The following is a 246,432-nucleotide window of genomic DNA, read 5'->3' as shown; positions in this document are numbered from 1 at the left end:
ACTCTTTCCTTGTCCTTGATCTTTGCCATTTTAATTATTATGTGTCTTGGTGTTGTCCTCCTTGGATCCTTTCTGTTGGGGGTTCTGTGTATTTCCGTGGTCTGTTTGATTATTTCCTCCCCCAGTTTGGGGAAGTTTTCAGCAATTATTTCTTCTAAGATACTTTCCATCCCTTTTCCTCTCTCTTCTTCTTCTGGAACCCCTATAATACAGATATTGTTCCTTTTGGATTGGTCACACAGTTCTCTCAATATTGTTTCATTCCTGGAGATCCTTTTATCTCTCTCTATGTCAGCTTCTGTGTGTTCCTGTTCTCTGGTTTCAATTCCATCAATGGGCTCTTGCATCTTATCCATTCTGCTTATAAATCCTTCCAGAGTTTGTTTCATTTCTGTAATCTCCTTTCTGGCATCTGTGATCTCCCTCCGGACTTCATCCCATCTCTCTTGCGTATTTCTCTGCATCTCTGTCAGCATGTTTATGATTTTTATTTTGAATTATTTGTCAGGAAGACTGGTTAGGTCTGGCTCCTTCTGTGGTGTCTCTCTTATCTTGGTTTGCCTGTCCTTTTGTCTTTTCATGGTGATAGGAATAGTCTGCAGAGCTGGGACGAGTGACGGCTGGAAGGACTTCCTTTCTTGTTGGTTTGTGGCCCTCCTCTCCTGGGAGAACAGCGGCCTCTAGTGGCTTGTGCTGCGCAGCTGCGCGCAGGCAGGGCTTCTGCTTCCTGCCCGGCTGCTATGGAGTTAATCTCCGCTGTTGCTGTGGGCGTGGCCTGGTTCGGGCCTCTGCTCCAAAGTGGTGGAGTCGCCTTGGAGGGGGAGCGGCAGGGAGGCTATTTATCTCCGTAAGGGGCCTCCATGCTCCCTGCAGCCCAGGGGATTAGGGTGCCCAGAGATCCCTGGATTCCCTACCTCTGGATTAAGTGACCCACCCTGCCCCTTTAAGACTTCCAAAAAGCACCTGCCAAAACAAAACAACGAGCACACACACAAAAAAAATGGCTGCTCACTTTTCTTTTGTTCTCCAGTACCGGCCTCTGATACCCACTCGCCGGTCTTGCTGCCCTGTTTCCCTAGTATTGGGTTCCCTTTAAGACTTCCAAAAAGCACTCACCTCAACAAAACAACAACAACAAAATGGCTGCTTGCTTCAGGCCTCTGGCACCCACTCACCATTTTTGCTGCCCTGTTTCCCTAGTATCCAGGGCCCCGCACATGCACTGTGTCTGCGCTGTGGTGCAGATGGCTGGGGCTGGGTGTTCACCATTCCTGGGCTCCGTCTCCCTCCCGCTCTGCCTACTCTTCTCCCGCTGGTAGCTGGGGGGAGGGGCGCTCGGCTCCCGCCGGGCCAGAGCTTGCATCTTACCCCCTTCGCGAGGCGCTGGGTTCTCTCAGGTGCGGATGTGGTCTGGATGTTTTCCTGTGTCCTCTGGTCTTTATTCTAGGAAGAGTTGTCTTTGTTATATTTTCATAGATACATGTGGTTTTGGGAGGAGATTTCCGCTGCTCTACTCACACCGCCATCTTGGCTCCGCCCCCAGACACATTGTTTATACAAACAGTTTAAGGACAGTGAGCCAGTCTTATCATTTCTAGGAACAGTAGAAACCCTCCCAAAGTCAAGAGTTGCTAGATGTCAGCCAAGGGCCAAACTTCAAAGCAGGCCTTATAAAGGATAGAATTCAAGTCTGCTATGTTAACTCTTCTGGAGCTTTCCTATACCCCTAGTCTACTTGTCCATGACCTTCTCTCAACCCCTTCTATTCAAAGCTGTGGGCACACCTGGACCTTGTCCATCTCAACCATCACCTCTAAATCATGCATTTTGGCACCCCACACTAGGATCTTCCAACTGCCTTGCTCAAGAAGTAACTAACAAAACAATACGGTGATCTAACCACTCGGTAACTGCTGTTAGCCTGGTGCAGGCCTCCAGGTCAGGGATTTTTCCACTTTGGATTCATTAGTTCTCTCCTTATGCTTTCCCACCACCATCTCCAGCCTAGACTCCTTGATCCATCATTTATCTTGCAAATATCTTCAACTCTCTTTCTCTTATGAGCTTGTGCTCTTACGTAGAGAAATGTTAACCCTGAGAGTATCCACCCATTCACAGTATCAATACTCACCAAGAGCATTGAGTCCTGCAGAAGAGAATGACATTAGAGTAAGTTAGCACCACTGTAAATATAAATACTGCTTTCTACTGGGTCCTCAACATTGCCAGTAAAACTTAGTACATTTTTTTTTTAAGATAATTATTTTTTATTGAAGGGTAGTTGACGCACAGTATTACATTAGATTAGTTTCAAGTGTACAACACAGTGATAAAACATTTATATACATAATTCTAGGTTCCAGCTATCACCCTACCAAGCTGTTACAATATCTTGACTATATTCCTTATGCTATACATTACATCCCGGTTACTTATTTATTTTACCATTGGAAGTCTGTCCTTTTTTTTTTTTTTTTTTTCTTTTTTTTTTGTGAGGGCATCTCTCATATTTATTGATCAAATGGTTGTTAACGACAATAAAATTCTGTATAGGGGAGTCAATGCTCAATGCACAATCATTAATCCACCCCAAGCCTAATTTTCGTCAGTCTCCAATCTTCTGAGGCATAACAAACAAGTTCTTACATGGAGAACAAATTCTTACATAATGAATAAGTTACATAGAGAACAGTACAAGGGCAGTCATCACAGAAACTTTCGGTTTTGCTCATGCATTATGAACTATAAACAGTTCAAATATGAATACTCATTTGGTTTTTATACTTGATTTATATGTGGATACCACATTTCTCTATTATTATTATTTTTAATAAAATGCTGGAGTGGTAGGTAGATACAAGATAAAGGTAGAAAACATAGTTTAGTGTTGTAAGAGAGCAAATGTAGATGATCAGGTGTGTGCCTGTAGACTATGTGTTAATCCAAGCTAGACAAGGGCAATAAAACATCCACGTATGCAGAAGCTTTCTCTCAGAACGGGGGGGTGAGGTTCTAAGCCTCACCTCTGTTGATCCCCAATTTCTCACCTGATGACCCCCCTGCGACTGTGCCTGTCTTAGGTTGTTCCTCCCTTGAGGAATCTTTCCCGTCTCTGGCTAACCAGTCATCTTCCGGGGCCATACAGGGAAATGTAAAGTTGGTAAGTGAGAGAGAAGCCTTATTGTTTGAAATGGTTAGCTTTTTATTTCCTTGCATATTTATGCCCTGTAACTTCTATGCCCAGCATTTGTCTTGAGGTATCTTTACCACTTGGAAGAATTATGATACTGGGTAAATTTGATATGAGGCACGAATTCTATTTAAGGGTTGTAATTAGGAAGGAAGAAGAAAAGCTATAGAAGTAGCAGGCTGCAGAAAACATGGGAAGATTGATTATTTCTTTGACATATCTTCTTGTAGAGTAACTTCAGCATGTATAGGTTTTAAGCTACTACTTAATTTGCACACACACATTAACATAATAGGAGTATAGTTACATAACCAAAGCATATCTGTAATTACCAGCCATCTCCAGTGAAACCAAAAAAACCAGTTAGGCACCTTAGGCATTTGTGAAAACTTATCTATGATATGGTGGATATTGTCCAACTGAACTTGAACAGTCTGAGAGAAATCAGACAAATTAAAACAACCCATTCCTGGGGAATGTTCACATCCCTTATGTTCTTTTAACAGTAAATAGTCTGTAGTTGTAAGATTTTGGAGCGCTACAATTTGCACTTCTCCTAATTCTTGGTTGAGTTCCAACAGTATAGATCCAGTCAAATTTGTTGTTTTACTGTATGCTCAGGCCAGCTTAGATATCTCCTTCATTCCCATGGCAAGTCCAGGAGCTGGTGGGATGAGTGCATCTACAGCTGTAGCAGTGCGTGGATCTTTGTTGGGGTTTCTTGATGATCATCTTCTGGCATGAGTCTTCCAGAGAGTGCTGATGTTGGAAGTTCTCTTTCATATCGTAAACTTAGTACATTTTTATAATCACCTCTATGCAGTCACCAAATGTCTTTGTCATCTCTTTCAAAGAAAATTCGACATGGATTGAATGCCTCAAACACTTGCCGCACTCTAAACCAGCTTCATCTGTGTCCAGCCTTTTCTTGCTGGCAGTATCAAAAACAGAAAAACTTCACCCTTTCAAGAAACTGCCTGTTCTCTAGCTCCCTAACTTCCTCCATTCCCAGACTTATACTGATTTCTCTCTTTGACTGCCTACATCTTTAACTTCTTCCTTGATAAGGGATCCTTTATATTTACATATAAGTATTAGGCTGGCATATTGTATAACAGTAATATATTAATCATATATACTAATATATAATTGTAATTAGCATATTAATCATGTTGTAAACTCCTTTTTTCAGAAAATTATGCTTGGATCCAACATCCTACCAGCCCCTACTTAGCTCTTTACTGTCAAGATGCTTAATCTCCCTTTGACTTCATAACCCACTTGATCTACTCTCAGTTTTTGGTAAGATCACGAGTGATCTCCAATGAGCCTTTCCAGTTTTCCTCCCTTGCTTTCCAGAAGCATTCTATACAAGTGACCTCTTCTTAAAATACTCTTACGTTCTTAAAATACTCTTACCTTCCTGACTGCCATATTACTCTGGTTTTCTTGCTGCCCTCTCTAGAGCTGCTGCTCTTCAGTCTGTTTACTTGATTCTTCCACCATCCCATCTTGAAATAATAGTGCTCCTCAAAGTTCCACTTTACCTTTTTTCTTTTTTAAGCTGCATACTCTGGCATCAGCCCCTATGGCCTTAACTATATGGAGTTCTTAAATTTAATGTTCCCCAAACTGAAGTGATGATCTCCCTTCTACTTCTCTTCCAGTGTTCTTGATCCCAGTATATAACAGCACCACCTACTACTAATCTGAGTGTGCCAGAAACCTGGAAGCCATCCTTGATACTCCATTTCCTTTAATTCTGCACCAGCGTAACACCTGTTACCAAGTTCTGTCAGTTCTACTTCCTAAATATATCTAATCCCCTTTTTTTAATTAAAAAAAATAGTTTAATTACTTTGATAGGAGATGTGTGTTTTACTCTGAATCCCTCAGAAAGGCTTGTAATGAAAGGCAGCAATCTAGCAATCTTGTCCCTTCCTATCTCTAGTCTTATGTTTTTAGTTTTTTCTATGGAAAAGGGGAAACTATTCAACAAATAATTGAGTCCTAACCGTGGAAGAGGTAAAAGTCCAATTGTACGGTAAACAGTGGTGAACAAAACAAACCCAGACGTTATTCGAGCTTGTATTCTACTAGGAGGAGACAAAATAAATGAGTAAAATGCAGAAATGTTAAGAAGATGCTTAAATGCTAAAGAGAGAAAAGCCAAGAATGGGGACAAGAAAGGGTATATGAGCTGGAAGGGAAATGCTGCTTCCAATTTAAAATAGGTTAGGGAAGCTGACATTTGAGAAATGAGTCAAAATCAAGCAGAAGAAATTGTAGCTGCAAAGACCGAGGCAGGAATGAACCTGGTATGTCTGGGAGTGGAGTGAGGGAGGAGAGAGTAGTAGAATATGAGGTTAGAGAGTAAGTGGATGCTGGGCAGGGAGGGAGCAGAGGATGATACTAATGATTGCCATTTATTCTGAGATGGAAGCAATGATAAGACTTTGAACAGAAGAGTGACAATCTGCCTTACATTTTAAAAGAATTTCTGGCTCCTGTGTAGAGAATATAATAGTGGGACAAGAAGCAAGGAGTTCAGTTAGGATGCAGTACAGTAGCAGAGTGGTTCTTGCTCCCTGGCAGTTGGAACATGCGGCTTAGTCTTAAGTACTGAATCCACTGCAGAGGCTTTGAGGCAGAATGCTGTGGTTTAGAGGCTTCCCTCGCAGACTGTTCTCTGGCCAAGCATTAACACAGTTCAAAAAAATTTTTAATAAGATACACAGTCAGAAGTCTCCATCTTCTCACTGTCCCTCAGACTTATAGTTACCCTCTCCACATAGAGCTAGGTTGTTTCCAATTTTTGCTCATACTAACAATGCTGAAATGAAGGACCTTCAAGAGTCATTTCACGAATAGGTGAATTTATTTGTAGGTGGTAAGTCCAATGACTGGTAACAAACTAATAGCTTTGTAATTATAATTGTGGTCACAAAAATGGTGTTATCAAGCTTTTGAAAATCTTTGCCAGTCTAATGAAAAATACTACCTTAGTACCCCATGCATTTTACTTTGAGTGGAGCTGGACGTTTTTTTCATAAATTTAAGTTACTAGTACTTAAACTAAGTACTTTTTTTCCTGTGAACTGTTTATTCTTTGATTATTTTTTCCTCAGATGTTATTTATAGGAGCTCTTTTTTATTAGGGAAAAAATGTTCTTTTAATTGGGTAATACCTGTATATAGTTAATAAATGAAACAAAGTAGTATACGGTAAGTCTACTTCTCTTCCTTGAAGGCAAATACTATTAACTATATCTGTATCGTTATAGAAACTACCTTCCAAATTGTGCATATGAATGTGATACCCCCTCTCCTTCCCCTATTTGATTAATATATCACTAAGAAAAGCCTGTATAAGCTGTTCTTTAGTTTGTTTTTTTGCCTGTTAATTAAGTACAGACCTCCTGATAGGAATATTTACTCTCTTAAACCACCACACATCCTTCCTCTGCATCCTCTTAATATACTTAAGATAATACTTGATTACAGTCAATACATAATACTTATTACAATTAAGCAAGTATCATTTATGGATGAGACAAGTAGTATAAACCTTACTTCCTCTCTCAAAATGTTTTATTCCTGCCATTAAAAGTTCCTTTATTTTCACATGTTGGTTGACTTTAAAAGCTGAAAACTAATAATATTCTACTAGGATTTTATAAGAATTCTTAAGCATAGGCCAAGTGGTATATGCTTTCCCTGCATAGTCATATCATAAATACCTTTTAAATTACCTCCCTGAATATCATAAATACCTTTTTAATTACTATGACCAGTATTAAATGAATTGTCATTTTTTAGATTCCTAAAATCAAGTTTTCTTAAAATCATTCACATTTTAATTTGTTTCATCATTGGACCTTCCCTTCTCCCATTTTTAAGTTGTTTTTCCATTATCTTTTCCTTTTTTCACACTTAATATGTACAAAAGAATATGTGACCCATAATGGATGAGTAACTGTGAACCTATCACTTCACCCCAAAACTGGAGTGTTACCAACTGTGTATCAGTGTATTACAGCTCCCCTGTACCATTGCTGCTTGACTCTGTCCTGAATTTTGTCAACACTTTGTTTCTGTTTTGTTGACAATGTTACTCTCTAGAATTTCCAATTCACACTCGAACATACGCTCTCTCATTCATATTCTGTTATTTGGAATGTATTCCATTCTTGAACTCACTTCATTTTTAATCTAACTTAGACAATTTTTTTTCGTTGGACCACTGTGGTTTTTTGTGGTTTTTCATTTTTCCTGGAGTTTCTTAATGCCTTTTTTGTTTGCTTCTATTGTAAAGTTATTTCCAACCATCAAAACATACTATCTTTTTTATTCAGTCTGTGAAATCTTTTTTTCTAGAGACTGTTCTACAACCTCCTACCTCCTGCTAAAATCTGACTATGTTGTTTTTGAGATCTTTAGCAAAGTTACAATTGTGGGATTTCTCTTCATTGGTCTCCTGGGTTAGAATCAGTTTCCTGGATGCCATGTTTTCCATGCCTTTGTTTGCTAGAATTCTTTAGGGAGCTTTCAAGGAAAGTATACATAAAGCGCCAGGTAGTAAAAGTCTCTGCCACATTTTCTTCTCCCTCTTTTTTAATTTAACAACCCCTTTAAAATATAAATACCATTCTTAGCTTAATTGCTGACCCTTGATATAACATTTAGTGGTGCTAAGTCTGATGCCAATCTTACTGTTTTTCATTATAGATGACATGTTTTTTCCTCTCTGGAACCTTAGTATTGTCCTTTGTGTTAAATTTTATAATGACTTCTCTAGGTGTGGGTCTTTTTTTTAACCCAGTGTCATGCTGGGCAGCTCATAGGCCCTTTTGATTTAAAGACTAGTGTCTTTCCTTTAGCTTTCTCTATTTACTTCTTAGATGATTTATTTGATGTCATCCTCCCTGTTCTTTCACTAGATCTCCCTTTTTCTCAGATATAAGAACGTCAAAATTATCTCTTGTCTTAGTTCCTTTCTCATATTTTCTTAATTTACCCTGATTGTTATTCTTGGTCTCTGTCATGTAGTAAACTTTATTAAAATACCCTAGGATTCTTGGTTGTCTCTCACTAGAAGGAGACAGAGGAACTCAAGAACTCTGTGTGGCCAGTATTTGTCATCTGGTAAGGTTTGCCTTACAGTAGTGATCTTTATCCTTGAGATCTCTGAATTCCAGGGGGCTTTGTTCAGAGATGCAAATATTCTTACAGGTACCTGCGGGGAAGAACCTTTCTTTACTTGTTGGCTTTTCCTAATAGTTGTGTTGCCTAATTATGTCATTCTAACTGCATCAGGGAGAAACAGGATTGTTCACAGCCTGTTGTGCAGACAGACCTTAGGTTAGTTTTCCAGCTTTCAAGCCGCCTCCTCACTCTTCCCCTCTGTGTTACCTGCTGCCTAACGGTATGAAGCATTCCACAGTTCTAGGCAAGTTGCTCCTGCATAATAGCACCCGCTGTCCTGGTCCATTTGGTAGCACCCTCTGCTTTTTCTTGGATCACCATACTTCTTCCATATGTTCTAATCAGTCTAGAAGTTTGCTGAAAAATATCTCATAGATTCCTCTCTGCCCAATTCTATTTATATTATATCATTTTACTCATGTGTTGACATTTTAATATAGTCTTAATTGAAAATAAGGTAAACATCTGTACTTAGTTTACCATCTTGAACCAGAAATCTGTTTTCCTCTAATGCGAATCACCTTTCCTATACTGCTGCAGTAGTCAGAATAAACTTTTGTGAATACAAATCTGACTGTCAAATTGTTTCACAGGTCTTAACAGAAATTACAGAATATGGAGGCCTTAAGAGATGAGGTATCCTGGAAATTGTGTCACTGCAAATATGGTCTGATAGGGATGTGATTGTGGTGTCAAAACAGCCAGACCCAGGCTGCTTCCAAGAGCTAGTACCTGAGCAGGGCCTCTTCTCCTCAAGGCCTCAGTACTGGTCTAGGCCTTTGAGTCACAACTCTAAAAATAAGCCACAGGGCTGTGAGCTAGCATGGCAGCTGTACACCTCTGGTTCTGTGGCTGGCTGTTGTTCAGCAGCAGGGACTTCCCAGGTCCAGCACTGCTACTGCTTCAGACAGCCTGCAGATCCTGCTCAGCTCCCAGAGGCACTAGGACCAATTCCTAGCTACCTGTAACCTGGCACTGGGCTTATCTTTAAGTTGTGAATGAATCTCAGGCCTGTTCTCTGCAAGTATCTAAAGAGCCTCTTGACAAAGCAAGAAATGCCAGGTCAGCCCAATTACTATAACTTCTCCCTGAATGTGTCCCTGGGAGAATGCTTCTCTGTGTCTGGTACCAGTGGGTTTGCTCTGAAGCTTTTATCAACCCAGGTCATGACTTATGCTTAAAACATACCTAGTGTCTGGGCCACCTTACTTGTCTCTTCCCACTGATCATGGATTTAAATCTGGAAATCCTGAAGTCTTCAGACTTCATTGAACTGAGGTCTGAGGTGGGCCACTGTCCTGGTTTCTATCCCTAGCATAATCAGAAAATAGCTGTTTTTTCCTTTCCCAGAAATAGAAAGGAACTTGTCGAATTTGCTCAATTTTGCATTATCCCAGCTCGAATTTACCTTGTTCTCATTTAACTTGGGGAGGCAAGAAAGTGCAGAACCAAATATTAGTGCAAGTAATATCCGTCACAGCCAACTACCAGAAAAGGGCAGAGAGCTACAGATGATCTGGCAATGATGATCACACAGACTGCTGATGGGAAGGCTGGCACTACTCCCACGATTGCTGGCGTGATCCCCAGGGTACCTTCCAGAGCAGGCTGACACCTGACATTTGATCCTTCTGTCCCCCACCATGAACAAACTGGGTGTGCATGCAGTCTTCAGCCTTTCAAAAAGAGAGTAGAGTAGAAAAAAAAAATTCAGCAAATCAGGAATAGATGGAAACTTTCTTAATGTAATAAGGGATGTTTACAAAATCTACAGCCAGTATTACATGAAATATTGAACTCTTTCCCCTTGAGAGTGGTATCAGCTATCAGGCTTATATTCAGCATTGTATAGACCATCCTAGTTAGTGCAGGGAGCTGTGAAAAAGAAAGATACAAAGATCAGGAAAAAGAAAACTATCATTTTAACATGACATGATGGGATATGTATAAAATCCAAACCTGTCTACAAACTACTATAATTAAAAGTTAATTACCAACATACACAAAAATCGTGTTTCTCAAGATAGGTAAAGACACAAAAAGTGATAACCATAATAGGGAAAAGAAAATAGTGATAACTGGACTTGATTAAGACCAAAAATTTATCAAAGCAGGAGAGTGAAAATGGGAGCCACAACCTGGGAGAAGATATTTGTGTTCTGTAATATTAGCCATCAAAACGCTCATAATCCAGAATATATAAAGAAGTACAAATTGGGGGGCAAGGGGCCAAAAATTCAATTTTTTGAAAGTTGAACAGATAATAAGTGAGGATATTTCAAATATCTAATAAACATGAAAAGGTTCTTGGCACTCTTATCAAAGAAAGGCAAATCTAAAAAATTTTTATTGAAGTACAGTTGATATACAGTATTATATTGGCTGAATCACAACAGTGATTCAGCAGTTATCTACATTATTAAATCCTCATCCCAATAAGTCTAGTTACTGTAAACATAGATATCACAGTATTACTGACTGTATTTTCTATGCTGTAATCTCATCCCTGTAACTAATTTATCGTATGATTGAGATTTTGTGCCTCTTTATCCCCTTCACCTATTTCACCCACCACTCAAACCCTCCCCCATGGTAACCACTGGTCTCTTCTCTGTGTCTGTGAGTCTATTTCTGTTTTGTTTTTTTAGATTCCACATGTAAGTGAAATCACACAGTATTTGTCTTTCTCTGCCTGGCTTATTTCACTTAGCATAATACCTTCCAGATCCATCCATGTTGCAAATGGCAAGATTTCTTTTGTTTTTATGGCTGATAATATTCAATTGTGTATATATATATATATATATATATATATATATATATATATATATATATACACCACATATTTTTTTATTATTAAAGTATTATTGATATACAATCTTATGATGGTTTCAAATACACAACACAGTGGTTCAACATTCATCCATATTATCTAGTCCTCACCCCCTCCAGTACAGTCACTCCATCAGTGTAGTCAGATGTTACATAGAGTCATTAACTGTATCCTCTGTGCTATACTACCTTTCCCCTGACCTGTGTATATTGTGATTGTGAATTATTGGTGCTACATCTTTATCCGTTCATCTATTGATGGACTCTTCAATTGCTTCCATATCTTGGTAACTGTAAGTAATATGGCATTAAACATAGCGTGCATATATATTTTCAAACTTATGATTTTGTTTTCTTCAGGTAAATTACCAGAAGAAATGTATATTAAAAACACAATGAGATACCATTTTACTCCCACAAAAAAAATGACTAAAACTTTTTTAAAATATCATAATGTCAGTGGCAGGGAGGGGAGGACTGATTCTGCCACACTTTGATGGTGAGAATATAAATTGGTATAGCCACTTTGAAAAACTAATGGGCAGTATCTACTAAAGCTAAATATGCATATTTATGACCCAGCAGTTTCACAGTTGGTTATGTACCTAGTAGAAGTAACTGGTTATGTCCACCAAAGATATGTACAAGAATGTTTATAATAATAATAGCTGAAACCTGGAAATAAATGTCCAACAACGGTAGAATGAGTAAGTAGTATATTCATCAAAGGAACTTATCAGTGAGAAAAATTAAAACTCACTATAAACAACATAAATGAATCTCACAGACATGATGAGTGAAAGAAGCCAGACACAAAAACACATACTGTGTGATTCCATTAACATGAAACACACAACAGGCAAAACTAATCTATGGTGATAGAGATTAAGTAGTTTTTTGAGGGGGAGGCAGAGCCTGCTAAAGTATTCTCTATATTGATTGGGTGGTGGGTACAGTATGTATACATATGTGAACAGTTGAACTGTGTACTTAAGAGTTGTGTGCTTTACAAATAACCCGATTAAAAAATGGGCAGAGGATCTGAACAGACACTTCTCCAAAGAAGAAATTCAGATGGCCAACGGGCAGATGAAGAGATGCTCCACTTCGCTAATTATCAGGGAAATGCAAGTTAAAACCACAATGAGATATCACTGCACACCAGTTAGGATGGCCAACACCCAAAAGACAAGCAACAATAAATGCTGGTGAGGATGCAGAGAAAGGGGAACCCTCCTACCCTGTTGGTGGGAATGTAAATTAGTCCAACCATTGTGGAAAGCAATATGGAGGTTCTTCAAAAAACTAAAAATAGAAATACCATTTGATGCAGGAATTCCACTCCTAGGAATTTACCCAAAGAAAACAAGATCCCTGATTCAAAAAGCTATATGCACCCCTATATTTATCGCAGCACTATTTACAATAGCAAGATACAGAAGCAACCTAAGTGTCCATCACTAGATGAATGTATAAAGAAGAGGTGCCACATAGACACAAGTATTATTCAACCATAAGAAGAAAACAAATCCTTCCATTTGCAACAACATGGATGGAGCCAAAGGGTATTTTCTCAGTGAAATAAGCCAGGTAAAGAAAGACAAGTACCAAATGATTTCTCTCATTTGTGGAGTATAACAACAAAGCAAAACTGAAGGAACAAAAACAGTAGCAGACTCACAGACTCCAAGAAGGGACCAGCAGATACCAAAAGGAAGGGGATGTGAAGGGTGGGTGGGAGGAAGGGAGAAGGGGATTAAGAGGCACTATGATTAGCACACATAATGTAGGTGAGTCACGGGGAAGGCAGTATAGTACAGAGAAGACAAGTAGTGACTCTATAGCATCTTACTATGCTGATGACTGCAATGGAGTGTGGTGGGGGACACTTGATAACGGGTGAATGTAGTAACCACAATGTTGCTCATGTGAAACCTTCATAAGATTGTATATCAATGATACTTTAATAAAAAGAGTGTGGAGAGACACATGGAAGCGGACCTTGGCTTCTCTTCATTGCCCTGCTCCTGTGATACCACACACCGACCTGAGTGCTTTGCTATCTCCCTGCACCTCTGCCCTCCCAACCCCAGTAAAATGTAAACAAAGTTTTGTATCAAACTTTCCATGATTTCCTGTTTCTCTTATGAGAGAGTTCCATCCTTCCCTGCCTAGCTTGTATGATCTCCAGTCCCTGGAGAACTACCCTAGCCCTTCCTCAGTTCCTAAAATGAGCTAAACTCCTTGCTTCAGGGCCTTTGCCCAGGCAGTCCCTTTCACCTGGAGGTTTTGTCCTCAGCTAGCTGCTTTTCATTCTTCAGATATCAATTTAAACATTATATTTACAGGGATGCCTTCCAGGACCTTCCAGAATGCATTAAGTTCTCCTTGCAATATTAGTTTTGTAGCACTCTACTCCCTTCACTCCAACATGTTCCAGTTGTGCTTGCACGCTTATGTTTATCTTTGTCATTTTTATTTGTTCAGATCTGTCCTCCCCACCAAGTTTGTGTAAGGATCACTTATGTCCCATTCATCACTCCATCCCCAGTTCCTGGCATAGTGCCTGACCCATAGAAGTTGCTCAGAAATTTGTTGAGTAAATGAGGAAGTCACTTAATGTTTGCTACTCACAGCTCCAAATGCTGAGATACAGTGGTGTGTGAGATGAGTATCGCCTAAGCTCGCATTCCAGAAGGGACAAGACTTAGAGTTTTGTGAGATAAATACTATGACTGGGAAAACATACAGTAGGGAATTTCAGAGAATGCTTCCTGGAGGAGGAGGCATGTGAAGTCATGCTTTTGGACAACTTAAGAGGCCACACCAAAGGCCTATTCTGGGAGGAAGCCAAACGGCTTCTGGATTTATGGTTCTCTTGCATCTGCCTATGATAGCACCTGTGCAGATGTGGAAACAGCTAGAATTGCTAGTTATGAGATCAGAGAAGTAATCGCATTTCTTCCTACTGATCTGATAGGATTTATGTGAGGTAATATCTTACTTTTCAGGATTTCTCCGTACATTTTTAAGGTCCCCAGCTCTCTTGCAATAAGCCCAGTCTCTGATGATTCTTTTAAGTGTTGGCTGAGAGCCAAGGCAAGTCAAAACTGGCTTACAGTTTCATCAGCTCTCTCTTAGATTGTCACTGTTATCTCAGAACTGAATGGTGCTGCAGCCTCGTTGTTGCAGTGGGGAGTGATCACAGTTCATTGCTCTGCACTTGAACAGCAGTTTCATGGTAGTGAAATCATTGTAGGTTAAAAGCCAAATTTTAGTTTATAAACTCGGCCTTTCCCCAAATATTTCTAATAAGTTGACTTTAAAATGTTATTTGATTCTGCCCAGCTTTGCCCCTAAGTGGAAGGCAAGCATATTCGGCAGCTGCGTGTGGTAGGGTCCAGGTTAGGCTCAGTATTGCCACACAGTGAGAGGGCTGGGGGTCTGAAAGTCTTCTGGGCCCTGAGCCCATCTTTCCCTGTGGAGTGAAGAGTTGGGGAGAACTCCCTTTCACCATTCATCACACCCATACTGCTGACCTGGTTCCCCAAATTTCAGATGGGAGGCAGCCAACTGTCTGATGAAGGGAGTCTTTTGTGTGTGGTCCTGCCATCCAACAGCTATATCCAACATGAGTTGAGTAACCCAGATATATGCAAGGGAGTCCAGGCCCTGTGATCAGTCCCCAAGGTTGTACAAGTCACACTGTCACCAGTAACTCAGCCATTTGAATACCCAATTAAAATTGCCCTAACAGCATCTTACTACACTGATGGACAGTGACGTCAATGGGGCATGGGGTATACTTGATAATATGGGTGAATGTAGAAACCACAATGTTTTTCATGTGAAGCCTTCATAAGAGTATATATCAATGATACCTTAATTAAAAATAAATAAATAATTAAAAAAATTAAATGCCCTAACAGGACCATAACTTGGGGCAAATGAGTAAAAATCTCTGATTGGAGCCATATAGCAACTCCAGAGTTGTTGGGTGGGAAGACTCTGGCACTATGTATTGAGGAAATGAAGACCCAGCCCCTGTGGCCCTCCTTCCTGCTGTGCCCAGAGGGAGCCGATAAGCTGCAGGGTGGCAGTCTGTAAGTTACTCCCAGGCACCAGGACTGCTGCCAAGGACAGCCATTCAAGTGACCACAGTGCTCTTTTTGTTAGGGCTCATAAATTGCCTCTTGTTTCAGTGACAAGGAGCTGGGGGTTATTACATTTCGATAACCAAAAGGAGAGTCCACCTACACTCAGGAAAGGGGACAAAGTTCAATTAGATGGACCTAAGAAGGTCTCATGCCCCTCAATCTTGGCCCTCTGGCGAGTTTACAGATCTGAGGGTATGCTTCTAAAATGTAATTTTCAGAATTCCAACAAGTGTTCAAGTCTGAAGTCTTCACAAGGCCACAGAAGCGACTCTGCAAATTATCCTGTCACAATTCTTGGGAGACACATCTAACTGGACCAAGACGACAGCGCAGCCCTGAGCTAGGGTGGTGCCCCTGGCCAGGCCCACATACTGGAACCTGTGGAGAGTAGAGCTGTCCTTGGCTCTGTCAGCTTCACAATGGACTGGAGCTGCCTCTGGCTTTCAGGCTAGTTTGACTTCAAGGCCGCAGCCCCTGTGGCTCCACCAACACCACAACCTTGCCTGGTTCCCTCCCCAGCACACCTTTCCTTCCTTTCCTGGTCATAAGCCATTGGATCCCTGGCATCCTATGGTGGGCATAGCCCCCTGGGTGGTCCTGAGTCCATGCAGCAGCTCTTCCGATCCCTCACATACATCCAGACATCTGTTTCACCACGCCCTGGAGAGCCCTCAGGGAGTCCCCAGGCAGGTCCTGCCTGTATTTTGCATGTTTCCTAAGGTGGTGCCAAGCATCCTGTCCTGGCTACAGGGGAAGGGGTCCAGTCCAGGCTCTCTCAGGCCCCTGGCCAGCCCCAGCCTCTCAGAACAATCAAAGGCAACCTGGGATCTTAGAGTGGGGGTGAGACAGAAACAGATGACTCTGCCTGGCAAGGGCTCTTTGGCCACAACACAGCCATCTCCAGCCAGGGGAGGGTGGAGAAAGGACAACAGGATGCTCAAACGGTTACTTACACACGGGAAAGGGAGGAGTGACGAGCGACTTCCTCAGGAAGGCAATCTGGAGACGGAGGGGGATGTTTCCCCTTTGGCATGTGTCCCATGCTGCCCTCACTCCCTTTCCTGCCTAGGCCACACCACCCGAGCTAGACTATACTGGCCTCACCCCATCTCTCTCCATTCTCAGCAGACAGCCAGTTGCTCTGTGCCCAGAACGTCTGGCCAACCCTCTTCAGACTCACTTCCAAATCCTGTGGATTCTGGAATGCAGCTACCCTTCCTGGGGCTCACAGCCCATCTGACAGCTTTCACATTCTGCCCAAGGGAGACCGATAAGGTACTCTCTCCAAACTCAAACCTATTGCCGCTGCCCTGCTCCCTGGCCCCGAGGACACTTGGCTGCAGTAACCCCTTCACTGGAGGCTCTTCTTTCAGACGCACCCACTAAAACTAACATGTAAAAGCCCAGCCTGGAAGCCCTGGCTGTTACTGCCATGAAGAGTGTAAAAGCCAACAGTAATAACTTTGGCTGCTTAAGAAGATCAGTTCTTTAATTCCCTTGAGCCCTCCATGTGGGATGATTGTATTCTGCAGTCTTTCTGACAATAGGAATGTGAAGCCTTCCTAAAAGCTAACTGTAGCAAATTCCTTCCTTCCTTCCTTCCTTCCTTCCCTCCCTCCCTCCCTCCCTCCTCCCTCCCTTCCCTCCCTCCCTCCCTCCCTCCTTCCTCCTTCTTCTTCTTCTCCTTCTCCTTCTCCTTCTTCCTTTCTTTCTTTCTTTCTTTTCTTTCTTTCTTTTCTCAGCGAAAGGAGGCATCTCATGCCAAGGCCAAGTTGTAGCTCTAGCCCATCTCACTAATGCAAGGATTTTCAGTCACTGAGGAGCTCCTGAAACCTCATTCTGCTCACATCTTGTGGGCAACAACGTCTGAGGCTCTCCTCAGAGGATCTGGCACCAATTCTGCTTTTAACAGATACACAGAGAGCTGGTGGATTCAGGGAGAGTCCCTGTTCCCTGGCCTGCACCCTCTTGGCCTCCTCTGTGGCCTTTTGATGTGCTGGTCTGGTGGTCTTTTGGGTGCCATCCCACCCCTGTGTGCACGTTGAGGCTCTAACCATAGACCTGTTGACAGAGCTGAGGATCACAGCTTTGTCCCTGCAGACATGGACCTCATCTCTGAACCCTCTAGGCTCCATCCTCTTTCCTTAGCACTCTGGTGAAAGGGAGCTTGGAATTGTGACACATGAAGTGACAAATGTCTGAAACCTCTGTAGTGGGTACATGGGTGTTTCCTCTTCCCTCTTTTTATGCATGTGTGTCGGATGAATGCAAACAAATAGTTGTTGCTGTACTCACAAAGTGGACTTGATATGTCCACAGTACAAGATGTCCTCAGGTCAGGCTGACAGGCCCAAGACAGCCTGGTACACAGAGGACCACAGAGGCCAGCAAAGGGGCCCCAAAGATGGTGGTGTACAGCCTGAGCTCAAATAGGAACTACACAAATGGCTGAATGGGGTTCTGGATTGAAGTCTATAGAGTGGGCCTAGACGATGATAGGCAGGAATGGTTTCCAGCACATGACCCTGGGACCATGAGGTTTGCAGGGAAGTGAGTAGCCGTGGTTGGGCATGTGGGTCAGAGCCTGCCACATGGGATGGGGGCCTCTGTCCCACCTGGTGTTTACCAGGTGCCTCCAGGCATGGCCACTGTAGGCTTCTGGGGACTGTAGAAGGAGCTAGGAGGACTTAAGAGTAAGAGATGGGCTTGTCCCGAGATTGCAGCTTGTCCTGAGACTGTGATTGAAGCCACAGTTGGCCTATGCAGAAGCCATCCACCATCAGCCTGGTTCCTTTTCCAGCCTACATAGATAAGATGACAGCAGCACTCAGGGACACTTCTTCCAACCCGGATGTCCTCTCCCACCTCACATCCCTCCTCCCGTAACTTAGGTTCCACAAGAGTTAGTAACACTCTCGCCCCTCTGTTATTCAACCCCCAGGTGGTGAATCCTTACTCCACCTTCTGCACTTTTACCTGAAAGCTGCTGGGGCAAGTCAAGTAATAAGAGGGTTGTACTCTGAATTAATGGTAATCAACCTGAAATAGATCCTTAGTACAGTTTGGAAGTTCTGCCACATTTCTCCTGTCAACTCACCTTTCTGCTTTCAGAGCTTTTTCCACTTTCCACTCCCCTCACACCTCCATCCCTAAGCTCCCCTCACTCTTTGGTGCTGCCAGAGGTAAACCCACTGCCAAGCATTTTAGACCCCTCAAGCCTTTTCAGAGCCTCACATATGAATCACATCATCTCACTCCTATAGATTCAGAGTCTTTCTATCACTGAATCTTCCTCTCTAATCTTGAAACATGTTTAAGTCTTTTCTACCTGCAAAACACAAATCACCAAAAAAGCCTCCTTTCAATCCACACCCACCTCCAACTCCCACCTACAGCTTCAATGACCACCCAAGCCCATGACATCTCCAGCACTCTTGGGCTCCAGACCCTCATCCCCAACTGCCTGTTGGTGCTTCCTCCTTGATGTCATGTTTCCCATGGAACTCATGGCCACCTTTCTATCTTCCACCCTTGCAAATGTGGTCTTCCTCAGGAGCTTCACAGCATTGTGACTGTTACCACTACAATGACTCTTCCCAGAGTTTCAGGAGAGATTTAGATCCCTCTTCCTGACCCTCTGTATCTATTTCATCACTGACTTGCATCAGCTTTATTCCCCATTGCCACCACCATAGTCTGTGCCTGTCCTTCAAAGCCAGGTTCCCATACCCACCAGTATAAGAAGGCAATCTGTTAGGGTACAGGCAGTAATTATTAGAACTTCTATATATACTAGGGGTTTCAAAACTTTTACAACTCTCTTTACGTATGTTTCATAATGTAAATAGTATGTTAGTAGTGTAATGCACATACATAATTTATAAATAAAATTTAGGTGATACTCAAACTTTTTTCTGATAAATGTTCAAGAACAAAGAAAACTGGAGGTCCAGATCTAAATCAGAATCTCCTTTTGCTTGGACAATCAAAATAGCTTCCTAACTGATCTCTAAATCTATTTATTTATAGTGGTAAAATATACATAAAATTTACCATTTTAAAACATTTTTACATGTATAGTTTTGTGGCACTAAGTACATTCATGCTTTTGTGTAGCCGTCATCCCATCCATCTCCGGAACTTCTTCATCTTCCCAAACTGAAACTCTGTACCTATTAAATACAAACTACCTATGCTTCCTTCACCTCAGTCTCTGGCAACTACCACTCTACTTTCTGTCTCTATGAACTTGACTATTCTAGGTACCCCATATAAATATCTGTGCTTTTGCAACGGGCTTATTTCACTTAGCAGAATGTCCTCACAGTTTGTCCATTTATAGCATGGATTAGAATTCCCTCCCTTTTTAAGGCTGAATAATATTCTGTTGTATGCATATACCGTATTTTGTTTATCCATTCATTCATCCATGTACAGTTGGATTGCTTTCACCTTTTTGACTATTATGAATAATGCTGCTATGAGCATGAGCATATAAATCTACATCCACTTTTGCCTTGTCTCTCTAGATCTTCTCCACAATGCAGCCCAAGTAATTAATCCTTTAAACCCATGTGTATGGTAAAATCACCCCATGCTTAAAACTCATTAGTGTTCCAATGGTCTCAGGCAAGACCTCCTTACCACCTAGTTTCTTGAACACAGAGCTATTGAAAACATCCGATTTTTTCTGCCTTTCTTCCCTGCTGCTCCAGGTTTTTGCTGTTGTTGTTTTTTAATTTTCCCCTTTAGGACCTCAGCTCGTGCGAAGAATTCCCTGATCACTCTCCCTCACTAGGTCAGGGAACTTCCTCCTTCTTCCACTTTCCCATCCTACCACTTGTCACAATTGGCACTATATCATCACGCGTATTTATGACAATTTTACTGTATTTCCACCACTAGAGAATAAAACTATGAGGGTGAGGGTATTATCTGGTTTCTAGTGTCTGTCAGCGTGCGGCATCTAGTAAACTCAATATTTAGAAATCAATTTCAATAATCCGTGAGGACGCAGCGGACCCCTCCCTCCCGGAGGCCAGTGAACGATCGGGGTGGCCCTCCAGGTTCTGGCCACCTGTCTTCAATCCCGCCCTAGCTGTCCCACGCGGAGATCCTCACTCCCTAAGAAAGGAGGTCCAATGCGCCGCCCCCGCCCGACTCGCGCAGTAGAGGTCGGCTCCAAATCGCTCTGTCCGCGGCCGCCCCGGCGTCCGCCTGGGGCGGGGGCGGGGCCGGCCCGGAGACGTCATTTCCGGTGTACACAGCCGGTCCGGGCGGTGCGCTGGGGGCCGGGGCGCGTCGCAGGTGAGGAGCGGACACGAGTGGGCGCTGCCTGACGCAGGCAGGCAGGCGGGCGGGCTTGGGGGGCGGCAGGTGGGTGGTGGGCCGCGGCCGGGGCTGGCGACTGGAAGAGCTCGCGGGGCGCTGCCCCCCTCGGGGCCATGGGCTCCCGCCCCTTGCCCGTCCGCTGTGGAGGACGCCGGGCTCTGGGGGCGCTGGCCGGGGGGACGGAAGCCCGGAGGGGCTTCCTGGCTCGTGCCTGGGAGCGGGGACGCGGCGGGGACCCCGCAGTCGCGCGACGGAGGGATGGGAGCAATCTCTCGGGCCGTCAGGGCCGGGAGGTTGCGCTGGCGCCGCGACCCGCTCCCGGAAGCCCGCGGAGCAGTTCGCGGAGGGACGGCGGCCTGTGGCTGCCGGGGTCCGCCGGGACTGGTTGGGGACGCGGCCCTCACGCCGCCCCGCGGCTGCCTTGCTGGCTGCGTGCACCTTCCCTGCGGTGGAACGCGGCTTTCCGGCCCTGCTGAGCCCGCTGGCGCTGTCGGGCCGGGGGAGGTTCCGCGAGGACCCCAGGAGGCTGGGGTTGAGAATGAAGGACCCACGCCCGTGGGGCAAGCGCAGGGTCAGAGGTGTGTCTCTCTGGTTGGCACGATTATTTTGTTTATACTCCTTACAAAATTTGCCAGATGAATAGCTTGGGGAGGCCCCAGTTTGGAAATAGCTTGTTCCCACCGTTCACCTCCATTATAAAAGCAATTCGTTCTCCTTTCCTCACACCGAAGACAGCACAAAAAGTACTGTGACAATACTTTTTAAAAAATAGTCGTCTACCAACCTACTGCTCAATAACAATCAATGCTAATATTTTCGTGGTTATCAATAAATACAGACACATATTATCACTTTTATGGATTTTATAGTATACCATTGTATACCTTCGTTTCACCAAGCCGTACTGATGAACAATGTAGATTGTTTGCAATTCATCTCAAGCTAATTCTGCCAAAAGGATTTGCCTGTTTTAGGATCAATTTACAAGAGGTCAAAGGTAACACTCATTTAAAAAATATGTAGTACTTGTTTTCTTGATGTGTTTGAAAAATTCTCCATTACAGTGGTATATAAAAAATTCCATTGCTTCTCATTTTTTTTATCTTCTAGCTATTTACTTAATATTTGGTTTTGGTGTAAGATATGAAATATTTTCCAAATAGTTCTTCCAATTTTATTGAATAAGCTGTAACTGCCATTTTATCATATTTTAGACCTAAACTCCTAAGTATGTGTTTGTAAAGGACTAGTTACAGATTTGATATTTAGGTTTTGTGTATGGTGTTCTTCAATTCCATTCACGGTATCTTTCTTTTTTTAATTTCCTTTACAAGTCCAGGAAATATTTCATGTTTGGAATTTCTCTTTTTATCTTTTAAGTAAAAAGTTTAGTTTATTGCTGTTTCATTTACTTTCTTGCTGACAAGATAAACTCCATATGAAGAGTTCAGGTTTGTTGTGGCAACTTTTCAGTCTGGCATTTGAGATTCTAATCTTCCTCTATTTTTGCACATGAATACGTAGATTAGCATTAGAGACCAAGATAGAAAAGCTCTCAGATTCCCTTGGCAAGCCTAGATTTTTCAATCTAAAATTATCTCTGGATTTTTGGAAGACAACATGTTTTAAGCATCCTTTTTAAAAGATTTTAAATAAGTTGCACATTATTCTGTTGAAAATTTTAGTGAATGTTTATTCTGTTGAAATTCTGAAGCCTGATACACCAGAAGCTTTATGTCAAGTGTGTCTTCCAAGTCTGTAGGAAAATGATAGATAGTACCTGAGAGCTAGCACACTGGGGCATCACATGGATTGAGTGTCCAGTCTCTCCTTTTCCCTCCCATGACTTTGTCCTTAGTGGAAAATGAGGACCTTCCCCAGGTAGACAAAGAATGTTGGTTTGAAAAAGGAATTGCTTTATTTTGAAGTTACAGGAAAAGTAGGATGCCATTTTCTCTTAGTGTTAGATCACAGAGAGCCCGAATATGTTAGGGGTTGTTTCAAATGTTTTTATTGAAACTCCTCTAGAGGCCCCCTACTGATAGATGCAGTAACTGACACTCATTTCCCTTGACCTTGACGGTAAATCTTTGACATGGTGAGCCACACTTTCTTTTTGTTGTGAATCTCCTCTTGGTTGGCCTTCTTGACTTGAAGCTATTGTGGTCATTTTAAGTTTGTGGCTGGACTTTTTTACTTGTCTTTGCTCCTTCTCTTCCCACATCTGCTGTGAGTATTTTCTAAGGCCTGGCTTCATGCCTCTACCTCTTCCCCACAATACATGCTTCTTCCCACATGTCTAGTATGTGACTTCTAGACAAAGGACTACCTCACACCCTCACCCCTCCTCCACTCAGTGATCCCAACTCAGACTTTGCTGCAAGTCTCTGACCCCTGGACATGTTCTTGAGGCTGTACTTTCTCCAGGTGATGGAGCTCTTCATTACTTCTCAAACGATTGCTTCATGACTGTAAGGTTCTTAACCAGATGACGTATCTTCCTTCTTGATTCGGGCTGTAGTTGCTATTTGCTTTCTATCCCTACAACTTGATTTAAACTTTGTACCTTTACTCTAAGGAATTTCAGACATAATCTAGTACCCCCCTGGATAAATACAATGAGACCCAGTGATTTTAGTCCTGAAATTAGCTCACCTTTATGGAGTACTTACACTATGGGCCAGTTACTGTATTGGAAGATTAGAATACAGAGCTGAAAGGCACAGACTGAAGAAGAAAGCCAAATAAGCAGTTGCCATAAGGTGTCATAAATGCCTAGAAGCAGGAGACACATACTAAGTTTTGCCAGGTTTCAGGATCTTGTCTGTCTTATTCACTGCTTTCTCTCCAGGGCCTAGAACACACTGTCCTGGGAACAATTAAGTAATAAGTGAATCAATAATCATCTAAGAATAAAATCAGAATAAAAGAGCTATCTATAGAAAAGACACAGCCAAGAGACATTTTGTAAATGTAGTTTGGTGGATTTCAGGGAAAATTGTAAGTTCAACCAAATTGACCCAGCTGTAAACCCTAGGAAGGCATGATTGGAATGTGTTTGTAGCCAGAACACTTAAACTTAAATTTTGTATCCTCAGAAGGAGAGGGTTGGGATAGTGTCTGGGGAAATGGGAGTGGCAGGTCCAAGAGAGAAATTGGTTTATAGAGAAATTCCTGTACAGTGTCTGTACCAAAACACTGTACAGTGTCTGTAGCACTGTCTGGGAGCCCTAAGTGGAGGGGCTGTGTGTAGTCTTCCACTGGGCCTCTGCTCCCCAGACAGATGGGTGTGTCCCTGTTGAAACTTCTAAGCGAGAGTATTTTTCCTTTGCTTTACTGCCATGCTCCTAGTACCGTCTGATTAGAACATAGCTTCACATGGAGATTTCCTGCCAAGGAGAGAATGAGAGTGGTTGAGAGCTCTGCACCCAGACTGCTTGGGTGAGAGCCTGATCTTGGGATGCTGGCTAATCTCTGTTTCCCTGTCTGTAGAATGGGGATAATAGCAGCTCCTTCCTCTTTGCTCCTTGGCTGACACCTGGCAAATGCTCAATAAGTATAGTTTTCATCAGTATTTATAAACTTAGTAACTGGCCTTCTGGCTAGTTCATCAGTCATCTTTGAGCTTAGATAGCCTGAATCAGTTCCCCTGAATCTGCTTGCTCTTAGGTGTACTGACAAAGCTGAGAACCAGGAGATGGGAAGGCATGGCAGCAGTGCTGTTTCCAAACTGGTCACCCAGAGAATCCAGCTGCATTTGTCAGGGAAGACTTCCTGGAGAAGGCTGGGCTTGAGCTGAGTATGCTAAAAGTGGGGAAAAGTGAGTTCACCACAGTAAGGGGAGAGGACTTCTGGGCAGGGCCATGACAGGTACAAAGATGTAGGGGTAAGCAAGCATGGGGTCTGTGAGCTCCAGGAGGTTTAGAGTAGAGGGTAAGCAGGTATGAATAGGCAAGTAGAAGGAAATTAGATTAGAAAGGAAAATGGACCCAGCTGTTGGAAATACAATTAATTATAATACCTAATTTATTGGGCACTAACTGCATCAGACACTGTCATTCCCTCAGACTCACTGTTAGTCAGGTTTGGCACTAAGTGCTTTGCGTATAGTATTACCTCGTGCTTTGTATATAGTATTATGTTGTTTAGTCCTCACAGCGACCCTATGATGTAGGTGCTTAGATTACAGAAGTGATGTGTTGAATGTCACCTAATAAGTCTCTGTTTCATGATGCAGCCTGTACATTGCTACAAGGCAACTCTTGATGTCTTCTGTACATTTTAGTTACTGATGAAGTCCAAGCCGACCAATGTCTTCTGACTTCATGAAACTATCTTGGATTAAAGTGTGAAAATACGTGTACTATAAATCGAATATAAACAGTAAAGGTGCAGATATGCATCAGGCCCAGAGAAATATTATTCAGCAAAAAAGACAAGATGCAGAAATGTATATATGTGCCCATTTGTATAAAAGAGAGAGAGAGATGCACATGAAATAGGTTTTAAGTGCCAAAAAACATTTCTGGAATGATAGAAAAGAAGCAGTCATTGCCTTTGGGATAAAGCCCTGGAATCTAGGCTGTTGGACTGATCTAGCTTTCTCTTGCATGCTCTTTTGTATAGCTTGAATTTTTTTTGCACTGTGTAAGTGTATTGTATTTTTAATTAGAAATTAATTTAAAAAATGTAAATGTCTACCATCATTTAGAGAGGGAATGTAACATAGAGGTTAAGAGCAAGGACTCTATTTGAACTGCCTGGGTTCAAGCCCTGCCTCTGCCACTTACTAGTCACTAACTTCTAAGTCTCATAACTCTCTTTGCCTCAGTTTACCCTGTTTGAAATGGGGGAGGCAACATTACCTACGTCTTGGTAGTGGTTACAGTGAGGCTTAAATGAGTTAATATTTGTGAACAGATATCCTTAGAATAGTTCCTGACAGGTGTGGTGTGGTGGTGGTCGTCCTGGTATGGTCCTGTATTGTGCACTGCATTAAATGTGCAGGTGGGTCCAGGGTCTATCTCTATGTGCTTACAATTCACTGGAAACAGAAGGCAACAAAGCTGAGGCTGCAGAGCTCAGGAAAGGCTCTATGGGAACTGAATGGGCCCTGAACGGTTTCATCCAAACAGTGGATCTTAAGTATGAAGAACGTCTAGAAAAAGATGAGGGAAAGGGCATAAAGAGACTTGTTCCAGTGGTGATGTGTGTCCTAGATAGACTAAGGCAGAGGAATGAGACAGGGGAGAGGGAGCCTGAAGCTGGCATATGTCTTGTGATCACAGTTGTTATATGGTAGAGTTTTTCTTCACTTGTATAAAATAATGATATGATTTGTAAATGGTGACATTTTAGGCTTAATGAAATGTGATCGTTCTAGCTTGATTTTTGAAATGGCCATGAGGTGTTCCTCTGTAATTTGTTTAATTAACCCCTTTTGATGCAGAACATGTGGGTTACTTCCAGGTTGATGCTTGTAGGAGTGCTGCCAGTGAGTGTTTGATACAGGCCTTTACATTTTCTGAGTTTTTCTAGGATTCATTCCTAGATGGTATTGCTTTTTTTTTTTTTTTTTAAACCATTTGATTGTGTTCCTTGTGTCTGGGCCACTGTCAGATATGTGCTTTTTCAAATTGGTAGTTACAAAGAATCATAATGGGAAAGCTTTTGAGTAGAATTAGAACTAGATATTACCTGAAAAAAATCTAATTTTCCTATTAAAAATGATTTGGGGATCAGGTGCTAGTGAAGTGGTAATTATGACCAGGGAATCTGGGAATACCTGAGTCTTCCCCCACCCCACTCCCAGGTACCAGATGTGGATGTGTGTGCCTGAGAACAGAGGCAGAAGAAAGCTGGCTGGCTCCCAGACTTGAGTGTTGCAGGCTGTGGTAACCTAGGCAGGGAGAGGCAAGGCCGTCCCTCTCAACAGCTCACAAGGACCTCTCCTGCCTCTGGGTCTCAGGGTAGGAGAGAATGCACCATGTCCTTGTGCTGAACTGACTTTGTTCTGCCCTTCCTTCTGCGAGGTGATCCCCCACTGAGCCTAGTCCATGCTCTTCTGTCTGGGGCTGAAAGAGGAGGGAGTGGTGGGCAGGAAAATGGGTGGAGCCTTGCCTCTTCTGTGAGGGAGGATGCCCGGCAGCACTCCCTTTAGTTTGTTGCCAGGACTTTGGCATTTGGGGCCGGAGCTTCAGGAAGGTAAGTGATGTATTTTTTAATTGTTGTAGCTCTGTGGTGTTTGAGAAATGGGGGGAGGGAAGTTTGTTTTTTTACTAATAGTAGCCCAAAATGAGGAATTTCGTTAGAAAATAAAATGTGCCACCCTCTGACTAGTGCCTGGCCTCTTTCAGAGCAGTAGCTTCCATTTCTTGAGTGAGACTCAGGGCGTGCCAAGTACTGTGCTTTATGGATTTAATTCTCACCCTGCTGGAGAAATTGAGGCAGAAGAGTTCAAGTAACTTGCCTCCCGTCATAGAGTTACTAAGTGCCATTCATTCAAGTAATAATTACTGAGAGCAGGAATTCAGATCTAGGTCAGTCTGACTCCAAAACCCATACCCATAACTACTACAGCGTGGCAGTAACTGTTCCTGTGAAATCTCTTTGTATTAGAGCACCTTACCTGAAAGGTAAGAGCATGAGCATTTTCTCCGTTTTCTCCCATTAGGCTATAAGCCCCTTGAAAGCAGGAATTGTGTCTTGCATTCACCGCTGTGCAGCCTCAGTGCCTGGAGCAGTGCCATGTACCTAGTATAGGACCTCAGCAATCCTTGAGTATGAGAAGGCTCATGGCTTAGAGAAGCCAGTCTGGATGAGCCACTGCAGGCCTACTCTAGGGCTTCCCTGCCCAAGGGGGTACTCCCTGAGTGTCCTTCCTGCTGAACATGTGACAGACTGGAATACTTGTGGGGAGGAATGGGCTCCCTCGCTGTGACTCTGACTTGCAGTTCTTGAGAGATGGGAAGGCTTGCTGGGTGTGCAAAATTGGAGTCAGTGTTCCCAGCTGGAGGAGAAAGCTGCTATAATTATCCACTGGTAAAATTTGTCCTGGGTGTCTTAAATTTTCAGAAATCATCCTAAATCTGAAGTGTATTTATCTAAAATGGATATAGTTCCTCTCTAGTAAGAAGAATAATTTCCAAATTACAGTTTGGTTTACCCATCTCTATAATAGCTTTTTGATAAGTGCTTGTTTTTCCCTATTCTAGGGTAATTTTGGATAGGTTCCTCAGTGCAAGTTGTTAAGAACGAGTAGCACTATGGAATTTATAATTTTCTTAAATAACTTTCTAATGGATACATTAGTTTTCACTAGTTGAACTTGCTTTTCCTAATTTGGAAACTTTTTGGATAACTGAGCTAAAACTAGGCTTAAACAGAGCAGAGTAGATCAAGGCCATTTCACACTGTAACAAAAATAAACTGCAGATTTTTAATGTAGATTTTTTTGGAAGTTTTTTAACAATTTGGATTTGAAAAAATTATATAAATTCTTTGTGATTTTAAAAAATGATTTACTTTAAAGTAGTTATTCTCCTAATGGTTTATAACCTGAATTTCTATTAGCAGAATTTGTTGTTTTGAATGTTTTCTTAGTGTTGGAGTGCATTTGATGTGAAAAATTTTAATGGTCCAAGACCATTTTAGCTTACAGATAAAATCTTGGTTTTACCTGAGCAAATTTTTTCGGAAGTTTCAAAGCCAACTTAATTTACGTTTTGGTGATGTATGGTAGTTGTTTGTAGATAAACTTTTTCTTGGCAAAACTTCGTACCACCTGTGCCACCTTTCTTCCTTATTTTGAAGATTTCTGTTTAACAGAGATTTTTTTTTGGCTCAGAGTGTTCCTCTAATAAAATCTTTTAAAAATTCTAGTACTTTGTTTTATAAAGGCAGCAGGTTTTGAGAGTTAGTCTTTTGATTTCATGAGAAGACTAAGCATGAGTCTTAGAATATAGTAAGTTGATTTATTACCAGAAAATATGGCAGGTCTGTCTGCAACAGGGCCAAGTACTAATGGACTTTTTTTCGTTAAATGTTGATTATTTTCTTTGTGTGAAACTGAATATATGGTGATTACCATCCATTCCTTTTATTTTTCCACTTATTTATGTAGTGACTGTTTAAAAAATAAACCAGCTTTTGATCTTCCTCTTTTCCCTCCCCACCAATACCCTCAATTTAAACAAAATTAAACCTATCCTTCATCTATATGACTGTAAATACATTTGGCCTATTTTTTTAAAAAGGTGTATTATTTTGAACTAACAATTCCATTGAATTTGTGGTTAGAAAATTTTTTTCTTCTGCTTAAATGAAATTATTAGTTTGTAAATTACCAAATACAAAAGTTCTTCAAATCTGATGATGATAACTTGCTTTGTTTTTGTAGAGGCATACCATATTTTGTGGTGACAGATTCTTACAGAACAAGTGTCAGCACAAGAGGCAGGTGTCACCATGTAGAGGCAATTTGTTCCCCCTTTAGACCAGAAACTCCTCGACAGCAAGCACTGTCAACTTCTGTGTCCTAGGTGCCTAGAGCATTGAGGCACCGCTCACAGGGTTGACCTGTGCTAGGGGATGGATGTAGAAACTTGTTTATTTTAATTATGGTAGAGTCTAGCATTGATTAGGATTTTATTGAGTAGGGTTTTTCCTATCTACTTGAGCTTTCATAGCTCGATTTAGGGTAACATGGACTTCAGATTTTATCAACTGATCAGTTATTTAGTAACATTTTGTTTTGTTTTAGTTTTAGTCATCATTTCTTGACTAGAAAAAAAAAAGGTTTAATCCTGGCCTCCTTAAAACTTTTTCACTGACATACTCTGATAGGACTTTAATGTTTCAGGAGTGTTTTGCATGATTCTTTAACATACTTAGTATTAATTCTTGGAAACTTTATGTATATTAGGCTAGTGTCCAGTTTTGCACATTTTCTTTGGGGTCTGTCTGCTGGGCACAGAAATAATCTGGGCTTGGTGGACCTAGAAGTGTCACCTCCTTTACTCTGGCTTGGCTTTCCATGCCTGCCTTTCCATTTTACTGTTTAATGATACCCTCCCTGCTCAGTGATTTGTGTTCAGGAAGCTAGGCAGTGATTACTTTTGTTTCTGCTTTGTGAACTTCCTGCCCCACTTCCTATTTTTACCAGGCAACTACAGGAAATGAGACGGCTCCTGGCTGGCTGCAGAGCACTGATTTTAGGTAGCAGAGGACAAGGCCTTAAGGCCTGAGCCACTTAAAGTATTTTCCACCTTTGTCTTTTCACTACCTCCTTCCTGTAGGACTCAATGGGAACAAGATTTTGTGATTGAATTGAGATGATGACATGTCCTGTTCACCTTTGAGTGGGGTTGCTGCTCAGCATGAAGGGAAGAGCTTTTGTGAAGCAGGTGGGTTTTTTTTTTTTTTCAGTGGTACAGTAGGGGTGGGACATCATGGCCCTGTGGCTCAGCTGCTGTCATAGGTGAATAGTTTGGCAGAAGCAAAGGGTGGGTGAAGGGACCTGTTCCAAGTAAGGCTGGAAGGGCGAATTCTGATTACTTGGTGGGGGCTTTGACTGGCAGGCTTAGAGTGAACTAAGGAGCCTCATCTGCTCTCTGAGGTCTTTACCAGGGCCTTGGCCTCTGTGGCTCTCACCTTCCTCTGAACTCAGTGGCATTTGTTTTGTAAACCACCTATTTTAGCATTTACCCACCTCCCTTTCCGTGATACCTTTTACTGTCTTAAATAGACCTGGGGTAGCTTAGCTTAGGGGAGAAATTTGTGTTGTCTGCCTAGAGAGAAGTAACTTTTTGGATATTTGGTGACTTGAATATGGAAGGTGCTCAGAGCACTTGCTTAGCAGCGTTTCTCAGTAGCAGATGATTCTTTGGCTTTGGGTGAACGGTGAACAGGGGGTTGTCCTGTGCATCATAGGGTAGTTAACAGCTTTTCTGGCCTCTACCAATAGCACTGCCCCAGTTGTGGCAACCAAAAAGTGTTCCCAGACATTGCCAAATGTCCCCTGGGGTTGGACATGTGTGTGTGTATGTGTGTGTGTGTGTGTGTGTGTGTGTGAAGCATCTTCTCCACTTGTGGAGAATCACAGTGTTAAAGGATTGAATGCTGACTTACAAGTTTGAGAAATGGAATAAAACCGACTGTTTGGTTCCTTGGGTTTGGAGCCATTTGTTAGTTTCTATTTCAGTATCTGATAGTCTCATGCATATTTTTTTATTTTGATATCATTAATGTACAGTTACATGAGCAACATTATGGTTACTAGACTCCCCCCATTATCAAGTCCCCACCACATACCCCATTACAGTCACTATCCATCAGCGTAGTAAGATGCTAAAGAATCACTACTTGTCCTCTCTGTGTTATACTGCCTTCCCCATGCACCCCCCCACTACATTATGTGTGCTAATCCTAATGCCCCTTTTTCACCCTTATCCCTCCCTTCCCACCCATCCTCCCCAGTCCCTTTCCCTTTGGTAACTGTTAGTCCATTCTTGGGTTCTGTGAGTCTGCTGCTGTTTTGTTCCTTCAGTTTTTTCTATGTTCTTATTCTCCACAGACGAGTGAAATCATTTGATACTTGTCTTTCTCCACCTGGCTTATTTCACTGAGCATAATACCCTCTCTCATGCATTTTTAGTTTACTATTTAGATTTTGCTGTTATCATCCAACTTTGAGATATACCTTCTGTGTGCTTTCATTGAAAAGAGCTGGGGCCTGATCATCTGGCAGCCTAGCTTCTGATCCTCATAGAAAGTATTTTCTCTCAGCCTTGATCTTACTTGCTCCAGAAGTCTAGTTCCTTGGAAGCTGAACTGTGTGGATATAATGGAGAAAATGTGAGGGATTTAGGATGTAACTGTAATAATATCTAAAAGGAGAAAATAAGAGGCGTTTAGGATGTAACAGTAACAATAGCTGACATTTAGGGATCAGTTGCTGTAGACCCAGTGAACAGGATTGGTGGGGTTGCATGTAAGGGATAGAAAGCTAAGGAAACATGACAGGACCATCTGTGATAACACCTGAGGTATAAGCTCAGAATTGGTGGTGCCTTTAACCAGGGCAATTACAGCAGAGGATCACCAGAATGGAAGGATGACTAAGAAAAGTTTAAAGGACCCAAGGAGATGTCTTGTGAATTTAGTCTGTTCAAGAGGGGTCTTGATGAGAGAATTGAATTTGGGTGTCATCAGAAATGGATGTGGGTGTGGTCCTAAAGAGAGATCAGTTTAATTTTCATTAGTCCAGTTCAGCCTCCTTTCAATTGAGAAAGACTGTGGCATCTTCTAAGAGTGATAGATACTGGTCTAGATAAATATTTGACGAGGTGGAATAGTGCAGTGATGGAGAGCTCAGCCTGTGGTGGCAGACTGCCAGGTCCCAAACCCAGCTCCGCTGGTGGATACTACCTCAGCCATGTGGCAAGAAGTTGAACTCACTTAGCCTCTTTAAATGTCTCACCTACCTCACAGGGTCATTGTGAGAATTAAATAAGATAACACATATGAAGTAGTAAAGTGCATAGCACAGTGCCTGGCACTTAGTACCCACTCAGTTAATGTCAGCTGTTTTTATTTTTGGGTTCTCATGAGTATTAAATGAAATTATATATCTAAAACTCCAGGTATGATCCTTGACACGTTGTAGGCACTTAATGAATGGTCTATATTTTGTTGAGAAGTACTTATGTGAACATGGCATGTTGGCAGGAGCATTTTTTTTAACAGACCCTATTTCTAGCATTTACTGCCTCTGTAGATGGCAAGGCTAACTATGAATCTGTAATGAAATCACTGATAAATACTGAGGATGAAGTAATCATTCAACAAGTATCTGTTCAATGTTTGCAGTGTGCTTAATGCTCTCAAATATCTTGAATGATTTTGGTGATCCTGAGGGTTGGAGAAGGCAGGGAAAACAGAACTGGCAGTCTGATACAATATGTTACAATAGAGCACAGATAATGCTAAGAGGGGGCTAAAAACAGGGTGTTATGGTAGCACACAGAAGAGCTCTTAGCTTAGTTTTTGTCAAGGTGGCTTCCCAGAGGAGGTGATGTCTCAGATATCCAGGAGGAGTGAGAGCAAGCCAGGAATGCTTTCTAGGCAAATGGAACTGAACATGTGGATGGTGAGAGGAAAGATGGCACAAACCAGAACTGGGCAGTATTGGGCAGAGTTAGGGGAAGATAGTTTAGCCATAACAGATTTTAAGCATGGCACAATCAAATTGGCTCTAGAACAGTCACACAGCAACCGAAGGGGAGTGGTCCAGCAATTTAGAAGGTTACTCAGGAGTAAGATCACTATGATTCAGGCAAGATGTAAAGATCTAAATTTTGGATTTATAGTGAATATACTGAGAGGATAGACTTGAGAGAGAGAGAAAGGAGGCAGGAAGGATATAACTAAATGATTACTTGGATGTAAAGGAGGGTGAGGAGTAGCTCCCAGGTTTCTGGCTTACAGGTAGATGGTAGGTCAAGTAGGTATGGAGATGCCACTCACCAAGGCAGGGAGGGAACACAGAAAGACTGGAGAGAGTTGGTTTTGGACATTTGATTTAGGGGCCTGTCAAGCTGGCAGTTGAGTATTTGGGGTCTAGAGCACAGGAGAAAGATTTGGGCTAGAGAGATGGGTTTGGAGATCTTCCCAGGGAGAATATGTTGATTATAGAAACAGAAAGGGCACAACAGAGAGCCTTGAGGAACCATAGCACTTCAGGTCTGTCAGAGGACAAGTGGCTCAGAGGCAACTAAAAATGGACAGAGGGACACAGGAGGAGAGCTACGAGAATAGTGTCTTTTCATAGCTATATCCACAGAGTTGCCTCACTCTTTTTCTTTCCTTTTTTTTTTTTGTGATCTGCATTTTAATGGCATTACTTTTTTTTTTTTCACATAAAAAAAACAATGTGGTTACTACATTTACCCATATTACCAAGTCCCCACCCATACCCCAATGCAGTCACTGCCATCAGTGTAGAAGATGCCACAGATTCACTATTTGCCTTCTCTCTGCTACACTGTTTTCCTCATGATCCCCCACACCACGTGTACTAAACATAATACGCCTCAATCACCTTCTCCCTCTCTCCCCACCCGCCCTCCCACACCCCTCCCCTTTGGTAACCACTAGTCCCTTCTTGGAGTCTCTGAGTCTGCTGCCATTTTGTTCCTTCAGTTTTGCTTCGTTGTTACACTCCACAAATGAGGGAAATCATTTGGCACTTGTCTTTCTCCGCCTGGCTTATTTCACTGAGCATAATATCCTCGAACTCCATCTATGTAGTTGCAAATGGTAGGATTTGTTTCTTTCTTATGGCTGAATAGTATTCCATTGTGTTTATGTACCACATCTTCTTTATCTACTCATCTACTGATGGACACTTAGGTTGCTTCCATTTCTTGGCTATTGTAAATAGTGCTGTGATAAACATAGGGGTGCATATGTCTTTTTGAATCTGAGTTGTATTCTTTGGATAAATTCCAAGGAGTGGGATTCCAGGTCAAATGGTATTTCTATTTTTAGTTTTTTGAGGAACCTCCATATAACTTTCCATAATGGTTGAACTAGCTTACATTCCCACCAGCAGTGTAGGAAGGTTCCCCTTTCTCCGCATCCTTGCCAGCATTTGTTTTTCTTAATCTTTTCAACGCTGGCCATCCTAACTGGTGTGAACTGATATCTCATTGTGGTTTTAATTTGCATTTCCCTTATGATTAGTGATGTGGAGCATCTTTTCATGTGTCTGGAGACATCTTTCATGTGTCTTTGGAGAATTGTCTCTTCATATCCTCTGCCCATTTTTTAATCGGGTTATTTGCTTTTTGGGTGTTGAGGCATGTGAGTTCTTCATATATTTTGGATGTTAACCCCTTGTCGGATATGTCATTTACAAATATATTCTCCTGTACTGTAGGATGCCTTTTTGTTCTGATGATGGTGTCCTTTGCTGTACAGAAACTTTTTAGTTTGATGTAGTCCCATGAGTTCATTTCTGCTTTTGTTTCCCTTGCTCAAGGAGATGCCTTCAGGGAGAAGTTGTTCATGCTTATATTCAAGAGATTTTTGCCTATGTTGTCTTCTAAGAGATTTATGGTTTCATGACTTACATTCAGGTCTTTGATCCATTTCCAGTTGACTTTTGTGTATGGGGTTAAACAATAATCCAGTTTCATTCTCTTGCATGTAGCTGTCCAGTTTTGCCAACACCAGTTGTTGAAGAGGCTGTCCTTTCCCCATTGTATGTCCATAGCTCCTTTATCATATATTAATTGACCATATATGGTTGGGTTTATATCAGGGCTCTCTGGTCTGTTCCATTGGTCTATGGGTCTGTTCTTCTGCCAATACCAAATTGTCTTGATTACTGTGGCTTTGTAGTAGGGCTTGAAGTTGGGGACCATAATCGCCCCCACTTTATTCTTCCTTCTCAGGATTTCTTTGGATATTTGGGGTCTTTTTGCCAATACCAAATTGTCTTGATTACTGTGGCTTTGTAGTAGGGCTTGAAGTTGGGGACCATAATCGCCCCCACTTTATTCTTCCTTCTCAGGATTTCTTTGGATATTTGGGGTCTTTTGTGGTTCCATATGAATTTTAGAATGATTTTCTCTAGTTTGTTGAAGAATTCTTTGTATTTTGATAGGAATTGCATTGAATCTGTAGATTGCTTTAGGCAGGATTGCCATTTTGAAAATATTCTTCCTATCCATGAGCATGGGATGTGTTTCCATTTATTGGTATCTTCTTTAACTTTTCTCATGAGTGTCTTGTAGTTTTCAGAGTATAGGTCTTTCACTTCCTTGGTTAGGTTTATTCGTAGGTATTTTATTCTTTTTGATGCAACTGTGAATGGAATTGTTTTCCTGATTTCTGTTTCTGCTAGTTTATTGTTAGTGTATAGGAATACCACAGATTTCTGTGTATTAATTTTGTATCCTGCAACTTTGCTGAATTCAGATATTAGATCTAGTAGTTTTGGAGTGTATTCTTTAGGAATTTTTATGTACAGTATCATGTCATCTGCAAATAGTGACAGTTTGACTTCTTCTTTACCAATCTGGATTCTTTGTATTTCTTTGTTTTGTCTGATTGCTGTGGCTAAGACCTCCAGTATTATGTTGAATAACAGTGGAGAGAGTGGGCATCCCTGTCTTGTTCCCGATTGCAGAGAAAAAGCTTTCAGCTTCTCGCTGTTCAGTATGATGTTTGCTGTGGGTTTATCATATATGGCCTTTATTATGTTGAGGTACTTGCCCTCTGTACCCATTTTGTTGAGAGTTTTTATTATGAATGGATGTTGAATTTTGTTGAATGCTTTTTCAGCATCTATGGAGATGATCATGTAGTTTTTATCTTTCCTTTTGTTGATGTGGTGGATGATGTTGATGGATTTTTGAATGTTTTACCATCCTTGCATCCCTTGGATGAATCCCACTTGGTCATGGTGTATGATCCTTTTGATGTATTTTTGAATTCGGTCTGCTAATATTTTGTTGAGTATTTTTGCATCTACGTTCATCAGGGATATTGGTCTGTAGTTTTCTTTTTTGGTGGGGTCTTTGCTTGGTTTTGGTATTAGGGTGATGTTGGCTTCACAGATTGAGTTTGGGAGTATTCCCTCCTCTTCTATTTTTTGGAAAACTTTAAGGAGAATGGGTGTTATGTCTTCTCTGTATGTTTGATAAAATTCCGAGGTAAATCCATCTGGCCCGGGGGTTTTGTTCTTGGGTAGTTTTTTGATTACCGATTCAATTTCATTGCTGGTAATTGGTCTGTTTAGATTTTCTGTTTCTTTCTGGGTCAGTCTGGGAAGGTTGTATTTTTCAAGGAAGTTGTCCATTTCTCCTAGGTTTTCCAGCTTGTTAGCATATAGTTTTTCATAGTATTCTCTAATAATTCTTTGTATTATTGTGGGGTCCGTCATGATTTTTCCTTTCTCGTTTCTGATTCTGTTGATGTGTGTTGACTCTCTTTTCCTCTTAATAAGTCTGGCTAGAGGCTTATCTATTTTGTTTATTTTCTTGGCGAACCAGCTCTTGCTTTCATTGATTCTTTCTATTGTTTTATTCTTCTCGATTTTATTTATTTCTGCTCTAATCTTTATTGTGTCCCTCCTTCTACCGACTTTGAGCGTCATTTGCTCTTCTTTTTCCAGTTTCATTAATTGTGAGTTTAGACTGCTCATATGGGATTTTTCTTCTTTCCTTAGGGTAGGCCTGTATTGCATATACTTCCCTCTTAGCATGGCCTTCACTGTGTCCCACAGATTTTGCAGTGTTGAATTATTCTTGTCATTCATCTCCATATATTGCCTGATCTCTGTTTTTATTTAGTCATTGATCCATTGGTTATTTAGGAGCATGTTGTGAAGCCTCCATGTGTTTGTGGGATTTTTCATTTTCTTTGCGTAATTTATTTCTAGTTTCATACCTTTGTGGTCTGAGAAACTGGTTGGCACAATTTCAATCTTTTTGAATTTATTACTGAGGCTCTTTTTGTGGCCTAGTATATGATCTCTTCTTGAAAATGTTCCACATGCATTTGAGAAGAATGTGTATTCTGCTGCTTTTGTGTGTAGAGTTCTGTAGATGTCTGTTAGGTCCATCTGTTCTAATGTGTTGTTCAGTGCCTTTGCCTCCTTACTTATTTTCTGTTGGTTGATCTGTCCTTCAGAGTGAGTGGAGTGTTGAAGTCTAAAATGAATGCATTGCATTCTATTTCCCCTTTTGTTTTTATTAGTATTTGTTTCACATATGTAGGTGCTCCTTTGTTGGGCACATAGATATTTATAATGGTTTTATCTTCTTGTTGGATTGACCCCTTTATCATTATGTAATGTCCTTCTTTGTCTCTGTTTTGAAGTCTATTTTGTCTGATACAAGAACTGCAACTCCTGCTTTTTTCTCCCTGTTAGTTGCATGAAATATCTTTTTCCATCCCTTCACTTTTAGTCTGTGTATGTCTTTGGGTTTAAAGTGAATCTCTTGTATTGCCTCACTCTTTTTCATGTGATAACTTAAGAGAATCCAAAAAAAGTAGAGTCTTTAGAGGGGAGAGAACAAAGAGTTGAATCTTTAAGGTATTCTCTTTTGCCTGGATAGATTATTTTAAATTCATGAATGTTGAGAATAAAATTCTTCAAAGTATTTTTCTGGAGTGTATTTCTAAATATGGCTTGTGTCATTCTGAACTGACAAAAAAACGTAGAAATGGTTGGGCTTTGAACTTCATAGACAATAACCAGTAATCTCCCTGAAGAATTGCCTTAGTGTCTCCACTTTGTCAAGGGTAGATATTTAGATTTACATTATCGTTGACTGAAGGTGAGAGAAAATTTTCTGTTTGTTTTTTTTTCAAAAGAGGGAATTGTTTGTATAGTGCTTCATCTTAATTTTTAAAATAAAAGCTTTTATCAAACTGTAACTCACATACCAGACAATTCCCCCATTTAAAGTATGTAATTCAGTGATTTTCGGTATACTCACAGAGTTATACAGTCACCATCATAGTCAATTTTAGAATATTTTCATCACTCCAGAAAGAAACCCTGAACCCCATTAGCAGTCATTCCTCATTATTCCTGTGCATCCCAGCCCTAGGCAACAGTCTACTTTCTGTTTCAAGGGATTTGCCTATTTTGAACATTTTTTATTAATGGAATAGTGAAGTATGTGGCCTTTTATATCTGGCTTTTTATGCTTACTGGTTTCAAAGCTCATCCATATTGTAGCATGTATCAGTACTTCCTTCCTTTTTATGCCTAAATAATATTAATCTATTATATGACCATACTACATTTTGTCCATTCATCAGTTGATAAGCATTTGAGTTTTTTTCTCTTTTCACTATTATGAATAATACTGCTCTGAACTTTCACAGGTTTTTGTGTAGGCATATGTTTTTCATTTCTCTTGGGTATTACACATAGTTGTGGAGAATTGCTTGGTTTTATCGTAATTCTATGTTTAACCTTTTGAGGTATTGCAAAATTCGTTTCCAAAGTGTCTGCACCATTTTACATTCCCATGGGCAGTTTGGGAGGATTCTAATTTCTCCACATCCTTGTCAACACTTGTTATTGTCTGTCTTTTTTGGTCAGAGCCATCCTAGTGGTTGTGAAGTGGTATCTCGTGGTTTTAATTTGCATGTCTCTGATAGCTAATGTTGAGCATCATTTCACGAGCTGATTGGTCACTTGTACATCTTCTTTAAAAGGTTCATCTATATTTGATCATCAGTTTTGGCAAGATAGATTAAGTTGGAAAATCTGAAACTATAAAAGAACAAATGAACATATTTAACTAGAGAAATGAGGGAAAAGGTGTGTGTGTGTGTATGTGTGTGGTGAAAGATGATATAATCAGATGTAAAAAATAAAGGACAGGCTCCCCAGAGAAATAGTCAGCATTGTCCACCACCTGTATTTTTCACTCTTTGCCTGAGCTTGAGAAACAGACTGCTTCATGATCCTATTACCTAGCTGTGACTTTGGAAGTAGAGACCCTGATCTCTGCCTTTCTCCCAACAGCACGTATCATAAGGCTACCGATACTGCAACCACTGCTAGCTTTCTACAGACCAGTGGCCTAACAAGTAGAGAAGTAGCTTGCCGTGTGGATGCATTTACAAACATATATGTTCATAAGTTTATCTCTGTTGAGCCTTGTATCATAATTCCCTCTCTTTTCAGGCTAATACTCCATTGTATGGTTATAACATATTTTGTTTTTCCTTTCATCCCTGGATGGACAGTTGGCTGTTTCCACCTTTTGGCTATTAGGAATACTGTTGCTATGAACATTGGTGTACAAATATCATGTCCCTGTTTTCAGTTCTTTTGTGTATATACCCAGGAATGGAATTGCTAGATCCTATGGTAATTATATGTTTATTTTTTAAGAAACTACTGTACTGTTTTCCACCACAGCTGTGCCATTTTACATTCAACAGTGTACAGGATCCCAATTTCTCCTCATTTTTGACATTTGTTTTCTGTGTTTTTTTTTTCTTTCTATAATAGCCATCCTAATAGATATGAACTGGTATCTCATTGTGGTTTAAATTTGAGTTCCCTAATGCTCAGTGAGAATCTTTTCATGTTCTTTTTTTTTTTTTTTTTTTTTTTGACATATTTATTTGCCATTTATTTTAAATTTTAAACAGAAGGATTATGCAATTTCATTTAACCAATAATCCGTAGATTGAGAGACTAAGACTTTATCGCAGATGAACTTCATCTAAAATTTTTTTATTGAGAAAATACAGGAGCTTTTAATAATAAATGCCACCAAGCAGCAGTTTTTCAAAGTTTCAATTTTTGGGCAAAACTTAAACTTAGACATGGTCATACAAACTGACATGAATGAAGTCATCCGCCACTTTAAATTCTCATATTCTATATTTCAAATCTGTTTCCTTAAATTAGTTCCATCTGAAACTTTTTCCTGATTACAAAAATACATTGTTAATGCTGAAAACTTGGGTGAATATACATTTTTTTTTTTTTTTAATAATTATTTTTTATTGAAGGGTAGTTGACACACAGTATTACATTACATGAGTTTCAAGTGTACAACACAGTGGTAGAACATTTATATACATAATTCTAGGTTCCAGCTATCACCCTACCAGGCTGTTACAATATCTTGACTATATTCCTTATGCTATACCTTACATCCCGGTTACTAATTTATTTTACCATTGGAAGTCTGTCCTTTTTTTTTTTTTTTTTTTTTTGTGAGGGCATCTCTCATATTTATTGATCAAATGGTTGTTAACGACAAGAAAATTCTGTATAGGGGAGTCAATGCTCAATGCACAATCATTATTCCACCCCAAGCCTAATTTTTGTCAGTCTCCAGTCTTCTGAGGCATAACAAACAAGTTCTTACATGGAGAACAAATTCTTACATAATGAATAAGTTACATAGTGAACAGTACAAGGGCAGTCATCACAGAAACTTTCGGTTTTGCTCATGCATTATGAACTATAAACAGTCAGTTCAAATATGAATACTCATTTGGTTTTTATACTTGATTTATATGTGGATACCACATTTCTCTCTTTATTATTATTATTTTTAATAAAATGCTGAAGTGGTAGGTAGATACAAGATAAAGGTAGAAAATATAGTTTAGTGTTGTAAGAGAGCACATGTAGATGATCAGGTGTGTGCCTGTAGACTATGTGTTAATCCAAGCTAGACCAGGGCAATAAAACATCCACGTATGCAGAAGATTTCTCTCAGAACGGGGGGGTGAGGTTCTAAGCCTCACCTCTGTTGATCCCCAATTTCTCACCTGATGGCCCCCCTGCGACTGTGCCTGTCTTAGGTTGTTCCTCCCTTGAGGAATCTTACCCGTCTCTGGCTAACCAGTCATCTTCCGGGGCCATACAGGGAAATGTGAAGTTGGTAAGTGAGAGAGAAGCCTTATTGTTTGAAAAAGTTAGCTTTTTACTTCTTTGCATATTTATGCCCTGTGGCTTCTATGCCCAGCATTTGTCTTGAGGTATCTTTACCACTTGGAAGAATTATGATACTCGGTAAATTTGATATGAGGCACGAATTCTATTTAAGGGTTGTAATTAGGAAGGAAGAAGAAAAGCTATAGAAGTAGCAGACGGAAGAAAACATGGGAAGATTGATTATTTCTTTGATATATCTTCTTGTAGAGTAACTTCAGCATGTATAGGTTTTAAGCTACTACTTAAATTGCACACACACATTAACATAATAGGAGTATAGTTACATAACCAAAGCATATCTGTAATTACTAGCCATCTGCAGTGAAACCAAGAAAACCAGTTAGACACCTTAGGCATTTGTGAAAACTTATCTATGATATGGTGGATATTGTCCAAATGAACTTGAACAGTCTGAGAGAAATCAGACAAATTAAAACAACCCATTCCTGGGGACTGTTCACATGCAATATGTTCTTTTAACAATAAATAGTTTGTAGTTGTAAGACTTTGGAGCGCTACAATTTGCACTTCTCCTAATTCTTGGTTGAGTTCCAACAGTATAGATCCAGTCCAATTTTGTTGTTTTACTGTATGCACAGGCCAGCTTAGATATCTCCTTCCTCATTCCCATGGCAAGTCCAGGAACTGGTGGGATGAGTGCATCTACAGCTGTAGCAGTGCGTGGATCTTTGTTGGGGTTTTTTGATGATCATCTTCTGGCATGAGTCTTCCAGAGAGTGCAGATGTTGGAAGTTCTTTTTCATATCGTATCTCAGTTCATTTTCGGGGTAGCCCAATTAGGCTTTGATCCTCTGTATAAACACAAACAGACCCTTTGCCTACACTTTTATATGCCCTTTATACCCTTGTGTAGAACTCGTTGGAGGTTACCACACAGGAACTGCCCTTTTTTTTTTTTTTTGCTTTGTTTTTGGTATCACTAATCTACACTTACATGACGAATATTATGTTTACTAGGCTCTCCCCTATACCAGGTCTCCCCTATAAACCCCTTTACAGTCACTGTCCATCAGCATAGCAAAATGTTGTAGAATCACTACTTGCCTTCTCTGTGTTGTACAGCCCTCCCTTTTCTCCTACCCCCCCATGCATGTTAATCTTAATACCCCCCTACTTCTCCCCCCCTTTTCCCTCCCTACCCACCCATCCTCCCCAGTCCCTTTCCCTTTGGTACCTGTTAGTCCATTCTTGAGTTCTGTGATTCTGCTGCTGTTTTGTTCCTTCAGTTTTTCCTTTGTTCTTATATTCCACAGATAAGTGAAATCATTTGGTATTTCTCTTTCTCCGCTTGGCTTGTTTCACTGAGCATAATACCCTCCAGCTCCATCCATGTTGCTGCAAATGATTGGATTTTCCCTTTTCTTATGGCTGAGTAGTATTCCATTGTGTATATGTACCACATCTTCTTTATCCATTCATCTATCGATGGACATTTAGGTTGCTTCCAATTCTTGGCTATTGTAAATAGTGCTGCGATAAACATAGGGGTGCATCTGTCTTTCTCAAACTTGATTGCTGCATTCTTAGGGTAAATTCCTAGGAGTGCAATTCCTGGGTCAAATGGTAAGTCTGTTTTGAGCATTTTGATGTACCTCCATACTGCTTTCCACAATGGTTGAACTAACTTACATTCCCACCAGCAGTGTAGGAGGGTTCCCCTTTCTCCACAGCCTCGCCAACATTTGTTGTTGTTTGTCTTTTGGATGGCAGCCATCCTTACTGGTGTGAGGTGATACCTCATTGTAGTTTTAATTTGCATTTCTCTGATAATTAGCGATGTGGAGCATCTTTTCATGTGTCTGTTGGCCATCTGTATTTCTTTTTTGGAGAACTGTCTGTTCAGATCCTCTGCCCATTTTTTAATTGGGTTATTTGTTTTTTGTTTGTTGAGGCGTGAGAGCTCCTTATATATTCTGGACGTCAAGCCTTTATCGGATGTGTCATTTTCAAATATATTCTCCCATACTGTAGGGATCCTTCTTGTTCTATTGATGGTGTCTTTTGCTGTACAGAAGCTTTTCAGCTTAATATAGTCCCACTTACTCATTTTTGCTGTTGTTTTCCTTGCCCGGGGAGATATGTTCAAGAAGAGGTCACTCATGTTTATGTCTAAGAGGTTTTCGCCTATGTTTTCTTCCAAGAGTTTAATGGTTTCATGGCTTACATTCAGGTCTTTGATCCATTTTGAGTTTACCTTTGTATATGGGGTTAGACAATGGTCCAGTTTCATTCTCCTACATGTAGCTGTCCAGTTTTGCCAGCACCACCTGTTGAAGAGACTGTCATTTCGCCATTGTATGTCCATGGCTCCTTTATCAAATATTAATTGACCATATATGTCTGGGTTAATGTCTGGATTCTCTAGTCTGTTCCATTGGTCTGTGGCTCTGCTCTTGTGCCAGTACCAAATTGTCTTGATTACTATGGCTTTATAGTAGAGCTTGAAGTTGGGGAGTGAGATCCCCCCTACTTTATTCTTCTTTCTCAGGATTGCTTTGGCTATTCGGGGTCTTTGGTGTTTCCATATGAATTTTTGAATTATTTGTTCCAGTTCATTGAAGAATGTTGCTGGTAGTTTCATAGGGATTGCATCAAATCTGTATATTGCTTTGGGCAGGATGGCCATTTTAACGATATTAATTCTTCCTAGCCACGAGCATGGGATGAGTTTCCATCTGTTAGTGTCCCCTTTAATTTCTCTTAAGAGTGACTTGTAGTTTTCAGAGTATAAGTCTTTCACTTCTTTGGTTAGGTTTATTCCTAAGTATTTTATTTTTTTTGATGCAATTGTGAATGGAGTTGTTTTCCTGATTTCTCTCTCTGTTGGTTCATTGTTAGTATATAGGAAAGCCACAGATTTCTGTGTGTTGATTTTGTATCCTGCAACTTTGCTGTATTCCGATATCAGTTCTAGTAGTTTTGGGGTGGAGTCTTTAGGGTTTTTTATGTACAGTATCATGTCATCTGCAAATAGTGACAGTTTAACTTCTTCTTTACCAATCTGGATTCCTTGTATTTCTTTATTTTGTCTGATTGCCGTGGCTAGGACCTCCAGTACTATGTTAAATAACAGTGGGGAGAGTGGGCATCCCTGTCTAGTTCCCGATCTCAGAGGAAATGCTTTCAGCTTCTCGCTGTTCAATATAATGTTGGCTGTGGGTTTATCATAGATGGCCTTTATTATGTTGAGGTACTTGCCCTCTATTCCCATTTTGCTGAGAGTTTCTAACATGAATGGATGTTGAACTTTGTCAAATGCTTTTTCAGCATCTATGGAGATGATCATGTGGTTTTTGTCTTTCTTTTTGTTGATGTGGTGGATGATGTTGATGGACTTTCGAATGTTGTACCATCCTTGCATCCCTGGGATGAATCCCACTTGGTCATGGTGTATGATCCTTTTGATGTATTTTTGAATTCGGTTTGCTAATATTTTGTTGAGTATTTTTGCATCTACGTTCATCAGGGATATTGGTCTGTAGTTTTCTTTTTTGGTGGGGTCTTTGCCTGGTTTTGGTATTAGGGTGATGTTAGCTTCATAGAATGAGTTTGGGAGTATCCCCTCCTCCTCTATTTTTTGGAAAACTTTAAGGAGAATGGGTATTATGTCTTCCCTGTATGTCTGATAGAATTCCGAGGTAAATCCATCTGGCCCGGGGGTTTTGTTCTTTGGTAGTTTTTTGATTACCTCTTCAATTTCGTTGCTGGTAATTGGTCTGTTTAGATTTTCTGTTTCTTCCTGGGTCAATCTTGGAAGGTTATATTTTTCTAGGAAGTTGTCCATTTCTCCTAGGTTTCCCAGCTTGTTGGCATATAGGTTTTCATAGTATTCTCCAATAATTCTTTGCATTTCCGTGGGGTCCGTCGTGATTTTTCCTTTCTCGTTTCTGATACTGTTGATTTGTGTTGATTCTCTTTTCTTCTTAATAAGTCTGGCTAGAGGCTTATCTATTTTGTTTATTTTCTCGAAGAACCAGCTCTTGGTTTCATTGATTTTTGCTATTGTTTTATTCTTCTCAATTTTATTTATTTCTTCTCTGATCTTTATTATGTCCCTCCTTCTGCTGACCTTAGGCCTCATCTGTTCTTCTTTTTCCAATTTCGATAATTGTGACATTAGACCCTTCATTTGGGATTGCTCTTCCTTTTTTAAATATGCTTGGATTGCTATATACTTTCCTCTTAAGACTGCTTTTGCTGTGTTCCACAGAAGTTGGGGCTTAGTGTTGTTGTTGTCATTTGTTTCCATATATTGCTGGATCTCCATTTTGATTTGGTCATTGATCCATTGATTATTTAGGAGCGTGTTGTTAAGCCTCCATGTGTTTGTGAGCCTCTTTGCTTTCTTTGTACAGTTTATTTCTAGTTTTATGCCTTTGTGGTCTGAAAAGTTGGTTGGTAGGATTTCAATCTTTTGGAATTTTCTGAGGCTCTTTTTGTGGCCTAGTATGTGGTCTATTCTGGAGAATGTTCCATGTGCACTTGAGAAGAATGTATATCCCGCTGCTTTTGGATGTAGAGTTCTATAGATGTCTATTAGGTCCATCTGCTCTACTGTGTTGTTCAGTGCTTCCGTGTCCTTACTTATTTTCTGCCCAGTGGATCTATCCTTTGGGGTGAGTGGTGTGTTGAAGTCTCCTAGAATGAATGCATTGCAGTCTATATCCCCCTTTAGTTCTGTTAGTATTTGTTTCACATATGCTGGTGCTCCTGTGTTGGGTGCATATATATTTAGAATGGTTATATCCTCTTGTTTGACTGAGCCCTTTATCATTATGTAGTGTCCTTCTTTATCTCTTGTTACTTTCTTTGTTTTGAAGTCTATTTTGTCTGATATTAGTACTGCAACCCCTGCTTTCTTCTCACTGTTGTTTGCTTGAAATATGTTTTTCCATCCCTTGACTTTTAGTCTGTACATGTCTTTGGGTTTGAGGTGAGTTTCTTGTAAGCAGCATATAGATGGGTCTTGCTTTTTTATCCATTCTGTTACTCTGTGTCTTTTGATTGGTGCATTCAACCCATTAACATTTAGGGTGACTATTGAAAGATATGTACTTATTGCCATTGCAGGCTTTAAATTCGTGGTTACCAAAGTTTCAAGGTTAGCCTCTTTAGTATCTTACTGCCTAACTTAGCTCTCTTATTGAGCTGTTATATACACTGTCTGGAGATTCTTTTCTTCTCTCCCTTCTTGTTCCTCCTCCTCGATTCTTCATATGTTGGGTGTTTTGTGCTGTGCTCTTTCTAGGAGTGCTCCCATCTAGAGCAGTCCCTGTAAGATGTTCTGTAGAGGTGGTTTGTGGAAAGCAAATTCCCTCAGCTTTTGTTTGTCTGGGAATTGTTTAATCCCACCGTCATATTTGAATGATAGTCGTGCTGGATACAGTATCCTTGGTTCAAGGCCCTTCTGTTTCATTGTATTAAATATATCATGCCATTCTCTTCTGGCCTGTAGGGTTTCTGTTGAGAAATCTGACGTTAGCCTGATCGGTTTCCCTTTATAGGTGACCTTTTTCTCTCTAGCTGCCTTTAACACTCTTTCCTTGTCCTTGATCTTTGCCATTTTAATTATTATGTGTCTTGGTGTTGCCCTTCTTGGATCCTTTCTGTTGGGGGTTCTGTGTATTTCCGTGGTCTGTTTGATTACTTCCTCCCCCAGTGTGGGGAAGTTTTCAGCAATTATTTCTTCTAAGATACTTTCCATCTCTTTGCCTCTCTCTTCTTCTTCTGGGACCCCTATAATACGGATATTGCTCCTTTTAGATTGGTCACACAGTTCTCTTAATATTGTTTCATTCCTGGAGATCCTTTTGTCTCTCTCTATGTCAGCTTCTATGCGTTCCTGTTCTCTGATTTCAATTCCATCAATGGCCTCTTGCATTCTATCCATTCTGCTTATAAACCCTTCCAGAGTTTGTTTCATTTCTGCGATCTCCTTTCTGGCATCTGTGATCTCTTTCCGGACTTCATCCCATTTTTCTTGCGTATTTCTCTGCATCTCTGTCAGCATGTTTATGATTCTTATTTTGAATTCTTTTTCAGGAAGACTGGTTAGGTCTGTCTCCTTCTCTGGTGTTGTCTCTCTGATCTTTGTCTGCCTGTAGCTTTGCCTTTTCATGGTGATAGGAATAGTCTGCAGAACTGGGACGAGTGACGGCTGGAAGGACTTCCTTTCTTGTTGGTTTGTGGCCCTCCTCTCCTGGGAGAACAGCGGCCTCTAGTGGCTTGTGCTGCACAGCTGCGCGCAGACAGGGTTTCTGCTTCCTGCCCGGCTGCTATGGAGTTAATCTCCGCTGTTGCTGTGGGCGTGGCCTGGCTCGGGCAGCTACTCCAAAATGGTGGAGTCGCGTTGGAGCAGGAGCTGCTGGGAGGCTATTTATCTCCGTAAGGGGCCTCCCTGCTCCCTGCAGCCCAGGGGTTAGGGTGCCCAGAGATCCCGGATTCCCTACCTCTGGATTAAGTGACCCGCCCTGCCCCTTTAAGACTTCCAAAAAGCACCCGCCAAAACAAAACAACGACCACAAAAAAAAAACAAGAAAAAAAAATTTTTTTAATTAAAAAAAAAAAAAAAATTTTTAATTAAAAAAAAAAAAGGTGGTCGTTCATTTTTCTTTATTCTCCGGTGCCAGCCTCAGGCCTCTGCTCACCGGTCTTTCTGCCCTGTTTCCCTAATATTGGGGTCCCTGTCCCTTTAAGACTTCCAAAAAGCGCTCGCCAAAACAAAGCAGCAAAAAAGCAAAAAAAAAAAATGGTCGCGCGCTTTTCTTATTCCTCTGTCGCCCAGCCTCCAGTGCCTGCTCACTGTTCTTGCTGCCCTGTTTTCCCAGTATCGAGGGCCCTGCACTCTGGCCCGGATGGCTGGGGCTGGGTGTTCGGCAGCCCTGGGCTCCGTCTCCCTCCCGCTCTGCCTGCTCTTCTCCCGCTGGGAGCTGGGGGGAGGGGCGCTCGGCTCCCGCGGGGCCGGGGCTTGTATCTTACCCCCTTCGCGAGGCGCTGGGTTCTCTCAGGTGCGGATGTGGTCTGGATATTGTCCTGTGTCCTCTGGTCTTTATTCTGGGAAGGGTTGTCTTTGTTATATTTTCATAGATATATGTTGTTTTGGGAGGAGATTTCCGCTGCTCTACTCACGCCGCCATCTTCCGCCCCCCTGTCTTTTCATGTTCTTATTGGACATTTGTCTTTCACTTTGAATAAATGTTTATTCAAGTCCTTTGCGTGTTTAAAAATTGGATTGTTTGGGTTTTTGGTTTTGAGTTACAGGAGTTCTTTATATATTCTGGATATTAATCCCTTTTCAGGTACATGATTTACATATATTCTGTCCCATTCTGTGAGTTGTGTTTTCACTCTATTGACAGTATCCTTTGATGTGGAAAAGTTTTCATCTTGATGAAGAACAATTTGTTTTTTCTTTTGTTGTCTGCGCGTTGGTGTCACAACCAAAAAATCATTGCCGAGTCTGAACTCATTAATTTTATTTATTTTATTATTTTTATTTTGGTATATTAATCTATAATTACATGAAGAACATTATGTTTACTAGGCTTCCCCCTTCACCAAGTCCCCCCCACATATACCCTTCACAGTCACTGTCCATCTGCATAGTAAGATGCTGTAAAATCACTACTTGTCTTCTATGTGTTGCACAGCCCTCCGCGTGCCCCCCACGCACTATACATGCTAATCATAATGCCCTCTTTCTTTTTCCCCGCCCTTATCCCTCCCTTCCCACCCATCCTCCCCAGTGCCTTTCCCTTTGGTAACTGTTAGTCCATTCTTGGGTTCTGTGATTCTGCTGCTGTTTTGTTCCTTCAGTTTTCCTTTGTTCTTATACTCCACATATGAGTGAAATAATTTGGTACTTGTCTTTCTCCGCCTGGCTTATTTCACTGAGCATAATACCCTCTAGCTCCGTCCATGTTGTTGCAAATGGTAGGATTTGTTTTTTCTTATGGCTGAGTAATATTCCATTGTGTATGTGTACCACATCTTCTTTATCCATTCATCTACTGATGGCCATTTAGGTTGATTCCATATCTTGGCTATTGTAAATAGTGCAGCGATAAACATAGGGGTGCATCTGTCTTTTTCAAACTGGAGTGCTGCATTCTTAGGGTAAATTCCTAGAAGTGGAATTCCTGAGTCAAATGGTATTTATATTTTGAGCATTTTTAGGAACCTCCATACTGCTTTCCACAGTGGTTGAACTAATTTACATCCCAACAGCAGTGTAGGAGGGTTCCCCTTTCTCCACAACCTTGCCAACATTTGTTGTTGTTTGTCTTTTCAATGATGGCGATCCTTACTGATGTAAGGTGATATCTCATTGTGGTTTTAATTTGCATTTCTCTGATGACATGCGATGTGGAGCATCTTTTCATGTGTCTGTTGGCCATCTGAATTTCTTCTTTAGAGAACTGTCTATTCAGCTCCTCTGCCCATTTTTTAATTGGATTATTTGTTTTTTGTTTGTTGAAGTGTGTGAGCTCTTTATATATTTTAGATGTCAACCCTTTATCAGATCTGTCATTTAGGAATATATTCTCCCATACTGTAGGAGACCTTTTTGTTCTATTGATGGTGTCCTTTGCTGTACAGAAGCTTTTCAGCTTGATATAGTCCCACTTGTTCATTTTTGCTTTTGTTTCCCTTGCCCAGGGGGATATGTTCATGAAGAAGTCACTCATGTTTATGTCCATGAGATTTTCGCCTATGTTTTTTTCTAAGAGTTTTATGGTTTCATGACTTACATTCAGGTCTTTGATCCATTTAGAATTTACTTTTGTGTATGGGGTTAGACAGTGATCCAGTTTCATTCTCTTACATGTAGCTGTCCAGTTTTGCCAGCAGACTGTCATTTCCCCATTGTATGTCCATGGCTCCTTTATCATATATTAATTGGCCATATATGTTTGGGTTAATGTCTGGAGTCTCTATTCTGTTCCACTGGTCTGTGGCTCTGTTCTTGTGCCAGTACCAAATTGTCTTGATTACTGTGGCTTTGTAGTAGAGCTTGAAATTGGGGAGCGAGACCCCCCCCACTTTATTCTTCCTTCTCAGGATTGCTTTGGCTATTCGGGGTCTTTGGTATTTCCATATGAATTTTTGAACTATTTGTTCCAGTTCATTGAAGAATGCTGTTGGTAATTTGATAGGGATTGCATCGAATCTCTATATTGCTTTGGGCATGATGGCCATTTTGACGATATTAATTCTTCCTAGCCAGGAGCATGGGATGAGTTTCCATTTGTTAGTGTCTTCTTTAATTTCTCTCAAGAGTGTCTTGTAGTTTTCAGGGTATAGGTCTTTCACTTCCTTGGTTAGGTTTATTCGTAGGTATTTTATTCTTTTTGATGCAACTGTGAATGGAATTGTTTTCCTGATTTCTCTTTCTGCTAGTTCATTGTTAGTGTATAGGAATACCACAGATTTCTGTGTATTAATTTTGTATCCTGCAACTTTGCTGAATTCCGATATTAGTTCTAGTAGTTTTGGAGTGGAGTCTTTAGGGTTTTTTATGTACAATATCATGTCATCTGCAAATAGTGACAGTTTGACTTCTTCTTTACCAGTCTGGATTCCTTGTATTTCTTTGTTGTGTCTAATTGCCATGGCTAGGACCTCTAGTACTATTTTGAATAACAGTGATGAGAGTGAGCATCTCTGTCTTGTTCCCGATCTCAGAGGAAAAGCTTTCAGCCTCTCGCTGTTCAGTATGATGTTTGCTGTGGGTTTATCATGTATGGCCTTTATTATGTTGAGGTACTTGTCCTCTGTGCCCCTTTTGTTGAGAGTTTTTATCATGAATGGATGTTGAATTTTGTTGAATGCTTTTTCAGCATCTATGGAGATGATCATGTGGTTTTTGTCCTTTTTGTTGATGTGGATGATGATGATGGATTTTCGAATGTTGTACCATCCTTGCATCCCTTGGATGAATCCCACTTGGTCATGGTGTATGATCTTCTTGATGTATTTTTGAATTCGGTTTGCTAATATTTTGTTGAGTATTCACTGCCATTTTATTTCTGTTTTTCATCTTAGCAATCATATTTCCTATTTCTAAGAATTCTTTCTTGAATTCTCCTTCCTTTATGACTTGCTTGCTTTTTTTCCCCCATTTTTCTTTTATTAAGGTATCATTCATATACAATCTTATGATGTTTCACATACACAGCATTCACCCATATTATCATGTCCTCAGCCCTCCACTGTGGTCGCTGTCTATCAACGTAATATGATGTTATACAGTCATTAAATGTATTCTCTGTGCTATACTACTTTCCCAGTGATCCACCTATATTGTGATTGTGGATTATAGTGCCCCTTAATCCCTTTCTCCTTCCCTCGCTACCCTCTCCAACCCTTCCCCTTTGGTAACCACTAGTCCCTTGGTGTCTGTGAGTCTACTGCTTTTTTTGTTCCTTCTGTTTTGCTTTGTTTTTATACTCCACAAATGAATGAAATCATATGGTGTTTGTCTTTCTCCTCCTGACTTATTTCAGGTCATAATACCCTCTAGCTCCATCCATGTTGTTGCAAATGGCAGTATTTCTTTTCTGTTTATGGCTGATTAATATTTGATTATGTATATGTACCACATCTCTTTTATCCATTCATCTATTGATGGACATCTAGGTTGCTTCCATATCTTGGCTATTGTAAATAGTGTGGCAATAAACAGGTGTACATATCTTTTCAAATCAGGAATCTTGTTTTCTTTGGGTAAATTCCTAGGAGTGGAATTACTGGGTCAAAAGGTATTTCTATTTTTAGTTTTTTGAGGAACCTCCATACTGATTTCCACAGCGGTTGAACCAATTTACATTCCCACCAGCAGTGTAGGAGGGTTATCTTTTCTCCACATTCTCTCCAGCATTTGTTGTTCCTTGTCTTTTGAATGTTGTCCATCCTAACTGGTGTGAGGTGATATCTCATTGGGGTTTTCATTTGCATTTCCCTGATGACTAACAATGTGGAGCATCTTTTCGTGTGCCTGTTTGCCATCCTAATTTCTTTGGAGAAGTGTCTGTTCAGATCCTCTGCCCATTTTTTTATCGGGTTATTTGTTTTTTGGGTGTTGAGGCATATGAGTTCTTTATGTATTTTGGATGTTAGTCCCTCATTGGATAAATTGTTGAATATATTTTTGTTCTGCTGGTGGTGTCCTCTGCTGTACAGAAGCTTTTTAGTTTGATGCAGTCCCACTTGTTCATTTTTTATTTTGTTTCCCTTGACCAAGATGTGTTCAGGAAAATGTTGCTCATGTTTATATTCAAGAGATTTTTTCCTGTTTTCTTCTAAGAGTTTTATGGTTTCATGACTTACATTCAGGTCTTTGATCCATTTTGAGTTTACTTTTCCATATGGAGTTAGACAGTAATCCAGTTTGCTTGCCTTTGTTTTAAGGATGCATTTTCTTAACAGATCTCTCTGAGGATAACAGAATTTCTTTTCTTTTTGAGGATAACAGATTTCTTCTCAGGTGTTTTCCTGGGACCTAAAATACATATTTCTTCTGAGGTTTGGTCAGCTTTTCATATTGGTTGTCCTTTTTTGTCCTCTTGGTTTTCTTTCACTATCTAGTGATCTTATCGGTGAAGAACTGGGTTGGTTATATAGGTAATTGACAAGAGTTTCCTCTTTTTCATCAGTCATCTTGGCTTAGTAAGTGTTGACTGATTGAATGATCAGGAGTGGAAAGTGTGGAGATCAGGTTGATGGACCTATTTCCCACTCATGATTTCTGTACCTACTGACTCAAAGTGGGGCATTTATCCAGCTCCTCCAGGGAAAAGGACTCTGCCTTTCTGTGTCCCTTGGCTCTGCATGTTCTGGGAAGTGTCCAGCTGTGCTCTGGTCTGTCTCACCATACAGTTTCATCAGCTTTTCTCCATCTTCCAGAAAGTGGCAAACATTTAAATAGACTATATTCCTCAGCCCTTGTCATTCCTGTAATGCTGTGATTCCCTTATGAACATCTTTATGTGTCATTGGGATTTGGGGTAAGTAGGAGAAGTACATACACATGCCTATTTATTCAGCCTGTTGTCTTGAAATAGAGCTACTTTGTGCCACACCGTCGGTGACAGCAAGACTGCTTTTCACTCCATTTTCTTTGTTGGCTTAATGACTGAAATGGATTTAAAATTGTTCTCTGTGTTCACAAATCATAGCTGTTAATATCACTGAAACGTGATGCCTCCCACCTTAGGATATGTAGATTTCTACTCAGTTCAGAGATTGAGTAACTTTATAAAACCTTTCTTGTTTGTCAGTAACTTTTTTCCAGACAAACATAGATCCAAGGCTTGCTTACTTTCACTGATTGTGGGGGAATGACAATAACAACAAGATCATAAAACATTTAGTGCCAGACATTATTCTACATGCTTTATGTGTATAAACTCATCTAACCCTATAACAGAGTTACTGGCATTCTCTCTATTTCACAGATGATGAAACTGAAGTACACTAAGTTCAGGAACTTGCCCAAGGTCACATAGCTGGTAAGTGTGTTAGAAACAGGATCTAACTCAGTTACTTGGTCCTTAAGGCCACTGTCTTGCCCCCTGCATTCTCTAAAGGGAAGCTCTTCACGTTTTCTCAGGATGACCACTTTTTCTATCTTATCAGTCATGAATATAAAAAAACCCTTTTTAGTTCCAAGTATGTTTTTTGTTATTGTTTGAAACAAATTGCTGATAATACATAAAGAAGATGTGGTACATATACACAATGGAGTATTATTCAGTCATAAAAACACCTGCCATTTACAACAACATGGATGGATCTAGAGGGTATTATGCTTAGTGAAATAAGCCTGGCGAAGAAAGACAAATACCATATGATTTCACTTATTTGTGGAATAAAAAAACACAGCAAAAGAGAATGAACAAAACAGCAGTAGACTTACAGTCACTCAGAAGTGACTGGTGGTTACCATGGGGGAGGGTTTGGGGTAAGTGGGTGGGGAGGGTGAGGAGGATAGAAAGGCACAAAAATTCTCAATCATAATATAAGTTGGTCATGGGGATAATAGTACAGCATGGATAATGTAGTCAGTGATTCTGTAACATCTTCCCATGTTGATAGTAGTGTACTACTGAGGGTGAGGATTTAATAATACGGGTAACTGCCAAACCACTGTGTTGTATACTTGCAACTAATACAAGATTGTATATCATTGATACTGCAATGTTTAAATAAATAAAAAATTCTGATGATTTTGATTGCAGAAAGGAATATTTAAAATGATATAACCAGGCCTGAGTTCAATTTTAATCTTTTGAGGACTTTTGCAAATTACTGTGGTGTTGAAAAGATGACTTATCTGCTAAAATGTCCTTTTCTGCTATGTGTCTGTGAATTTAGGCAGCATTAAAACTTTTGAATATAATACTTAAATCTTACAAGTCTTGGGTACAACTAACTTCTGAAGTCTTTCATAATGCATTTTTATTTCCAAATAGCATCAACAGTAGATTCATAAATGGTGAATATTTTCCCAGTGAAAATTCTTTTTAAGCAAATGTAGGAAAGGTCCTTAAATGAATTTAACATATTTAAGTCCTTCAAGCAGATAAATATGGGGGAAGAACCTTCGAAAAACAGTCAGCATTGAGAAGAATTTTGTTTAAAAAAAATCAAAGGAATATATCCAGATCCTTATATGCATGTTTGTGTACATTTTAAACTTTTTATTATAGAAATGTTCAGTCATATACAATGTAGAGTAAATGATATGATGGACCTTATGTACCCATCACCCAGCTTCCAGTAATATTTTATCAAGGGATATTAATCACTGCCATGAAGACAGCTCCTTAGATGGATGTCACCACCTTTTCTGCATATTTTTTCTTGGCAAAATCCCATTTGAAAATGATAGACCTTGAATGGTATTTCAGTTCCATGGTATTTCCTTGAATTCAACACTACCTAGTTTTGATTAAGCAAAGATCAGCATGGAAATGCTTGATCTATTAAGAGTAAGTAAAAACAAGTTTTCATCTTGTTAAGGGGCTTGTTTGTTCTCTCTGCCTGGAGAAGAACCCCAAGTCTTAAGTAGACTTTAACATAAACATGGGGGAAAGCATTCAAAAAACATTAAACATTGAGAAGCAACTCCTACTAAGGCCAGAGGACTGTTGGAAAACAGGAACTTTGTGTCAATTACGTACATAATCAACCTAGTTCTTAATTGATAAGAATCTCTGGATAGTGAAAGAAAACCCTGTCCCTATTAACAGTGACTCCACATTCCACAAATCTACTCTATGTTTCTATGTATTTGCCTCCTCTGGACACTTCATATCAATGCGTTCATATAATTTGTGGCTTCTTGTATCTGTTTTCTTTCACTTAGCACAGTGTTTTCAAGGTTCATCCATTTTAGCTTGTATCAATACTTCATTCCTTTATGTACACATTATATGTGTGTGTGTATATATATATATATATACACACACAAAATATTTTATTATATGACTATACCACATTTTGTTTATTCATTCATCAGTTGATAGACACTTGGGTTTTTGTCATTGGGCTATTGTAAATAATGCTGCTATGAACATTTATGTACAGGTTTTTCTGTGGATGTACATTTTTCATTTATCTTGGGTATATACATAGGAGTGGAATTACTGGGTCATGTGGTAACACTATTTAACATTATGAGAAACTGCTAAACTGTTCTCCAGAGTGCTATCCCATTTTATAATCCTAGCAATGTAGAAGGGTCCCGATTTCTCTACATCCTCACCAACACTTGTTATTACTTGTCTTTTTGATTTAAGTAATCATGTTTGATGAAGCCGCTATATGTAAACCAAACAGTCAGTGAAGATATTTTTAAATATGTATTTAGCTTAAGTTGTTCTTTAAGCAGTTGTAATATCCACTGGCATTTTAATAAAAATTTTCACTGTGAGCTTAGCACTAAAATGAAAAGTTTAATGACTAATAACATAATCCCCCAACTTGTTTAACTTTTAGGAAAATTATTTTTTACTTTAAAAAATAATGCATTCTTGAAGGGGAAAAGAGTAAATGATTCACCAGATGTAGTTGTTTTCTTAAAGCATAAATTTGTATTTATATACTTCTAAATTATCAGATAGACTGTATATATAGGCTTGATCCTTTAAAATATATAGGCTTGAGCTTTTAAAAATCATAATGAAATCCTGAAAAGTTGTTTATAATGGAATCATTGAAGTATTACATTAAATACTCTCAGGGTTCACTATTTAAGGAAATCTCTGTGTTTTTTAAGATGTTCAGTAACTGATGATTATAACTTGATGGTTTAGATTTTTAAGAAAAGGAGTGCTCCATTATGTTGGGAATACAAGTATTTCAAGTAATGTTCTGTATAGTCTGTCCTCATTTTCAGATTCTGTTTTTGCAGACTGACATACTGGCCAAAAATTTTCTTGTAACACAAAATCAGTACTTGTGGAGCTCTTGTGGTCATGTGTGGACATGTGCAGAGTGGTTTGAATTGCCCAGTATGCATGCCCCTAGTTGAGGTCAAACAAGGTGATGCTGTGCCTTCTTAGTTCAGCTCTCAGACTATAAACAAGTGTCTTTTTTGTAGTCTTTTTAGTGCCACAATTTTTGCATTTTTTATGCTTTTCGTTGGCAATTTCACTGTTTAAAATGGCCTCTAAGCCTGGTGCTTAAGTTCTGTCCAGTGTTCCTGAGCCCAAGAAGGCTGTAATGTGCTCTACAGAGAAAATAACATGTGTTAGATAAGATTCATTCAGTCATGAGTTACAGAGCTGTTGTGAGTTCAATGTTAATGAATCAACAATATGTATTAAATAAGGTGTCTTTATAAGAAACACACACAAAAAAGTTATATATTGATTGAATAACAAAAATGTATAACCAGAGACTCAGGAATTTAACTCTGTATGTCTTAAAGGAGTACTGGTTCAGGTATTTGCTAATTCAGTGTTTGTGGGGACTTTATGTAATAGAACTTACTGTAAATAATGAGAATCAACTATGTGTAATGAGTTTTTTCTTGCTGCTTTCAAGATTTCTTTGCATTTGGCTTTAGGTGATTTGATTATAATGTGTGTAGGTGGATTTCTTTGAGTTCATCCTAGTTGGAGTTTGTTAAGCTTCATGAATGTGTAGGTTCGTGTTTTTCAATTGGGGAAGTTTTTGGTCACTATTTTCTCAAGTACTCTTTCTATGCATTTCTCTCTCTTCTGTCTTGGGAATCCCATTATATAATGCTGATATAGTTGATGGTATCCACAGATCTCTGAGGCTCTTTTCTTCTTTTGTCATTCTTTTTTTACTGTTCCTCAGACTGGATAACCTTGATTTATCTTCATGTCTCCTAATTCCTGCTCAAATCTGCTATTGAACCATTTAGTATATTTCTTCATGTCAGTTATTGTATTTTTCAATTCCAGGATTTCTATTTGGTGCTATTTTTAAAATATAAATTACGTATTTTATTAGTATTCTTTACTTTAATTAGTATTGCTGAGACCTCATTCTCATACTTTCCTTTAGTTTTTTAGATATTGTTTCCTTTAGTTCTTTAAACATATTCAAAATAGCTGATTTTAAGTCTTTGTCTTGTAAATCCAACATCTGGGCTTCCTCAAGAATGGTATATATATTTTTTTCCTGTGTATGGGCCATACTTTTTTATTACTTAGTGTGTCTTGTAAATTTTAACTGGAAACTGAACATTTTAAATGATACAATATGGTAACTCTGGAAATCTGATTCTTTTCCCTTTCCAAGTGTATTCCAAGTCAGGGCAAACACAGACCCTTGAATGTGGGATCTTCCAGGTAGCCAGATAGACCATATAGTGATCATTTCTTGGGGAAGAAACTTTGAAGGAGCACTAGCCCAGTCCTGCTCCCTCTTGTGGCTGCCTGCCTTATGGTTTTCACTGCAAGTGCAGCTGTTAGTTTTCAGGACGACTGTAGAGTTTGAGGATACTTTTATACTCAGGATAAAAGTGCCGTGTATATAAAGACAGAGGCTGGAGAAGTGAGTGGCTGGAAGGAGGTCTGCAGACAGGATTCTTCCTCACCCTCACTCAGGCGCCAGTTTTCCCTCTGGATGTTCAAAGCGGAGCCCAGCAAGGTGTGCCAGTTCTTACACACTGGTAATTTCTACAGAACCCCTGGCTCTGGGTAGGTTCAAATTGCAATGTCTAGAGAGCTCTGGTTGCAGTTTCTGATACCTACAGCAGTGGAGTAGTGTGATTTGCCTCACATAGCTAACATCAGGGTTCACACTAGCCTGAACTGTCTGTACTCCCAAATAAAACAACAGTTCAAATATATTTTTACTAAATGTTATATTTAGTCTGTATTAAACTTCAAACTATATGACGTCTATATATAGTTTGGTCTACTTGTTGATAACTTTCCCTTTTCCATTTTTTGTAGATATAAATAAATACAAATCATACTTTGTCACTCTTCATGGTCAATCACTATGCCTTCTTTATGGTTCTGTAATTGCATAAGGAACCTAGGAAGACAGGAGGGTTACAGGAGCAGGGGATGAGAGTGCTGTTCAGCTAGCAGCTATAGTCAGCTAACCTGGCCACCACTTGTAGCTCTGTGTTCAAGAGAATCTTGACTCTTAAAAAATCTCACAAACTGTTGAAGAAACAGCATATCAAATAGTTACTTATAAGAAATCTGTTCCCAAATGTTCTTTTTTCAAATTAAAGATACTAAGGCAATCACATCTATCCCTATCCAAATGTTCCATTATAATTAATGTGGCTTTACAAATTCTAATGTACAGCAGAAGCACTCAACAGGAGTTCTGAAGGAGGGTGGGCTGTCCAGATAGAAACTGTGGTCTGTGAAAGAAAATCATCTGAATATCCTGAAAAAGACCCTATGCCATCCTGCCTCAACACCTTGCTATGGTGGTCCTTTGACCTGGTAAGCCCCACCCATCTCTTGTGCTTGTCAAAACCTATCCTACAATCAAGGCCTACTTCAGAGTAACATTATTCATAACAACCTTCCTGATTTCTCTCAGTCTTTGCTCATGTCTCCCTTTTTCAATCCCCCTTAAAGTTTTGTGAGTGCTGTACTTCTCAGCAGTCCTCACCACAGTCTGGGTACTTTTCTGATCTTCTCTGTGGCAGGTTTATGAGCTCTCTGAAGAGGAAATAAGGGTGTGCTGAATATAACCAGGCCCTGCTGGATGTGTCACTTATTACCCTCAGCTTTGGAGTGGTTTGTTTGGAATCAAACTTTTTTTGTTGTATTATTTTAGTTCTACAACTTGAGGAATTTTCTAACAGTCATCATGTCATAGTTCAGCTCTCATTGTTGTACCTGTGTTTGTAAGGTTATAATATGATTTCTTATTCATTTGTAGCCTACCTTAGGGGATTATAGCATTTCAGGAGTTAATGTTCCAGAATTACTCATTGTCCTGTGACTTTCCTAACTTTATCTTATTTTTCCCCCTTACAGGAAATGACTTAGAGGCCTTACAAATACATCTGTGCATTCTTGCTTCAGACTTTACAATTGAGGGCCAACTCAGTCTGGAAGCACCACTTACTAACATTACAAGGAAACTGCTACCTCAGCAAACAAAAAGGAAAGGAGGAGAAAACTTATAGTAACAAAAGCCTTTTTTTAAAATTGTTTTCAGAAAATATTAAAGGAAATTTGGAAATTTTTTGCATTGCAAAGAAGCTTTGCAGGTAAATGGATTTGGCAGGCAGGCTCTGTCAAAATTCTGCAGTGGTTTGATCTTCCTTCTTTAAGACTTAGAGTGAAGTAATTCTGTACTGCTTTTTAAATTGCTGTTGATCAGCTTATGGGTTTTTGGGTTCTAACTTTTCTGGTATACTGAAGATACATTATATTACATTATATTAATTTTTTAAAGTTAAGTTATTTTTCTGCCATTGTAAATACAAGTATCAAAATATTCTTACAAAGTAATTATAGTTAAACATTTTTTTCAGCGAACATCTTTTTATTCAGAGTGTAATGCTAGCAGTTCTTACACAACAGTTTGGACACATTTTTACGTTTTGTCAGAAGTCCTGCCCACACTGAACATACTAATTATACAAACCTGTTGTCCTCACATCTACGTTGGATGACATGGTCACCTTCCTCATGGAAATGCCTTTCTTAAAACTTAGATTTGCGGAACTCCACTATTTTTATACCTAGCTACAGTTTTGGGAAAGGAAATCAGAACCTGACCTGCTCACAGCTGCTGAGACAGTCCCCGTCCCGCATGTATTGCTGCAGTGCCCAAGACAGTAAGATGGACTACAAGCGGCGCTTCCTGCTTGGCGGGTCCAAGCAGAAGGTCCAGCAGCACCAGCAGTGCCCGCTGCCCGAGCTAGGCCGGGCCCTGAGCACGCCTGTGGTGCCTGCAGCCTCCGCTGCCCCCCTGGGCAGCCTCTCTGCTGCAGGCAGCTGCCACCATGCCATGCCCCACTCCACTCCCATCGCTGACATCCAGCAGGGCATCTCCAAGTACCTGGACGCCCTCAATGTCTTCTGTCGCGCCAGCACTTTCCTCACAGACCTCTTCAGTACTGTGTTCAGGAACTCCCACTATGCCAGGGCAGCCACGCAGCTCAGAGATGTGCAGGAGCATGTCATGGAAGCAGCCAGCCGGCTGACTTCAGCCATAAAGCCCGAGATTGCCAAGATGCTGATGGAACTCAGTGCTGGAGCTGCAAACTTCACAGACCAGAAGGAATTCAGTCTCCAGGATATTGAGGTAGAGTATCTTCTGTGTCATAGTAGGCCAGGAAAATACATTCCAGAGGTAAGTGAGAATGCTTAGTTTTTCCCCAAATCACTGTAATGATGGTCTTTGTCCTCCTTCTTTTGATACTCTGTCCTTGTAAGAAATGTGTGCATGCCACATTCTGAATTGCTTTCATTTCAAATTAAGTAGGTTAACAGACCATTAAACAAACAAGTCAGTCTACATTTTATGTTAAGTTTTCAAATCAAAACTTAATTTCCAAATAACATACTATTGAAAGTACATAGTGGGGACTGAGAAATCAAAATATGATTTTGAACTTTATGTGTGAATTATTATCATGTAGAACCATTGGTTTAATGTAGAAAGTTTCACACGTTTGTAGGATAAATAATTGTCCCTTTTCTAAATTCACAGCTTTTCACATTTGTATGTTTTGATTCTTATTCAGTACATTTCTTAGGGTCTTTGATAGTCAAAATGAAATATTTTCCCTCTTTCAGGGCTTTAGATTAGAATATAAACTTCATTCAGAATAAAGATGACATTTTTCCTTCCTTCATTTAGGAAATGATTTATTAAAGTGTTCTGTTATATTAGTGTCACTGCTAGACTTTAAAAATTGTTTTTAGCTGCTCAGAGGGTTCTTCTGAGTTTTATATTTCCATTTGTCCTTGTACATTTTAGGAGTACGTTAGAGGTTGGATTCCTGGTTGGTAGGAGGGAGACTGTCCCTTTCCCTGTGCTGGGGCTAAATTTGATTTTAGGAAATCACCAGTCTTCTGAGCCACATCTGATGATTGAGGTGCCTGAATGAACTAACTTATATTACTGTGAATTTAGGGGAAAAAAGAAGTAGGCTATTAAGTAATATAATTTTTATTGGGTTTAAAAGTTATTTTGAAGGCATTTCCCAGAGTTGAGAACTATTTTTGAAAAGACACAGTATTCTTGGTGTAAATCAGGAATCATCAGATGTTTCCTGTAGAGGGCGAATAGTAAATTTTAGGCTTCATGGGCCACATGTGATTACTGTCCTATAGTCTTCTTTGGGTTTTTTTAATAATCCTTTAAAAATGTAAAATCCAAGTTTTACTTTATAGCATTGTCTATTGGACTAGATTTTCGCTAAACCTGCTGGTATAGTTGTATAATAACCTCCTTGGGTCATTCTATTTTGAATCTGTGCAATTATATTTATAATTTCTGATTATTTCTGTGATCATATTTTTAGGAAAATTATCATATTGAAATATTTTTTAAATGACTTGTCATAGTTTAAGGTATTTTTTTAGATTATACATGTAAATTATACATAAAGCGTGGTTGTTAAAAATGTATTTCTCAAAAGAAATTCAAGTGGTGAAACTTAAAATCACTGCTTTACTCTCCCATCCCATTGCTCTTCCCAGAATGACCACTGTTAACTAGTTGGTATGTGCCATGGTAAATTATTTTCTGAACATGCACAGATACATATGTGTGTAAATGTACAAACATACAGCTTTTGCTTTTGTTTGTTTTGCATAAAGAATCACATTGTTCATCCACCATTGTGCCTGGTTGCTGCTTTCCAGAGATGTGGCAAGAGAGCAGTTAGGGACTCTTTGCCCTCTCTCAGAAGATATTTAACTGTTGGCCCAGACTGTTGCAACTATCATCCTGTGATAACATAAGCACTTTTAGCCTTACTTAGAATTTCAGGCAAGAGTGGTTTGAAAAATAAGGCCAAAGCTTTTTATTTTAAACTGAACATTATTGAATTCTTCTTCTGGTCCTACCTCCAGATGCTGGACGAGACAGCTAGATTTCATGGCTGTTTGCTCTTCAACCCTGCAGGGCAAATGCCCTTGTTCCCAGGTCAGGACAACTAGAGGATGAACCAACCCTGTGGAGTAGGGGTTGAGTAAGCCACTGGGTTTAGTACATACAGTAGCACCTACCTGGTTCTTTTTGCTTTCCTGAGTCCAGCATGGACCACTTGAGCTGAGAAGGGGGAAGATTTCTTATTGCTGTGCCTTAGAGTTTTGATAGCTTTCCCCATTGAAAGACAATTAGGATAGCTGGAGTACAACCACGTTTCTGTACATAATGAGCTAAACAGGCTTTCAGAAGCTAGGCTGGAAATAAGTGCTGTTGATAGGTTTTAGAATCTATGCGTGTATTCTGAGTTTCAAACAGCTGACTTACAAGTAAGTTCTAAAATGTGATTGCCAAGTGTAGGCCTGCAGACTTAACATTTTGCTCTTTCCACAGAGCAGTATTTGTTGTTTCTGGAATTAATATACTTCCATGCGCCAATAAGGGTCGGTCTCTGCTCACCAAGTCAGATGGAATGGCTAGGCATTTGGATTTTTTTCCTGTTGGTCTTTTTAGGGTTTTACCAGCAAGGCCCTGAGAGTTTAACACTCATTCCTGGGGAAAGAAGTCTGTGGCCTAATATTGCCGAGCTTCACTGGCTAGGCAAAGACCTCAGCTCAGAAGCTTCTTCTAACAGCTAAAATCTGAGGACAGTTTTGATAATAAAAGATTCACCTCAATGAAAGAATTATCCAAAAAGGCTGACTAGAAATTAGCAACAGACTGAAAACTGGATTCATACAAACTTTTTATGAAATGAACTTCAGTTTTGGGTTAATAACAACAATTTGAATTTTCATTTGGCACACAGAGTTAGGAAACATTTACTCCACAATCTGCTATGGAAGATCTACTAGTCAAAACAAGGAAGATGTAACACCAGCTTTTACCTTTAGTAAAAAAAAAAAAGGAATATTATGCAAATTTATTCCATTAAGGTTGATGAAACTCACATTTTGAAACCAGCTTTGTAATTTTCCATTATTGTCACTCTACAGTATTTTTGGCTTATACTTCTCCAAAATAAATGTTAATATACCTGAATTAAGGCTCTTAAGAGTTAGTGAGTGCTCACAAATTATTTTAAACAGGTTGATAGGTAATCACATAGTATACTGAAGACATGTCAATGCATCAAACTGAAAGCCAAGGTTCTTTGTTCATAAAGATTGATTTAAAGTCTGCCTGCCCATTTACAAGGTGGTGGTACTGGGAAAGACAATAAAAATGCCAGAAGAGATAAAATTAGTCCCTTTAAAGACCTACTCCCAGGAACGCTGTAGCTGCCCTGGGCATCTTAAATGCAGAGCACCTGACTGGAGAGCCAAGTCCTCCCAACACTGAGGCCCCAACATGAAACCAGAGCCTGGAGTGGTCAGGAAGGTGGTCTGGGGGAGGGGGTGTAGAAAGCAAGGGTAGAAGTGGCATCTCTCACTGCACACAGGTGGCAGATCCCATCCTGCTGCCCTCCCTTCACAGGCTGACCTCTGTACCTTTCTAACCTCACTCCTGGTACCCTCCCTCTCCCTCACTGTTTCAGCCACAACAGGGTCTTCACTGCTCTCCGAACAATCAGGTTTGCTCCTTCCTCAGGAACTCTGTACTAGCTGTTCCCTCACCCAGAATCCTTTTCCTGGTTACTCCTCCATCTTATTCAGGTCTTTATTCCATCAGAAAGACAGGAAGGAAGGAAGGGAGGGAAGGAAGAAGAAAAAAGAAAGCAGACAGAAAGAAAGAGAGAGAGAGAAAGATGATAGATAGGTAGATAGGTAGATGATAGATAGATAGACAGATAGATAGATAGATAGATAGATAGATAGATAGATAGATAGATAGATAGATAGATAGATAAATGCAACAGGATCCAAATGAAGTTACTTGTGCTAAGCTCCATGCCAACAAACAAAGACTGAACACCTAACCTAATTGCAATTTCAGCTTCTCCACACCAAGCAGTATGGGTCATTTCTGACACTCTACCTGGAGATAGCATCAAATCTCACAGGTTAAGGGCTCAGTCCCACAAAACTGCCCCCTTCCCTTTTAGACACCAATCATAACTCCAGGGTGTCACCTGTGCTTTTTACCAACTTGCTATAAATCAGAGGTTTTCATAACCCCCTTTACAAGTTCAATTAATTTGCTAAAGCAACTCACAGAACTCAGAAAAACCTTTTACCTGCTAGATTATAAAAAGATACAACTCAGAAACAACCAGATGGAAGAGGGGCATAAAGCAAGGTGTAGGAAGGGATGTGGAGCTTCCATGCCTTCTCCAGGTGTGCTACCCTCCACCCTCCCAGCACCTCCTCGTGGTCACCAACCCGAAAGCTCTCTGAACCCTGTCTTTGCAGTTTGTCAATGCTTCATTATATAGGTGTGTTTAATGAAATCATTGGGCATTCATTGTTGATCCTGCATCCAGCCTAACCTCTCCTCTCTCCAGAGGAGCGGGGCTGAAACTTCCAAACTGCTAGTCATGTGGTTGGTTCACTGGCAACCGGCCCCCATCCTTAGGGGCTTTCCAAAAATTACCTCATTAATAGAAACTCAAGTATAGTTGAAAGAGGCTTGTTACGAATAACGAAAGACACTTTATCTCTCGTCACTTAGAAAATTTCAAGGATTTTAAGAGCTATGTGCCAGGAACCTTGAAAGACCAAAATACTAATTTCTTACTATAAATCAATTTCACAGGGAGTTTTATTGAGGAAGGTGTAGGAAGGAAAAGAAAATCAGGTGCTTTTCAGAAAAATGAAGAAAATAAAACTGAGTCAAGAAAGAAAATGAGAATAGGCAAAAGAGACCTGAAGGCAGGACCCCAGCATCAGGTAGGAGTCTAGGAAAGAATGATGTGCCCTAATTTTGGTGACTAAAATGGCAATGTTGCTTTCTTTCTGGAAAATATAATTTAAAATTTCATAGTTGGTAAAAAGGCTTGAGTGAAAATAAGGGAAAAATCAGGTTTGGTGGGCAATTAGAAGGAAACACTTATAAAATTATGAGTTTGTGTATGTAATTTCATGCAAAACTAGCTTTCCTAATTATTTTCTATTCTAAATTTTTATGGTTGCTGGTCAGCTTGTGAGATTTCATAGGATTGGATAATAGCCTGTTTTGGCAGCCTTCCTCATCTTTACAAATGAGTATCTGTAAAAATGATGCCATGGTTCTTGTTTGCGGAGTTGAAGAATGAACTTAGCAAACACTCAAAGTAGGAGAGCCAGGGAGAGGCTTTTATTTAAAGATAAAGTGAGAAGACATAGCTCCCGGTTCACACCAGGAGGTGACAAGAGAGCCCCAGGTTATGTGTTGTCTAGGGTATTTATAGGTGGTTAAGAGACAAAGGGCTAGGGATTCATACCTGCCAGATGGTCCCAAAATGTTTATTTTTGAAGAGATAGTAAGTTTCTTATCAGTGAGTTATTTTGCAAAGTTAGCTTAACACAAGAAATTTACTGCTCTGATTCTTTCCCAGTATAGCTGCTTTTTGATCTGGGAGCATATCAGTTAAGACTGCCTGCCTTAATTTCCAAGGTCGACTGAGTTATTGTTTGATTAAAATGCAATCTTAGCTTTAAGATTGAAGAATTTTTCCTAAATAAGCTGGGCCTTTGAGCAGGCGAAAGTAAATCTTATAATGGTATGTTCTAATGACACAGTGAAAACATAGGCTATGCTGAGATACTTTTCTTTATCTGGGGAGTATTCAAACTTCTAGGCCAAGTTGCTCCTGGCTTTTTAGTTTTAACTAATTTCACTGAAGAATGCTTATATTCCTGTTTGATATTTTTACTTTAGAGAATTAATGTGACTCTGACTTTGCTTAATGTTTAATAAGGAGTTTTGGTAAGGGTTTCTTTGCACATTGTTGTTGTTCTGGCTGTGATTAACTTGCTTTGCTTTTTCTTGGAGGCCCTCACCCTACTCTGTCTAAATGGTCCCTGTCTCAAAATGACATTTGCCTGAAGTCCTTCTGGGATCAGCATACATAGGGAATGTGTCCTGTACCTCTCCCCCTGCCTTAGGCCAGTTCAGTCTTCATGCAGAGGGACTTGTATTCAGTGTCCATCCTTCCATGACACTTGGCTATCTGACTCTCTAGCTGATGCTGAAATGTGCAAAGCCAGGAAGTAGAAATAGCCTGATGTGAAAGAACCCCTGTGAGTCCTTGCTCACGCCAGGATCTCTCCCAAGGCCCCACCACCTCCTGAAGTAGGCCCCAGTCACCTGGCTGCTCCCACCCACCCGCCTGGAAAAGACATAGATGAGCTGGCTGCAAGCTGGCAGAGATGAGTGAGGACAAAGGTGTTCCAGGCTTGCTGGGAGAGACAGATAAATAAGGAGATAGACAGTAGGTGTGATGAGCACCAGGATGGAAAATAGCCTCAAGCCTGACTATTGATTGGTTCAGGGTTCCCCGACCCAGCTCACTGTGACAGTACCCAGCCCATACCAGAACCTCCTACTCAGCCTGGGAGAGGTTAGGGCAGGGCAGAGAACCTCATGGGCCCTGTAAGAATTTATATTTTAAACCTTTTTAATGAGGTGTCATTTTTTTTAAAGGGGGATTTTGAGCAAGAGATTGGTATGATGTGATTTGTTTTAAAAAGGACTCTGGCTACAAGTGACAGAAACCAAATTCAAAATAAATGTTGTTAAGTAACAACACTAAAAGCAAAAAGAAACTAGTAGTCACACAGTACTAAAGCCATGCTGTGTTCTGAGACTCTACATATTAACTCACTAAATTTTTTAATCTTATGAATTAGGTACTATTCATTTCCCCATTTTATTGATGAGGAGACTGAGGTGTGGAGAGGTTAATCAGTTTACCAAAAGTCTCACAACAGATCCAGACCATAGACCCAGGCAGTTGGACTCTATGGAGTACTACAAACTCTTGACTGTAGCATTATGCTGCCTCTCAACAAAAACAATGTATTGACTTATGAACCTAAAGAAAGTAAGCTTTTTGGGCATGGCTAGGTGCAGGGGCTCACACGTCAGACTCAGCCCTTGTCTCTTCTCTCTGCCATCAGAAGTGTTCCCTTCATTTCCAGGCAGATTGTCTCCATGCCAGAGTCCTCAACTCTAAGCAGAAAGAGTACTTCTGCTTTCCCCATAATTCAGACTAAAGTTCTAGCACTGGGTCTGGTTGGGTTGGCGTGGCTTGGGTCACTTGCCTGTTCTTGGATTCTGTGGCCAGAAAGGTTACCCCAGCACACAGGTTGGCCAGGCCTGACCTGAACCCGGAAACATATTGCCAAATGGTTTTGTTTTGTTTTTTAGCATGTTGGCAGTTTATATCCATGAAGCTTTCTGTTTACACCTCTTAGTTAAGTTCCATAGTTTCCTTTCTAAGAGCTGTATGTATTCTTAAAATTCTTAAGTAACTTGTATCTTAGTTGCTGTAATGAATGAAATAATGTTTAAAAGTTTTTTCTATAATATACAGTCACCATTGATTTGTATATTTTTGTCTTGTCTCCTGCCATGGGACTGAACTCAATAATTCTGATGTTTCACTTAGTTTATTTGGGGTCTTTTGATATATATGGTCATGTTATCAGCATATGTCTCCTCTCTCCCTATAGTTATAAATCTTATTGCATTGACCATAAATTTTAAAATATAAAACAATCAGCTTTAAGAGTGAGCATCCTTGTTTTGGTCCTCATTTTAATAGAAATGCTTTGGATATATTACTACTGATTATTAAATGTAACAAATTAGTTCTTATATGTGATGCATGCTTATGGTAAAAAATTCAAACATTTCTGAAGGGCAAAAGTCTTCTCCAAAAGTAATGATTCTCCATAATTCTCCCTTCTAGCTTCATCCCAGTCCCAGATACAATCACTATAAATAGCCTTATGTATTGTACAGATAGCAGCAAATAGTTATACATACACAAACATATATGGAAAATACATATTTTTATTCCCTTACATATATCCTTTATTCCCCTAACAGCACACTCATTATTTATAGTATTGGCTCATAGTTTGAAAGAATAAGCATACATTTCCAAGGCATAGCAAATGTTATACCGGATTTTTCATTCATGGATGAGTGCTTCACTTGTAATTTCCCCCATGCCTGTTGGTGATATCACTCTCAAAGTAAGCTCAAGGGTGGCAACTGGTAGTGAGAACTGGCTTGTGCAAAAGACTTGAGACAAGATCTGTGCTCAGGATTTTTCAGGAACAGCAAGAAGGCCGGTGCAGCAAGAGCAGAGGAGAAGGATATGAGATAAGTTCAAAGAATAGTCAGGGGCCAGATCATGTAGAGATTGTAGGACAGAGTGAGGAGTTGGGGTTTTCTTCTCATTGTAATGGAAAGCCATTGGATTTTGAGCAAGGGAGTGAAATAATTTGATTTCTGTTTTATAAGGCTTCCTGTGTGGAAAGTAGCCTTCAAGCGAGAGAGGAGACTGCTAGTTGCCTCCCAATATCCAGTCTCCCTTTCCACCTTTAGTAACAAAACTCTGGAGTTTTTGTTTTCAGAAATACTGTGCTGGAAAAGGGCTATGTTTCCCAACCTTCCTTACACCTAGGAGTGGTCACTTGCATAATTTCTGTCCGTGAAGATGTGACTAGAGGTTTTGGTTGTGTGTCCTGGAAATCTGCCTTAGAGGGAAAAAGGGTGCTCCTCTCTCCTCTCCCAATCTCCTGCTATCTAGAATGCAGGTGAAATGAAAAGGTCATTTAGCCATGTAGAACCAAGAGGTAATTTATGATTGCAACCCTTTCCCGGGGATGCAAAGCAGAAAGGTGGGAACTGGGTTCCTTGTGATACCCATGATACTTGGAAGTTTCCACTGCAGCTATTGACTGCCTAACCCTACATTTATTCTTTATATTGTTTTATTGTTTTTTTTTTCCATCATTGATATACAATCTTATGCTCAGGTTTCAGATGAGCAACATTGTGGTTACTACATTCTTTCCTGTTATCAAATCCCCACCACATACCCCATTACAGTCACTGTCCATCGGCATAGTAAGATGCTGTAGAGTCACTACTTGTCTTCTCTGTGCTATACTGCCTTCCCCGTGCCCCCCCACACACACCCATATTACATGTGTTAATCATACTGCATCTTAATCCCCTTGTCCCTCCCTTCCCTCCCACCCTCCCCAGTCCCTTTCCCTTTGGTAACCGTTAGTCCATTCTTGGGTTCTGTGAGTCTGCTGCTGTTTTGTTCCTTCAGTTTTTGCTTTGTTGTTATACTCCACAGATGAGTGAAATAATTTGGTACTTGTCTTTCTCTGCTTGGCTTATTTCACTGAGCATAATACTCTCTGGCTCCACCCATGTTGTTGCAAATGGTAGGATTTGTTTTCTTCTTATGGCTGAATAATATTCCATTGTGTATATGTACCATATCTTTATCCATTCATCTACTGATGGACACTTAGGTTGCCTCCATTTCTTGGCTATTGTAAATAGTACTGTGATAGACATAGAGGTGCATATGTCTTTTTGAATCTTTGATCTGTTTTCTTTGGGTAAATTCCTAGGAGTGGAATTCCTGGGTCAAATAGTATTTCTATTTTTAGTTTTTTGAGGAACCTCCATACTGCTTTCCACAATGGTTGAACTAGTTTACATTCCTACCAGCAGTGTAGGAGGGTTCCCCTTTCTCCGCATCCTCGCCAGCATTTGTTGTTGCTTGTCTTTTGCATGTTGGCCATCCTAACTGCTGTGAGGTGATATCTCATTGTGGTTTTAATTTGCATTTCCCTGATGATTAGCAATGTGGAGCATCTTTTCATGTGCCTATTGGCCATCTGAATTTCTTCTTCAGAGAAGTGTCTGTTCAGATCCTCCTCTCATTTTTTAATCAGGTCATTTGCTTTTTTGGTGTTGAGCTGTCTGAGTTCATTCACCCCTTGTCGGATATGTCATGTATGAATATATTCTATCCCATACTGTAGGATGCCTTTTTGTTCTGTTGATGGTGTCCTTTGCTATACAGAAGCTTTTTAGTTTGATGTAGTTGCACGTGTTCATTTTTGCTTTTGTTTCCCTTACCCGAGGAGATGTGTTCAGGAACCTACATTTATTTTACCTTAGAAAGAAGCAGCAGTCTTATTTTAAGAGTGCATTTTATTGTTGTTGTTTCATGTAGATAAGTCTGATCCTAATTGAATGGAAGCAGGAAGATAGTTAAGAGGCTATTACAGTCATCCAAGCCACAGAGGACTATAGCTTGGAATAGAATGGTAGCAGACAAGGAAACTAGAAGCAGTTGAGCGTGTGTGTGTATGTGTAGTAAATTTTATATATAACATAAAATTTGCTATCTTTTTTTTTTTTTTTTTAGATAATTATTTTTTATTGAAGGGTAGTTGACACACAGTATTACATTACATTAGTTTCAAGTGTACAACACAGTGATAAAACATTTATATACATAATTCTAGGTTCCAGCTATCACCCTACCAAGCTGTTACAATATCTTGACTATATTCCTTATGCTATACATTACATCCTGGTTACTTATTTATTTTACCATTGGAAGTCTATCCTTTTTTTTTTTTTTTTTTTTGTGAGGGCATCTCTCATATTTATTGATCAAATGGTTGTTAATGACAATAAAATTCTGTATAGGGGAGTCAATGCTCAATGCACAATCATTAATCCACCCCAAGCCTAATTTTCGTCAGTCTCCAATCTTCTGAGGCATAACAAACAAGTTCTTACATGGAGAACAAATTCTTACATAATGAATAAGTTACATAGTGAACAGTACAAGGGCAGTCATCACAGAAACTTTCGGTTTTGCTCATGCATTATGAACTATAAACAGTTCAAATATGAATACTCATTTGGTTTTTATACTTGATTTATATGTGGATACCACATTTCTCTCTTTATTATTATTATTTTTAATAAAATGCTGAAGTGGTAGGTAGATACAAGATAAAGGTAGAAAACATAGTTTAGTGTTGTAAGAGAGCAAATGTAGATGATCAGGTGTGTGCCTGTAGACTATGTGTTAATCCAAGCTAGACAAGGGCAATAAAACATCCACGTATGCAGAAGATTTCTCTCAGAACGGGGGGGTGAGGTTCTAAGCCTCACCTCTGTTGATCCCCAATTTCTCACCTGATGACCCCCCTGCGACTGTGCCTGTCTTAGGTTGTTCCTCCCTTGAGGAATCATACCCATCTCTGGCTAACCAGTCATCTTCCGGGGCCATACAGGGAAATGTAAAGTTGGTAAGTGAGAAAGAAGCCTTATTGTTTGAAATGGTTAGCTTTTTATTTCTTTGCATATTTGTGCCCTGTAGCTTCTATGCCCAGCATTTGTCTTGAGGTATCTTTCCCACTTGGAAGAATTATGATACTCGGTAAATTTGATATGAGACACGAATTCTATTTAAGGGTTGTAATTAGGAAGGAAGAAGAAAAGCTATAGAAGTAGCAGGCAGAAGAAAACATGGGAAGATTGATTATTTCTTTGACATATCTTCTTGTAGAGTAACTTCAGCATGTATAGGTTTTAAGCTACTACTTAAATTGCACACACACATTAACATAATAGGAGTATAGTTACATAACCAAAGCATATCTGTAATTACCAGCCATCTCCAGTGAAACCAAGAAAACCATTAAGGCACCTTAGGCATTTGTGAAAACTTATCTATGATATGGTGGATATTGTCCAACTGAACTTGAACAGTCTGAGAGAAATCAGACAAATTAAAACAACCCATTCCTGGGGAATGTTCACATCCCTTATGTTCTTTTAACAGTAAATAGTCTGTAGTTGTAAGATTTTGGAGCGCTACAATTTGCACTTTTCCTAATTCTTGATTGAATTCCAACAGTATAGACCCAGTCAAATTTGTTGTTTTACTGTATGCACAGGCCAGCTTAGATATCTCCTTCATTCCCATGGCAAGTCCAGGAGCTGGTGGGATGAGTGCATCTACAGGTGTAGCAGTGCGTGGATCTTTGTTGGGGTTTTTTGATGATCATCTTCTGGCATGAGTCTTCCAGAGAGTGCTGATGTTGGAAGTTCTCTTTCATATCGTATCTTAGTTCATTTTCGGGGTAGCCCAATTAGGCTTTGATCTTCTGTATAAACGCAAACAGACCCTTTGCCTACACTTTTATATGCCCTTTATACCCTTATGTAGAACTCATTGGAGGTTACCACACAGGAACTGCCCTCTTTTTTTGTTTTGTTTTGTTTTGTTTTGTTTTTGGTATCACTAATCTACACTTACATGATGAATATTATGTTTACTAGGCTCTCCCCTATACCAGGTCTCCCCTATAAACCCCTTTACAGTCACTGTCCATCAGCATAGCAAAATGTAGAATCACTACTTGCCTTCTCTGTGTTGTACAGCCCTCCCTTTTCTCCTACCCCCCCATGCATGTTAATCTTAATACCCCCCTACTTCTCCCACCCCCTTATCCCTCCCTACCCACCCATCCTCCCCAGTCCCTTTCCCTTTGGTACCTGTTAGTCCATTCTTGAGTTCTGTGATTCTGGTGCTGTTTTGTTCCTTCAGTTTTTCCTTTGTTCTTATATTCCACAGATAAGTGAAATCATTTGGTATTTCTCTTTCTCCGCTTGGCTTGTTTCACTGAGCATAATACCCTCCAGCTCCATCCATGTTGCTGCAAATGATTGGATTTTCCCTTTTCTTATGGCTGAGTAGTATTCCATTGTGTATATGTACCACATCTTCTTTATCCATTCATCTATCGATGGACATTTAGGTTGCTTCCAATTCTTGGCTATTGTAAATAGTGCTGCGATAAACATAGGGGTGCACTGATCTTTCTCATACTTGATTGCTGCATTCTTAGGGTAAATTCCTAGGAGTGCAATTCCTGAGTCAAATGGTAAGTCTGTTTTGAGCATTTTGATGTACCTCCATACTGCTTTCCACAATGGTTGAACTAACTTACATTCCCACCAGCAGTGTAGGAGGGTTCCCCTTTCTCCACAGCCTCGCCAACATTTGTTGTTGTTTGTCTTTTGGATGGCAGCCATCCTTACTGGTGTGAGGTGATACCTCATTGTAGTTTTAATTTGCATTTCTCTGATAATTAGCGATGTGGAGCATCTTTTCATGTGTCTGTTGGCCGTCTGTATTTCTTTTTTGGAGAACTGTCTGTTCAGTTCCTCTGCCCATTTTTTAATTGGGTTATTTGTTTTTTGTTTGTTGAGGCATGTGAGCTCTTTATATATTCTGGATGTCAAGCCTTTATCGGATGTGTCATTTTCAAATATATTCTCCCATACTGTAGGGATCCTTTTTGTTCTATTGATGGTGTCTTTTGCTGTACAGAAGCTTTTCAGCTTAATATAGTCCCACTTATTCATTTTTGCTGTTGTTTTCCTTGCCCGGGGAGATATGTTCAAGAAGAGGTCACTCATGTTTATGTCTAAGAGGTTTGTGCCTATGTTTTCTTCCAAGAGTTTAATGGTTTCATGGCTTACATTCAGGTCTTTGATCCATTTTGAGTTTACTTTTGTATATGGGGTTAGACAATGGTCCAGTTTCATTCTCCTACATGTAGCTGTCCAGTTTTGCCAGCATCACCTGTTGAAGAGACTGTCATTTCGCCATTGTATGTCCATGGCTCCTTTATCAAATATTAATTGAACATATATGTCTGGGTTAATGTCTGGATTCTCTAGTCTGTTCCATTGGTCTGTGGCTCTGCTCTTGTGCCAGTACCAAATTGTCTTGATTACTATGGCTTTATAGTAGAGCTTGAAGTTGGGGAGTGAGATCCCCCCTACTTTATTCTTCTTTCTCAGGATTGCTTTGGCTATTCGGGGTCTTTGGTGTTTCCATATGAATTTTTGAATTATTTGTTCTAGTTCATTGAAGAATGTTGCTGGTAGTTTCATAGGGATTGCATCAAATCTGTATATTGCTTTGGGCAGGATGGCCATTTTGACGATATTAATTCTTCCTAGCCACTAGCATGGGATGAGTTTCCATCTGTTAGTGTCCCCTTTAATTTCTCTTAAGAGTGACTTGTAGTTTTCAGAGTATAAGTCTTTCACTTCTTTGGTTAGGTTTATTCCTAGGTATTATATTTTTTTTGATGCGATTGTGAATGGAGTTATTTTCTTGATTTCTCTTTCTGTTCGTTCATCGTTAGTAAATAGGAAAGCCACAGATTTCTGTGTGTTGATTTTGTATCCTGCAACTTTGCTGTATTCCGATATCAGTTCTAGTAGTTTTGGGGTGGAGTCTTTAGGGTTTTTTATGTACAGTATCATGTCATCTGCAAATAGTGACAGTTTAACTTCTTCTTTACCAATCTGGATTCCTTGTATTTCTTTGTTTTGTCTGATTGCCATGGCTAGGACCTCCAGTACTATGTTAAATAACAGTGGAGAGAGTGGGCATCCCTGTCTAGTTCCCAATCTCAGAGGAAATGCTTTCAGCTTCTCGCTGTTCAGTATAATGTTGGCTGTCGGTTTATCATAGATGACCTTTATTATGTTGAGGTACTTGCCCTCTATTCCCATTTTGCTGAGAGTTTTTAACATGAATGGATGTTGAACTTTGTCAAATGCTTTTTCAGCATCTATGGAGATGATCATGTGGTTTTTGTCTTTCTTTTTGTTGATGTGGTGGATGATGTTGATGGACTTTCGAATGTTGTACCATCCTTGCATCCCTGGGATGAATCCCACTTGGTCATGGTGTATGATCCTTTTGATGTATTTTTGAATTCGGTTTGCTAATATTTTGTTGAGTATTTTTGCATCTACGTTCATCAGGGATATTGGTCTGTAGTTTTCTTTTTTGGTGGGGTCTTTGCCTGGTTTTGGTATTAGGGTGATGTTAGCTTCATAGAATGAGTTTGGGAGTATCCCCTCCTCCTCTATTTTTTGGAAAACTTTAAGGAGAATGGGTATTATGTCTTCCCTGTATGTCTGATAAAATTCCGAGGTAAATCCATCTGGCCCGGGGGTTTTGTTCTTTGGTAGTTTTTTGATTACCGCTTCAATTTCATTGCTGGTAATTGGTCTGTTTAGATTTTCTGTTTCTTTCTGGGTCAGTCTTGGAAGGTTGTATTTTTCTAGGAAGTTGTCCATTTCTCCTAGGTTTCCCAGCTTGTTAGCATATAGGTTTCATAGTATTCTCCAATAATTCTTTGCATTTCCGTGGGGTCCGTCGTGATTTTTCCTTTCTCGTTTCTGATACTGTTGATTTGTGTTGACTCTCTTTTCTTCTTAATAAGTCTGGCTAGAGGCTTATCTATTTTGCTTATTTTCTCGAAGAACCAGCTCTTGGTTTCATTGATTTTTGCTATTGTTTTATTCTTCTCAATTTTATTTATTTCTTCTCTGATCTTTATTATGTCCCTCCTTCTGCTGACCTTAGGCCTCATCTGTTCTTCTTTTTCCAATTTCGATAATTGTGACATTAGACCATTCATTTGGGATTGCTCTTCCTTTTTTAAATATGCTTGGATTGCTATATACTTTCCTCTTAAGACTGCTTTTGCTGCGTCCCACAGAAGTTGGGTCTTAGTGTTGTTGTTGTCATTTGTTTCCATATATTGCTGGATCTCCATTTTGATTTGGTCATTGATCCATTGATTATTTAGGAGCGTGTTGTTAAGCCTCCATGTGTTTGTGAGCCTCTTTGCTTTCTTTGTACAGTTTATTTCTAGTTTTATGCCTTTGTGGTCTGAAAAGTTGGTTGGTAGGATTTCAATCTTTTGGAACTTTCTGAGGCTCTTTTTGTGGCCTAGTATGTGGTCTATTCTGGAGAATGTTCCATGTGCACTTGAGAAGAATGTCTATTCTGTTGCTTTTGGATGTAGAGTTCTATAGATGTCTATTAGGTCCATCTGCTCTACTGTGTTGTTCAGTGCTTCCGTGTCCTTACTTATTTTCTGCCCAGTGGATCTATCCTTTGGGTGAGTGGTGTGTTGAAGTCTCCTAGAATGAATGCATTGCAGTCTATATCCCCCTTTAGTTCTGTTAGTATTTGATTCACTTATGCTGGTGCTCCTGTATTGGGTGCATATATATTTAGAATGGTTATATCCTCTTGTTTGACTGAGCCCTTTATCATTATGTAGTATCCTTCTTTATCTCTTGTTACTTTCTTTGTTTTGAAGTCTATTTTGTCTGATATTAATACTGCAACCCCTGCTTTCTTCTCACTGTTGTTTGCTTGAAATATGTTTTTCCATCCCTTGACTTTTAGTCTGTACATGTCTTTGGGTTTGAGGTGAGTTTCTTGTAAGCAGCATATAGATGGGTCTTGCTTTTTTATCCATTCAGTTACTCTGTGTCTTTTGATTGGTGCATTCAACCCATTAACATTTAGGGTGACTATTGAAAGATACGTACTTATTGCCATTGCAGGCTTTAAATTCGTGGTTACCAAAGGTTCAAGGTTAGCCTCTTTAGTATCTTACTGCCTAACTTCGCTTGCTTATTGAGCTGTTATATACACTGTCTGGAGATTCTTTTCTTCTCTCCCTTCTTGTTCCTCCTCCTCGATTCTTCATATGTTGGGTGTTTTGTGCTGTGCTCTTTCTAGGAGTGCTCCCATCTAGAGCAGTCCCTGTAAGATGTTCTGTAGAGGTGGTTTGTGGGAAGCAAATTCCCTCAGCTTTTGTTTGTCTGGGAATTGTTTAATCCCACCATCATATTTGAATGATAGTCGTGCTGGATACACTATCCTTGGTTCAAGGCCCTTCTGTTTCATTGTATTAAATATATCATGCCATTCTCTTCTGGCCTGTAGGGTTTCTGTTGAGAAATCTGATGTTAGCCTGATGGGTTTCCCTTTATAGGTGACCTTTTTCTCTCTAGCTGCCTTTAACACTCTTTCCTTGTCCTTGATCTTTGCCATTTTAATTATTATGTGTCTTGGTGTTGTCCTTCTTGGATCCTTTCTGTTGGGGTTTCTGTGTATTTCCTCCCCCAGTTTGGGGAAGTTTTCAGCAATTATTTCTTCTAAGATACTTTCCATCTCTTTTCCTTTCTCTTCTTCCTCTGGGACCCCTATAATATGGATATTGTTCCTTTTGGATTGGTCACACAGTTCTCTTAATATTGTTTTATTCCTGGAGATCCTTTTGTCTCTCTCTATGTCAGCTTCTATGCGTTCCTGTTCTCTGATTTCAATTCCATCAATGGCCTCTTGCATTCTATCCATTCTGCTTATAAAACCTTCCAGAGTTTGTTTCATTTCTGCGATCTTCTTTCTGGCATCTGTGATCTCCCTCCGGACTTCATCCCATTTCTCTTGCGTATTTCTCTGCATCTCTGTCAGCATGTTTATGATTCTTATTTTGAATTCTTTTTCAGGAAGACTGGTTAGGTCTGTCTCCTTCTCTGGTGTTGTCTCTGTGATCTTTGTCTGCCTGTAGCTTTGCCTTTTCATGGTGATAGGAATAGTTTGCAGAGCTGGGACGAGTGACGGCTGGAAGGACTTCCTTTCTTGTTGGTTTGTGGCCCTCCTCTCCCCCTTCGTGAGTTGCTGGGTTCTCTCAGGTGCGGATGGGGTCTGGATATTGTCCTGTGTCCTCTGGTCTTTATTCTAGGAAGGGTTGTCTTTGTTATATTTTCATAGATATATGTTGTTTTGGGAGGAGATTTCCGCTGCTCTACTCACGCCGCCATCTTCCGCCCCTCTGAAAATTTGCTATCTTAACAGTCATTTTTAATTGAAGTATAGTTGACTACCTTAACTATTTTTACATGTACAGTTCAGAGGCATTAAGTATATTCATATTGTTGTGCAGCCATCTCCACTATCCCCCTCAAGAACTTTTTCATCTTCCCAAACTGAAACCTTTACCCATTAAACAGTAACTGTCCATTCATCCCTACCCCCATACCCCTGGTAACTGTCATTCTACCTTCTGTCTCTGTGAATTGGGTATTGCAGTTGCCTTATATAAGTGGAATCATTCACTGTTTGCCTTTTTGTGACTGGTTTATTTCACTTAGCATAATGTCTTTAAGGCTTATCCATGTTGTAGCATGTATCAGAATTTCCCTCCTTTTTGAGGCTGATGGATATTCTAGCAGTTGTTTTCTTTTTTTTTACAAAGCTAATATATGTTTATTGTAACAAATTTAGACAATATGAATGTATACAGTAGAAAATGAAGATCTCACTATTCCCCACTCCATTCCCTGCATGTTAATATATGTCCTTTTTATTTTCTATAGCAGTAGTATTTTGAATGTAACACTGGAGAGTGTGTGTGTGAGAGGAGAGAGACAGACAGACAGGGACAGAGAAAGGGAGAAGTCAAAGATGATTCCACAGTTTTTGACATGAGCACCTGGGTCACTGGTAGTGCTGTTTACTGGGATAAGGAGCATTGGGGGAAGAGTAGGCTGGAGTAATAGAATACCATGTCTGCAATGTCTATTAGACTTCCAAGAGGTGATGTCAAGTCTTTGGATATACACATCTGGAGGGCAGGACTGAGGTCCAGAATGGAGATGTGAACTTGGGAACCATCAGTCAGTAGATGGTATTTAAAGCTATAACACTGGAAGAATTTGTCAAGGAAGTGCATGTAGCTAGAGAAGCAAAGTGGAATCCAAGCATTTAGTCTATTTCTGGGTCACTCCAGCATTTAGAGGTCAGGAGATAAACAGGAAAATGAATGGGAAGTAGCCAAGAAGTACACAGAAGGAATAGCCAGAGAGTAGGGAAGAGAATGGAGGCCAAAGAAAAAAGGGAAGCAAATGTTTCAAGAAGGAGGGAGGGGTCCACCATCTCAGATGCTGCTGAGAGGAAGTGTGAGACTCCCTTCCCACCTCAGCCCAAGACTTGCCACAGTTACCACCAGTTGGAATACCACATAAATAAACATGGCTGGAAGTGTCTCTGTATGCCAAATGGGGATGGTGATCCCTATCTTAAGGAGGAAAACATAGGCGTATCTAGGACCATTATCACTTAGGGTGCAGGGGCCCCTCCTGTGTGACATGTAATGAAAATAATATGTATGGAAATGAATTTCCAATTGTGAATTCCTTCTTTGTCTTTTTAGTCAGTTTATCAGTTGCTATACTTTAGTATTTTCTTAAGTCCAATACCTTTAACCACTCAGCTATCCCGGTGATAGTATTTTCTTCTTGATTGAAGTGACAATTTTTAATAAAAAATACATTCACATCAACAAAAGGAATTTCCTGAACTCTAATAGGCCCCAAGGTTATAAGCTGTCTAGGTGACTTAGGTATATTTTTATTTCTGCCCTGTATAAACTCACAATATTAATTTGCTTATTTATGGAGGAAATGCATTTTGAGTGGGAAATGCAGGGTGATGCTGGAATCATCTAAGAACAGAATCCTTTGGCTACCATAATTAATATGGACTTAGTTACCTTGAGTGGCATTTTACTTTTTCATGTCCTGAATGGTATTTTATATTATCCTTATCAGAAATGTTCAGATTTATAGCAACATAGCCAAAATACAACTGCCTATGTGTGTTGGCATGGCAATATGTTTTTGATACATTTTATTTTGGAAAGCAGTCTTTAAAACAATATGCCATATGATCTAGTTTTTGTCAAAAAAAATCTACAAGTGTAGGCTGTTTAGGAAACATGTAAGCAGTGGTTCTATCTCTTAGTAATGTTTGGTAGTATTTGTTTGTTTAGTCTATCTTGTTTTCCCTAATTTACTTACAACAAATTATATTTCTGATGTAAAAGGTTTTGTGCACCACGGTACTTGGCGCATGAAGTAGGAGGTCAGAAACTGTCTCTGTTAATATTTCCACCAGCAGTAAAACAGCTGCCCAGAGGCAGAATGTACTCCTGTCAGAAGGATTAGTCTTTGGTGTTGTCTCAGCTCACCTCAGGCATGTGTTCGCTTTCTTTCCTTCCCTAGTTTGTCCCCTGTACATACCATGGCAGCATCTCTAGGCTCTTGGTTAATGCTAATGGTGAAGAGATGTTTGTTGTTGGTCTCTTAGTTGCTTTTTTATTTTTAAACATTTAAACACTCACTGTGATCAGTTTTTAGGTCAAACTAAATGTGTCAGTTTCAGTAAGCTTGTGTTTTGCATTTTTGTGCTGTAATCTAATCTTCATATAGTACTTCCCATAGTCCAGGCATGGTCCACTGCATTCTCTGTTGCTCTGGAGACGTGTCTAGGTCTTTGTGTACTATTCTGGTCTGTTGGTTATGTCATTATGTAATGATTCTGGAATTATAAGAACAAAAGAGCAAGGTTGAGGACACTTGGAACCAACTGTAATATTTAAGGTATAAGTAAGTACTCAAGAGAAAGAAATGATTGAATGACTGTGGGATTTCTAATAAAAGCAGCTGGTCTGAGTCGACTTCATTTCATTCACTGTAGACTTTTAACTGATCAGAAATAAGTACTGGAACCCCTGAAAATGTTCAACAGTATGGTATATGTGACAGTTTTATTGGTTCTTCACTCTGCAAGGAAGTGAGAAGGATGAATTGCTTAGTGAGGTTAAGCAGAAAATGAACTTTGACATTCTGTGTATGGATGTGAAAATCTCAAGGCGTGCTGGGAGATGGGCTAGACTTGTCACTCCATAATCCCAACACTTTCAAATATTAAGGGCTGAGTCAGGCTCTGTCCCTAGAAAAGCAATAACTAAAACCAACTTTTGAAAGATTCTGGGAAAGTAGAGTTGAATTGATTATCAGCAACTGTGGTGATGTAGCAAGGGTGGTCTTTTGGGGCTCAAAATAGGATGACCTTTAACTAATAACTGTTTTAACTAATAAAATATAAACATGACAAAAAAAGGGGGTGGGGGATTATATCCATGAACACCACCACCGTAGCAGCAGGTGTAGTACATATATAGGAGAATGGGAAAATGAACATGTACCCTTTTCCTCCACCATCAAGGATTCCCAGAAATGAAGGTTTCATTTTAGTTAGATCCTTAATGGCTATTTAATAGTCCGGAATGCTCTGTGGAGATTTAGAGACAGAAGTGGAAAGATCACTGATTGTTTATATTCAGGAAATTGGGCCTGTATGAGGAATTTAGGTCACACCAAAAGGTTTCTCTTAATGCAAAAGTCTGATAATGGTCTCACATTGCCTCAAATTCCATCAACTTGGCATGCCTTAGTTGTGAAAGGATTTATTTTTTTAAATACAAATGCCAAGGGTAAGATTAAATCCAATTGCTTTCTTCGTAATTCTTAAATAAGACTGATGTGGTGAAGGACTGAACAAATGTTTTTGGGTTTGGAATTCCTCAAGAGGTAAGAGAAGCTGCTCTTTCTCTCAAGCCGCAAGTGCCCTCTCCCTGTTTTAACATCTCTGTTTCCGGCCAGTCTTAGCAGCTGCTCCCTGCTGTAGATACTTAAGCTTGGAGACTCATGCCACACAGGAGTGCCATAGGCCATCCTACTTACGGCTCTTGACCCAGTCCTTTTTCTGCTGTCAGAGAAGATTGAGCCATGCGTCTCAGTCTCCATTTCCACCCCGAGGTCTGAAACTTTACAAGAGACCAACAGGGTTACTGAACCGGGTCCCTGTCCTCTTCTTAGTATCTGCCTACTCTTGTGGCCACATTCTGGATCTTGTTACAGGGGGACAGAGCAGCCTGGTGCTTAGGATCACAGCTTTTGGAGTCAAACAGACTGGCATCAGATCTCTGCTGCACCACTTATTACCTCTTGACACTGAAGCAAGTTTCTTTCTCTCTCTAAGCCTCAGTGTTGTTTTCTGTAAAATGGATGAATTGCCCTCACCCCACAGAGTCCCTTCAGTGCATCTAAAGTACTTGGTATGGGTTGAGCACTCAATTAATGGTAGCTATTGAAAGAGCTGGAATTACATAGCTGCACTGATGTTTTAAACTCAAACATCTCTCCCTTTGACCACTCCCCTCATCCGTTCTCCAGCTTGCCACCTCTGTTCTGCAGCCTCACTGAATCTCACAGTCTAGGAAACGTTTTCTATGGAAGGAGAATATAGCTACCCAGTCCTGCAGTCATATGCTTCCAAGTTCATAACCTTACAGTCTACATTTCTGTCTGGGTTTCTGAGGAAGACCCCAAGGACTGGCCCATCCCTGGGTGAAGGAGAGTGGGGTCTGTTATGGGAGGGGAGCTGGGCTAAGACAGGAGACATGGTAGAGGAAAGATGGGCATGGGCAGACTGGAGGTGGAACTCTGTCCTCTCAAGAGAAAGTAGTGTTTATGCATCTGTTACTTTAGATAAACTTTTTAAAACTTTTTGTGTCTGTTACTGTTGGGTAAATACAGATATTCTGTGAAAAAGCTTTTTCAAGGTCCAGGGTAACCATTGGTTTGATTGGCTTTTAATGAAATGTTTACAACACAAATATTTTATCACAACCATATTTGAATTGATGTTCCATGCATCATGGGTAGGAGGGGGGAGATGCCAAGCTTTTGTTCTTATCATTCCTTATTTATAGGGAAGAAATTTAAATGACTCATCCAAGGTCCAATATGTAATACACCCTGCAGAGTGAATGTCCCGTGTGGGCACCAGGGACTCTGCGTCAGGCCTTCAGAGCCCTTTCCCAGAATTTTCTCTTTGGGAAGTGGAGAGGGGTAGCTGTCTCTTCCCCTGTTCCTTTCCCCAGAGAGCCCATGCCTTTCCACATCGCTGTCAGTCTTCCTTCTCCAGCAGCCCCTGACATTGTTTATCTACTTTTTGATTTGTTCCACCATTACAAGGTAACTCTTGAGGACAGGGACTGGCTCACTGTCTTTCTTGTAAGTATCCTTCTGGCATTGTGCTTTGTATATATCGTGCATGCACATATTGCATATTTGCTGAAAGAATGAATGACTCAGTTGTATTGGTGAGAATCTGTGAGAATGTGACCCCAGAGCAAATGGTACATGGCATCTCCATTCCCCCTTCTCTTCCCTCTTTGCCATAACCTGCCAAGAGGCTGAGGGAGGAACAGGAGGAAGAGTTTGCATTCCCAAGAATCCAGCTCCACTCCTCCTGTGTTTGCTCTGTGTGGAGCTTGAGCACACCTTCATTCTGGCCTAAGCCAGTCAAGGTTGAGTTTCTGTCAATGCCAGGCCTCAGCTATATCCAACTGTTCAGAGCCTGTTGAAAGCAGTGGGCCACACTGGCTTTAGGCATGGACACTTGAGTCAAGTAACCACTCTGCACATCTAATTTGTATCCCCTTGACACAGTTTCATAACCTTTGTGTGCCTTCATCTTATTGGCTGTAAAATGGGAATGACCTCTTATGGTTGTTTCTAGGATTAAATGAAATAGTCTATGTGAAATTTAGCACAGGTGAGATATACATCCTGAGTTTTCAGTTAAAGCTGGCTGTTGTACTATATACAGTACTAAATAAATATTTTTCATGTCACTTGTCTCTAGGTTGCTAGGCCTACTTCCTCTGTACCCCTCTCCCAGCCCCATCTGGCACAGGTCATTGATGGGCTGGGGTTTTGAGAGGGGTGTGAGTGGAGACCCAGGAGGTCTGGGTGGGACTTCAGATTGTACTGATTGCTCACTGTAGACAGGGGATGCTATGGTGTGAGGTTTGTGTGAGTCGGTTGGTTGGTTTTAGTTTGGTCCTGGTGATTTCCACAGGGGAAATAATTCAGAGGGAATAAGTGCACCCCCCCGCCCCCCCCCCCCCGCCCCCAAGGAGCTTGCCTGATTTTCTGCAGGAAGCAAAGGGGATAGAAAAAGGTAGCATCCTAAATGTTTGCTGGGAGTGAGTGGTCCAAGGTTGAGTCTTGTTTTCAGCTGCTCCAAGGGATAAGGCTGGGCCAGAATGTGGGCACTGGAGTTGGGTTTAGGTCCTTGTAAGAGGCAATGGAAACAGTTCCCCAGCCTTCACCACTGCCCCAAGGTAGTGCACTGAGTGCTCGCAGCAACTGGGCCTTCTCAGCTGTGCTCCTACCAGTTGAATAAATTGCCAACTCAATAAAGAAAAATTTTTGTGAGTAAATAATCTGTGTAAGCCAATGAGCATGATGTACCCTCCATGAAAAAATTTGTTATGGAAACGTGATAAGAGTTGCAAAAAATATTTATTATTGTTGTCAAATTTGGTATGGGCAAAACAACTATGAAAGATTGGGGGAAGTATCGGTAATAAGGAAGGTCTCTGCTCAAACAGCTTTTCAGGTGGCAAGTTCTTGCTCTCCTTTATAAAGAAAAGCAATAGAAAATCATAGAGAATTGTTTATTCTCTATGTTTATAACTTTTTGCTGGCATTAACTGAGGAAAACAAACAGAGAACAACAGACAATGTCAGTAAATAGCTTTAGCCAGTGCCAGAGCTTGGCAGATAAATGCACATTGGTATCTTAAAGTGTTTATGGTTCATAGTATTTTTAGTATATATATTGTTATAATTACACGTTAATAGTATACCCTAACACAGTATTATGTATACTGTATTTTTAAAAATGAATTTCCTACTTTAATGGACTACTCACTCCATCAATCAACCAGCTGCTTATGTGTATCAGGTGAGTGGGTTTCTACTGGTACTGACAACTGGAGTTGTCCAGTGTGTTTGTTGACTCCTAGAAGACTGGTCTGTCAGCTTTGTTTTGTAAGACTGGAAGTAAGACTTACAGCTATGTTAATAGCTATGTTAATAACACTGTTACCAAAATAACCTGTATCTCTGGATTCTGTTCCCGAAGGAATGTCTTTTTATAGTCAAACTGACCTTTCAGATTTTTTATCACTTGGTTTTTACTCTGCCTTCCAAGTACTGTGTGGATGTAATTGGAATTATGGGTTGCTCTGGTTCAGCAAGAGCTCAAAAACAGTGAGGATTGTTGTGAGCCAGAGTCCCTGTGAGAGGAGTGGAGAACAGGAGCGGGCACGGCTCGTGGGATGAGGGAAAACCCACTTGAACCTTGGAGCTTGCTATGTGGTTGAAACATTTGATTTCTAGGCATCAGGCACCAACCCCAAACATGAGAATAAAGGTAAATCCTTCTATAGCATGGTATTTTTAACTTCAAGTGGCTTCGGATTTCCAGTTAATTGTTCCCTTCCTCTGGTCACATTGACAGTTGAACATGTATTGCACTAACACAGTAGCAACCCACAACCTAAAATTGCCTGGCTCTCTTGTTCTCGCAGGTGTTGGGGCGATGCTTCTTGACCGTGGTTCAGGTCCATTTCCAGTTTCTGACCCAGGCATTACAGAAGGTCCAGCCAGTAGCTCACTCTTGCTTTGCCGAGGTGTTTGTGCCAGAAAAGAAGAACAGCAGTGGTGGCATATCTGGCATGGGCCACACACCCGAACTGGAGGAAGCTGTGCGATCCTGGCGGGGGGCTGCAGAGGTAATCCTGACTTTGGGCACATTGGTGCCCTGTGTTCAAATAGGAGAGTTTCCAGAGGACCTTTGCCTTTGCTTCTTAAAAGAGGCGTTTCATTTAGAAATGTGAGTTTTAAGCTGTTACTATTAGCCTGTTCATTAATTTAACAGTGAATGTCTTTGTAAATGCCCATTTTATGCCAAGTATGCACTAGGCACTGGGGTGACAACCTCTGCTCACAGCCTCCTAGGAGAAAGGACTTCCAAAAACGGGTAGGGGATGGTGATGGAGGTGTGTGGGAGCCAAGAGAAAGGGCCCTACTACTAGGAGCAGTGCACAAAGCTTCTGGAAGAGGGACCAGGGAACAAAGGCTGGAGCTGGAGCCTAAGTCTGGAAAGACAGGCTGCGGAGGGAGGGTCAATGGTCAGCCAGGCAACTAGGTGGGTAGTTGGTAACAACACATTTCTTATAGATATTTTAATACTCCTTTGTTTCCAAAGGGAGGAAAAAGCCTTCCAAGTTGAGACTTTACCTAGGACTTAGTGTTCCATTTTACAGAGTAAAAGATAATTTATAGTTAACAAGTAGTATACTGATTTATTATATAATGTCTAGTTTGAATCCTTCCATAATTAAATTGGCAGTGTGTTTAATTTGATGTTTTAGAAGTCTCCTTTAATCAAATTTTTAAACATGATTGTTCACATTTTCACATTGTGCTTTGTCTAATTTTCTTATTTTAATTTTATGTTGTTCTGCTGCATTGTTACTTCTTTTGAATTGCATTCTGATTTCTTTTCCTGTTTGCTTGTTTGCTTTGGTTTCTCTTTCATGTTAAGGGCTTGGGCTTTCTGCAACTTTCTAGGTGTTAATCAAAGCAGCCCTGAAATGCTACTTGGGGTTCAAATGTGGGAGTGGGACCTGCTGACTTCGTGATATGTGACTGGGCAGTGGAGTCCAGACCTTGACCTTGGCATCTTACCACCCTTTGTGTCCTCTGGGCTGCTGAACTCCAACCTCTGTATTATGGAACTCACATTCCAATCCTTAGTACCTACCTGTCTCACATCTTCTCCAGTCCACCTGTTGGTATCATTCATGCTGAGAATTCAGCCCACATAAGCCTTGGTATGTTGACCTTTTCCTTCACCCATTTCAGTCTGCCCAGGCCTTTCTGCCCTCCTTTTGTTTCTAGCCAGTGACCCTGCCTCACACTGCACCGAGAAAATAGAATTCACCTGGCAATAGCTCCTCCTCACCACACCCTTTCAAACAACACCCTGTCCCTATTCAGACCCTCTTCTCTTCCTTCCACTTCATTACCTCCTGTCCAGGGCCTGCCCTGTCCCCACCCTTCCCACAGCTTCCAGGCTTCTGCAGTGGGAACCTGTGTTTTCTCTCCCTCCTCCTCAGCATGCTCCTACCAGTATATAAACATGCTTGCAAACACAAACCTGCCCTGCCCTGCCTTGCCCTTTCTCTGCTCTTTTCATAGCCAGGTTCTTGGAAGAATTGTCTACCTCACCTTGGATTCATTATAAAAAAGTGATCATGAAACATTCCAAACATATAGGAAATGTCATAATCTATCTATCATCCTCTTAGCTTTGTCAGGTGAAACATAACTCTGCCAAGTTTGTGTCATGCCTTTTATTCTTCACAGAAAAATAGTATTACAAATGCAGTTGAATCCCCTTTGTACCTCTCCACTATCTTATTCATATCCGTTCCTCTCTAAAGATAAATTCTTCTGAATTGGAGTCTGTAATTCCTGTGCATATTTTGTATTTCTACCCTGTATACATATATCTGTAAATAATGTATTATTTTGCACAGTATGAAACTTTATATAAATGGCATCATTCAGCTCGCTGAAATCTGGCTTCCACTCCTACACAAGAACGTGCCTTCTCTTGTCAGGGTCACTGGTGCCTTCTGTGTTGCTAAATGCAGGGAAACTTTTGACTCCATTCAGCCCCTTGCAGCAACATGAGCTTTCGGAAACCCTCTCTTTGTGTGGCCTCCCTGGGCCAGGCAGCTTAGGTCTCCTCTTACTCATGGGCCATTCTCTCCATTTCTTTTGCTAGATTCTCCTCTTCAGTGCAGCTTATAAATGCAAGTTATTCAAGGCTCACTTCCAGGCGCCCTTTTCCCTAAGGGGTCTCCATCTAGTCTTGGAGCTTTAAAAACCTGTGTGCTTGGGGCCCTCAAATGTTGTGACCAGTCTGCTTCTCCTGTGGGCTCCTGGCCCCTGTATTCAGCTTCTTCTTACCTCAGGTATCCAGAAGGCTCAGGCTTAGCTTTCCCCACATACCTAATCCTCCCCAAATCTCCCCAACCCAGTAAGCGGTGCCATCACACATGGGGTTGTTGAAGCAAGAAACCTGAGATTTATCTTCCAGTCTGTCTGTCATATGTACATCCAGTCCATAAGGAAGCCCTGCAGGTCCTAGCTCAAAAATATTATTCCAGATCTGTCCCTTTCCATGACCACTATCACTGCCCTAGTTCAGCGAATCATTACTTTCCGATACCTGTAGTAGCTAGACTGTCTTTTCCCCTCCCTGTCTTGCCATCCATCCTTCATCTCTTTCTATTTAAAATTGAATGATGTTACTCTCCGCACTTTATTCAACATAATACTGGAGGTCCTAGCCATGGCAATCAGAAAAAACAAAGAAATACAAGGCACCCAGATTGGTAAGGAAGAGGTCAAACTGTCACTATTTTCAGATGACATGATATTGTACATAAAAAACCCTAAAGACTCCACTCCAAAACTACTAGAACTAATATCTGAATTCAGCAAAGTTGCAGGATACAAAATTAATACACAGAAATCTGTTGCATTCCTATACACTAATGATGAACTAGCAGAAAGAGAAATGAGGAAAACAATTCCATTCACAATTGCATCAAAAAGAATAAAATACCTAGGAATAAACCTAACCAAGGAAGTGAAAGACCTATCTATACCCGGAAAACTACAAGACACTCTTAAGGGAAATTAAAGAGGACACTGAGATCGGATTAAAGATGGTGGCGTGAGAGGAGAGACAGAGGCTCCCTCCTAAAACTGAATACAATTAGAAAATATAGTTGGCACAACTAATCCTGAGAGAGCAACAGGAAAGAGGACGGCATCAGACTGCACACACCTGGAGAAAAGAGCAGACCTCAGCGAACGGGGTAACGTACCAGAGCTGTGGCTCCGCGGGACTGGAGCCCCTCCCCCACCCCTGCTCACAGGCGGGAGGAAGAGAAACGGAGCAGGGAGGGAGTGGAAGGCCTGGGACTGCTGAATACCTAGCTCCGGAGATCTGTGCTGGGAGCACAAACCTACATTTCATGGTGCTTTCATGAGACTCGCATGACTACTGGGTTGGAAAGTTAATACAGGCAGAGTTCCTGGGGAGACTGGGAATCCGGCCGCTTGTGGAAAGCAGGGATCCATATCTGGCTGCTCTGGGACAAAAACTTATACCTAGGTGACCGGCCCACTGGCTCAGGCAGTGGAGACAGGCACAGCAGCCGGGAGGTGGGGAACAGCTCTTTCCTCCCCCCAGGCACCAGTAACGCTCCCCTGCGACCCCCGACATTGCTTCAGGGGCTGAGCAGCTCCAGAATAGAGCTTCTGGACACTAGAGGGCGCCATATACAAACATGAAACGCCAAAGGAACCTTGTCCAGAGTAAAATTATTAATACAACTCCCGAAAAAGATTTAAATGATATGGACCTCATGACTCTTCCTGAAAGGGAGTTCAAAATGAAAATCATCAATATGCTAATGGAGGTACGGAAAGACATCCAAGAACTCAGGAATGAATTCAGGTCAAAGATCCAATTGTTGAAGAGCACGATGGAGGGTATTAAAAGCAGGTTGGATACGGTGGAGGAGACAATAAATGAAATAGAAACTAGAGAAGAGGAATACAAAGAAGCTGAGGCACAGAGAAAAAAGGATCTCTAAGAATGAAAGAATATTGAGAGAACTGTGTGACCAATCCAAGCGGAACAATATTTGCATTATAGGGATACCAGAAGAAGAAGAGAGAGAGAGAAAGGGATAGAAAGTGTCTTTGAGGAGGTAGTTGCTGAAAACTTCCCCAATCTGGGGAAGGAGATAGTCTCTCAGGCCATGGAGATCCACAGATCTCCCAACACGAGGGACCCAAGAAAGATAACACCAAGACACATAGTAATTAAAATGGGAAAGATCAAGGATAAGGACAGACTGCTAAAAGCAGCCAGAGGCAGAAATAAGATCACATACAAAGGAAAGCCCATCAGGCTAACATCAGATTTCTCAGCAGAAACCTTACAGGCCAGAAGGGAGGGGCATGATGTATTTAATGCCATGAAGCAGAAGGGCCTGGAACCAAGATTACTTTATCTGGCAAGATTATCATTTAAATTTGAAGGAGGGATTAAACAAGTCCCAGATAAGCAAAAGCTGAGAGAATTTACCTCCCACAAACCATCTCTACAATCTATTTTGGAGGGACTGCTATAGATGGAAGAGTTCCTATGGTTGAATAGCTGTCACCAGAGGTAATAAAACCACAGTAAATAAAGTAGAACAGCTAATTGCGAAGCAAATGCAAAGTTAAATTAACTATCCCCAAAGTCAATCAAGGGATAGACAAAAAGTACAGAATTTGATACCTAATATATAAAGAATGAAAGAGGAAGAAAAAGGAGGAGAAATAGAAAAGAACCTTTAGATTGTGTTTGTAACAGCATACTAAGAGAGTTAAGATAGACTCTTAGATAGTAAGGAAAGTAACCTGGAACCTTTGGTAACCATGAATCTAAAGCCTGAAATGGCAATACGTACATACCTATCGATAATCACCCTAAATGTAAATGGACTGAATGCACCAACCAAAAGACATAAAGTCACTGAATGGATAAAAAAACAAGACCCATCTATATGCTGCTTGCAAGAGACTCACCTCAAACCCAAAGACATGCACAGACTAAAAGTCAAGGGATGGAAAAATATATTTCATGCAAACAATAAGGAGAAAAAAACAGTTGTTGCAGTACTAGTATCAGACAAAATAGACTTCAAAACAAAGAAAGTAACAAGAGATAAAGAAGGACATTACGTAATGATAAAGGACTCAGTCAAACAAGAGGATATAACCATTATAAATATATATATGCACCCAACACAGGAGCACCAGCATATGTGAAACAAAAACTGACAGAACTAAAAGAGGAAATAGAATACAATGCATTCATTTTAGGAGACTTCAACACACCATTCACTCCAAAGGACAGATCCACCAGACAGAAAATAAGTAAGGACACAGAGGCACTGAACAACACACTAGAACAGGTGGACCTAATAGACATCTATAGAACTCTACATCCAAAAGCAACAGGATACACATTCTTCTCAAGTGCACATGGAACATTCTCCAGAATAGACCACATACTAGGCCACAAAAAGAGGCTCAGTAAATTCAAAAGCATTAAAATTCTACCAACCAACTTTTCAGACCACAAAGGTATAAAACTAGAAATAAATTGTCCAAAGAAAACAAAAAGGCTCACACATGGAGGCTTAACAACACGCTCCTAAATAGTCAATGGATCAGTGACCAAACTAAAATGGAGATCCAGCAATATATGGAAATAAACGACAACAACTACACAAAGCCCCAACTTCTGTGGGACACAGCAAAAGCAGTCTTAAGAGGAAAGTATATAGCAATCCAGGCATATTTAAAGAAGGAAGAACAAACCCAGATGAATAGTCTAACATCACAATTATCAAAATTGGAAAAAGAAGAACAAATGAGGCCTAAAGTCAGAAGAAGGAGGGACATAATAAAGATCAGAGAAGAAATAAATAAAATTGACAAGAATAAAACAATAGAAAAAAATCAATGAAACCAAGAGCTGGTTCTTTGACAAAATAAACAAAATAGGTAAGCCTCTAGCCAGACTTATTAAGAGAAAAAGAGGAACAACACACATCAACAGAATCAGAAACGAGAAAAGAAACATCACAATGGACCCAACAGAAATACAAAGAATTATTAGAGACTACTATGAAAATCTATATGCTAAGAAGCTGTAAAACCTAGAAAAAATGGACAACTTCCTGAAAAAAATAGAACCTTCCAATACTGACCAAGGAAGAAACACAAAATCTAAACAAACCAACTACCAGCAAAGATACTGAAGCAGTAATCAAAAAACTACCCAAGAACAAAACCGGGCCAGATGGATTTACCTCGGAATTTTATCAGACATACAGAGAAGATATGATACCCATTCTCCTTAAGGTTTTCCAAAAAATAGAAGAGGAGGAAATACTCCCAAACTCATTCTATGAAGCCAACATGACCCTAATACCAAAACCAGGCAAAGACCCCACCAAAAAAGAAAATTACAGACCAATATCCCTGATTAACGTAGATGCAAAAATACTCAACAAAATATAAGCAAACCGAATTCAAAAATAATCAAAAGGATCATACACCTTAACCAAGTGGGATTCATCCCAGGGATGCAAGGATGCTACAACATCTGAAAATCCATCAACATCATCCACCACATCAACAAAAAGACGGAAAAAAAACACATGATCACCTCCATAGATGCTGAAAAAGCATTCGACAAAATTCAACATCCATACATGATAAAAACTCTCAACAAAATGGGTATGGAGGGCAGGTACCTCAACATAATAAAGGCGATATATGATAAACCCACAGCCAACATCATACTGAACAGTGAAAAGCTGAAAGCTTTTCCTCTGAGATCGGGAACAAGACAGGGATACCCACTCTCAGCACTGTTATTCAACATAGTACTGGAGGTCCTAGCCACGGCAATTAGACAAAACAAAGAAATACAAGGAATCCAGATCGGTAAAGAAGAAGTCAAACTGTCACTATTTTCAGATGACATGATATTGTACATAAAAAACCCTAAAGACTCCACTCCAAAACTACTAGAACTAATATTGGAATTCAGCAAAGTTGCAGGATACAAAATTAACACACAGAAATCTATGGCTTTCCTATACACTAAGAATGAACTAATAGAAAGAGAAATCAGGAAAACAATTCCATTCACAATTGCATCAAAAAGAATAAAATACCTAGGAATAAACCTAACCAAAGAAGTGAAAGACCTATACCCTGAAAACTATAAGACACTCTTAAGAGAAATTAAAGAAGACACTAACAAATCCCATGCTCCTGGCTAGGAAGAATTAATATCGTCAAAATGGCCATCCTGCCCAAAGCAATATACAGATTTGATGCAATCCCTATCAAATTACCAATAACATTCTTCGATGAACTAGAACAAATAGTTCAAAAATTCATATGGAAACACCAAAGACCCCGAATAGCCAAAGCAGTCCTGAGAAGGAAGAATAAAATGGGGGTGATCATGCTCCCCAACTTCAAGCTCTACTACAAAGCCAGAGTAATCAAGATAGTTTGGTACTGTCACAAGAACAGAGCCACAGACCAGTGGAACAGAATAGAGACCCCAGATATTAACCCAAACATATATGGTCAATTAATATATGATAAAGGAGCCATGGACATACAATGGGGAAATGACAGCCTCTTCAACAGCTGGTGTTGGCAAAACTGGACAGCTACATCTAAGAGAATGAAACTGGATCATTGTCTAACCCCATATACTAAAGTAAACTCGAAATGGATCAAAGACTTGAATGTAAGTCATGAAACCATAAAACTATTAGAAAAAAACATATGCAAAAATCTCTTGGACATAAACATGAGTGACTTCTTCATGAACATATCTTCCCAGGCAAGGGAAAGAAGAGCAAAAATGACCAAGTGGGACTATATCAAACTAAAAAGCTTTTGTATAGCAAAGAACACCATCAATAGAACAAAAAGGCATCCTACGGTATGGGAGAATATATTCATAAATGACATATCCAATAAAGGGTTGACATGCAAAATATATAAAGAGCTCTCGCACCTCAACAAAAAGAAGCAAATAATTCAATTAAAAAATGGGCAGAGGAGCTGAACAGACACTTCTCCAAAGAAGAAATTCAGATGGCCAACAGGCACATGAAAAGATGCTCCACATTGCTAATCATCAGGGAAATGCAAATGAAAAGCACAGTGAGGTAGCACCTCACACCAGTTAGGATGGCCACCATCCAGAAGACAAACAACAACAAATGTTGGCGAGGATGTGGAGAAAGGGGAACCGTCCTACACTGCTGGTGGGAATGTAAATTAGTTCAACCATTGTGGAAAGCAGTATGGAGGTTCCTCGAAAAACTAAAAATAAAAGTACTATTTGACCCAGGAATTCCACTCATAGGAATTTATCCTAAGAATGCAGGAGCCCAGTTTGAAAAAGACATATGCTTCCCTATGTTTATCGCAGCACTATTTACAATAGCCAAGATATGGAATCAACCTAAATGTCCATCAGTAGATGAATGGGTAAAGAAGAGGTGGTACATATACACAATGGAATGTTATTCAGCCATAGGAAGAAAACAAATCCTACCATTTGCAACAACATAGATGGAGCTAGAGGGTATTACACTCAGTGAAATAAGCCAGGCGGAGAAAGATAAATATCAAATGATTTCACTCATCTGTGGAGTATAAGAACAAAGCAAAAACTGAAGGAACAAAATAGCAACAGACTCACAGAGCCCAGGAATGGACTAACAGTTACCAAAGGGAAAGGGACTGGGGAGGATGTGTGGGAAGGGAGGGATAAGTGGGAAAAAGGGGCATTACGATTAGCAGACATAATGTGGTGGGGGGGGCATGGGGAAGGCAGTACAACCCAGAGAAGACAATTACTGATTCTATAGCATCTTACTACGCTGAAGGACAGTGACTGTAATGGGGTATGCGGTGGGGACTTGATAATGGGGGGAGTCTAGTAGCCATAATGTTGCTCATGTAATTGTACATTAGTGATACCAAAAAAAAAAATTGGATGATGTTGCTCTCTATTCCCTTAAGGTAAAGTGTGGTCCCCTCACCATGGCCTGCCTAGTCCTACATAGTCCTGCCTTGCTTGCCAGTCTTACCTGTGGCCACTGTCCCCTTTACTCACTGGCTTCTCGTTTCCTTGATGTCTGCCTGTCTTACCACTCCTCCCACCCACACCTGCTGACTCTTCCTCCTCCTCGATTTCTGAGCCAAAATGCTGATTTCTCAGTGTCTGGAGTATTCCATGTTACAGTTGGGTTCCCTCAGTGTGTTTTCTCCATTTTCAATTTCTTAAATGTTTTTTGTTTGCTTTTTCAGCCCCTGAGGCTGCCAGGTAAGAACCAGGTTTGGTGCTCCATTGTCTCTCTGGTGAAACCTAACACAAGACCCTGTGGGATAAATATTTGACTTAATGAAAAGATTCTTAGAATCAAATGGCTTTAAACTGTGAGACTCAGGTTCAGGGAACGATTGGAATGGTAGTCATATGTAATTTGTGAAGCTTTGGTACTTTATAGCATTATAGCTGCTAGTTACTCTCCTGTAGTCCTGCAATTTTGATAAATATTAACAACTCTTACAGAGGCCTGGAAGAAGAAAAATTAACTGTTAAATACATATTGTTGCATATGTATTATTGCAACAAAAACAGACATTGAAAAATTAAAAGCCATTTCATCCTGAATCCCTCCTCCCATCTAATACATCAAATAAAAATTTTTTTCTATTCTGTAGACCTGATTCATGTGTATTGATTACTTACATTTCATCATAGTAAGACAGATTAGCTTCTTGTTTTTCTGCCCTGCTTATATACTCTTCATAAACATAATAACTGAATAGTTAAGAATTTAATTTTTCTGTGCAGATTTCAAAAGCTCTGTTTTTCCTTTAACATTCCAATGTATTTTTTTCCTGGCTCTGTATTGGTATGCCTTTTTGCTTTGGTGTATAGGAACACACAATGATATATGTTCCTTTTTTTTTTTTTCAATTCTGGAAGCCCCAAGTGCCAATATTGTAAGTTATCTGTCTTTTTAAAGCAGAGAAATTTAAAATGTGAATGTTTTATATATATGAAAAACAACAGGTAGGTAAGTCTTTTTTCCAGGGTTTCTTAACTAAGGTAGTGGTGTGTCTGGCTTGTTTTCTCTTCAACATGCTTTATTTAATCTTTCCAAGTTTCTGGCTGTTTATTTTGTAATACGAATAATCCAGAATGTCTGGTTTATATTTAACGTGTAGGTGGTTTCCTGCTTTATTTTACTTATTTTTGTGTTAAATTTTGCTAGTGTCTATAGCATCCTCTTTTACCTACCAATCATTCTATGTTTCAGGCAACATCAAGACTAAGAGAAAGAGGCTGTGATGGCCGCCTGGCAGGAATTGAAGTTCAACAGCTCTTCTGTTCTCAAAGTGCAGCAATTCCTGAACACCAGCTAAAAGAACTGAACATAAAAATTGACAGTGCTTTGCAAGTAAGTTTTTCAGAACTGGCACATTTATGCATGGAGGATAGAAAGAAAGGAGGAAGTTAAAGTTATGATGTGGAACCAGTTGGGAAGAGTAGTAAGATAGTAGTTGGCCTCAAGTCTTCTAATAACTATAGAAATTTAAAATTTCTATTTTCTTCAGACTTTGTCATTTTATAATCTGCTGAATAATCTTGATTCTTGAAAACAATTTCTTTACAGGCATATAAAATAGCTCTGGAAAGCTTAGGCCACTGTGAATATGCAATGAAAGCTGGTTTCCACCTGAATCCAAAAGCAATTGAAGCCAGTTTGCAGGTACACTATTCTTTCTGGTAGCTCTAGGAGCTCTGGTGTGGCAGTCTTGCCATATCAAGTCAACAGTATCTTGACAGATGAGCTGTGGGTCACCTCTCCTCTCCTGTCCAAACCTTTTCCAGGGCTGCTGCAGTGATGCAGAAGCACAACAGACAGGGCGGAGGCAGACCCCTCCGCAGCCCATGCAGTGTGAGCTTCCTACCGTCCCTGTGCAAATAGGATCACACTTCCTGAAGGGTGTCTCTTTCAACGAGTCAGCCGCGGACAATCTGAAACTCAAGACGGTAGCTTTTAATGTGGTTTAACAACCTGAATGAATTTGGAAAAAGTGTTTTTAAAGGAACCCTCATTGTTAGGAATTTAGATTAAAAAATAAAACTGAAGTCAAGGCAGGAGGCATTGGTCTTCAGTAAACTGGTATCTAAAAGCAGACTATGGTACCATTTTTAAAAAATTGAGGTACATACAATAAAATGCACAAATCTTAATGTACAGCTTGATGAATTTTGACATGTCTATACACTCATGTAACCATCACCCAGATCAGACTATCAGACATTCTCACTAATTTTTCCCCCTTCAGTCACTTCACCCATCCTCCCACCCTCCCCTATGGAAACCATATGGTGACTTTTTTAATGAGACATTTGCCAAGTTAGTTTTATTCATAATTTTGTTCAAACATTTAATATAAAGAGTCTTGAAAGTATACTATAAGATACTTTTTATGATAAATGTTTCAGGGCACTTAATGTGAATTAAATAGGAGGCGGAATCTTGTCATAATGCTGCAGTAATTGTGACCATTTGTGGAGCATCATGTGCACCAGGCATTATGCCAAGTCCTTCACATGCATTGTCTCATTTAATGCCCACCCATGAGATGGGTACTTCCCAGGGCCCCATTTGACAGATAGAAAAACTAAGTCCCAAGGTCACACATCTGCAAAGTGGTTGATTGAGATTTGAGATTATACAATCTGTTTCCAGGGACTGCATACCTGACCACTTGGTCACCCAAAATAAAGCTGAGGTTTACTTTTACCAGATGATTTTGTCTCCTTATTTAGAGGGATTCAGCATTTCAAAATTCCTCAGTCAATTTGCATCAGCAGATGTGTATTTCATGCTAGTATAGAAATCACATGTATATATTAATGCATGTGTGTCCATGTCTAGCCACTCACTCTATAGGCTTGAGACAATCTCTGAGAGTGTCTGATAATAATTACTTAAGAAACTGAAGTGACATGATTTGAGAGTACTTAAAATATTTTTCTCTTAAGGACTCATAATATATGCCTGTGAATGCATTTCTAGAGTTTATTACTTTGTATGGCTTTGTCTTGAGGTGTGAACTCTCTTTTTATCAATCTGTAGCATACGATGTTACAGCTGATCAAGGAAGCAGGTTGCTGTAATGGAATCACACCCAGAGACGATTTTCCTGTGACTGAAGTCCTGAACCAGGTGTGCCCATCCACATGGCGGGGTGCTTGCAAGACTGCCGTGCAGCTGCTGTTTGGCCAAGCAGGATTGGTGAGTGAACGTGTGTGGTGGATGAGAGTAGAGAGACATTTCACGTGTGAGGACATAGAGTGGGCATATGTGTGACAATACTGAATAATCTAAAATGTTCTTTGGGCTACAGAGTTTAGACCAGACAGAAAAGGGAAAGGAAGAGCAGAATTAGAAATTCTTTTTTTTTCTTTTATAGATTGATAATATGTATACGAGGAGAACCTAGTTACAAAATGATGTTGTAAGCTTGCCTCCCTTTAAGGAAACCATTAGTAACAATGTGGTAGGGCCCCTTGACCTAGCTTGACTACTCTAGAGCTACAGTGGGTGCCTTTCTGCTGCTCAGGTCTTTGCATTTGACATTCCTTTCATCTGAGAATACTCTTTGGTCTTCGTGTGACGCACTCCTTCCCACTTCCTGATGTCAGCTCAAATTCACTTCCTCCGAAAGACCTCTTGGTGGTAGAAGTAGTGCCCCATCTAGTCACTTTGTATCCCAGATCTCTGCTTATCTCCTTCTTAGCAATAATAACAACATCAACTAAAAAATAGGTTTAGTCTTTTCATCTTTGAAGAATAACTTTTGCCAAAGTTGGGTGGGGTCAGGAAATCAACATCTGAACTCACCATGTAGCTTTTTGTTTAGTGTAGCTGACCCATTAACCTTAGGTACTTGATCCTACTTTCTAGAGTTAAGTGACTACTTTTTGAGAAGGTACAGCATTTCAGTCAGAGGTTAAAAGAAGCTAATTAGAGATTAAGAAAATTAAAAGAAGCGTTTCCTATAGGGTCTGCTCATGAAATGATCTGTTGGGAGGACACTATCCTTCTGTTAAATGTGGGTAAGGGCTCAGGGGGCCAAGCTCAGGGTGTTGCTGCCTTGTAGAGAGCTGGCTGTGGCCTGTCCACAGTGTCTTACACTTCCTTTAGGATCCATCCGTTCCTTAGTATAGGAACCCCAGAAAAGGAGTAAACTGGAGACCCCTGCTGAAATAAGGAGCCTGTGTATTCAGGAGATTAAGCCATGTTTCCAAAGACGGTTTTAACTGAAACTAGGAGAACCATGGTGATAAGTTCTCCAGAAAGGAGTGTGTAAAAAAATAAGGCAGAAGGACACACAGGCTGTTTTGAGAAAACATTGCCATTTTTAAAAAATGCCCCATGTTATTCAGAGAGCAGAAACTTCTTCCTAGTCACCTACCCCTTGATCCCAGGGCACCTTTGTATGTGACTGACAGAAAAACCTTTAGATTATGGTTCTAGGGGGGGAGGAGAGAGGAAACACCTGTCTGGCTCAACAATGGTTGATACTTGGAGAGGAAGTCTTTTCTGAAGGACATTGCTGAGGAGCTGTGGGAACTCTGTTTACAGCCTGGAAGTCAGCTCCATTGGAGGCTGAATTTGGAATCAATAAGCAAATTTGCATGGCTTTACCCTTTCTGAAATGTGATCAGTTTGGTGTTAAAGAGCTCTATTATTTTCTTAAAACTCCATTAGTTATTTGAAAATATGTTCATCACTTTGTTAAACTCTTCAAATTATGTAAGATACTATATGATTCTTGTAATATTAAAGATTTCTCCTCCAAGTAAGGGGAAATCATTGAGAGAAGAATTCGTTCTTCATCTTTCCTGAAGTAGTTCTGTTTTTATTGATGATTAAGGATAAACTGATCTTTAAATTTAAAAACGGCTTTATCCACTTCTGGCTTATATTTAGTCATTACAAATGGACTTTTCTGAAGCACTGGTTTGATTTTTAATGACATTTTATTCCTCTCAAGTACATAAAGTAAAAAAAATACAAGGTAAAGGAAACAAAGTAATTCCTAATTAACATATTTATAGTTTGGGAGAAGTATCAACAATTTGCAAAGTTCAAAACAGTGTTTGCAAAGTTCAGTACATCCTGCGTCCGGAATTTGATTACTGTTTATTAAAATATTACAGTATTCAGTGATCTTTATTACTTGCTATCTCCATGGGGCTCCTGACTGCATAACTGCCTTGTCAGGGGAATAGCCCTTGCCAGAGTCACTCAGCATCAATAGACGCATGTTTTGGATTTGTCTGGGATGCATTCTCCTCTCTGAAACCTGATTGCTGTTTTTGTTTCTCTCTTAGGTGGTAGTTGACACAGCACAGATTGAAAATAAAGAAGCCTATGCTCCCCAAATCAGTTTAGAAGGCTCCAGAATAGTGGTTCAAGTTCCATCCACATGGTAACACGACTTTAGCCTAAGCTCTGATTTAAGTTGCACATCTTTGAAAAGATTGCTTTATTTTGGACAAACCCCATGCTAGCTGACATGACAGATCTCTTGCTACTTCTGCGGCTTTATGGGAAGTGGTGGTATGTTAATGCCATGTGTTGTGGTTATTAGTCCACAGTGAGGAAGGCAAGATGTCTGAAAAATAGTCTCATTGGCCAGTAATGTAACTAAAATATTACATACTCATGGATCATCATGAGCAATATTATCTTTTCTTTGATACTGAGTCCACAGCTTTTGAACAGAGTATATTATTTTCTCTAAGTCACTAAGTGCTCTCTAAAGCTGAGTACAGAATATAGAATTCCTCCTTTGTTCCAACATCCCTGATGATCTTGAGTTCATGTCATTAAACACCCAGTGTCACTGCAAATCTGGAGACAGACTGAGCCATTTGTATTTTTCATTATTTAATTATATTTGTAAACTTATAAAAGATAAAGGATTCTTCTTAATCTATTAAAAACTCCTACAGATCAATAAGAAAATGGGCAAAGTACTTGAACAGGTAAATCAGAAAAGACACTGTCAGCAAATAGATGAAGAAAATGTGTAACCTTACAATGAAAGGTAGAGAAAAGAATACAATGTCATTTTGCCCAACATGTTGTTAAATTGTTTTAGAATAATACAAGGTTTGGGCCAGACTGTACAAAAACAAGCACAGAAGTTGTTGAGTAAATCACACAGCCTTTCTGGGGGGCAGTTTTCTGTATCAGAAGCCTAAAATAAGGGTCATAACCTCAGCAGTTCCACAGTTCCCGCCTCTGGAGATTTATCCTTACGATGTGCAAGCAGGTTCAGCTAAAGGATTAGCATCATAGCTTTATTAACAAACAGCAACATTTAAGAATATGTTCTAAGACTTTTGCTATTAAAATTATGATCTGAACGAACATTTAACTATATAGAGGAATTTTAAAAACATTTAGGTAGGAAGAGATAAAGATAGTAACGAAAATGGCACTATCAATATCTGTATAGACTGAAGTGGTAGTGGGTAATGCATTCAAGTTGAATCTAAGACATTTCTTCTTGAAGTCTGAGGGTCCAGTGGTAGATTCTGGCAAAAGTAACAGAACTTGTTGATTTATCAAGGGAGGGTTAGCAGTTCACTTCATGTCCTCAAACCTCCCTTCTGTGAGTTCCCTCCACCAAAACTTTTAAATATTAAGCCTAACGCAGATTCTCATTCTGAAGTAAAATAGTTTGAACTTTTGGATAATTGGTGCAATGAACAGCTAGTACTACAATGGTTAACACTGCGTACACTTCCAAAACTCTCCCTGTATAATTGATCTCCTTTGTAGTTGATTGCCCCTCCATGAGAGATTTCATGTGATTCCTTGGAGAGACTCCCTCTGCTGGTTGCTTTTGGTAAAAACACAGTTTTCGTATTTGTTTCAAATTACAAAATATATGCTTGTTGAGAACTCAAACAGAAGTGATTGCTTTATTACATCTTCAGAAAAATGAAATTGTTAGAAAAGTCTGTCACGAATTTATTTTATGCTTTATTTTTAGTAAAATAAAGTGCCCAGCTGCCAGATAGTTTTTTTCCAAATAAAATAATACCTTACTTAGATTTAAGCTGTTCATACGTTCTTTCTTTCAGCAAATACTAATACCTATTATGTGACATTCTGGGCTCTGAGCATTTAATCATGAGCAAGACAGAGTCCCTGCACCTAAAAGCTGACTTAGTAGTGGGAAGGGGAGGAAACAGTTAGCAAGCATAAAAATTAAGTTTAAACACTGGCGAGTGTATGTGGGGGAAAGAGTAGAATGATATCATCTGATAGAGAATAACTGGGGTAGACATGGGAAGGGGAGGCTATTGTGGATGAGGTGGTCAGTCATGTAAAGTCCCTGAAGATAGGACATTTGAAAGGAGCTGGCCATGCAGATTGCAGATGGAGAAAACATTCCAGGCAGAAGGAACAGCAAGTGCAAAGGCCTGCAGAGTGAAACAGCATGGCAGGAGATATGGTAGATGGTGGTAATGACGGGACAGTTATGGAAGCTAGGACTTGAGGGGTCCCTGAGGGACTTGGATTTTTATCTGTGAAAAGGTAGTTTTAAGCATGTCTGCATGATTTGTCAAAAGAAGGGATTAGGCCCTTAAGAGAATTTTATTGGTCAACTCTCAAAACTGATGAATAAAAGGAAAATGCTAATATGTCGATTTTCAGAAATTGAAATTATTATCTCCAGGAACTATAATACTCATTTCTGCATGACCAGCAAATTTTGTGCTAGAGGGCAAACATGTGACCAGCCAAATCACAACTAGAAATTGGCTTGGAAGCATAGAACAAGTGTGTCCTGATAATCAGTGATTCCAAGGTGAGAGAATTGGGTGCATGAACCTTGGGTTGAGTGCATTGGCCACGTTTCTCTCCCAGGAGTCCAGGGTCTGGCTGGGCACCAGCAGAGCATGCCTTGTTGCTCGCTTTTTGCAGTATTTCTGAGACTGGCTGGCTCACATCCTCACAGATACATTGCTTCTCCAGCCAAATTGATGTTGGGGAATGCTACTGCTTCCTTAGTCAGGTGGCTTTACAAGTGTTGATTTCACCATTTAATTCTCATAGTGCACAGGAACAGACAGACAGTGTCTTCTGGTTCTCCCTCTCAGGAAAGGCCTCTTGGTGGAGGTACACCAAATGGGCAGTGGGGACCTGAATGGTGGGAAGCAGCTCTCAAGGGAGAGCAGCCCAGGCAAAGGCAGTGACAAGAGCAAAGGTCCTGAGACATGGGCAAACTCAGCCTATTCAGGGAGGGAGAGAAAGCCTCTTTGCTGGGATGAGGTGACAGTAAAGAGGCAGGAGGCAGAGAGGCAGGAGGGGCCAGGTCACAAGGAGCCCTGAGGGCTGTGGTGAGGGTTTAGATTTTATTTCAGTCATGAGGGGATGCCGCTGGAAGGTTTTAAACAGTGGGTCTCATCTGGTTATGTATTTTCTCAGGAAGTGAGAGTTGAGGTAGGACTGAATGTGTTCTGATTTGTGCTGTAGAAGGCTCGTTCTGGCTGTGGTGTGGAGGGTGGGCCTGGGAGGGACAGGAATGGAGAAAAGGAAAGCAGATTGGAGATTGGTCCTAAGCCACAGAAGGCTGTGGTTCCTTGGAGTAGAACCAGTAATAAGGGAGGTGGTGAGAAGTGCTCAAGTTTAGAATATGTTCTGGACAATGAGCTGCCAGGATTTGCTGATGGCTTGGATGCAGGATGTGAAGGAGCTAGAGACGACCTGTAGGTTCTAGGGTAGACAGTTGTGTAAGTTCACTTATTGAGGAAGTCTATGGGAATCAGAGTGGTCTTTGGTGGGGAGGTGAGGAATCGAGGGATGTGCTGACCAGACTACCTTCGAGCTGCCTGTCAGGTGTGCAAGAAGAGATGGCAAGTAATGCAGTTTGATGTATGAAAGTGGAGTGCAGGAGAAAGGTCGAGGCTGGTGAAGGAAATTTGAGGGTCTTCAGGTGTGGGGATGGTCTCTACAGCTGTAGGACCAGGTGCAGTACTCTAGGAAGAAAGGATTCTAGGAAGAACATGCCATCATACAGAGGTGAGGGAAAGAGGAGTAGGAGAAATCAGCAGAGGAGACCCAGAAGGACCTGCCAGCCATATAGAAAGAAAACTGAGCAAGCGTAGGGTCACTGAAGCTATGGAAGGTAGTGATCCAGGAGGAAAGAAATACTGCACAGTGTTGCAGAGAGTTGAATAAGGTGGAGACACGTACTGACCCTAACTTTGGTAAGATCTGGATTGTTTGATAAAAGCTATTTTAGTGGTGGTATGGGGATGGGAGCCCAGTCAGAGCCAGGTGAGAGGAGAAATAGGAGGTAAGGAAGAGGAGATGATACTGGGTTTTGCTAAAATGAAGGGCAGAGAAATAAATGGGGGAGTCTGGAGGGAAATGTGGAGTTAAGAGAAGGTGGTTAGTGAGACTGGTTTGTTTGCCAAAGGGAGTATCACGGGAGGAGTGGGGTGACTACGTGAGTGAGGCCCTTGGGAAAGGAGGGCACATAGCTTGTGGCATTCAGGTGGAGAGTCAGCCTGTGACAGGATCAGGGTGTGCAAGACAGCAGATGTGTGAGCACAGACACGGTCCCTGGGGGAATTAGTGGTGAGGGGAAATGAAATAGGTCAAATTTGCTTATGTGTTTCCTCGTTTGACAGTTGAGGTAGGAAAAGAGTGGACGAGGTGGCAGGGATAGCAGAGCTTTGAGGAGAGAGGAGAAGGTGTGAAGTAGTCATCTTGGGTAGGACAAAGTTAACTTAGTAAAGGCCATAAGCTCGCCTGATATTTGTGGAGTCCATGTGGTAGACCATGAGGCTTTTTTTCCTCCACTGACCTTTAGTTTCTTAGGTACAGGTGTGAAGTGCTGCAGAGGAAGGATGGAGCAGGGCTTAATGGGAAGAGTTTGCAAGGAGTAGATACTGTGCCAGATCATGGAATCTCAGCAGGTAGAAAGGAAAGTCAGGGCCTGAGGTAGTATTTGATGGTAAGAGGGCATTAGGGCCCCTGGAGGCAGCCCTACAGCAAACTCTTCTCTTCCTACTAAACAGACTGCAGATAGCATTCTAGACCCTATTGCTTCCTCCTCCACTTGCAGAGCAACAAGTTCCAATATTAACCTTGCCACTCTCTAAATGTTCTTTTAATTACAGGACTTTTATTTCATGTCAAAAGTATGTAAAAGTTATAGTCCTTTTATATGAGGCCTGCTTGAAACAACTTTGCAGAGAAATGCGGCCCAGACTAACACAGCCTGGTTCGCACCTAGGTGCCTGAAAGAAGACCCCGCTACCATGTCCCTGCTGCAAAGAAGCCTCGATCCCGAGAAGACCCTGGGTCTCGTGGACGTGCTCTACACGGCTGTGCTGGACCTCAACCGCTGGAGGGCAGGGAGGTTGGTATCCCTGCCAGTCACTTGATTGGGTTTACCTTCAGGCCCATACCTAGGGACAGTGTGACCACATACAGTTCCATGTGTGTTCATGTCACTGATAGCATGTGACTAAGTATGGCAAGAAAAAGAAGAGAACTTTTTATTTGGGAATAATTTCAAACTTACAGAAGTGTTGCAAGAATAGTACAAGGAATTACTCTATGCCCTTTATCCAGATTCTGCAGTGTGTTAACATTTTTGCCTTCATTTGTTTTATCGTTTGAGAGTAAGCCCATCAAGAAGATTTTAACCCAACTCATATTCTCCTAGTGAACTAAGAGCAGAGAAATGTTGAGAAAATGTACTTAGGTCCTCATGAAATTTATTCACATCTGAAAGTAGTTAACAGGTACAAGATTGTCTCTTTGTGACTTGTTAACTTCAGAATGGGCAGGGGTCTTAAATATCTAGCTAGGTACACTCCCCCTTTCTTAACTCTCAAGCACACAGAGGCCCAGGACAGTGAGGTCACTTACCCAAGGTCACACCATTCATCACCTGCCTCAGCTCCTGCCCCATGCCCTCTCTGTCTCCAGGGCTCTCTTTCAGTGCTGGAAAAAAGTGCTCAGAAAACTGGAATTAATAGCTGTCTGTTCTTGGCACTGTCTGTAAATTATTTCCAAGGACAAAGTGCCACAAAGTGTCCTTAAGTCCTTCCCAGCAACCCCTCTCTGCTCTATGGATTTAATGATTGTCCCTCTGCTGGAGTCTCCAGGCTCTTAGTCCCTGTCCTCCAAGCACGAAGCTGGCTTCTGCCAATTGCATCTCCCAGTCTACCCATATTTTGGTCTCCTGTACTGAGGTTAAAGTGTTTTGACAAACTCTTGAGGCCAAAGTCGTAATGTAGTTCTCCCAGCCCTGTGTTAGACAGTGTTGATTTTTTATAATAAATATAGATAGTGTTTAAGTTATGTATACTTTAAAAACTCATGGGTGTTTATCTATAAAATAAGTGAACCTGATACCAACCAGAGAGGTCTTTTTTGTTCTTAAAGTCTTTCTTAAATACAAAGAGATCTATTTCATTATCCAATTTGTGTATATATATATTTTTTCTAACACATTTCTGTTTAAATAGGGAACAAGCTTTACCGTGCATACAGATCCAGCTTCAAAGGGAGATCTGTGATTTTGGGAATCAGTCTGACCTGCCTTCTGGAAGTGGAAACAAAGCTTCAGGTGGCCTGCAGAAGACGTTCTCCAAACTGACATCCCGGTTCACCAAGAAAACTTCATGTACCAGCTCTAGCAGTAGCACAAATTATTCCATTCCAAGTACCCCTTCCAAAAACATCTTCATAGGTGGGTGTTTAGAAGAAAAGGCCAAAATGCCCAGCAATATTGATTCAAGGCTACAAAGCATTTTGAACATTGGGAATTTTCCCAGGACTACAGACCCTTCACAGTCAGCTCAAAATTCCAGCAATCAAATGGCCAATGGTTTTCTCATGGAGAGGCGAGACAACTTCCTGCGAGGAGATGATGGCAAAGATGAGAAGGGTATGAACTTGCCAACCGATCAGGAAATGCAGGAGGTGATAGATTTTCTCTCGGGCTTTAATATGGGCCAGTCACATCAGGGCTCCCCACTGGTGACAAGACGTAATTCTGCTGCCACAGCTATGGTGACTGAGCAGAAGGCAGGAGCTATGCAGCCACAGCAGCCACCACTGCCAGTGCCCCCTCCACCGCGGCCACCCCAGGCTGGGGCACATGCACCTCTGACGCCCCAGCCAGGCCTGGCACCTCAGCAGCAGTCCCCAAAGCAACCACAACCCCAGGTCCCCTACTACCAGCACCTGCTCCAGCCCATTGGATCACAGCAGCCCCCGCCCCAGCCTCGGGCCCCAGGGAAGTGGGTGCATAGCTCGTCTCAGCAGCCATCACAGCCCGTTGGAGCGGGTCTGTCACCTCTTGGTCAGTGGCCTGGCATATCTGATCTCAGTTCTGACTTGTACAGCTTGGGTCTGGTGAGCAGCTATATGGATAATGTGATGTCAGAGGTTTTGGGACAGAAGCCACAGGGACCTAGAAATAACACCTGGCCAAACCGTGATCAAAGCGATGGAGTGTTTGGGATGTTGGGAGAGATTCTGCCTTTTGATCCTGCAGGTATGCAAGCACCGCCCCTACCTTGGTTGTGGGGGGTGGGGGTAACATAAATGTAATCACTGAGGACCTCACAGGGCCTATCTGCCACAGCCTTACTAGGTGGGGGAAATGACTCTAATCCCCCTTTAAGACCCTTTCTTGCTGTCTGATACTAAGTACGGGGCAGACCAGCAAAGGTAGGAAGCAATGGTGAGAATGAGGCTGAGAAGGTAAGTGAACTATTTCTCTCACTTTACAAAGGACAGGATTGAGGCTGAGAAGTTACATGAATAGCTCAAAGTCCCATAGTTCAAATGGGCTCCAGTCTGCACTCTCCCATCCATGGGAGCCAAGGCAGCTGGCCCTTTGTGAGCAGCCTTTTTCCTGATTACATAATCTGTTCTGTAACTCTTTTTTTGCCCGGAAGTTCTAAGACCTATGAAAGATGGTAGAGCACCCTCCTGCCTTCATAGAACATGGCTTTTGCCTTGTCTAAACAGTGTAAAAATACCATGAGAGTTATCTTAGGAAATTATAAAAAGAACTTAGAAACAAAACAAAAATAAACTTGGCAGAAGAATTAATTGAGGATAAAAGCCAAAATTAATTAAATATTAAAAAAATGCAGTAGAAATTGTAAATAAATCTTAAAAAGGGTATTTGGGAGGCCAATGAAATAGATAAACCAATTTATTATAAGCCTAATTAAGAGAAAGCAAAGAGAAACAAGATGAGGAAAGAGGAAGGAACTACAGATATAGGAGAGATTAAAAGAACTTTAAGATATTACTGTATATTGATTGATGACAACATGCTTGAAAACTGAATGGAGGATGGATTCTTTCCTAATAAAAATACATTACCAAAATTGCACCAAAATGTGGAAAAACTGCCTAGATCTGTTTTAGTAGAACAGATTGGAAAGTCAATTATGAAGCCAACATGATTTTCCATGAAAACTTTATATAAAAATGGCATACCACAGTGCATCTCTTTCATAAGTGTGGACAGATGCAAGAAAATCTAGCAGTGTGTCAGAAGACTGAAATCTGTTAGTAAACCTGGTTTACTTTAGGAGAGTAAGGTGGTCGAGCATAGGGAACTCTGCTACTGTACAGTAATCCATCATATCAACCAATTAAATGAGAAAAACTCATACAACAGATGCTGTGAAGACATTTGTTGAAAGATACCATCAATTCCTAAAAATAAATAAGTCCCTCAAAATAAAACACGAATAAAAAGGAACTTCTTGAATATAAAAAGACGATCTACCAAAATCTAGTAGCAAGTAGTACTTTGGTAAAACAAAATCATTCTAGTTAAAGTCAGGACCCAGAAGGGGTGGCAGCTGTTACTACCAATAGCATGTAACTTTGTCTTGGACTTTCTAGTAAATATAGCAAGGCAAAGAAAAAAGGAAATAAGTGGTATGAACTTCAGAAAAGGATAAATTGAAAAACACATCTCTTTGCTGGCAATAGAAATGAAAACAACTTCATAAAAAGTTCCTAGAATTAGTAGGCAAATCTGGTAAGGTGGGTAGATGTAAGATAAAATATATAGAAATCAATTGTTTTTTCTCTAATTTAACAAAAGATATGCAGAAATGGAAAATATATTTCCTTCACAAGGGGAGTACTTGTGAAATATTATAAATAAGTATAGCAAATATTTTTATAAGTAACCACCAGAAGAGATTCTCTGCTGAAACAACCCAGTATTGACTGTTAAAAGAAAGAAATATTTTCTTAAGACTTCTAAAACTTCCTCGTGCTTCCTTGTTCTTGCCCTCTTTGGGTAGGCAGATGTGGGGAACCTGGTACCCTGGGACACAGGGAGGGCAAACAATTCCACCCCGCTAAGGAAGAGCAAGCCCACCTGGCTGCCACTGGCTGGGGTGGGCATGCCACATTTTCTCGGTTGCTGATAGTCTGTATGTTTTTCAGTAATGTAGTTAAATCCAGAGTACAAATGGTGTTTGGCAGAATTTTACCACCTTTGACCTCTGTTGAGAACTGAACATCATTTTACCTACAGGTCCTTAATGTAGCAGCCTGTGGGCCCCGCCCAAGGGCATTAGGTCTACATCCCTCTCTAGGCAGGGCCAATTAGAAGAGGGTGCCCCCTCCAGGCAGGCGCACACAGCCCCTGGGAACGTGGCCTGCCTCACTGAGCCAGGACCTTGATTTTGGCCCTTGCCTTCTCCCACTGTGGGCATCTTTGTGCAGTGCACAAATGGCACAGCCTCATGCAGTGGTCTGTGCAGCGCCCTGAGAATAAGCTAGTGGTGGGATTGTACCCTAGTGTCCTTCCCAATTGAAACTAAAAAGCATACATTGCTCACACTGAGTCATCCTCGGTTCGTGACCCATGGATATTGTTCTGCCGTCTCTTTCTGTTTGACTCCTTCCTTCTCTGAATGCCTTCTGTGCTATCTTTGCTCCCACTTATACTGCCCTGCACATCCTTGCTCAGCCCTGCCAGGTATGTTTCTAGCCATCTCTTAATGCACCCTGAAATTTTATCTTACTCATTACCACTCTTACTGTCCTCAGATTGAATGAGCTGTCTGCCCACCCATATCCAGGAAAATACTGGGTTAGAGCTGGGCCCATGGGAATGGCAGATGTTCTCTAACTGGCTGACCCTGATGCTTTGATAGCGTTCACTTTCTCAGTTAGCTGGAGTCATCATCTGATTTACATAGTTGTTATGTACATAGCACCAGACATGGGAAAATTTTAAAGTAACTAGTATTTGTCTTTAAAATTTAGTCATGGATAAAGCAAACCTTTTGTGTTCTTTCTTTCATTCACATTCAGCCCACATCTGTCCCTGTGCACACATCATACCCCGGCTTCAGAGCTATGTGCAGAAAGCCCCATCTCACTGTGACAGCCTGCAGGGCAAATCCTGCACGCCTGGCAGCTCTTCATTCCTCATAGTGTGTGTGACCAGCACGTCCTCAGATGGTAGGGAAGGAAACGAGGTCAGTTTGGCCCCAAACCCTGTTTGTCCCCAAACCCTGTTTGTCCCTTTGTCTTAATACAGTGGGTTCAGACCCTGAGTTCGCACGCTATGTGGCAGGAGTGAGCCAGGCAATGCAGCAGAAGCGGCAAGTCCAACATGGTCGCCGCCCAGGCAACCCCCGGGGCCACTGGCCACCCATGGATGATGCCCATCGGACCTGGCCTTTCCCGGAGTTCTTCACAGAAGGGTGAGTACTGGTTGGGGCAGAGAAGTGGAGCTCAGGCAATCCAATCCTAAGCTTCCATGTGAGAGAGAGACACATGGTCAAATCTTCAGGGGGTCAGTGGTATAAGTTGGTGATTTTCAAGACAAACTCTTCTACCCTAGACAAGGATCTTACCTGGTGGTGTTTGTGAAGTGATGCGTGCTTAACAGTCTTTGTGCTGAAATGAGTGCAGCTGTGATCCCCACCTGATGTGGAATGTGATTGTGTAGCCCACAGTCCATATTCCAGTGTATTGAGAGAACTGTGAGTCTTCATTATGAAGATGACTAGGGGTTGATGTTTCACATTTCTTTCTGCTACCTGGTTAATAAATCTAGACAGCGAAAGACCATCTCAGCTTTTTGTTTGCTCTAAAGTGAATTCCATATACAAACCACAGGCTTCTCTGGGAGGATGAAGGCAGTGACACATGTGTGTTATAAGGGAAAGAAAAGCTCGATCGTCAGGTAGGATAATCCTTATCTGTTCCTCCTTCGGAAGGGCAGATTGGAACATGATGATTGGAGTCCGCACGCTGCATGATTAGCGTCTCTGCGTGATCAGGACTTGCAACACCCTGATTGCTCCTGTCTGATTCTTCCTGGCGAAAAAAAAGAAAGAAAGAAAAGCTCGAGTTTTCAGGGGGAGGAGGGAGACGAGACCGCTAATTGGTTGTGAGATGACTGTAGGGTAAAGACTTCTTTTAGAGCTTGGTTGGGGGTGGAGGCTGGCCTCGGGGCTGTCCAGCCAGGGTCCTGGCTGGCTGCAGGAGGCCTGGGACCATCTCTCTTGGCTTTCAGGGATGGCCTGCACAGTGGCTGGTCGGGCACTCAGGGAGACTCGGCCAGCTCAAGTGATGAGACATCGTCTGCCAACGGGGACAGCTTGTTCTCCATGTTTTCTGGACCTGACCTCGTTGCTGCTGTCAAGCAGAGAAGGTATGAAGAGACGTGTGGGTGTGAGGAAACAGAGGCCCAGAGTGGCACTCTAAAGGATGTGGGCAGGAATAGAGAGCTTGCAGGGCTGCGGGGCATCAGAGGTTGTGCTGTGGAGTGGAAAGGGAGGCCAGCTTATTTGGTCTTCATGTGACAGAGTCAGGCTTTGAATAAGCAGTGGAGAGCAGGTAGATGAAGCCAGAAGGGTACCTGAGTCAGGACACATGGAGTAGTAACAGTAGTGATGGCAGCAATGGCTAATACAAGCTAGGGTGCGCTCTGTATGCGAGGCCCCGGCTGCACATTCACAAATATTTTCTCACTTAGACTTAGTTCTCACAGCTACTGTATTAGTTTGCTAGGGCTATCATAACAAACTGCCACAGACTAAGGGGCTGAAAAACAACAAAAATGTATTTTCTCAAAGTGCTAGAGGCTAGAAGCCTGAGATCAAGGCCTCAGAAAGGTTGGTTTCTTCTGCAGACCTCCCTCCTTTCCGTGAGGGAGGCTACCCTCTCCCCATGCCTGCCTGTGTCTTCCCTCTGTGTGTGCCTGTGTCCTAATCTCTTTCTATAAGAATACCAGTTATACTGGGCTACAGCCCACCTGATGACTTCATTTTAACTGAATTACTTGTTTAAACATCTCATCTCTAAATACAGTCACATTCTGAGGTACTGTAATTAGGACTTAAACATATGAATTGGGGGTCAATGTATGAATTTGTGGGGGGAAAGTTCAGCCCATACTTACATACCTTATGATGTAAGTACTGTTTTACCCCCAATAGGTGTAAAAGTTTCACAGGTGGGGAAACTGAAGCTCAGAGAAGTTAAATTTTTTCATCCATTCATTCAGTGGCACCTGCCATGTACCAGGCACTGGTGATAGAGCTGCAAACAAAACCAACTCCCCTTCCTTGTGGAACTTACATTCTACTGAGGGAAGGCAGATTAAAAAAACCCAAATGTCATGTTGGATTAGGTGCTATGAAGAAAAACAGAGCAGGGTATGAGAGAGAACACAGGGTCAGGTAGATTGGGTGTTTTCAGAAGGGAGTCAGACCTCCAAGCAGAAAGCTGAATACAGTAAGAGAGCAATGGTGAGGAATTGGCCACAGCAGGAGAGAAGAGTCAAGGTGCATTTTTGGCCTGTGTGTCTGTGTGAAGGAGGTGCCGGGAACTGAGATGGAGGACCACAAGGAGAGCAGGGTAGAGTTTAGACTTCTGTTATAGACCTGGGAAATTGGAGAGGCCAGTTAGGCATGTAAGAGGACACCAGTCGCCTCACCTCTGCAGAGTCTGCTCCGTGCCTGCAGGAGAGCTGACCGACTGACGGATCTGGCTCTGAGTCTGCTGCATCCTGCCATTTTCATTGAACATTACGACAAATTTTTCATGTTAGTAGTAAAACTAACAGTCTTTTGTTTTTAAGTTCACAAACTCTAGTGCACAGTTAAATGATCAGTCCATAGCTGTTGAATGAATGAACAGAAAACCAGAGCTGGTGGACTCTGAGAGCCACGGGAACAGTGCCTGACCTCTGCCTGCCACCCCACCCCAGCCCTGCAATGGCTGGCGGAGTGCAACATTCAGGGGTGACCTGCCTCATCCCCCTTTACACAGTCGTCCCAAGGCCTCACCACCTAGAACCAGTGCCGGGAGATGCCAGAGCCAAGCAGCTAGGGTGTCTCCTAGAGGTAAGCTGAGCAGGAAGGCAGGTGATCACTTCACTGAGCTCTTGGTTCTCTCAGGAAACACAGCAGTGGAGAGCAGGAGACCAGCACACTGCCCTCCCCGCCTCTTCTCACCACAGTGGAGGACATGAACCAGGTATTGTGGCCCTACTCTGGCCTGGAGGGCTGGCTCTGTGGGGTACAGACTGTGAGCAAGGTTCTAAACCCTAAGTTTTAACAGGGCCTCAAAGCAGTGAGGGGTTCTTTGTGGTGAACAACTTTTTTCCCCCATGATCTTGTCTAAATGATTAACCATCTCAGCTGACTCAGAGCCACATGTAGAAAACTCTGGGGCTGTGCTGTCCAGCATGATAGCCACTAGCCATATGTGGCTGTATACATTGAAATAAATTGTATGTAAATAAATATTGAGTTCCTTGGTTGTCCTAGCCATATGGCAAGCAGGTACTGTATTGAGCAGGACTGACATAGAACATACCTCTCATTGCAGGTTCTGTTGGGCAGTGCTGCTCCAGGGCTGTGGGGATGAGGGGGTCTCTTATCCTGTCTCCTAGATGAGAATAAAGACCAGTGTTCTGGGGAGGTGGGGAAGATGATGAATTGCCAGAAATACCACTAAGAACCCTCTTCTGTTTCTCAGGACAACAAAACCAAAACGTGGCCCCCCAAAGCACCCTGGCAACACCCTTCCCCGCTTCCCAGCACGCTGCCTAGTCCAAGCACACCACTCTACGCGGTCTCCAGTCCCGGCAGCCAGTGGAATGACACCATGCAAATGCTGCAGTCCCCGGTGTGGGCAGCGACCAGTGATTGCAGCGCTGCCTCCTTCACCTATGTGCAGAGCCCGCCGCAGCCTCCACCCCAACCTGCACACAAGGCAGTGCCCAAGGGCTTCAAGGCCTTCCCCGGGAAGGCTGAACGCAGACCAGCCTACTTGCCCCAGTACTAACCCAGGGCCAGCCTGCCTGCCTGCCTGCCTGCCCAGAGCTGGTGGGGCCTGTGTCCCCACCCCAGGGCTGACTAGCTGGCACCAGCCCGCCAGAGGACCAGTGCACCCCTGTCCCAGGCAGGGGCCCTTGGGGGGTGGGGGTGGTTGGCAGCTCCAAGCCTTTAAGGCCCGGCTTCTCAAGCCTTGGAGACATCAGAGCCCTGGAGGGCCAGCTGAAGACAGAGGTTTCTGATCCTCCGCAGGGAGATGCTGAGGGAGCTTCAAACTTAAGCACCTCTGGTGATTCTGCTGCGGGTGGGCCACAGGCCACACTTGGAGAAACACAGCTCTCAAGTTTGTAGTCCCACTGTGTGTGTTGCAAGCCTGAAGGCTGAGAGCAAAACTGACCATTCCCTGCCCCTCCTTAACACCAAGTGATGACCACACCAATCACTGTAATTTATAGTTGTTTTCATAGAGGTTTTTAGTTACAACACCTCCTGCCTAAAAATGGATTGGATATTTTAAGGTAACAAATATAGTGGCTGGAGGTTTGTTCAACACTATCTTTATTTAAGTTATACAAAAAATGGGCGAAGTATAGAACAGAATATTTGTGATCAGAAGCAACCACCTGGGTTCTCCATGGGTGGGTGGCCCCTTACTGCCCCAGCAGCACCTAAGAGGTGCAACCTTTACTGGATTTATAAAAGCAGGATCTCTGGAAGCATATTCCTGATGGTGCCTGAAGATGAGCCAGCTGGCAGCTGTCCGTATGCAGGATGCAGCTGTGCTGGCTGCCCTCAGGTCCTTCCACGCGTGGCCAGAGGCTTTGACACAGTCTCACAATGTGGGGGTGTGGTCAAGGGGCTGCACAGAGACACCTGAACTTGAAATTATAGTAACACTTGTGAGCTGGCTCAAGACAAACCAATTAAGACATAGATAGGAGTTAATTTAAAGTTTTTCTTTAAAAAAAAAAAACAAAACCACCTCATTTTCAGTTAACATGTGCCATTAAATAGACAACATCCTGTGGATTTAGGGATATTTCCAGCCAGAATGGATCCAGAAGAATTGAATGGTGCTTAAATTGAGAAATAATAATACATAATATCTATATAGAATAGACATATCCCACTGTATATTAATTGAGGTTACAGAAGGTCTTTATATAAACTTATTTAAATTTTTCATACTTCATCTTTGAAAAGTCTAATTGAGAAAAATCCGTATTTTCTGGTATGAAAGTCTGACAGTATTAATATTTTTTTTATATTTTCTTAAATCATTAAACCATTTTAATATATATGTTAACTACTAATAAATGGTTTATTCTTTCTAACTCCATATAAACTTTTCCAACAAAGATTGTAATAACACATTTATGTTACCATTTTTCTACAGATATAAGTAGATTTATATTTAAAAATACCAAAAAGAAAAAGGTATATATATATATATATATATATATATATGTATTATGTATGTATATATATATATATATATATATATGCACACTAATTATAGAGGACCCTTAGGGTGTCTGAGCCCAGCCATCTGAATGTTTAGCACTGTGTTGCCAGGCTGCTTCCAGGCCTCCGGCGTGGCCTTCTGTGCTGTGTGGGGACGCCGTTGCCGCCTGCACTTAACGGTCCTTTCACTGCAGGTTCTGAACATTCACCTCTCCATGTTTACAGAGACCTATTTTGTACATAGACTTTTCCAGGCACATGCTTTGCACCAACCCTACGTGGCTCTTGTCTTGTGTTAGCTGTCACAGTGTGTGCACTAATGTTTGTTGAAGTTGTTTGTGGCTGTTCTACTTGTAAGATAGTTTTCTATTTCCTTCAGTAATGTGTCCCCAGGACCCTGTATTTCAATTTCTATTATATGGAAGTACTCTTGTTTTAATAGTGCCTCCCCAAAGACCTCACCCTGGACAGAGGTCAGTTGTTGATGCTGATGCCCCAGCACAGGTGACATCAACATTGCTAACTGTCACTTTCTAGTCTGTTTTTCTCGATTAAGGAAGACATTTTGTAGTTGCATCTCCGTGGGCTGTGAGACTGCAAAGCTGTCTGTGTGGTCTCCTCGCAGGTGCTGTGTTTTCCACACCGCCTTGCTCTGAACACTGGTGATTCCAGGTGCTGCGCTCGGCAGAGGTGGGGGTCTCACCAAAGCGCATGCATGTGTGTGTGTGCGTGTTTGTCCTTTGCATGGCCGGGCATGGCTGCCTTGCTCGGGCATCAGTAGGACGCTGTGTGAATAGTTACAATGCTTCCAAACTGGAACTCTACATTTTGTATCTTTTAAAGCTCCTATAAGTAAAATAACTATTGGCTTTATTAAAAATATACATTTAATAATATTTTGTATCTCTTTAAAGTGAACTGAAGCAGACACCGTATCAGCAGCTCTGGCTGATTCATTACTTTGAAAAGCTGCACCAGAATTGGTTTTTAGGTTAGCCTGTCCTCTGAATCTGAGATCCCCGCAAGGGGAAAGACCGCTTGGGGGTATTAGGATGAGCTGGGGTGGGTGGGCAGGAATCAGGACAAGCTTACCACACCTCTCCCACTGGCTTCCCCTAAGGCCAGAGCTGGGGGAGGCCTCTGTGTCGGTGGAGCCAATGTTGTGGTGAAAGAGACCATTTGGAAAGATGCAGCCTTGCTCTTTGGGTTGTGGTCTGTCAGCACCCACATTCCACCAAGCATGGGTGCTCTGAGCTGCCCAGGTAGCCTTTCCAAAAAGCAGACCCAGAGATGAGGTCTCCCTCTACTCCACCAGAGAACCAGTATGTGGTAAAGAGACCCTACCTTGCAGGGGCAGAAAGGACTAGTTTCACGGATAACACCATCTGTGTTAAGCAGAATGAAAGATTGTACAATGGGAACCACAAAGGGAGGGTGGGTTACAGGGGAATTTCAGCTCATTTGCGTTTACAACAAGACAGCACTTGATTGAAACTTTTGTCGTCATGAATTTAGGAAAACAGAGTATGTGAGCATTAATATATAACCTAGCAATGTAAGTACTACTCAGGCTTTCTGCTGTGATGCCAGAAGCTGAGCATCAGGACCAAGGTCCAGAGCCTTCTAAGTGTGCCTCCAGACAAGGTTGCTTAGTAATAGCCATCATGTTGCATGAGTATGCTAAGGAATACAATGGGAGGTGATATTAAAATGCTAGGAAAAACATTTATTCAAGCATGTTCCTTTTTAACACAAGTATCCAATACTGTTCACTGACTTCTGATTTATAGCAGTGGTGGAGATAGGAATCCTATAACCCTGGCTACATTCCAGATGGGTGATGTAGAAACCTAACAAATGTTACACCCAAGCTGGTGACCCTGTTTTCCCACATGGGGTGTCCAGTTCTAGGTGTGCAACTGAAACACAGTGTGCCAACCGTGGTGCTCTAAGGGATGACTGTCTGTGCATTGTGTGGCCACTTTGTGACCCACTTCCTGATTTGGAGACAGAGGAAATAAACCCTTGAAGCTAATAGCCATCTCCTCAAACTTCAAAAGCCATGTAAATGGACAGCAAGACTGGCTGCTTCCCAACCAATGTGCCCAGGAGTCTGAGAAACCTCCACGGGCAGGCTTCTGGAAGTAACACAGCTGGCCTTATGATTCCAGGAGGATAGGCTGGCTGGGCCCAGGCCTCAGTGTTTCTCTGAAAGGACTGGGTATGGCTTGTATTGGTACCGAGTTTGGAATATGGGCTTTGGTGAGGAGGAACGAGCAGTTCATTAGGGTCCTGTTCATTTCAACATGTACTGTCGTCACCTAGGGGCAAGGCCCTTGCTAGTAGCCAGGACTGCAAAGAGGAATCAGCCTCTGCCCTTAAAATGAGATTCCATTTTTCCCATCACTAACCATTACAGTACCAACTATTCACCCAGCTGCTCTGGCAGAAACCTAGAAGGCATTCTTGATTCCTCTTTCTTATTCAATTAATCAGCAAATTGTTAAGTCTATCTACAGGTACACTTGAATTCCAGGACGTTAGTACCTCTCCACTGCAATCAACCTGGTTCTCACCTGGCTTCGGCCTCCCCATCAGTTCTCTTGGTCCAGAGCCCTAACTCTCTACAGCACTTAGCATTCCCCTGAATCCTGCGTTTGCCTTTGTTCCTCTCACCAGAACGAATACCTCATAAGAGCAAGGAAGGAGTCTTGTTCCTGGCCACATAGCCAGGGTGCAGACCAGGGCGAAGCAACTAGAGACAGGCCAGACGAAAAGACATGTTACTGTGTAAATTATTACTAGGCAAATTATAACAGCAAAAACAAAACAAGGAAAAACCTAAATATTGGCTTTCACATGGGACCAAAATAATAATACATGACCAGAGTTTGTACAGAACTGCAGGGAGGGACTGACATTAGGAGCCGCAGATAGGACTATGGAGCCCCTTAGTTACCTATGGATTTCCATTCTTGTGGAAGCCCATGTTTATATGCAGTGGGGAAATTTTTTTTAAACGACCTAGCAAGGGATTCACAGGGAAAATAGAGCATTTTGAAGAGAAAACACCTGGCCGCGCACACAAACGTCGCCACTTAGAAGGGCTCCGGACCGCCTTGAGGACGCGGCTTTCCCACCATCACTACTCCTGGTGTGCGCACGCGCAGTCCACTCATTATGTCACATGCGCGCTCCCGTCTATCCCAAACGTGCGGGTAGCGACGTTTGCTAATCCGGCTCTCAGCACCCTTGCTAGGGACCCGGCCCGGGGCATGCGCACACGAGCACACCGGACGTGCGCACCCACAGGCAGAAGCGTACATCCCTCCCATCCCGACTGCCTGCTCTGCGCCGGTCTTCTCGGCGCGAAGACACGTGCGCACCGACCCTCGGGAGAAGAGGGACAGGCGCCGGGAGCTCTGCGGAGTTCCAGAGAAGCGCGGTCCTTAGTCCTCGCCCGGTCACCGTGACTCAGCATCCCCGGTGGGTGCGCCTCTGCGGAACAGCTCCCCACTTCCCATGGGCTCCTTCACTTCAGGCGCCAGAACGCCACCCCGCCTTGATAATTCCTCCTGCCCCACTTCCTCCGCCCCTATCCACGTGATCCCCTGATCTCCAGGTACCTCGGACCCCTGCCCAGCGGTCCCGAATTAAGGCCTGGCTTAATCTAAATACCAATGCTTCGATTTACCCATCTGTGAAACAGACGTTGTTTGCAACTGTGCACGCTACAGGCTCAGTAAGTGCTAGTTTTGCAAATACTCAGCATGAACCAACTGGTTTTACAAGAGCCCGCTAGTCTCTGAAATTAAACCCTTACTGGCGTTAGGACTATCCCTGGACTTTGCTAACTTGCCTCTTCAGTGAAGTCCACCCTCCAGCCCCCGGGGCCAGGCCATCTTGCTGAGGGTACGTGGAGGTGCCTGGGGCTGAAGGAGTCTCTACATTTGACCCCTCCAAGCTTCACTGTCACCAGAATCCCCAGGATTCTGAACTCTGCTCTTCGGTGTGCAGACAGGGCTTGGCACAACGCATGGTAGTGATTTTGGTGATGGTGGTAGAAAACAGTAGGGTTTAACTCCTGTCAGGATATTAAGTTACCTTAATTTAATATATTCCCAAACTACAGATCCTACTCTGCTCCCTAAGGTATGATCAGAGATGCCACCTTCACCCTCTAGTACTGACCATGCTTCCACACATGGCACCTTTCCTGGTGGGTTCTCTGTAACATCCTACGCAGATCCTCAGATCCAGTCCAGGGGCACGAGCATCAGTGCAGTGATTGGATTGTTCTCCTCTGCCTTTAGCCATGCTGCTGTCCTATCAGTCTGAGATGCCATTCTTGACCATTTCCACTTGTAAAATATACCCTGTCAATCATAATATCACAGATATTTAATATCACAGATATTAAAACATACTAACTGATATTAAAACAGAAATGGGAAGAGCTAGAAAGTGGCAGCGGGACAGGGTTGTGATTAAGAACAGGGCTCAGCAATCAGGCAACCATGGGTTGATTCTCCACTGCAGCCCTTCCCTGTTTTCCTTACTCATCTTTAGGACCCCAAATAATTCTGGGCAGGGAGAGAAGAGCCATTTGCAGAAGCCAGACAGGGCAGAGATTGGTGGAGCTGGGAGGTGGGCCCTAGGAAGACCTAGTATGCAGCAGGACAGGGCACACTCCGTGTCTGGCCTTTCTGGGGGAGCCAGGCAATGGAGAATCTCGATTTGAGTGCCCAGTTCTTGGACCTCTTTTCCTCTCTGGCTCTATTTACTCTCTTTCACCCAGACTCTCTCATCAGACTCATGACTTCAAATGCTGTCTGTTCACTGATGACTTCCAAGTTTTTCCTCCAGCTTGAACCCTCTCTTCTTGTACTTCAGACATGAATACCCACTCAACACCTACACTTAGATGACTGATAGGTTTCATCATCTTCCCCCCAAAACTTACATCACTCCAAAATGCAGTGGCAATTCCATTTTTCTAGAACTTGGGGGAAAAACTGGATGTCATTCCTGACTGTTCTTTTTCTTTCTCTCAATTCTTCATTCAGTGTATCTAGACCACCATGTCCAGCTCCTACTACCCTGACTAAAGCCACTTTCATCCCTGGCCTGCATGGTTGCAGTCACCTCCTATCTGTTGCTCTTACTCCCATGCCTGCTGCGTTGTCAGTCTGATCCTTTGTAAAACATGTCAGATGGCTTCCTATCTCTTTTGGAATGAAAAACAAAGTTCTCACACTGACTTACAAGGTCCATATGATCTTGTCGCCTTCCTTCCCTTTCTGGTCTACTCCCCTCATTCGGTCCACTCTGGCCACATTGCCTCCTGCTTCTGAAACATCTAAGCATACACTCTGGGGAATTTTGCAGTTGTTCTTAACTTTGCCTGAACACTTTCTCCCAAGCTATCCAATTGGCTCTCATCCTCACCTTCTTCAGGCTTTTGCCCAAATGTCACCTAATTAGTGTTTCCCCTTTACCATTCTATTTAAAATTGAAACCCCTATTCCCAGCATTTTCTAGCCTTTCTTTTCTTAATAGAACTTATTTGTCGCTTAAGTATGTATCCACAAGACCTTGAACATGGGAAGTGTTCTGAGGAGTTGTGTTGAATGAATGAATGAATGAATGAATGAATGAGTGACCGATGAAGCGAGCTGTGGCGTGGGGAGCTCTGCCTGTATCCCCCACTCGCTCCCAGGTAGAGGTTGGCAGGGTAGCAGCGCAAGCTGGCCGCCCTGTTGCATGGAGAGACAAGCTGAGGCTCTAGAGCAGCGGCCGTGGGCAAGGACGCCCCAAGGGCGCAGATGGCGGGGAGCCTGAACAGCGGGGAAGGGCGGGGCTTGGCGGGGAGGGAACTGGCGCCTGCGCCTGCGCCTGCGCCAGAGGCCGCTGCGCGCTCCGGTCCTCCGCTTGCTGCTCGCCCCTTCTCCTTCTTCTTCCTCCGCGCTCCTCCGATCCGTGCACGCAGCTGTTGTCGCCATGGCCGCGCTCACCCGGAATCCGCAGTTCCAGAAGCTACAGCAGTGGCACCGTGAGCACGGCTCTGACCTCAACTTGCGCCGCCTTTTCGAAGGGGACAAGGAACGCTTCAACCACTTCAGGTGCGCGCGCCGGACCACAGGCAGGGAGCGGACGTGCGGAGCAGTAGCGGGGCCGCAGCGCACCGGGTCAGGGGCCCCCGGATCGGGGCCCAGGCCGCTCTTCGCCCTTGATGCCTCCTTGAAGCAGGTTCCCGGGGGCACAGGGGTCGCTGGAGGTCTTGGCACCCGGGCTGCTTAGTCATGAGAAGTGGGCCCCTCCACAGGGACATCTCTCTCCCCTCCTGTTAGCCACCCCTCCCCAGCCCCCGCCATTTGAGAAGAGACTCCTCACTCAGTTATGAGGAGGGGCCCTGACTGACGCAGCAGGCGGGGAAGGGCTGCCCCCTCCACTCGCTCCTGGCCCGAATGGGCTCTGGACCGTCTGCGGGGTGTGCGATCTGGGTGGGGCAAGCCCGGAGGATCTGCGGAAAGCCGCGGTGTGAGGGTGGAGATGAGCGTCATGATTCTTGCCCAAAAGACTAGGTCCAGAGGTCTATGAACGACTGGGAAATGGAAAAAAGAAATCTTGGAATGGGGTCCAGTGTGCCCTGGTCCCTGGGAGAGGTGTTGGGGAGAGGAGGTCTGTACCTCCAGAAGTCCCTGATGGCCAACCCTGTCATATGGCTTCTTCCCTGAGTAAGCTGAGTCACAGAGTGGACGCCCAAGGGGGAAGGGTCACTCCCTGGGCTAGGCAGGGGCAGTGCCCGACCTCCATCCCCTGCACAGCTGTAGCAGAGGCTTCTTACCCCGGGTCTGCATCCGTGTTCTCTGAGGATGGCCCCTTCGTCTGCGGCAGCAGCTGCACGTCAGCCTGGTGGGCTGGCAGGTGACAGGTGCCACCACTGTGCTGGGCAGCTGAAGCCAGTCCTGGGTGTGGCACACGGTGGTTTTTTTCTGGAAGCAGCTCTGGTCAGGGAGCAGGCTGGGAAGACTTGGGGTGTGGTCATTGGTTTCTGCCATCTTTCTGCAGCTTGAACCTCAACACCAGCCACGGGCATATTCTTGTGGATTACTCCAAGAACCTTGTGACCGAGGGTGTGATGCAGATGCTGCTAGACTTGGTAATATTCTGCTGGGGGGACTTGACTTTTGACGCACAGTGTGGCTGGCAAGCTGAACTCTTGGGAGCCCCCAGGTCCTTGAGCATCTTTACTTCCTTCTCTCAGTGGACCTCAGGGACTGCTTTTCTGCAGGTGCAGGGCTCTGGGCTCCTGCCCCTGGCTCAGGTCCTGAGCAGCATCCGGGGGACCCAGTGTCTGATACCTGAGCAGACCCTTCCTAGACAGTGAGGGCGGGCTCCAGGCTGCAGCCATCTGTCAGCCCCACTGGGGGCTTCACTAAGCCTTTAGGTTGGGGGCTCAGACTCTTGGTCGCCAACATGGAGGGGCAGGCCTCAACGTCTTCTCTTCCCAGGCCAAGTCCAGGGGTGTAGAGGCTGCCCGGGAGCGCATGTTCAATGGCGAGAAGATCAACTTCACCGAGGTGAGCAGGCATGTGGACAGCATATTCTGCATATCCTCCAGGGCCTCTTCCTTCCTTTTGGGGTTCATCTGACTGTTAGGAGGATTGCTCTGTGTCTTCACCCCTTCTCTTAGGCAATGCTTTGCTTAACGAGGGACCTGAAGGCCTATTTCCTAGAATGGGTTTCAGGGCCCTTGACATACATGTCTTTGCTGAGACTGGCAGTTTGGATCTGGGGCGTGTGGAGTGGCTCCTGGTATCTGCCCAGGGGAACACATCTCAAGCCTAAAGGGAGAGGACATGCTCAGAGGACTTAACTCTCATTGATCCTTGCTACAAGTGTTATTAGTGAAAAGAGGAACCTAATGTTGAAGGATCAGTCTCCTCAAGGGTAGGAGTCAATAAATGGTGGTAAGGCCTTGGGGGCTCTGTTTCTGAATTGCTGCGGAAGCCTGGAGCACTCAGCCTTGTCCTTGGTTACTGTCCAAGGTTTTTATCCCTGTTCCTACTTCATTATTATCCCCTTTTTGCACATGAGGAACCAAGGCTCAGAGGGCAAGTCACTTATCTAAGAAGTCATATCTGTAAGGGGCAAAGCCAGGATTCAGATTCACCCACTGCTGTCTCTCACTGCTGGGTGAGGCTGAGGGAGGCTACAATCAAGAAGGGCTTCCTGGAGGGGTGCATTTGCCTACAGAATGAGGGACAGGAGTGAAGTTGGGCAGGGTGGTATGCATCCCTCCACCTTAGTCAACCTCTCCCTGGGTTGGAATTTGAAGACCTTCCCTTTCCTGCCCACCTGGGGTTTTTAGACCTAGTTCCCTCAAGGATTCCCCTGCTGGCTTCACCTTGATGGACTGTTGGTCTCACCTGACAAGGCCAGCCAGCCACCTGGCACGTGTCACAGAGCTGGAGTCCAGTTTGGTTTCTAGCAGTTGGTGTGATGGGGCCACTTGGTGTGGGAAGCTTGAGTTCCCTGCTTTGCTTCACATACAGGAGGCTGGGGGCATTTTTCAAAAGATGCTGACAAACATCATGTATGCTCATTGGGGAGGTGAGACTAGGCTTAGTGAGCCCTGGTCCTCCACAGCCATTTGTTGCTTGACTCTAACCTGTGTTGACACCGCTCTCTGCCTTCACTCACTCTCTTCCTCTTGCCTTGGCTTTTCATGCCCTGGACACCTATGGGCCCTTGGGACCTGTCCTTGGCTAATTCCAGGCTCCCTGCCCTGATGACTGTAGCACATAGGGAGTGGCACATGCCTTGTCCCCCCCCAGGTGAGGGGCAGCCCTACTTCCACAAGCACATAGTGGGTTCTCAGTATGAGACCCTGGTACGATCAGAGACCTCGTGGCCTGCATGTCCAGAGGACAGAGGTCCGAGCTGACTCTTGGGGCCACACTGCGCCATGCCCAGCTCAGGGAGTGGCTGCCCTGGGGTGGGGGGTCTTCAGTTCTGACTCATCCCCAGGATCGAGCGGTGCTGCATGTGGCCCTGAGGAACCGGTCGAACACACCTGTTCTGGTGGATGGCAAGGATGTGATGCCAGAGGTCAACAGGGTCCTAGAGAAGATGAAGTCTTTCTGCCAGGTAAGCAGCTGCTGCACTGGCCTCCTGTGTGCACGTGTTTGGGAATCTCGGCCCCTGATGGTGGCCCCTCCACTCTCCTCGGCGGGAGAAGACTTAGGCTGTCACTGCAGCCTGAGGTGGGGGCGGTCTCTGTGCTCACTGGCCCTGGGGCCTCTGAAGGCAGGAGCCCCCGATGTGTCCTGAGGGAACCCACCACTGGGGGCAGTGGAGCAGCCTCCTTCCTGAACTATATAGACACCTGGCAGTGAGGTCCTGGAGGGATGGGATGGTTGGGGAGAAACTTGCTTTTTCTAACTTTAGTCATGTGCCCTTATTGCTTAGTTTAGAACTAGATAAAATAAATGGATATAAAACTTCCCTGATCACACCCCAGCCAGCTCTCCAGAGGCAGCCTTTATGTTTCCTGGGAAACCTTCCAGTAGCTTCCCATGCACATCCTAGTGTATATATACCTCTGTTGTCTCCTCTTTGAGACACATACACATGAGTTCATTGTTATCTACTTACCTGCAGCTTATTTGTATTTATAAATATGTCAGTCGTTCCCATGTCAGCATCAATGCACATAACATGTCTTCATTTCCTGTGTGAGAGGCGTCAGGGTTGCCTCAGAGACCAGCTAGAGATTTCCCCACAGCAACCACTGTAGCTTCAGTGTCCATCCCATGGCTGATTCTTGCAAGGGTTGATGGATATCCTCAAGCCTGGGGTACAGGAGTGACCACTGTGTGGGTGTGTACACATGTGTATATATGGGTTGTGTGTGTTCTGGGAGTGATAATCTGGGTTCTGGTCAACTTGTCCCTGAGAGCAGTGGCTCCCACATGTGACTGGTCTGTCTGTTGCTTTGGCTAAGAGCCACTTTCAGACCTGAAACAATAGGAGGGCATCCATCCTAGAGACCTGGGAGCCATGTGAGTGTGACTTCCTGGGGTGAGGAAGGCTTGGGATCCTGTTGGGACTGGATTCCAGAGTGTCTCCTAACAGTGGTTGGTACTTGTGATGGCTTTGGGTGTAGGGAAGAGTATTTCCAGCCATCTGCTGTGAAGGGGTAGAGCTGACATGCTGGGCAAGCCTGCTACCCCATCAGCCTTTTTGTACTCAACCATGCCGTGTGGAGAGGTGCTGGCCGTCTGGGGAGCTGTTTCCAGGAAAGCGCTCCCTTATGGCTGGCCGCCAGAGTACCTGCCTCAGATTGACGGGGTATATTTATAGTTCAAAAAAGCTGCTGAATGGCAGCAGTTCCATGGGAGGAATACTCTCTATTCCTGTGTTCTCAAAACTTTGCCAAGACTGGGTGAGGATGTTCGCCATGATCTGGATTTTAGTGGCAAAAACTGAAAGCAACCTGAGCTTGTTTACCAGGGACTGATCAGTAGTACCAGTGTATGTTCACACACTATAGTCCAGGGCACCACTGGGAACCTGGGAGCTGTGGTAGCATTGACCTGCCATACTGTTCAGGTTATATACAATGAATTTGGAAAAAGTTAGAGAACTGGCACGTGTCATAAAATCCCATCTGGTCAAATAAAGGGTATGTGTAGTTATATTAAAGATACACAGATTTTTCTCTTTGGGATGCTTTATTATAACAAAAATTTGATGGTGGAATCGAGAATTTAGAAGCCAAAGCAACTTACTTTCTGTATTGATGGTAAATTTCCCATAGCAGCTCATTACTTCATTATTTAAAGAAAAAGTAGTTACTCGGTCTTCTTGGTTTGGGGGGAGACGTGTATACTAGTTTTCCTAAGGTGTTGTCAAGATGTTTTCAGGAAGCTTTTGTTCCTCACCTTAAAGACCTTTCCACAGGCTATTAGTGTCCTCATGACAAGGCAGCTGATTTCCCCCGAGTGAGTGATGCAAGAGTGAGCAGAGCAGAGTGCCTCACAGTCTTCCCACCTTGAGCCAGCATCAGAAGACACACTTTGATTTCTGTAATGCCCTCTCGGTTGTACAGGTCAGGTCTGATCAATGGGGGAGGGGTCTGCACAAGCACATGGCGGTCAGGAGGCATGGGTTACTGGGAAACCATCTTGGAAGGTGGCTACTGTAGTCTGCCTTCTGGATCCCAGGGATTCATCATGTTCCGTCCATAGGCAAAACACCGCACTTACCTTCTCCTAAGTTTATATCCCATTACAGTATCAGCTGGAAGCCGAGAACCTCATTTGAATTAGGTGCAGGTATAGTATTACCTGCATTTGCTTTAATATAACTTAATTACAGTTCTTTTTGACCTGAAGACATGTGATGTAAAAGAGACGAGTTATTCACCCTTCACACACCCAACATAGTGGTTAGACAACATAGGGTAACTGATAAAGGACAATTCCTTTTCAAATGGTGGGAGAAATGGGAGACATACAAGAGTCATTGGTCCAAAGCAGTTTTGAAATCCAGCAGGACGCGTGTTGGCAGTTGCTTGGTTAGGATTCAAGACTTAGGAGTCATTCCTCAAAATGTGGCTTTGCCCTTTGTCATCATTTTTACATGAAAGGTAGTCTGTGTTTGCAACTGCATAGTTTTATCAGCCTACTTAAAGCCTGCAGAAATGTGGCCTTTCCTCTAAAAGCCTCTTCTTTTTTGTACTATTTCTCTCGGTTCAAGCTGGTAGTTTCTGACAATTAGTTATTTTAAGAACTTTATGGGTCTCCTGTGAAGCTTACTGGAGGAAAGTTTCACTCCTTAGACAAAAATCATACCCACAAATTTCTTCAAGATGAGCCCTTTTCTACCATTGCTTCTGAGATCACAGAGACAATACCATTAAGCTTCTTAGAAGCCTTATCTTTGACCAAAAGTTAACACCTTTGCTCTTTCTGAGGTCTTAACAGGTTTTGCAACTATACCTACTGCTTCATCTTTACACTTTGCTTTTATTATAATGCCCTGGGTTTAACCTCTGCCAAGGAGCCATCTCTTAATTTTAGCATCAGTTGTTGCCTGGAGAAGCTGAGAATTTTCAAACCCAACAATTCCTGGCTTCTTTTTGCTTAAAAATTCCTCCATTAGCTTATTTCTCCCTTCTTACATTTTATTGTAAGCACCAAGAAGCCACACAGTTCCTTTAACACATCCTGAAAATCTCTGTAGCTAGATCATGCAGATAATAGGGCCATCTTCCACTTTCCCCATTAATGAGGCAATGGTGGTAGTCAACTTTCTATTGCTATATAACAAAGATTCTCTTTCCTCCAGTTTCCAATAATGTTTTTCCTCCCTGTAAATCCACTCCAGCAGCCCCCTCAAGGACTATCAAACCTCTACTGACAGTCTTTTCCAATGTGTTCTAGGATTTCACTAACTTCTCAAGGTCTTTTTAGCTTTTGCCCATGCTTTTAGGTGTTTATTATGGCAATATCCTACTTCCAGTACCAAAATTTGCAGTAGTTATTTATTTTTATATGCCAAATTACATCAAAACTTCACTTAGAACAACAGTAAGCATGTATTGTCTCGCACAGTTTCTGTGGATCAGGCATGCAAGAGTTGGTCTTAGTTTGGGGATCTTTTGAGGTTGTGGGCAAGGTGCTCGTCAGGTCTGAAGGTCTGGCAGGTTCTGGAGGACCCTCTGCCAAGGTGGTTCCTCCTCGTGGGTGGTTAACTGGCACTGGGTGTTGGAGGAAGACCTCAGTGCCTTGCCACATTGGCTTCTTTGGGCCACTGTTTCAGTGTCCCCACATCTGGATAGATGGATTCCTGCAAAGTGAGTGATGTAAAAGAACAAGATGCTGCAAGGTTTTTTCATGACTCAGACTTTATCTGAAGTCATGCCTCCTCCTGTTTGCAGTATCCTGGTGGGTGCACGGGTCAGCCCTGTTCAGCACGGGTGGGCTGTACAGCACCAGGAGGCCAGATTCAGGTCCATATGGAGGTTGGCTGCATGTCTGATATCCTGTCCCTGGCACATGCCAGTCACAGTACTTGGCCTTTCACATCTCTTGGTCTCTGATGTATTAGGTTCTACTGAGAGCTCACCCTCGTTTTGCAAATTCTGACAATGTTACTGAGAGGTGGGCATGTCACCCACTTTGCTAATGATAAAATAGGGTCGAGTGGGGCTAAATGTGGCAGGGATCTGCCACTATGGTCTCAGTAGGCCTCTATGAGGGCCAGGATGTTGGGACTGAGGCATAGGGATGTAGAGGTAACGATGCTTTTGAGCAGCAGTTTATACATGGGTGTTTGGGCTGATCACATGTCTCTGCTCTGACCCAGCGTGTCCGAAGTGGTGACTGGAAGGGGTACTCAGGCAAGACCATCACAGACGTCATCAACATTGGCATCGGCGGCTCTGACCTGGTGAGAGAGCACTGACGTGGGGAGTGGGGAGGAGTTCCACCCACGCATCAGTGTCCCCAGTGGTGGAAAGTGGCTGTCCTCACTCCCTGGGCCCTGGAATCATGTTTTCTGATGCTGTGTATCCCCACAGGGACCCCTCATGGTGACCGAAGCCCTTAAGCCATACTCAGCAGGAGGTCCCCGAGTGTGGTTTGTCTCCAACATTGATGGGACCCACATTGCCAAAACCCTGGCCACCCTGAACCCCGAGTCATCCTTATTCATCATTGCCTCTAAGGTATGGGTCCCCAGCCCTGTGGGTGTTGGGGTGGGTGTTGGGGTGGGGGTGGAGGTGAGGCGGGTGGGGCTTTGCCAGTACCCTGGCCGTTGGACCCTCCTGACTGCACTGTGCTTTGCGGGTTGGGCAGCAGCACTGCCCCCAGACTGTTCTTGTCTGGTACAAACACAGTTTACCTGATGAACGCCTGAGCTGCGCAGCTCGAACCTCCGTCTTAAGGCCACACCCACTCACTTTGCTGGATCTGTACCCGGCCTGGGACTCTTCTCGTCTTAGAAACCCGTTCCTAATGTCTGCTCCTTTCTGACCCCAGAGCCATGCCCATGTAATACAAGGATTTTGTTTGTTGTCATTTATGCCTTACTTACTCACATCAATGCACATACTAAGAATTCCATCTCAATTCTGAGATAATATTCTACTCTGGGCTGAAGGGAGCCCCAGGTGTGGCTGCAGCCCCTCTTCTGGAAGATGCTCTGGTCTATGACCTGTGGCTGGAGTGGGGCACCCAGGTGGGGATTGGGGCCCTTACTAGGGTTCCCCTTCCTCTGGTTGGGAGGTTCTAGAATCAGGATGACTGCTTGCTCCTTCCAGGCCCCTGCCCCAAACACAGCCACTCATGGTGGCACTATGGGCATGTGGGTGGAGCTTGTGTGCTCCTGCAGATCAGGGCTCACTGATCTGCGTGCGCTGCTCCTTGGGACAACTGGCTACCCAGGTGGCCTCTGCTGCTGAGCCCTGGCTCGAGGCCATGATGACTGAGCTGGGGACTAACTGCTGTACTCTCTGGCTGTAGACCTTTACCACCCAGGAGACCATCACAAATGCAGAGACAGCAAAGGAGTGGTTTCTCCTGTCGGCCAAGGATGTGAGTGCTGGGGTGGGTGGTGGGCAGGGCAAGGGCTGGGAAGGCCATGGTGGGCCCATCAGCCTGAGAGGCCCAGCTTAGCCCGCTAGCCCTGTTTCTCCTGAAACAGGAGGCAGCCTGAAATATGAGCTGAAAATACCTGGCTTTGCCAGCCCCAGACACACCAGGGATGGCAGAAGCTGCTCTAACTGGCTGAGGGCCCTTCCTGTAGGGCCCTGCAGGATCCTCTCTGCCTCCTGGCCACACCACTTTACAGGGGAGGGACCCCAGGCTGTGTGCCTGTGAGGTAGAATGGGCTGACCAGCCTCTGACCTCTCTGTCCTCCCAACCTCTCCAGCAGCCCCACAACCAAGGACTGGGAGCAGTCAGTCCCACCCAGGGCCTTGGTTTCGCCAGAGATGAGGGGCGCTAGCCTTGGGTGGCCCCTGCCCCTGGGATGGGTTTGGTGTAACTTGGCTCTCTCTCTTCTAGTCTTCTGCAGTTGCGAAGCACTTTGTTGCCTTGTCTACAAACACAGTAAGTACCCGTGTGGGTCCCAGACTACCTCCCTGGGAGAGTCAAGGTCATGGCCTATCAGAACACTCCAGCCCAGCTGTGGGGCTCAGGGCTCTTGGCTTGGCTGACAGGTGGAAGGGTTGCCCATGAGAGGTGTGAGCTGCAACCCGTCCTGGCCTTCACTACATTCTCCCTCAAATCTCTGCAGCCTGAAGAGGGGCATGCAGTCAGTGGAGATCATATTACCCCATCCATCACCCAGTCCTGACTGAAACCCAGAGCACTGCACACCCATGACCTCCCTTGGCCTCTCCCTGAATGGGACTGCTTCTGAGGGATGGGGACGCAGTCCAGTCTCACACAAGGATGTTAAGCCTCAGTGAAGGACGTGACATTTTGCTCAGTGATTCCAGGAGTCAGTGATGCTGGGATTAGAACTGGGAAGGTGTCTGGCTTGCTTGGCTCCTGGCCTGGGAAGTCACTCCTGCCCATGCTCACATTCCAGCCCTGGGCTCAGTTTCCCAGAGGTCCTGGAGGGTCAGTCTCTGATGTCCCAAACAGGCCCAGGAGGTAGTTCATGCAGAGCAGCCTATGGGCCAGGCCCTCGTGCTGGGTGTGCAGACCCCTCAACAGGAGGGCTTTGCAAGTGCCAGCCCACTGGTGTGCTGAATGTGAACTGGCCTGGTGTCTGGTTGGGGTGGACAGCTCTGGTCTTCCCCATCTGGGGCTCTGCAGAAGCTGGCAGGTGTTCCTGCAGCTCTGATGGTAATGACTCCTTGCACCCTGGAGCTTCTGTTCTTTTCCAACTAACATAGGCTTCCTTTCTTCTTTCTCCCTTTGTCCTTTTTAGGCCAAAGTGAAGGAGTTTGGCATTGACCCACAAAACATGTTTGAGTTCTGGGATGTAAGTAAAGGCGCTTCCTTGCGCTGGGTGAATTTTGTGTCCTTTGCCAACTCATGACCGTTGAACCACAGATGAGAGATCTGGGAGGTCAGGTCAGCGTTTATCGAGCACCTGCTGCATGCCTGGCTTTGGGAAAGGCTGAGCGGCCCTCAGAGAGGCTTGTGGGGCATTAGCAGTCAGTCAGGAAGAGGGCTCCACTTTGCTGAGGGCGGGCTGAACTGCAGTGCCAGGATGACACCCCCAGAGTTCACAGCAGCTCCCACTGGGGGGTAACCAGAGCCCCCCTGCCCCTGTCACTAAGCTGGGGTTTTGAGTTATTCTCAGAGCTGACCTTCCTCTGAACCGCGGCCGCTGTCTGTAAAGGCCAAGGGGCGGGGTGAGGCAGGAGGTGTGACTGCAGGCCTGAAAAGGAGAGCTGGAGGGCAGCAGAGAAGAGGCGCCAGGCCTGGGTGGGGCCTTGCCAGGCAGCTTGTAGAGCAAACTTGCTGGCATGGCAGAGCTGCAAGCCACTCTGACAACAGATGTCACATGGACTCATCTCTGCTAGAGCCACAGCTGGTGCCCAGCACTGAGTAGGAGCTTTCCTTGCCGCTGGCCTCTGAGTGCAGCGTGGTGTGCAAAGGGCTCTGGCTTTGGAATGCAGGGAAGGCTTAGGATGCAGGGTACAGTCTTGGGTGTTGTGAATATAGAGGGCATAGCTCTAACACATGACCGTGGCCGGGGCACCAAAGAGGGCACTGTCTTGGCGTTCCCATGGGGACTGCTTCCAGGCCCTTAGACGAAGCTCTTCCTTGGTGGAGGATACCCACAGATGTAACCTCCAGAAGTCTTGGAGTCTGGGACAGAATTAAGCCCTAATGCCTAAGGGATCTCTTGTGTGTAATGAGGTAACTTCTTTCTAGAATGGGACTAGTTAATGTACCATCCTTGGAAGAACTGAGAAGTCACTCAAATCATTTTTTGTGTCCTGTGGCTCAGATGAGAAACCCCGGTTGAGAGAGCTTCTAACAAATGTTGTGTGCCTGATAAAGGAGGCAGGTACCTCCCACCTCCTCCCTGGGACCTGGAGCCTGAGCAGGTGGCTGTCAGGGACATGTGGCTGCCCCTGTTTGCCAGGGAGCCCCACAGAGCAGAGCTGGGCCCCAGTGTGGGCTCTCATTGCCTGCAACAGCCAAGCGTGCAGAGATGAGTTGGACTGTGGCTTAGGGAGAGGCCTGGGTCTCCTGGGTAAGGCCTGGAATAATAGTTGTGCACCCGAACATGGGGGCACGACTGGCGGTGGGCACAGTTGAGGCCTCCTGGGCCAGGCCCGACATACTGTGTACCACAGTGGCTGGAGGAGAGACCTGCCTGGTCACTAAAAGTATATATTGCTGAATCGAGAAGTGACATCTGAGGAGCCAGGGACAGGGGCAGATGAGATTTCTGGAGCTAGGGTGTCAGGTGAGATACAGGGGTCAGAACATGTAGGGATACTGCGCTGGCTCTGAGGTAAGATCAGAAGAGTCCAGTCTGACAGAGGTAGGTACATGCGGTGAGGCCTGGTCAGCTGGGGGCAGCCCTGGGGCAGCCTCCCGTGCTGGAATTGGCAGAGGTATGGTGGGAACTGTGAGGTGTTTCAGAGTCAGGCTCAGCCGGAGTCGGCACACAGTCGAGAGTAATTGGGCTGGTGAGGTCTGAAGAGGGACCAGGACAGGTACAGGAGAGTTCTGGGGAGCCAAGACAAGTAGAGGTGCAGACGAGGTCTCTGAATTCTCGAGGGGACACAGTATTTAAACATGATTCTGTTACCTGAGGTCTGAGGATCCAGTCACGTACAGGTACTTAACCTGGGTCTGGGAGTTGAGGTTTAGATCTGGGGCATGGAGCAGCTGTAGGCGCTGGAGAGGGAGCCTCAGGAAGTGGGTGGCCGAGCACTCAGGAGGCAGACTCAGGGTTAGGCAGGCCCGGGTACTTCCCCTGAGCCACCCCGACCAGGTGTGATGGCCGGAGCTCAGGCTGTTACCGCGGTCTCCCAGGATCCATGACCAGCCCAAGGCGTGGTCTGTGGCATTGTGCCGTGGCTGGGGTGGGGTTTGAGGAGCCCAGGGGTCAGGCAGGTTATAAAAGCTGAAGACTGGGTAGTGAGGCCTGGGGCAGGTGAAGAACAGACAGGTGGGCTAAGGAGCTCCGTGGGTAAGGTGTGGTCCGGGGCTCCTGGAAGACGAGATGTCCAAGGCCCAGGCCGCTCAGAAACTTGCTCCAGTGGGCTCTCGCCAGGCTTCCGGCGGACTGAGGTAAGCAGCCAGGAGTGTGTCAGGTCCGAGGGGAGTGTCTGTAGCGTCTGCCGAGGGTGCTCCCTGGAGCCATGTCTGTCTGAAGTCTCAGGAGCTGGAATGAGACGAGGTGGGTGTACTAAGTTTCTTAGGGAGGCCTGAGCAGCCAAATTAGGCACATGTAGGTTGAATTAGATTGGTCAGGTAGGAACACTGGAGCTGAAGGTAGGCAGAGGCAGAGTCGGATCTAACAGGTGAGGACTGGAAGCCCTTGACCAGGTCCAGGTCAGAACTCTGTCCTCAGCCGGGGTCCGAGCAGTTCTGGTGACACGGAGGGTGATGGTCCCAGAGACACCGTAAGTACCCTGGGGAAAGACTGAAAAGCTGGAGTTCGGTAAAGGGATGGAAACCTGTATCCATCTGGAAGGTTTATGAATTCTGGCTCTAGCTCAGGTATGTGGGGCAGGTCTCTCAGGTGGGGTTGGAGGAGTTGAGGTAAGATACAGTTTTGTACTTTGGAGTCTCAGACAGGTAAGGTCTGAGCTGCTGAGGTCAGGCCCTGGTTTGTATTCTGAATCTGAAGAGCTGGGGTCAGGCACAGGTGGGTAGAGCTCAGGTTTTCAGGTAACATCTATGCCACCAGGGCAAGCAGAGGTAGGCTGACCTGGAAAGCCGCAGTTAGGTCATGCGGCTCTGGTCGCGGTTCAGCTCAGGCCCCGGTGGGCAGGGCACACCTGTCAAGTGAAGCCTGAGGAGCCAGCATTAGGCTCATCTGGAAAGAACTGGGTCTCTTACATGATCTCTGAAGATACGAAGTAAAGGCAGGTGGAGAGAATTAGCTCTCTCGGGTGAGGTTTGAGGAGCCAGGGTTGGGTACAAGCGACTAGATTTAGATCTGTCAGGTAAGGTCACGATAGGAAGGTAGAACCACATCTCCACCTATCTTTTAGAGAGATCTGTGGGACTGGGGAGTGGCCAGGCACAGGTATGTGGAATTCGTTTCTCAGGTAAAGTCTATGGAATCTAGCACAGGTTGAATGTAGGCAGGTCATGTTGGCTTTTTCAGATGTTGGATTCAGGCAAAGGTACAGAGTTACAGACAGGTGGTAGGGCAGGGTTTGTTGGGTAAGGTCTACGGAGCCAGATCTGGGCAGGTTCATAATAGCAGGCCCAGTGAAATGTAAGTCACAGTCAAGCCCAGGTGAGAACTGAATGTCTTAGATGAGATGTGAACATCTGAGATGAGGTTCAGGTGGGCAGAGCTAGCCCAGGTACAGTTCAGGAGCTAGGAATAAACCCAGGTAGGTAGAACTGGCCTGCAGGTGTGGTCTGAGGAGCCAAGGTCAAGCACAGGTGGGTAAAACTAGCTCACCGTGTGAGATCTGAGAAACAAAGTCACACCTAGGTAGGCAGAGCTGGTCTACCAGAGTGGTTGGAGGAGCCAGGATTGGAAACAGGCGAAGCTGGCCTGCCAAGCATAGTTTAAGAAGCCAAGGTCAAGCATAGGTAGGTAGAACTGGCTGAATAGGTGAGTTTGGAAGAGCCTCACAGACAGGTAGGCAGAGCTAGCCTGCCAAGAGTGGTTGGAGGAACTGGGGTCAAGCGCAGGTAGGCAGAGTTGGCCTGCCAGGTGTGATCACAGGTAGGCAGAACTGGCCTACCAGGTGAGGTTGAAAGAGCTATGGTCAGAGACAGGCAGAGATGGCCTGTCTGGTATGCTCTGAGGACCCAGACTCAAGCACAGGTGGGCAGAGCTGGCCCACCAGGTGAGGTCTGAGGAGCCAGGATCAAGCACAGGTAGGTGGAACTGGCCTGTCAGGTGAGGTTAGTAATCAGGATCAAGCACACGTAGGCAGAGCTGAGACGTGAGGAGTCAAGGTCAGGTACAGACAGGTATGTAGACCCGGTCTGTCCCTGCGTGGTCTGGAGCCTGTCTCTGACAGGTGTGTATGTAACCCTGCAGTCTGAGGTATTGCAGTAGAACACATACAAGCAGAGCTGTCCTCCCAGGGTAGGACAAGGTGAGTGGAACTGGCCCACAAGGTGTGATCTGAGGTGCCAGGGTCAAGCGCAGGTAGGCAGAGCTGGCCCACCAGGTGAGGTCTGAGGCTCCAGGGTCAAGCACAGGTAGGTGGAACTGGCCTGTCAGGTGAGGTGTGAGGAATCAGGATTAAGCACAGGTGGGTGGAACTGGCCCACCAGGTGTGGTCTGAGGCTCAAGCACAGGTAGGCAGAGCTAGCCCACCAGGTGAGGTCTGAGGCTCCAGGGTCAATCAAGCACAGGTAGGTGGAATGCCCACCAGGTGAGGTCTGAGGAGCCAGGGTCAAGCACAGGTAGGTAGAGCTAGCCCACCAGGTGAGGTCTGAGGCTCCAGGGCCAAGCACAGGTAGGTGGAATGCCCACCAGGTGAGGTCTGAGGAGCTAGGATCAAGCACAGGTAGGTGGAATGCCCACCAGGTGAGGTCTGAGGCTCCAGGGTCAAGCACAGGTAGGTGGAATGCGCACCAGGTGAGGTGTGAGGAGCCAGTGTCAAGTACAGGTAGGTAGAGCTGGCCCACCAGGTGCAGTTGGGAGAGCCATGGTCAGAGACAGGTAGGCAGAGCTGGGCTGTCAGGTGAGATTTCAGGAGCCAGGGTCAAGCACATGTAGGCAAAGCTGCCCCACCAGGTATGGTTTAAGGACCCAATGTCAGGCCACAAGTAGGTGTAGTCTGAGGAGTCAAGGTCAAGCACAGGTAGGCAGAGCTGGCTCACTGGGTGTGGTTGGAAGAGCGAGGGTCAGAGACAGGTATGCAGAGCTGGCCCATCAGCTGCAGTATAAGGAGCCAGAGCATGTACGAGTCTGCCAAGCTGGCCCGTCAGGAGCCTTAGGACCTAGGGTCAGACACAGGCAGGTAGTGCTGGCCCACCAGCTGTGGTGTAAGGAGCCAGGGGCAGGTAAGTAGGCAGATCTGGCCTGCCTGGTGTGGTATGAGGAGCCAGGGTCAGAGGCAGGTAGGCAAAGCCTATCTGCCAAGTGTACTGGTCTCGAGGAAGCCTAAGGAGTTAGGGTTGAGTATAGGCAGATCATGTTGGCTTTTTCAGATGTTGGACTCAGGCAAAGGTATGGACCCCTGGGTCTTCATGGAGAGGCCTGAAGTGGATTGAGCAGCCTCCCAAGTCAGGCCCACAACACTGGGTTTTTCCTTAGGTAGGAAGAACACAGTGGGGCTCGTAGGAAGTCCGTGGACCCTAAATTAGACACAAGTAGGTAGATGTGGCTCTCTCAGCAAGGACTTTGGAGCCAGAGGTCTGTCAACCAGAGTCTTGCGAGTAAAGTCCTTGGAGCATGGTTCTGGTGTAGGTGTGTTGACCCAGGTCTTAAGAGTTTAGGCCTAGGGAACATGGGTCAGTCACAGGTAGGTAGAACCACATGTTCAGGTGGGGTCTGGAGCACAGGTGTGTAGGGAGGGTCACACTGCCTGAAGTGTGAGGCTTCTCAGTCCCAGGCTAAGCAGGGGTTGTTAGCGTTGGGTTGTGTGCAAAGTATGACAAGCCGTGTCAGACACGGGATACAGACCTGGGTCTCAAGTGGGGCCTGGGAGCCAAAGTCAGGCCCATGTAGATAAAGCTGGGTCACTCGGGAAGGTGTGCAGAGACTGAGTTGGGCTTGGAGAGGTGAGCCTGGGTCTGTCACTTGAGACGTGAGGAGTCAAGGTCAGGCACAAACCGGTATGTAGACCTGGTCTATCCCCGCATGGTCTGGAGCCTGTCTCTGACAGGTGTGTACGTAACCCTGCAGTCTGAGGTACTGCAGTAGAACACATACAAGCAGAGCTGTCCTCCCAGGGTCACATGGCAGTGGTACATAAATGTAATTTATATGTTCTTGCCACTTGGCTTCAGGTATAAATTGGCATTCCTGGCCTTGTTAGGTGAAATTAGTAGGCAAGATCTAGCCCAGAAATATATTTGGTGTGGCTGGAGAGACCTGAGAAGGTGAGTCAGACACAGGTGGGATCTTTGGTGGTAGGATCAGGCACAGTTAGGTGGGTAACGGGCTGTCATCAAGGGAAAGCCAGAGGCAGCCTAGGCATGTGTATGTGGGTCTGCCTGGGGAGAGCTCAAGAACCGTTAGGATCAGGTAGAATGGATAGTAAGCCCTGAGCCAACCACCTGGTCTCAGCACCCTGGTGAGGTGTGATGGGCGGAGCTCAGGCTATTACAGAGGTCTGAGGATCTGCAACCAGTCTAAGGTGGTGGACCGGAGTTGGTGGCACAGGATCTGCGTTATCCAGGTCAGGAAAAAGATAAGATTATACCTGGTTAGATAAAATGAAGTCAAGGCCCTGGGCAGGTGAGATATAGAATGTCTAACTGACTGAGGAGCTGCATCTGTAAGGTGTGATCTTAGAAGCCCATGGCGGGTATAGGTGAGGCCTAGAGACCTGTCTGCAAGTTAGGGTCTCAGAGGCTCAAGTCAGACATAGGCATTGCTGGGCTCTCCCCGAAGTGAGGCCTGACGACCTGGCCTCAGTCCAGGGCAGCAGCGTAGAATCCACCAGTCTGAGGGCTGACTGGCTGCTTAGTCCAGTTTCTAGAATTGAGTCAGGTGAGATCTGAGAGCCTAGGTCAGGCATGTGTGGCCCTGTGTGACTGTATCTGTCAGGTAAGTTTCCCCAAAATCTGTAGTCAAATTCTGTTCCCCTGAGCTATACCCCGAAGGTTCCCCCAAATCTGGGCCCTTTCCGGGTGAAGAGACTGAGCCAGAAACCTCCAGGCTAAGCTTGAGTCTCATTCTTCCCGTTGATGCTGTTCGGTTGAAGCCCCTGAGTCAGCCCTTGGTACTCCCCATCCAGGGTAGCAGTATTTTCTGGATGACCACTAGGACTCCGAAGTTGTCTCCTGCTTCCCTTCTCACCTCACCTGCATCCTTCTTGGTTCTCCAGCCATACCTCTCAGCCTCTGGCCTCCAGTCCTCACTCCTTCCTCCATCTTCTGCATTGTGTTGTGCCTCCTCCTGCTTCCAGTAGAGAATTAAGCCCTAATGCCCCAAGACATCAATTAGATGTAAAGGATCAGCATCTCTCGTATATACCCAGAAGGGTACTGCCCTTGGGAGAACTGAGAGGTCACTGAATTGAGTCATTCTCTGTGGGGTGTAATTCTCTCACAGTTGAAAAAGGCTGCTCTTGCCACAGGACCTTTGTATATGCTCTTCTGGCTGCTGAAATGCCTCTCCCTCAGTGTTTCCCTGGTAATGCCTGCTCATTCTTCAGATCCAGACTCTAGCACACCTCACATTCCTTTTATAATTAGTTTCAGTACTGTATTTCCTTTCTCCCAAGCACTTTGTCTCATTTTCACATTTATTGGCCTGATGATTTCATCTACATCTCTCTCCTCCAGGGACTATTTCTGTGGCCTGTGCTAGGAATGTGGTAGGTGCTCTGTAAATAGTTGTTAGGAAGATATAAATGGAGCTCTGAGGATTCTGATGATACAAAGTGGAGTCTGCAAGTGTGACATGAGAAGGCACAGTGTGGATGGTAAGCCTAGGTGTGTCTTGGGCCTGAGGCTGAGAGGATAGGTCAAGACCACATATAAGCCACTGGGCCTGTCAGTGTCCCAGGAGGCAGAGCTAACCATGCATATGGGGCACTGGGTCTGCCCATGTCAGAAGGGGCAAGGCCAGACCCAGGTATGAGGCATTGTGTCATTTAGTATCTGAGGTGGGTGTGCTGGGGTACAGCTCCAAGGTGCTGGATCTGTCCAAGGAGGCGGGCTAGTCACAGGTAGGAGGCATTAGGTCTGGCAGAGTCAGAGGAGGTCAGGCCTGGCACAGGTATGAGGCACTGGCCCTGTCATTGAGGAGGCCAGGCCAGCCATGGTAAGTTGTTCAGTTGTCTTGTGGCTCTGATTAGTCCCATGTGTGATCTACCCTGTTGGTCAGCCCAGAGTTGCCAGAGCCTGGCCTGCTGTCTTGCTTTCCAGAGATGTGTTGGGGGCAGGCCCTCAGAGCTGTACCTGTGGAAGAGCATTGTTCTCAGGGGGCAAGTTTTGTGGCAGGAGGGAGGGGGCGGGGTATCCCAATCCTCCTTCAACACCTGTTCCTGTCTCTCCTAGTGGGTAGGAGGACGCTACTCGCTTTGGTCAGCCATCGGACTCTCCATTGCCCTGCATGTGGGTGAGTGTGTGTGTTTCAGTCTTGGAAGACAGTGTTGCAGCCTAAGGTTGGGTGGGGATCTTGTACCTCCGAACACCTTCCTGTCCTCACTGGCCACTGGCCTCTGCGCTTGGCTGGAACATTTCTTTGAGATCAGGAAGGGAGGGGAGGCCCGTGTTGTTGTGGGGGGTTTGTAGATTGGTTTCTCTTTGCTCCTCACCACTGCTGTCCTGTTCATTTCCCAGGCAAGGTGAAGTTAGAGCCACCTTTGCACTCAGGGCTGACTCTGGTTCCAGAGGCTTTCTGCAGGCCCAAGTATTCCAGGTCCTATTTCTTCTGGCAACATCCAGCACTTCTCTGGTTCCAGAAGATGCTGTGTGCACTGCCAGGAGGGCACAGGGCATGAGCATTTCTGTTGACACTGCTTTCGTGTTGCAGGATTTGACAACTTTGAACAGCTGCTCTCAGGGGCTCACTGGATGGTAAGTGCTGAGGCTTGCATTCTTTGCCAGGCGCTGGCCAGAGGCACGTGGTTGGTGTAGCTCTCTGCCTCTCTCCCTCCCACTGCTCTGCTGGGTGGTTGCTCAGCTCCTGTTCTCATTTCAGGACCAGCACTTCCGCACAACACCCCTAGAGAAGAATGCCCCTGTCCTGCTGGCTCTGCTGGGTATCTGGTACATCAACTGCTTTGGGTGTGAGACGCAGGCCATGCTGCCCTATGACCAGTACCTGCACCGCTTTGCTGCCTACTTCCAGCAGGTATAGCTGCCAGGCCAGGCCCTGGGGCCAGCAGGGCCTGTTGGGGGTAGGAGGCTCATGAGCCCTGGTGCCCAGGTCCTTGCTACTCCTGGGGCTTTAACCTCATCACCCTTGGGCATGGCCAGGGCCCACCTCTGCACCCATCTCATGGTGAATCTTTGTAATCAGGCTCTGTTCGATCTGAGCATCAGCTGAATTTGACTGCCAAGGGAGGGGCATGCCTGGTTATCATGGTGGCATCAGGCCCTGGGCTGGCTCAGGACACGTGTCTCAGCTGCGTCATTTTTTCCTTGGGCATCATTCTGTGTGTCTGCAGTAGGGTGGGACCCCAGGCCTGGATCCCCATAGTTTGAGCTGCTTTGCCCCTCCAAAAGGCAAGTTCACCCTTAGGTGTCTCTTAGGACCACTCACAGCCCTCTGCCCCACCTGCAATCTCCAGAGGCTTAGTAGCCCCTCTCCTCTTCCTGGATGCAGGTAGCCCTTCCACCTCTGTGCCTGGTTTGTTTAGCACAAACCCAGGCTCTGCCCTGCAACCCCCGGGCAGGCACAGCAGACTTTGACCAGCACCTGGAGGTGAACTTGTGACTAAAGTAGGAGCCGAGGCTCCCAAGCCCTGGCATCTAGTTGAGGTGACAACCCTTGAAAGGATGTGCACTCTGGACTCCAGCCAGCCTCTCACTTAAGACATCAGTTGAAGATTTTCTGATCAATTTCTGCTCCCAAGAGGCCTTCCCTGGGCCTCCTTACCTTCCTGCTATTGGTCATGGTCCTTCTTGCCAAGCGGTCTGAGCCAGAGTTTGTGAGCCTGTGTCCTCACAGCTGAGGGAGGGAAGATAAAAGGCTCAGGGCTGTGGACACCTCACAGGGCCAGGCCAGGTACGCCTGGTGCATCCCAGGCAGGATTTTGGCACAGTGTGTGAAGGAGCAAGACTTGTAGGTAGAGGGCTGTTTCTGCCCCTGTTCCAGGGTGACATGGAGTCCAATGGGAAGTACATCACCAAGTCCGGCACTCGGGTAGACCACCAGACGGGCCCCATTGTGTGGGGGGAGCCAGGGACCAATGGCCAGCATGCCTTCTACCAGCTCATCCACCAAGGTAGGGCCCATGTGGCCTGGGCAGGGTGTGGCTGGCGATGGGGAGGGCCCTCCAGCAGAGGCTGGAGAAGTCACGGAGGTGAGGTCTGTGCTCTCCTGCAGGCCTTGTGGGTGGCTCTCATAGGCTGGGGTAGGTGCCTGGGTGACTGTGGTGCCCTTCACAGGCACCAAGATGATACCCTGTGACTTCCTCATCCCGGTCCAGACCCAGCACCCGATAAGGAATGGTTTGCATCACAAGGTAAGCACCCCATCCTGCCCCTCAGACTTCCTCAGGCTCACATCACACACAGACCTCCAAGGACCTGGTGGATTGGTTGGCAGTTACACTACTTTTCTACTCCGGCCATAAAAAGTCACCACAAACTTAGTAGCTTAAAACAACTCCCATTTATTATCTCGATTTTTGTGGGCCTGAAGTCCAGCGGGCTCTGTTGGGTCTCTGTTCCCGTTAGGACCAGGGTCCAGTGGCCTTGATGATGGCTGGGGTCATTCTCGACCTCTGGAAGCCACCTTGGCTTGTGGTCCCCTCCATCTCAGAACCAGCAGCGGTGGGTTGAGTCCCTCTCAAACTTCAATCCTGTCCTGTTTCTTCTGTTGCATCTTTGACTCATTTGTCTTCCGTTCTTCCTCTTCTACCTTTAACTGATTACATTGGGCCCACCTGGATAATCTCCCTATCTTAAGTCCATAACCTTAATTGCATTGGTAAAATCCCTCTGCCATGTAATGTGGCATACGCAGGTGGTACAGCAGGGGGCAAAGTTCATGGGGCAAGGTCCTGCCTGCCACAGCAGCAAATGGGAAAGCCGTCTGATTTCTAAGCTAAGTCCTTGAAGATACACCGTATCTTGAGTATACAGAGCATGGGTCACTGTGGGCAAAAGCTTCGGAGCCAGGCGCCTAGCTTTGCATTCTGACTCCTCCGGTTCATTATTCTGCAACTGCACTGTTCTGGGGAAACTGACCTTAACTTGCCTCTCCCCTCAGGGTCCTTAAAAGATAGATTCCACTCAAGTTCTTAGCAGGGGCCTTGGCATGTCGTGTATACTCCTTAAAGAGTAGTTGCCCTTGTTACCTACTCTCTGGTGTCACTGGATGTGTCCTGCTGAGCCCCTTGCTCCAACCGAGCTCTAGAGTTGGGGGCCAGCAGCCTAACCCAGGCTGGGAATAACCCCGACTGGCAAGTGCCACGCTGTCTTGTCTCTCTGCCTGAAGCTCAGACAGTGCTTCCAAGCAGCACTGGATGTCTCTCTTGTCAGATCCTCCTGGCCAACTTCTTGGCCCAGACTGAGGCCCTGATGAGGGGGAAGTCGACAGAGGAGGCCCGAAAGGAGCTCCAGGTCGGAGGAAAGAGTCCAGAGGACGTTGAGAAGCTGTTGCCACACAAGGTCAGCACTTCTCAAAAGTGGGCTTCAGGTGGCATCCTGGAGTTGGAATAAACAGGGATAAACAGGCAGGGGCTCCGTGGGGCAGGGTGCACCTCCCTTCTGAGGATTTGAACATCACAACTAATGGGGGGACATTGCTGGGTGTTTTCTGAAGGTCTTTGAAGGAAATCGCCCAACCAACTCTATTGTGTTCACCAAACTCACGCCATTCATTCTTGGAACCTTGATTGGTGAGTGAGCGGGGAAGGTCTTGGCCCGGGGTAGGTTGGACTAGGCTGGTAGAGCCTTAACGTGAACTGTCTGCCACCTCTGTAGCCATGTATGAGCACAAGATCTTCGTCCAGGGCGTCATCTGGGACATCAACAGCTTTGACCAGTGGGGGTGAGTTGCTGTCTCGCAGGGAAGGTGGGGAACACCTCTGGATTGGCTGCTGGATTTCACTAGCAATGCTGGAACCTTCCTCATACCATTCTTTCTCCTCTTCTGGCAGAGTGGAGCTGGGAAAGCAGCTGGCTAAGAAAATTGAGCCTGAGCTTGATGGCAGCAGCCCAGTGACCTCTCACGATTCTTCCACCAATGGGTTGATCAACTTCATCAAACAGGAGCGTGAGGCCAGAAGCCAATAAACTCCTGCCAGGCTGTAGTTCCCTATTGTGACTGGTCCTTGTCTGCGCTCCCCGGAGTCTGCGCTGCACGGTCCTGCCCAGAGTGCCCTCTGGCAGTGAGCTTGGACCACAGCCCTTGGGGGAAGCTGGTCTGGAATTGCCACTCTTGCCCCTTCACGTCCACACACCCAGTGAAGTGCTTCTGTGCAGCGGACTTCCCTGACCCATGCTCACATTATTCGTGGACCAGCAGAAAATAAAGACGCCACAAAGGAGGTTTAAGACTCAGTCTCTTCTCGTTTCTGGAGATGGTGCTGCAGACAGGAGTTAGGGCACTCACAGGAGTGAGTTCCTTGATTAAGGCTTAACTGTAAGCAGTGAGCAGGTCAAACAGTGGCGGCCACCCCCTGAAGAGGAGAGTGGGTGGGAGATGGAGCACGACCTGAGTCAGGAGGGCCACCTGGCCTCTGGATCAGACTCCTCCATCTTCCACTCATCTCTGTGGCTTTGGAGGAATTGCATACTTCTGTTCACTAGATGGTTTTGTAAATCACATTCATAGTGTATGTTTTGGGTGAATCCTGACCCAAATCAAGAGTGACTACCATCTCCTGGCCAGATGCTCAGGTAATTCTTTCCTTTTAAAAGATAGTGAAAAAAGAATATGTGAGCAAACTACCATTTTACCTTCTATTCAAGATATTTCTGCTCAAGATCCTAAATATTTCTGGCCAACTAAGCCGAAAAGGAATCTTAGAGTTGTTGGTATAGGCTGAGGTTCCAGGACCTACACCCAGACCATGGTACAGAATCTGGACAGGAAATGGCTGTCCTGTCACAAGGCCCTGCTGCCCTCAATCCTGAAATGATCAGGGCTGCCTCTGCCCCCTCCTCTCCTGGGTTACCCACTTCTGAATTATACTCTGGCTTGGTCACAGGCCTTCCTCAAGACAGGGAAAGCCAGGATCTATATTTTTGGCTTCTATAAGGAGAAAGCAAACTGCACCCATGAAGGCTCAAAATGAGGAACACCTTGTGAAAGTGAAAGTGAAAGCACAGGTGCAAATGTATGCTTAAAATAATGCTCAGAAATTGTCATCATGCCTCATCTTCCTATTGAAGTGGGATTTTTTTAATTCCAAAAGTGTCCATCTCTCTGCCCACTTTTGTGGAGTTGATAGAAAGGCATTCTGTGACAGTCAAGCTCTGCTGAGGCCCAGGGTACCTCAAGAATCAGGCTGTTCTGGGTACCAGGTAGGCTTCTGGTACATGGAAAAGACATGGATTCTGTCTAAGGAGTTTACAGGTAAGGAGAGTGAAAGATGTGCATGCTAACACAAAGATCCATGCCTACTGCTTCATCATTAAGATTTAGAAATCATTTAGAGGGATCTTACCCAGTAAGAACAGATAAAACTTCAGTTTAGCTTAACTTACATAATATATGTGAAGTAACATCAAAACTTATGTGTCTACTAAGAGGCAGTGCCAAACCTCAGCTCTCCATTCCAGAGCTCTTGTCAGTATTATTTTGGTTTGTTACTAACAGCAGGGCTAAAATAATTTAGCCTCCAACCCAACATTTAGGAATGCACAGGTTATCATGACAAGGTCAACAGAAATAAAGTGAGTAAAATCCATATTAATTACATTGTTATTTGGCGAAAGGTTAAAAATAACAAGTAGACAGAGTTCTTGTCTTCATTTTTCCCAGTTTGTAGAAGTGAACTGCTTTGTTGGCTGCCACATGTATCTGAAATGGATCGATAATCTCCCATCTACCAAGGAGAACAAACGACTGTCACACAGACTCCGGAGCGTTCTGAAGATGCATACCCTGTCTCACAGCAACTCCAACGTCAGGCCGTTCTACCTCACCACAGTCCCTACGGACTGTTTTCAAAACAGCTCTCTCAAGGGCCCAGGTGTCAGAAAATCACAGATTTTTAAAGCTGCAAGGAACTTAAAACTGTGAAATTAAAAAAAAATAACATTTACTGAGGGCTAATATGGGAAATACCATATTCTAAACATTTAACCTGAATGTTCTTTAATTCTCACAACTACCCTAAGAAATTGATCTTATTCACATGCAGCAGACGAGGAAACCAAAGCAAGTTAACATCTGGGCTCAAAGCCCAGCTCCCACTCATCACTGGGGACTTGGGCAGACACCTCAAGCATGTTACCGGTGAGGTGCAGGTAATAGTGCTTACTCTATAGGGTTGTTGTGACAAGCAAGTTAGTATATGTAAAGCACTTAGAACAATGCCAGGAACAGAGAAAGCACTAGGTAAGTATTTGGCTACCACTTGTTTAAAGTCACAATAAATGGCAGAGCTTGGATTAGGTCCTGGTAATGTGACTCCACAGGGCGTGCTCTCAACCACTATGCGATACCTCCTTTGCAGAGATTTCCGAGTTCACATGAGATGGAGATCCTGGCTTCTGCCATGACATCAGAGCCAGACCACAACCTTTCACATGCCCTAGGGCAAGGCCTGGTACTTCAGCTTCTATTCACTGTTAAATTCAAGGTTGGCTAAACCTGATCCCCCTCCACAGCTTGAACAAGGCCTTTTTATCTGAAGATGATAATTTTAGGCTAGACTATAACATCATGAAAAATTAATTTACTGGTAAATGCCCTGTACAGTTTACTCATTCTTGTACTGACCAATGTAGGGTTTATTAAGGAACCACCAATGCCACCGTCCATGGCCTTTTTTCTCAAATCTCCAGCATTTATTACCCCTTTAACAGAAGGGTCACCCTGCATTCAGGAAATAGGTCCAGCTGATGTGTTTACTGCATTTCATAGATTAGCAGGATTCTACTGCACAATACCAGGAAGATCAAAAAATTCTTTTGTTTAGAAATTAACATTGTAATTCACTACCAAAGATCCTTGCTAACAATTAACTTTAATAATGATAGAACTGTACTGATAGAACAATTAAGTAACTTTAATAATGATAGAACTGTTTAACTAGAAAACTCCATCCCAAAACCACATGAGATGTTGTCTTCCTAACCCTGCTGTTTATAGCTTCCTTCACCACTCCTGGGAAAGGATCAAGGTTCGTCTGGTTCCCTCATTGATGCAGGCTCTGATGAATAGCTGAGGGACAGCTTCTCCTACACAACTAGAAGTGGGGTACCAGGAATTTTTTAGACCATGGGTTACTAATGGCTCATGGTATTAACAAAACCTCACTTCAACTCAGCCCTTTCAGCTTTCTGATCTCACCATTTTATTCATATTTTAACAGAACCTAGACACAAATATTAAGGACAAAGTAAGTTTACAGAAGCATACTTGACTCATATTCATTTCGCATAGGGAATTGTAGCAGAGAAGGTACAATGATTAAAATCCTGGCCCTTTCATATTTAACAAGGACAGGGTATATACAAAAACAAAAGCATCAAAGACAACTTGAGTGACTAGAAAGATATAACTATAATCTTGAATGGAAAAATTATGTTACTGCAAAATTTTGATCTTTAAAACAATTTCAATCGAAGTCTTAAAATATTTGGGTGAAGCAATTTGATGGGTTCATTTCATCCTTTTACGTGGTAAGATTCCATTTCTAGGACTCTTTCCCAAGGAATAAATTAGAAATCTGAGGACTTAAGTAAAAAGATGTCCCTCTCATCATCCTAATAGTAAAGAGTTGAAAACAACCTATCTAGCTACTAACAGGGGTACTGGTTGTGACTAAACCATTAGAAGCCTTGAAGAGCAGTTCAGGATGTGTGAAAACAGTAACTTCACTAAAAACATCTGATTGGAAAACAAAACAAAATGTGGCACAAACTGTGGGGTTCTTAAAAAGGTGCCCCAAAAGAAAAAACATTGAGAGGAAAATACACCAAAAAACTATCCTCTGACTATACTTGACTTTTTGTTACAACCAGGAAAAAAATTTTTGTGAACAATGTCCTAGTTCAATCTTTATTGTCATAGCAATGTCCAGTGAAATAAGAAGATACAGAAAGACAACGATTACATTCCCAATTATACAAAAAGATGCACACAGAAAATAAAAACTTTAAGGAAACATACCAAAATATGGCCATCTTGGGTAGTAGGACTATAGGTAATTTTTATTGTCCTGTTTAAAAATGTTTTGTATGTTCTGAGCACACAAAATATGAGTACACATAATCAGGGAGGAAAAATCCTTTTTGTGTTTTTTTGTCTTTAGACTCAGGGCACATGGGACCCCTAGCAAATCTCAAGCTTTTGTTTTATGCGAATCACTCAGGCCAGAAACTTAGAACTATCGCTGGATACCTATGCATATCTCACTCAAATTCCTTATCTATTTATAGTCTTGTCAACTTAACCTCTTGTGTCATTCTGGCCGGTCCACTTCTCTCCCAGACCCATTGCCACCAACACCGTCTCTGATCTACAGCTGTGGCCTCCTAACACATCTAGCCCCCGCCCGGTTGTAAAAAGGATCCTTTCAAATTGTAAAGTACATCTTGTATTCCCGTGGCTCTTATGATAAAGCCCCAAGTTCGTCAAGGAACTCCGGTCTCCCATCATCCGGGACCTTCCTCCCTCCTCTGCTTTCAAGCGCACGTCTCCCCGGGCCGCCTCTTTCTGCGGACAACGCAATGGCTTTCTCAGCTTCTCGTCACCAAGCTTTCCCCCACATTCTGCCTCTCGGACACGTAGTTCCCCTCACTCCTCCCTCCCTTCAAGTCGCCTTTAAGAGCCCATTTAAGAGCGTGCCAGAGCCGCGGGCCTAGGTCCCTGTTACACGCGCTTATCAGCCCCTGTCACTTGAGTGACCGGGGGCTTGTCAGTTTTGCGCATCCTCCCTAAAGCTACACCCCTGGGGTGGGGGGCAGAGTCCCTCACAGCCGCGCTGCCTTCCCAGCGCCTGCCCTCGGGGGGCGCTTGACAGACGGTGCGGAGGGAAACCCAGGGCTCGTCCTACGCCCTCCGGATGCTGCGCCCGGGGCTGGGCGCCCCCGCGCTCCGACCTCCAGCCCTCGCCTCCCAGCCGCCAGGCCTCCCCGCCGCGCCCCAGTCCCGCTCCGGAGGTCCTCCCCTCGGAACAGAGCCCCCGGCCTCCGGGAGCTCGGCCGCGCCCCTCCCGCCTCGCGCAGACCCTGCGTTCCCAGCTGGAGCCCGCCGGCGGATGCCGAGGAGCCGGGGCTCCCTCTGCCCAAGCGGGGCGAGGAGGGCGGAGCGGATCCAGGGCCCGGAAGCTGAGGCCGGGGCGCGGGTCTCCCTCAGCCTTGTCCCCAACCCGGGTTGAGCCTTCCACTAGGCGTCCTCAGTTTCTTCCTGTGCAAATAAACGTTTGGCCAAGATGGAGCCCCGCATAGATCTCCGCCGCGCGAGTTATTTTTCGAGCCCCGGGGAGGGGGCGCTGTTTTCTTCTCGCTCTAGGTGCGGTCATTTAGGGACCACCTCGAGCGGCCGCGCTTGCCCATTTGCCTCAGGTAGTTGAGAATAGGTGACGGCACCTTAAGGAGCTCGACCTCTTCCTTCATCTAGCAGGCTCATAAATTTGTCATCCCTGAACCCATGGGCCTCCAAGGGAGGAGGTAATCCCCTCAACAGCCTATTGAATAGAACCATTTTCAACGTTCTTTATGGTTGGAGCTTATGTTGGGTCAATATTTTTCTTTACACAAGAAGACAGGTAAATAACAAATATAACTTTTGGGTGGACATGTGCTATGAAGAAATAAAACAGAGAAAAGGGGTGGAGGTGCCAGGCCATGGGGTATTACTATTTTAAGTAGGAAGGTTAAGAAAGGTGCTACCAAAAAGCCCACTTTGAAGGTTTGGTCAGCTGTGGGAGGCAGCACCCCAGGCAGCAGAGGACAGAGTCTTGGGAGACACATTTGGCTTTAGCCTATTTAAGGAATGACGAAGAGAACTGTGGGTCTTGAACACAGTAGGGCTATATATGGAAAAAAATGATTTATTCTGACAAAAGACTGGTATCCAGATGACAAAAGAATGGCTACAACTCAAGAATAAGAGAAACAACCTAATTTATTAGAATGGGTGACATATTTGAAAAGACTAGTCACAAAAGATACATGAAAGACCAATAAACACGTGAAAAGATGCTCAACATCATGTCATTAAGGAAATGCAAATTAAAAACATGACATATTACTACACCCATATAATGACTATAATTTAAAAGACTGATAATGTCAAGTGTTGCCAAACATGCAGAATTGGAACATTCCTATATTGCTGGTCTGAATATAAAATAGCATAACCACTTTAGAAAAGAGTTTGGCAGTTTTTTAAGAAATCAAAGATGTACTTACTGTAGCCTGCAATTTCACTCCTTGGTATTTATTAAGAGGAATAAAAACGTGTCCACACAAAGGCTTGTATATGAATGTTTATAGCAACTTTACTTGTAACAGCCAAAACCCAGAAACAACCCAATGCCCATCAGCACCTCAGCAGATAAACAAATTGTGGTAAATTCATAAAGTGAAATGCTACTTGGTAATAAAAAGGAATAAACTACTGATATGTGCAACCTGCAACATGGATGAATCCAAAAACATGCTTAACAAAAAAAAAAAGTCAAGAAACAAAGATCATATTATCTGTATGAACACACTGTTTCTACAAAACTCTCAGAATTATGAATTTATTCCAGAGTGACTGAAAGCAAATTAGTGGTTGCTAGGTATGTGGGAATGGCAGAGATTGACTGGCAAGGACCCCAAGAGAACCTCTGTGGTGAAGTCAATGTTATTTCTGTATCTTGATGTGATGTTAGTTACAAAAGAGAATTAGCCAAAATTCATTAAATTAAACACTTTAAAGGAGTACATTTTATAGACTATAAATTTTGCCTCAATAAAGTTGATAAAAAAATAGGCATTTAAAAAACTCAGTTCATAGCTGTTTGTAACCACCAAAAGTTGGAAACAACCCAAATGTTCATCAAGTGAATGGATGAACAAATTGTTATCACATAATGGACTGCAAGTTGGCAACAGAAAGGAATCAACTATTGCTACATAAAATTAACATGGATGAATCTCCAAGTAACTATGCTGAATGAAAAGAGCCAGACATAAAAATACATACTGTATGATTTGTTTATATAAAACTGATCTATCATGACAGAAACAGACCAGTGCTTGCTTGGGTGGGGCCCTGGGTGGAAAAGGGGAATTACAAAGGGGTGGAAGGAAACTATGGGGTAATAAATATGTTCTGTCAACGGTGGTGGTGATGGTTTCATGGATGTATATATTTCAAATGTATCAAATTGTACACTTTAAGAATGTACAGTGTATTGTATGTCAATTATATCTCTGAAGTTGTTTTAAAAATTGCAATCAGACAACACAGCATCTGTATTAGAATAGCTAAAGTCAAAGAAAAAACTGACAATTTTAAGTGCTGGTAAGGATGTGAGCAAATGGAACTCATATTTTGTTGATGCAAATGTAAACTAGCAGAGCCATTTTGGAAAAGTTAGGCAGTTTCTTATAAAATGAAAAATACACTTACCCCATAGCAGCAATTCCACTCCAGAAGAAACAAACACCAGTATGTTCACACAGAAACCTGTACACAAGTATTTACGGCACCTTTGTTCAAAAGTCAAAAACTAGAAACAACCCAAATACCTTTCAACTGGGATATGGATAAGCAAATTGTAGTATACCCATATAACAGAATACTAACTCAAACTGAAAAATCAAGAAGTGACAAGATAAGCATACTGTCTAATAGGGAGGCGAATACTAGAAGCTAATGGGAAAATACAAAGTGGCTGACTTTGTGGAGTGATGACTGGTGGTTGGGTGGAGGGGGGGAACTGTACTTTTTCATAGAACTATTTGAATTTTAAAGCACTCATATGTGTGTTTTTAATAAAAATAAAAACTTTAAAGGCTTAAAAAACCACTGAAGACCCTTAAAAGGGAGAATTGTGGGTCCCTTTGGCCAGAGGACTTTTATTGGTGGGTGCGAGCAGAACCCAGCACTCAGTGAGACACGAGAGAGCAACAGGAGACTGGCGTTAGACAAGCCATGCTGATGACTGAAATGGGAAGGGGAGAGAGTGCGGGGCAACAGGGTCAAGGAGGCTTCTTGCGGGTATCAGTGCTCATATAATAAAACCTCTACTGGCAACGTCCTCCTTAGGACCTGCTCGCCCAGGAACTGAACACTATGAGACTTTAAGACTGTGGATCCCCATACCTGCCCCTGCTTGTTCTTTTCTGCCTTACCAGTTGTCTTGCTCCAATTTCTTTCCAAGTGAACCTTCACAATGTATGCTAGGGAATAATTCCCTAAGTAACCTTTTAGCAAGAATTCTTATATATCTGTTAAATGTGGCAGGCAGAGAAAACTTCATGAACCATCACTTAGATGAAGGGAAGCAACTTGACCGAGCCCAGGGGAGTAGCTGAGTTAGAGCACCCCCTTAGGGTCTGGGTCCACATGTTGTTCATACATAAAACAGAGAAAATTACTATTGTGCAGTATCAAACATTCTATAATACAAATCCTCAAAATCAGAAGCTTTAAAAACATGAGGCTAAGTTGCGCAAGTATTCATCAAATATCTACCGAGACTTCTGTCATTATGGTGACATACTGTCTTGAACAGCAAAGGTTTCTGGCTGCTTCTGCAGCTATAAATAATTAACATCTCTATCTGTGTGTTCCAGAGGTGTACCAACAGAAAAGACAACTTCGAAAAAAGTCAAGGTCAAAGTACCACCCCACTGTGAGAAAAGAGTAGAGAAAGATCCTATTAAGTTCTGTTCAACAGAGAGGCAGTAACATAAGGAACCATGTAAATCTTCCCAGATATCCCAGACTTTAAACATTGTATCCTATTCTGCTCATTAAGCAAACTTTGTCGTTTATACAAGTTTTCAAGCTTTCTGAATAGATCTACCCAGTTGATTAACAATTACCCTGTCAGAAACTACCCAGCATTTTTGACTTAACAATCAAACCAGAGTGACAATCAATCAACAATGAATCCCTTAATTTATCCATTCCTGTGTTTAGATGGTATACCTGACAATTCAGTTAAAGGAAGTCAGTCAAATCCCACAATAGAAGGCCAAAGAAAGAAATGCCTCATCACAACAATACCACAGCTAATCACAAATAGTGATCAGGTTCTAAAGAGATTGTCTCCCACGTAGATTTTAATAGAAACCTTGAACACATGGCGTAACAGACACCCTTAATGACTGACTGGCTCAATGACAGAATATAACAAAAACATAAAAAATGTCTGCACCTTAACACATTCATATCACAAGTCTAGTTAGAAGGAAATATATAGAAAAGGAAAATAGAATTAAAAAAATAATTTACAAGGGAAGTTCTTTATTACTTTATCAGTTCTAAAATGTCACCTTAAAAAAAATTTAAGACTGTAATGACAGATTATTTCCTTCACTGTTGCAAATTTATCAGCAAAGAGGTAAATATCAATACCTTACACTTCAACATAAAAGGGAGCAATAAAACAGATTACACACCTCATTTGACCTGCTCTGATAAAAAGTCACTCCAGTTGTCTTCAGTCCTGCTCTGTCTCCAGATAGATTTCCAGGATAGCATTGTGTCGCTCGGTCCATCCACAACAGGTTGGATAGGAGAGTGTACAGTAACTGCCAGAAGACCACCTTTTATTTTGGGGTCCTTAACTGGCATTTGGCTTTACATTCCAAGAGTTACTCCTCTGAGAACAGTCCCCTCCTGGGGGACCAGGAGGAGGAATATGGTCTCTCTGGTAAACATCCTGATATGGTCAAAATTTTCTTAAAACAAAACAAAAAGTAATAAACTATTATTAACTTTAATGAAATACAAAATAAACTTTATAAAATAATACACAGATACTCTGGTTCTACTGTTTTCTATTTATGTGACCTTAGTTAGCAGATAAACTACCTCTATATGTGGATTCCTGAGCTCTTTATAAAATGGAGCTGATAATACCTTCCATCTTTCTGGGCTGTTTTGAAGGTAAATTAGGGCAATATATTTAAATTACCTACCACACGTCCTGGCACACAGTAGGTTCCCAAATGCCTTTCCACATTTCCCTACAGAGATTATGGCCATACTATATTCTAACCAGATACTTTCTCTCCAAGTCTGGCAGGGCTGACATGAGACAGAATAAGCTATTCATTTTTGAAAACAGAAAACTTTCACTTTATAACTAAAGACACCTACAATTCAATTACAAAATACAGAAATTCAAACCATACTACATGCAACAAATGAGGAAAATTAAGATTTCAATTTAATTGCTTCAAATGAAAAGATCAGTAAATCTAACAAAATCATTAAAAAAAATTGGAAATCTAAGAAAATAAAAAAGAATAGTCCAGTCCCCAAATTCTCAATCCCACTTCATCTAATTTGGCTGGATGATATTTCCCTTTAGTCTTTCCCCCTGTGTCCTTTTTTTTTTTTTTTTGGTATCATTAATGTACAGTTACATGAGCAATATTATGGTTACTAGACTCCCCCAGTGTATCAACTCCCCACCACATATCCTATTACAGTCACTGTCCATCAGCATAGTAAGACACTATAGAGTCACTACTTGTCTTCTCTGTGTTATACGGCCTTCCCCATGTCCCTGCCACTACATTATGTGTGCTAATCGTAATGCCCCTTTTTTCCCCCTATCCCACCCTTTCCACGCATCCTCCCCAGTCCCTTTCCCTTTGGTAACTGTTAGTCCTTTCTTGGGTTCTGTGAGTCTGCTGCTGTTTTGTTCCTTCAGTTTTTCTTTCTTCTTGTACTCCACAGATGAGTGAAATCATTTGGTACTTGTCTTTCTCCGTCTGGCCTATTTCACTGAGCATAATACCCACTAGCTCCATCCATGCTGTTGCAAATGGTAGGATTTGTTTACTTCTTCTGGCTGAATAATATTCCATTGTGTACATGTACCACATCTTCTTTATCCATTCATCTACTGATACTTAGATTACTTCCATTTCTTGGCTATTGTAAATGGTGCTGAGATAAACATAGGGGTGCATATGTCTTTTTCACACTGGACTCCTGCCATCTTAGGGTAAATTCCTAGGAGTGGGGTCAAATAGTATTTCGATTTTTAGTTTTTTGAGGAAACTCCATACTGCTTTCCACAATGGTTTAACTAACTTAATTCCCACCAGCAGTGTAGGAGGGTTCCCCTTTCTCCACAACCTTGCCAACATTTCTTGTTGTTTGTCTTTTGGATGGTGGCCATCCTAACTGGTGTGAGGTGATATCTCATTGTGGTTCTAATTTGCACTTCTCTGATGAATAGCGATGTGGAGCATCTTTTCATGTGCCTGTTGGCCATCTGAATTTCTTCTTTGGAGAAGTGTCCGTTCAGATACTCTGCCCATTTTTTAATTGGATTATTTGCTTTTTTTTGTTGAGGTGCATGAGCTCTTTATACATTTTGCTTGTCAACCCTTAATCAGATCTGTCATTTATGAATATATTCTCCCATACTGTAGGATGCCTTTTTGTTCAATTGACAGTGTTCTTTGCTGTAGAGAAGCTTTTTAGTTTGATATAGCCCCACTTGTTCATTTTTGCTTTTGTTTTCCTTGCCCGGGGAGATACATTCATGAAGAAGTCACTAATGTTCACATCCAAGAGATTTTTGCCTATGTTTTTTTCTAAGAGTTTTATGGTTTCATGACTTACATTCAGGTCTTTGATCCATTTGGAGTTTACTTTTGTGTATGGGGTTAGACAGTGATCCAGTTTCATTCTCTTACATGTAGCTGTCCAGTTCTGCCAGCACCATCTGTTGAAGAGACTGTCATTTCCCCATTGTATGTCCATGGCTCCTTTATCAAATATTAATTGACCATATATGTTTGGGTTAATGTCTGGAGTCTCCAATCTGTTCCACTGGTCTGTGGCTCTGTTCTTGTGCCAGTGCCAAATTGTCTTGATTACTATGGCTTTGTAGTAGAGCTTGAAGTTGGGGAGTGAGAGCCCCGCCACTTTATTCTTCTTTCTCAGGATTGCTTTGGCTATTCGGGGTCTTTGGTGTTTCCATATGAATTTTTGAACTAATTGTTCCAGTTCGTTGAAGAATGTTGTTGGTAATTTGATAGGGATTGCATCAAATCTGTATATTGTTTTGGGCAGAATGGCCATTTTGACAATATTAATTCTTCCTAGCCAAGAGCATGAAATGAGTTTCCATTTGTTAGTGTCCTCTTTAACTTCTCTTAAGAGTGTGTTATAGTTTTCAGGGTATATGTCTTTCACTTCTTTGGTTAGGTTTATTCCTAGGTATTTTATTCTTTTTTTTTCTTTGTAGATAATTATTTTTTATTGAAGGGTAGTTGACACACAGTATTACATTAGTTTCAGGTGTACAACACAGTGATTCAACATTTATATACATGATAATTCTAGCTACCAGCTATCACCATACAAAGTTGTTACAATATTTTGACTATATTCCTTATGCTATACATTACATTCCGGTTACTTATTTATTTTACAATTGGAAGTGTGTACTTTTTTTTTTTTTGAGAGGGCATCTCTCATATTTATTGATCAAATGGTTGTTAACAACAATAAAATTCTGTATAGGGGAGTCAATGCTCAATGCACAATCATTAATCCACCCCAAGCCTAATTTATTTTATTCTTTTTGATGCAATTGTGAATGGAATTGTTCTCCTGATTTCTCTATCTATTGGTTCATTGTTAGTGTATAGGAAAGCCACAGATTTCTGTGTGTTAATTTTGTATCATGCAACTTTGCTGTATTCCGATATTAGTTCTAGTAGTTTTGGAGTGGAGTCTTTAGGGTTTTTTATGTACAATATCATGTCATCTGCAAATAGTGACAGTTTGACTTCTTCTTTACCAATCTGGATTCCTTGTATTTCTTTGTTTTGTCTAATTGCCGTGGCTAGGACCTCCAGTACTATGTTAAATAACAGTGGGGAGAGTGGGATCCCTGTCTTGTTCCCGATCTCAGAGGAAAAGCTTTCAGCTTCTCGCTGTTAAGTATGATGTTGGCTGTGGGTTTATCATATATGGCCTTTATTATGTTGAGGTACTTGCCCTCTATACCCATTTTGCTGAGAGTTTTTATCATGAATGGATGTTGAATTTTGTCGAACGCTTTTTCAGCATCTATGGAGATGATCATGTGGTTTTTGTCTTTCTTTTTGTTGATGTGGTGGATGATGTTGATGGATTTTTGAATGTTGTATCATCCTTGCATCCCTGGGATGAATCCCACTTGGTCGTGGTGTATGATCCTTTTGATTTATTTTTGAATTCGGTTTGCTAATATTTTATTGAATATTTTTGCATCTACGTTCATCAGGGATATTGATCTGTAATTTTCTTTTTTGGTGGGGTCTTTGCCTGGTTTTGGTATTAGGGTGATGTTGGCTACATAGAATGAGTTTGGGAGTATTTCCTCCTCTTCTATTTTTTGGAAAACTTTAAGGAGAATGGGTATTGTATCTTCTCTGTATGTCTGATAAAATTCTGAGGTAATCCATCTGGCCCGGGGTTTTGTTCTTGGGTAGTTTCTTTATTACCACTTTAATTTCTTTGTTGCTAATTGGTTTGTTTAGATTTTGTGTGTCTTCCTTGGTCAGTCATGGAAGGTTGTATTTTTCTAGGAAGTTGTCCATTTCTTCTAGGTTTTCCAGCTTCTTAGCATATAGGTTTTCATAGTAGTCTCTAATAATTCTTTGTATTTCTGTGGGGTCCATCATGATGTTTCCTTTCTAGTTTCTGATACTGTTGATGTGTGTTGATTCTCTTTTTCCCTTAGTAAGTCTGGCTAGAGGCTTATCTATTTTGTTTATTTTCTCAAAGCTCTTGGTTTCATTGATTTTCTCTATTGTTTTATTCTTCTCAATTTTATTTATTTCTTCTCTGGTCTTTATTATGTCCCTCCTTCTGCTGACTTTAGGCCTCATTTGTTCTTCTTTTTCCAATTTCAATAATTGTGACGTTAGACTATTCATTGGGGTTTGTTCTTCCTTCTTTAAATATGCCTGGATTGCTATATACTTTCCTCTTACGACTGCTTTTGCTGCGTCCCACAGAAGTTGGGGCTTTGTTTTGTTGTTGTCATTTATTTCCATATATTGCTTGATCTCTATTTTAATTTGGTCGTTGATCCATTGATTATTTAGGAGCACGCTGTTAAGCCTCCATGTGTTTGTGGGCCTTTTTTGCTTTCTTTGTACAACTTAGTTCTAGTTTTATACCTTTGTGGTCTGAAAAGTTGGTTGGTAGAATTTCAATGTTTTTGAATTTACTGAGGCACTTTTTGTGGCCTTGTATGTGGTCTATTCTGGAGAATGTTCCATGTGCACTTGAGACGAATTTGTATCCTGTTGCTTTTGGATGCAGAGTTCTATAGATGTCTATTAGGTCCATCTGTTCTAGTGTGTTGTTGTGTCTCTGTGTCCTTATTTTTTGTCTGGTGGATCTGTCCTTTGGAGTGAATGGTGTGTTGAAGTCTCCTAAAATGAATGAATTGCATTCTATTTCCTCCTTTAGATCTATTAGTATTTGTTTCACATATGCTGGTGCTCCTATATTGGATGCATATACATTTATAATGGTTATATCCTCTTGTTGGACTGACCTCTTTATCATTATGCAATGTCCTTCTTTATCTCTTGTTACTTTCTTTGTTTTGAAGTCTATTTTGTTTGATACTAGTACTGCAACAACTGTTTTTTTCTCCTTATTGTTTGCATGAAATATATTTTTCCATCCCTTGACTTTTAGTCTGTGCATGTCTTTGGGTTTGAGGTGAGTCTCTTGCAAGCAGCATATAGATGGGTCTTGTTTTTTTATCCATTCAGTGACTTTATGTCTTTTGGTTGGTGCATTCAGTCCATTTACATTTAGGGTGATTATCGATAGGTATGTACGTATTGCCATTTCAGGCTTTAGATTCATGGTTACCAAAGGTTCCAGGTTACTTTCCTTACTATCTAAGAGTCTAACTTAACTCTCTTAGTATGCTGTTACAAACACAATCTAAAGGTTCTTTTCTATTTCTCCTCCTTTTTTTCCTCCTTCATTCTTTATATATTAGGTATCAAATTCTGTACTTTTTGTCTATCCCTTGATTGACTTTGGGGATAGTTAATTTAATTTTGCATTTGCTTTGTAATTAGCTGTTCTACTTTATTTACTGTGGTTTTATTACCTCCAGTGACAGCTATTCAACCATAGGAACACTTCCATCTATAGCAGTCCCTCCAAAATAGACTGCAGAGATGGTTTGTGGGAGGTAAATTCTCTCAGCTTTTGCTTATCTGGAAATTGTTTAATCCCTCCTTCAAATTTAAATGATAATCTTGCCGGATAAAGTAATCTTGGTTCCAGGCCCTTCTGCTTCATGGCATTAAATACATCATGCCACTCCCTTCTGGCCTGTAAGGTTTCTGCTGAGAAGTCTGATGTTAGCCTGATGGGCTTTCCTTTGTATGTGATCTTATTTCTGTCTCTGGCTGCTTTTAACAGTCTGTCCTTATCCTTGATCTTTCCCATTTTAATTACTATGTGTCTTGGTGTTGTCTTCCTTGGGTCCCTTGTGTTGGGAGATCTATGGACCTTCATGGCCTGAGAGACTATGTCCTTCCCTAGATTGGGGAAGTTTTCAGCAACTACCTCCTCAAAGACACTTTCTATCCCTTTCTCTCTCTCTTCTTCTTCTGGTATCCCTATAATGCAAATATTGTTCCGCTTGGATTGGTCACACAGTTCTCTCAATATTCTTTCATTCTTAGAGATCCCTTTTTCTCTTTGTGCCTCAGCTTCTTTGTATTCCTCTTCTCTAGTTTCTATTTCATTTATTGTCTCCTCCACCGTATCCAACCTGCTTTTAATACCCTCCATCATGCTCTTCAACGATTAGATCTCTGACCTGAATTCATTCCTGAGTTCTTGGATGTCTTTCCGTACCTCCATTAGCATGTTGATGATTTTTATTTTGAACTCCCTTTGAGGAAGAGTCACGAGGTCCATATCATTTAAATCTTTCCCAGGAGTTGTATTAATAATTTTACTCTGGACAAGGTTCCTTTGGCGGTTCATGTTTGTATATGGCGCCCTCTAGTGTCCAGAGGCTGTACTGTCTGGAGCTGCTCAGCTGGTGAAGCAATATTGGGGATGGCAGGGGAGCGTTACTGGTGCCTGTGGGGAGGAAAGAGCTGTTCCCCGCCTCCCGGCTGCTGTGCCTGTCTCCACTGCCTGAGCCAGTGGGCCAGGCACACAGGTATAAGCTTTTGTCCCAGAGCAGCCAGATATGGATTCCTGCTGTCCACAAGTGGCTGGAATCCAAGTCTCCCAAGGAACTCTGCCTGTCCCAGCTTTCGAACACTGTAATCAGAAAAGTATCATGAAAGGACCATGAAATGTAGGTTTCCGCTCCCAGAGCAGATCTCCGGAGCTAGGTATTCAGCAGTCCCAGGCCTTCACTCCCTCCCTGCTCCATTTCTCTTCCTCCCGCCGGTGAGCAGGGGTCGCGGAGGGGCTCGGGTCCCGCGGAGCCACAGCTCTGGTTCGTTACCCCGTTCGCTGAGGTCTGCTCTTTTCTCCAGGTGTGTGCAGTCTGACGCCATCCTCTTTCCTGTAGTTCTCTCAAGATTAGTTGCGCCAACTATATTTTCTAATTATATCCAGTTTTAGGAGGAAGCCTCTGTCTCTCCTCTCACGCTACCATCTTTAATCATTTTCATCAGAAGAGTCTTTTTATAATGATAGCGTACAACAAAGACCTCGGGCTATGTGAAGGAAAGGAAAGTGAAGAGTCTTCCTGTGCTTTCCCTTCCTGATGGACTTTAGAACAGGCACTGAGCAGGGACCCTCGTGCAACTGCAGGAATCCACTTTTAGAGGCCATGCAATAGGGACTTGAGGAGTGAGGGCAGTCATACAGTAAGGAGGAATACAGGAGCAACTTCTCAGGAACTGCAAATGCGGGTGGGAAGTCGATTCATTTCACAAAAATTGTTAAGTATTTATTTACTATATGTCAAACACAATGCTTGGGGTCGGTGGATGTAAATAAAAACCACATGTTTATCTTTATGAAGTGACTAAGTTTTAAGTACAGAGATGCAAAAGAACCGACATACCAAGTAAAAAAGGAACCCTGACCTATGACTGACAAATTACATAGACTTCCAATATATTAAAAGTTGAGCTCTTTCAGAGAAAAATCCATGCTATGCTGGGCAGTTTAATTAGAGACATAAACCTCTTCTCACCTTTCCTATGTCACTTGAATGCTTTCCCCACCTTTTCCTTTCTTAGTTGAATTTTCAGAGTTTCCATGCTGAAATCAAAACCATGCTGATCCAGGTTATTTCTGGGGTTGTGACAATGGAAGCAAGAGGTTGTCGAGAGCATTTAGCAGGTAGGGTCACAGACGCTACACATCTGGCCAAATTCAGTACAGTATGGCAAAAGTGTCTTACACCCTAATGACTTAGGAATGTTCAAGTCAACATTCATGGAGGTGAAAAACTGTTCATAAGATAAGTCTTAGAATCCAACTTCATTTCAAGAATAAACATGAAGGCTTTTTTTGCACTTTTAATACATAATACATTTTCAAGGACAGTAATGACTTTATCAACCAAGTGAAGACATTGTATTAATTGGAAATTTATTAAGAGCTGTTCATTATCATGGAAACTCCAGCCACTTCACCTAGATCAGTCCGCATTTAGTTTTTTGATTTCACGTAAGTAGTAACCATTTCTATATTTCTAGCATAGTTATAGGCAAAAATTTACTTTTTGAACTGTAAATACATATTACGTTATTATCATTACTTTATCATATTCTAGAAGCTATAGTTGGGGCATTACATTGTTTTCCTTTCTTTAAATTTAAGTAAGGAAGTGGTTCGTACTTATATGAACTTCATTTCAGGATACTAAAGGGGCATTACAAAGTATCTGCTACAAAAAAGGGAAAATGGGATGTGACAGGGTTGAGAACCAGTGTTCTACATGGTGCATGTCGATTTCGGAAAGAATAATGCTTACCTTTTTCAAAGGAATTTTGACAGCGATGAAACGAGTCCCTGGCATGTGCTGTCCAATTGGGATACAGTCTTTCCACCTGTTAATACATTTTCTTCTTAGACAAATTTTAGGTCAGCCAGTCTCTCTGCATAGCCTGAAGTCTCCTTGAAAATGAAAAGCAGAACCCAAAAGTAGGTCCTTTCTTCTCCCTACTCTGCACTTTGCTGCTCCACTTATTCAATCAACCCCACCTGGTAGCAATCTATACTCCCCCTTCTGCCTGCTTCCCCATCTTGAAAACAGACAAGGCAACAGAACAGTGCAAAGGGCTCCACAAATAAGACATATCTAACACCACAGGTGGCCAGAACTCCTGCGTCCCCAATAAAATCTAGCCCAGTCCTGAACACTAAGGTCTCATTAATACACACATGTTGACTGAAACCGTTTACAGCCAATTCTTCCACTTTACACTTTATTTTTGTTCCTAACACAACCGATGCCATCAAATGCAACCAGTAGTGAACTCCAAGTTCATATTTTAAAAGAAAACCTGATAAAAAGGGGGCCGTGAACTTCACTTAATAAGGCTAGGAGTGATGGTAAAAAGGTAGTATTTGAGCTGCCTTCAGTAGGATTTATAGAGAATCAAGTAAGGTTAATTCAGCATTTCTGAAGTATACAAAGTGAGGGCAAAAGTTGACGCAAGATGGAGCTGGGAAAAGAGAGGGGATTCTAGACCACGCAGAGTCTTAAAGACCACGGAAAAGAGTTTGTTTTTATTCTTAAAGCACTGTTTGTTTGTTTTTTTTTTTGAGAGGGCATCTCTCATATTTATTGATCAAATGGTTGTTAACACTTAACAACAATAAGTTCTGTACAGGGGACTCAATGCACAATCATTAATCCACCCCAAGCCTAATTCTCATCAGTCTCCAATCTTCTGAAGCACAACGAACAAATTCTTACATGGTGAACAAATTCTTACATAGTGAGTAAGTTCTTACATGGTGAACAGTACAAGGGCAGTCATCACAGAAACTTTCGGTTTTGCTCATGCATTATGAACTATAAACAGACAGTTCAAATATGAATACTCATTTGATTTTTATACCTAATTTATATGTGGATACCACATTTCCCTCTTTATTATTATTATTTTTAATAAAATGCTGAAGTGGTAGGTAGATGCAAGATAAAGGTAGAAAACATAGTTTAGTGCTGTAAGAAAGCAAATGTAGATGACAGTTGTGTGCCTATAGACTAAGTATTAATCCAAGCTAGACAAGGGTAACAAAACATCCACGGATGCAGAAGATTTCTCTCAAAACAGGGGGGGTGAGGTTCTAAGCCTCACCTCTGTTGATCCCCAATTTCTCACCTGATGGCCCCCCTGCGACTGTGCCTGTCTTAGGTTGTTCCTCCCTTGAGGAGTCTTATCCGTCTCTGGCTAACCAGTCATCTTCCGGGGCTATACAGGGAAATGTAAGGTTGGTAAGCAAGAGAGAAGCAATATTGTTTGAAAAGGTTAGCTTTTTACTTCTTTGCAGATTTATGCCCTGTGGCTTCTATGCCCAGCATTTGTCTTGAGGTATCCTTACCACTTGGAAGAATTATGATACTTGGTAAATTCGATATGAGGCACGAATTCTATTTAAGGGTTGTAATTAGGAAGGAAGAAGAAAAGCTATAGAAGTAGCAGGCGGAAGAAAACATGGGAAGATTGGTTATTTCTTTGACATATCTTCTTGTAGAGTAACTGAAGCATGTATAGGTTTTAAACTACTAATTAAATTGTGCACACACATTAACATAATAGGAATATAGTTACATAACAAAAGCATACCGGTAATTACCAGCCATCTCCAGTGAAACCAAGAAAACCAGTTAGGCACCTTAGGCATTTGTGAAAACTTATCTATGATATGGTGGATATTGTCTAACTGAATTTGAATAGTTTGAGGAAAAATCAGACAATTTAAAACAACACATTTCTGGGAACTGTTCACATCCCATATATTCTTTTAACAGTAGATAGTCTGTAGTCCCAAGATTTTGGATTAAAGCACTGTTTTTGTGCGATATTTAGGAGAACGTTCCAAGGTGCATATTAAAAAAAATGTCTTATGTGAAGAATGGACTGGAAGGAAACAGGGATCGATAAATATATACACTAATCAGGACCTAGAAGCAATAGAGCAGGCAAGTTCTGTATTAGGATTCTGACGGAGGAGAGAGGACAGATTCAAAAGCCATTCAGGACATAAAACGAAGGGGACTTGGTGACGTGTGACATGGAGGAAAGCAAGGTCTCAAGGAAGAAGAGTTCACTGAACACAAAAGCAAAGCCTCAAAATTAATCACTGGAATATACGGAGGCCGATTTCTCAAATGAGACCGGTTAGAAAGCAACAGGATGCCCTTGGCCATTCCTGGGAACAGCACACAATTTTTCGGTGAAAAGTTTGGTTGTAGTGGTGGGTTTTTTCATTCAACCTTTGCTCTTCTAACTCCTCTTTTCTGTGCAAAAATAGCACAGCTTGAGGAATGCGGGGGACCCCATTTTGGTAAGAAAGGGGTGTCCCCGACACTGACAGGCCCATCTTAAAGGGCAGTCCCTCTCTATTTCACCCGGGGAACCATGGCCAGCGCCTCGCTTTTACAAGGATGGGGAGAAATCAAAAACACCAGGCTGTCCACGTCACCTCCTGTGAGGGGAGCGTTGGGCGGGACGGGCCCGCACCGGGGGGAGGCTGCTTACCTTTCGGGGGCGTGACCTCCACCCTTTTCCTCTTGCCGGAGGGCCGTCCAGAGAAGACGCGTCTCTGGCCCCAGTGCTGGCGGGCATGATGCCGTTGGCTCCTCTGCGCCCCAAGATGCTGCCCGCACAACGCCAAGAGCGACAGAGCCGCCGGGCCGGCTCTCTCGGCGAGAACTGGATTTCCCATGGGAAGACTTCACGCAGCAGCGCCTCGGCTCCTGCTGCTGCGCATGCGGCACGGCTCGCGGTGCTGTCGTCCCCGCGCCGGCCGACGGGATTCTGGGGGCCACAGCGCCCTCGTCAGCCGGCGGTGGGTAGCGCACGTCGATGAGCCTGCAAACCCCTCAGAATCCAAACAGCACACAGGTCACGGATGGAAGCACAGCGACATCCCGCCCCTCCGATTCCTTGCGCGGCTCTTTGGTCAGTTTTCAAGGGCCTACATTCTCTTTTGCTGTACATGTATTTTTTTCTTTTTAAGCTTGTAAACTGATTTTTTTTGTATCATTGATGTATATGTATTTAAATATATAAGTACCTACTTGTACATATATGCGTGTCCTCTATTTTATATAAAAGCACCACACTAGATACATATATTCTTCAATCTATCTTACATGCTGATTTTCCTGGTCAATTTATGCAAACAGCCTTTCTATTCTTTCTAATGGCTGCAAAGTACTCCACTGATCATAAGTACCACCATTTACATAATCTGCCCAATACTGATTAACTTTCAGTTGTTTTCAATTTTCTGTCCTCCTTAAAGACAGGCTGCAATGTGAACATCCCTACACGTGTATACAATTATAACTAAATTCCTAGTACAATAGCTGGAATGAAGGATATGCAAACTTAAAATTTTACGAGATACTGCCTAACTACTCTCCAAAAATATTGTATCAACCTACCTTCCCACTCCTAGCGAAACCTCTTTTGGGTTCCTGTCATGTGCCAGGTGTCACGTTAGAGGTGGACAAGTACGTATTTACATTTTACATTTTAGAAAGTATCAAGAAATGACAGAGCAGTAAGAATGAAGCTTCAGTCTGAAATCTGCACACAGTAGATGGCATAAGGATCTGTACTTGTTAGAAAAACTCTGAATTCTGCCACAGCGGGACACACAGTACACCTGAAGGCAGAGTAGAGTACTAAATGCCAGCTTAAACTATAGGAAATTATAATACTGAATTTCTTTTCTAATTTCTGAAAGCACCTTACATACACTGTTACTGTTCTTTGCAACCATTTAGAGCCGGGAAAACAGTCAGAGAAGTCAGGGTTACTAATGAATCAATGAATCAATGAATGAATGGTAAAAAGACCACTAGCTTTAACATTGCTGGGACAGTCATATTCTGACCTAGTTTAAATCCACAAGCATGTACAATTTTAATTATAGTAATTAAAGGGGTCAATGTTAGTAAATTGCTATTTGGAAAAGGAAGAGACATAAATTAGCCTAGCATGGTTTGCAAAGTTACAATTAGGCAATTCAAATTTGGTGCTAAATACTCTTTTAGAATTCATGAAAAAATACCCTTTTAGAATAAAATCATAAAATATTAGAATTCATGAAAAAGATAACCAAAGGCATGTACAGCCAAAAAGAACAAATGGTACAAATATCTACAGACATGACAATATACAAACTGTGGCATGAATCTATCAGAAACCAGAAAACCTGTATTGATCCTGCACTTGCAGTTTGCTAAAAGACAAAGCTTGAAGTAGAAGCAAACTCAGTTACAGCTGACACAAGAAAATCCAGACTGAGGCGTAACAGGGTTTCCAGAAAGGATGCGAACTAACAAAGATTGGGTCTTTGGATGGGACTGCGTTCAACATGAGGTAAAACAACGCCTTAATAGGTATGCAGTGGAATGGAAAATATAGGAATAAGGGATATCTGGAGCACTGAACAACCAGATAATTGACACTAACAAAATCTACTGGTATCTGGTAGGGCCCCCAGGTACCAAACCCCAGGGGTTTAAGGGATTCTAGTCTTTAATCAAATCAAAAAGTGACAATGGAGAGAGTAAGGAAGAGCCTCAGGGGTGGATGGACTTGTTAACTTTACATACCAAGACACTCCTCATTATCCCGAAGAGTACGAAATACAGGAGGTGGGCCACTGGGACAAGACAATACGTAACTGTAAAAATAAGTCTTTAGGTCAGGGTAGGGCTTAAGGCTAAGTTCCAGAGTGTTAGACCAAAGCTCTTTAGGTTCTTCCTCCTACATTTAAGATTCTTGTAGAGCTTAAGATATGTTCAGCCTGCAGGTAACATCAAAAGGCTGGATCTATGGAAAGAAAAGCGTTACAAAGGCTAGGGAGCAGGAAAGGCCTAATAAAGGATTTGCCTAAATAGAATTGAATGTTGGAAGTGAATATTTTAATAAGTAAACATTTTACTGCTCCCAGAATTTGTCTTACCGCACTTAACCCCAATCTTACACCACCAAACTAACCCACATTACCTATCAATGCCCTTGATTCCCAAGGAAGCGGAGAAGAGAGAGACTGGTGTGGCTTACAGACATCTACCATATGTCATTAGCCTCACGTTACATACTAATGTCATGGAAGAAGGCTATCTGAGATATGAAGCTTAGAGAGAAAATCTTGAGAAACATTTCTAGCCTTAAGGTCTATCTCTACACGTCAGTACCCTTCACAATCTCTTCTCAGATAAGCATCACCCCCCATCACTGAAAAATCTCTTATCTCCTAATAGGAAAAGTAAGTCTACAAGTGAAATTATGTGTCTGCAAGTGAATATGTGACGTATAAATGAAAAAGAAGTCCCGTCTACGCTCTATCCTCATGTGCGTTCTTGGCACCTCATATCACATATCTCCTGCTCATCACACCGGAAACGTCCCCAGATAGATCAATCCAGGCACCTCTAAAAGCATACCACCAAGGAATAGTCCATAGATTTCCTCCACCAAACCAGCTTACACCACATATACAGATCGCTAGGAACTCGGCCCTAGCTCACTTTGTCACAGTCACAGAGTCCTTAAGTGAGTTCCACTAAACAGGGGAGCAAAAAGAGAAGCAATCCAGACACTGACTGCAGGCATCTGTCCTTACGTTTGCGTGCACACTGCGGCTCACCAAAACGACCCTTTCACAGACTCCTCTGAAATCTCTCCAATAAATCCATCAAGTCAGGTTAGTTCACGATGCTTCAGAACAAACAACCATCAAGAGGAAAACATGCACTATGTCGTACAATGTTGGGTTCCTTAAAAATGGGGGGACAAGGAGAAACCATGTAGACAAAACCAAAGCATTTAAAAACCACCCATAGTGTACACACATGCCAGTGAGTGAGTACATGAGGTGCTCTAACATCACACAAAGAGGGAAAATATGTCTAAGATTATTCTCTTTAGTGTACAGAATTCATGGCAATTGCTGCACTATCGTGCTACCTAAAATATATGTAATATATATCGAACTGTCTCTTCTGTTAACACGAGGCCAAAAATGTGTCAACTTGCTTCTCACAGAAACTGAAAAATCCACACGAATCTCTCTTTTCCTGTATCTGTTCATCTTGCCTGTTCCCTATTCTCCAGGAAGGGCCTCCTCTTTCTCTAAATATTCTCCTCTTCGGGTTGCCTGCCTTGCGCCCAAGCATGGCAGGCAGAGAATCCTTGTGATCCCAGATTCTACAGTGGCTGTTTACAAGGCGGGAGGAGGCTACTCTAAATGCCACACTGGGTACACCTTGTGAGAAGGAAACGGGAAGATAAAGCAACACCTCTCGTGTATAAAAGAGTGGGATGGCAGGATGCCTGTGCAGCCCAAGGAGCCAGAGGTAACAGATTATGGGGAAAAGAACTGCAACCAAAGGCTGGAAGAGGAAAGGTCTGCAATCAGCGGTGTCTTCTAGCTGTCTGGTGTTTGTATCTAATGGGCAGAGTTCATTTTGCGAAGCATCAGGCACTGAGAAAGAGCACCCCTGCAGCTGGAAGTTGACAGAAAGTAACATCCATGAGCAGAAGAACACCAACCAGATCAAGGCTTGTCCCAGAAACAACGCCTATAAGGAAGAAATAAGAAAAGCAGAAGAGAGAGAGAGAGAGATGCAAGTGCAACCTGGCTTCGCCCAACGAGCCAAGGGAAGATAGGGTTGTTCAAGGACAGGAAACCATATGGAAAGATCCTTGGACCACATCTTTCCTCACAAGGTGCACTCAACAAATTCATCCAATTCTTGAACCAAGTTACAAAAAGAGCCCCTCAATCCCTTCTTGTGCTCCTAAAAAAGGGCAAGTTCATTAAGCAGATCAACTGATACGATTTCAGAACAAATGTTAAGTGTTCAACCTAAAGGCTGCTCCTTCCTAAGGATATTAATTAACAGCACATATAATTAAAAATGGGTAATATATGTCACAAAATGTATTATAAATAATTATTCATTTTTTATATTAATGAACATCTATAAGAAATCTTGAGATGATTTCCCTAACATAAGATCCTGGGGGGAAAGGGAGGCTATCACACTTGTCCTGTAGGATTCCCCCTTCACAGAGCTCAGCCATTTAGGTGGTGTTTTAGCTCACCTACTACTGCCTCCACCCAATCCTGTCTTCTTGTTGGGAAGCTGACCTCCCTATTGGCTACCTCGTACCTTTAAACTGCCTGCTTGCGACATCATTCTCCCACCAACCTATCACCACCTGTAGAATCTTGGGGTTTCCACGGAGTTGTCTGTAAACAGACTTGGAGCATCGCAAGTGACCAGTGACCAGTAATCTTCGTACTGGACACATGTGCTCTTTGGCTTCAGCCACTCAGACATCCTCTAGCATCTTCTCCTCATCTCTGGGATCTACAGTTGGTGTTTCCTCTTCTTCTCTGACCATGTCAGGTAAGGAAAGAAACTCTTAAGAGATTTTCATTAGGTTTTTTTGCCCCTAAATTGAGTAGCAGGTTTAAAATAGCAAGAAATAATGGGAGAAAGTGTTGAACTAGAAACCTGGAGACCTAGTTTCACTTTTGACTTTGACATTTACTAGCTGTGTGACTTTGGACAAGTCATTGACTCTCCAAGAAAATCTGGTTTTCGCTCCTCTGTTACATTAGGATGGCAGGTTGGTTCTCTCTGGTCCCTTTCTTTTCCAATATTGATCTTTAAGGGCACACCCATGTAGAAAATGAAATCAGGGGCATCTTGAAAGTGTTTCCACAGAAACAGAGAAAACAAGGTGGGTAGAAAACGGGCAGGATACACTGAGATGTGTCTCACCTGTAGTGGCCTCCCTCCACTAGTGTTTCAAATTTACTATGTTGTAATTTAATGATGTTCAAAAAGTGATATCCACACGTTTTGAAGTGTTCTATCTAAACCAGGTGAAAAGAGAAAGTAGGGGGAGAGGACAGAGAGGACTGGACTATTCAAAAGGAAGGAACTGGAAGACTGTTTTCATCAGCACAGGCCAACAGGAACCAAGAGGGTGGAGAAAATATAAGAATGAAGGCAAGCATGGAGCAGCTCTCAAGCAAGAGGAGCAGTTTGAGTGGGATGTTGAAGGGATCAAAGATTTTAAATTAAAGCAGAAGCACAGAGTGAAATCTGCTCAGAGCAGGGCAGAACACAGCTGATCTAAGCAAATGCTTCCATGAGTAGACTCAGAAGGAAAGCCAGGCCAGATAAGGTATATCAGGCATCAGAAAACAGGAGCTTATCAGAAGTCACACACAACTGTTTGTTTTTTTCCCACTGCCTCTCTGAACCACAGACGGCACCTTACAGTTTTGAATATAAACATTTTAGAAGTATGTTTTAGAAATCATGCTTCCTATGAACAAGAAACTAACTCAAGCGGTTATCTAGGAGAGTGAAGGAAACAGAATTTTCACTATTTTATGTCATTCTGATTTTTAAACAACGTACATGTTTTGCCTCTTAAAAATAAAATTAAGTCTTTTAAAAAAATGTTATCTCCTGGCTGGTAATTACAGGTATGCTTTGGTTATGTAACTATACTCCTATTATGTTAATGTGTGTGCGCAATTTAAGTAGTAGCTTAAAACCTATACATGCTGAAGTTACTCTACAAGAAGATATGTCAAAGAAATAATCAATCTTCCCATGTTTTCTTCCGCCTGCTACTTCTACAGCTTTTCTTCTTCCTTCCTAATTACAACCCTTAAATAGAATTCATGCCTCATATCAAATTTACCGAGTATCATAATTCTTCCAAGTGGTAAAGATACCTCAAGACAAATGCTGGGCAAAGAAGCTACAGGGCATAAATATGCAAAGAAATAAAAAGCTAACCATTTCAAACAATAAGGCTTCTCTCTCACTTACCAACTTTACATTTCCCTGTATGGCCCCGGAAGATGACTGGTTAGCCAGAGAAGGGTAAGATTCCTCAAGGGAGGAACAACCTAAGACAGGCACAGTCGCAGGGGGGCCATCACGTGAGAAATTGGGGATCAACAGAGGTGAGGCTTAGAACCTCACCCCCCCTGTTCTGAGAGAAATCTTCTGCATACGTGGATGTTTTATTGCCCTTGTCTAGCTTGGATTAACACATAGTCTACAGGCACACACCTGATCATCTACATTTGCTCTCTTACAACACTAAACTATGTTTTCTACCTTTATCTTGTATCTACCTACCACTTCAGCATTTTATTAAAAATAATAATAATAAAGAGAGAAATGTGGTATCCACATATAAATTAAGTATAAAAATCAAATGAGTATTCATATTTGAACTGTCTGTTCATAGTTCATAATGCATGAGCAAAACCGAAAGTTTCTGTGATGACTGCCCTTGTACTGTTCAACATGTAACTTATTCACTATGTAAGAATTTGTTCTCCATGTAAGAACTTGTTTGTTATGCCTCAGAAGATTGGAGACTGACGAAAATTAGGCTTGGGGTGGATTAATGATTGTGCATGGAGCATTGAGTCCCCTATACAGAATTTTATTGTTGTTAACAACCATTTGATCAATAAATATGAGAGATACCCTCACAAACAAACAAACAAAAAAAGAAAGTACACACTTCCAATTGTAAAATAAATAAGTAACCGGGATGTAATGTATAGCATAAGGAATATAGTCAAAATATTGTAACAACTTGGTATGGTGACAGCTGGTACCTAGAATTATCATGTATATAAATGATGAATCACTATGTTGTACACCTGAAACTAATGTAATGTAATACTGTGTGTCAACTACCCTTCAATAAAAAATAATTATCTACAAAAAAAAAAAAAATGTTATCTCCTAACTTGAATCAGGACTAACTGCTTTTGTGGTAAGTAAGTTCCAAGTCAAGCCTGCTTTTCATCTTTAGCTATTTTCTTCCCAATACAGAAGGCACACTAATAAACAGCCATTATCTGCTTTTACATATTAGCTACTCCTAGAAGGAAAAATCAAGCCCCACGTCTTTAATTCCACATCTATCCAATAAGATTGTGCGGAGTCCTTTGGGTTTTCCTACATTAAAAATAAATAAATTTAATGGTTTTTCTGGGCTTTGGGGATGACACTTTTCTGGATGTTTAAGACGACTGTGATCTAGGTTTTAAGATAAATATTAAAACCTTCATGATTCTTGTTAAGTGTTCTTTTCTCTTATGTTCTTATATTAATTGAAATACATATATTTCTACTAGGCCTGATATCTGTTACGTGCTGGCTACCATTCAGACGGCTATGAAAGGGAATATAATGGAATTCTTTTATACTTAGTATCTTGCTCTCTGCTTTGTAGCAGTTTTTACTGAAATATTTGTCTACAAAAATTGTAGCTCCCTGTACTTGCACATTCATCGCCTTTTGCTGCTATCTATGCAACTTTTACTGATTTTATCTTCTCTGTCTGAATGTACTGTCTAGGGATTCATTGAAAATCACTTTCTACTGGGGGCTGTTCTTTTGGCTGGCAGTGCTCACTAACATACAGGGGGCTATATTCACTTTCATAGTATTGCACATAAGACACAGAACTCCACTTATTAGTCAACTTATGCTTTAATGCTTGCTCCATTACATACCCCCGTTTTCAGTAGTATCTCTATACATCTTTTTAGTTTTGTGATACATGTTTTTCATAATTTTTCTCATTATCTTTAAAGAACTTATTACATTTTCCTCTATATAAATCATACATAATATATCACTTTTACACATGTGTGATTTATTACTGTCATTATTGTTACTATTATAACCACTTTACACATGAATAACCTGAAGCTGACAGAGAGAAAAAGCAACTCTTTTCTCTCAAAAAGCACTTTTTGAGAAACTCACCCTCAGGTAGTCATTTTGATGGAGGATCAGAACCTGGCTTGAAGAAGGTAAGAATGGACCCTTCAATTTACCAGCTGGACTAAGCTATACGTGAACGCTGGGTAAGAGCATGTGAACTGCACAAGCAAAAGGAGACACTGGGGATTACAATGGGAGCAGCTGTGCTATTTTCCAATGGACAAAAACAAAAAAAAAGTCCATATGGAAAGTTCTACTTCTCCTGGTTTCTGGCAGCGCGATGCTCAGAGCAGAGTCCTGGCAAGGAAGTCAGGATACTTAGGGTCCCGCAACCTGGTAATGACACTACCAGAATGGGAGAACTTGAACAAGCCCATCTGACCTCTCTAAGCCTCAGTTTCCTCACTTGTAACACAGGAGTGTTAGTAGTTCTTGAGGGACCTCCCACTTCTAAAATGCTTCAATTCTAGGAAATAGCACGGGAGAAGATACTAATGCAGGCTCACAGGGAAGAAGGGCGGGGGGAAGGATGCTTCTAGCCTAGAGAACCATTAGGAACCCCTCTCCTGGGTCTGCTGCACATCTGCCCAAGCTAGGAGCACGGGCAGTGAGTCCCGAAGGGTACCGGACGGCTCCGGCACCGAGAACCATCAGAAGCGGACTGGATCTTGCTATCTCCAGTGAGTTGGTATTAGAGTCTTCCTGACAGCAGCGACCTTAAGGTAATGCTACTCCTCCAACAGAGAATTTTCAACCGCTCTGATTTTTTTCCCCTACAGAAAATTTCCAAAATCCATCTTTACTTGGAACTCCAAGCTCTCTGCAGCTCTCTCTTCCCATGGGGAGCCATGCGGCTTCTTCCTGAACAGGAAGTGTCTGCAACTTCCCCAGGGTCTCTGCTCCCAACGCCAGTTCGACATGGCTGCTGCCATCAGCCTCTGGCATCTCTTTCCAGCCACTCATGGGTAGTGCCTACCTTTACCAACATTCTCGCACAATCATGTTGTCTGGAGTTACTGGCCAGAGCCAGATCTCCACTTCAGCTGCTTCCTACCCATGTGGTTTTGAGTGGGACGTCACAGGAAGCACGGAAAAGAAGTCCTCTTCCCTTGGAGACCTCACTGAGACTGTCACTGACCAGAACACAGCCATGTCCATGGCGGCCCAATACGATAAAGCTTCAGATGCCAGTAACATGGTCCCTCTGTATCCATCACTTTCTGCCAGCCTTGTTCAGGGAACACCATCTCACATGCCAATTCGGGGACATAGCCTGTCACTTCTGTACCAGCAAGGGAGCCGTGTATGTTATTACAATCAAGGCACACCGGGGCCTCTGCTATCTGGAGGACGTGGCCCCTGCCTGCAGCCCTATGGCTCTGTGTCTCATATGGGAAGGAGGGCCTCTGCCCCTCAACCAGGAATGGTGACGGCGCTAAAGGAGGTTCAGCCCGCAGATACCCTACCACCAGGCTCCACATCTGGAATCTACTACTCTGCGTCTGCTCCACCCATCACAGAGCCACGTTTTCAAGGTGAGGGCAGAACAGCAAGTAGGGAGAGGAATAAGGTGAGAATTCAAAAGAAAGGTCCAAGTTCTCTGCAGCTCTACAGATAGTCAGAGTTTAAGTCCTGAGACTTTAGTAACCACCACTCTCAGTGCTCTTCATTTTCAGACCTAATAGAGGTGGGAAGGCAGGACGCCGTAACGGCCGTCTATGCCACAGGCACATAAAACCCAAGAGCGTACCAAGGGATACCGTGCTTTTCACTGCCCCAGCCGATCAGTCCCCCCATATACTCCCACACTGCAAAGAACTCCCTTTTCCTCATCTATTCCTGATGTTTGGAAGGCATTTATTTCACTTACTGTGCTAGTACCAGTTTAACTTTCCCTCACTTCCTTAACTGACACCAGGATTTAAGACCTTGTGTTTTGGCATCTTGTCCAAAGCAAGCAGGCTATGCATCTGTCCCTGCTTATATAGTTCGTCAGGAAGGGCTCCATTCTCTCTTTTAGTCTATGGGGTGAGTTGTTCTTAACTTCTCAGGAAAGCGGAGAGGATTGAAGACTAAGCCTTGTAAAACATTTCATACTTTAAAAATCACTTTTACCTTTTATTTGACTTAAAAAAACCCTACCAAGTACAAAGGAAACCAAGCAACAGTGACATCGAGTGATCACCAGTAAGAGCTAGAACAGTTGCCTCCTCTATCTCCTAGCACAGGGTGCTGCCCATGATGCTTAAGAACTAGGGCAAAAGTCTGATCCGTGTTGAACAGTGCATGATTGCTGTGCGGTGTCTAGCAGCACCTCACTTACCAAAGACTGACTTCTTCCTTGTTCCTTGGTAGTGATGGAGACTTCGCTGGGGACGGAGACTTCCCTGGTTTGCAGCCTCCAAGCCAGACATTTTGTCTGCCGCAAGGTCCAGAATTCCCCAAGACCTGCAGCAGCGGACATATCCAGACACTGGAGGGTAACCCACCACCTGAGGCTGGGGGCATTTCAGTGACAGCTTCAGTCCAGAGTTCCAGTGATCCCTCGGCGCTTCCTCCAGCTAGAAATGAGGAACAAACGGAGAACAACAGTTTTGACGATTTTAAAGCCAAGCCTTCAAAGCCTCTGGATGCCTCCCAGATCCCCACAGAAGACCAAGACGATGCACTCCTCCCTTTACAAATCCCTGGTATTCACCGGCTCCTGGCCTGCATTCATCCCCTTGGCCAAGAGAGGCAGCCTGGTTATGAAGACACTGACCTGGGAAACAACAGCCTGAGCCGTGAGGACCAAGGGACACTTGGAAACGAGGCTGAATCGAGTGGCGGTTTTCCTAACATTGCCGCCCTGGTGGAGGACAGTCACCTCCCTCAGCTCTTCAGCTCCTTGAAAGACCTCGATCGGCCCAAAGGTCCCAAGGTGGTCAAAGCCAAAGATACCAGAGCCATCGACTCAAACCAGCTGCGGGAGAGGTCACGTACCAAAAAGGGGTTCTCTGGTCAAGCCAGGAAGACCAAACATAAGGCCTCTGAGCCTCTCAGTGCTGCTCCCAAGGCCAAAATCCAGCCAAAGGACCCGGAGGGTCTCTTAGGGGGAGACGTGAGCATCTGCAATGCTGCAGATGGTGACAAGGCCCCTAACCGCAAATCTGCAAAAGCTGCATCAGGCGGGACCAGCAAAGCTAAGAGCCGTGAACAGGAGAAGACCAAAACAACCAGAAAAAGCAACTCCAAGAAAGCTGCAGAGGGTAAGCAGTCCGGGAGCAGAGTCAGGGCAGAGGAAAAGGCAACCATTCCCAGGATGAAGCGCAAGAAAAATCAACCTGAGCTCAGCCAAGAGAACTTTAAAAAACCTCGAAGCACCCTAGGCATGCACATGCTGGAGTCTGTGCAGGTTTTTCATGCACTGGGGAAGAAGACTGATAAGGAAACTGGATTCTCTTCTTCCCAGGCCTTGGGAAATTCAAGGAACCCCAAAGACCCCCAGCCACCCCTGGGCAGCAAACCGTGCCTGAATACTCTACAACAGGGTAAAGGTCTTGAGGAAACTCATGCCAAAGCCCAGAAACCAGACGGCAGCGTCAAAAAAGAGTGTCCATCTCCATCCCAGGATGAACGGCCACCAGCTGGGAAGGTCACGTTGGTGCCCCTGCCTTTTCTGAGTGAGGACAAGCCTCAAGCTCATCGAGTTCCTCGGAGGCCACAGTCTCTGGCCTCACGCCGGCCAGCTGTGGCTTCCTCTACCCGGCCTGGATCTACTGACGCCGCTCAACCTACTGCAGTCGGTTCGTCCCGGCAAGCACGTGCATCTTTGACGGGTCCTGCCTGCTCGTCTCTGGGTCCAGCCTTGACCAACTCAACCCAACCAGACCTGACCAACTCTACCCAGCCCGGGGTCACCCGGTCTGCTGCTGCTACACCTGCACCCTGCAGAACATCATCTTGCACTTCCCTCCAGCAGGAGCCCCTTCCCACTGCTGTGCCCCAGCACCAGCCTCCACCCAAGCCTCAAACCCAGCTTCCACCCCAAGAATCCTGCTTCCAACCATGTCCATGGAGGAAACCCGGTATTTCTGGGCCAGTAATGTCAAAGCCCATCACAGAGGAGCAGAGGCCAGAGCGGGAGGCTATGAAGAGGCGGGCTCAACGAGAGCGGGAGGATGCTGCCAAATACCCCTTTGCGGGGAAAGTACAGTTTTTCATCGAGAGGGAAAAGGAAATGGAAATTGCTGACTACTATGGCTACGTAATGTAAGAGCTCATAGGATTGTTGGTGCTACTTTGGTCACCAGCTGTAGATAGGCAGATAATAAGTTTCCACACATAGATAGATAGACATAAGTTTCCACATGTAGATAGACAGATATGTTTCCACACATAGACAGACATGTTTCCAGGCATAGATAGATAGATATGTTTCCACATGTAGACAGATAGATATAAGTTTCCACACATAGACAGATAGATAAAAGTTTCCCTATTTATTCTGATAGATTTTTAAAAAATGGATGTAATAGAATTAATAGATGAGTAACAAAGCAGCCTTTTGAGTTTTGATATGCTTTCAACCGTGGTTTCTCTTTGGTGGGAGTGGGGATGAAAGCCTGTATGAGAAAGACAGACCTGCAAGGCGGACGGCACGTCAGGGAAAAGGGATTAGAACTGGGGAGGGAGGAAGGAACTCGGCCCAGGGTCAGGAAGGACAAAGGGGGAGAGAGGTTACAGGTTTATAAAAAGGAGCCGGCGTGCAGGACATGGCAGAAGTAAGAAGCGCATCAGGGCTAAGGGTCGGGGTTAACCTTCGAACAGTTGAAGATGTCAGGAGATGCGTCTAGGTCGTCGACCAGGAGAAATGTAAAAAGTCTCTCATGAGGGCTGACATCATGTCTCATGACCACCAGGTAAGTATTTTAGAAAACAAGGGATTCAGGACACAACTCCAAAACATCTAATCATCGGGGAAGTGCAAATTAAAACCACAGTGATCTATCACTTCACACCAGTAAGGGTTGCCAACATCCAGAAGACAAGCAACCACAAATGTGGCGAGGAGGTGCAGGAAGGGGAACCCTCCTACACAAACAGCCACTTGACCCAGGAGTCCCACTCCTAGGAATTTACCCAAAGAAAACAAGTTCTCAGAATCAAAAAGACATATGCATGCCTATGTTTACTGCAGCACTATTTACAATAGCCAAGATATGCAAGCAACCTCAAGTGACCATCAGTAGATGGATAAAGAAGACGTGGTACACACACACACACACACACACACACACACACACACACACACACACACACACACACAATGGAATACTATTCAGGCGTAAGAAAGAAACAAATCCTACCATTTGCAACAATATGGATGGATGGTTCTAGAGGGTATTACGCTCAGTGAAATAAGTCAGGCAGAGAAAGACAAATACCAAATGATTTCCCTCATTTGTGGACTAGAACAACGAAGCAAAACTGAAGGAACAAAACGGCACTGGACTCACAGACCACAGGAAGGGACTAGCGATTACCAAAGGCGAGGTGTGGGGAAGGGTGTGTGGTGGGGAGGGAGGAGGGGATTGAGGGGTATTATGAGTAGTACACATAGTGTGGGGGGGATCATGGGGAAGACAGTGTAGCACAGAGAAGACAAGTAGTGACTCTGTGGCATCTTACTAGACTGATGGACAGTGACTGCAATGGGGTATGGGTGGGGACTCAATAATATGGGTGAATGTAGTATCCACATTGGTTTTAACTTTTTTCATTTTTTTCATTTTTTTATTAAGGTATCGAGATACACTCTTAAGGAAGTGTATCTCAACGATACCTTAATTTAAAAATGTAAAAACAATTAATTAAAAAGAAATTAAGTAAGGAAGTAGGTCGTACTTATATGAACTCCATTTCAGGATACTAAAGGGGCATTACAACGTATTTGCTACAAAAAAGGGAAAATGGGGTGTGACAGGGTTGAGAACCAGTGTTCTACATGGTGCATGTGGATTTCGGAAAGAATATTGCTTACCTTTTTCAAAGGAACTTTTGACAGCGATGAAACGAGTCCCTGGCATGTGCTGTCCAATTGGGATACAGTCTTTCCACCTGTTAATACATTTTCTTGTTAGACAATTTTTAGGTCAGCCAGTCTCTCTGCATAGACTGAAGTCTCCTTGAAAATGAAAAGCAGAACCCAAAAGTAGGTCCTCTCTTCTCCCTACTCTGCACTTTGCTGCTCCACTTATTCAATCAACCCCACTTGGTATCAATCTATACTCCCCCTTCTGCCTGCTTCCCCATCTTGAAAACAGACAAGGCAACAGAACAGTGCAAAGGGCTCCACAAATAAGACACATCTGAGACCACAGGTGGCCAGAACTCCTGCGTCCCCAATAAAATCTAGCCCAGTCCTGAACACTAAGGTGTCACTGATACACACATGTTGACTGAAACCGTTTACGTCCAATTCTTCCACTTTACACTCTATTTTTGGTCCTAACACAACCGATGCCATCAAATGCAATCAGTAGTGAACTTCAAGTTCGTATTTTAAAAGAAAACCTGATAAAAAGGGGGCCGTGAACTTCACTTAATAAGGCTAGGAGTGACAGTAAAAAGGTATTATTTGAGCTGCCTTCAGTAGGATTCATAGAGAATCAAGTAAGGTTAGTTCAGCATTTCTGAAGTATACAAAGTGAGGGCAAAAGTTGACGCAAGATGCGTCTGGGCAAAGAGAAGGGATTCTAGACCACGCAGAGTCTTAATAAGAGACCACGGAAAAGAGTTTGTTTTTATTCTTAAAGCACTGTTTTTCTGCGATATTTAGGAGAACGTTCCAAGTTGCCTATTAAAAAAAATGTCTCATGTGAAGAATGGACTGGAAGGAAACAGGGATCGATAAATATATACACTCATCAGGACCTAGAAGCAATAGAGCAGGCAAGTTCTGTATTAGGATTCTGACGGAGGAGAGAGGACAGATTCAAAAGCCATTCAGGACATAAAACGAAGGGGACATGGTGAGGTGTGACATGGAGGAAAGCAAGGTCTCAAGGAAGAAGAGTTCACTGAACACAAAAGCAAAGCCTCAAAATTAATCACTGGAATATACGGAGGCCGATTTCTCAAATGAGACCGGTTAGAAAGCAACAGGATGCCCTTGGCCATTCCTGGGAACAGCACACAATTTTTCGGTGAGAACTTTGGTTGTACTAGTGGGATTTTTAATTCAACCTTTGCTCTTCTTAGTCCTCTTTTCTGTGCAAAAATAGCACAGCTTGAGGAATGCGAGGGACCCCATTTTGGTAAGTAAGGGGTATCCCCGACACTGACAGGCCCATCTTAAAGGGCAGTACCTCTCTATTTCACCGGGGGAACCATGGCCCGCGCCTCGCTTTTACAAGGATGGGGAGAAATAAAAAAAACCAGGCTGTCCACGTCACCTCCTGTGAGCGGAGCAGCGAGAGCGTCACAGCCTCCCGGGAAGAGGCGGGCGGGCCACGCGCGGCGGCGACAACGCTCAGGCAGCTACCGAGGAGCAGGAGCTGCGGGCAGGACGGGCCCGCACCGGGCCGAGGCTGCTTACCTTTCGGGGGCGTGGCCTCCACCCTTTTCCTCTTGCCGGAGGGCCGTCCAGAGAAGACGCGTCTCTGGCCCCAGTGCTGGCGGGCATGATGCCGTTGGCTCCTCTGCGCCCCAAGATGCTGCCCGCGCAACGCCGAGAGCGACAGAGCCGCCGGGCCGGCGCCCTCGGCGAGAACTGGATTTCCCACGGGAAGACCACGCCGCAGCGCCTCGGCTCCTGCTGCTGCGCATGCGGCACGGCTCACCGTGCTGTCGTCCCCGCGCCGGCCGACGGGATTCTGGAGGCTACAGCGCCCTCGTCAGCCGGCGGTGGGTAGCGCACGTCGATGAGCCTGCAAACCCCTCAGAATCCAAACAGCCCACAGGTCACGGATGGAAGCACAGTGACATCCCGCCCCTCCGATTCCTTGCGCGGTTCTTCGCTCAGTTTTCAAGGGCCTACACTCTCTTTTGCTGTACATGTCTTTTTTTCTTCTTAAGCTTAAATTGATTTTTTTTGGTTTCAGTGATTGTATATGTATTTAAATATATAAGTACCTACTTGTACATATATGCGTGTCCTCTATTTTATATAAAAGCACCACACTAGATACATATATTCTTCAATCTATCTTAGATGCTGATTTTCCTGGTCAATTTATGCAAACAGCCTTTCTATTCTTTCTAATGGCTGCAAAGTACTCCACTGATCATAAGTACCACCATTTACATAATCTGCCCAATACTGATTAACTTTCAGTTGTTTTCAATTTTCTGTCCTCCTTAAAGACAGGCTGCAATGTGAACATCCCTACACGTGTATACAATTATAACTAAATTCCTAGTACAATAGCTGGAATGAAGGATATACAAACTTAAAATTTTACGAGACACTGCCTAACTACTCTCCAAAAATATTGTATCAACCTACCTTCCCACTCCTAGCGAAACCTCTTTTGGGTTCCTGTCATGTGCCAGGTGTCACGTTAGAGGTGGACAAGTATGTATTTACATTTTAGAAAGTATCAAGAAATAACAGAGCAGTAAGAATGAAGCTTGAGTCTGAAATCTGCGCACAGTAGCAGGCATAAGGATCTGTACTTGTTAGAAAAACTCTGAATTCTGCCACAGCGGGACACACAGTACACCTGAAGGCAGAGTAGAGTACTAAATGCCAGCTTAAACCATAGGAAATTATAATACTGAATTTCTTTTCTAATTTCTGAAAGCACCTTACATACACTATTACTGTTCTTTGCAACCATTAAGAGCTGGGAAAACAGTCAGCGAAGTCAGAGTTACTAATGAATCAATGAATCAATGAATCAATGAATGAATGGTAAAAAGACCACTAGCTTTAACATTGCTGGGACAGTCATATTCTGACCTAGTTTAAATCCACAAGCATGTACAATTTTAATTATAGTAATTAAAGGGGTCAATGTTAGTAAATTGCTATTTGGAAAAGGAAGAGACATAAATTAGCCTAGCATGGTTTGCAAAGTTACAATTAGGCAATTCAAATTTGGTGCTAAATATTCTTCTAGAATTCATGAAAAGATACCCTTTTAGAATATAATAATAAAATATTATAATTCATGAAAAAAATAACCAATAGGCATGTACAGCCAAAAAGAACAAATGGTACAAATATCTACAGACATGAAAATATACAAACTGTGACATAAATCCATAAGAAACCAGAAAACCTGTATTGATCCTGCACTTGCAGTTTGCTAAAAGACAAAGCTTGAAGTAGAAGCAAACTCAGTTACAGCTGACACAAGAAAATTCAGACTGAGGCGTAACAGGGTTTCCAGAAAGGATGAGAACTGATAAAGATTGGGTCTTTGGATGGGACTGCATTCAACATGAGGTAAAACAACGCCTTAATAGGTATGCAGTGGAATGGAAAATATAGGAATAAGGGATATCTGGAGCACTGAACAACCAGATAATTGACACTAACAAAATCTGTTGGTATCTGGTAGGGCACCCAGGTACCAAACCCCAGGGGTTTAAGGGATTCCAGGCTTTAATCAAATCAAAATGACAATGGAGAGAGTAAGGAAGAGCCTCAGGGGTGGATGAACTTGTTCTGTTATATACCAAGACACTCCCAGTTATCCCAAAGAGTAAGAAATACAGGAGGTGGGCCTCTGGGATAAGACAATACATAACCATAAAAATAAGTCTTTAGGTCAGGGTAGGGCTTAATCCTAAGGCAGAGGCCAGAGCAAAGGCTATTAAGAGGCTGGCTCAACAAGAATGTGGGAATGCTGCCAAATACACCTTTACGGGGAAAGTACAGTTTATCATTGAGAGGGAAAAGGAAATGGAAGTTGCTGACTACTATGGCTACATAATGTAAGAGCTCATAGGAGTGTTGGTGCCACTTTGGTTACCAGCTGGAGAAAGATAGATATGTTTCCACACATACATAGATATAAGTATCCAGACGTAGATAGATATATGTAAGATTCCACACGTAGCTGGATATAAGTTTCCACATGAATATAAATTGATATGTTTCTCTATATATTCTGATAGATTTTAAAACAATAAATGTAATAGAATTAATTGATGAGTAACAAAGAAACCTTTTGAGTTTTGATTTGCTTTCAACTTTGGTTTCTCTTTAGTGGGAGTGGAAATGAAAAAGCCTGTATGAGAAACACAGACCTGCAAGGTGGACAGCACATCAGGGAAAAGGGATAAGAACTGGGGAGGGAGGAAAGAAATCGGCCCAGGGTCAGGAAGGCCAAAGGGGGGAGAGAGGTTACAGGTTTATAAAAAGAAGCCAGCCTGTGGGAAATGGCAGAAGTAAGAAACACATCAGGGCTAAGAATCAAGGTTAACCTTTGAATAGTTGAAGATGTCAGGAGATATGTCTAGGTTGACCAGCAGAAATGCAAAAAGTCTCTCATGAGGGCTGACATCATGTCTCATGACTGAAAGGTAAGTATTTTAGAAAACAAGGAATTCAGGACACAACTCCAAAACTTTGGGCTGCCTAATCCATATATGATTATGGCCGGGAGAGGTGAGTACAAATCATAGAGGAATCTGCCAGATGAATGGCAGGGCCTCAGAGCTATCCTGGCGGTAGCTAATGACAGGAGCTGAGCCCCATGAATTGCTGCAGCAGGAGGCCCACCCAGAGCAGGGCCTGGGATTTAATCACCATTTACTCAACACCTGCACACCAGGTCCGAGAGCACACTACTGTCTGTGTCACTGTGCCACTTCACTAGTGAGGTTCAGCCATGGACTGAGGTCACATTGCATGGGGAGTGCAAGGCCTCAATTTGAGGCCTATATGCCTCCGAAGTCCTTGGTGTTTCACATGCCCTTAGGCGGCCAACCTGGCTTTCAGAGCAGGGCACCCGGAGCTTCACGGTGGACCAGATGAAAGTTTGGGATGGGCCTAAATGTTGACTTGACAGGAACAGTCCTCCTCTCAACCCTGGCACATGCAGTCTGTTCTAAACATCACTAACCACCTAAGCTCACAAGAAATATCTCCCTGGAAGCATCCACTTCTTCCAGGTGTGAGCGATGGGAGTGTGTGTGTGCTGGGTTGCCCTGCCACCCACTGGAGGCCCAAAGCTCAGGATGGTCCAGAGGCGGCTACTTAGGGAGGGTGCGGGACTAGACAGGAAAGGGAATGGAGTGGGGAGAGGGGGAGAGGAGAACAGCAGGTAATCACCCTGGGAAAATCGGTAATTTACATTATAAAAGTTATTGAGATATAATTCACATACCATAAAATTCACCTCTAGAGACTTGAGTAAAATCAGTGGCACTCAGCACATTCACAAGCTTGTGCAACCGTCATCATTACCTAACCCATAGCATTTTCATCATTCCCCAAAGAACCCCTCTTACACATTAGCAGGCACTCCTCATTCCCTCCTCTCTGCACACCCTGGCAGTCTCTACTCTGTTTTCTCTGTGTGGATTTGCTTGTATGGACATTTCATATATATGAAGCAATACAGTATGTGACTTTTGTGTCTGGCTTCTTTCATTAGCCTCATGTTTTCAAAATTCATCCATGTTGTACCATATGTCAGTCGTTCATTCCTTTTTATGACTCTATAATACCCTATTGTGTGGCTCTACCATATTTGTTTATCCATTCATCTGCTGATGAACATTTGGGTTGTTTACACTAGTAAAATACATTTATTGAGAGTTTATTCTGTGCCAGGCAACACCAGGCTAAGTTATTCACCCCATTTCACAGATGAGATAAGCCTGGAGAGCGTGGAGGATTTGCCCAAGTTTGAACTGGTAACAGAAGGAGCTGGGGTTTGAACTCAGGCATCAGACTTGAGAGGTAATAGATTTGTGTGATAGAGCATCAGAAAGTTACAAAAGGGAATCAATGGAAATTCACCCTTTTCCCCACGTTCCTCAGCCACCCATTTCCCTGCTTCCTTAGAGAGACATCGACTTTTGCCACACTGTGGATCCTTCCTGTGAAACTTTTTATACCCTAACATGTGTGTATCACAACTTACTGACTGACTTACAGTCCCACTGATTTGAAATGTCACTTTATGGTATACTAAATTCTTGCATGTATTTGCATTACTCTTTTCAGAATTGTCCTTTTTTTGCAAATCCTTTTAGATTGCCATTTCCTTAAAAGTCTTTTTGTCATCTTTTTTTTTTTAAACATTTCCTCCCTTTATTGTTTGTTTCTCTCAGGTATTATCCATTATGTTCATTCATTCTTGCATTATTTTTAATTTAGCCTTCAATTCTGAAAATTTTTTAAATGTTTAAATTCAGTCCTGAGTTCTATCATCTTGTCGAATTCTGATTTATCTTCTTCTTTCATTTTTTTTATGGCAAAATCTACATAACACAAAATTTACCATTTTAACCATTTTAAAGTGTACAATAGTGGCATTAAGTACTGTCACAAGATTGTGCTACCATCACCACTGTCCAAATTTAAAATAATTATGTCAAGAGATGGAGCAGCACTGCAGAAGGATGGGAGGCAGCAGCAGAGTTTTTGAATCCCTACAAACCCTCTCACGGAAATAGGTCAAGCAATACCAAACATTCCTGGGTAGCAGTTATTGTTTCCAGAACTTCTTCATCATCGCAAACAGTAACGCTGTGCCCATTAAATTAAAAAACAAATTTTTTAAGTAAGAAAACATGGTGGCTTGCTTTCTGAGGTTTCCTGGCTCTGCTCTCCTCCCCAGCTTTAATCAAGACATTTCCCTTTGTGTCAGGTGTTCCTCCGAGAAGCTTCTCCTCTGTGTGGGCCACAGGCTGGAAAGGAGCTCTGGCCGCTCAGGTTCGAGATGTAGAGGGGCTGGACTACTCCAGCTCTGCGGACTCTGTCCTGGGTCCCTTGGACTTAACTCACTCTGCCGTTGGGGAAACCTCCCCTAGTCTCTGCTGCTCTTCTCACATTGGCCCACAGAGCTTCCCAGTGACCACCTGCTGGCTCTTTGTAGGCCTCCTGCCCTCATGCCCATCCTCCCGTCTGCCACTTCTTCTGGAGCAGACACCGAGGCTCCAGGTAGGTCTGTGGCTGGTGGTGGTGGTCAGCCCCACCCTCATGTTTGGGATTCCTGGTTTCATGGTAAGTGCTGCCCATGGGTGTTGGGTTTTGGTGGATCAATTTCCATGGGATGGTTTGGGGGGATTCAAAACCTATGCCCCTGATTCCATCTTTCTGGAATTCTACTCCATCATTTGACATACTTATTTCACACTGGAGGCCCTGTGAGTTTCAGTCCCCCAAAGCAGAGCTCCTCGTGCCCTCTCCTGTTAGGACTCTGGGTCAGATGAGGCTTTCTGAGTCTCCTCTGTCTTACATGGCACCTCATGTCTGCATTTGCTCAGTCCATGTTTTGAAGAAGTCGAAACACAACAACATAACTAGCTCAAGAGTGGAGGGACATCTGGCCACCACAAGTGGTGGCATAAACCTGTGGGCATATGGGGGGTCTGGAAAAAACTGTGTCTTTGCCCTCCCTCTTTTCTGTCTCCTTGTATCTACTTTCCTAAACATGTACAATATGGAATCTCCAATCTGTCTTCCTGCCCAGCAAAAAACCTGGTCCGTGTTCAGTTTTCTTCATGTCAGTTCATGGTAATCCTTTTTTGAAATTGCTCAGGCCACAAACATTTAAAGTCATTTGACTTCTCTCTCTCCCTCCCAACCACACATCCAGAACATCAGCAAATTCCATCTGCCTGACCTTCCAATTATTCCCAGAACTTTCCCACATCCTATCACTTTGCTCCCCATCCTCTCTAGTTCACGCCCCCATCGTTTTCTACCTGAACTACTGGGAGAGCCTCTTACCTCAGAGGTTCCCAACTTTCTAGATTCACAGAGCCTTTGGTGTCTCACCTCTAGGCTAAAAGAAATACTTTATAATTCCATTTATTAAGTAGTTAGCTGCCAACAGCTAACAAGTATTTTTTCTTGTAGTAGGCTGGGTAATGGCCACCCAAAGAGATCAGGTCCTAATCTCTGAAAACTGTAATATCACTACCTTATTTAGAAAAAGGGTTTTTGCATCTTGATTAAATTAAGGATCTTGAGATGGGAAAGTTATCCTCGATTATTAGGATGACCCCTAAATGCAACCACATGTCCTTATGAAATGGAGGCAGAAGTAAATCTGATACAGACAGAAAGGAGAAGGCAGTGTGGTTGTGTAGGCAAAGACTGGAGTGTTGCAGTCACCGGACAAGCAATGCCAGCAGCCACCAGAACCTGGAAGAGGCAAAGAATGAACTCTCCCCCAAGAGCCTGCGGAGGGAGTGCAGCCCTGACCCTGACAACACCTTAATTTTATCCCACTGATACTGATTTCCAACTTCCGGTCTCCAGAATGGTACAGAGTAATTTTTGCTTTTTTAAGTCACCGAGGTGTGGAGATTTGTTGGAGCAGCCACAGGAAACATGCTCCAATAACACAGTACATTATAACAACAACTGAGTAGACATTTGAGAAATAATAATATAAAAGAAAAAATATTTTTATTTCACTCTTAACCCAAATTACCTTGCTAATGAAAAGTGTGTGACTGCTGGGCACTGTACAACTTTCCAAACTTTAGAATTAAATTGAAGTGTCAGCTTCATTTCCTGCTCCACATTGATTTTCAAACAGTACTTGCTTTCTGTTACAGCTACTGCCAAAAACCCACTTCACAAAAATATGACAGCACTGAAAGGACAATAGCATGATTTTATGTTCAGTCTATAAACTACTGAACCAGCTAGAAGCTCACATGGTATCTGACAGATGGCAAGTATTGTGTGAACCCTTCAAGATTTTGAAGTATCCGGTGGTATTCATCCTGGTGAATTTGCTGGGGTGTCCTGAGGGCCTCCCCAAAGTGTACCCTGTGAACTACAGTCCTAACTGGCTTCCCTGTTCCCACCCTTGCCTCTCTAAAATTTGTCACATAGCGACCATAGGGATCCTCTCAAAATGTGAGGCAGATTCTGTTCTGCTTAAACCCTTCCATGGCTCCTCATTTTTCTGAGTCAAAGCCAACATCTCTACAATGGCCTAAAAGGTCAACATTTTCTTCCTTCTGGTGGCTATAAGCCCTCATCCAGAAGGGCTTTGAAACAACAAGAACTGAGTTTTTCTTGCTCACTATTAAACACCTACTGCCTGACACAGATCTAGGAATGTGATAGGTATTCAATAAATACTTGCTTTGTTAATGAAGCTCTAACTGCCTTATAGAGAAGACTTGGTCCCAAGAGCATAAGGCCAGGGTTTTTCATTGTTCATCTCAATTATCACCGTAACTAACTACCCATCCTTGTAATTCATTTTGGTGACAGTGAGGCAACACTTATTTTAACGTCATTTGAACATCCGGCAAACTTTTTCGAGTGTCATCTGGGACCCAGGAGTTCCAGGCACGGGGGCTAGATCTGTGGGCAAGTCAGAAGTAGTTCCTGTCTTCCTGGAGATTACATTCTTGGGGGAATGAGATACAGGGAACAATCCAGACCACAGCTGACTGTGGTAAGAACAATGAAAAGAGCTAAAACAGGACCAGGTGACAGAGGCTGACTGGGTGGCTACTTAGAGTGGGTGGTCGGAGAAGTTATCTTTGAGAAGAGACATGTAAGCAAGACATGAATGACCAGATGGAGCCAGCCAGGTGAAGATCAGGGTAAGGGCATCCCAGGGAGAGGAAAAAACTGTGGAAAGGTCTTGAGTGGAGCAGCAGATGTTCAGACATGTGGCTAGAGAGGAGCAAGCAGGAGGAGAGGGGGTTTAAGGTCACAGAGACAACAGGGACCGAGTCACACTGGAAGCCAGGGTGAGGACTTTTGAATTTTTAATTTCAAGTGCCATGGGAAGCAACTGGGGATTGTAAACATTACCATTTTACACCCTCCAGTCAATTCTGTTAGAGCAATAAAACCGAATTTTGTTTAAAAAAATATATGAGCTGTTGTAAGAATGCATTAAGAATGGATGTCGTTCCTGTACTGAGATTGCCTGTCCAGGTGTGGCACTCGTCACAGGGGTAATAGTAGGCAAGAAACATCTACCTGGAGTCATTCCTGTTTTTTGCTTTCCCAGAAATCTCATCTGGGCTTATTTGCTATACCCAGATATGATATATCAAGGTGATAATTTTGTTTCCTAGGAGTCCCTTGCTGCTCTCCAGGAATGATCAGGTAGGATTAAGCACTCAGGAGCGCGGGAGTAACACTAAGTATGCAAGAGGTCATATGGAGACTGTTATGTTCAGGGAAAGTGTTCATAGCTAGGTCTGGGCACCAAAAGGAAGGAGAACCTCCATTCCTAGCCTGGCCATTCCCTATCAGGTGAGCTGCTGAAGCCTATTTGCTGACATAATACCTTCCATGTTTAGCCTTAATTTCCTGGTTGCATGTACAAAATTGTCCCGTTTTCAACTTTCCAACTAATCAGGAAGTGAAGAATGTCAGATGGTCACCTAGGCCAGGGTGTTCTGGCTTGTTTCTGGTCCCTATAAAGCCAAGACTGCTGATCACTTTTCCAAGAGACCAAAAACTCTGTTCAGTATTTACAAAGTTCCTCCCTAAAAGGACCGGCTCCTGCTTCCTGTACCTTCTTCATCATTATCTTGAGAACTGCCAGCACCTGGGCCTATATGTTTTCCACTCAGCATTGTAAAGCCTTCTTATCACAGTCTTAACATCTAGCATGTTTACACACTGTTAATTTGTTAAGTTTAACATGATTTTTAAAAGAGCTAGTTTTTGGAGACAGTATGCAATGGAAGCAGATGCCCCTGTTCCCCACACAACCAGCTCTGCTTTTGCCTGTATTTCCGCAATAAAAGTTTCTACCTGCTGGATTTTTTCACTGCTGCCTGAAAAGCTAATGACACAGTATCAGTTCAGGGAGATCCAAGAAAAATATACACAGCAGGGAGTGGGAGAAAGTAGAGATCTGAACTCTGGCCCGAGGGAGGAGGTTAACACCCGTGCAGGGGGTTTAAGCTGAACAGTGCAGGACAGGCCATGTCACCACATTAACAAACACACAGAGAGGCTTCCACAACTTGGGTTGAAAAGTATCCCCAGAGTTTAACTTTTAAACCAAAGCATAAACGTTCAGTGTGGTTATATACAGGCTCCTGATTTTCATTCTGATAATGTCCTGATACTCATTCTGATTAGCGGTCTTGAAGGGCCATTTTGGAAAGAAGCTGTGCACACATTCGTGCTTACACACATCCACATGCAGAAAGTGCCACTGTTTGAATTTGCTGTAAATAACCGTCTCAGAGGCAGGGATTCTGTCAAACAGATCTTTGCGTGCCCGTTTCCTCTCAGTGCACCTTAATGAAAAAACACTCATTTTCACTGTTTTATTAGGGTTCAGATATTTAAAATTTAGTCTTAAATTCTCTTCTAGGCAATAAAAGGGTTTGCTGAATGCCTCAGGCCACCAAGTTTGTGTAGAGTGTAAAACAATCAAGCGGAAATTTTCATTAGTTTTCCTTCGCCCGATTTAGAAACCGTGGGTAGTTGAGGCAGGACTCGGGTCAGCAACCCCTCCTTGAACCCTGGATTTGTGTCAGTGTGGCAGAGAGGCTATCTAGCAGGAACCCCTACCCCAATCAAAATTATTTTAAAACGCAAAGTTTAACGGCTCGGTTCCCCCGCTAACGCCTCGATCTAACTGGACCCAAACGGCCGCCAGCGCGCTCGCTCCTCAGAGGTGGGACTTTCCTCAGGCGGACGTTCTACCCTCTGGCCCCTAAATTCTCCCGAGTGCAGGCGAAAGTCCACAGGCAGGGGCGGGGCGGAGCGGGCGCCGGATGTGACGTTCCCGGAAGCTCACAGTGTCGTCCGCCGGGACTGGTGGGGAAGTGTCCCGGGATTTGGCGGGGTCCGGGCGCCGCACGTGGGCCGAGTGTGGAGGCGAGCGGCCGCCGTGAGTGTGGGCCTGCAGCCTTCTGCCGCGCGCCGCCTGCCCGGGCCGCCGCGCGCGAGGCTCCTCGCGGCTCCCGGCCCCAGCCGGGTCCAGCGCGTCCCCGCCTGCCCACTCGAAAGTCCCGAAACCTCGAAAATTTTTGCCCTGGAAAGCAAACTCCCTGACTGCTTTCGAAAAGGGATCCTCTCGACAGTATACGCCCCCTCCGCTGGCCACCTACGCCGTTCAGGCCTTTAGGCCACCTTCCTCCCGTATCTGCGGACGCTGAGGCTTCTCTTAGGAATGTTGCCCAGCCCTGTTGTACCAGGCACCGCCCTGGCCTCGTTAGGGGATTCCATTCTCCCAAGATATCCTCTCCCGAGAGGTAGTGACCACCCTCTGCTTTAGTTTGCTTTGATGGGCTTTGGGCTGTTTACTAAATTAGGCATCTTGGGGACGTTTTAGATTTGCTAGCGGCTTTCTGAGCCCCTAAAAAGGCTTGGTGGGAGATGGGATGCCTCTGTGTCCCTCGTCGTCTCTACAGCTTTTTGTACTATTGGGGGGTGTTTTAGAGAGCGAGTTTGGTGCAAGAAGCGTGATCTAAGGATAGAACCGGCCGAGGGAAGACTATCTCTGAGGGACGGTGAGAGTGGAACACAGAGAAACTGGATAGACTAGTGATTGGTGAGGATTTCTGGGCAGATCAGAATCCTGACTGAAGTAGATCTCTTTTGGGAAGAAGGAAGGCTTAAGACTGAAAAGATAAAATGAGGCCTGTTGAACTAGGGCCTTGAATTCCAAGGTGAATTCAATAGCTTGTATATTTTTGAGCATGCGAAATGCTAGGGTGTGCTGTATTTCGATGTGTATCAAATATACAGATTCTTTTTGGAAATGATGTAGAGATATCTGATTAGAAGTTGGAATGTGATTCTAAGCAAGAATATGTAGAAAGATTGTAGAATTACTGCAGCTTGAGACACAGGGAGGGAAACCCCCAGGTTTTTTGTTGGTTTGCCTTTGGCATTGCAAGTTACTTTTGTGCCCTTTTGTTATTCAAAGAGTGCTCAGTGAAGATAGATTTGAATAAATAAATTGTTTTCAAGGTCTAAATTCCTTGCCCTGATACGAATATAATGTTATAGATTGACTGGAATAGTGATTTAGTGAGCAGCGTTAGAATTCTGAGCATTCATTCCCAGACCAGTTCTTTTAACTTGTGGTCAAATATGAAAAAAGTACACCACAGAAAAATGTCAGTTGCCCTCACGTTAAATAACAGTGATCAAATACCAGTCATCAGTTAGCAATTACGATGAAAGTTCATTGAGTATACTCTGCCATGGAGTGGATTGAAGTGGGTATCCGAGAAGAGAAATCGTGCAAAATGTTAAGATACTGTCCTTCCTTTTATGGTGCTGATGGCTGGGCCACCTAATGGTAGGGAATGATAAGCATGCAAAGTAGATGTAAATTTTATTCCTTGTACCCCCTACTTGTGGCACAGGGATTGTGAGTTTTTGAGTGCCTGATCACCATTGTGATCAGGGCTGCTGTGAGGGTCTCAGCCTTTTCATGGGAAAGAGACCTCATTTGATACGAGCTCTATGATAGGGCATTTTTCTCTTAATTTCTTGGTCATGTAGAGGTATGTGGGATGAACACGCTGTGTGCTAGGCTTTGCTGGCCAATGGGGCCATGGTTGATGCCGCCTGTTTTTTTTCTTTTCTGCTCAGAACTTGGTCCTGATGTTTGATCATGGAGATGTGAGTCTTCCACCCGAAGTCCAGGTGAGGGCTCTCTCCCAGATGGGCAGCACGGTGCAGTAAATGAAGACATTCTACCCCGTTGGTATGTCTGCTCTGGAATAGATATGATCAGAATGGCCTCCATTTACTGTGAAGATGGCAACACTGAACATGCCTTCATCCTTTATAAAAAGCACATCATGTAAGACACCTCCAGTTTCCTTTTTCTTTTCCGGTGACTGATGCCTCACTCATTCTGCTGTTGCGCTCCTTTATTCTGCTCAGAATTGCTAAAACTGGAGAACTTGACCCCATCATTAATATTGATAATTTTTACTGACAACTCCTACGTACTGGCTATCCTTGACATTCAAACACATGAGTACCAAAAGTATTATTTTCATGCCATGGAGTGGATTGAAATGGGTATCTGAGAAGAGAAATAATGCAAAAAATTTAAGATACTGTCCCTCCTTTTATAGTGCTGAGGGCAGGATCACCTAATGATAGGGAATGATTAGCATGCAAAGTAGATGTAAATTTTAGTCCTGTACCCCCTTACTTCTGGTGCAGGGATTGTGAGTTTTTGAGTCTGCCTATCCTTTCACCATTGTGATAAAGGTTCTTCCTTGAGGGTCTCAACCTCTTCATGGGAAACAGACCTTATGTGATATGAGCCATAACATAGGGTATTTTTCTCTTAATGTCTTTGTCACGTAGAGGTTTGTGGGATGAATACACTGTGTGCTAGGCTGTGCTGGCCAATGGGTCTATGGTTAATGCCACCTGTTTTTTCTTTACTGCTCAGAACTTGGTTCTGATGTTTGACCATGGAGATGTGAGCTGAGCCTTCCTGAGCCTTCCTACCGAAGACCGGGTGAGGGCCCTCTCCCAGATGGGCAGCCCAGTGGAAATAAATGAAGACATTCCACCCCATCGGTACTTCCGCTCTGGAGTCGAGGTGATCAGAATGGCTCCATTTACTCTGAGGAAGGCAACACTGAACATGCCTTCATCCTTTATAACAAGCACATCATATAAGACACCTCCAGTTTCCTTTTTCTTTTCTGGTGACTGATGCCTCACTCATTCTGCTCTTATGCTCCTTTATTCTGCTCAGAATTGCTAAAACTGGGGAACTTGACACCATCATTAGCATTAATCATTTTTACTGGCAACTCCTACCTACTGGCTGTCCTTGACATTCAAACACATAAGTACCAAAAGTATTATTATCATGACTCAATAATTTCATGAGTAAGAGGCCTAGCTCTTTGACCTGTGTCCATGTAGCCCAGCTGTTAGGCAAGAGAGTTGTTGGTTAAATTATACAGGTTTTGTTTTGATTAATATTTTTCTCTCTTAAGGTAGCCTGTCATAGGATTATTATTAAGATTACCAGAGCCAAGATTCCTTACCTCTGCTTATTTTATAGCAAATTGAGTGACTCACGAAAATGTTTTTTCTTTTTAACCTTTATCGTAATCATGCAAATCATCAAATAAGTATTGAGCACCTACAGATTGTGTGGCTTGTCATAAGACCTTCCCCTGAGTTACTTAGATCTTAGGTAGGCAGCATAAATAGAAGATTTCAGTGCAGTTGATAGGCAACAACTCCTAAAGCTGCAGTGATAATGAAATTCTGTGTAATTTAGGAAGGGAATAATGTTAAAGTGTCTCATTTGCATTTTTAGTCTTATTCTTTCATAATACTAGGTCCTTAAGAAAAATAATAGTGTTTTGTATAGTTTTTAATAGTTCATAGAGTATTTCACCTCCTTTACTTCATTTGGTCTTCACAGTTTGGTGTGCTCTGAGTTGGGCGCATTATCCTCTCATTCTTTAAGTAAGGAACCATTCTCTGGGTTTGGTGCCATGCTTTGTTCTACAGTTTGGAGTAATAAAACCTGGATTTTCCAGCTCTTCTTTCAGGATTCACTCAACATTATAGGCCACATTCTTTTTGTTTTACTTTTGGTAATTCTCTGTGAGCTGAAAGTAGTCTTTTGAGATAATAGTCTAGAGCCACACTGACCACTTTTTTGTTATTTTTTAATTTTTTGAATACGTGACATGTACATATGCAAAATTCAGAAAGCTCAAAAGGGTGTATATATATATACATATGTATTTATATATGTATATAAATACATATATATATATTTGAAATCAAAGTTTCCCTACTGCTCCTCTTTTCCCCCAAACCCTTGCTTCAACTGCCCAGAGACAACCATTCTTAGTAGTTTCTTATATGTCCTCCCAGAGATAATATATGCATAGCAATTATATCACATTAGACCTTTTGATCTCATACTACTCAAAGGGTTTGTCAGTATTATTAAGATTTGGGGTGGAATAATTCTTTACTGTGGGGACTGTCCTGTGTGTGCAGGGTGTTTAGCAGTGTCCCTGGTCTGTACCCACTAGATGCCAGTAGCCCCTGTTCCCCTACTGTGACAACCAAAAATTGTCACAAGACATGACCTCATGGTTTCTGAGGGGCAAAACTGCCCTGGTTGAGAACCAGTGCCCTAAAGAACAGGAGGCGGAAGGAAGGGACTGCTGTTGTCTTTTATTTTTATTATTACTTTTTTTTGATAAAAAAATTTAAGAGTTGTTTATTAGGACTGTCATTAAAAAGTGAAAGACTCTATATTCCACAGAGGGAATGATGTTGTTTGTTTATTCATTTTATTAAGGTATCATTGATATACAATCACATGAGCAACATTGTGGTTACTAGACTCCCCCCATAACGGTCACTGTCCATCAACATAGTAAGATGCTATAGAGTCAGTACTTGTCTTCTCTGTGCGATAGTTCTTTCCATGTGCCCCCCCTACATTATGTGTGCTAATCATAAAGCACCTTAATCCCCTTATCCCTCCTTTCCCATCCACCCTCCCCAGTCCCTTTCCCTTTGGTAACTCTTGGTCCACTCTTAGGTTCTGTGAGTCTGCTGCTGTTTTGTACCTTCAGTTTTTGCTTTGTTCTTACACTCCACAGATGAGTGAAATCATTTGGTACTTGTCTTTCTCTACCTCCCTTATTTCACTGAGCATAATACCCTCTAGCTCCATCCATGTTGTTGTAAATGGTAGCATTTGTTTTCTTCTTATGGCTGAATTTTGTATATGTACCACATCTTCTTTATCCATTCATCTACTGATGAACACTTAGGTTGCTTCCATTTCTTGGCTATTGTAAATAGTGCTGCGATCAACGTAGGGATGCATATGTCTTTTTGAATCTGGGATCCTGTATTCTTAGGGTAAATTCCTAGGAGCAGAATTCCTGGGTCAAATGGAATTTCTATTATTAGTTTTTTGAGGAACCTCCATACTGATTTCCACAATGGTTGAACTAATTTACATTCCCACCAGCAGCGTAAGAGGGTTCAGCTTTCTCCACATCCTTGCCAGAATTTGTTGTTGTTTGTCTTTTGGATCTTGGCCATCCTAACTGGTGTGAGGTGATATCTCATTGTGGTTTTAATTTGCATTTGTCTGATGATTAGCAAAGTGGAGCATCTTTTCATGTGACTGTTGGCCATCTGAATTTCTTCTTTGGAGGAATGTCTGTTCAGAAGCTTTTTAGTTAGATATAGTCCCACTTGTTCATTTTTGCTTTTGTTTCCCTTGCCAGGGAGATATGTTCATGAAAAAGTTGCTCATGTTTATATTCAAGAGAGTTTTGCCTATGTTTTCTTATAAGAGTTTTATGTTTTCATGACTTACATTCAGGTCTTTGATCCATTTTGAGTTTATTTTTGTGTATGGAGTTACACAGTAATCCAGTTTTATTATCTTACCTGTAGCTGTCCAGTTTTGCCAACACCAGTTGTTGAAGAGGCTGTCATTCCTGATTCTATATCCATGGCTCCTTTATCGGATATTAATTGACCATATATACTTGGTTTTATATCTGGGCTCTCTAGTCTGTTCCATTGGTCTGTGGGTCTGTTCTTCTGCCAGTAGCAAATTGTCTTCATTACTGTGGCTTTGTTATAGAGTGTGAATTTGGGGAGTGTAATCCTCCTGCTTTATTTTTCCTTCTCTGGATTGTTTTGGCTCTTGGGGTCTTTTGTGGTTGCATATGAATTTTAGAACTATTTGCTCTAGTTCGTTGAAGAATGCTATTGGTATTTTGATAGGAATTGCATTGCATCTGTAGATTGCTTTAGGTAGGATGGCCATTTTGAAAATATTAATTCTCCTTCTCCATGAGCATGGGATGCATTTCCATTTACTGGTATCTTCTTTAATTACTCTAATGAGTGTCTTGTAGTTTTCAGAGTATAGGTCTTTTACTTCCTTGGTTAGGTTTATTCCTAGGTGTTTTATTCTTCTTGATGCAATTGTGAATGGAATTGTTTTCCTGATTTCTCTTTCTGCTAGTTCATCATTAGTGTATAGAAATGCCACAGATTTCTGCGTATTAATTTTGTATCCTGCAACTTTGCTGAATTCCGGTATTAGTTCTAGTAGTTTTGGTGTGGGTTCCTTAGGGTTTTCTGTGTACAATATCATGTCATCTGCAAACAGTGACAGTTTAACTTCTTCCTTACCAATCTGGATGCCTTTTATTTCTTCATGTTGTCTGATTGCCGTGGCTAGGATCTCCAGAACTATGTTGAATAATAGTGGGGAGAGTGGACATCCTTGTGTTGTTACTGATCTTAAAGGAAAAGCTTTAAGCTTCTCACTGTTAAGTATGATGGTGGCTGTGGTTTTGTCATATTTGGCCTTTATCATGTTGAGGTTCTTGCCTTCTATACCCATTTTGTTGAGTGTTTTTATCATGAATGGATGTTGAATTTTATCAAATGCTTTTTCAGCATCTATGGAGATGATCATGTGGTTTTTGTTCTTCTTTTTATTGATGTGGTAGATGATGCTGATGTATTTTCAAATATTGTACCATCCTTGCATCCCTGGAATAAATCCTACCTGATCATGATGGATGATCTTTTTGATGTATTTTTTTATTCGATTTGCTAATATCCCTTTGTGTAGTATTTTTCACGTGTGTTTATCAGGGATATTGGTTTGCAATTTTCTTTTTTTGTGGTTTCCTTGCCTGGATTTGGTATTAGAGTGATGCTGGCCTCATAGAATGAGTTTGTAAGTATTTCCTCCTCTTCTACTTTTTGAAAAACTTTAAGGTGGATGGGTATTAAGTCTTCACTAAATGTTTGATGAAAGGGATTTTGTTCTTAGGTCATTTTTTATTACCAGTTCAATTTCTTTAGTGGTAATTGGTCTGTTCAGATTTTCTGTTTCTTCTTGGGTCAGCCTTGGAAGGTTGTATTTTTCTAGAAAGTTGTCCATTTCTTCTAGGTTATCAAGTTTGTTAGCATATAATTTTTCATAGTATTCTTTAATAATTCTTTGTATTTCTGTGGTGTCCATAGTGATTTTTCCTTTCTTATTTCTGATTCTGTTTATATATGCAGACTCCCTTATATTCTTGATAAGTCTTGCTTGGGGCTTATCTATTTTGTTTATTTTCCCCAACAACCAGCTTCTGCTTCATTGATTCTTTCTATTGTTTTATTCTTCTCAATTTTATTTATTTCTGCTCTAATCTTTATTGTTACCCTCCTTCTACTGACTTTGGGCCACATTTGTTTTTCTTTTCCTAATTTCATTAATTGTGAGTTTAGACCGTTCATGCATTGGCCTTCACTGTGTCCGACAGATTTTACGGTTTGAGTTGTTGACACTTTTTTCCATATATTGCTTGATCTCTGTTTTTTGTTGGTCATTGATCTATTGATTATTTAGGAGCATGTTATTAAGCCTCCATTTATTTGTAGTTATTTTTATTTTCTATGCATAGTTTATTTCTAGTTTCATACCTTTGTGGTCTGTGAAGCTGGTTGGCACAATTTCAACCTTTTTGAATTTACCAAGGCTTGTTTTGTGGCTTAGTATGTGATCTATACTGGAAACCATTCCATGTACACTTGAGAAGAATATGTATCCTTATTCTTTTTGGTGGGGTGTTCTATAGATGTCTGTTAAGGTCCATCTCTTCTAGTGCATTGTTCAATGCCTTTGTCTCCTTATTTTCTGTCTGGTTGATATGTCTTTTGGTGTGAGTGGTATGTTGAAGTCTCCTAAAATGAATGCATTGCATTCTATTTTCACCTTTAAGGCTGTTAGTACCTGTTTTATACATTTAGGTGCTCCTGTATTGGGTTCAGCGATATTTATAATAGTTGTGTCCTCTGTTGGAATGACCCCTTAATCATTATGTTACGTTCTTCTTTGTCTCTTGTTTCTTCATTTTGAAATCATTTTGTCTGATATAAGTACTGCTGCTCCTGCCTTTTTCTTCCTATTATTTGCCTGAACTATCTTTTTCCATCTTTTCACTAGTACTAGTCTGTGTATGACTTTCAGTTTGAAGTGAGTCTCTTGTAGGCAGCATACAGATGGGTCTTGTTTTGTTTGTCCATTCTGTAACTCTGTGTCTTTTGATTATTGAATTCAGACCATTTATATTTAGGGTGATTTTCCATAGATACATACTTATTCCCATTGTAGGCTTTAGATTTGTGGTTACCAAATGTTCAAGGGCTGCTTCCTTACTATCTGACAGGCTAAATTAACTTGCTTATTATGCTATTTCAAACACAATCTAAAGGTTCTTTTTCTCTCTCCCTTCTTCATCTTTCTCCTCCACTCTTTATATATTAGGTGTTATATTCTGTACTCTTAGTATATCCCTTGACTGACTTTGTGTTTAGTTAATTTAATTTTGCATTTGCTTAGTAATTAATTGGTCTACTTCCTTTACTGTGTTTTCATTTTCTCTGGTGACAGCTATTTAGCCTTAGGAGTACTTCCATTTAGAGTGGTCCCTTTAAGACACTGTAGAGATGGTTTGTGAGTGGTGAATTCCCTCAATTTTTGCTTATGTGGAGACTGTTTAATCCCTGCTGCAAATTTAAATGGTAATCTTTCCAGGTAGAGTATTCTTGACTGGAGACCCTTGTGTTTCATTGCATTCAGTATATCATGCCACTCCCTTTTTGCCCTTAAAGTTTCTTCTGAGAAGTCTGCTGACAGTCTGATGGGCTTCCTTTATAAGTGATCTTTTTTCTCTCTCTGGCTGCTTTCCATACTCTGTCCTTGTCCTTGATCTTCGCCATTTTAATTATTATGTCTTGGTGGTGTCTTCCTACGGTCCCTTATGTGGGAGATCTCTGCACTTCCATGACCTGAGTGACTTATTTCCTTCCCCAGGTTGGGGAAGTTTCATCAATTATTTCCTCAAGGAGAATTTGTATCCCTTTTTGTCTCTCTTCTTCTACTGGTACCTGTGTAGTATGAATATTGTTCCTTTTGGATTGGTTGCACAGTTCTCTTATTATTTTTTCATTCCTGGAGATTTTTTTTTTCTCTGCCTCAGCTTCTTTGTTTTCTTGTTCTCTAATTTCTGAATAGATATTTAGTTGGTTTCTACATCTTTGGTATTGTGAATAGTGCTGTGATGAACATAAGAGTGCTAATAGCTCTTTGAGATCCTGTTTTCAATTCTGTTGAATAAATATCCATAACTGGGGTTGCTGGATCATATGATAGTTTTATTTTTAATTTTTTGAGACATGTCCATGCTGTTTTCCATAGCAGCAACACCATTTGCAGTCTTACCAACCCTTTTGTTTTTTGATAATAACTATCCTGACAGGTGTGAGATAGTAACTCATTGCAGTTTTGATTCACATTTTCCTGAAGATTAATGATGTTGAGCAGTTTTTCATCTACCTGTTGGACATTTATAGGTTTTCTTTGGGGAAATGTGTTCAAGTCATTTTTCCATTTGTTAATTGGGTTATTATTTAACTGTTGAGTTATAGGAATTCCTTATATATTTTGGAGATTAACCTCTTACTGGATATATGGTATGCAAATATTTTCTCATTCTGTAGATTGCCCTTTCGCTTTGTTGGTTGTTTCCTTTGCTGTGTAGAAGCTTTTGAGTTTAATGTAGCCCCAGTTGTTTTTGTTTTTGTTGCATGTGCTTTGGGTATCATTATCTATGAAATTTTTCCAAAGACCAATGTCATGAAGCTTTTCCTCTCTGTTTTCTAGGAGTTTTACAGTTGCAGGTCTTACATTTAGGTCTGTAATCTATTTTGAGTTGATTTTTATATATTGCGTAAAATTGGATTTATTATTCTTCTATATGTGGTTACCCAGTTGTCCAACACCATTTGTTGAAGAGACTGTTCTTTCCCCACCATGTATGCTAGGTGTACATGTATAGGTGGATGTATGTGGGTGCTCTATTCCATTTCATCGATCTCGCATAACCTGTCCTACCTTATTTTCCTCTGTTTTCTCTACTTTATAAATTGTATAAGCCACGGAAATGGAATCTTCACACTCACTTATTTGCTCAGTGCATTTTTTTCTAGATTAAAAGAAAGCCACTGAAAGTTGTTAAGCAGAAAATGACAGGTCCAATTTACATATTTAAAAAACTACTCTGATCACTATTTGAATAATAGATTGGAAGAGGACAAGAATGGACAGGAAACCTATTAGAGATATGCAGTATTGTGGAAAGCAGTGGAGAGAAGTGGACAGTTATGTTTGTTGAGGGATTCATGGCAGGAACAAGAAGGTAGTGGAAATGGAAATGACAAGAATAACCTCCAGATTTCAGTTTGGGTTTGAATTATATACCATTTACAGAGATTTGAAAGAGGTACATTTAGAGGAGGCTTGAATACAGTTCAGTTAGGGACATTTATAATTTAACATGACTGTGGTATCCAAGTGGGCATATCATGTATGTAGTTGAATATGAATCTGGAACTCTAAGAAAGAATGTAGAATAAGAATATTCCCTGGAATTGGCCTCACATGGAAGTCACTGATCATCTTAGCAAGGGCAGTTAAAAGTTAGAAGTCTAGTGGAATGGCTGTTCTCTGATTAGAGGAGAGAATTTGGGCAGGGAAAGAGGTAAAGAAAAGAAAAAATTATATTTTCCACTTGAAATGTTTGGCTATAACAAGGAGCAAAGACATGTACCAATACCTGAAGGAGGATATGAAGGTTTTTTAAATATATAATACACTAAATGATGGTTTTGGAATGTTGGAAATGACCCAGTAAAGAGAGAGAGCCTGAAGTTATGACATATGACACGGAAAGGAACCACGGTCCTGAACGTAAGATGGGTTATACTTCCTTTGCCCCAGTGGAGGAACTTGCATTTAAAAGGAGGGGTGGTCCTGTTACTGCATCTGAAAAGATTGTAGGTGTACGTGGATTGGTGAAGGTTACCTACATGATGATCTCCCAGCCAGAATATTTTTCACCTGCTGTCTTTTTGGTATAGCGCTCACTTTTACTTCATATTTCAGCCTCCTCAGAGAAGCCTTCCCTAACTACCACTTCCTATTTAAATTATTCTTCCATCACTTTTGCTTTTATCCTTAATAGCCCTTAATGTAACATATAATTGTACAATCATTTATATTGCAGCTATGTAACCGTAAGGTTTTTTTAGTTTTAAAATAAATTTTTTATTTTCAAAGTTTTAGATTTAAAGGAAAATTGTGAAGATAGTACTAAAAGTTCTCATACACCCTACACTGTTTCCCTTATTAACATATTAGTATGGTGTATTCATTATAATTAATGAACAAATATTGATAGAGTATTATGAACTAATGTCCACACTTTATTTAGATTTTTCTTTTGGTTATTATCTACTGCTGTGGGTAAAGTGAAGGTTCCTGTGGCCAGGATTCTGAACAACCGCTTTCTCTGGTAAAGCCCTTAACATATTAGTCCTAGTTATTTTAAATTCTCTGTGTGATAGTTCTAAAAGCTGTGTCATGTCTGAGTTCGTTCTGATGGTTGCTTTGCTCTTCAGAACATGTTTTTTCTTTGCCTCTTGGTATGCCTTGAAATATTTTGTTGAAAGACATTTTGTATCAGGTAGTAGGAACTGAGTGAATGGACTAGAGCTTTGAATCTGACCAGGGGTTAGGCTGTGTTTAATATTTATTGGACTTTGTAGATGTTAGAGTTTTTACATTCCTCTTATGTCCCTGTTTTTTGTCTTCCTCTTAACACTGGGCTCCCCTAAGCCTTCCTCCTCAGAGTCTGGATCCTAACACTTGTCAGCTGTAACGCACTGATCCTGGAGTCCTGCTGGTGTCACGGCAAGCTGTAAGGGAGGGGAAACGTCCTATAATCTTATGAATGAATCTTCATTTTTTACTGAGTCTCTTTCTTTTGTCCATGACATTCAAAAATGCTTCTCCAGTGGTTTAGCTTTTCTTTTTAAACCAAACTTAGGTGAGAAAAGAAGTCTAGAGGGCACTGGAATAGGAAGAAATCTCTTCTCCCACCTGGAATGACTGCTCTGAGTACAAGTTTTTTCCCAGGAGGGTAGGCTTTCTTGTGGAGAACTCTCTGGGTGTATTTCACAGTGATTTGTCTTACTCCCTTTTGGATCATTCTCGGATCCTTGTGAGAATCTGGTGCATTTCAAGTTGATGGCTCCGGAGGATTCTGTTCCAGAGGAGCAAATGTCAGCTGTGACTGGATGTGCCTTTCTCTTCGGATTTCAGAGTAGTGATTTGATTTGCAATTTCAGTTGCAACCTCATTTCTTGTTTGGGTCAGTTTGTTCTGCTTTTCCTTGGAAGAAGGGAAGTGATGACTTCCAAGCTCTTTTTGAATATCAGCGCGATTGTAAATAGACAAATGAGTTATTAGGAGACTTCAGTTGAGAAAAATCACCAGGTCTAAAACCCATCCAGGTTGGTGTGATCATTATCCAGTGGGCATGGCATTTTCCAGGACAACCTAAGGCAGCTAGAGCTAGAATTCAGAGAAAGGGAGGTGACGGGAAGAACAAGTCAGGGAAGCGGGAGCACCACCGCTATCAAGGTGAAAGGATTGCAGGCTTGGTATCAAATGGGTGTGTGACCATCTACAAGTCAGTCAGTAATTCCGGTCTGTCTTCATCTGGTCAAATCAAAGAGGCGAGCAGCAGCCGCTTGAGCTCCCGGCGGGCGTCCCGCTTGTCCCTGCGGAGCTGCGGCTGCCTCGTCGTCGTTGATACGCTGGGCTTCCTTGTCCCCGCTCAGGCAGCGCGCCGCGATGGACTCCAGAGTCATTCTCCCACAGCGCCTCCGCTGCAGCCCCGCCGGCCCTCTGCTCACACGCGCGCGCGCACCCCCTCCCGCCCTCGCTACCCGGAGGCTGCGTTGGCCGCCGAGCCCCCGCCGCCCGGGCGCGCGTTCGTAAGAAGCTCGGGGAACCTCTGCGGGGCTGTGGCCAGGGCCGGGACAGCAGGTGGGCCGGGGAGGCAGCGGGAGCGGACGGCTGGGGCCACCGGGACGAGCGAGGCGGGTGCGGGCGCGCGAGGGAAGGCCTCCCGCCCGGCCTCGCTTACACGCCCGCGCCTCCTTCCCAAGAGGCGGCGGCCCGCCTCGCCCCCCGCACAGCCTCCGCCGCCGCCTCCGCCGAGGTTCCCTGAAGGCCTGCGCCCGGCGGCGAGAGCACAGGCACCGGGGCGTCCCTGCAGCGAATGACCGACGACGGCTCGGCGCGCCCGCCCCTCGCCGCCGCCTGGCACTGCTCCGGGGCCCCCTCGGCTCTGCCCGCGCCCACCCCCGCATGGTGTTCCTGTAATTGTAAGTTTTTAAGTGCTGCTAGCATCTGTTTATTTTTGTTTATCTTTTCATTGTTTATCTTTGTGATTTATTGTTGCCTTTTTGATGATTCTTTGGAATTTTGTACCCACTGGATCATTATCATTGAAAATAAAAGGTTTATTTCTTCCTTTCTGATTTAGATGCTTTAACTTCTGTTGTGCTGCTCCCTTCTCTCTCCTCCTCTTGTCTGGCACCTCCAGTACTTGTAGAATGGAACCGTTGGTCGTACACATCCTTGTCTTGTTCTGAACGTAGGGGAAGACATTCAGTCTTCTATCATTAAATGTAATTTTGGCTATAGGTTTTATATGCCTTTTATTGGGTTGAGGAAGTTCCATTCATTTCCTAGTTTGTTGAGTGTTATGAATAAGTATGGGATTTTGTTAGATACTTTCTGCTTCTATTGAGGTGGTTATGGTCTTTTTCCCATTTATTTTGTTAATGTGGTATATTTCATAAACTGATTTTCAGATATTGAACTTTGATTTCTGGAATAAATACCACTTTAGTGTATAATCCTTTTGACTTGTTGCTGGATTTGGTTTGAAAATATTTTATTAAGGATGTTCTTTACTTCTGTTCATGAAGGTTATTGATCTGTATTTTACATTCCTTGTGATATCTTCATCTAGCTTTGGTATCAGGATAATAATGACTGCAGATAATGAGTTGCGAATTGTTTCTTCACCATTTACTTAAAGAGTTTGTGGAGGATTTGTATTATTTCTTTAAATATTTGTTAGAATCCACCAGTGAAGGCACTCATACAGGAACTTGTCTTTGTGTGACTTTTAATTACTGAATCAATCTTGTTACTTATTATATCTATTCAGAAACTAGTTTTTCGTGAAATTTTATAATTTCTGTCATTCTAGAATTCTTCTCTTTTGCTTTCTAATTGTTGGCGTAGAGTTTATAATATTCTTTTCTAATCCTTTTAATTTCTGTGATGTCAGTAATGATGTTCCCTTATTTTTGATTTGGTAATTTCCGTCCTCTCTTTCTTGTTCATTCTAGCTAAAGATTTCTCAATTTTGTTGATCTTATTTAAAAACACCTTTTGGGTTCATTGATTTCTCTATTCCTTTATGGTTTTCTATTTGATTATTTCTTGTAAACATGTATTATTTCCTTATTTAGGCTTATTTTGTGTTTCATTTATTTATTTATTTTTACTTTCTTAGGATAGAAACTTAGTTGATTTGAAACCATTTTTTTTTTAACAAAGGCATTTAAAGGTACAACTTTCTCTCTTACAACCTCTTTAGGTACATCCCATTAATTTTGTTAAATTGAGTTTTGTTTTCATTCAGGTCAAATATGTTTCAGTTTCTCTTCCGATTCCTTGTCTATCCCACAAGTTACTTTGAGGTGCTAGTTTAATTTCCACATGTTTGTGGAAAGTTCTTATTTCATTCCTTTGTGGTAGGAAAACATACTTTGTATGACTTTTTTTTAGGTTTTTTTGGACACCAATATTTTTGCCTAGCATATGGTCTATTCTGGAGGATATTCTATGTATACTTGAAAAGAATATGTATTCTGCAGTCATTGGACAGTGTTCCACACATGTCATCTCTTTGGTCCAGTTGGTTGGTTGAGTTATTAAGTCTTCTATATCTCTGATTTTCTGTCTAGTTGTTCCATCTATTATTGACAATGGAATATTTAAATTTGCCTACTATAAATAGTGCTATGATAAACATAGGGGTGTATGTGTCTTTTTGAATTTGGGATCCTGAATTCTTAGGGTAAATTCCTAGGAGTGGAATTCCTGGGTCAAATAGAATTTCTATTTTTAGTTTTTTGAGGAACCTCCATACTGCTTTCCACAATGGTTGAACTAATTTACATTCCCACCAGCAGTGTAAGAGGGTTCTCCTTTCTCCACATCCTTGCCAGCATTTGTTGTTGGTTGTCTTTTGGATGTTGGCTATCGTAACTGGTGTGAGGTGATATCGCATTGTTGTTTTAACTTGCATTTCCTTGATAATTAGCGATGTGGAGCATCTTTTCATGTGCCTGTTGGCCGTCTGAATTTCTTCTTTGGAGAAGTGTCTGTTCATATCCTCCACCCAACATTTCAAATGGATTATTTGCTTTTTGGGTTTTTAGGTGTGTGACTTCTTTATATATTTTGGATGTTAACCTCTTTTCTGATATTTCATTTACAAATATATTCTCCCATACTGTAGAATGCCTTTCTCTTCTGCTGACACTGTCCTTTGCGGTACAGAAGCTTTTTAGCTTGATGTAGTCCCATGTGTTCATTTTTGCTTTTGTTGCCCTTGTCTGAGGAGATGCGTTCAGGAAAAAGTTGCTCATGTTTATATTCAGGAGATTTTTGGCTGTGTTTTCTTCTAAGAGTTTTATGATTTCATGCCTTACACTCAGGTCTTTGATCCATTTTGAGTTTTAATCTCATGTATTTTAGAGAAATTAAGGGAAAAAGAGAGAAAAATTAATGTATGTAAATCTTTTATTTTTACCCATATATTTAGCACATTCAGTGGTTCCCATTTCTTCCTGTGTATTTGTTTTAGTGTCTTGTGTCGTTTCTTTTCAACCTGAAGGTCTTATTTAGTATTCCTTATAGGTCATGTTTGCTAGCAACAGTTATTTTGAGTACTTGTTCATCTGTGACTATCTTTACATCAGTTTCATTTTTGAAGGATTCCTTTTTTGAGAGAACAGGATTCATCACTGATAGTTTCCCCCCTTTATTTCAGCTCTTTGAATTAATAGTTCCAGTGCCTTCGAATCTCCGTTGTCTCTGACAAGAAGTTATCCCCAATGATACTGTGTGTTGGCCCCACCTCCACGCCCCTTCCCATACATGTTGAGTCATTTTTCTTGTGCTGCTTTCAAGGTAGTCTCTTTGACTTTTTTTCTGATAGTCAGCTGGCTGTGATGTGTCTCGCTGGGCTCTTTATGTTTATCTTGGGGTATGTCAAGCTTCTTGGATTTGTAGATTAATGTTCCCATCCAAAAAATGACATTTTGTCCATTATTCCTACAGACCTTTTTTCTGCTCTTTTCTCTTGGTCTTCGCCTTCCCAAGTGCCCATTATACATAGGTTCATTTGTCTGATGGTGTCCCACAAGTTTCTGTTTTTCCTCAGTCTTGCTTTCACTCAGTTCTCCAGTTTGGGTCATTCTTAGTAATTTATTTTTATTTTTATTTTTATTTTTTATTTTATTTATTTATTTATTTTTGTAGATAATTATTTTTTATTGAAGGGTAGTTGACGCACAGTAGTACATTACATTAGTTTCAGGTGTACAACACCGTGATAAAACATTTATATACATAATTCTAGGTTCCAGCTATCACCCTACCAAGCTGTTACAATATCTTGACTATATTCCTTATGCTATACATTACATCCCGGTTACTTATTTGTTTTACCATTGGAAGTCTGTCCTTTTGTTGTTTGTTTGTTTTTTGAAGGCATCTCTCATATTTATTGGTCAAATGCTTGTTAACAACAATAAAATTCTGTATAGGGGAGTCAATGCTCAATGCACAATCATTAATCCACCCCAAGCCTAATTTTCGTCAGTCTCCAATCTTCTGAGGCATAACAAACAAGTTCTTACATGGAGAACAAATTCTTACATAATGAATAAGTTACATAGTGAACAGTACAAGGGCAGTCATCACAGAAACTTTCGGTTTTGCTCATGCATTATGAACTATAAACAGTTCAAATATGAATACTCATTTGGTTTTTATACTTGATTTATATATGGATACCACATTTCTCTCTTTATTATTATTATTTTTAATAAAATGCTGAAGTGTTAGGTAGATACAAGATAAAGGTAGAAAACATAGTTTAGTGTTGTAAGAGAGCAAATGTAGATGATCAGGTGTGTGCCTGTAGACTATGTGTTAATCCAAGCTAGACAAGGGCAATAAAACATCCATGTATGCAGAAGATTTCTCTCAGAACGGGGGGGTGAGGTTCTAAGCCTCACCTCTGTTGATCCCCAATTTCTCACCTGATGGCCCCCCTGCGACTGTGCCTGTCTTAGGTTGTTCCTCCCTTGAGGAATCTTACCCGTCTCTGGCTAACCAGTCATCTTCCGGGGCCATACAGGGAGATGTAAAGTTGGTAAGTGAGAGAGAAGCCTTATTGTTTGAAATGGTTAGCTTTTTATTTCTTTGCATATTTATGCCCTGTAGCTTCTATGCCCAGCATTTGTCTTGAGGTATCTTTACCATTTGGAAGAATTATGATACTCAGTAAATTTGATATGAGGCACGAATTCTATTTAAGGGTTGTAATTAGGAAGGAAGAAGAAAAGCTATAGAAGTAGCAGGCGGAAGAAAACATGGGAAGATTGATTATTTCTTTGACATATCTTCTTGTAGAGTAACTGAAGCATGTATAGGTTTTCAGCTACTACTTAAATTGCGCACACACATTAACATAATAGGAGTATAGTTACATAACCAAAGCATATCTGTAATTACCAGCCATCTCCAGTGAAACCAAGAAAACCAGTTAGGCACCTTAGGCATTTGTGAAAACTTATCTATGATATGGTGGATATTGTCCAACTGAACTTGAACAGTCTGAGAGAAATCAGACAAATTAAAACAACCCATTCCTGGGGAATGTTCACATCCCTTATGTTCTTTTAACAGTAAATAGTCTGTAGTTGTAAGATTTTGGAGTGCTACAATTTGCACTTCTCCTAATTCTTGGTTGAGTTCCAACAGTATAGATCCAGTCCAATTTGTTGTTTTACTGTATGCACAGGCCAGCTTAGATATCTCCTTCTTCATTCCCATGGCAAGTCCAGGAGCTGGTGGGATGAGTGCATCTACAGCTGTAGCAGTGCATGGATCTTTGTTGGGGTTTTTTGATAATCATCTTCTGGCATGAGTCTTCCAGAGAGTGCTGATGTTGGAAGTTCTCTTTCATATCGTATCTTAGTTCATTTTCGGGGTAGCCCAATTAGGCTTTGATCCTCTGTATAAACACAAACAGACCCTTTGCCTACACTTTTATATGCCCTTTATACCCTTGTGTAGAACTCATTGGAGGTTACCACACAGGGACTGCCCTTTTGTTTTGTTTTGTTTTGTTTTGTTTTGTTTTGTTTTTGGTATCACTAATCTACACTTACATGATGAATATGATGTTTACTAGGCTCTCCCCTATACCAGGTCTCCCCTATAAACCCCTTTACAGTCACTGTCCATCAGCATAGCAAAATGTTGTAGAATCACTACTTGCCTTCTCTGTGTTGTACAGCCCTCCCTTTTCTCCTACCCCCCCATGCATGCTAATCTTAATAACCCCCTACTTCTCCCCCCACTTATCCCTCCCTACCCACCCATCCTCCCCAGTCCCTTTCCCTTTGGTACCTGTTAGTCCATTCTTGAGTTCTGTGATTCTGGTGCTGTTTTGTTCCTTCAGTTTTTCCTTTGTTCTTATATTCCACAGATAAGTGAAATCATTTGGTATTTCTCTTTCTCTGCTTGGCTTGTTTCACTGAGCATAATACCCTCCAGCTCCATCCATGTTGCTGCAAATGGTTGGATTTTCCCTTTTCTTATGGCTGAGTAGTATTCCATTGTGTATATGTACCACATCTTCTTTATCCATTCATCTATTGATGGACATTTAGGTTGCTTCCAATTCTTGGCTATTGTAAATAGTGCTGCGATAAACATAGGGGCGCACTGATCTTTCTCATACTTGATTGCTGCATTCTTAGGGTAAATTCCTAGGAGTGCAATTCCTGGGTCAAATGGTAAGTCTGTTTTGAGCATTTTGATGTACCTCCATACTGCTTTCCACAATGGTTGAACTAACTTACATTCCCACCAGCAGTGTAGGAGGGTTCCCCTTTCTCCACAGCCTTGCCAACATTTGTTGTTGTTTGTCTTTTGGATGGCAGCCATCCTTACTGGTGTGAGGTGATACCTTATTGTAGTTTTAATTTGCATTTCTCTGATAATTAGTGATGTGGAGCATCTTTTCATGTGTCTGTTGGCCATCTGTATTTCTTTTTTGGAGAACTGTCTGTTCAGTTCCTTTGCCCATTTTTTAATTGGGTTATTTGTTTTTTGTTTGTTGAGGCGTGTGAGCTCTTTATATATTCTGGACGTCAAGCCTTTATCCGATGTGTCATTTTCAAATATATTCTCCCATACTGTAGGGATCCTTTTTGTTCTATTGATGGTGTCTTTTGCTGTACAGAAGCTTTTCAGCTTAATATAGTCCCACTTACTCATTTTTGCTGTTGTTTTCCTTGCCCGGGGCGATATGTTCAAGAAGAAGTCACTCATGTTTATGTCTAAGAGGTTTTTGCCTATGTTTTCTTCCAAGAGTTTAATGGTTTCATGACTTACATTCAGGTCTTTGATCCATTTTGAGTTTACTTTTGTATATGGGGTTAGACAATGGTCCAGTTTCATTCTCCTACATGTAGCTGTCCAGTTTTGCCAGCACCATCTGTTGAAGAGACTGTCATTTCGCCATTGTATGTCCATGGCTCCTTTATCAAATATTAATTGACCATATATGTCTGGGTTAATGTCTGGATTCTCTAGTCTGTTCCATTGGTCTGTGGCTCTGCTCTTGTGCCAGTACCAAATTGTCTTGATTACTATGGCTTTATAGTAGAGCTTGAAGTTGGGGAGTGAGATCCCCCCTACTTTATTCTTCTTTCTCAGGATTGCTTTGGCTATTCGGGGTCTTTGGTGCTTCCATATGAATTTTTGAACTATTTGTTCCAGTTCATTGAAGAATGTTGCTGGTAGTTTCATAGGGATTGCATCAAATCTGTATATTGCTTTGGGCAGGATGGCCATTTTGACGATATTAATTCTTCCTAGCCACGAGCATGGGATGAGTTTCCATCTGTTAGTGTCCCCTTTAATTTCTCTTAAGAGTGACTTGTAGTTTTCAGAGTATAAGTCTTTCACTTCTTTGGTTAGGTTTATTCCTAGGTATTTTTCTTTTGATGCAATTGTGAATGGAGTTGTTTTCCTGATTTCTCTTTCTGTTGGTTCATTGTTAGTGTAAAGGAAAGCCACAGATTTCTGTGTGTTGATTTTGTATCCTGCAACTTTGCTGTATTCCAATATCAGTTCTAGTAGTTTTGGGGTGGAGTCTTTAGGGTTTTTTATGTACAGTATCATGTCATCTGCAAATAGTGACAGTTTAACTTCTTCTTTACCAATCTGGATTCCTTGTATTTCTTTGTTTTGTGTGATTGCCGTGGCTAGGACCTCCAGTACTATGTTAAATAACAGTGGAGAGAGTGGGCATCCCTGTCTAGTTCCCGATCTCAGTGGAAACGCTTTCAGCTTCTCGCTGTTCAATATAATGTTGGCTGTGAGTTTATCACAGATGGCCTTTATTATGTTGAGATACTTGCCCTCTATTCCCATTTTGCTGAGAGTTCTTATCATGAATGGATGTTGAACTTTGTCAAATGCTTTTTCAGCATCTATGGACATGATCATGTGGTTTTTGTCTTTCTTTTTGTTGATGTGGTGGATGATGTTGATGGACTTTCGAATGTTGTACCATCCTTGCATCCCTGGGATGAATTCCACTTGGTCATGGTGTATGATCCTTTTGATGTATTTTTGAATTCGGTTTGCTAATATTTTGTTGAGTATTTTTGCATCTACGTTCATCAGGGATATTGGTCTGTAGTTTTCTTTTTTGGTGGGGTCTTTGCCTGGTTTTGGTATTAGGGTGATGTTAGCTTCATAGAATGAGTTTGGGAGTATCCCCTCCTCCTCTATTTTTTGGAAAACTTTAAGGAGAATGGGTATTATGTCTTCCCTGTATGTCTGATAAAATTCCGAGGTAAATCCATCTGGCCCGGGGGTTTTGTTCTTTGGTAGTTTTTTGATTACCGCTTCAATTTCATTGCTGGTAGTTGGTCTGTTCAGATTTTCTGTTTCCTCCTGGGTCAATCTTGGAAGGTTGTATTTTTCTAGGAAGTTGTCCATTTCTCCTAGGTTTCCCAGCTTGTTAGCATATAGGTTTTCATAGTATTCTCTAATAATTCTTTGTATTTCCGTGGGGTCCGTCGTGATCTTTCCTTTCTCGTTTCTGATACTGTTGATTTGTGTTGACTCTCTTTTCTTCTTAATAAGTCTTGCTAGAGGCTTATCTATTTTGTTTATTTTCTCGAAGAACCAGCTCTTGGTTTCATTGATTTTTGCTATTGTTTTATTCTTCTCAATTTTATTTATTTCTTCTCTGATCTTTATTATGTCCCTCCTTCTGCTGACCTTAGGCCTCATCTGTTCTTCTTTTTCCAATTTCGATAATTGTGACATTAGACCATTCATTTGGGATTGCTCTTCCTTTTTTAAATATGCTTGGATTGCTATATACTTTCCTCTTAAGACTGCTTTTGCTGTGTCCCACAGAAGCTGGGGCTTAGTGTTGTTGTTGTCATTTGTTTCCATATATTGCTGGATCTCCATTTTGATTTGGTCATTGATCCATTGATTATTTAGGAGCATGTTGTTAAGCCTCCATGTGTTTGTGAGCCTCTTTGCTTTCTTTGTACAGTTTATTTCTAGTTTTATGCCTTTGTGGTCTGAAAAGTTGGTTGGTAGGATTTCAATCTTTTGGAATTTTCTGAGGCTCTTTTTGTGGCCTAGTATGTGGTCTATTCTGGAGAATGTTCCATGTGCACTTGAGAAGAATGTATATCCCGCTGCTTTTGGATGTAGAGTTCTATAGATGTCTATTAGGTCCTTCTGCTCTACTGTGTTGTTCAGTGCTTCCGTGTCCTTACTTATTTTCTGCCCGGTGGATCTATCCTTTGGGGTGAGTGGTGTGTTGAAGTCTCCTAGAATGAATGCATTGCAGTCTATATTCCCCTTTAGTTCTGTTAGTATTTGTTTCACATATGCTGGTGCTCCTGTGTTGGGTGCATATATATTTAGAATGGTTATATCCTCTTGTTTGACTGAGCCCTTTATCATTATGTAGTGTCCTTCTTTATCTCGTTACTTTCTTTGTTTTGAAGTCTATTTTGTCTGATATTAGTACTGCAACCCCTGCTTTCTTCTCACTGTTGTTTGCTTGAAATATGTTTTTCCATCCCTTTACTTTTAGTCTGTACATGTCTTTGGGTTTGAGGTGAGTTTCTTGTAAGCAGCATATAGATGGGTCTTGCTTTTTTATCCATTCTGTTACTCTGTGTCTTTTGATTGGTGCATTCAACCCATTAACATTTAGGGTGACTATTGAAAGATATGTACTTATTGCCATTGCAGGCTTTAAATTCGTGGTTACCAAAGGTTCAAGGTTAGCCTCTTTAGTATCTTACTGCCTAACTTAGCTCGCTTATTGAGCTGTTATATACACTGTCTGGAGATTCTTTTCTTCTCTCCCTTCTTATTCCTCCTCCTCCATTCTTCATATGTTGGGTGTTTTGTGCTGTGCTCTTTCTAGGAGTGTTCCCATCTAGAGCAGTCCCTGTAAGATGTTCTGTAGAGGTGGTTTGTGGGAAGCAAATTCCCTCAGCTTTTGTTTGTCTGGGAATTGTTTAATCCCACCATCATATTTGAATGATAGTCGTGCTGGATACAGTATCCTTGGTTCAAGGGCCTTCTGTTTCATTGTATTAAATATATCATGCCATTCTCTTCTGGCCTGTAGGGTTTCTGTCGAGAAGTCTGATGTTAGCCTGATGGGTTTTCCTTTATAGGTGACCTTTTTCTCTCTAGCTGCCTTTAAAACTCTTTCCTTGTCCTTGATCTTTGCCATTTTAATTATTATGTGTCTTGGTGTTGTCCTCCTTGGATCCTTTCTGTTGGGGGTTCTGTGTATTTCCGTGGTCGGTTCGATTATTTCCTCCCCCAGTTTGGGGAAGTTTTCAGCAATTATTTCTTCTAAGATACTTTCCATCTCTTTTCCTCTCTCCTCTTCTTCTGGGACCCCTATAATACGGATATTGTTCCTTTTGGATTGGTCACACAGTTCCCTTAATATTGTTTCATTCCTGGAGATCCTTTTGTCTCTCTCTATGTCAGCTTCTATGCGTTCCTGTTCTCTGATTTCAGTTCCATCAATGGCCTCTTGCATCCTATCCATTCTGCTTATAAACCCTTCCAGAGTTTGTTTCATTTCTGTGATCTCCTTTCTGGCATCTGTGATCTCCCTCCGGATTTCATCCCATTTCTCTTGCGTATTTCTCTGCATCTCTGTCAGCATGTTTATGATTCTTATTTTGAATTCTTTTTCAGGAAGACTGGTTAGGTCTGTCTCCTTCTCTGGTGTTGTCTCTGTGATCTTTGTCGGCCTGTAGCTTTGCCTTTTCATGGTGATAGGAATAGTTTGCAGAGCTGGGATGAGTGACGGCTGGAAGGACTTCCTTTCTTGTTGGTTTGTGGCCCTCCTCTCCTGGGAGAATAGCGACCTCTAGTGGCTTGTGCTGCGCAGCTGCGCGCAGACAGTTTCTGCTTCCTGCCGGGCTGCTGTGGAGTTTATCTCCGCTGTTGCTGTGGGCGTGGCCTGGCTCAGGCAGCTACTCCAAAGTGGTGGAGTTGCGTTTGAGCGGGAGCGGCTGGGAGGCTATTTATCTCCATAAGGGGCCTCCCTGCTCCCTGCAGCCCAGGGGTTAGGGTGCCCAGAGATCCCAGATTCCCTACCTCTGGATTAAGTGTCCCGCCCTGCCCCTTTAAGACTTCCAAAAAGCACCTGCCAAAACGAAACAACGACCACAAAAGAAAAAAAAAAAAAAGAAAAAAGAAAAAAGAAAAAAATTTTTAAATTAAAAAAAAATTTTTTTTAATTAAAAGAAATGGTGGCCGCTCATTTCTCTTTATTCTCCGGTGCCAGCCTCAGGCCTCTGCTCACCGGTCTTGCTGCCCTGTTTCCCTAGTATTGGGGTCCTTATCCCTTTAAGACTACCAAAAAGCACTTGCCAAAATAAAACAGCAAAAAATTAAAAAAAAAAAAAATGGGCGCTTGCTTTTCTGGTGTCCTCTGGCGCCAGGCCACCGGTGTCCGCTCACTGTTCTTGCTGCCGTGTTTCCCTAATATTGGGGTCCCTATCCCTTTAAGACTTCCAAGAAGCGCTCACCAACACAAAGCAGGAAAAAAAAAAAAATTGGTCGCGCGCTTTTCTTATGTCCTCTGTCTCCCGGCCTCCGGTGCCCGCTCAGTGTTCTTGCTGCCCTGTTTTCCTAGTATCCAGGGCCCGGCACTCTGGCCCGGATGGCTGGGGCTGGGTGTTCGGCAGCCCTGTGCTGCGTCTCCCTCCTGCTCTGCCTATTCTTCTCCCGCCGGGAGTTGGGGGATGGGCGCTTGGCTCCTGCCGGCCGGGGCTTGTATCTTACCCCCTTCGCGAGGCGCTGGGTTCTCTCAGGTGCGGATGTGGTCTGGATATTGTCCTGTGTCCTCTGGTCTTTATTCTAGGAAGGGTTGTCTTTGTTATATTTTCATAGATATATGTGGTTTTGGGAGGAGATTTCTGCTGCTCTACTCATGCCGCCATCTTCTGCCCAGACCTAGTAATTTATTTTTAACTTCATACTTCTGTTGCAAAATCAAAAATGCTGTTGTACCTCTCTCGTGAGTTTGTAATTTCAGTTATTTCACTTTTTAAATCCAGAATTTCCTCTTGTTTGTTTTCATCAATTGATTAATGGCTAACAAAAGGTGGTATAACTGTACAATGGAATATTATTCAGTAATAAAAAGGAATGAAGTACTGATACAACTTGGATGAACCTTGGCAACAGTATGCTAAGTAAATAAGACAGACACAAGTGGCTTCATGTAATTCTATTTATGTGAAATGTCTAGACTAGACAAATCCATGCAAACAGAAAATGTATTTTTGGAAGCCAGTTAATGGGGGAAGGTGGCAATGGAGAGTGAACGCTGCAAGTACAGGGTTTCTTTTGAGGATGATAAAAATATTCAGGAATAAAATAGGAGTAATGGTTGCACAAACCACATGAATGTAGTAAAATCCACCAAATTGTATAGTTTAAAATGGTGAATTTCATTCTATGTGAATTATTTCTCAATAAAAATTCATCATACTAGGTTAGTATTTGCTAAAGATAGACATATATATGATTCCAGAATTAGACTCACAGATACATGGTTAATTGATTAATAAAGTTTCTTTATTAATTTCCTGTTGTTGCTGTAACAAATTACCATACACCTAGTGGCTCAAACAATATAGTTATTATCTTACAGTTCTTTAGGTCAAAAGTCTGAAATGAATTTCACTGTTGTAGAATCGAGTTGACATGGTTGCATTCCTTTCTAGAGGCTGGAGAGGATCTGTTTACTTCCCTTTCTAGCTTGGACGAACTTCCTGCATTCCTCAGCTGGTGGACCCCTTTCATCTTCAAACCCAGTAGTGATTGGTTGAATCTCACATTATACCACTCTGACATTGACTCTTATGCTTTCCTCTTCCCCATTTAAGGACCCTGCCATTACACTGGGCCCAACCATATAATCCAGGAAAGTCTCCCTATTTTAGGCCAGTCTCTTAGCAACTTTAATTCCACTTGCTAACGTAATGCCCTTTGCCATGTAACATAACATATTCACAGGCTCTGGGAATTAGAATGTGGACATTTTGGGGTGCCTGTTATCTTGCCTACCACAGATTTGAGGAAAGTAATAGTATTGTTAACAAACGTTGTTAGAATAACTAGATTTCCAATAACTTATTTTGTACGTGCCTATCCAGTTGTCCCTGTACCATTTGTTGAAAAGACTATTCTTTCTTCCATCAAGTTGCTTTGGCACCTTAGTTGAAAATAAATAGATTGTAAATATAAGGGCTTATTTCTGCACACTCAATGCTAGAAATCTATGCCAATAACAGCGATTACTGTAACTGTAAGTTTTGAAATAAAAAAACGTGAGTCCTTTAACTTTGTTTTTCATTTTCACGATTATTTGGCTTTTCTGGGTCCCTTCCAGGTCATCTGATTTTTAGGGTCAGCTTGTCAATTCCTACCAAAATCATTCTTAAACATGTTAGTTTTCGGGATCAATCTTCCCTTTAAACATGTATATCCTGATCTTGGCACATAGGTTCCGCCTGATGTCATTATGCTTGACATCTCCTCTCTTCATGAAAGCTCCTTCTCTAAAGGTTATCCTTTAAGATAATAAACTCCTGGTCTCCCTGAAACGACTGCGGGAGAATTCAGCGCAGGTCTTGTAAGACAATCTTCCTGGACGGGTACCTCACGCTTTCCGGTCTAGACTACATTTCCCAGGAGAACTTGCGAATGCAGCGGCTTTTTCTATTTCTCAGGGAACATGGCTCCTTGGAATTGGCACGGCCCATGGAGGAAGCTTGTCTACAGGACGTGGGGCCTGCACCTGTGTGGGAGCCTCACCCCGAGACTGCATGTTCATCTCGAAGATTCCTGGCTGCGATTCGGAGAGGGAAGCGAGGATGTCGGCTTGGCCCACCTGGTGCACTAGCAGGAAAACCGGAGGTCGGGGCGCCGTCTTACCCCACGGATTCGGCTCCAAACTACATTTCCCAGGAGCCCCCGGGGGACCTGGGCTGCCTTTTCACTTGCCTGCGGCGCGCTCGGACTCCGGAGAAGAGGAAGTGCAAGGTGAGCGACCTAGGTCCTGGGGTCTCGACTTGATTGTTCCGGCTCGTCCCTGGGGTTCTACAGGAACTGTCCGACCTTGTCTGGAGTCTCCGCCCTGTGTGAGTTGGTCGGGCTGTGGGAGGGGCTCTTGCGGGTAGGATTCCATGCGTGCGATTGTGACATAATGTGACTGCGGCGCTGTGTGCGGGTGTCATTGTGACCATGACTATGTGCCGAGCTCTGAGCTCTGCGTGCAGGAGACTGTGGATATCCCCGTGTTGCTGTGACACCGCGTGGCCGTGTGTGTGCAGGCGAGACTAGCCCCGTGGTTTGGCTGTGAGTTTGGGTCCGTATAATTTTGTGTGAGATTGTGTCAGAATCTGTGATCATGCGGCTCTGTCTGCGGATTGTGTGTCACGGTGGTCGTATGAATGTTAGCAGCACTAAGTGCGCTGGCTGTGACTGTGAGGATGTGTGAGTGTGATCATGCAACTTTGCATGTGCGGTTGCAGGGTAGTAATTGTGCCGGGGTAATAACGTGTGTGTACCAGTGGTTACTGTGTGAGGTCGGGTCAGACTGAGGTCTTGGGCAGCAGAGACTTCTCCCCTTCTGACACTCAGGACAGCCTTGACTCTTTTGAGCTCTGTCCTTGTCTCCATGGGTGGTTAATGTGGGTCCAGAACTGCCTCCGATCTGGGCAGTTTACGCCACAAGAAAGGGCTGCCATCTCATAATTCCTTTTTTCTTCCTCACCTCTGCTCTTCTCAGAGGTGTCCCCAGAGGAAGGAGGAGGAATGGTTATTGGCCAAACCAAATACAAGGTGCAGTGGGATATCCTTTTTGCTTTCATTATCTTGGGATGGTCTTGTTTAACACAGAGTTATCAAGTGACTTGGTTCTTACAAATTTCTCTACAAGAAAATGATGGGAAGCTCTCCGGGTGGACACACAGATCCCAGTATTCTCCCTCATTTATTTCTACATAATGTTCACATATTAATGTAGGAAAAGAGCTCAGTTTCCCCTATGTACTAAGTTTTAGTTTCCTTTTAAACACACACACATGATTTTTTAAAATTAAAGTACTGTTGATATGAATCTTAGGTTGGTTTCAAATGTACAACAGTTACCCATATTATTGAATCTTCACCCCCATAGTGTGGTCACTGTATTAATCAATGTAGTAAGGTGTTACAGAATCTTTAAGTATTCTCCGTGCTGTACTACTGACCCAGTGACTACCTTATATTGTGGTTGTGAGTTATTGTGCCCCTTTATCCCTTTTCCCCTCCCCCCAGCCAACCCAACCCCACCCCTTTGCCTTGGTAACCACTAGTACCTTCTTGGTGTCTATGAGTCTATGGCTATTTTGTTCTTTCTGTTTTGCTTTTTTTTGTGTGTGTGTGTGTTTGTTTTTTGTTGTCTAGAAGAGACTCACTTTATTTTAATTTTATTTTTTTAATTAAGGTATCATTGCCATACAATCTTCGGAAGGTTTCCCATGAACAACATTGTGGTTATAACATTCACCAATAGTATCAATTCCCCCCACACACCCCACTGTAGTCACTGTCCATCAGCATAGTAAGATGCTATAGAGTCACTACTTCTCTTCTCTGTGCTATACTGCTTTCTCCTGAGCCACTTACATTATGTGTGCTAGTCCTACTGCCCCTTAATCCCCTTCTCCCTCCCTCCCCACCCACCCTTCCTTTGGTAACCACTAATCCCTTCTTGGAGTCTGAGTCGGCTGCTGTTTTGTTCCTACAGTTTTCCTATGTTGTTATACTCCACATATGAGTGAAGTCATTTGGTACTTGTCTTTCTCCGCCTGGATTATTTCACTGAGCATAATACCCTCTAGCTCCATCCATGTTGTTGCAAATGGTAGGATTTATTTTCTTCTTATGACTGAATAATATTCCATTGTGTCTATGTACCACATCTTCTTTATCCATTCATCTACTGCTAGACACTTGGGTTGCTTCCATATCTTGGATATTGTAAATAGTGCTGTGATACATGTAGGAGTGTATATGTCTTTTTGCATCTGGGATTTTGTGATTTTTTTGGGTAAATTCCTAGGAGTAGAATTCCTGGGTCAAATGGTGCTTTTATTTTTAGTTTTTTGAGGAACCTCTCTATTGCTTTCCACAATGGTTGAACTAATTTACATTCCCACCAGCAGCGTAGGAGGGTTCCCCATTCTCTGCATCCTTGCCAGCATTTGTTGTTTCCTGTCTTTTGGATGTTGGCCATCCTAACTGGTGTGAGGTGATAACTCATTGTGGTTTTAATTTGTATTTGCCTGATAATTAGTGATGTGGAACATCTTTTCATGTGCCTGTTGGCCACCTGAATTTCTTCTTTGGAGAAGTGTCTGTTCAAATCCTCTGCCATTTTTTAATCGGGTTATTTGCTTTCTGGGTGTTGAGGTGGGTGAGCTCTTTTTTTGCTTTGTTTTTATACTCTGCAAATCGTATGGTACTTGTCTTTCTTTGCTGGCTTATTTCACTGAGCATAATACCCTCTACCTCTATCCATGTTTTTGCAAATGGGAGGATTTGCTTCTTCTTATGGCTGAATAAAAATACATTGTGTATATGTACCACATCTTTTTTATCCATTCTTCTTTTGATGGGCGCTCAGACTGCTTTCATATCTTGGGTACTAAAAACAGTTCAGCAATAAACGTAGGGCTGCATATGTCTTTTCTAATCAGGAATGTTACAACATGATTTTTTTAAAGAATTTGGAAACTAGGAAGTTACAAAGAGCAAAACTAAACTCCTACCACCCTGACATAACCACTGTCGATATTTTAATTGATTTCCTTCTAAGTCTGTTATGCACATATGGTATACGTTAGTTTCAAGATTTGAATCTTAACAGCAGTTACTATTTCGTGTTACATTTTCACTAAAAACTATTTGTAGCTGTTATATAGTTTTTATTTCTTTTAAAAAAGAAATTCCTGAATATTACAAACATACACAAAAGTGCTTATAATAGTGACATATAATTTAAGAAGTAAATATAAGAGAACCTCAATATAACAACCATTTGTGTCAACACTCCTGAAGCCCCTGTTAGTTCTGCCCCCAGAGTAAACCTAATCTCTTCACCTCTTTAGGTAACCCATATCCTGATTTTGATGATAGTTTTTGTTTTTGTTAACATTTACCACATATCTATACATCCCTAAACAATGTAGTTTTGCCTTTTTAAGTTTATAGAAATGAAATTGTGTGGTGTAATGTTTTCAGTCTTGCTTTTCTTACACAATATTTTATTTTTTAGGCTTACTCATGTAAGTTGTTACATACAGCTGTAGTTTGGACATCGGTTTTTTCTAGTTTTTGGCTCTTGAGAAAGGGCTGCTTTAAACATATTTTTACAAGTACCCTGGTATGCATGCTTCCCTAGGGTATAGAAATACAAATGAAATTTCTGGACCATAGGATGTGTATCTATCTTCAAATTTCCTTGATAATGCCAAACTGATTTTCAATATGGTTATCCAAGTTAAATTCTTACTAGCTATTTACAAACATACAGATCCCTTATTCTGTCTAATACTTGGCCACTTGGTATTTTAATTTTTGATGGATCTGCTGATATAAAGGTATATCATGTAGTTTTAAATTAGAGAAAGTACAAAAATCAAAGTATATAACTTAATGAATTTTACAAAATGAGTGTTCTCAACCAGAGTTCAAATCAGAAAAGGAAATAGGACATTACAGCATTCCAGAAGCCCAACTCTTGTCCTATCCACTCACTGTCCACCTCTTCCAAAGATAGCCATTATTCTGTTTTCTATAATCATATATTAGTTTTTCCTGTTCTTGAATCTTACATAAATCACATCAATATCTCCTCCTTCATGCTTGACTTCTTTTGCTCAACATTGCATTTCATGTGTAATATGAATGTACTATGTAATAATATTATGTAGTTTGAATTTGCAAGATTCATCCAAGTTGCTTTACATAGCTGTAGGTCATTCATTATCTTGCTGTTTAAAATTCCATTGTGTCAATGTTACACAGTTTATTTTCCATCCATTGTTGATTGATATTTGAGTTTTTTTCCTATTGAGGCTAGTATCAATCAGGCTGCTATGAACGTTCTTCTACATGACTTTTGGTGCACATATGAATGCATTTCTGTTGGGTATATCCTCAGGGTGAAATTTCTGTGTCATAGATTATGCATACATTCAGCTTTAATGTATACTGACAACTTCCTAAGTTCTATCAATTTACATTCCTGACTTCATTGTGTGAGAATAGACTTTAGGACAAGGACCTTTACTAGAGACAAAGAGCAATAGTTGATAGTAAAAAGTTAGTTCACCAGTATGGTGTTACAGTCCTAAATGTATTTACTTTCATAAAATGACTTCAAATACATTTGACAGAAGTAAAAGTAGTAGTAGACATATCACAATTACAGTGGGATTTTTAGCACTTTTCTCAGTACTGAAAGATCAATTAATGTAAATCCAGTAATGCTATGTAATATTTGAACAATGTGATTGACAAACTTGACCTAATAGATGTATGTAGAACAGTGTTCCCTACAACTACATTATATGTTATTTTAAGATACATATGGGACATTTACCCAAATTGATTATATGCAGCACTATAAAAGCAATGTGTGATTGTGACAATCTCAATAAATTTCAAAGGATTGAGATAATACTGTATGGTTTCTGATCACAGCGTAATCCAGCCAGAAAATAAATAGCAAAAAGATATTTACAAATATCCCAATGGTTGGGATTTAAGCAATGTATAAGTGGCAAATCAAAGAAGACATTGCAATAAAAATTTTAAATATTTAAAATTTTATGAATGATGATAAAATGATATGAAAATATAACATCAAAATTGGGCTGTTGGTATATGCTGGTAAAAAGGAATGTAGAATATTGAAAAATTAATGATATATGTATTATTTCAAGTTAAGAAAAAACATACTAAATTAACCCCAAACAGAGCAAAAACTAGGAAATAATAAGAGCTCAAATGTGAACATAGGTGTTTTGAAATTTAAAGTCTGCACAACAGAACAAATTAACAAAGCCAAAAATTTATTTCTTAGAAGTAATAAAATTGATAAACCTCAAGCAAAACTTAAAGGAAAAAAAGAAGGTAAGACACAAATTACTAAATCAGATATGAGGGGGGAAAAAACAACCAAAGACTAGCTTTAAGGTGAATTCTCAATTATTCATGGCTGCTACCTGGGACTTGTCTCCACAATATAAGATCATTTGAACCCGAGTGCATGATCATTTTGCTGAGTCCCTTTTTACACTTCATTGGACTTGAAAATTTCTGTTTTTAATATAGAGTTTTATTTTTGTGACTCTATTTCTTTATTGGACCTGGTGTGTGCTCTTAAGTTTTGCATGGTCTGCGGTGTTACTACAACTCGATGTCCTGTCATGAAGATTGACCTGGGCTTAGTGGTGGTTTTTAAAAAGCCTAAATCTTCCTAATTAATTTCACAATATAATTATTAGGGGTTTAATCTTGTTAGTAAAAAGTTCATTTTCTAGATGGTAATGGATTGTGTATGCAAAGAGCTCTTATTTGGGCCTTCAGCTTATTTGTTTATTATACCTTATTGGATTTTTGTGTGTCCAGTGGTGCAGACTAACTGGAATACCCTTTCTATCTTATCAGTGTGTGAGGCCACAGGTGTGGTGGGTCCTTCTTGGTTTTGGTAGTTTTTCCTTTTTCAGACTTCCCTGAGTTTATACTTCTCAGATTGTACAAATGGGAACAAGCACCGTATGCCAGAAATATGTATATGATTTATACAAGATGAAAACACACATAAAAAACCCACTATGGCCAGTGGAAAAAAAAATAAGGACTTTTGTTTACCCTCTTCTTTCGTGTACTTCATCTTTCTCTTTTTCTCTCCCATGATATTGTGTACTTGAGCCCTTTCCAATGTTTTAATTAACTGATGGTTGTCATAGACGCTGTCATAGTACAAGGAGGAGTGGCAGGAGATGTATTCATTGTATGTTGCATAAATTTCATTACTTGGCCAGTGAGGGCTTCTCTTAGGGGACTCTTAAAAGGAATCCTTTCAGCACAGCTCCTGATGTTTTTAAAAACAACATCACCTTTTGGCAACAGCAGAAGGTTCTAGATCTAGCCAATTTTTTTTTTTTCTGTTCTAAGACACCGAGTCAGGTATTATCCAGGAGCCCTCTTTTATATTCTCTTCTTTCTTGAGATTGAATCAAAGACTAAATATATATGTGGTTCTTGAGAGTTTATGTTGGGTGAAAGTAGCTATTGTTGGGCTAACTATAAATGGTGCCAGAGCTCAAAAGTCTTCTTTTTAAGGTTTGTGTTCACACTGATTTTTCTCATTTTCTTATGGGAAGGAATTTTTTCATCCTTCAAAATTTTATCATACTTTGATAGATTAGCATTTAATTGAGGAAGTAATTAAATTTGAGACATTTCTACAGTAAACACAATTATGGAATAATAAATAATATTTGGTGTTTTAAAATGATAGAACTTAAATTTCTCATTCAGGTGGGCACCTTCTTCCTCAGGAAATGGACTGTGAGCATGACAGGTACCTACAGCTATTAAATATTAGCTTGATTACACAGTGAGTGAACACTCCAGTGGTGATGCCATAAGGCTATTAACTTTCCTTCTGATTCTGTTTAATGTAAAAATTAGGCACAAAAGTAGGAGAGTTAGAATACAGATAGATTTTTTTCAAAATAAGCCCATGGCAATTTGAGCAGGCTTCCTCAGAATTAAAGTAATTTGGGTGGTACAAGTGAAAAACTTAACTGAATGCCTAGAGTTTTACTCAGGAGAATCAGGGTGAGCATCAGTCTCTCCAGTGTTTTGGGGCCTAAGCTCTTTCTATCCTAATTTCCTCAGTCCCTTCTCTGGTCCAAAACCATGCAAAGATGCACTGGTTCCCCGCTCCCATTAGCCATTCAAAATGTTCATCACACTCTCAATTTCCTTTCCTTAATAGGAAATAGAGTTATTGCCTATTCCAGCCTGAATAGGAATACCTTTGGAAAGTAAGGGACTGTAATGGAAATTGCATTAGAAAAACATTCCAGAGAACTGGATTCTTAAAAGCTAACTTCCTTGAGCATCCTTAATAATGAGGAAAATGTAAACCAAAACCACAATGAGATATTACTTCATACCTAATAGCACAGCTATGATAAAGACAATAACAAGGGTTGGTGAAGATTTGGAGAGATTGTTGTTGGGGTTTAAAATGGTGCAGCCACTTCAAAAAACAGTTTGGCAGTTCTTCAACAGTTAAGACTTACCATATGGTCTAACAGGTCCACTCCTAGGTATATAGCAAGAGATATACATGCAAACTTATATTCACACATAAACTTGTATATAGCTGTTGAAGCAATATTATTCACAATAGCAGCATGTGGGTTAGTGTTTGTTTAGGGAAAATGAGGATCGACTGTTCGTGGGGTTTCTTTTAGGGGAGGTGTTCCACAATTAGATAAGGATTTTTAGATATAGTAGAAAACATGGAATTGTGTACTTCAAACGAGTGACTTATATGGTATGTGAAGCATATCTTAATAAAAGCTGTTCAAAAAAAATTAAAGCTAACCTAAAATTACTGGGTAAGAGTCTAGGTAGAAGAGCACTGGCCATGACTTGACAATTAGTGAAGCTAGTTAGTGGATACATGAAGGGTTTGATACTATTTAAATTCTACTTCTGTGTGTGTTTGGAAATTTCTGTATTAAAAAGTTAAAAAAAAAACTAACCGAATACGTATTGGTGAAATACTAGAAACATTCACAGGAAGAAAATCAGAAAGAAGGTACTATCACCAGTATTTTTTTTTCTAACCTATTAGAAAAACGGTATTCCACTGGAAAGAACTAGGAAACAATTGCTTTTTTCTTCCCCATAACTTCTGACAAGCTTCTCTGTGGCCAGTTGACTTCCTCCCCAAGGATGAGTTCTTTTTTCCTCTCAATCAGCATATCTGAAGTCAGGTTGTATCTTAATAGAGTTTTTTTCTTTCTTAGTGGCTGTGCTATGAGTCATAAGAAATACATATTTGATCATTCATATAATCAGATATTTCCCAGGTATATTTGATCTTCATGCACAGTTCCTGAAAACATTGCAGTCTTAAAGGTGAAAGGGGTGTCTTGTCATATTAATGAGAGACTTTTGGACCCCACCTGAGGGCAGGGGCTGGAGGTTGAATCAGCCAGTAGCCAGTAATTTAGTCAATCATGGCTGTGCAGTGAAGCCCTCTCATGGACCCCAGAAGAGCTCACTGCTCTCTCCCCGGGTGGATTCTGCTTCTCTGTGAGCTTCTACGCTTGGGGAACCAGAATGCTCCCGTGTGCCACCGAGCCAGGCCCCAAGCTCCACGAGGATAGAAGCTCCTTTATTTGGGACCTTGCCCTATTGTAGCTCTTCAACTGGCTGTTAACTTGTATCCTTTACAGTATCCTTTGTTAAACTGGTAAAATTAAGTGTTTTCCTGAGTTCTGTGAGCTGTTCCAGCAAACTAATTGAACCTAAGGGGGAGGTGGTGGGAACCTCCAATCTGTAGCCAGTAGGTCAGAAGAACAGGGAACTGCCCGGGGCAGTTCTGGAGTGGCAGGCAGAGGGCGGTCTTGTAGGACAGTGCCCTTAACCTGGGGAATCTGGTGCTGTCTCCAGGTAGATTGACATCAGAATTGAGCTGAGTTCTCAGACACCCCTACTGGTGTTTGAGAATTGCTTGGTGTTATCTGTGGGAATATTCCCCTCCCACAAATGTAAAAAGATTGGAATTGGGTCTGGGAATCTGAACCTGAAGTTATATTACTATTACTGCTGTGTATAATCCTGTTATGGTTATATATATATATGTTGGAGAAGACAACATAGCAGTGGCATATAAAATAATAGTGCAGTTTATGTTCCCTGAAATATTATTCCTGTATGCCTGGTACAGCTAGGTAGCCAGCCTTAGAGGGAAAAGTTAAGTAGGATTCTGAACTCATAAATTATACTAACATAAAATCATAATTGATAATCTTATCCCACAGTCTTTTACCAAATAATCTTATAACAAAGTGAAATAATTGGCTAAAGATTTTTAAGTGCAGCAAATTAAATTATTGACAAAGAGAAATTTATATAAATATGCATAGGTAAAAAAGATCTTACCCAAAAAGTTATAATAGTTAACGTGCTGATTGTTTTGCATGGTATAAAATGTAAGCAGAGTTAAATTTGTTTTCTTTATTTTACAGAACAGCTAGAGGGTAGGAATGAGGAGCACCTCTATGTGTGGCTGGGGTAGGGTAGGAATAAGGTTGGGAGTAGAAGTTGACTGTTTTGGACTTGGGAAGCAAAGAAGACTTGATTAAGGAAGTCTTTAGACCTTCTTGATCAGGATGTACTGTGTTCCTAGCCAACGGACACCATCTGGGTGAATGTGGCCAGGGGATGAGATTGCAGAGGAGGGATCCACTCAGGGCAGGTCATATCAGCGCTGTCTTGAGTTCAGAGTAACATCAGTAAAGTGGGGCAAAGTCTGGCCTGAATCCCTTGGCTGAGGCAGGAACCTGGATTGCTTGGGTGAAGGAGAGTCAATCTGGGTCTGTTTTCCTTTGGATGTACTAGCCAGGATACACCTCGCTGCAGCTAAAGCCTGCAGTTTCTGGGGCTGAAGGAGTAGGATTTATTCCCTTCTCCCACTAGCCAGAGTTACCAGGCCCAGGGAGGTGAAGGTAGTGCACCTGGTCAGTCAGAATGGTAAAGCCAGTGTGATTTCCAGAGCATTCCCATGCTTCCTCATTCCTGTCTTCTCAGAACACTATCCTTTTTTAGGAAAACAGCCCCAAAGAGGACTGACCTCTCCTGCAATAGTGAAAGCCATGGCCCAGGTGAGTTGATGCTTTTTCTTACCTTCCTGACATTCAGTTCTTAAAAAAGAAATAACAAAAATTTAAAAGGACGTGAGCATTTGCTATCCTTCTCCTGATATTCCTGGTTTATCAGGGTTCCCCTTAAGGATCCTGGTCCCCATTTCCTCATTCTAATCAGATAATCCCATCCCATTCCCAAGTACCCCTCTTTTGGCCCAGCATTAATGTTTTCCTTCAGTAAAGAATTGAGCCTGTCTTTTTTCAGCCCTTTTCCAGGGACTGTGATGGAGAGGATATGGGCTCTTGGGAAGATTTGTAGAATGACCTTGTCCTGTCTAGACAATGATTTGGTGAAGTGGAGGTATGAGTTGCTTAGCTGTGAACACACACGGAAAAGCCAGGATTATCTCTACAGATCAGTAATCACCAGTAAGAGAGGATGGGAGGTGGTGTTGGTAGCTCCATATGTTAAGACTGTTGCAAGGTCACCCGGTTTATGAGGCTCGGAGGATTGTGGAATTTGCAGCTGATCCAGACAGATCTAGACAGATCGCTATGACTCTGTTAGGGCTTCTGCACATGAAGTCCAATCTGAGACAGAACAGGAAGTGTGGGGCATGAGGTATTTCTGTATGAATCACCAGTTTTCTTTATCTCAGAAATAAGGATAAGAATGATGGATGCTTACAGTGAGTTCAGCCAACTCATGAATTGTTAAGATCATGCTATCTGCTCTTGGAAGAACCTTCTAAATATTGTCTGGTAATATCTATAATGTAGAAAATTCTGACATCAGGAAAAGTATTATTGAAGAATTTGTATTAATAGGAAATTATTCTTGTAACAGAGTGAACTAGAGTTTATGAGAAACTTCAGGTATATGCTGTTTTAAAATGTATTTGTCAAATTTTATATTGTAAAAATTCAGGTGGTATTACCAGTAGGGACCTGAGCCACCACCTCATGCTACTCATCTCTTAGCTAAGTCAATGGAATTTATCATATTTTAAATTAATATTCCTATTTCACTATTTTTTATTAAGCCATCTTTAGACATTTTCTAGTTATTTCCTTACAAGATATGTATAGATTTGATTTGCTGTATCACAATTTTGTTTAAATCAGTGCTATACACTGATTGGGACCTTGTAAATATTCTGTTGAAAGTATTCGCTACCATCCCTCCTTAAAAAAACTTTATCATAATAAATTTCAGATACAGGGAAGTAGAGTTATATTAAGAACTACCATATACTTACTATTAGCATCAGCTAATTATCAGCTCAGTCTTGTTTACATACTAATACCTGTTTCTTCCGTGCATAGTCCCCTATCCTACCCCAAACAGCATTATTTTGAAGCAAATGCAAATTGGCATGTTATCTCTCAAAGAAAGATAAGGATTATTATTTTTAAAATAACCATGATGTCATTATTGCATCTAAAACAGTTAAAAATAGTTTGTTAATGTTATCAATACCCAATGTTTAAATTTTCATAATTGTCTGGATTTTTACAAATCATTTATTTGAATTAGAATCCAAATAAGAACTATGCTCTGCAACTGGTTGACATGTCGCCTGAGTCTCCTACTTTGCACGTGCACCTTCCATCTCTTTTCTTTCTGTGCAGGTTTTTTGTTAGAAAGGAAAAAACTGGTTTATCATCCATTGTTTGAAATTTGCTAGTTGCATCTCTGTGTATCATTTAAGTGTTGCCTGAAAATAGATAGTTAAGTCCACAGGCTTGTTCAAATTCAGTTGGGATTTTTTCATATAAAGTGAACTGCTTTGAGTACTCTTGCATCTGTTTTGAGATCCAGAGATCTCATTAACACCAGTATGATTGTTCATTTTTTTTACCCTGCAATACAATCACAGTAGTTTCTGAAGTATTTCTTTTGTTACATCAGTAACACACGTTTACTGTTTCAGGGATCAGTGGTGTTCAGTGATGTGTCCGTAGACTTCTCTCAGGAGGAGTGGGAGGGCCTGGCACCTGCTCACAGGGACTTGTACAGGGAAGTGATGCTGGAGAACTACAGCAACCTGGTGTCCGTGGGTAAGGGCATCTGTGCCAATACTTTAGAGTTCTGTGGAGTATCTGTTTCTTTCACTGCGAATTTCTCAGCTGAATTTCTGCTCCCTATTCCCAAATAAATGGTTTGAACTGAAATGAAGAGAGGGAAATGGGCTGCTTCAATTGGCTGTGGAGGAAGATTCATCTTCTTTCTTTGGCTGGTCCTGTAGTGGGGTCTCTTTTGTGGTCATCAAGGACTGAGTCTTATTTCTGGATCTGATTTACCCAACAGCATAACCATGTTCCATATTTTCTTCTTGTGAGCAGGGCTTAACATTCCTAAGCCTCAAGTTATCTCCTTATTGGAACAAGGGAAAGAGCCCTGGGTCGTTGGCAGAGAGCTGATGAGAGGACTGTGTTCAGGTGAGTGAGAAATAATTGGACAGAAGCAAGCAAAGCATTGCAGATAATAACTCTGCTGGTCAGTGGAGAAACAGCACCTTTGAGATGTTAATGGAAGCTCCCAAGAAAACCCAAGGCCTTTGGGAAAAACTAAGTCCTTTACATGAGTTTACAAATGATCGTTTTCATTCCTTCCCTTACTTCCTGCTCTTTTCTTAATTTCTCTTAATTTCAAATAGAAGGTGCCCTCTAAAGAAATCTTCCCTCCAAAGAACACTCTTTTGCCCATATTTTGGATTCAATTCCTTTTTAGCTTTTCTCCCTCTTAGACTCACTGAATTGTTTTCTGTTACCACCCCCAAAATAATATACCTGGTGTGTGTTTGTGTGTGCGCACAGGCACGCATCTGTGTCTACACTGCCTCCCCTTTAAGTAGTGGTCTTCATTATAGCTACCTACCAGTGACTTTTTTGTCAGTTTGTCATGCATTTTTCCTTTATCCAGCATTTTTTATTTCCTGATTTGTGCAGAGGCCTAGTCAGCCAGGTGCTGCAGTTTGATAATTATGTCAGCTACCAAGAACTCAGAGTCAAAAAGTGGTGCTAAAATATATCCATAAATGACATCCACAAAGTAGAATCTAGTAAAAGAGAGAATCAGACAGGGAGCTTCACAGAAGTGGCATTAATCCACACTGAAATAGTAGTTGGAGCCTTGCAAGGGATTGCAGTCACCATCTGCAGAGACAATGTTGGGAAAAACAGAAAGGTCTTTCCCTACGTAGGAAAGGGAGATGTGGCAGAGGAGAGATTTGGGATAAAGGAGGGGAGCCAGAGGAGCACTGTACTAAGCATTGGTCCAAGTGCTAGAATTGTAGTACTGAAGAAAACAATCAAAATTCTGTTCTTCTGGAGTTTATATTCTAGAGGGTGAGAGAGAAAAAAGTAGATATAATGTATAATGTCAGGTGGTGGTATTATGAAGGGAAGTTCTGGAAGGCCTCTGTGTTGAGGTGATATTTTAGTCAAGACCTGAAGAAAGTGAAGGAATGAGTAAAGATTTAGGCAAAAGGAACAGGAAGAACAAAGTCCCTGAGTTAGAAGCTTCTTGGCTCCTACTGTTGTGGCTGGAGCAGAATGAGCAAAGGGAATTGTGTCAAAGGAGATCAGCAAAAGAGCAGGATGTAAGTGTGTTGGCGAGGAGGTGGGGGGGACGGTGGGCTGCAGATGACCTAGGGTCTTGTGGACCTTGGTATGGACTTTGAATTCTATTCTGAATGAGATGATTTGAGCAAAGGACATGTTTAAAGGATCACTGTAACTCAGAGGTTGCTAATTTGGGGTGCCTTTGAATAGAATTTTGGGAGTCTGAATTTGGATGAAAAGAAAAAATACATTTTTATATATAGTAACCTCTAACTGAAATTTAGCATTTCTTCCTAGTATGGTACATGCAGCAAACCGTAGCAGTGTTAGTAGTTCCTGTGATTTTGACATGAATAGAAATCATGGATATTTTCTGTTTCTTTTTTGAAGGTATCATTGATATATACTCTTAGGAAGGTCTCACATGAAAAACATTGTCGTTGCCGTCTGTGTACCATGCATCTTTGCGTATAGGGGTTCTTCCCTCCTGATAGGGACTCTAGAAAAAAAAAAACATTGTCATTACAACATTCACCCATATTATCAACTCCCCCACACACACCCCATTGCAGTCACTGTCCATCAGCGTAGTAAGATGCCACAGAGTCACTACTTGTCTTCTCTGTGTTACACTGTCTTCCTGGTGACCCCCCAATACCATGTGTGCCAATTATAATGCCCCTCAGTTCCCTTTTCCCTCCATCCCCACCTCCCCTCCCCAACCCCACTGCTTTGGTAACTGCTAGTCCCTTCCTGGAGTCTCCATGTCTGCTGCTGTTTTGTTACTTCAGTTTTACTTCATTGCTATACTCCACAAATGAGGGAACTCATTTTAGGTTTTTACTTCTCTTTTTCCACCTGGCTAATTTCAGTGAGCATAATACCCTTTAGGTCCATCCATGCTGTTGCAAATGGTAAGATTTGTTTTCTTCTTATGGCTGAATAATATTCCATTGTGTATATGTGCCACATCTTCTTTATGCATTCATCTACTGATGGACACTTAGGTTGCTTCCATATCTTGGCTATTGTAAATTGTGCTGCGGTAAATGTAGGGGTGCATATATCTTTTTGAATCTGAAAACTTGTTTTCTTTGGGTAAATTCCTAGGAGTGAAATTCCTGGGTCAAATGGTATTTCTATTTCTAGTTTTTTGAGGAACCTCCATATTGCTTTCCACAATGGTTGAACTAATTTACATTCCCACCAGCAGTGTAGGAGGGTTCCCCTTTCTCTGCATCCTTACCAGCATTTGTTCTTCTTGTGTTTTGAATGTTGGCCATCCTAACTGGTGCGAGATTATATCTAATTGTGGTTTTAATGCATCTCCCTGATAATTAGCGATGTGGAGCATCTTTTTATGTGCCTGTTGGCCCTCTCAGTTTCTTATTTGGAGAAATGTCTGCTCATATCCTCTGCCCATTTCTTAAACAGGTTATTTGCTTTATGGGTGTTGAGATATGTGAGTTATTTATATATTTTGGATGTTAATCCCTTGTCAGATATGTCATTTACAAATATATCCTCCCTTACTGTTGGATGCCTTTTTGTTCTACTTATGATGTGCTTGGCTATACAGAAGCTTTTTAGTTTGATTTAGTCCCATTTGTTCATTTTTGCTTTTGTTTCCCTTGCCCGAAGAGATGTGTTCAGGAAAAAGTTGCTCATGTTTATATTCAAGAGAATTTTGCTTATGTTTTCTTCTAAAAGTTTTATGGTTTCATGACTTACATTCAGGTTTTTGATCCATTCCAAGTTTACTTTAGTGTATGGAGTTAGTAATCCAGTTTCATTCTCTTGCATATAGCTGTGCAGTTTTGCCAACACCAGCTATTGAAGAGGCTGTCATTTTCCCATTGTATATCCATGGCTCCTTTATAGTATATTAATTGATCATATATGCTTAGGATTATATCTGGGCTCTCTGTTCTGTTCCACTGGTCAATGGGTATGTTCTTGTACCAGCACCAAATTGTCTTGATTACTGTGGCTTTGTAGTAGAGCTTGAAGTTGGGGAGCATAATCCCCCCTGCTTTATTCTTCCTTCTCAGGATTGCATTGGCTGTTCAGGGTCTTTTGTGGTTTCATATGAATTTAGAACTATTTGCTCTAGTTGGTTGAAAAATGCTGTTGGTATTTTGATAGGGATTGCATTGCATCTATTGATTGCTTTAGGCAGAATGGCCATTTTGATAATATTCATTCTTCCTACCCATGAGCACAGGATGTATTTCCATTTATTGTTGTCTTTAATTTCTCTCATGAGTGTCTTGTAGTTTTTAGGGTATGGGTCTTTCACTTCCTTGATTAGGTTTATTACTAGGTATTTTTTTTTTTATGCAATTGTGAATGGAATTGTTTTCCTGATTTCTCTTTCTGTGAGTTCATTGTTAGTGTATAGGAATGCAACAGACATCTGTGTATTGATTTTGTATCCAGCAAGTTTGCTGAATTCAGTTATTCTAGTAGTTTTGTAGTGGATTCTTTAGGTTTTTCTATGTACAATATGTCCTCTGCAAAGAGTGAAAGTTTAACTTCTTCCTTACCAATTTGGATGTCTTTTATTACTTTGTGTTGTCTGATTGCTATGGCTAGAGCCTGCAGTACTATGTTGAATAAAAGTGGGGAGAGTGGGCATCCTTGTCTTGTTCCCGATCCTAAAGGAAAAGCTTTCAGCTTCTCACTGTTAAGTATGATGTAGTCTGTGTTTGTCATATATGGCTTTTGTTATGTTGAGGTACTTGTCCTTTATACCCATTTTGTTGAGAATTTTTATCATGAATGGATGTTTAATTTTGTCAAATGCTTTTACAGCATCTATGGAGATGATCATGTGAATTTTGTCCTTTTTGTTGATGTGGTGGATGATACTGATAGATTTTTAAATATTGTATCATCCTTGCATATCTGGAATAAATCCTACTTGATCATGATGGATGATGTTTTTGATATATTTTTGAATTGTTTTCTTTTGTCTCCATATATTGCTTGATCGCTCTTTTAATTTGGTTATTGATCTATTGATTATTTAGGAGCATGTTGTTAAGCCTCCATGTGTTTGCAGGCTTTTTTGTTTTCTTGTTTCATACCTTTGTGGTCTGAGAAGCTGGTTGGTACAATTTCAATCCTTCTGAATCTACTGCGGCTCCTTTTGTGGCATAATATATGATCTATTCTTGAAAATGTTCCATGTGCACTTAAGAAGAATGTGTATCCTGCTGCTTTTGGATGTTGTGTACTGTAGATGTCTGGTAGGTCCTTCTGTTCTACTGTGTTGTTCAGTGCCTCGGTCTCCTTACTTACTTTCTGTCTAGTTGATCTGTCCTTTGGAGTGAGTGGTGTGTTGAGGTTTCCTAAAATGAATGCATTGCATTCTATTTCCCCATTTAATCCTGTTCGTATTTGTTTCACATATAGGTGCTCCTGTGTTGGGTGCATAGATATTTATAATGGTTATATCATCTTGTTGGACTGACCCCTTTATCGTTATATAATGGCCTTCTTTGTCCATTGTTACTTTCTTTGTTTTGCAGTGTATTTTATCTGATACAAGTACTGCAACAACTTTTTTCTCCCTATTGTTTGCATGAAATATCTTTTTCAATCCGTTCACTTTTAGTCTGTATATTTCTTTGGGTTTGAAGTGAGTTTCTTGTAGGCAGCGTATAGATGGGTCTTGATTTTTTTTATCCATTCAGTAACTCTATGTCTTGGTTGGTATATTCAGTCCATTTACATTTAGGGTGATTATCAATAGATATGTACTTATGGGCATTGCAGGCTTTAGATATGTGGTAAGCAAAGGTTCAAGGGTAGCTTCTTTATACTGTCTAAGAGTCTAACTTAACTCACTTAGTATGGTATTAAAAACATAATCTGAAGGTTCCTTTTTTTTCTTTTTTCACCCCTTCTTTTTCTTCCTCTTCCATTCTTTATATTTGTATCATATTCTGTACTCTCTGTATCCCTTGACTGACTTTGGGGGTAGCTGATTTAATTTTGCATTTGCTTAGTAATTAATTGTTCTACTTCCTTTTCTGTGGTTTTATTTTTTCTCTGGTGACAGCTATTTACCCTTAGGACCACTTCCATCTATAGCAGTCCCTCCAAAATACACTGTAAAGATGGTTTGTGGGAGGTAAATTTTCTCAGCTTTTGCTTATCTGGAAATGGTTTAATCCCTGCTTCATATGTAAATTATAATCTTCTTGGGTAGAGTATTCTTGGTTCGAGGCCCTTCTGTTTCATTGTATTAAATGTATCATGCCACTGCCTCCTGGCCTGTAAGGTTTCTGCTGAGAAGTCTAATGATAGCCTGATGGGTTTTCCTTTGTATGTTATCTTTTTTCTCTCTCTGGCTGCTTTTAATACTCTGTCCTTATCCTTGATCTTTGCCTTTTTAATTACTATATGTCTTGTTGTTGTCTTCCTTGGTTCCTTTGTGTTGGGGGATCTGTGCACCTCCATGGCCTGAGAGACTATCTCCTTCACCAGATTGGGGGAATTTTCAGCAGTTAGCTCCTGAAAGACACTTTCTATCCCTTTTTCTCTCTCTTCCTCTTCTGGTTCCCCTATAATGTGAATATTGTTTGTATTGGATTGGTCACACAGTTCTCTTAATATTTTTTTATTCCTAGAGATCCTTTATTCTCTCTGTGCTTCAGCTTCTTTGTATTCTTGTTGTCTAATTTTTATTTCATTTACTGTCTCCTCTACTTCACCTAATCTGTTCTTAAATCACTCCATTGTACGTTTCATTTTGGATACTTTTGTGTTTTTGAAAGTTTCTCTCTCTTTCTTTAATTCCTCCCCGAGGTCTTAAATATTTTTCTGTAGCTCCGTAAGCATGTTTATGATTTTTATGTTGAAATCTTTTTCTGGAAGATTAGTGAATTCAGTTTCACTTGGCCCTGTTTCTGTTGTTTGTGGGATTTTGGTTTGTACCAGGGTCTTTTGACGTTTCATATTTATAATAACGACTTTGTGTAGTTGACAACCTCTAGTGTCCAGAAGCTCTACTCTCTGGAGCTGCTCAGCCCCTGGAGTGGTGTCAGGGGTCTGAGGCTAGCAGCGCTGGTGCCTGCCAGGAGGAGAGGGCTCTGTCCTGATTCCCAGCTTCAGTGCCTGCCTTCAGTGCCAGCGTCAGTGGGCCGAGCACGCTGGGAAGATCCTCTATACTACACCCATGTAGCTGACATAGGTGGGCCCACCCTCTGGCTGGCCTGGAGCAGTGGTGGGGGCAGCAGGTTTGTGAGCCTGTGCCAGCTGGGAGGAAGGAGCAGCAGGCTGCGTATGGCAGTGGGAGGCCTTGTAGCTGCATTGCCAGGCAGGTGTATGGAGTGCCTGAAGCTCTTGAAAGTTTCCAACCTACTGGGCTGAGTGTGCCGGGACAATTTTGTCCACCTATCCTTTCTCCTGAGCAGCAAGCTCTGGGCAATCTTTGCCCCTTAGGAGCCCTCTCACTTTTGGGAAGTTTCTCAGAGTGCCCATCTTTCTTTTATCCAGAGCCTCCTGTTGTGGGTGCCTGTTCTCCACAAGCAGCTGGAATCTCAGTCTCTCCAAGTATTCCACCGGTCTTAGCTTTTCAACCCCACTGATCTCCAGAGCACCATGTAATGTAGGTTTGTGCTCCCAGAGCAGATACCCAGGGCTGCGTTCTCAGCAGTCCTAGGCTTCCACCCCCTCTCCACCCCATTTCTCTTCCTCTTGCTGGTGAGCTGGGGTGGGAGAAGGACTTCGGTCCTGCCAGATCACAGCTTTGTACTTTACCTTTTTCCGTGAGGTTTGCTCTTTTTCCCCAGGTATAGGCAGTCTGTTGTAGTCTTCTTTCCTGTTGCTCTTTCAGGATTAGTTGTATTTGCTATATTTTCATATTATATGTAGTTTTTGGAGGAAATGTCTGTCTCACCTGTCATGTCACCATCTTTAAGCCCTTCCAATCACAGATATTTTCATATCATATTATTGATATTGTAGACATACTAAAATATCATTTATGTTTTTCACTATTTGAGAATTACTATAGCACTAGGCTCACTGGTAGGTCTTACTATTTGATGTGTTTGTAAAGAAGAAAACTCCAAGCAGAGAGAGACCTCCTGTGAAGGTCCTTCTCAGAGAAGGAAGGTTGGTATATTTTAAGAACTCAAAGAAAGCTAGTGTTGCTGGGCCCATGAGCAAGCAGGCGTGGAGTGTCATGGTGGGAGAGATAGGTAGGAATCACATCATTCAGCCTTTGCTGGTGATTACAAGGAGTTTGTACTTATAGTAGTGGAAGGCGAGGCCAAGTGTCATTTTGCTTCCTGAATAGATTATATAGTATGAGAACTGAATGGAGACACTGGGTCAGGAGGCTACTTCAGTGGTCTGATTAAGAGATGATTCTGGTTTGCAAGAGGGCATTGACAGTGGAGAATGAAGAGGACAGTTTTAATAGTTGCTTAAGAGCTTAACTAGATGAAAATTGCTGGAAGATCATATAGAGATGAGAGAAAAAGGATTATGCTGGAAAGAATTCCCTTTTTCTGGCTTGAGCTGTTCCAATATGCTCCATTTTGGTATCTTCAAACCATTTAATGTGCCTAAGACCCCCATTCTTGGTAAGAAATGCCTTCACAATGATAGGTATCAGATACTGAACGTTTTACTCAAAGACATTTACATGTTTTTCTTTACCCTCCAGTAATCATGAGTTAAGGATGATCTCCCTTTTACAGATGAAGAAATGGGGGCTTAGAAAGGTCAAGTAATCACCTGGGAACATGCAGTGAATAACTGTCAGAGTTGTCACTCACTGCTCATCAGTGTGCTTCTGGTTCCTGTCATCTTTCCGTGGCAGTATTTTGCACTGTGTTTCTGTCTGTCTGCCGTAAACTTTAGCTGCCTGCTCTTTCAGTCACTACAGTGGTACATGAACAAGTCTCTGTCTTCTCCCAAGATCAGCATCACAGAATTCCAAGGCAAACGGTATTTTCACTGAATCCTCAGCACATAACATTTTAAGGGTGTTCCCTGTGTGCCACTCATATCAAATGTGTTAATACCGTAGACTTATCTCAGGCTCTTCCCCCATGTGGCTGGTCCTCTGTAATCTCTTTAATCCAGTATATCCTTTATTATGGAGCCTGTTCTGTTTCTTCCCCAACTGGTATGCTGAAATTCTGACACTAACTCCCCAAAGTTCACATAGACCTCACAGGGGAACAGCAAGTCCTGCATAAGGCTGCTCCCGCCGCAGCTGTCAGCTGCAAGTCTCAGGGGATCCTCAGACCACTCCTGCTTCTAACCAACTGGCTATAAATCCAGGGACTTCCATGGTCCCTGCAGTTTCAATAATTTGCTATAATTATTTGGAGAATGCAGGAAATTTATATACTTAAAATTGTGGTTTCGCTATGGAGGATACATATTAGGGCAAGGTCTGATAGGCTTTCTGATGCAGGGGTTCCACACCCTCTCCTTGTGGGGTCAGAGTGTGTCACCCTCCCAGCGTGTCAGTATCTTTACCAACCAGAAAGCTCCACTGAGCTTTGGTGTCCAGCGTTTAATTACACTGACATGACTGATTAAGTTACTGACCAATCTCTGGCCCTTCCGTATTCCGTGGAGGTGACGTAGCTGAAGGTCTCAACCCTGTAATCCCATGCTTGGGCTTTCTGGTGACCGTTCCCCAACTAGAAGCTGTTTGGGACCCAGCATGAGTCACCTCATTAGCATAACAAAAACACTTCCATTATCACTGAGGAAATTCCAAGGGTTTTTGAAGCTCTGTGCTAGGAACTAGGCAGAAAGACCAAATTTATCTTTTATTTTACCACAGTTCCCAAGAATATTTATTTTATTTTCCATTTCCTTTCCTTTCAGATCTGGAATCAGTGTATGAAACCAAGTTATTATCTCTAAAGAAGAAAGTTAATGGAAGAGAATCATGCCAGAGGGAGTTAATGGGACTTACAAAGCATGGTCTTGAGTACTCCAACTTTAGAGATGTGTTGGAATCCAGAAGCCACTTTGAAAGACAACTGGGGTATGAAAATGGGCATATCATCCAAGAAGTACTCACTCATGAAATACCCACATTTATTCAACAGACATTCTGTACACCTCATCAGATAACTGTAAATGAAGAAAAACCCTATGAATGCAAGAAATGTGGAAAGGTCTTTAGTCAGAATTCACAATTTATTCAACATCAGAGAATTCATATTGGTGAAAAATCTTATGAATATAAGGAGTGTGGGAAATTTTTTAGTTGTGGCTCACATGTTACTCGACGTCTGGTGAATAAGCCCTTTGAATGTAAGGATTGTGGAAAGGCCTTCAGTTACAACTCACACCTTTCTCAACATCAGAGAATGCATACTGGTAAGAAACCCTATGAATGTAAGGAATGTGGGAAGGCCTTTAGGTACTACTCAAATCTTATGGACCATCAGAGAATTCACTCTGGTGAAAAACCCTATGAATGTAAAGTGTGTGGGAAAGCCTTTACTAAGAGCTCACAACATTTCCTACATGTGCGAGTTCATACAGGTGAAAAGCCATATGAATGTAAGGAATGTGGCAGAGCTTTTACTGAGAGCTCAAAGCTTGTTCAGCATCAGAGAATTCATACTGGTGAGAAACCCTATGTGTGCAAGGAATGTGGCAAAGCCTTTAGTTATGCCTCAGCACTTACTAATCATCAGAGAATTCACACTGGGGAGAAACCCTATGATTGTAAGGAATGTGGGAAGGCTTTTACTCAGAGTTCACAACTTCTTCATCATCAGAGAATTCATGCTGGTGAGAAACCCTTTGAATGTCTTCAATGTGGGAAGGCCTTCACTCAGAACTCCCAACTTCTTCAACATCAGAGAATTCATACAGATGAAAAGCCATATGAATGTAGTGAATGTGGAAAGGCCTTTAATAAATGCTCAAACCTTACTCGACATCTGCGAATTCATACTGGTGAAAAGCTCTATAACTGTAGAGAATGTGGAAAGGCATTTAGTAGTGGTTCGAATCTCATTCGTCACCAGGGAATTCATACTGATGAATAGTAAAGTTTAAAGCTCTTGTCATCTTTCTAATATTTTAAACAAAAAAAATTGATGTTACCTTCTTTCACTATTTTTTGCTTACAGATATAAATTGACATTTGCCTGTTCCACCCACTCCCAAACCTTGTACTAATGGCAGTTGTTGAAATAACTATCTTCTCTGTTACTTTGGTCTGTCTTCTTGGTGATATGTCATATTCTTGTTTATATCTTTGCTTGTGTTTCGGGGCTGTCTTTTCTTTGATCTCTGTATTTGTGCTTACACCACCTTCACTCTGTTTAAATTGTGTGACCTTGTAATTTTTAAATCTTTGTAGAAATTATAACTTTGTTTTTGAAGTTAGTGTTAATCTTTTGTTTCATTTTGCAAACATATCAGAAAACAGAAAATCAGAAAACCAAAAACAAAATCCAAGGTTAGTTGTAATCATAGCAGTTATAGATGACTACTCTCAGTTGGTAGAGCAAATCCTACCAGTTTTTTTATTTTTAAAGGAAGTATAATCATAATATGCATGTTGTACCTTCTCCTGCTTTTATCACACCAAAAAATATGATTGCCTTTTCAGTAAATGGTTATTTTCTAATGACTGTAATGACTTTTTAAAAATGATTTCATTATTCTTGTTATGGTTGCACCTAAATGTTTGTAGATATAAAATGTGCCCTGAGTAGTATGTCCCAAAATTTATTTTTGGATGCTTGCTTTTATTTCTTAAAACATCTATTTTAATTACTGAAATTATCCACATTTTCTACTTGTAAACTGTTCCTTTTCATTAATACTAAGCTCATCTTATACAGTGGTAATTAACCACTGTTAATCAAAGTATTTTTTATCCTCTCAGATTTTTTTTTTTACTTTTTACTTAGAGCTATAGTGGCATTTTATTTCTTATGTATTAGTAAGTATATTCATGCAGTATGGATTTTTTGTGAGGATTCAATTAATAAATGTAAAGTGCTTAGAACTATTACTGTCACATAGTAAATGTTTAGGAAAAGTTATGCCCTACTATCATTGATACCAATGAAATATCTTCATTATTTATGGGAAGGATTTTAAATATGTTGTTTACCTTTGAATCAAAGAATTTATAATGTAAAGAGAAATAAGTATAACGAGGGATAGGAAACCTTTTAAAAAGAAAAAAAGAATGTGTGAGTAGTCTTCATTCAGACTTAATCTTTTATGTGGCTCAAAGATTAATACCAGTCTGGACAGCCCTGTGGATACAATAATGGGTAGTTGAAAGAGCAGCTGTCAAAAGAGCAGGAAGAGAAGAGAATTTTTCCTAATAGTTATCAAAACCAAAATACACAGGTTACATTTGGCCACAATGAGAGAAACTAACAAGAAAGCCATCAAATATCTGAATATTTATTCAGTGTCTCCTCCTGATGAACCTGGGTTAAACAAAATCTTTAACTTTTTAAAATGTGAATGAAAATAAATATATTAAAATACTAGAAAGATCATAAAATCAACAGAACACAAGGAGCTGAAACAGGCAAAATAAGTAAAATGGGCAAGGCATGACTAATTATAAAATGCAGAAATAAATGAAAGCAAAAAAAATTTGATAATTTGACAGAAAAAAAGCAGACATAGTTACGTGAGTTGTGTGGAGAAGTATGGATGACAAATGAGTGGCACTGAATGAAAACTTGAATAAAGTTAAAAGGACTTTTTGGGTGGCGAAAATGTTCTGGGATTAGTGGTATAGGTTGCACAACTTTGTGAATATTCTGAAAAAACACTATTCTTTAAAAGGGTGAATATAATGGTGTATGTATTTAATCTCAAGGAACTTAAAAGCTAGTACTTATATATTTTTACAGTATATCTGAAAGTATGTACAGTGGGATTTTAATAAAGAAACTGGTGACATCAGACTTAATAGGTGAAATCTTAATAGATTCCTCTCCAAAAGGAACACTCTAAAATTAGACCAAAAATACTTAAAATGTCAGCCAGCCACACTAAATAAGACACCAAACTAGATATATTTAATAGGTGAAACCTATGAAATGTTTTAGGAGCTCTTCCAGGACATAGAGTGAGATCGCAAGTTATCTATTTGTATGAGTTTATAACCCTTACGTTAAAACTTCCGAAGAGAACACAAAAAGATCATATGCCCAGAATCAGTTATGAGAAGAATATGCAATGTTATAAATTAGCAAGTTGAATCTAGTAGTCTATTGGAAGGAAGTATTTGTCACAATCTGAACTTAAGAATAAAACCTTTCTGATAAATCCTTATCCAAACTTGCTGCTCACTTTCTGAAGTTGACTATCAAACTGATTCAGGTAACAGCATTGCTTAGTATCTGAACTCAGGAACCAAATAGATGTGGATAGCAAGAGATTCTTGGAATACAACACAAGAAAACTGACGTGGAGTTTCTATAGTTCAAATAACTGAAGTGCTATGAGCAAAATACATTATCAAGCCCCAATATCTTCTAGATGCACCCTTATTTTTTCTTAGCTGTATTTGATAGAATGGGATAGATTTTATAAACAATCTTGAGTTCTACCTGATGCAGTGTCACTGCATTCATCTATTTATACTCTGTCTACTCACTTGAGTCTTTAAAACATAGCCAATGAATCCAGTCACTGCCATGCATTTCATTGTGAAGCTGTAGTGGGACATGGGAAGGAGGTTATTAAAACAAGCACAAAACTTGAACTTTGCAGTTAGAATGTAGACGAATAGGGAAGGTCTTCACACTCAAAATAGCAAGAAAAACCTTCACAAGATAAAAGTTGCACTTCCATATGGTCCTATCTAAGAGTGGTGGAGGCAAGGAAGACTTGAGCTGAAGTCCTGGTAGAAATAAGTCCTTTATAGGTGAACAGCTTGCCCCTTGACTTTCTACAGCTGGGTGCAGTGCATGGTGTGGGTATGGGTGGATGAAGTAGGCCTGACAGATGAAGAAGCTTTGCAAACAAAGAGAAATTAATAGAGCCCAAAATGATACTTAGGAACTTCTGGATGGATTAGATCTGGAAGATAGATCCCTGAATGCAAAAGAATTAAATACTATCAACTAGTTTTTCCTAAGTGGCATTTATTTAATGGGACCCTCAACCACAGAGTACACTTGCTTTTCAATTATGCAGAAAACAGACCACATGCTGGGCCATAAAAGAAGACTCAGTAACTGTCAAAGGACTAACCATTGCAGGTTGTTAACACTAACAGAGCTCAGTGATTAAAGATACATAGAAAATCCTGTTTTCTTTCAGATGCTTAATAGTCTTACTTTTAACTCTAGGTGTATGATTCACCTAAATACTTGTGTATAGTATGAAGTATAGATTGAAGTTCATTTTTTTTCCTTACATAGATCTTGAGTTGTTCCAGCACTTTTTGTTAAAAAAGACTTTCATCTCCTCCACTGAGTTGCTTTGGAACTTCTGTCAAAAATCAATTGACCCTGAATGTATACCTTTATATTAGGAATATACAATTGACAAATAAAAATACAGTTTATAATAGTATCAAAAACATGAAATACTTAAGAATAAGTTTAATAAAAGTTAGACAAGATGTAAATAAATGGAGATGGTTGGGCTGTGGATTGGAAAAGTCGGTATCTTTAATAAAATTTATGCCAATTCCTCTACAGATTCAAAGCCATCCTAATAAAAATTCTGAATGCTTTTTAAGTTGATAAAATTACTCTGAAATTTGTACAGTAGTCCCTCTTTATCCACAGGGATATGTACCAAGACCCTTAGTGTGTGCCTGAAACCACAGATAGAACCAAATCTGACTTTTTTTTTTCTTTCCTTGGTAAGTCAGGAACTTTCACCTTTTTCACTTTAAAGGAAACATTTTAAAGCTCCTCTTCAACATATCCGAATTACCAGCATCACTACTCTTGCACTTCAGGGCCATTATTAAGTAAAATAAGGGCTACTTGAATACAATCACTGCAATCCTGCATTCTGATAACTGATTCAGCTACTAAGTACCTAACAGGTGGGTATCATATACGGTGTGGATACACTGGACAAAGGGATAATTCACGTTCTGGGCAGGGCCAAACAGGATGGCATGAGATTTCGTTACATGTCTAACAGTGAATTTAAAACTTATGAATTGTTGTGGAATTTTCCATTTAATATTTTTAGACAGCAGCTGACTGAAGTAACTGAAATGGACAATAACTGAAACTGCAGAAAGTGAAGTCGTGGGTGAGAGGGGAACTAACTACTTTAGAGAAATCCAAGGACCAGAATAGTTCACATCAGTATTGAACAAATTGGAGGACTTGTGGTATATGATTTCAAGACTTGTTATAAAGCTATGATAGAGCAATAAGATGGTGGTGTTTGTCTAAGGATGGACACATAAGGTCAAAGGAATAGAATACAATGTAGAGATAGCAACAACAAACCCCCAGAGTTGAACTTGTATATTAGTTCATGTCACAAAGTAATCTGATCATAAAACCCATTTTCTTTCTAATTGTTATTAACACTAATGAGAAACACATCTGATACATGAATAAAAGGATAAACTTAGGGGATCATTGTAGGTAGTTAGCTAAGTATTGAGTTTAGGAGCTTTACTGTGTCTTTAATATAAGGCCCTGTAGAAAGTTTCTAGTTCATCAGTGGGAGACTGGCCCTGCTCTGCAGAAAGGACACGCCTCTCGTCAAAGAGCTCAGAAATCTTTCCTTTCACATCCTATAAGAGGTTTTTTTTCTAAATCTTATTTTTATTTCGTTACTGTACAATCACTTGAAGAACATTATGGTTACTAGACTCCCCCTATTATCAAGTCCCCCCCCACATACCCCACTACAGTCACTGTCCATCAGTGTAGTAAGATGTTATAGAATCATTACTTGTCTTCTCTGTATATACTCCTTTCCCGTGTCCCCCCCGTACATTATGTGTGCTAATTATAATGCCCGCTTTCCCCCTTATCCCTCCCTACCCACCCATCCTCCCCAGTCCCTTTCCCTTTGGTAACTGTTAGTCCATTATTGAGTTCTGTGAGTCTGCTGCTGTTCTGTTCCTTCAGTTTTTGCTTTGTTCTTATACTCTACAGATGAGTGAAATCATTTGATACTTGTCTTTCTCCGCCTGGCTTATTTCAATGAGCATAATACCCTCCAGCTCCATCCATGTTGTTGCAAATGGTAGGATTTGTTTTCTCCTTATGGCTGAATAATATTCCGTTGTGTATATGTACCACATCTTCTTTATCCATTCATCTACTGATGGACACTTAGGTTGATTCCATTTCTTGGCTATTGTAAATAGTGCTGCGATAAACATAGGAGTGCATCTGTCTTTTTCAAACTGGGATGCTGCATTCTTAGGGTAAATTCCTAGAAGTGGAATTCCTGGGTCAAATGGTATTTCTATTTTTAGTTTCTTGAGGAACCTCCATACTGCTTTCCACAATGGTTGAACTCGTTTACATTCCCACCAGCAGTGTAGGAGGGTTCCCCTTTCTCCACATCTTCACCAGCATTTGTTGTTGTTTGTCTTTTGGATGTTGGCCATCCTA

The 246,432-nt window shown here is 42.0% G+C and overlaps 4 protein-coding genes, 1 long non-coding RNA gene and 1 other non-coding gene across 22 annotated transcripts; all 6 read left to right on the top strand.

Annotated features, from left to right (window-relative positions):
- The first annotated feature begins 20,540 nt into the window (after positions 1–20,540).
- GARRE1 (granule associated Rac and RHOG effector 1) lies at positions 20,541–116,896 on the top strand. Of its 9 annotated transcripts, XM_036929898.2 has the most exons (15): positions 20,542–20,691; positions 59,716–59,951; positions 60,219–60,994; positions 85,957–86,160; positions 96,445–96,585; positions 96,802–96,897; positions 97,020–97,181; positions 98,278–98,436; positions 100,542–100,639; positions 105,473–105,598; positions 106,716–107,749; positions 110,783–110,948; positions 111,767–111,904; positions 113,655–113,733; positions 114,238–116,896. In XM_036929898.2, exons 3-15 carry the CDS (start codon positions 60,500–60,502, stop codon positions 114,544–114,546), a joined length of 3,207 nt encoding a protein of 1,068 aa, XP_036785793.2. In that variant the 5' UTR covers positions 20,542–20,691; positions 59,716–59,951; positions 60,219–60,499; the 3' UTR covers positions 114,547–116,896. The 9 variants fall into 9 exon arrangements, with proteins under 9 accessions (XP_036785796.2, XP_036785795.2, XP_036785793.2 ...); XM_036929901.2 differs by having other exon boundaries at positions 20,541–20,691; positions 59,716–60,994; positions 106,716–107,137; XM_036929894.2 differs by lacking the exon at positions 20,542–20,691 and adding an exon at positions 21,158–21,293 and having other exon boundaries at positions 59,716–60,994.
- LOC118934435 (U8 small nucleolar RNA) lies at positions 111,427–111,562 on the top strand. The gene has a single exon (XR_005033467.2). It is a non-coding gene; the product is annotated as a U8 small nucleolar RNA (small nucleolar RNA).
- A 5,000-nt stretch (positions 116,897–121,896) lies between the features above and the next one.
- GPI (glucose-6-phosphate isomerase) lies at positions 121,897–144,532 on the top strand. Its single transcript, XM_036929902.2, has 18 exons — positions 121,897–122,122; positions 123,072–123,162; positions 123,515–123,583; positions 125,034–125,153; positions 129,378–129,461; positions 129,592–129,738; positions 130,535–130,606; positions 131,078–131,122; positions 131,952–132,005; positions 140,366–140,426; positions 140,844–140,887; positions 141,012–141,164; positions 142,131–142,260; positions 142,424–142,500; positions 143,522–143,650; positions 143,805–143,880; positions 143,966–144,032; positions 144,142–144,532. Exons 1-18 carry the CDS (start codon positions 122,001–122,003, stop codon positions 144,275–144,277), a joined length of 1,677 nt encoding a protein of 558 aa, XP_036785797.2. The 5' UTR covers positions 121,897–122,000; the 3' UTR covers positions 144,278–144,532.
- On the top strand, positions 132,012–139,834 carry LOC118934404 (uncharacterized). 2 transcript variants are annotated; one of them, XR_008994215.1, is made up of 3 exons: positions 132,012–136,391; positions 136,548–136,995; positions 137,049–139,834. It is a non-coding gene; the product is annotated as an uncharacterized LOC118934404 (long non-coding RNA). The 2 variants fall into 2 exon arrangements; XR_008994214.1 differs by having other exon boundaries at positions 132,012–136,995.
- Positions 144,533–169,345: 24,813 nt separating the features above from the next.
- Positions 169,346–177,676, top strand: LOC118934399 (uncharacterized protein C2orf78-like). The gene is given in 4 exon segments (XM_036929893.2): positions 169,346–169,968; positions 174,120–174,875; positions 175,696–175,725; positions 175,728–177,676. Coding segments are annotated over 4 exon segments (2,754 nt in total). The 5' UTR covers positions 169,346–169,868; the 3' UTR covers positions 177,596–177,676.
- A 13,577-nt stretch (positions 177,677–191,253) lies between these two features.
- On the top strand, positions 191,254–241,266 carry LOC118923310 (zinc finger protein 383-like). Of its 8 annotated transcripts, none has more exons than XM_057493523.1 (7): positions 191,254–191,345; positions 193,881–193,949; positions 218,060–218,372; positions 228,243–228,298; positions 230,215–230,341; positions 230,627–230,722; positions 239,711–241,266. In XM_057493523.1, the coding sequence occupies exons 3-7, from the start codon at positions 218,156–218,158 to the stop codon at positions 240,889–240,891; spliced, it is 1,677 nt and encodes a 558-aa protein (XP_057349506.1). In that variant the 5' UTR covers positions 191,254–191,345; positions 193,881–193,949; positions 218,060–218,155; the 3' UTR covers positions 240,892–241,266. The 8 variants fall into 8 exon arrangements, with proteins under 8 accessions (XP_057349506.1, XP_057349511.1, XP_057349513.1 ...); XM_057493528.1 differs by having other exon boundaries at positions 218,060–218,470; XM_057493524.1 differs by lacking the exon at positions 191,254–191,345 and adding an exon at positions 191,553–191,709.
- The last annotated feature ends 5,166 nt before the right edge of the window (positions 241,267–246,432 follow it).

The sequence above is a fragment of the Manis pentadactyla genome, chromosome 15, assembly GCF_030020395.1.
Source record: "Manis pentadactyla isolate mManPen7 chromosome 15, mManPen7.hap1, whole genome shotgun sequence".
Classification (NCBI taxonomy): domain Eukaryota; kingdom Metazoa; phylum Chordata; class Mammalia; order Pholidota; family Manidae; genus Manis; species Manis pentadactyla.
The sequence above is the reverse complement of the archived record's forward strand: the minus strand, read 5'-3'. Positions and strand labels throughout refer to the sequence as shown.

Excerpts from the sequence above, each read along its gene's own strand:
- GARRE1 (XM_036929898.2), top strand. The coding sequence starts at position 60,500 with ATGTATTGCTGCAGTGCCCAAGACAGTAAGATGGACTACAAGCGGCGC. Across the intron at positions 60,995-85,956 it reads TCAGTCTCCAGGATATTGAG|GTGTTGGGGCGATGCTTCTT; the intron begins GTAGAGTATCTT and ends TTGTTCTCGCAG. Across the intron at positions 96,898-97,019 it reads CAATTGAAGCCAGTTTGCAG|GGCTGCTGCAGTGATGCAGA; the intron begins GTACACTATTCT and ends AACCTTTTCCAG.
- GPI (XM_036929902.2), top strand. The coding sequence starts at position 122,001 with ATGGCCGCGCTCACCCGGAATCCGCAGTTCCAGAAGCTACAGCAGTGG. Across the intron at positions 140,427-140,843 it reads CTCCATTGCCCTGCATGTGG|GATTTGACAACTTTGAACAG; the intron begins GTGAGTGTGTGT and ends TTCGTGTTGCAG. Across the intron at positions 143,651-143,804 it reads AGAAGCTGTTGCCACACAAG|GTCTTTGAAGGAAATCGCCC; the intron begins GTCAGCACTTCT and ends TGTTTTCTGAAG.
- LOC118923310 (XM_057493523.1), top strand. The coding sequence starts at position 218,156 with ATGTTCATCTCGAAGATTCCTGGCTGCGATTCGGAGAGGGAAGCGAGG. Across the intron at positions 228,299-230,214 it reads TAGTGAAAGCCATGGCCCAG|GGATCAGTGGTGTTCAGTGA; the intron begins GTGAGTTGATGC and ends TTACTGTTTCAG. Across the intron at positions 230,342-230,626 it reads CAGCAACCTGGTGTCCGTGG|GGCTTAACATTCCTAAGCCT; the intron begins GTAAGGGCATCT and ends TCTTGTGAGCAG.